This window comes from Pseudomyrmex gracilis, unplaced genomic scaffold, assembly GCF_002006095.1.
Source record: "Pseudomyrmex gracilis isolate BER0280 unplaced genomic scaffold, ASM200609v1 scaffold_214, whole genome shotgun sequence".
NCBI classification, from domain to species: domain Eukaryota; kingdom Metazoa; phylum Arthropoda; class Insecta; order Hymenoptera; family Formicidae; genus Pseudomyrmex; species Pseudomyrmex gracilis.
In genome coordinates this window covers 1-259,829 of record NW_018020798.1, presented here as the reverse complement: position 1 = coordinate 259,829, position 259,829 = coordinate 1, and the positions used below count along the sequence as shown (strand labels likewise).

General features: G+C 38.7%; 29 protein-coding genes and 5 long non-coding RNA genes across 60 annotated transcripts; 18 read left to right on the top strand and 16 right to left on the bottom strand.

Annotated features, from left to right (window-relative positions):
* The first annotated feature begins 534 nt into the window (after positions 1-534).
* On the top strand, positions 535-3,444 carry LOC109858593 (alpha-tocopherol transfer protein-like). Of its 2 annotated transcripts, XM_020436019.1 has the most exons (7): positions 535-901; positions 1,041-1,206; positions 1,394-1,498; positions 1,642-1,786; positions 1,913-2,023; positions 2,135-2,240; positions 2,372-3,444. In XM_020436019.1, the coding sequence occupies exons 1-7, from the start codon at positions 757-759 to the stop codon at positions 2,524-2,526; spliced, it is 933 nt and encodes a 310-aa protein (XP_020291608.1). In that variant the 5' UTR covers positions 535-756; the 3' UTR covers positions 2,527-3,444. The 2 variants fall into 2 exon arrangements, with proteins under 2 accessions (XP_020291608.1, XP_020291609.1); XM_020436020.1 differs by lacking the exon at positions 1,394-1,498.
* Positions 3,445-34,560: 31,116 nt separating this feature from the next.
* On the top strand, positions 34,561-36,044 carry LOC109858608. The gene is made up of 3 exons (XR_002250634.1): positions 34,561-34,816; positions 35,053-35,108; positions 35,178-36,044. It is a non-coding gene; the product is annotated as an uncharacterized LOC109858608 (long non-coding RNA).
* Positions 36,045-47,347: 11,303 nt separating this feature from the next.
* On the top strand, positions 47,348-50,161 carry LOC109858619 (actin-related protein 5). The gene is made up of 7 exons (XM_020436053.1): positions 47,348-47,606; positions 47,810-48,124; positions 48,202-48,482; positions 48,570-48,788; positions 48,872-49,170; positions 49,259-49,439; positions 49,521-50,161. Exons 1-7 carry the CDS (start codon positions 47,498-47,500, stop codon positions 50,142-50,144), a joined length of 2,028 nt encoding a protein of 675 aa, XP_020291642.1. The 5' UTR covers positions 47,348-47,497; the 3' UTR covers positions 50,145-50,161.
* Positions 50,162-62,137: 11,976 nt separating this feature from the next.
* On the bottom strand, positions 62,138-64,837 carry LOC109858609 (zinc finger protein 32-like). The gene is made up of 2 exons (XM_020436041.1): positions 64,721-64,837; positions 62,138-64,260 (listed from the first exon to the last, which is right to left on the bottom strand). The coding sequence occupies exon 2, from the start codon at positions 64,135-64,137 to the stop codon at positions 63,079-63,081; it is 1,059 nt and encodes a 352-aa protein (XP_020291630.1). The 5' UTR covers positions 64,138-64,260; positions 64,721-64,837; the 3' UTR covers positions 62,138-63,078.
* Positions 64,838-66,191: 1,354 nt separating this feature from the next.
* On the top strand, positions 66,192-70,245 carry LOC109858617 (zinc finger protein 385A-like). Of its 3 annotated transcripts, none has more exons than XM_020436051.1 (6): positions 66,192-66,431; positions 66,808-67,009; positions 67,096-67,234; positions 67,710-67,739; positions 68,979-69,127; positions 69,317-70,245. In XM_020436051.1, exons 2-6 carry the CDS (start codon positions 66,821-66,823, stop codon positions 69,473-69,475), a joined length of 666 nt encoding a protein of 221 aa, XP_020291640.1. In that variant the 5' UTR covers positions 66,192-66,431; positions 66,808-66,820; the 3' UTR covers positions 69,476-70,245. The 3 variants fall into 3 exon arrangements, 2 of the variants coding, with proteins under 2 accessions (XP_020291640.1, XP_020291639.1); XR_002250636.1 differs by having other exon boundaries at positions 66,196-66,414; positions 68,886-69,127; positions 69,317-70,114; XM_020436050.1 differs by having other exon boundaries at positions 66,196-66,414; positions 69,317-70,115.
* Positions 70,072-73,871, bottom strand: LOC109858616 (dynein regulatory complex protein 1). Of its 2 annotated transcripts, XM_020436048.1 has the most exons (11): positions 73,528-73,871; positions 73,124-73,232; positions 72,617-72,967; positions 72,128-72,525; positions 71,829-72,045; positions 71,639-71,765; positions 71,312-71,526; positions 71,071-71,228; positions 70,773-70,990; positions 70,293-70,678; positions 70,072-70,158 (listed from the first exon to the last, which is right to left on the bottom strand). In XM_020436048.1, exons 1-11 carry the CDS (start codon positions 73,650-73,652, stop codon positions 70,114-70,116), a joined length of 2,349 nt encoding a protein of 782 aa, XP_020291637.1. In that variant the 5' UTR covers positions 73,653-73,871; the 3' UTR covers positions 70,072-70,113. The 2 variants fall into 2 exon arrangements, with proteins under 2 accessions (XP_020291637.1, XP_020291636.1); XM_020436047.1 differs by having other exon boundaries at positions 71,639-72,045.
* A 4,812-nt stretch (positions 73,872-78,683) lies between these two features.
* On the top strand, positions 78,684-143,015 carry LOC109858604 (protein split ends). 3 transcript variants are annotated; one of them, XM_020436034.1, is made up of 13 exons: positions 78,684-80,558; positions 121,369-121,665; positions 124,463-125,004; positions 125,194-125,819; positions 126,003-126,183; positions 126,299-126,590; positions 127,095-127,820; positions 127,900-137,269; positions 137,451-137,564; positions 137,705-137,815; positions 138,250-139,026; positions 139,260-139,418; positions 139,603-143,015. In XM_020436034.1, the coding sequence occupies exons 1-13, from the start codon at positions 80,476-80,478 to the stop codon at positions 139,729-139,731; spliced, it is 13,407 nt and encodes a 4,468-aa protein (XP_020291623.1). In that variant the 5' UTR covers positions 78,684-80,475; the 3' UTR covers positions 139,732-143,015. The 3 variants fall into 3 exon arrangements, with proteins under 3 accessions (XP_020291623.1, XP_020291624.1, XP_020291622.1); XM_020436035.1 differs by having other exon boundaries at positions 127,083-127,820; positions 138,265-139,026; XM_020436033.1 differs by having other exon boundaries at positions 127,083-127,820.
* Positions 113,476-120,027, bottom strand: LOC109858605. The gene is made up of 3 exons (XR_002250633.1): positions 117,765-120,027; positions 114,565-114,684; positions 113,476-114,216 (listed from the first exon to the last, which is right to left on the bottom strand). It is a non-coding gene; the product is annotated as an uncharacterized LOC109858605 (long non-coding RNA).
* Positions 143,016-144,833: 1,818 nt separating the features above from the next.
* On the top strand, positions 144,834-148,899 carry LOC109858591. Of its 2 annotated transcripts, none has more exons than XM_020436015.1 (12): positions 144,834-144,960; positions 145,230-145,366; positions 145,495-145,625; positions 145,706-145,881; positions 146,147-146,238; positions 146,454-146,545; positions 146,699-146,841; positions 147,151-147,423; positions 147,577-147,742; positions 147,827-148,067; positions 148,211-148,494; positions 148,619-148,899. In XM_020436015.1, the coding sequence occupies exons 2-12, from the start codon at positions 145,230-145,232 to the stop codon at positions 148,696-148,698; spliced, it is 1,815 nt and encodes a 604-aa protein (XP_020291604.1). In that variant the 5' UTR covers positions 144,834-144,960; the 3' UTR covers positions 148,699-148,899. The 2 variants fall into 2 exon arrangements, with proteins under 2 accessions (XP_020291604.1, XP_020291603.1); XM_020436014.1 differs by having other exon boundaries at positions 146,147-146,271.
* A 365-nt stretch (positions 148,900-149,264) lies between these two features.
* LOC109858592 (oligosaccharyltransferase complex subunit OSTC) lies at positions 149,265-150,556 on the top strand. 2 transcript variants are annotated; one of them, XM_020436017.1, is made up of 4 exons: positions 149,265-149,573; positions 149,846-149,895; positions 149,967-150,184; positions 150,263-150,556. In XM_020436017.1, the coding sequence occupies exons 1-4, from the start codon at positions 149,435-149,437 to the stop codon at positions 150,279-150,281; spliced, it is 426 nt and encodes a 141-aa protein (XP_020291606.1). In that variant the 5' UTR covers positions 149,265-149,434; the 3' UTR covers positions 150,282-150,556. The 2 variants fall into 2 exon arrangements, with proteins under 2 accessions (XP_020291606.1, XP_020291605.1); XM_020436016.1 differs by having other exon boundaries at positions 149,272-149,573; positions 149,822-149,895; positions 150,263-150,552.
* A 37-nt stretch (positions 150,557-150,593) lies between these two features.
* Positions 150,594-152,775, bottom strand: LOC109858594 (calcium and integrin-binding protein 1-like). Of its 3 annotated transcripts, XM_020436022.1 has the most exons (7): positions 152,433-152,775; positions 152,279-152,332; positions 152,114-152,207; positions 151,955-151,989; positions 151,589-151,836; positions 151,312-151,510; positions 150,594-151,238 (listed from the first exon to the last, which is right to left on the bottom strand). In XM_020436022.1, the coding sequence occupies exons 3-7, from the start codon at positions 152,162-152,164 to the stop codon at positions 151,217-151,219; spliced, it is 555 nt and encodes a 184-aa protein (XP_020291611.1). In that variant the 5' UTR covers positions 152,165-152,207; positions 152,279-152,332; positions 152,433-152,775; the 3' UTR covers positions 150,594-151,216. The 3 variants fall into 3 exon arrangements, with proteins under 3 accessions (XP_020291611.1, XP_020291610.1, XP_020291612.1); XM_020436021.1 differs by having other exon boundaries at positions 152,114-152,332; XM_020436023.1 differs by lacking the exon at positions 152,279-152,332.
* Positions 152,776-153,458: 683 nt separating this feature from the next.
* Positions 153,459-161,395, top strand: LOC109858606 (maestro heat-like repeat-containing protein family member 1). The gene is made up of 22 exons (XM_020436036.1): positions 153,459-153,838; positions 153,967-154,112; positions 154,203-154,411; positions 154,496-154,662; positions 154,743-155,034; positions 155,134-155,340; positions 155,420-155,507; positions 155,568-155,720; positions 155,806-155,934; positions 156,013-156,302; positions 156,386-156,911; positions 157,035-157,192; positions 157,291-157,375; positions 157,606-157,793; positions 157,885-158,140; positions 158,248-158,425; positions 158,510-158,700; positions 158,790-159,158; positions 159,237-159,551; positions 159,625-159,975; positions 160,082-160,257; positions 160,381-161,395. Exons 1-22 carry the CDS (start codon positions 153,796-153,798, stop codon positions 160,568-160,570), a joined length of 4,707 nt encoding a protein of 1,568 aa, XP_020291625.1. The 5' UTR covers positions 153,459-153,795; the 3' UTR covers positions 160,571-161,395.
* Positions 161,396-161,475: 80 nt separating this feature from the next.
* Positions 161,476-163,132, bottom strand: LOC109858607. 2 transcript variants are annotated; one of them, XM_020436040.1, is made up of 5 exons: positions 162,933-163,132; positions 162,565-162,744; positions 162,247-162,460; positions 161,835-161,915; positions 161,476-161,761 (listed from the first exon to the last, which is right to left on the bottom strand). In XM_020436040.1, exons 2-5 carry the CDS (start codon positions 162,718-162,720, stop codon positions 161,562-161,564), a joined length of 651 nt encoding a protein of 216 aa, XP_020291629.1. In that variant the 5' UTR covers positions 162,721-162,744; positions 162,933-163,132; the 3' UTR covers positions 161,476-161,561. The 2 variants fall into 2 exon arrangements, with proteins under 2 accessions (XP_020291629.1, XP_020291628.1); XM_020436039.1 differs by having other exon boundaries at positions 161,835-161,951; positions 162,933-163,130.
* Positions 163,133-163,261: 129 nt separating this feature from the next.
* On the top strand, positions 163,262-164,147 carry LOC109858590 (autophagy protein 12-like). Its single transcript, XM_020436013.1, has 3 exons — positions 163,262-163,620; positions 163,730-163,866; positions 163,937-164,147. The coding sequence occupies exons 1-3, from the start codon at positions 163,461-163,463 to the stop codon at positions 164,057-164,059; spliced, it is 420 nt and encodes a 139-aa protein (XP_020291602.1). The 5' UTR covers positions 163,262-163,460; the 3' UTR covers positions 164,060-164,147.
* Positions 164,148-164,249: 102 nt separating this feature from the next.
* On the bottom strand, positions 164,250-170,115 carry LOC109858588 (cilia- and flagella-associated protein 52). 4 transcript variants are annotated; one of them, XM_020436008.1, is made up of 11 exons: positions 170,052-170,115; positions 168,369-168,438; positions 167,871-168,070; positions 167,598-167,775; positions 167,185-167,434; positions 166,709-166,997; positions 166,425-166,597; positions 166,218-166,366; positions 165,817-165,962; positions 165,341-165,492; positions 164,250-165,245 (listed from the first exon to the last, which is right to left on the bottom strand). In XM_020436008.1, the coding sequence occupies exons 2-11, from the start codon at positions 168,412-168,414 to the stop codon at positions 164,387-164,389; spliced, it is 2,442 nt and encodes an 813-aa protein (XP_020291597.1). In that variant the 5' UTR covers positions 168,415-168,438; positions 170,052-170,115; the 3' UTR covers positions 164,250-164,386. The 4 variants fall into 4 exon arrangements, with proteins under 4 accessions (XP_020291597.1, XP_020291599.1, XP_020291596.1 ...); XM_020436010.1 differs by lacking the exon at positions 170,052-170,115 and having other exon boundaries at positions 164,250-164,634; positions 164,698-165,245; positions 168,369-168,493; XM_020436007.1 differs by lacking the exon at positions 170,052-170,115 and having other exon boundaries at positions 168,369-168,493.
* Positions 170,116-170,151: 36 nt separating this feature from the next.
* LOC109858589 (putative inorganic phosphate cotransporter) lies at positions 170,152-181,940 on the top strand. Its single transcript, XM_020436012.1, has 4 exons — positions 170,152-170,449; positions 177,902-178,116; positions 178,212-179,106; positions 179,208-181,940. The coding sequence occupies exons 1-4, from the start codon at positions 170,425-170,427 to the stop codon at positions 179,582-179,584; spliced, it is 1,512 nt and encodes a 503-aa protein (XP_020291601.1). The 5' UTR covers positions 170,152-170,424; the 3' UTR covers positions 179,585-181,940.
* A 1,240-nt stretch (positions 181,941-183,180) lies between these two features.
* Positions 183,181-184,458, top strand: LOC109858596 (peptidoglycan recognition protein-like). Its single transcript, XM_020436026.1, has 4 exons — positions 183,181-183,304; positions 183,473-183,677; positions 183,858-183,976; positions 184,169-184,458. The coding sequence occupies exons 1-4, from the start codon at positions 183,259-183,261 to the stop codon at positions 184,351-184,353; spliced, it is 555 nt and encodes a 184-aa protein (XP_020291615.1). The 5' UTR covers positions 183,181-183,258; the 3' UTR covers positions 184,354-184,458.
* On the bottom strand, positions 183,223-184,160 carry LOC109858599. The gene is made up of 2 exons (XR_002250632.1): positions 184,111-184,160; positions 183,223-183,339 (listed from the first exon to the last, which is right to left on the bottom strand). It is a non-coding gene; the product is annotated as an uncharacterized LOC109858599 (long non-coding RNA).
* On the bottom strand, positions 184,417-185,225 carry LOC109858598. Its single transcript, XR_002250631.1, has 3 exons — positions 185,149-185,225; positions 184,872-185,053; positions 184,417-184,507 (listed from the first exon to the last, which is right to left on the bottom strand). It is a non-coding gene; the product is annotated as an uncharacterized LOC109858598 (long non-coding RNA).
* On the top strand, positions 185,190-188,554 carry LOC109858595 (ankyrin repeat domain-containing protein 27-like). 2 transcript variants are annotated; one of them, XM_020436025.1, is made up of 3 exons: positions 185,190-185,774; positions 185,849-186,123; positions 186,229-188,554. In XM_020436025.1, the coding sequence occupies exons 1-3, from the start codon at positions 185,431-185,433 to the stop codon at positions 188,085-188,087; spliced, it is 2,478 nt and encodes an 825-aa protein (XP_020291614.1). In that variant the 5' UTR covers positions 185,190-185,430; the 3' UTR covers positions 188,088-188,554. The 2 variants fall into 2 exon arrangements, with proteins under 2 accessions (XP_020291614.1, XP_020291613.1); XM_020436024.1 differs by having other exon boundaries at positions 185,849-188,554.
* Positions 188,555-189,515: 961 nt separating this feature from the next.
* LOC109858613 (presequence protease, mitochondrial) lies at positions 189,516-193,675 on the top strand. 2 transcript variants are annotated; one of them, XM_020436044.1, is made up of 2 exons: positions 189,516-189,746; positions 190,279-193,675. In XM_020436044.1, exon 2 carries the CDS (start codon positions 190,323-190,325, stop codon positions 193,434-193,436), a length of 3,114 nt encoding a protein of 1,037 aa, XP_020291633.1. In that variant the 5' UTR covers positions 189,516-189,746; positions 190,279-190,322; the 3' UTR covers positions 193,437-193,675. The 2 variants fall into 2 exon arrangements, with proteins under 2 accessions (XP_020291633.1, XP_020291634.1); XM_020436045.1 differs by lacking the exon at positions 189,516-189,746 and adding an exon at positions 190,112-190,148.
* Positions 193,676-193,917: 242 nt separating this feature from the next.
* Positions 193,918-195,724, top strand: LOC109858615 (methyltransferase-like protein 25). Its single transcript, XM_020436046.1, has 5 exons — positions 193,918-194,009; positions 194,131-194,311; positions 194,383-194,965; positions 195,045-195,173; positions 195,342-195,724. Exons 2-5 carry the CDS (start codon positions 194,234-194,236, stop codon positions 195,572-195,574), a joined length of 1,023 nt encoding a protein of 340 aa, XP_020291635.1. The 5' UTR covers positions 193,918-194,009; positions 194,131-194,233; the 3' UTR covers positions 195,575-195,724.
* Positions 195,725-195,775: 51 nt separating this feature from the next.
* LOC109858603 (mediator of RNA polymerase II transcription subunit 8) lies at positions 195,776-197,656 on the bottom strand. Of its 2 annotated transcripts, XM_020436031.1 has the most exons (6): positions 197,342-197,656; positions 196,988-197,233; positions 196,739-196,747; positions 196,335-196,505; positions 196,130-196,238; positions 195,776-196,048 (listed from the first exon to the last, which is right to left on the bottom strand). In XM_020436031.1, the coding sequence occupies exons 1-6, from the start codon at positions 197,504-197,506 to the stop codon at positions 195,972-195,974; spliced, it is 777 nt and encodes a 258-aa protein (XP_020291620.1). In that variant the 5' UTR covers positions 197,507-197,656; the 3' UTR covers positions 195,776-195,971. The 2 variants fall into 2 exon arrangements, with proteins under 2 accessions (XP_020291620.1, XP_020291621.1); XM_020436032.1 differs by lacking the exon at positions 196,739-196,747 and having other exon boundaries at positions 195,962-196,048.
* Positions 197,657-197,758: 102 nt separating this feature from the next.
* LOC109858612 (NAD-dependent protein deacylase sirtuin-5, mitochondrial-like) lies at positions 197,759-199,795 on the top strand. Its single transcript, XM_020436043.1, has 5 exons — positions 197,759-198,163; positions 198,374-198,588; positions 198,702-198,844; positions 199,111-199,261; positions 199,679-199,795. The coding sequence occupies exons 1-5, from the start codon at positions 197,912-197,914 to the stop codon at positions 199,731-199,733; spliced, it is 816 nt and encodes a 271-aa protein (XP_020291632.1). The 5' UTR covers positions 197,759-197,911; the 3' UTR covers positions 199,734-199,795.
* On the bottom strand, positions 199,362-204,659 carry LOC109858611 (fanconi-associated nuclease 1-like). Its single transcript, XM_020436042.1, has 9 exons — positions 203,541-204,659; positions 202,848-203,192; positions 201,577-202,751; positions 201,357-201,488; positions 200,793-201,239; positions 200,293-200,710; positions 200,062-200,184; positions 199,814-199,924; positions 199,362-199,580 (listed from the first exon to the last, which is right to left on the bottom strand). The coding sequence occupies exons 2-9, from the start codon at positions 202,965-202,967 to the stop codon at positions 199,527-199,529; spliced, it is 2,580 nt and encodes an 859-aa protein (XP_020291631.1). The 5' UTR covers positions 202,968-203,192; positions 203,541-204,659; the 3' UTR covers positions 199,362-199,526.
* Positions 204,660-209,792: 5,133 nt separating this feature from the next.
* LOC109858620 (enhancer of polycomb homolog 1-like) lies at positions 209,793-215,908 on the bottom strand. 2 transcript variants are annotated; one of them, XM_020436054.1, is made up of 10 exons: positions 215,456-215,908; positions 214,364-214,502; positions 213,976-214,247; positions 213,522-213,778; positions 213,312-213,444; positions 212,910-213,209; positions 212,412-212,563; positions 212,203-212,337; positions 210,992-212,086; positions 209,793-210,832 (listed from the first exon to the last, which is right to left on the bottom strand). In XM_020436054.1, the coding sequence occupies exons 1-10, from the start codon at positions 215,606-215,608 to the stop codon at positions 210,715-210,717; spliced, it is 2,754 nt and encodes a 917-aa protein (XP_020291643.1). In that variant the 5' UTR covers positions 215,609-215,908; the 3' UTR covers positions 209,793-210,714. The 2 variants fall into 2 exon arrangements, with proteins under 2 accessions (XP_020291643.1, XP_020291644.1); XM_020436055.1 differs by having other exon boundaries at positions 214,006-214,247.
* Positions 215,909-216,865: 957 nt separating this feature from the next.
* On the top strand, positions 216,866-218,875 carry LOC109858602 (glyoxylate/hydroxypyruvate reductase A-like). The gene is made up of 4 exons (XM_020436030.1): positions 216,866-217,263; positions 217,747-218,121; positions 218,208-218,572; positions 218,662-218,875. Exons 1-4 carry the CDS (start codon positions 217,002-217,004, stop codon positions 218,791-218,793), a joined length of 1,134 nt encoding a protein of 377 aa, XP_020291619.1. The 5' UTR covers positions 216,866-217,001; the 3' UTR covers positions 218,794-218,875.
* A 333-nt stretch (positions 218,876-219,208) lies between these two features.
* Positions 219,209-221,562, bottom strand: LOC109858601 (translin). The gene is made up of 5 exons (XM_020436028.1): positions 220,761-221,562; positions 220,202-220,307; positions 219,864-220,079; positions 219,692-219,771; positions 219,209-219,632 (listed from the first exon to the last, which is right to left on the bottom strand). The coding sequence occupies exons 1-5, from the start codon at positions 220,830-220,832 to the stop codon at positions 219,396-219,398; spliced, it is 711 nt and encodes a 236-aa protein (XP_020291617.1). The 5' UTR covers positions 220,833-221,562; the 3' UTR covers positions 219,209-219,395.
* A 15,945-nt stretch (positions 221,563-237,507) lies between these two features.
* Positions 237,508-247,333, bottom strand: LOC109858621 (synaptic vesicle glycoprotein 2B-like). 5 transcript variants are annotated; one of them, XM_020436057.1, is made up of 12 exons: positions 247,196-247,333; positions 241,341-241,620; positions 239,898-240,045; positions 239,638-239,818; positions 239,196-239,517; positions 238,949-239,107; positions 238,772-238,860; positions 238,508-238,672; positions 238,307-238,426; positions 238,020-238,240; positions 237,782-237,944; positions 237,508-237,715 (listed from the first exon to the last, which is right to left on the bottom strand). In XM_020436057.1, exons 2-12 carry the CDS (start codon positions 241,602-241,604, stop codon positions 237,535-237,537), a joined length of 2,013 nt encoding a protein of 670 aa, XP_020291646.1. In that variant the 5' UTR covers positions 241,605-241,620; positions 247,196-247,333; the 3' UTR covers positions 237,508-237,534. The 5 variants fall into 5 exon arrangements, with proteins under 5 accessions (XP_020291646.1, XP_020291645.1, XP_020291649.1 ...); XM_020436056.1 differs by lacking the exon at positions 247,196-247,333 and adding an exon at positions 246,154-246,430; XM_020436060.1 differs by lacking the exon at positions 247,196-247,333 and adding an exon at positions 245,406-245,658.
* LOC109858623 (origin recognition complex subunit 4) lies at positions 240,939-249,776 on the top strand. Of its 5 annotated transcripts, XM_020436062.1 has the most exons (7): positions 240,939-241,054; positions 242,652-242,705; positions 247,934-248,285; positions 248,365-248,691; positions 248,773-249,264; positions 249,357-249,509; positions 249,593-249,776. In XM_020436062.1, exons 1-7 carry the CDS (start codon positions 241,020-241,022, stop codon positions 249,752-249,754), a joined length of 1,575 nt encoding a protein of 524 aa, XP_020291651.1. In that variant the 5' UTR covers positions 240,939-241,019; the 3' UTR covers positions 249,755-249,776. The 5 variants fall into 5 exon arrangements, with proteins under 5 accessions (XP_020291651.1, XP_020291652.1, XP_020291655.1 ...); XM_020436063.1 differs by lacking the exon at positions 242,652-242,705 and having other exon boundaries at positions 240,941-241,054; XM_020436066.1 differs by lacking the exons at positions 240,939-241,054; positions 242,652-242,705 and adding an exon at positions 246,514-246,567.
* A 418-nt stretch (positions 249,777-250,194) lies between these two features.
* LOC109858624 (putative ammonium transporter 3) lies at positions 250,195-252,754 on the bottom strand. Its single transcript, XM_020436067.1, has 11 exons — positions 252,498-252,754; positions 252,120-252,405; positions 251,888-252,045; positions 251,686-251,797; positions 251,415-251,620; positions 251,198-251,329; positions 251,012-251,107; positions 250,846-250,934; positions 250,657-250,746; positions 250,455-250,542; positions 250,195-250,381 (listed from the first exon to the last, which is right to left on the bottom strand). Exons 1-11 carry the CDS (start codon positions 252,628-252,630, stop codon positions 250,215-250,217), a joined length of 1,557 nt encoding a protein of 518 aa, XP_020291656.1. The 5' UTR covers positions 252,631-252,754; the 3' UTR covers positions 250,195-250,214.
* A 135-nt stretch (positions 252,755-252,889) lies between these two features.
* Positions 252,890-256,015, bottom strand: LOC109858618 (gamma-aminobutyric acid receptor-associated protein). Its single transcript, XM_020436052.1, has 3 exons — positions 255,680-256,015; positions 253,817-254,014; positions 252,890-253,719 (listed from the first exon to the last, which is right to left on the bottom strand). Exons 1-3 carry the CDS (start codon positions 255,767-255,769, stop codon positions 253,654-253,656), a joined length of 354 nt encoding a protein of 117 aa, XP_020291641.1. The 5' UTR covers positions 255,770-256,015; the 3' UTR covers positions 252,890-253,653.
* A 1,029-nt stretch (positions 256,016-257,044) lies between these two features.
* LOC109858610 lies at positions 257,045-258,171 on the top strand. The gene is made up of 3 exons (XR_002250635.1): positions 257,045-257,152; positions 257,699-257,745; positions 257,995-258,171. It is a non-coding gene; the product is annotated as an uncharacterized LOC109858610 (long non-coding RNA).
* Positions 258,172-258,459: 288 nt separating this feature from the next.
* On the bottom strand, positions 258,460-259,676 carry LOC109858600 (60S ribosomal protein L22-like). Its single transcript, XM_020436027.1, has 4 exons — positions 259,568-259,676; positions 259,177-259,311; positions 258,816-258,937; positions 258,460-258,658 (listed from the first exon to the last, which is right to left on the bottom strand). The coding sequence occupies exons 1-4, from the start codon at positions 259,574-259,576 to the stop codon at positions 258,511-258,513; spliced, it is 414 nt and encodes a 137-aa protein (XP_020291616.1). The 5' UTR covers positions 259,577-259,676; the 3' UTR covers positions 258,460-258,510.
* Positions 259,677-259,829: the final 153 nt, after the last annotated feature.

Sequence of the window (259,829 nt, the reverse complement as noted above, 5' to 3'; positions counted from 1 at the left end):
TGGCTAAAGATCGGCGCTGATTGGCCTGATTTACTCAATAATTACTCCTTTATTATAAATAATAGAAAAAAATGGTTCAGGACTTTTTGACTCAGTTTTATTCCTTCTATCTGCCTACGAGAGATTGTACGGCTATTCTGGGACACCCTGTATATATACGTGTGTAAATAGAATTGTGTGTCTGCGTGCAAGGTTTTTATTTGCATATATATAATGTTTGAATTTATAATAATAATGTGTGCTGTGAATCATTCGAAAAAAAAAACAAAACACGCAAATATATATATATATATATATATTTTAGTCCCTCTCAATTAGCCACTGTTACATCAGCAGAAAATGACAAGGACACCTAGAATATCTTAAAATATAAATGGTATCTAGAAATACAAGTTCTTAAGATTTATTTAAATATATTCCTGGTTACTACATTCCGATTTGACGATTCTGCATTATTAATGGATACAAAACAGAATATCACTGTTTATATTTAACGTCGTCCAGCCAAAATGTTAGTAGTCAGTCGATCTTTGCACTGCGAGCATTGTACACCAAATAACTAATATACAATACTACTCGATTTAAAGCTAATCAGTTCCATAAATTTAGTTTCGTGTACGTGAAAAAAAACAGTAATATNTAATCACACATCNCAGTTTTGTGTCTATTAGATAAAATAAAAAATTATATTTATATTACTTTCAATTGTAATATATATATATAGTTTGTGCATCCAAAATAGTATACAAAAATCGAATGCTACTAAATGGTAAAATGTTGAAGTTAGAATATGTGTCTCGTAAAGAAATATTGAAACAGCTAAAAGGTAACGAGCAACTGTTGGACGAATTATCGGAGAAACTACGATTATGGATAAACCAGCACCCTCATCTTCCTCAAAGTTTGTATTTTAACGTTCAAATTTTTGCAACAAAGTAATATATTAATATGATTACTACTTCGTCATATCCAAATTAACCTTATTGAATAACATTATTGTTAAAAACTTCTGTGTAAGATCACACATTGTTTTGTGTTAGATATTTCCGATCGACGATTGAAGTATTTCGTTTCTGCAACGAAGTTTGACTTTGAAAAAGCTAAGGAACGGTTGGATTTGTATTGCTCCATTCGTAACTGGATTCCTGAAATTTTTGACGATTTTGATCCGTTAAGCGATAGCATAATTCAATTTCGTAAATGCATGTAAGTATTGTGCTCAAAGATCAAATTAGAAGTTACATTGCGTGAACGATGTACATTTAATTGATATTTCTTTTTTAATAACAAAATAATATCTTTAGACATTAATTATATAATAAAATTTATTGACANATAAAACTGCTTAGTAATTGCAAAGTATTTGAATACACTGATAAGGGATTTATTTTAGACAGTTCGTATATTTACCAAAGTTAACATCAGAACAGTATAGACTATGTTTTGCGAGAATAATAAACAAATACGCCGCAACATATGATATGTGGATACTAATAAAGTATGTGCAAGTTTTACTACTTACAAACTAATTTACTTAATATACATATAATTATTTACTAAATATAAATAAAGTTTTTTGGAATTATCAAAAAATATTTTAGTAACAAATGCTTTGAAACATTATTTGTTTCTAACTTACAGATACATTCTCATGATGTATGAAATGCCTATGAAGGAAAATATAGTAGACACCTCCATTATTCTGGTTATCGACTACAAAAATCTACGCATGTGTCATGTAAAAAAAGTTACTCCTATTGTATTAAAACAGTTGGACGTCGTTTTGGTACGTAATTTTGTTGGTACTACATACATATATACATACATTATACATAAACTTTTACAACTTAATTTATAGTATTATGTGTACATTATTTATATACATATTGAGTATATATTTTTTATTATTTAGAGAGCATATTGTATAAGAGTTAAACACATTTATATGGTCAATGCTCCTGCTTATAGTGAAATAATGCTAAAAATGATAAGAACAGTAATGAAAGCACCACTTATTCAAAGAGTAAGTATAAAAACCGTATAAAACAATTTAATTCGTATAGATTATAGAATTTTATTTGTATATATTATTGTTACTTATTTAGAATATTTGCAATTGATGATAATATTTTAGATGTCTGTTTTTACATCTGGAGTGGAATCATTGTATGAAAANATACCAAGATCTTTTTTTCCATCGGATTATGGTGGTGATCAACCGTCAATGGACACTTTAACAAGTACAAAAACNTNTAATAGTTATTTAATATAAATACTTAAATTTAAATGTTGTATATATAACATGTATTTTAACATATATTATATAGAATGTAAATTACAAATGTTTAGGATATTATACATTTTGTTATAGATATGTGGTATACAACTTTAGTTGAACGAAGAAATTGGTTTCTGCGACAAAAAGAACTTAAAACCGATGAATCTCGTCGATCTGAATCTTCCATAATAAATTCCAACGATTTCTTCGGAATTTCAGGAACATTTCGGAAGTTAGATATTGATTGATACGAAAAATACCAAGGTATAAAAAACTGCACTATCTAAAAAACACAATAAATATATGATTTACCAGAGAAGAGATAATTTAAGAGAAGAACTTAAGTCACATTTTTGTAATTTAGTTGAGAGCGATTTTTCAGATCGAAACATGCGTATATTTCTTTGTACGCTTATAACAATTTGTATATCTTAGAATTTATCAAAAATGTCTCTTTCGCTTTGGATAATTAAATAACTTAGTTTGAATTACCAAATAACATCGAAAACAGAAAATTGAAAAAAAATGGACTTATCAAGTTCTTACTATTATATGGTAGATATCAAATAGTCACTTTGTGCAAAGAATTGTTTCGTTTGCAAAAGAGAGCAAAAAGCATCACGAATGACTAAAGAAAATCGGATTATCACACAGTCTGTACCTACTTATTTTCAATTTTCAACAACCGAAGAAAGCGCTAGAAGTTGTCCTTATCTCGCGCCAATCCGCGAAGACTTACACCGGCTCTGCGGGTATCGCAAAATCTCTCTAAATGGAAATTCGCTGTAGCGAAGTTTCCTCGCTTTCCTATATGCCTCAACACGTTGTCCTCGGTAGACTGATGAGCATGCATACGGAAACTATTCCGCTTGCTGCTCGTCGGTGTGCAAAGAAAGGGATCGAGATAATTCCTTGAGAATTTCGCATATTGTTGCTCGAATTAAAACACTCATTTGTTAAAACGATATAATACCGGAAATAACTCATGTGTCGTTTGCTGATGATGCTTTCAAGTACACAACGTTCTTCTCGACGCTCTTTATAAATCCTTGAGATAAATTAACAATGCATCTTATAAATATCAGATTTTTTGTACATTATGATAAACAACTTCTTATTCTTCAACATAGTTGCAATGTGAAACAAGAATCAAGTTATAATTATTAAAACAAGTTTACATATATAATTATAGGAAAAGATAATTATATAAAAACCATATTTTAAAAAATAAAAAAGAAATGTTGAAGAAACTTCATACATTTTACCACACTGTACTTCTTATTTTACAAATCAAGGAAACAAAAGTTTTTAGTCGAGCAAATTAAAACTAGGAAAACACGAAACAGATATGTGAGCAGCTTGATTGTAAAACATAAAAAAATAGATTGTAAAACGACCTGGAGATTTTCTGAAATAACAACAAAACGCATGTGTAATGCGCGTATGTAACGTTGACTTTGCGCGACATATCGTCTCTTACACGTTTAATTAGAAGTGACTCTACCTATATATAGCACATACACACGAGTCTAAGAATATGTGTTAGTTTTAGTTCACATAGATTGACACATCGATTGGTAAAATACAATAAAACAAAAACACGTAATAAATACGATTTGGAGTAAAGTGTAATAAAGTAGTTACTTTAGCTAAAAGTTAATATTAACTGTGTCGTGGAATATATATATTTACACAATATACACATCATACTGTTATTATATCGATTACTAATCGTCATATGCAAATTGCGTTTAAATGTCAATATCATTCTATAACATGTTATGCTTACAAAAAACACACGACGATTATCTTCTCGGAAAGAGAGAGAACGAGATCGTATCTCCAGATAGATCGTAAAGGAGAACTGAATAACAGGAAAAGCAATTGTGCTCGTATGTTGACTGAAGAAGGGAATCCTTCGCGTAGACGTCGCTAGTTGTCGTAAAAGTGCAGTGCGTTGTAGGTGAATATTCTGCACGCTATTTCCCTCCTCGATGCAGTCTCGTCTGCATAGTAAAATTCACTTACCAAAATGTCCGAGGGCTTGCACCGAGAAAAATCCCGCGAACTTGCCGATGAATAATGGATCTCCTATTTCGGGGATCTCAGAACGAAGCTTTCAAAGACAGTACGCATCGCTGATTTCCTTTTTGAAATTTATTCTTCATTCCGATGTGCTACGCCATGAGAAATGTATACAAAATGTTTTTGCAGAAACGCACGAAATAGCTCCTTACTATATTATGAGTTGTGTTGCGACATTTTCCTTTTCTCGCGGGTCTCATGCGAATCTTTTCACTAGAAATACATTTTAAAGTTTTACAACTTACTATTGTCGCAATAAAAACTTTGGTTTTATTACAATATAACGTTAAAAAAAACAAACAGAAACAAAACTGATTTATGTGTACGATATCATGTTATTAAATAAAGAGAAAACATAAGTGAGGTGACAATAAGTTAGAATATATTTTAGATTGCGTTAATATTAAAACTGTGTATCAAAAAGCGAGAAAAAGAGAGATAGAGAGAGAAAAAGAATATACGTGAACTATATTTATTAGATATATCAAGAAGATAAATTATTAAGTAGAGTTATATATGAATGTTATTCTATCATATACATGTACCGGGATACTCCAACTTGTTCTAAGAAAATACTACTTTATCTTGGTTATTGTGACACTAGTGTTAACGCTGTAAAAATTAAACCGAGCTTTTAAAAATTCCAATTTTCGTGAATTGGTGCTAGTTATGCATTAAACTTATCGTCGGATCTTCAGGATGAAACGACTGAACGAAAAAAGGTTTTTTGCTAGTGCTAACAAAGTAAAATGCAATTTTAAGCCTTGATCCGAACAGCTGCTCGTAAAATTTACGACTGCACTCTTGTTTGTGCTGCAAACTTACATCTACTGTTGTATTGTAGCTGTTCTAGGAAGATAAGACAGTAAAACTTTGTGAAAAATTATTATAATTATAACAATTACGATAACGACGATTAAATGTCGCCGATCTACATTATTAACATATTTGAGAAATTATAAAATATAAAACTAGAAAGAAAGAAAAGAGGAAATCAGAAATATATTTAAAAAATTTGTAGATTTCTCACTTAAAATTATTAACATTATTCGTATTTTACACAAATCTGCGAGTTCTAAAATAATCTGATTTTTTTAAAAAAGTATATTAGATTTTTGTATACTAGATGTAATGAATTTAATAAACATATGCATGTATATATATATATATATATATTATATACATATATATATATCGCGTGTTATCGTAACTCATACTCGAAAAGAAAGAGCTTTTATCCGAAATTTATCGTAAAATCTCTTGAATTCGTATTCACGTCGCGATACCGCGCTGCGCGAAATACGATCGTCCACTGACAAAGCTTAACGGGTAAAGGTGAAATCGATAAATTCCGATCGGCATCGAATAGATGATCCCGCGCAATCGCGCGCACAGAGATTTAAAAATCACCTCTGGAGAAAATTTGCCCGCGTGGATAAAGTTGCTCTTCGCCGGTCGATCACGATCGTATTTCGAAGCGTGAGAGAGAGAGAGAAAGAGAGAGAGAGAGAGAGAAAGTGTGTGTCCTTTATCCCTCTGGTTCTCTCGCGATCACAAATGCGCTATGCCACACGAGCCACGTACAATCGCGTGCACACGTGGCGAATGACCGGCGGTGAATCGCCCTGGAAAACCGCGTGTCGGACGGCGCGCGGATGGCGTGACAGGGGTACGACCGAAGTACGTGGGACATAATTCAGTTTTACGAGCCGTGCTCTACGCCTTCGTCTCTGTTATTTATATAAAAGTACCGCGACGGAGGGGGTGCGGAAAACCCTCTCGCCAAATCGCGAGCTGAATCCATCGTTCTATTTATTATCGTCGACCTCGTTGTTGTTGCTCCGTGCCCGGAGGTTCTCTCGCCCTTTCCGCTTCGGTCCAACTACCGCGGCAACCGACCAGTCTACGGTCTCTTTACTCACATAGAAACGATTCGTCCTTTTTCCTCTCCTTTCCTCCCCCCCTCTCCCCCCGTGCGTTTTGCTCACCGCCGCGGCAAGTCGGTTGCGGCTTAACAAGGAATTATTTATTGGACAAGTTTCTTCGGAAGAAACTTCCGCCACCGCGCCGGTTGAGACATGTGAAAATACATACGTATATTGGCGCGATAAAGTGGTCAGCGAACGATAACGTATAGCGCGCGAACGATTTTCGACGATTTGTTCGCGAATGTTATTTATGCCACGGTGTTACCCGCGCGCGGTTTACGCGTGTTGTGTGTTTGTTTTAGACCTCGTGTTAAAACATGGATGCGTTAAAATGCGACTTTATTAAATATTTAAATCTAGAAAAAGTATTGACCTGACTCTTTCTGGCGCGCAAGAATTAAACAAACACTGTAGCATGATCGTGTTTGAATGTAAGTGTGTATCAGATGATTTAGTCAATACAGAACACGTAATTTTGACCTAGAGTTGCAAATAGTTATTTATGCTAGTGCGAATAGTACAAGTGATACGGTATGCATTTATCAATGACGTTTCTCACTGTTGTATTCTACAGTCGCTGAATATAACATCAAAATGTTCATATTCAGGCGAGAGTATCGTTTCGAATTTTGATATAACCGCATCGGTGCGTAGCTAGGAAATTCTATTATCTCCTCCCACATAATAATAATCCAATTATACAAAGCGTATCGCCAATTGAAAGTTATTGACATGATAGAACAATAATTTGGATATAATGCACTTGTTGTTATCCGCAAAAGACAAAATAATATAATCAAACACGAGAATTGCGTTTTGATTATACATGAATCTTTAAAACCTCAATCTTCCATTAAATTAAATACTCTGTGGACACCAGATTTGTTAATAATAAATGAACAATTTTGCTACAGTTCAAAATGAACAAATACGTATTATGAAGCGTAAAGAGCTATAGTTTTACGGATCGGTGAGTTAAAATAACTTCTGTACTTAATTAATACCGCTTCTCCGCCAAGGCTATGTTTCATTTTTAATTTCTTTGCCGGATGTAATAGCACTTCTTATTGCGCTATAAAAACTTAATATTTTGCTTAATATCGCAGATGTCGACGATACGTAAGAAACCTAATAGCAAATAACGAACGCAATTTAGAAATACAATTGTGGCTGTCCAATTTAATTTTAATCCCACTTTAACGTTCGCGTTATTCGAAATTATACGTATTATTAAAATCTAGATTGGTGAAAAAAACTTTTTTCGCGTTGCTACGTATGTGTTTCCGCTCTTTCGTCAATAAAAATGTATCTTACCGCATTTAAGACAATTCGCGCTTAATGTATTAACATGACCAAGAAGAATGTAAAAAAATTTTAAAAAATTGATTAGAGAGAAACTCTGTCTCTCTAAATACTTCTATTTAAATATTACGTAATAAACTTTGCATATACACTTTTTTTTGCTAATATTTCTTTCTTGTCATTTAGAAGGTGTGTTATAAAACCGAATATAAAATACAGCTCACTTTCGCTCGCTAGCTGAATAGCGGCAGCATAGTACGTAACGTGGATCAGGCTACTTGAGCTCAACAACTATGCTAAAACTTCACCGTGAATCAATGAAGTGACGGCAGGTAATGACGCTCGACGGAGTTCGGCTCTCCATTGCCGCAGCAGCATCTATTCTCATCTCTCTCTCTCTCGAGCTCCGTCCATCCTCCGTCGACCTCACCATGAAATCCACTTTGACGCCATTGCCGAAGCCGAGTGCCATCCTCCCTTCGAACTGAGGCGCCTTAGATATTGATGAACCAATTTCTACAATTTCAGGCTCATCGCCCACGCACGCGTAAACAAAAACGGAAATGACGCGGTCAATAATCGACAAATCGATTGTAAAACCTAACCACGCGATTATTTGCATTTGCGTGAATATGTATAAGAATTTGCGGTGTATCGTATAAAAACGTGTATTTCTTGTTATTACGTGTGCGTTCGTCTGGTTAAATATTTTTTTTTTGTTTGCTTTAGCAAAAGCGAAATAATATTTTCAATCATCTCTCTGTACTATCGCCTTAGCTGCAGGCGTTGATGCTTCGCCTCCATTGTTCGGCAAAAGGGATGATAAAGACAAACCATTATTGTCTTCCTTTGTCATCTATCGACCGGCACGACTCAGTCAGCGAAATCGACTTCCACCTCGTTTGTCCGGATAAAAATGTACAGATAACAAAACTTGGCCTACAGGAAATAATCCAGCTGCAATTTTTCATTCTTCATGACTTTATGTGTGTATGATATCTTTAATTACTCCAAATATAAATGCAACAAATTGGTCAGCAAAATTTTTCAAAGAAATTGCCGATATTGTCATAATTCAAAACTTACTTTTCAACAGATAACATTCACTGTTATTAAGCAACCGTACAACGTACATGCACATTCTGCAAACTATCGACTGCGCGCAGCTTTTTTTACTGACCATCATGCATGCAGACACCGAGAAAGGGTTGGACGATAACAAGCACGCAGAACATGAATATTTTTTTTTTCTATTTTTGAAACTTTTTCCGTCCTGTACAACACACACGTAACAAAGAATGCACCATACATCGAGCTTGTGTGCAACGTGAGCATAGTCGTTTGAAGCAAGTTATTATAATTTTTTTTTTTTTTGTAATATTCCGCGTGCGTTCTAAGCTCGCATTTAATAATTTTACTGATGGATAGATCTGAACAATTGTTTTTATTTAATGAACGTTTTTAATGAATTTTGAATGTATATAAGAATGCAAATCAGAAAATCAAAGCAGATTCTCTAAACCAAATACCGTATTTTCTATCCCATTGGTAATAACAATATTGCAGCGCTCATAAATAATAATACGAGTTTTATATATTTTTAAAATGCATGTTTGTTGTTCTCGTTATTTATGCGAAAAATACAATTCAAATATAAATTAAGTTTTAATGCCATGATCTAACATTCTGACACAACAACGCAATTCTTAATTTAACGAAGTATTTAAACGGCTAAATACATCGCTCTGTAGGTTTCAACATTTTCGGTCACAAGTTTCTTAATCACGCGCGTCGCCACTCGCTTGTTATCATGCAAATTAATTTCGGCGATCAAACCATTGCGCTGTACTATTTACGACAGAGTTAAAAAGATAGATCTCTCTTGATCTTACAAATTGCCATTTAGCTACTTTCAAGGTAAAAATTAATAAATTATTCAATTTTATTTTAAATATATATTTTATTTTAATGCATGTGCATTTTTTTATTCTGTCAAAATAATCGTAAACATCAAGTTGTTAGCATAGTTATAAGTAACATTTATGCTATTCTGTTATTTATTTGTTTTATTGTTAAAAAAAAACTGTCAAGATATTTGTTATAAAGTGAAAAAACAGATTATTTTTATACAAAATATATTCAAATCAGAAGAAATTATACGACGATACTGAACAGCTTGCAGGAACCGACTGTTTGGAAATTAAATTATCGAATAAATTAAAGTCAGAAGTTTTGACTTTATTTTAAGTCGTCATCAGTAGTAGATACTTAATTGGACTATCAATTTTAACTACATGTTTTGATGAATTTAAATTAGTTGTTGTCACAAAGTTGATGTTTTTACTTTAAAAAATATCTCTTTTTCTGACTCATATGTGACAACTTACGTCTTGGAATTTTTTTATTCGATAAGTTACCTGAAAAACATCTTGCAACTTGTTTAGTATCGCCGTATATTTTTTTCTGATTTGGAATCTTCACACTGAACTTGAGGCCACTCCTCTACATTTTTCCATAATATGATATATTATAAATATAAAATATATATTTTCTATAATATATTATTTTTAATAAACGCAGGAATTCATTAAAAAATCTGCTGGCTATTCGTTACACGAGTAACGACGGTGATTATGTTTGCGAAATCCGGACATACGCGTCACGTTAATCGACAAGAAAATCCTACTCCAATTTGATCCTGCAGCCCGACGAAAGGGATGCTCTGGTAAAAGTTGCAATTAATCACGAGTTACGCGCTGATCTTTCCACCGAGGACATAAATTAGCGCCGACATGAAGGTTTAAGCGGCTTAATTGCTACCTACCCAATAAAAAATGCAAGCTGTCTGCCAACTCACTCCACGATAGACTAACTAGAATCACGCGCGTGCGAAAAATTCATCGTATTTTTAATAATTTTCCAATTAATAATATGTGATGTTTAACAGATGATGTTATTATTGTTTTCTTAACTTTCGTTTTAGTCAAATCACATTTGCAAAAAACGAGTTTCAAAAAGTCTTACGTACTATGATTACTTTTTGAACTAAACATCGCGAGAAATGTTTCGCGAGATCACGTACAACTGGTAGTGGTTCGGGAAACTTTGATTTTTCCGATTAAAGGGACAATAGAGAGACGATATCTCGAGTATAGCGTTCCCGTGGGCAACGAACGAAAGAAAGAAAACGTGCAAGCGCCTCTCGCCTGCTTCGGAGTCGCGGCGCGGTCCTTTCTGATCGACCGCTTCCGGTTTCAGAACATAATGCAAGTCGCGTACCGTCCGGAAAATGAGCCCGCGCGTTTCTCCGTTCTCTGATTGGAAAACTACGAATTGCTTCCTGCAAACGATGGATGCTCGCGACAAAACTGGGACAGATGAGAATATTTTTACACACAAAAAATTGCAGATGTGGAAAGTGTCTAATAAAAACAAACACACACACAATTATCATCAATATATGTTCGCTTAACATATTTAAATAATTAATTCCTTTAGTGTTTTTAAAAAACTTCTATTAGTTTGTATTACTTATCTTTACAATGTATCGCACTGATGTAGTCGAGTAACTGCGAATGTTGAGCCGTTATGTCTATACGATCAGAAATCTCTGGGCTAACGATACCGTGTTACTTTAAATCACAAGATTACTCGTCCGCATCGAACTCTTTAGGAGTTTCCTTAACGGTATCGAGTGCGGAGTATATCGAATGGTGGCACGGCCCGAGTTATGACCTGCCTCGGCGCGAGGCCACTTTTCCGAGAGAGATTTTTTTCATTGAGAACTTTTATACCAGACCCCTTATCGCCTCTTCTAACCTTTCCCGGAAATAAAAAGTGGGAGAGAAATACGTCTCGGAGGAGGCGAAGGCTCTGAAGTAATAACCGGCATTTCCGACGAGAAAGAAAATATCACAGACCGAATATTCGGGTAAAAGGGTCTGACTAGCTGTGTTGATCGCACGGTGTTTCACTGACAACATGCGAAAGAGAGAGCGTTAACTTATAATAGAACATGCACATAATTTTCTTGCGCTTGCTAGCATGAACGTGCTGAACCTTGGTACAAAGCACATGCAGTAATCTGCATCTCATCAATTTGACTAATAACCTAAGTTTAATATATATATATATATATGTATATACGTTAAAGTAGAGACACCTACATCTTGTTTCTACTACGCGTTAACGATTCTTTGCAAGTATATACATATATATACACACACACACAATCAACGTAGCACGAAGAATAATTCATCGTTTAGCTGCGAGGGTTTTTAGCTCAAAAAGAGACTCATTATATTTCTCTACATATTATCTTTTAAAATCTTTCCTAGTCGTGGAAGAACCCGTCACTTCTTGTCAGAAGCTTGGCACTTCGCTCTTTTTAAACGCAACAATGAAGCTAGCAATGAGCACAAGCGCGCAAGAAACGGGAATAGTGAAATGAAACGAAAATGAGAAGAACACACGGGTAAAGAGAATTACCGGGACTTAAAATATTGCTCGACGAAGATCCCACCTTCGACCAATTGCCGTGAATAACACTTCCTCTCTTTTCTTGAACATTTCCTTATTTTTATGCTGTGTTTCTTATTCCTGTCTCGAATAAGAACGGAACGTTCGTATCTTACAACTCGGGACGGTAAAATTACGCCGCGCAAATTACGAAAAAACTTACGAAATTACGGAAACGGAACCGTGTCTTTTTATTTTTTGACAATCCAACTTGAACAAAAATATTTTCTTTCTTTAACGAGTTATCCGTTTGATTGTTGTTATCATATTTTTCTTGTTATTTGCTTTGCGCTCTATCGCGGCGTAAAAATCTGCAATCTTCTCGTCGTAATGCCATAAATTACTAGAAAATAATGCGATTATATTTCTATAAGCATAATGGAGAGAAAATGAGCGTGTACGAGTGAAATCGGAGAGAGGGAAAGAGGAATTCTTCATTTATTAGAATATATAATCTCATCTGTGATTGCGGCTCACATTTGCGACAATTGACAAAATAATTAATGAGATCCTTTGTACAGAACAATTCCCCGTAATGCGAGTAAATGGGCAGATCTACGTGGTATAATGCAACATTGCAAGCATAGCGGTCTGATTATTTTATCGCTGATGCGAATAGGCGTGAACACAAAGGCATACACGGTGCATCTGCTTGAAGCTGTTGCAACGGGATAAACTAGTCGGCAAGCAACAGCCTCTGAACGAGAGAGACATTATTCAAAATGTAGTGACACGCGCGCGGCATTCGACAATACTCGAAATTGTACACAGCAATACACGAATGAAAAGCAACACACAACACACGCTAAAACGCGCAGCGTGTGTTCTATATACGTATACACACAATACCCTCTCTCTTCTAAGTACGTACGTTACCGCAGAAAGAAGAAGGATCTTTAGCGCAATGTCGCGGAAGTAATACGCCCGACTCCTTTTTCTTTCGCACAAAATTCGTTTTCTCTTTACCTGTCTTATCTTACCTTCGTCTTTTATATCGAGTGCTCTTTACAATCCATCGACGACCCTTTTTAACTTCCCCTTTTTGTATCGCCGCTTCTTCATACTTGTCCCGTGTAATAGCGCGTCTTACCTCGAAGGCCCTTTGATACTTCTCACTCGCCTAACAAAATGAAAGCGCACCCTTGTACCCACGGTTGATGAAATCGACTTTCGCGATGAAATCACGATCACGACGGAGTTGACGCGAAGGAGGGACGGTCCTTTTTGAACGGAGATTCCGTAGGCAAATAAGATTACAACAGAACTTCAAACAACTCGCGCAGCTACGGACAAAGACGAAATGTGGGGCGCGACACGGCCTGTCAATATAATTGCATAATTATATACTGCTCTATTTTCAATCCAATTGCGTCTTTAATTTTTTTTTTTTTTTTTTGTTTTTAATATAGTTGCAATTTCGAGATAATTATGTTACATCTTCTGTCATTAAAAAATCCATGTGTACCGCAAAGTGCAATGCGCGTTTTTGAGTCGAATGTATCGCATCTATTGTTGCTTCCTTTCCGCGTTGCCGATTGGTTGGTTGATCGAGTCGAGTCGAGTCAAATCAAATCGGTAAGATCGAGAGAGTAAATAATGACAGAAAAGCGATTTTGACAGTTTGTCGTATACATGGAGAAAATTAAAAACGTCACTAAAGTAAAGTCACGTAACAAGAAAGAGTAGAAACACAATACGTGACTAAAGTAACGTAACTGTAATTTATATTATATATACCATTACATAATATATATTATACATATAATTTATTATATTGTATATTTATAATATTATACTTTATATTGTATTATATGTATTATATATATACTAAAGTAAGGTCACTGACCACGGCCGCGCGGCCTTGGCGGGGTCATTGACCTCGGCCGCGCGGCCTTGGCGGGGTCACTGACCTCGGCCGCGCGGCCTTGGCGGGGCACTGACCTCGNGAGTCACTGACCTCGGTCGCGCGACTTTGGCGGGGTTACTGACCTCGGTCGCGCGACTTTGGCGGGGTCACTGACTTTGGTCACGTGATTACGGTATATGTATGTGTGTGAGTGTGTGTGTATTATATATAGATATAGAATATTATATATGATATTCTCGTTTTTACTCTTTTCTTTGTCACGTGACTTTAGTCATATGGTGTTTCTCTACTTCTCCTTGTTACGTGTTATTTTTCCACTCTTCCCTTTTTTTAGTTTTTGAGTTTGATTTTCATGTGTTATTTCTGATATCTCTCATTTGTACTTCATGGGTATTATATGGTTTGTAAGACGTATATATTAGCTGTCATCATATTTTATCGCGGTGACATGTTGTGTCTACTGACGGAATATGTTAAAATTAAAATAATAGCGTGCGCGTAGCGCGCGTCTGTGATGTGCTAGTTTGAGAAATTGTTTATGTAACTCTCGAAAACAGTAGGACATTTTTTAATTTCTTATTATATCTCACAGAGATATAATAAGAAATTAATCGCAACGTGTAATTACGTAACAAACTTCAAATTAAAATTTGCTTTGCATTTCAAAACGCTAGTTATTCCGATAGTTGCGATAACAGATAAAATATTTTCTTATTCTGATAAACAATTTGAATAATTTCCAGTATTAAATCGCGTGCGCGATTATCCTTCCATTTCACAACGGACGGAGCAACTCCCGTTTCTGATTCGACATTCGGTGTATCCCCATTGATCCTAGTCAATCCTTCATTCAGATACGCAATCTCGATACGCCGAGATATCCAGGATGCCTTATGGACAGACAGACTGATCCTGACACACGATGCACGTTACACAAGGGAATCGTACAAGTTGATCTGCACTCTCTACGTGGTCTCTTCGTTCACATTATGCCCTTTCAGCGCGGGATGACATTTTGAAAGAGTCGTCCGGAGAATCTGTACGTGTATGTATGCATGCGTGCGAATCTATACGTTTTACCGAACTTTCATATCGAAAAAATGTTAGTACATATTTCAATTGTAGTTTTGTTTTTTTTTTTTGTGATAACAATAATTTTGTTTGTACTTCAATACACGCACACACGCAAAGAAAGATATAACATCCGATAAAAATATCAAAAACTGACTCGCACATATCCGACATTGAAATAAACAAAACTTCTCGTTTTTTATTTGTTTTTTTTTTTTATCTTTGTGTAGATGGAAAAATACAAACAGAAAATTCTTTCTGTATACCCCACGTACCATTTCAACTCTCAATGCAGCTGCAAGTAGAAGAAACTTGTGCCGAAGCACGTGTGGAAAATCGATAAACGGATACGAGAGTTTCATCGGTGTTGTACACCTTACCAAAACGAAGTGCTCTGTCACGAGTATTGCCGCGTAACACGCCGGCGCGCGTTTCGCGAATTTAGGAAACTCTTTCACGTTCGAAGTTCGAGGTTACCGTTTTTGTCGGCGCAACCGCAGCCGCCGGCCTACGAGGAGCTTTAGCTTCTGAAACCGCTCATTCTACGAACCTGTTTCTTGCCGTTCCGTACAAACACAACCGCAGCGCGCGGCTGTGTTCCCCGGATATAAAAGCGAAAGAATTGGTTTTTACGAGCGGAACACTTCTGGAATACTTGAGCAGAGTAACCCAGAAGCTGCCATCATGATACTTATGCATCTGTCGCACGTTCATTACCTCGGACCAGCATTTATTCGCGAGTTCGGATTCTTAATAAAATTGCATACGACGCTAAAGAACTTCCATGAAGTGGAGGACATGCAAAGTTAATATTTTGTAAATATCTGATAAAGGACGCGGTAATTAAAATTTTGTTAAAAATTAAAACTATATCGCGTCATGTGTTCTAATATATAATGTAATACAGGAAGAGGTTTTACGTTAATTCGGCAAAAACGTTGCAAAAAACAACAAATGTATTGCTGAAGTTGACTTTACCAGAAAAACAAAGTTCTACGAAGTATCGGTTTTGTCTCCGTCTCACGATTCGCTTCTTGTCACACGGTTGCCGGGACTAAACGACCCCACTACAATGGAATGAAATCGTGCTCATTTGTATCGATCTTGCGAGTGACTATTCGCTGCAAGGACAAAGCGTATCTCGCTTTAATCGAACAAAGTACCGCCGCGAATTTGCCCCTACCAGATCTTCGATAGAACTTCGACGTGCCGATTGCCATTGCGGTGTCGCTCGGACGACAGACTTTGAATAGAATGAATAGTCGGGTAAGTGTATAAATGCATGTAAACAATACAAGTTCAAAGAAAATTCTACTATTACTTCCGAAATATACATATATACTAGAAGGTATGTAGAAGTAGTGATGATAATGATAATGATGATAAAGACGGGGCACACGATACAGAGATTTTTATGAGTTATTTCTGACATCTCTCATATGGACATCATGTGTATTATATTGTTTGTAAGACGTATATGTTAGCTGTAATTGCGGTGACAGGTTAAGTTCATTGACACTATACGTTAAAATTGAAGCAATAATAGCGTGCGCGTAGCGAGTACCTATGTTGTGCTAGTATTAGTAAAATTTCTGACTAAACTCACGTGACAATACTTTAGTCACGTGTTTTTGAAAACGTGACTAAAGTAAAGTCAAGTGACAGGGAGAAGAGAAAAAATAACACGTGACTTCGTTGCGCGTGAACTTGGCGCACTATCGTTCCTCTTGATTGGCTTTTCTTATACAAAACTGTCGCACTTAATTCATTCTTTTTGATAATATTTTTGTATTTTTTTCCATTTTCTTTTACCGAAACAATACATAACGGAACATTTCATTAAATTGAGCTCTTTTGTTCTCTCGCTGCTCAGATTATCCAGTGCAATTTCATTCCGCAGCCAGACCGATCGAAGAGTATTGCGCGGTCTCGATTGCCGTCTAAACGTAAAATTTCTAAAAGTGACAAATGCGGCTTTCAAGCATGTCATATCTAAAGTGCCGACGACATTGCTCTGAGCGCGATAACGTGGGTGACGCAAACTGAGAAGAAGATAAGCCGTTTAATCCATTACCGGTTAATTGAAGTGAATGTAGAGGTTTTCTATCCAACCGTTTCACGCGCCACTACTATTTGCGGCAAGTGCAAGAAGTCCGGAGTTAATTTTCAAAACAAAAAGTATTATCGCGCTGAAATAAACAGAAATGAGAAGCCGTGACGGAGAATCGTGTTCGAGGAGTGGTGGCTGTAAATGCCGTAAAGTGAAGAGAAAGGGTAGATCTCATTGCTGTCTTCTAATTAAAAGTTATAAACTCCGACAGTCTGTAATACTCCTATTTCGCTCCTTTCTTTTCCAAGGCCTGCGCGCATACCTATCCTTTACACACCAACTCTGCAAAATATTTGTCGCGGCCCGAACCCAACACTCCGGCCTACCGAGATTCGTTGTAGTCGTTTAACTTTAATTGCACGGCTGATAGGACAGCGCTACCCTGCCATTTCAGCTATTTCTGGTTACGGGAAAACAATATGCAATTAAAACGTTAAAAGCAGTGTATATACATATATATGTATATGTATATATTGAGAGAAAGCTAAAGCTTGGATTTTTTTTTTTTTTTGAACACCAGGCACGGAAATTCACACAAAAAAACGCACGGGCTAAAGTATTCTAATCTTTACTTAAATAGCAATTTACGATTATATCGGCAACGAACTGCAATTTGATATTGTTTCGGTAAATACGCTAAGCGCGATTCACCACGGCTACGGTGGTGAAGCGGCTACGCAAGCACGAAAATTACAAACTTGTAGTCACGTCTAGCAACCTCATGAAATCAATTTCAAATGCAAACCCTCGAGCTTTCAAACTTTTTGCGCGCGTGTAAAATATATTAAATATACGAAAATTATAAAATAAACTGTACAACATTTGCGTACACATAACGTCGCGCGATATAAAGAAAAACAAAGTATATAAAAAATAAAAAAATACAAATCTATAAAAACAAATAAAATTCTATATATAATATATTTGTAATGTCGTTTCGTAACGATTGCTTTTTTTTCTCTAACGCGCTCGAGCACTCTCACAATTGTCGTAAACTATTCTTTATTGTTCTCTTATTGCTGTTTAGATCGAAAAAATGATACTCAATAGTCACGGCACGTCATGAAAAAGTATCACCTCTCTCAGCTTAACCTCCATCAGCCGCTTGCCCAATCTTATTCCGTTCTTATGAAACAATATGTGTAACATATACAAGCTTTCGCACGTGAACCTCACTTAAGTGTATTTATGTGACCTTACACATTTATCATTGTTCTGTCGTAAAAAAAACAGAAGGACGACGTAAAGTAAAACATTTATATTCAATCTATCTTCTACCTTGCTCTTTTCTAAAATTTATCATTTTGCTTATCGAATAAAAATATGATGTGATGTGATAAAATTTTAACACGAGAGCACACAAAATATCTCAAACGATGTACGTACACCGGCCGTTAATTCTGCAAGATGACAAAAAGTTTGATTTACCGTCGTGTAATTAGCAAAAGGACAAGTAAAGCTGCTCTATTAATTCGAAACGTCTCAAAGACAATCTTCTATCTATGCAGCCGCGTTGGAGTAATTGTTAGTAGTAACGATATATCTCGGCTTCAGGTATGTGAGAATAACAGCGTCTACGTGCACCTAGCCAGAGGGATGCTTAATTAAACGTTCGTGTTAATTGCTGGGACTTTGCGTCAACCCTCGACCCGCGCAATTCCGACGCTATGCAGGAAGAACTTCCGGTTTCCATCGGTACTAAATGGAGCGGCACACGTACAGTCACACCTTGCACGTGTATATCACTGGCGCGCTTTGCATTATTTTCAGAAAATGCATACTCATGATTTAATGCTTAATTAAAGCGGCGTTTTATCGTCGCATCGAGTCACACGCTCTACGTATGATTCCAGTCGCTCGTTGTTTTTGTTTTTATTTTTTTTCTGAATCTCTGAGATCTTGTGTATTTTTTATTAACACATTTTTTATTTCTTCACGTCTCTCTCTTACTTTCGAATAAATATATAAACGATAATCATATGGGCGCGTATATTATGACGGAACATTAAAGCTACGCTCATATACAAAATGAGAATACATAGAACGCGGAGTAATATAAATGCAGAAGTCAAATATTTGATTACCGCGGCTATAATCACGTAATTCAATTTCACGCGGTGTACTATAAATCGAGCTAAAGCGCAGCTTGAAATTATTATGCGAAAAGGTAAACCACATTTTTTTATCAGAGCTATCTCTCGCTTGTATAAGGATCGTAAAATCGTTTGGATTTGAAATACTCGATGATGGCGTCGGATGTGATATATCGTCTTTATTTTTTTTTTGACTTTTTTGTATTTATAAAATATGTGCAACGCGTTCTCTCTCGATCATCGAGGAGTTGGATCGCATGTATACGTTTCTTTCGATCTCGCGCTTCATCCCTTGTTATTATGTTTCGATGCTTAACTCGCTCGAAAATTAGGGATTATATTTCGCTGTTTCGTGATTATGCAATCGGCCATGTTCTCACGCGCATATCGCATACACGCGTCGCATATAAGCACGCGTATAACTAGATGAGAGCAAAGTCCGTGGCCAAACAGCGCGAGCGTTAGGCGGAACGACAATAAATTAAGCTCAGCCAGAACTCGAAATTGAATCAAACGTGGTAATCTCTAACGCAATTGATTCCGGCATGCAAACACTCTCTCTCTCTCGGACATGGAAGGGCCAGAACGATTCTCGTGGAACGGTAGTCGGGAATAAGAGAGCGGATGGATAGAAACATGCGTCGCGAACAATCGATAGACTATAATAATTATAATAGATCCTCTCAAAATTTCCGAAGATAACGTTTCATCTATAGCTCCCTTTATAACTAGACCCGTTATAGATAGTTATTGCGTGTACTGATAGTGAGGAATATCATTAACATAATATAACTGATGACAAATTTTAGTTATTGCGATATACGTGTGCGTGCGCACACGTTTGCGAGGTGTAATCTTAAAACATTTTAACTTAATAAATCGTTTGATTACTTTTTGATGCGAGTTTCCCTTGCACATCCTTTTCTTCTAATTCACTATCTTCCGTGTGTTTCTTCTCTATATTCGTCCGAAAACGTAAAACGCAACTCTCAGGGAGAGTAACGATAATTAATGATCAGACCGTGCAGTTTCCGAGTACACATTGGTGAAATTTTTGTGAACACGTACGCGCGCGTGGGAACTGCGGGCACTTTCTAGGGATACGCCGACGACGTTGTAACACAATGTGGTTAACAGGGTTAACAGGTATGTGATTAACGAGCTAGCTCGTTAAATGACTCGCTGTTTATACTATGTATACCACTGTCGCGGCACTAAATCGGTCGTACCGTTTAAATATCGGCCGGTGGCACAGTGAATTCGGGAAACGAGCGCGATTTGCGAGGATCTGCTAGATTTACTAAGCAATGGCCTGGATAATCCGTCGCGTTTACTGCTGCATCTACCCGGTCCAGTTCCCGACGTGCGGGTACATGGTATATCTATGTCACGTGAATACTATACGCGACGATCTACATGTACACGCCATTTATAGTACAATATACGCGGTATCGCCTCGTGAATACGTAATACTGTGTTATACACGTGTACGTACAAAAATAATATGTAAAGTATTTTAAATTGCGAAAGTTAAACGCGCGAGCTATTTCAATTTAGCGACAAATTAAATTTACATCGATAAAATCATACGCATTCGCAAGCAACTTCAAAATACTTTATATTGCAATATACATATATATGTATAAAATTGATCGCAGTTGCAAATTTCCGAAATTTCCGCCTCGGCACTGACGATTTTGCCGCGAAACTCTTTTTCCTCTGTGCGCGTGTCACTGTTGTGTATCTTTTGCGAGACGTTCCAATATCATGTAGATCAATTGATTTCTCGTTCGTTCGCGATCAAACGAAATTGTCGTGTATCGAGACGCGGTCTCGTGTAATCGGCAGAACCGAACGGAAGACAATTAACCTTTCGCGCAATGCGAGCGTCGACTTTCCACCGTCATCATTTACACAACCCTTCCGGAACTCATCTCGGGCAAAGCGCAGCTGCGACCACTCGACTAGAGAGTATTCATTCGTGGACACGCGGTGGCGCGTCATGGCGCAGCGCGCGAGATATGCCTCTCTCTTTACTTTTTGCACGGAACTTCTCGTCAGAGTCGAGGCGCGCGCACGGAACGATGGCGCACCGGCAATTAGAGTTTAATTACAAGCATCTATGAGAATGCAAAGGCATATTACGAAAAACCCGGAGCACGGACGTAGTGGCGTTAGAAAGAAAATTGAACAGCACTACATACGTATGTGTAACGAAACGTACGCATGGAAAGAAACGTGTTTCCTTATGGAAACAAGAATCTCGAAGTAAAAAACCTTAAAATACACGCTACACGCCGCTCTACGTGCTAAAACCGGAGTAAGAATAAATGGTTATGATAATAAATGATGTATGTGTACCAGGATATTAAACGAGAAGAATCTCCTTCCTTATCCTCTTTATCTCTCTCTCTCTCTCTCTCTTTCTTTTCTTCTCTTTTCCTCTCTTTCTCTCGCAGTTCTCTAATATTTTACATTACGGTGTTGTGTAAAATTTATATCGCGTATAGAATTTTGCCATTTTTTTCTGTTATTCAGGATATTATGCACCATGTGCAAATTCGGGTATAATGTAATAACCAACATAATGTAGCGCGCACGTGCAGAAGAAATATCTTTCATTAGAAAATAATCACTTTATGAAGAAGATTAATAATTTCTGCGCACCGTAATCTCATTGCACACGGCGTGATACGCTCGCGTCTGCCGTCGACGATGCTGAAAGGCGCGGAGATAAACTAGAAATAGGAAGAGAGAAGAAATTCCGAGCTTGAACACGTAGCGAAACACGTTTTGAGTATGTCCAACGTCGTTGCCGAGGTAGGTAGGAAAGCAACGACCGTTGCCGTCTGTTCAGTCAGGAGATACTGGCAGCTCGGAGGTTATAAATGCATTTGGTTTTAATACCGACGGCCGAGGATTATTCCGCTGTTTTACGCGCGCTCTCCTTCTCTTATTTCCTAGCGCTTTCTCCATTCTCGAGTGCCAGAACGTGGTAAAAATGTGCAAAATTTCTTTTTCACACACAATGTGACGAGTGATCCAAGTTTTGTAAATTGCTCGCTAGCTGTGATAGTATCACTTTTTAAATTATTTCCCCCATAGAATACGGAATAATAAAAAAAAAAAAAAATATTAAATAGTGTGGTCGACTTATCGTAATATAAAGATACAGCAAACAGAAAACAACTGTCAGATTTGCACTAGAAGAAATAATCAATATAGTATCGTAAACAAAAAAAAACAAAACAGAGATCAAGTATAAGAGTGCAGGAACGATAATAAAATGTTTTTTTTTTTTTTTTCAATATTTGTTTGCTAACATAGTTATACAAGCACGAAGAAACAGCAGTGTAATCCTCGGCTTTAAAGCCATGCAAAACTATTACACACGAAAAGCGCGCAATCTCGCGTGTGCGAATTGCATCAAATGCTGCACTAACGCCTTACGACGAGCCGATATACATGGAGTTTCCCAGAGAATTCCTGGAGCGTCGTGCCCTAAGCTCAGCCGCGTGTTTTGTTACTTACCGAAGATTACCGGCTTACAAGAAACCCAACGGCGGTAGAAGCGATCCGCCACCCTACAACCCTCGAGTATTCTCCGTCCTCCTTCACTGTTCCCCACGACGCTATTCCACCCTCTCTACGGCCTTATCACACCCGGTTTCGCCGCCCTCGCGAAGACGGGGGTTACAGAGGAGCGAACTCGGTGCTGGTAGGATGAGAAGGAGAGAGAAAGAGAGAGAGAGAGAAAGAGAGAGAGAGAATAACGCCCCTAAGTGTACTTACTGCAAAGACCCGAAATTGGAGAACGATGTAAATCACTTACGAGATACACTGGCGCGCGCGCTCTCGAAGAAAAGCAAGACGCACCGCCATTTATCGTCGCTACGATAATTCGCGCGGCTTCCTTGCCTGGAGTTTCCTGTCTTGCGGAACTCCTGTGTATCGGCAGCAGCAGTCTGGAAATGAGGACGGAAAAAAAAAGGAATTCGCGAGTGGAGCGAGAAGCACGAGTTAACGTTTCAAGCAAGGAAAACCATCCACGTGGATAGCGAATGTGACACTGTTGCGTTATGAAATTAAAAATGTAACAGCGACGTGTACATTTTTTTAAGGTTGTAGAAAACTTCTTGCTTCGTTAATAGTATTTAATTTTTTAGCGCGCAAAGTGACTTTAATAAAGTGTTCTGCATTGTCAATAATTATCGTAGCGTTATTAGCAAAACAAAGCGACGGAACTAAAAACTTTTAATGTCGAAGTGTTAATTTCACACTACTTTTGCGTATGGATCCGACTCGTATCCATTAGGCTTGTTCTACAGTGAGTCTGTAACCTTTATGTCGTTGTCAGATATCGTTAGTCTCACCTATGTCGAAGCCGGCCCGATCATCCAATAGTTTCGGCCAGTTTCGATCCGAACTTTGATGCGAGACCAGCGATGTCCGACAATGACATACGACATTGTTGTAGAACAGGTCTCACAAATTCGGCATTCTGTTTAGATATTTCGAATAACTCGAATTTCAAGCGTCACAATTATCCGTGAAATTTGGATACTTGGATGAGAGTGTCAGATTCAAACAAATCTCAGACTATGTCCTCGTATATGGCAGTTAATCGCCTTTACATCACGCCTTCGTATTCTTCTGATCTGAAGAGATGAAACAATAGAACGATCGAATCGAGCGCGAGATAGTTCGCGAGAGAAAGAGAGAGAGAGAGAGAGAGAAAGAGAGAGAGAAAGAGAAAGAGAAAGAGAGAGCTATCGATTTCCGAGAGGCTCCCTCGAGTCGATTTGAGGCAATGAACGGTCGTACGCGGGTAAAAAGCGACGGGCATTAAATCATCGTTGTTACTCTCCTTTTTCAATTATACCGGCTCTTCGATAAATCTAAGTGCTATGTCGATGGCGTCGTGCCCCGTCCCGTCCGATGCGGAGGATGCAGAAGATCCTGACCGTCACGCAGTTTGATTTACTTAATCGAAAATGTTGCCAAAGCAAATTACATGTAATCCAATTTTAAAATATTTCTTGTTCCATTGTCCGCGTTATTTAGAATTAATTAAACACACCTTATCAATTATTTTTTTTTGTCGTTTTATCTTCATTTTTTTCTCATCAAAATAATTGACCGGACGCTTTTGCGGATTTTGCCACAAAAATTTTCAATCAAATAACGTCGATCGCAGAAACTCGCGGAATTTAAATAATTGTCCAAGGAAAACGGTTTACTGCGAAAACGAATGGAAAGCTACTCCACAAACGTATACGCACGAGATCGAGCTGGTAATTCGTAGTTGGGCTCCAAACTATGTTTCCAACTTACTTCGCTATCCTACTAGTTGCACGCGTAGCTCCGTAAACAGGTCACCGCGGAATGACAATGTAACTATAATCGCATCATATCCTTTAACTTAACCACCGAACAATTTCGAAGTGGAGACGAAACTTCTCAATGTGACATTATTAAAGCCTTTGTTTCTACATTTGAACGAATATAGAAAAAAAAACATAGAAAGAATGTATTCTATTTATAGAATTCGCTGCTCTATCTACATTTTGCTTTAAAAGTAACGTAAAATACTGAACACACGAGAGGTTTCGAAATGCATTTCACTCCCAATCTCGAAAGTGGCACATACAGATCGCTCGGATTTTTGTATTTAACAGCGCATATAGAGAAAAATCAAATCGTTTCCGAACAATTGTGAAACATAATCTTTTTAAGATAAAACTCGTAGAATTTTCTATTCTTTTATCCACACACATGCACACGCACACACACGCATCTTTCTCGATACGCTAGAGCTCAGAAAGTCCGCGATACTTAGGAAGAAAGAACTTAATCTAAATTGAAGAATAATATCGCCAGTTAATCCTAATAAGGAAAAAAAAAGAGTCTCTGAGAATACGGCGGTAAGGATAAAGAGAAAAGTCGCATTTAAATATTTCGAATGGAGACTCATTCGACGTGGAAGAAAGAATGGAAGTGGTCAAAATGGCGATAAGGATTTTCTCATGTTTTTCTTTTGTCCGCCGGCTTTCAACCTTCGTCGTTCGTTCATTTGTTCGAACGATATGCGAGTGGTCTCGGTTAAACCCACGTTTAGATAATCTTACTTTGTTCGAGCTTTTCAACCTTCCTTTACGGAAATACGTACGTTATCATCGTTATCCAAACCGTATTACATGACGTTTGTCATTAAACAAAAATCTGATAAGTAATTTACGCGCATATTCGCGTGTGTCTTTTGTGTTTGTGTACAGAAAAATATGAAATTCTGCGTGCGCGGCTGCGAAATTACGGGTTCTGTTCTTTTTTTTTTTTTTTTTTTCTATCTCTCAGGGTTATACAGAGGGAATAAAATTTCAAAGAATTTTGCGGGAAAAGATACTGCCTTTGACAGACTAGAAGAACCCTCTTTTCCTGTGATCATTTTTCAGAGTTGAGCGCTCGTAATATCGCTCCTCCGCAGATCGCCCTTCAAAATTTAATATCGCAGTTACTGTCACCCGATATGTCATATACCGAGACCGCGGTAGATAGGTACGTATAAACACGAGATGCGTGATTATATATTGAATGATTTACTTGAAATTCGAAATCGATGTAAGCACGTACATCTACAGCTTGTAATTTTGAACATTAATCCGAATAATGTTCGTCATATATATATGTATATATATATATATATATGTACATATATATATATATGTACATATATATATATGTATATACATATATCCGGTACAAGTTGGTTCGCGAATATGGAAGTACAAATCAATTTACGGTCGAAAGCACAAGTCCAACTAATTTCATGCAACGTCGGTATTGCCTTGTCAACGAGGCACAATACATGTAGCGCAATTACGTTCATGAGATTAACCAAAACCTTGATTACTCTCTTAAACTCGGTTCCGCCGCGGGCGTCACTTCGATTATAATTTAACTGATTCTTTATCTCCTCTTCACTGTCGCAATATCAGAAGGGAACAAAGAATCAGCGAAAGTTAAAGTTAATTAAAGTAGTTAAATCGTTCTTCTAAAGCAATTGCTCCTAAAACCTGTACCTGCTTCGAGAACTGTACAGCTCTTTCGAGAAATTGAAATATTCGCTTCGGTATGTTTCTTCGTTTCGTCGCGTTTTCTTCTCTTCTCTGTCATTTGAATTTGCGTAAAAAGTTTTCGATTAAATTTATCAATGAATTAATGTTTATCACAAAATTGAAGATTATTTCAAACAGAACGTACGCGAATAGAGACGCGAGAGTGTCTCGCGCGATAATGCGTCGGGGGAGCGTGTGTGATATAACTTACAATTAGTCGCACATTGTAGCGATCGTGTATTAACACCCGAAGCGGCATGGTAATCCATATATTAGCTGTCCTGATTTACGTGGTAACGTTGCCAAAAGTTTTTCTCCCGATTAACGATCTATTCGCCGTGCCAAGTCTTTTGTAGAAATCTCGGTGCGTTTCTCTAACGTCGAAATAACGATATATACGCGAAAGAGCAGAAAACAACGGAATATCTTAACGCGACCAAACAATCGCCAAAAATGAAACTTTGAGTAAAATAATATATTTAAAAAAACACACACAATAAATTACGCGTTACATTCATGGGTATCGATTATGACATTGTCGTACACATATATTATTTAAGTGAATTTTCAAACCGAGAGATCGATGAAATGTACATGCAGAAGGCTGCACGCTTGGTTAAGTACTTATTGAAAATGGAAGGCTGACCAACGAAAATTCAATCTTCATTTACATGAGGTGTCGATGCGATAAGCGACCCTTTGTCGCGCAAGTTAATCAAGTATGTATAAAGGGATCTTTTTACGTTAATCGTGCGGGTGGTAATGACGTACAATTTCCTTTTCAGAGGCGATTGTTTATTCATCAAAATGAAAATATTCCGGGAATATTACGTAAAGCCAATTGTATGCGTATTAAAATGCCAGAAAAATAACGCGAGAGAAAAGAAGGGAAGGAGTAAATTTAATAAACAGTAGTTTTACTGAAAATATTGCGCATTGTAAAATGACGTAAAGTTCTCTCTCGCGCAAAAGAATAAAAACAAATAAAACTGTGTTTTTCCGCAATAATTGCTCTGGAGAGTCGGTCCGCGACTCATATGAAATGCCGTAAATTTCGTTCTGACGATTAGGCTCTATTCTCGTTGTTGGTGTAGAAACACGCTTGAAGGCCTTCATTCGGGTTCGATTTAACTTTGTCGCCGGCGTACCGTCGGAAGTTAAATTACCAGTAGAATCGACGAACGGAGTTGTATCACGCTTTAACGAGAAATACTCATTCGAGAAACAGAGGTACGAAGATTGTATATTACAAACACACACATACATACACACTCATATATACATACACGTACACACGCGCAGTCTCTTCTTTTCATACAATCATAAATTAATATTATAAATTAATATATTACGCAAATTTTCGAAGAAATCTTTAAACGAGAACCAATATGCGTAGTTACATGAAAATAAATGCAATAAGATTTCTTTCTTCTCTCTTCTCTTGATATAAAAATATAAAAGATAAACTTATTAAAAACGAGCAAAAACATGATGATTTTCTTGCAAAATAATTTATCAAAGCATCTTAAAAGAGCGTAATAAATAAACTTCAGTAAAATGTGTATACTGCAAATTTTTATACTCTTCTTATATTGTAAAAATAATCTTTTTTCTTAACGATTTCTTTTCGAGAGTAAGAGAGAGAGAAAAAGAAAGAAAGCAAGATAATTGCAAGTTAATAAGAAACATAAGAGCTTCATATTGGAAGAACCTCTTCTCGATTTCCATCTTTCTTTTTTTTGCATCAATTTGTGCTTATCGAATCAGTTCATCGACATCATTAGCCGATGTCATTCGGATACCGGTATCGATTTCGAATCATACCAGCAAGCGGATGGAGAAATTTAATTGGGGGCCACGTAATTCCCAACTCAATTCGAGCGCTTGCCTTTCACGAAAAAAATACCTGCCGGCGCGTAGAGTTCGCGAGAAGTCAGAACTGCCAGTAAAATCGCGAGGGAAAAATTTCCCCGTTAAAAAGCGGCAGCCACGAAGATCACTCGCCGTCGATCGTCGCGTTGACGGCACGAACACACTTTTTAATTATTCTCGTCAACCGTTTACGTCTCACAAAGCTCCGATCTAATTCGTTGTTTTCTTTGACTCTAGCGGCTTATAGTACACAAAGTAAGCCAATTTGCACATTTGACTGTTTCTACGTATCTATCTATTGTTCTGTCTATAACACACAGATGAGATACGCATCTATTGTAAATTATACATGTTCTAAGATTTTCCTTTTTCTCTCTCTCATGTAGCGCTCGGTTGTGGCAGACAAGATCTTTAAGGAAATCGGATTTTTCTACGCTGCCGTAACGCCGCACCATCGAACGATTCAATTAACGACACTCTGTGCTTTAAATAAATTAGTATTCAAGATTCCTATTACGCGCTTTCCAAAGGTCGAACGCGAAGAGAGAGTGCGGAAAGAGAAGATCATTAAATATTACGGACAAAGTAGCCCGCCCGTTTACTTTTGCCGGCGCGGAGATTCGCGTAGTGCCTTGAAGGGGTAGGAAAAGGATGAGGAACGGGGGGGGGGGTTGAAAGGAGAAAAAGAGGAATGGATGGCGCGAGCGAAATTGTAGGAATTGCAGGGCTCGAAATCGTCAAACGGAGAACGCTAAAGAAGCTCTTATCGGATTTTTCCGCGGCAAATCCCTTCGAACTATTTAAATCGCACTGCCAAGTATAGTACATACCCGCGTAATTCGTCGGAACTATGCGGAAAGTATTCCGAGCGGAAACGAGAGAGCGAACTATTTTGCGTTCTATACGCATCCGGGGAGATTCGCCGACCGAGGAAAAGCCACAGTAACTCTCCGCGGCAACCTCGAACGAATTGAGACGAAATTGCTACGGCGAGCGCGACGGCTTTATTCAAAATAGGATATTCTGGCAGTTTTCCGCCAGGAAAATATATATATACATATTATATGTGTGCGTGTGTGTGTGTGTGTGTGTGTGTGTGGAAGAGCATTTGATCACACACGCAATTAATTATAGAGCCGGATAAGCAACCGTCTACCTTTCCCGTCTCTATTATTACGCCATAATTTTCTATTTTATTTGACTGCGCGATATATCAATTATATAAACACACAAACACGATATAAAATCGCTTTTGAGTACAATTCAGTTCACTTAAACTTCAATATCTCCGATAAAAGCCGTTACTCGAAGCTTCGACGATTTCTTTACGACTCTTTCATTACCTTAGAAATTGCGCGTCTTTAAGACTCTGGAACTTCTCACGGTAATTAAATCGTTTCTCGAATCTCGGGTTCGTTCCAAATTATCAGAGCGGAGTAATAATTTCCAAGAACGTAGATAATCGATGAGTCGCCGAGTGTACACATGGCTTATCCATGGCTCTCACTCTCTCTCTCTCTCTTATGAGACACTCGAAAATTTATCAATTCCAAAACGAGACCAAAGTAAAACTTCCGACCGGTGTTTTCATCACTTTTTTAATCGGGTAAACTTTATTTTTGTTTTCTTTGCTTTTTGTTTGTTTTTTTTTTTTTTTTTTTGCACAACTATTCTGTTCTATTTGAACGGCGACGCGCAACAATATCGCGCGATGTCGCTTGCAGCTGGCATGTTTTAAAAAGTATCAATCTGTGTGTTATGTAACTGGTATATATATACGCGATACCCCCAAAAAAAAGCCAAAGCAAACATTCGCGTAGCATGCACGACGGAGACGAAAATAATGAATAACACCGAAATAAACGAGCGATCAGAAAACGAGGATGAAAGTAATAGACATATCCGTATGGAATCATTGACGAGAGCTCGTTATCGTTTTCCATCGGACTTTTATTGGCTCTCTGTACCAGTTATACGTACGGTTGCTCTCCTGCCCGGCGCATATACACCTGCCACCTGACTGCCAATAACTACGATCGCAGGTATATGATCTGCATTCGAGCGAATATGTCACGTCAGTCTCTTTAAAAGTCAATCGAGAAATCTAAAAATAACGAAGACTATGCAATCGATACAGTGTATTGTGTTTATTTCCATCAAAGTGAGAGAATCTATTGTTTGTGTTTCTCATTCAAAATAAATAAGTATTTATCCGTCGTTTACTCTAGAGCGCCATGTAATGTCAAACTATACACGAGAGTGCAAATTTATACCGCGATTACATGAGATATTCATAATGTTTTGCGCGAGATATTTTACATTTTTGTTTTATATTAATTTTTATAAAAAAAAAAAAAAAACTACAATTGTTTATTCCGTATCCGCGTAACACAAAGGAAGGAAAGAGTTTTTGCTTCACGTGCTAAAAAAAATTTGAATAAATGCTGCGGTTGTTTTCCCGAATATGTGAAAACAAGATGGATAATCTCGTATCGAAACGTACGTGCGTTTATTTCGCCGATGTTATCCGTGACTTTATCGCACTTTCTGTCTTCGCGCGTTCGCAGTCGAGATCAAGTATTTATCATTTGGCACGCGAATGTTGGCCGCTCTCTCTCTCTCTCTCTCTCTTCCTCCCCCTCGTCGAGAGTATCGACCGTTGCGAAAACAAATGTCCCGGACATATATCCGTCGGCGGGCACGGCAGCCGGATCGATGCCCCCGCGTCGTGCCATTTTGATCGTAACGCATTAAAAAGACGAAAAAAAGAGTTATCGAAATCACCGCGGGGGATGCGAAGGGGAGAAGAAGGATAGACTGACACGAAATCGAGAAGCGAAAAGAAATTCCGAGTTTTTCGAAGAAGGCGATCCTTCGTATCGCATCCGAGTCACGCGCCGTCGACGAAATCTCTGTCGTTTTTCGTGAAAGCCCGCGTCGCAATAAGCCTTAAACTTTGTACACAATATGAGCACCCCGGCGTTATAGTTGAATTTCAAGCCGTCGCACAGAAAGAGTGTCGTTTCGTCGTCGAATACGAGCGCGCGCACATTTACTCGTACGGTTTATCATCGGATCTGTTGACGATTTAGTTTGTCACGTGTGTACCTCATAGCGATATAACAAAAACACACTATTAAAGAAATATACAAGCGAAAGTAGCATGTATAACAGCCGCGTATATTACATTGTTCAATCCGATAATCTCAAAAACGCGCGTGCGCGATATGGAATTTATATAAGTGCGTGTATGTGCCTCATGTACGTGCGAATATCGTCGATATTCGAATTCTCGTGTGTCGCTTTCAGCAATCGATAGAGATACAACTCGATTAGTTCCGAGACGTGACGATCTGCACAGTTCGTTTAATAGTGTCTCTTGATGTCGCGACACGCCTTGCATTTCGGACAGTTTCGAAAATAGATATCGATCAAATTAATGAAAGAAAGCTTATACAAATCATTCTGCCGGTTCTTATCAAGATTTTGGCTTTAAATCGTTAATTTGATTAATTGAAGCTAGAGTTTGATTTGCGTTTTGTTTGCGCGAAAATCTTTTTTGTTTTTAGAAAAACGTATGATTTCGAAGTTTATTCCGATAAATAAATCGGTGCGATATGTACACAATAAAGAACCGATTTATTTATCAAAACAAATAAACGAGTAAATTTCATGGATACAATAGAAATTGCATAAAGCCGGAAATGAGCCTGTGACATGTAAACAGACGGTACACAGAAAACAAAAGATCATATTGCGGAAACTATATTTCAACTTTTGAAATCCTCTTTGCAGTAATCATGTGAATTGCGCGATGCTCGACATGAGAGGAATTTTCAAAGTTAATGAACGTATTATATGTATTTTACAGGAGTGAGGTACGTTAAGCAAACGTTAGAAACAAAGAGCACTTCTGGTTTTGCTCGAACAGACTAGATAAAGTAGAAATAGTCATTTTGTGATCAGACGGTGGACCGGCGAGGCGGTCGGGCTGTTATGTTTACATGCAAACCAAGACTTGTTTAGCAAAATATTTGATGTCAGATGATACATTGTATTATGCAAAAACTGCATTATTCCGGCATAAATTTATAATAATACGATACACAAATTTATGAATGAAAAAATTAATTCAGAAAACGGAAGAAACAAATTTTGCATAAAAATCAGACTCCGGCAATACCTCCGACCGTGGTGGGCGCGGAGCTGTCTTATCGCGACGTGGTCGTTTCGCGCCGGCAACACCTCCGAAAACGTTTTTTTATTAAACTCTTTTGAAACTTGGCACTAAATAACTAGAAACTATATACTTTAAATGTATGTTAGAAATTTAATTCAGAAAACGGATTTTTTTTGCATCAACAACACCTCTGATATAACTTTTTTCAATAAACTGGTTTAAAATTTTGCCCAAAATAAGTACAAACTATATACTTTAACTTTATGTATATATAATATGTCACCGTAGTCATGTGACCGAGGTCATTGACCGCACCGCGGTTACGTGACCTTTGAAAAACTTTTTACAAAATATAAAATATATTTAATGCAAAAAAACTTGGCGCGACTGCATCAGACTGTTGCACAAAGAAATAATTTCATTATAGTTGAGAAACAGCCGCGCTGCTCCTCAAAAATGCCCATCATTTTTTTTGATTAAATATTTTTTATATTTTGAAAAAAGTTTTTCTTTTGTTACATCTCCATGTTCTAGTAATAAATATGATCTTACCAAAGTACATAGTTATGTACTTAGAATTAGTTATTAATAATCACGCGAAAAAAAAGTTAAAGCGTAGTCTTACTATAGACACAAAGGTTTTTAGAGAAAGAATGTTTTGTAGCATATAATATTTTGTAAATCAGGTTTTATAGAAAAAGAACTTTTTGTAGAGTTTGTAAAAACATCTGAAAGAAAAAAGTTTTTTTAGTAAAAAAGAATGTTTTGTAGTATATAATGTTGCAGAACAGATTTTATAGAAAAAGAATTGTTTGTAGTATTAAATCAATTTTTTAATTTAAGTACAAACACGTGTTGTGCGTATACTTGGCGCCTGTGTTCTTACTTTTTTATACGATACGGCAAATATATATACAAATAACCGATAGCGAGCAGGATAACGTGATGACACACGCGGCTCATCAATATTTCACGGCGATTCTGATATTTTATAGCAAACAGAAGTGATGTATTAAATATCAAAGAGAGATTGAGAGAGAAAAACTTTTCACAGATTTTTTTTTATTCCACTGAGTCATGAGGTTTGCAAAACAAGACCAGAGAAGTATATAGAAGGAGGTGTTTTTGCTTGTTAGACCTCTGGGAGCTTGTGAAAAATTCAAGATTCGATTCACCTTGAATTCTCTTGCGAGCTATCGAAAGCTCCGTCACGAAGTGACATTTTGAAGAAAGAGAGAGAGAAAGAGAGTGAGAATACACGCCAGACCATTGTTTTCTATAATAAGAGAAGAAACGTAACGCAAAAATATAATTCCCAAGCTATCCTCGTAATTATCTGTCTCTCTGCGAAGCAGACGTTAAAGTGCTGGTTTAATTTTCATTCAGTGTGAGTCGGCTTTGTCGTGCGTTTCGAAATGTTTCGTAGCGCTCCGGCGACTATGAATCGCTTGTTGACCGCTTGTTTCTCTAATTAAGAAAACAGACTCTTCTCTAATTGACCCCGCCGACCGCATCGTATAGAAATGCTCGACAAAATTAATATAAACATTATCTAATAGTCTCTCTCATATGTTACAAGTTAATATGTATTATATTAAACGCACGAATATAGTCAAACTGTGTGTGTATATGTGTTTATACGAGATAGTCTTTTCTTTTCTATCTAGTTTAACGTCAGAAACATCTTTGTGTATGTTTTATAACTTTATACGTTAAAATGTCATTATCATTGCGTCCCATTGTTAATTAAAACCCAAAAAAGTTTTCTCCAGTAACGACAGAATTTGCCTGTCACTTTCGCAAGGTGATAATATTTCGATTAAACGTGGGTGTCTTACGGAGTGGTCTTTACCGCGAACACATAAGCCCGTCTAAAATAGGAAAACGCGGTATATCGACGGTGGCCAACGCTATCTAATCGGCATAAAGTTGTATTTAACAGCTGCGCGCCTTTACGTCGTCATTTCAGCCGATAGTGTTCTCACGGTAAACGTGAGAAGTTCGTATATGTATACGTTTATATACACACACAAGGGTGTCTATTCGTGTCCGCGAAACAGCTCATATGATTTCAAGTACATCGTTAAATGAAAAGTTCGATATACGCTCGCCGCGGCGTTTCAAAGTTCACATTGCAATTCGCCAGTTCGGTATCGGCTTGTTTAAAGCTTTAGTCACGGTTTATAGTTATAACAGAGAATTGCTTCTCTGAAATTTTATTAAAAAAAAAAAAATTATTTTTGCAATTTCGATAAAAATTGCAATTAGTGTAATTTTCACGCGATTCTTCTTGCTCGAAGGCTATCGATCGTGTCGTGCTGTTACGCGTGTTTTTGCATATACATTGTGAAATTTGTGAGCTTTGCCACAATTCCACGTTATCCGTATTAGAATCAGGTAAGCAGATAAATCAAGCATTTATCAACAAATCTGAAGTAAAAACGGATATGCGATGTGAAATAACACAATGATAAAAAAATTGTAGTTTTTCAAAAATACAATTAATGCAGTAATATAACATTGTTTTTCACGTTTATATTATTGCATTAAAAAAATGTCTCTTTCACCTCAACATTTTCAATTTTGTTTCAAAAGCAGATTAATGTTAACCAGAAAATTATTATTGCTTGTAGAAAAATACATATATCATCTCACATCATGGAGAATGCTGAAGAAACCACCGGACAAAGTAAACGTTAATTACTCAATGTTTTAATATTTCTTCGAGCTATTAATTTTCCATATCTATTGTGAACAGGAGGACAAAAGCTGCAAAACGATGTAAAAGATGAATTACTTGACGAGGTAGAAGAGACCAAGAAAGAGGAGAAAGAAGAATCGCCGAAAAAGAATTTCAGATATTATTTCAACAGATTTCGATACTATCATTATTATTACACTGTGAAAATTGAGACCTTTGTCACAGTGATAATCATATGGATCATTAAAATTCAGTTATACTTTCTGGGTTACAGAGTTGATGGATTCCCTTCGTTTGAGGATAATTAAATTTCCGGAATCGAGGAATAGTAATATCGCTACGTTTATTAAATAATCGCGAGTGTGCTTCAATGAAAATTCGTTAAACACGAACGAGAATCGTGGAAGCAGAATTTCGGAGGAGTAAGATGATTGTCGCGTTATCCTAATCGAAGCATGGAGTGTGAATAAAACTCTTAAAATGATGAAAAAAAAAGGATAACAATTTTCCTCATTTCATTTGAATGTCTCTGACCTGATATCCTTGCAGAACTTCCGCGCTTTAGATATGTTCGACCGTGTGTATTGCCGTTTCGCAGAGAACCTCAAATATTCACGAACCGATTGTAAAAGATGCAGTCCAATCTCCGCGAGGTGCTGCACATAATGGAAGCTTCTTTGAAAAATTTCTCTGCCACATATACTGTTATCCGATAAAAGTTGCCTGGCTCGGTCACTCATTCGAAACATTTTAAATGTTACCTACGAACCTCACGTAGCGCCTTCATTGCTGTGTTTTCTTTTTCTTTTTTTTTTTTTCACTTCTAGTCGGTCCCAGAAGAATGCGGATATTCGAACAAGCAAACTTTTCTTCAGTTCAAACCAGACACGAGTGAATTTTTTAACTCATCTTTTTTTCCGCCCTTTTTATCTCGCCATAGTAAGATTACGGAAACTTTCTCGTGTACTCTTCCAAACTGAGTTTTCACGGTGAAATCGTTTATGCAACGTTAATGTGTTTCTGAAGTCATATTAAGGGCGAGTATTAAAAAAAAAAATATCACGACCGAATATCGTGACGGAGTAACGTTGTAATCTGAGATAAATGATCATTCACAACGACGTAATGCTCTACGTGGAAAAGATGTATACGTCAAGACCGCGTGGTAGGAGATTTCAGTATGCAACGAAACGAATTTTCCTCTTTCTTAGGAAGCTGAGTCTACAAAATCGTATCTACTGTAGACATCTGTATTTTATGGCCTCGCGGTCGGAACTCAAGTGATATTTTGTATATAAAACCATCTTTTTTTTTTATAAAGCAAATGCAACAACAGTAAACGACCTGTTTGCGCGTTTCGAAGAACGTTTGAAAGAAAACAAAATATGAAATCGTACGTTCTCCTGAGAAATATTTCGCGCGTTTAAAATATTAAATTATTGAACTCGAGAAAACTACCACGTTTCTCTCTTAGTTTTTTTTGTTACTTTTATAACACACACACACACACACACATACACACACTTTAAAGCAGATTGTAACAATATATTTGGCAGATTATTTCTCTGTTAATGAATTGAATAAAATTATATACAACACATAATAATGTTGACTAATGCTGAATTGTATATTATGCATTCGACACATATGCACTCATGTGGCGTGTATGAAAATAATTAAATTACGAACACACACACACACACACACATACATAACCATCAATTTCGTATTTACATACTAAGTAGCGATGGTGTGTAAATTGGATTATTGCGTACGTTTACATATATTAACCCTGATACGCGCAAGAAGAGATGAATTATGAGTGACAAAATAATGGAACGCTTAATTAATTATCTCAAACTTCGTGTACACGCGCTTTTATTGTATGCACAGACTGAGTTATTTTGATGCGAGTTAATTGGAAATTATAAGTTATTTTTTGCTTGTGCACACATTCAACTTTCGTAAACACGAAAATAACGATTGATTCATTCTCCTAAAACTGGTCGAAATACATTAAAAAGGATCGATTGCGAATCACTTTATCACGTCAGCTAACCATGACGCTTATACATTTCTGTTCGCGCAGAAGTCCGCAATAAAAGTTATCGCCTTAAACTTTTTGCATTATAAACTCCGGAACAACACATTTTTCTATGCAAATATAAAAATGAAACGCGCATATAAAATTTTCGCGACGTAAACAACATGAAAATAATATACGCCGTGCCAAATATATCTGTGTCGCGTGTTAATAAAAAAGTTGAGAATATTGAGATTATATTATCTGTATGTACATGTCGCGCAATATTTTAAAATTTTTGCCAATATAACCAACACACAGGTGCGCGTGTGCATACACACATTAGTTTGATATAAATATACTCTACGCTTTTAATGGAGAAAAACTTCAAAAACAGCTAGTTCATTGGACGTATCCATAACGTTTTCTGTATCGTCAATATTTGATTATAATATTGAAATATAGCACGCACATATAGTAAAAGATTCGAATATTTCAATATGTTTGCGTTCTATTGCTTTGACACGCGTGTGTGCACAAAAATTTTGCGTCTATGTCTCGTGCAGCCGACAGTATTGCAACCCCCGGCGCGATAATTTATCAAGATCATTCCGGGTGGTCCGCGAGCGTGAACAGGACACGCGGCGAATTTATGATAACGATAACATTGAATAATTCGTGGCAACGATTGATCGCACGGCCGCAACGAGATGCACGACTGACGTGACGCATCAGTGGAATTGCGCGAGCGTAGGATTTAACGCACGATCAGGCATATATCAATAAATGGGAAATCTCATTAAACGATGACTTAAACGAAGAGTTCAGCAACTTCAGGCTAAACAGTTAAATTAATCACACAAAGTAGTTATATACGTAACAATCTCACGTAGAATTAAATCAAACAAATAAGAGAATTACGGACGATTGAACTCGATTGACATTTAAGTGTTTTCGGCAAAGAGACACGTCGCGTCAAAATGTTGTTTAATTATAACGTTTATATTTTTTCTCTTTATAGACGACACAGATAATTGAGAAAAAAAGAATTCTCAATGTTTCAAAGGAATGATCGTTATTACGATTCGCAGACATTAAGGTTACAAACGACACGTCGACCTAAGCGGCTCGATTTCCACGTATAGAACTGCGGCATATATCACACGAAAGCTCGCCTCTCTACGTGAGCGAAGACTCGAGAGTAAGTTCCGAAAGGCCGATAATCTTTGTCTTAATTGAATGGCGAGAAGAGAGAAAACAATGATTCTAACGTTCGTGACACACTCTCTCTCTCTCTCTCACTTTATATGATTTTTACAAACTATAACCGCGGTACAATGTAATTGAAGAAAGAAAGTATCGAATAACTCATATAAACAAAACAAAACTGGGATAAGAAAAAAGAAGACAAAAAAAAAAAACAAATACGAAAGAACAGTATAAATTCACGCGGCACTGCATCACGACAATTCCCAGCCACTAATTACGTGTCACTAGCGATGTTTTGCGTTTTATCTGACCACCTGCGCTGTTAGTACTATCTCTCGCGGCTATTAACCGATGTGTTTAAATTTCGCAAACGAGAATCGTACGTCTCTCGTCGAAATCGAGAGATCCCCGAAGCAATCAGCCGCGATTTGCAGCTGTCCCGGTCGCGTTTAGAGTGCAAATGGTCTATGCACCGCGCCAACAATGTGCAAGTGATGTACTTAATATCGCGAAAGAGTTTTCGATTCATAGCTTAATTAATAGAAATAGCAAAACAGTGTTTTGAATAGAGAGAAATATTTTCGATATATGCAACTGTTATTTGTCCAAGCAAATGTCAAACAATTCACACGTAGATTATTACAAGAGCACGCGTGTTTTGCTTCGTCGTAAAAAAAAACCTGATATAACACGAAAACACGACTATTAAATAACAAAACGTGTATACGTAAAACTTTTTACGATTGTTCAATAAATAACATCCACACGGAACGAACGAACGACTCTACGCTTTCCTTCAACTCATCGAAGTTTCGAGAACACCATCGGGTCGTTCTTATCCTAAGATACGGCACGGCACAATCGACGGCAGAAGAAAAGGGGTTGGCGAGAGTTTACGGATGAGGCGGCAAAGGCGGCTGAAAGAAGAACGACGGAACCGTGGAGAGGGCCACTTAAGAGCGAAAATTTTCGTCCGAAAGTCGACGAATAAATAATTCTTGAAAACGAGGCATTTCCATGGGGCAAGGATCCACCTTTCTCTGGTACGAGCCCAGCCATCCGGTCTCTCCATTCTCCTTTCGAGTACTAGTGTGTAGAATACAGGGGAGCAACTCTTCTCCCTTCCTGTGGGACAGCCGCCCTTATCACCCATTGATTTACATCTCCAGTTGTTCCTGCGGGAATCCGCCTACCTGTCGCACTTTTCCCTCCTGCTGCCCCGTTTTTCCTCTCGGCGGCGATGCGCGTCGTGCCCGCCGTGCCGTCTGATTCCTAGTTTTATTTTCTCTCTCGCCAGTCCCAGAGGTACCTTCGCCCGATTTTCACGAAAGATCGTCCAGGATTCCCCGGATACAGAATTCGCGATGCACTTTATTATCACGTTAGACGGGAATAAATTAAAGCAAGGGATGATGCGCGTGCGCGCGCGGCGCGACGCGCTGGCATCCGCCTTATCGAAGATACGTACGTCTCGTATATTTTCTTACAATCCCTTGTAGAAATCAAAGAAACATCCTAAATCACGGACGTCGAAATAAATGCGGTAAAAAAGTGGTATTCTTCTAACACGCATGATGATTTGACAACTTTCTTCGAGTGTTACACATACGAGAGCGCTAGAAATTAGGAATGAGAGAGTATCTCAAGAAGATGAGTTTCATTAAAGAAATGCTGCATTAAGAAATTGCTCTAACCACAGAATACCTAACTTGGGCGTGGGAAGAGGCGTAGGGGGGTGAGAATTTCTCATTTAGGATAATTAATACTTCTTACGCGATGAGGCGGAACGACCTTCCATTATCAGGTAATGATAAAGCATCGCAATTTTTCATCTGAGACAGTATATGTTCTTTGTTTCGCAGTTCTATGATTCACACATCTCACACACACAAACTGTAGAATACTATTATATTATTATATAATTCTATTAGATATAATCGTACATAGAGCAAGTACATATAACGTTTTATATTTTATTACACTTTTATTACATGTTTATCAGTTTTACTTTTTTCTTTTTTAGATAAACAATGTGCGTTCTAGGAAGAACATCAATATCGGTCTACGGAAAATAACTTTACAGGCCGTGTCTTTTGCTATATCGGGTGTTCTAGACGTATGACAAATTGAGGATGGCAAAGCGATGAGTATGTGTAATGGAGATGAGACAAGGAGAGACATTCTGATATTGCGATGACAGCGTGACGCTCCAACACTTTGAGTTGTATGAGCGATGAGTGATGTTCACAAGCTTTGCATTAAAGCGCCTTCGATCGCGCGCCATGTATGGTTTGATAAATGGATACACCGCGTCTTAATCAATGTTCCAAGATAACTGATTCTTCTTGAAAAATATCCTTATTAGAGAGGACAAAATATATAGAATGTCAATATATCAAGATAATCATTAGTTTATTACGTTCTTTTGTTTTTCTTAGAGATTCATGTCCCGTCCTCTAGGACAATATTTTCTGAACTGAAGTTTTGTAATTACAATTTATATACACTAGCACAACACAGGCGCGCGCTACGCGCACGCTGATATTGTTTTTATTTTAACGTGTTGTGCCAGTAAACATCCGTCATCGCGATCACAGCTAGTATATACGTCTTACAAACCATATAATACACATGATGTACATATGAGAGATGTCAAAAATAACGCATAAAAATCGAACGCGAAAAATAGAAAGAAAGAAGAGTAGAACAACAACACGTGACTAATTATAATATTATATATATTATATATATAATATTCTATAACTATATATAATACACATACACACATATATATATATATATATATATATATATATATATACTGTAATCACGTGACTAACATCAGTGACCCCGCTGCGGTCGCGCGGCCAAGGTCAATGACTCGGTCAAGGCCGCGCGGCCGAGGTCAATGACTCGGCCAAGGCCGCGCGGCCGAGATCAGTGACCTTACTCTAGTATATATATAATACATATAATACAATATAATATATAATATTATATTATATATTATATTATATAATATATAATATAATATAAGTATAATATAAATAAATAATAAATTATATGTATAATATATATATATATATATTATTTAATGTGTTATATATAATATAAATTACAGTTACGTTACTTTAGTCACGTATTGTTTTTTCACTCTTTCTTGTCGCGTGACTTTACTTTAGTCACGTTTTTAATTTTCTCCACGTATACGACGAACTGTCAAAATCGCTTTTCTGTCTTTATTTACTCTCTCGATTTTACCGATTTGATTCGATCTCGATTCGACTCGATCAACCAACCAATCAGCAACACGGAAAAGAGAAACAATAGATGCAATTTATTCGATATCAAAATGCGCATTTCGCGGTACACATGGATTTTTTTATATAGAATACTTATATTTATTATTTTCTGAGAAAAAATATATATATAAATTATAATTATTACAAAACGGCCGTCAAAAATGTACATTCGTCTACTTGTTTCGTAAAGCTAGTAGGATTTTTGGTTTTTTTCTTTTATTTGTCGTAATCAAAATATATTGCGTCAGTCTACGACCTCAGGATGCAACGAACTCTATTACACTTTATACTTCGTTCCATCCATGATGAGGCTACTTCGTTACTTGAGTATATGACCGCGTTTTACCAGGTATATTCCTCAGCTAAATTCGATTTTCTCGTTGCTTTCGACATTTTAGCTGCCTGTATTATTCGTTCCCATTTTTCGCGCTTTACCACCACAACCTAGCGCCATTGCGCAATTACTAACGCCCGGCGTTAATGACAAAAGTTGCATTTAAAATGATCGACAAAGTACATTTCAATTAAATTTTTCTTCCAATTGTTTGATGTCGGGCGTTGCATTATATATGCAACGAGAACAGTTTTTTTTAAATAAAAATATGTAGCTTTTACGTACTATATGTATGTGTATATGTACCGTACGCGCGTGTATACGTGCGCGAAGCACACAAGAGAGAAAGTTACTCATTGCAGTACGAATACCATTTTCGTTTCAAAGGATTTAAGTGGAACAACGAAAACGGTGAATTCTTAATGTTGCTTACAACAGAAATTAGTACTGCCGCGTAATTCCGCTTGCACTTAATGAATCATGTTGTAAAGCCACGACCTCGTAGCTTTGTGGAAATCGTGGCATGGAAACGTAGTACAAAAGACGAAGAACTCAGGAGAGGATAGCCGCGGTAAAATATTTATTACCTGCGTATAGGCGACTCCCGCGCTGCACAAGTTCTTCAAAGTTCCTCGAGAGAGCTGGCATGCAAGATAATACCAAAAGAAAACAGAAGAAACGAGAAGAGAAGGAGTCGTAGTATCCTGTGGATGACGCGCATCCTACCTATCGTGAACCGCTTTCGTTGTTTCAGTTTTCTAACTTTTGCATTACTTATACATACAATCTGCAATCTTCGCGAAAGATCTGTCACTGCGGTGGAAACAAGGGTTTGCAGTAAAAAAAAAAAAAAAAAAAGAAAGAAAAAATTATGCGCGAGATCAAATAAAACTTTGCGTACACGTGTGCGCAAAAATTTAAAATTTTTAAATAAAATTTACAAAATACTTATTCTTTTGTTTACTTTTGATATTGTTGATCTGAAAAATAAATTCAAAAAAAAATAATTTTTTCATATAATGAGCGATATATACGTGTCGCACAAATTATTGCAAAAAAATGAGTCGATAAGTAGATATGCCGTTTAATCGCTGCTATAAATAAGCAGATTCGTTCTTTAAGCATTTATTCACCACGATTGGACAAAAATTAAAAAGAAAAATTGCGGTGTCACGTTTCAAACTCGCGCGCGCGTTTTCAGGCAGTTGGCCAAATAAGACAACACTGTTTACGTTGTTTAACGTGACGAAAATACGCCGGCGAACAATTAAACATCAAATTGCGCAATCACCCGCACGCCAAACGTCAGTGACGAATTCGCGCAAATAAATACGGTAATTATGCAGGTAAGCGTAATAAATAAACTCACCCACCGGACCGTGTCGGTGATGACGATACGTTGGTCGCTCCGGTCCGTGGTTAATCCGCGGTCCGCGCGGCAACTCGTCGTCGGCACCAATTTCATCCGGAATGTTCATTCACGCGCGAACACGCGAATATCGGAAAAATTGTGATTAATCACACGACCCTCGTTCGACACTCGATCCGAACGCGCTCGCGTTCGCTCGCGATTTACTTTGAAACGGGACGCGCACATAATGGCGTCCTTCCGGGGCGAATCAAATCGAACCGAACCGTGGCGCGAATCGACGCACAAACGCGCACCGGTGTTTCACACCGGCCGACACATACATATATACACGCGCCCGATGTAAAAGCGTCCGAATTACTTACACACACTTTATCGGAACGATTGACACTAACCAATCGACACTCCCGTGATACGCCATTGAACTGAGACCGCGATGTATTTCGAACGAGCGAGCGATGCGAAATGCGCGGCGTCGCAAGAATTTTCTCGATTCACGAGACAAAACGCGCTTCGGGCACGAAATATAACGGCACAGGTCAAAAGTCAATCGAGATAACGTTCGCGTTTGCTCGCACATCGTTCGACAACGTCTGCGAAACACGGACACTCGGGGTAAACGTGACGATCACTTTTTTTCGATAGATGTAAAACGCGAGAAATACAAACTGCAGTTTCTATCATCATCTTAACGCGACCGCCACAAAGCGACTCGAAGTTGCGCGCGGGTCGCGCATGCGCCTGTCGTACGATACAATCGATATATTTCGCGCGCTTCTTCTCTCTCGTTCTCTCTCTTAAAATCGATCAATCGAATGATCGATTCTACAGTCGGCGATCGATCTACCGCGACAAAATAAAACCTGTCGATGAAAGATATTTGTTTTGTTTTCGCGTTCAACAACAACAGCTCGAACTTCGATCTCACTCGTGCCATCTGTGCCAAATAATTTAATCACAGGTAACTCTGTAAACACATATCGTCATCCGAGAGCTAGGAGTGTTCCACATGATGTTCCGTGGACTCCGTTCCTCACGATGTTACTAGTGAGGGATTTCGCTGCTTTCCATCTGTGAGCCTTTTCTTCCTTTCTCACCCTTTGCCTAAACCGTCTCCGCGGACGGGCCCCTTTATTTTGTCGTTCTCTTTCCCCGCCATCACGCAGTCGCGAAGTTAGACGAAACTCGTTATCGGATAGAACGGGCGATTACCGCCTCGTCTCGAGTTGGTGCTCGACTTTTAACGCGATTATACGTCGCTGAAACGCTAAATTGCACGGCGCAACGAGAGTTAACGCCCCGCGAAAACTGCAAGTTCGAGAGATGCGCCCCGAGGAAGAGCGGCTAAAAATAACCGAAGCGACACGAATCGGCGTCAGAAGAGGCGTTTGCGTTTTTCTTGCTGCTCGCAACGTAATCATTGCGACGCTTTATACGAAACTTTTTTAAACACTTTTTTCACATATTTGTACAAAAAATATATGATTTGTCGAAATCTGCGAAAAAAATTGATTTATAATTTGTTACGCTCTTTCTCTCACGGATTATCAGTATTTGAATATGTTACGCGGAACATAATCAATAAGCCGCCGTAAAATATTCTTTAATCATATAAAACGTAATGGGAGGTGGCGGCAAATAAGAAAACGCGCGCGATATAACGCGAACACATAAAGCAAAACAACAATTCCGAAAAATCTCTTGTGTTTCATAAAAGCGCTACAGTTCTGCGTATTTTATGCGGCTGCGAGCCGCAAATAGACCGAGGAAAGGCTACAGGCAGAAACGAGAAAGGTAAACGAAAGCTCCGATAGGTCGGGCCAATCGCTCACCTGCTCAAGCAATCGCACACCTGTACTCGCCGTCCGCGAAGCTAAACCAATCGGGACCCGTACGTATCGTTGTTTGGCCAGTTTACGAGCTCTCCCGCGCTCTTCGAAGATATCGATTACCGATCGCCTTGGCGGCTATCGCTTCCTCCTAATACTGAAAAATGGAGCAAAGCCTTCGCTTCCGCGAGATCCCCTGCGAGAAAGAAAAGGAGCGCTAGGCTATCGCCGTGAAATTCTCTCCGACGCGTCTGACGCCCGATGGAGGACTTCGCGAAGAATGCTCAAAGTTTCCGCCAGCTTCCGGTCCGCCGGCTTTCGCTGATGGCTGCAATTAGACCTCTGGCTAGCTATTCTTTTATAGAGCGCGCGCGCGTGCACACGTTCTACCGCGCTCTCGAAAAAGTCGACCAGAGAAAACTAGAGACTCCATGAGTAAGAATATCCTTCTTAATTGAAAGCAAACTTTATTATATTTCAAAAAAACTGGAGAATTAAAAGTAAACAATTGTAATTTACGTATTTATTTTTTGATTAATGTCTGTTTTTGAAAATACGGAGAGAGATGTATGGATTTTTTTATGTTAACATGTACAATATATATACGTGTGAAGAAAGGAAGAAACGTAAGTTACAATATCTTGATTACATCGCTTACGGGATACATTTACCTTGACAAAGCCGTTTGTGGTCTTCCTGTCGACAAATTTCCACTTTACGTTTCCTCTCCGAATCGTTATAATGAATAATCCCATTCCTATACGGCGGAACATCACGGAGGAACATATTGTATCTTATCGAGCGCAGAGCAGTTACAAAGTCCTGTGCCGCGCAATGTAGTAGCTATTTCGCTGGAAGCAATTCCGCTTAAGATTCCGTGTAACAAAGGTCTGTTTATATTCGAAATATCAGCGACAAAATTTTCGTAGAGCGATTCTCCGGTTGTTACGGCTTTGTATCAAACGAAGAGCAAAGGACGCAAAAGTTCTCGTTCACGGTAAATGGTCTGTGTGCTCGCATGCGAAAGTTAATCGCACGAGTCTAGGAGAAAGCGCTCTTATCTGGTTTATTACCTGTGCAACGGATTTGCATTGCGGTACTGGCCAATTTCTTCGTGGCTTCTGTTACTGGTGTAACTTTGACCTGCACAAAATGGATTGCATTATTACAATAATGCTATTCATGAACCTCTGTGGTCCAGCCGAATGTTATTCAGATAGACAGATAATACATCTTCATACATACGTACGTGTCACATATGTCCGCTTCCGATATAATGACACTGATGTCACATATGTTACAGGAATTGCTCTGCCTTCGACAACCGAGCGAGCAAGAGAGAAAGAGAGAGATTCGCGAATCGTTGAATATTCATACGTCCAATTCGGCGAATGGTTTACGTCCTTATATTCGTATCATTCATCGTGCAAATAAGTCAATACGGTCGAGCGATATGAGATTATTGTTGCGAGATGGGCTGCAAATTCTATCAAGCCAGACTTCTCTTGTCTGTGAGATTTTAATCAAGTTTGTCAATTTTTGTAAATTTGCAAGTTGAATTCTCCAATAGAGCGAGAAATCACGACTATAATCTTGTTCGCGAATTATTTTCCGAATGGCAGACATCGTCTCGAGTGTTGTATTTTCGAATTTTCGTGCGCGTATTTCAACGTGGTTCGTCGCGAACATTTTTGATATATTCGCAAAAGGAATCGTGCTTCGTGTGAGATGCGATAATTCTTGCAGAATTGCGAGATAACTTTGTAAAAATATTGCGGCGCCGAGTAAGAGCTTTGCGTAAGAATATTACACAAATATGCATCTGAAAATAAATTGAAAATCCCGTTCCGTTATAAAAATGTTTCAAATTTCAAGGTCCGTGTATCTCTTATTGAGTTTTGTGTGTATGTGTTATTATTATTATACTTACTGTTGTAATAAGTTTTGTAAGTTGTTTCTGTTGCGTATTTAATAATATAAAGTAAGTAATATACAATTGCTATTTTCATAATTACATTAAACTGCTCTTACTTTTGTCCGTCAGTTTTGATGCGCAAAGCGGCAGCCGGAAAAAAACAGACCGAAAGATAAAATAATGTTTCAAAGCATTTGTAGCGTGACTTGGAACCTGCCTCTAGGTGGCGCTTGTGTAGCCTTTATTGTTGTTATTCACATAAAGAGGTTGTGTTTTCCAGCGTTTTCTGATGTTTACGTGCTAAAAAGTTGAAAATATCGCTTGACTGACAGAAGACACGTTAAATTCAGAAAATAAGTCTGATGTTTACAGAGAATATCTCAAGTTGATAACAAAATGGAAATCGGATTAATCGAATTAAAGGACGTAAAAGCTGTACCAGATATAATACATCCTTACACTCAACGAGTCAAGGCTGAATGTACACCGCTCGTTATTGACAATGGTATTTTATATTTGCACCATAATTCTTTATATTTTAAATCTATTTATTTTACTTGGATTTAACTGTAGTTCTTTTCCTTATCCGAGTATGATTATGTGTTATTGTTTTGTTTTACATGAACAATAAGCTTGACAATATAATAAATTAGACTTTTGTATATAAATTTGTTTTGACACGATAACTGTGTGTTTAATTTGCATTAGGATCTTATAACTGTAGAGTTGGTTGGGCTACTGAAAAAGAACCACAATTGATATTCAAGAATCTCATAGCCAAGCCACGAAAAGAACGTGGCAAGAAAGATGGGGAGCCTCAAGTTGGAAATGACATAGCAAATATTGAAGCTGTACGATTTCAACTGAAGACTCAATTTGACCGAAATGTAGTAACGCATTTTGAGGCTCAAGAGCAGATATTTGATTACACTTTTACACATATGGGTATAGATACGGAAGGCTGTGTAAATCATCCGATTATTTTGACAGAAGCATTTCTCAATCCTAATTATTCTCGTAATTGTAAGACAATATCACTGATAATATGATTTTTATACACATTAATGTGTGTTTATAAATATTAAACATATTTCTTACAGTAATGGCAGAATTGTTGTTTGAATGTTACAATGTTCCATCAATAGCATATGGAATTGATTGCTTATTTTCATACCAGCATAATAATTGCCCATCAGATGGTTTGATAGTTAGCATAGGATATCATACAACTTATATAATACCGATATTAGATGGGAAAGCAGTTTCTACCAATGCAAGAAGGATTAATGTTGGTGGATATCATATCACATCATACATGCATAGACTTCTTCAATTAAAGTATCCAGTGCATGTTAACGCGATAACACCTAGCCGCGCAGAGGTATGTATTATATTTATATAAAAAATAATAATTTATATAATTAAATCGCTAGATATACTATGTATACATATATTTAACAATCTTCAGGAGTTAATACACGAACATTCGATAATTGCTTTAAATTATCAAGAAGAATTATCAAAATGGGCAGACGCAGAGTATTATGACACACACGTTTTGAGAGTACAGTTACCATATATTGCTCCAGTTACTGCTCCAGGTTTAACACTTGAGCAGCAAAAAGAGAGAAAACGAGAATTAGCGCGAAGACTGATGGAAATTAATGCAAGAAAGAGAGAAGAAAGAGTTAGTATACTTTATAAAGTTTTAAATTTTTATTGTTATATTAAAGTAATATTTATTGTTTTACATTTAACTTTTTATGCCAGTTAGCAGAAGACGAGGAACAGCTTAATCAACTATTGGCGGTCCAAGATCTTTTGGAAGAAGGTGAAATAGATGAGTTTGATCAAGCATTAAAGACTTACTCTCTTGCAAATGAAGCTGATTTAATAAAAATGATTAACAACCTACAAGCAAAAGTAGAAAGAACCAGACAAAAAATTGTCGCTGCTAATTCGCAAGAGGAAAATATTGTAATGGAAGAAAAACCTAAAATTAAGTCAAGTCTCCAACCTAAAGATCAACAGGATTTTGATGAGTGGATTGCTGGAGTCAGAAAGAAAAGGTATTTCTGTTATGCAAATTGTTTAATATGTAATAATAATAATAATATTGTATGTATTAATAAGTAAATAAATCATTATTTTTCATAGACAAGAGATATTAGATAAACGTATGGCAAAACGACAACGAAGGCAGGACATGGCAAAGCGAAGAACTGCTGCTGCGCAAGAAAGGATGCGCATTATTAGCCAGTTGGCGAAAAAAGAAAAGCGTGATGATGATTTTGGTATGCGGGACGAAGATTGGGACGTGTACAAAGTTATAAATAGAGTATGTATTTGTTTTTTATATCGCGAATGACAAACACTGACATCTCTTTTGTTACGAAATGTTATTTATTATGAAATGCAGGAAGGCGGCGATTCCGACTCGGAATTAGAGCAGGAAAAACTGTTGGAATTAGAAGATGTTTTACGTCATCATGATCCAGAATTTGACAGTGCCGGTTCTAGTGTTCCCATGGTTCCCGGAGAAACTCATCAACTTCACGTAGGTGTAGAACGTTTACGGGCACCGGAATTATTGTTTCAGCCGTCTATGATTGGTTCCTTGGAAGCCGGAATTGCCGAAACAATTGAATTTGTTTTAAAAGAACATTCTTCCGAAGAACAGACACGTCTGGTAAGTAACGTGTTTCTTACTGGCGGATCTGCAGCTTTTCCAGGGTTATTAGAAAGATTAAAACGTGAGTTACGCGAAATTCGACCTTTTGGGTCACAATTTCAAGTTAACATTGCAAAAAATACCAGTTTGGACGCTTGGTATGGTGCGAGAGATTTCGGCTTAAGTGGCAATCTTCCGGAGTATTTAGTCACTCGCAAAGAATACGAGGAGAAAGGTGGGGAATATTTTAAAGAACATTCGACTAGTAATACTTACACTCGATCTCCTGATCCTTTGCCGATGAACCAAGTACCTGTAACTTCCGAACAGGTAATTGTGGAGGATGCTGTAGTTGATATGGAAATTGAATAAAACTTTTATTATTATTATATTATTTAAATATTTTACTAATGTGACATGTAGGTAAACAAAGAAATAGATTATGTATAAACAAAAGAAAGATTTGTCCAATAAGAAACATATGTATATATATATATATACATATGTATGAATGAAATATCTTCTTATTGACTAGAATGTTTAGTAAAATATATGTATAACAAACAACATTTTTCATGGATATCTACTTTATTACACAAGTATTTCTGTTTGTTCATTTTATTACGAACAAACTACATTGTAGTCTGTTTGCTGATCACAATATACAGTTCCAAACATCGCATTTCGCCATTCAACACAATTACACAGGATACGTTTTATACGTCTTACTTTTCTTAGTTTTCGAGGTCAATCGACATCAGCTTCCGGGTGTTCTTCGAGTAGCCTAAAAACTTATGAAAGTGATCCCTCACCTTAGCAAAAAAATTGATTTTACAGCAACCTCAGTTATACGTAGATTTCCAACCTCGGTCTCTCAACAGCTTAAGCTAACATCACAATAATGTACCAAAATTATTATCGAGGCCACATAGGTAGTTACATATAACTAACACTACTAATTCTTGCGTAACGCATCGTTAAAGGAACGCATACCGCGATGTAACGTTTCCTCAATTTCCTCGATTAACTTGAGCCTAATCTGAAGTGTAAAACAATAGAAGAAAGAAAAGTTCATATCGCTGACAATCACAAACTCTTAGATCACAAGTGCACAGCATTTGTTCGTACGTAGTTGATAAAGCCTCAAAAATTATTATTACAGAATAAATTGTCACCTTCGATTTGTATTGCATTCAACTACACGCACTGTTACAGTGTTATTATTAGACATGTTTGTTCTGTTTTTACTGAATCTTACATATAAAATACATGATATAGGTTTTTATAGAAGCAGCATATTAAAATAAATTAATTTCCAGCACAGAAAGAAAATCAGGGCTAGAAAATATAATACAAATATAAATCTAAATTAAAAAGTTATATTACAAAATTAATATAAAGTCCTAAAAAACTTTCCTTGTGTATATTCAAGCTATTGAATATTCAGAGTTTCTCCTTTCACTATCTCACAGATTCGGTCTATGAATCAATCTTTTTTTGCAGCGACAGGATTCCACGGTCTTCACGTAACATATTATATATACAATGTGTATGTATAACTGTAAAATAATGAAATTTGATATTTAACGATATGGTAAATCAACGTAACGATTGATATTTTTTATTCTGTTTTATACTGTGATCAGCGTAGTCAACGAGTCATGTAATGCGCTTTGAGAACATCCAATTTTCTAGGCGTGTTTTATATTCACAAGACTCGATGAACGCATCTTAAATATACACAGCGTAACGCAAACTTAATGTAAATACCCTTTACAACTATCACAGTTTGAGGTTGCTGTAAATCAATGTTTCGCGTGTAATGATGAACTATATTTTTTATGAAATTTTTATCCGTTCAGAGAGAGAATGGAAGGATAGGTGTGGAGGACACTTGGGTTTTGTTTACAATAAGTGTGTATATGTATGTCTGTGAGGTAGAATCCAATCTGCAAATGAATACAAATTCAACTTTCGATCCGCATATTCTATAAGTGAGGGGCTACTTCCGTCAATAATATATATATATACATATATATATATATATATATGTAATGTAACATTAATTAAAAGTAATTCAGCATTAAAATAATGAGATATACCGCGACGAGAATGACAGTAATAATGATGGCAATGATACTAATAATTATAATTAATATAATAATAATAATGATGGTTATGTGCATAAGAATGACAATAATAATAATAATTCATAATAACTAGTACAACAACGATTAATGTTTTGTCTGCAATATAATGGCTGTATGCATTTATATATATATATATATATATATATATATATATATATATTTTTATATTTATATATTTATATACATATATATTTATGTATATGTATGTAGTTTGTATGATGAGACAAAGTTTGTCAGCTATGTACAGTACATGCTCGCCTTACAAGTTGTACTATCTTTACGTTATACGCCCTTATATTTTTTCGCATTAATTATATGACAATAATAATTAATATTTCAATAATAATAATCAGAATAATTACAATAATAATATAATCGTAATTATATTAGTATCGTTTACTCATAAAATATCCTATATTTATATATGTAACATGTACCTGTAATAATAAGTAGGTATATGCAGTATGTACGTAAAGAGGATGTGTTCAGATAGGATATGTCGATAAAAACTATGGGATATCAAGCGTCAACTTTTTATTTTCTCTCTGCTATCGTTTATTTCACCTTTTCTTCTTTTTTTTGTCGTTTTTCGCAAAATGATTGTGTGTTTATTAAAAAAGTGCACATTACTCGCGTCTCTTATATTTTATACGTACATACATAAATCGGCGTAGACTTATCTACTTCTTCATTGTCGTTAATAATTAGTTATTCGGTAGTTAGTTTTTTTTTTTTTTTTTCAATTATGTACTTTATCTTTCGTCCTTAACGGAGCGCTACGACAATCCCTCTTATTTATACATCATACATACATACATACGTACGTACATACATACATACATACATACACATTTGCGGGTGTACATAACACGTGACATGATATACTTTCTCTACGCATCGACGGTACATAGATATAACTTATCGTCGCGTCATATCGTTAATTTTGTTCCTCTTGTTATTTCAAAATAAGATGTTGCTGATGCGGGTATAGGTGTGTATATGTCAGATACCGAGTATAACCAGCAACTTTCTTATTTCTCTCTTACACATCTCATTTATTAGCCAGAGAATCGACGACACGCAATTCTGGACTTGCTTTCGTTCGTCTTTTAATTAAGACTCTTAGGCACCGTTTAAACCTCGAGTTGAGAGAAATGTTAGCAAAGAGCTTAAGACTTGTACTTACGGCCTGGTGACTTTTAGCACCTCCGATAATAGACCAGATTTGTTTTGTTTAATATATATTTACTCTCCTCACGTAGTTCGTACATAGAAATTGATATAATAAATTGTATAGAAGATGATTAAACGCATCACGATATGTAACACGTTTAAGAAGCAGAATTATTAAGAGAACTAAAATTACGATAAATTACAATCAATATCGTGCACAAAGAAGAATTCGACAACTCTTTTGCCAATTATTACATTATACTTCACAAACTAATTGTATTTTATTTCCAGACTTTAAGATACATATCCAGAAACAAGTCCAGATCACTTGTTGATAAAAATTACGTTGCGAAAATAAGCGTCAATATCTCGCGAGTTAACAAGATTCCATAAATATAGCTTGAACTTCTATACGTGACACTATCACCTTTGTGTATTGCTATTGCGGAAAGTGACGGTAAGCTGTAAAGAACGCTTCGGGCGCGTGTTGCACATTCGTCGTCGTTGCAAAAAAAAGACTATCGTTGAATATGAGGAAGACCGTTACATGTATATACAGATGCCGTGTTTTACGTGGAAAATTTATGTGAAGTCTTTCTCATCTCGACTGCGCTATAAAAATATCAATATTATTTCAAATAAAACGGTAAACGCCAAACGCGTTCTTCTCTATTATGTTTAATTTATACTTTTGAATTCTTATATATTTGTTTATTTATATTTTTAAATTCTTCTAAAAATGTTACACATGACGAAATCTGTCTCTCAACGTAGTTGTTTAATCTCAAAGTGCCTCCGTGTTTATTATTGTATTCTTTTCGGCGATTCACTTGATACACAGAATAATTTTACATATGCACGTTATCTTTTACATTCTTATTAAAATTTATCTCTCCGACGCATGTGGATCAAGCGAATCGCCAGCAAGTCGAAACGATAACCGCGTCGGATATCCAGAAAAAAGCGGTGCGCATCGCTTCGGCAATAACATTAGTTATTTTTCAAGAATAAAAACGGAGCGTTTTATTGTCGAAGCGTTCGCGCCACCGCCGAAGCGGAGAGATATCTTATTGCTGTTATTTTTAAAATGTAATATACACATTTAACTAATATATACTTTTTTTCCTCGTACAAAGAAATCCCTGACAGAACCTTCTCCGTCTTCTCTTCCCATTTGTTCATCCGCGAAAAAAAATTACTTCGAGACTCATTGTGACTCTGTTAATGAAGATTTTTATTTCGGTTATCGACATGTGTGTGTTTGTTCCAAACTAAAGCCAGTACTAGAAGTGCGTGTGTCTCAGTGTTTTCTTTCTTACTATACATGTAATATGTATATTCCACCATGGATCTCTACAAAAATTTCTACACTACATTTATTACGCAGGCCTCTATAAGACTTACGGTAGCCAACGGTAAACCTCTATAAAAATAAGAGCTATCCTACGTAAACGTATTACAAAAATAAATGGCATTGTACTCTGCTAAAGAAGCAAAATGGTACAGGCGCAATGTCGAGCGACGCGAGCATTGTCAATTTAATTTCCCTTCTCCGTTTCATCGAGTTCTCCGTCTTTGTTTTTTTTTTTTTTTTTTTTTTTTTTTTGTTTTTTTTTTTGTTTTTTTTGTCGGTATATACCTTTCGTTCGCTACTCGGTCGTTCGGATCGTACCGAGACCGATCGCTCCAAATTCGAAAGCTCCAATTCGTTTTTATCTTTACCGCCCGTTCTCTACGGGAAGACCCTCTTCCACGATCGACTTCCCACCGAAAGTCAGGCTTAATTGCATCACGTACTGCTCGTGCCAGGCGACACGAGGGTATAAAACGTACGCGAGCCGGGGGCTGTGCTTAACCAGGGCTATCAAAAGTACGGAGTCGATCACACGGCACGATAGAGCACTTGGTAAAAGTAGTCGGGCCAGGAACTGGCTTTAAAGTGTTAGGGATGAAACTTGGTGTGTGCCCTTCGATAAAACCACTCTATCCACGATATTGTTCATTGAACCGAGTATAATTCAATCTTCTTTGTTGAATTATTAATAACTCAAATATGTATTACTTTTTTGATTGATTTGATGAAAACTTGCACTCAAAATTGCAATAAGAGAAAGAAAAAACACAATTTTCTATTTTCAATGAATAATACGTTGCAGAAAGTGGTAATATGTTCTAGGACGAGATAATGTATTATATTCATAGGGAGGGGAGATTTTTTTAATAAGAGTGCCACCACCAATAGTTCCACACGACTGAATAGATTCAAGTTTGCAGAGTGAATTCAAAAGGAAGATGCGTGCAGCTAAGCTGTGTGTGTAAAGAACATTATGTTGTATTTCATATTTGAAGTTATATTTTTTATATTAATTTTATATCTGAAATATGATAGCTGATTTAACTTAATACATGGATATGCGGATTTTTGAAAAATATAGGATGCTTCGGGAAGTTACTCTGTGTCTAATAATCGACCAAACAAATGATAGTCCACACGCTGAAAAAATCAATATAAGTTTCTAAGAAGTTTGTCTTAATTTTATGAATATTATGGTGGATATACGAAAAGAGAAAGAAGAAATCCATTGAAAAGTTTGATGCTGTGTTAGAAAACAAATCATAGCAAACATATAAAATGTATAACATAAAAAACATAACACATCAAAAATATACACACAACAAATGAAAAATTTCTATACTTAAAAACATTTCATTTCTTATTTAGAATTGTCTAAATACAAAAACATATGTATCATATAACATAATATTTAACATGCTCTAAAATAAAAATGGCATATATGTATATAATGTGATTAAATGGTTATTGACAGTAAAATTAGAGTGCGGAGGAACTTCTTGAATACAACAAATTTGTATGTAAAATTACAGAATTCATTTTAAATATATAAGCTTCATAGATTAACAGATAATTTAAACACACACCCAAATACGAATTATATTTTATTATTATATATTACAGAGAATTTATAATAACAGTAAATATAATAGTTTTGAAAGCTGTTTTCTCTCTGTTCAAATAATAAAACTGAAAATAAACCTCTAATATTGTAATCACGTGCAACAAACAAAAGCATTTTACATTTTGAAACGAAAACATAAATTGCACACTTTTGCATTATATAAATGTATAATTCAAAATACAAAATCTTCTTCCGCACCCTGTGTCAGATTTATATAAAAAACAATACACATATGCATGTACCAACTATCATATTGCACAAAATATCTCTAAGTTGGAAGCAGTAGTAAAACAGTTTACCATATAATCACAAAATGTAAGTTAATTTTATATGCTAGATCAATATAATAAAATCAAATGTATACATTTGTTCGTACTCTTTTTTTTTCCGAGATCAACTCTGTTCTTCCGCATTTTTCTTAACACAGTCTACTTCTAGTTTCCATTTGTCAAAATAATATTACTAAACTTAAACAACCAATTTTAGCAGTGAGTTACATAAAAATATTTAATATTTTTAGAGAAACTTTGACGTCATTGCGATAATATTCTCATTGACAAAATATATTATCACAAAATATTTACAAATATAAACGTATTTTTTAATATAAAATATTAAAAAGATATATACGACAAATTAAATCTTCGTGAATAGTTAAAAAAAAACACACAAATTTCATATATCTTATACATAACATAATAAATTTATATAATATTTCCTCGTGTTTCACACATATTTTTCTCTTGAAAAGATAAATATTGTTTATCGTAAGATTAAATTATTTGATATATTATACACGACTTATATATATTAACATTTTGCCAATCGTAAACTAACTCGGGACATGGTCGTTGCTTTTCATGCAATTAAACTCTATAATAAATCTTTCGATTTAAACTAATTTTGAGTATTACAAAGCTAATAGTGCAGTTTCTTTAGTTGACTGTGTGTTCATTATCTCTAGCACCGATTATTACAAATCAACTGCTTCCATTCAAATAAACCTGCTCATCTTGATGTTTTAAACAACCGCAATAAAAAGTATAATGTTTATAAAAACTAGAATGGAATACGTAAGCGGTAACTTGTTCAACTGTATGGAGAGGATTTTATGCTGGTTGGCGCAAGCGTCTTTTGATTTGTTTACTAATTACACTATGTACACACAAAGTGCTTTCGTAAATTTCAAAATTACACGCCCATGTGATACGACAATCGCGCGTTCTTTCTTTTTCTTTTCGGTCAATTGCATTAGCGTAATCAATTTCTCGCGTCTTCAACGTATCAAAATCTGGGTAATCAAATCTTTCGTCGAACTTTTCGTACAAACATTATCATGTAAACTCGACTTACATCACGTCACATCGACAACTGACGTAAGACCAATTGTGTTTCGACTGTATATTAATGCTGTATTACTAAGTGAATCGGTATAAAACAATGTGGTGTGCGACTTCGTCATATGTACGAGTTATTATATATACGTGAGACGATTGATAAGTATCCGAAACGACGCATAAATAATGACAGAAGTATTCACATTGCACTGTTGTCATTGACAAGTTTCATCCTTCAGAAGAACGAATGTCAAACGTGCTGTCTCATTGTTGCACATAGTGCTTGTATGACAGCTTGCCAAAGTACAATCATTTACGACATCGACGACTTGGATTGTTGTTCGAAAATTTTTTTTCCCCGAGTTACTTTTTCTGATTCGGAAATAAACGGAAATCGCACAGGAGGAGGGTCATGTCTGGCAAGTAAGGCGAATGAGGCAGCAATTCGAAGGTCGTAAATTTTGGTTCGTTGCAGCAACAGTTGAAGTGCGAACTGAGTGCACATTGTCTTGAATTACGAGAGCGTCTACTTTGGCGAGCTGTCACACTGTGTGTGCGATAATGAGCCAGCGCGTTTGTTCTTCTGAAGAATGAAACTTGACAACAGCAATTGCAATACCATTATCTTACCCGTTGTTTCGGATACTTATCAATCATATAGTCGACTTCCAACTACCGGAAATAATCAATATGTAACGTTCTAAAGAATATATCAGCTGTAAAACAAAAATAAGCCGACGCGGATCTAATTTTAGTTGCAAGCGGGAGAAAAGTAGAACAAAGTTGATGTCGCACTCTTTGAACTTTCGAGATATCGATCATCTATACAAATCCGAAGCATGTATTAAAATACATAGTACAAATACGCATTTCTCCTTTTTTGTGACTTACTAAGCTTTATCATGTTTTATATGTATATATATATTATATATAGAAAGAAATTTCGTTCTAAATACTTGTGTAATAAGAATTTTTTGTGCTTATCTAAACATTAAAAAAAATAAAAAGTACTCTGTCCGGTAGTTAGACAATGAAAAAAAAAAAAAAAAGAATCGTACAAAGAACGTTACTAAGAAAGAAAAAAATAAAAAAAAAGAGAGGGTAATGGTAAGGAGAGAAAAAAAAGAAAATCCGAGATAAATGAACAAAGAGACGTGCATCTCGCGTGTAATATCTATGTACAAGAAATATTGGCTCGTCGCACATAACGAGTATAGCACTTGAAGACGTGCGATGCGCTTTAGAAACGCCACAAAACGTCTTTTTATCGGTTTTTTTCTTTTTTTGTTTACCATCTCTTATATGTACACATGTATTGGTCCGACGAGTGCTCTCTTGAAGAAAGGAAACTTAATCTTCCTCTCTTCTTACGAAAATACACTTTTTTTTGATATACATGCCACAAATACCAGAACTCTCTCTCGAAGAATTACATCCGCGGAAAAGCGGGTCGGTGTGTTTTGTCGGTATGAGATCGTTATTACCGATTCGGAAGTTTCGACAGATCAGTGCTGGGCAATTCTAAAAATATACGTACAGCCTATATATATATATATATATATATATTTATATATATATATATATGTACACATATATATACACACACACACGCGATATACTGTCTGAAATAGTTCGTATACTAAGTATTGAATAACACAGCTAAAATCTCACTACTACATTTTCAGGACACTAATGTACTGGCTACAATCGTTTTTTTTTTTTTTTTTTTTTTGCTGAAATTTACCGATTTACGTCTATATACAAAATAAAATTGCAATGTTGCGGATGCAAACGTTGATTTAATTTCAAACAAACAAAATTGAAAATTCGTCTTGCGAGCAAAAACATATACATAATAAATTTAGATCACGAAATCAATTTTTATGTAATTTTTAATAACTCCGATGTAAAAAGTAATCATTACTTTGTGCAATTCCAGTCTTAACGTTTAAAAACGCGAGCAAATTAAAGCATTCTCCGATTAAACAATCGTACACGATTACGTTTGAAGTGACGTTAAAATCAAATTTGCGATCGAGTGAAATCGCGAACGCAGCCGTGTGCAACGTAAACATCGATTTATACTCGATAATCTCTGCAATTTGCAGATTACTGAAACTTGAACAGATAATCAGCTTAAAATGTATCGATAAGATAAAGCATGTTGCTCCGGAAGCAAGCATCTATTTCAAACAGTACACTCTAATTATATAAAAATGTACAAAACCGTAAACTCGCGCCCCGCGCGCGTTATAAAACTTTCTTTAAATACGTAACTATATTCTTGCCCGATAATAACCTACAATACTTAAATATGTGCCGTTGCCCAACACTGCAAAAGTGTATATTTACAATTAGAAAAAAAAAAAACAAACAAACAAAAGACAAAAAAAAGAAAAGGAAAGAGATCGAAGTAAATAATTAACCGATTGACCGGAACTATAAGTTTTGTAGCTATTCCTAAAACCTACTTATTTTGACTCTTATACATGTATAATAAGCTACAAAATATATATATATATCACTATAATCAGAAGCTGCGCGGTCATATGCACGGAGGCTTTAATCACAGCTTTGTAGTACATACAAGTAATATCTCGTAGAGCTGCCCAATGACTAGCCGACAAGAAGATCAAATTTCTCTCATTTCGCGTCTCGTTACGAACGTAAAACTAAAAATCCCCGTTCGTTATTCTTCTTACGTAACTTAATTATTTGTTTAGTTTGGCTTTTAAACGGAGTCGGTCGTTTAATTAACTAACGGCGTTAATTAATGAAACGACGGACCGGGTTAATCAACCGCACGGTTATTTTAATTGATTTCATCGTTCAGCATGCACTTACGAGGCTCTATTACACTATCTTCTCTTCGGCGCATCTATTGTATGCGCCTCCGTAATGAAAGCAGAAATTAGAAAAAAAAGAATATAAAGTGAGAGAGAGAGAGAGAGAGAGAGAGAGAGAGAGAGAGAGAGAGAGAGAGAGAAAGAGAGAGAGAAAGAGAGAAAAGAAATTAGAGAATAAACATTTCACGTCTCACAATTCATTGTGATAAAAATCAGTCTTGCCCAGATGACTTCGTCCTTTTTTAAATCGAAAGCCTCAGGCATACGCGCGCAGGATCATTTTGATCGTTTCACGATGTGAAAATTAGATCGCTGAAAGAGAGAAAGAGGAAAAGAGAAAGACACAGACAGAGACAGAGAAAGAGGGAGAGGAGGGGAAAAAAGAGAAAGAGATAACTACGATAAGGGGATTCGAGGCACGCTAGCACACATACATGGAATTTTTTTGTTCAATTGTGTGTACCTTCGTAGTTCCATATAGTTTGCATTTATTCGTGTTCTCGCAACTATCTTTTAGATCGAATATTCGACAGTGATGAGACCGCGTATAAGATGTGCACTTCGAAACTTACTCCCAGCTTTATGCGCGTTGTCATGGTTCCCCCGCGCTTGCACCGAAGCTCGTGTGGCATTGGCGTGTACGTGTATATGTGTGTGTGTGTGTGTGTATGTATGTGCGTGAGGACAAGAGGGATAATAATAAACTAATACCTAATACAGAGCGTTCGCGCGTGCACGCACGCGCGAAAAATGAATGACGCGTTACAAACTTTTTTTTTTACGTAGCAGAATCTTTCCCTTGTGTCGCATATGCTTTATAAACTTTGGCTTTGTAATATAGGGGTATCTTTGTGTGTCATACATGTATATGTGTATACAATATGTATTTTATATGTGTGCGTGTGTGTACACTTTTTGATATGTGGAAAGTAAGTACAACTGATTCAAAGTGCTGTGTTTTTATTTTCTAAGACCGGCTTTTGCACTGAGGCAACACGTAGCTAGCTACGTGCAGCTTCGATTTGTGTAAATGAGAAGCGTGTCGTTGCTCCTCGCTTCGACTAATCGAAGCTGCACGTTACACGTAGCACGTTAACTCAGTTAGTTTACCGCTAAGGTTTTTTTTTCTTTTTTTTTTTTTTTCATAACAAACGCTCACTTCGGTTACGTATCCCGCGGATGTCACTAGAAGATAAACGTTTAGAGCTAAAAAAAAAAAAAAACATAAGAGAATAGCGTTTTTCAAGCTAAAGAGAAACCATGACGACTAATTATATATTACGAACCGTAGTTTGTATGCGTTACCGTACACGTGATTGCCGAAAGAAACGCGCGCGCTCTCGTTTGTGTGTTTTTCTAACAACGATCGTGATAGTAGTATGTTGTGGCAATAGAATAATACTAGGTGATTAGTAGCATTAATTGTAATAATAATAATAATAATATTAATAATAATAATAATAATAATAATAATGATAATAATAGTGATAGTAATATATAGGTGGGAAATGTCGGTGGTGGTGATAGGTGTGGTAGCATTAGTAGAATAGTAGTAGTGATAGCAATACATCATAATGTTATTGTTGTGGCTGTTACATTTGTAAATTAATAAAGTAGGGTGTCTACCAAACACATTCGGTAGAGACCAATGTTGGTGAAATTTTTGATAACGACTACATCGCTCCGTGACATTGCTTTTCCCTTTGTTTTTTTTCTTTCGTTTTGATATTCATCAAAGTATTAAAACCAATAGTTTAAACATTGTAGACAATAATTACTATCTATATCACAGATTCAAGTGACTAAACTCCTTTAAAAATATAATATAAATATGTGTACACGTGTGTGTTGTATAATGGTTCGCATAATATATATATATATATATATATATATATATATACATACATACATATATATACATATATATATATATATGTATACTCGCAGATGTGATAAAAATCAGGCGAAACAAGAAGTGTTGAAACGCGTTGCAGAAACTCGTAGAAACGTTACGCGCCTCGGTTTCAGCTAGCATCGCGTATGGATAGTAATCGATTTTTATTACAACGTCTTTTTTACGTCGCGGCACGATTTCATTAAAAGTCATTGATTATGAGTCTCTCAAGTGGGTGCTATTCAATCTCGTGTTATAAGATCTCGTTGAATATATAAAAAAAGTCCATTAGATGGACGTAGAGTATTAGCAAATATTTATCTCGAACAACAATCAATTCAGTTGATCAACTGAATCGAGTTTTGTGTGTTCGAAACACACTTCCTTGGTGAGAAAAAAACTCAAAACGCGATTCTTAAACCGTGACGAGTGAGCATCCGTTGTTACGATCCGAAAGTGGATGCTCCGGTAGGCACTTTGATCAACTAACGCGATTAAATAGCACCAGAGTCACTGGTATGTATCTCGCTCGCGTTAATGATCGATGCTAGGTGAAAGCTCGCGTTTAGTTATTAAGCTGAATGTATTCCGCCGAATAGGATACCGCGGGACTCGTGTTCGAATACTGAGCATATATGTAGATCGCGGGATGGAGCCCCGGCGGAGGTATGCTGCAATGCAGCTGAGGTTGCGACTCCGACGTCGGCTCTAAAGGGGACGACAAGTGCGGATAGAGTTGGGAGTTAGGGCTGTCCAAGGAATTGGAGGAGCCCGTCGTTTGGTAGACACTCTGCGGTATGCTCGTGTGCTCGGTGTGAGATATAGGTGAGTTAAGTATGAACGGCGTAGGCGCCGCGGTGAGACATACTACTTGCTGTGGTGATTGGTGTTGCGGCAGGGATTGGATGGCGCTGTTACCGTCCAAACACTAGTTGGTGGTCTGCGGATGCAGCAGCGGTAGTGGAAGCTGTAGATTGTTCTGCTTGGCTAAACTGGCAATTTCCGCGGCTATGCCCGCGCCTTTAGCTCCTGCGAGGCCGTCCAACGACGACGGTCCCTCATTGTAGCGCAGATCACAGACCGGGCTCTCGAAACCGGTGCCTGGCGTACCGGCGCCGCTGCTCTGTGGCGTCGGCGGATTGTGGTTCGCGTTGCTCTGATTCATGTCACGATGCACCCGATTCTGATGCCTGATCAGATAACTGTCGCGTACAAACGTACGTCCGCAAATATTGCACTCGTAAGTGGTACTGGCGGTGTGCGTACGGATATGAATCGCAAATTGACTTTTGGACGTGAACGTTAGAGTACACCGTTCGCAGACCAGCGGCTTTTCGGCCACGTGACTCCAACGATGCGCCGTCACGTAGCTCTTCACGGCGAAGCGTTTGTGACAAATGTCGCATGCATACGGCCGTTCTCCCGTGTGCACCCGTTTGTGAGTATTGAGACTGCTCTTTTGAGTAAACCTTTTCAAACACAGCTCACATTGGAAAGGTCGCTCACCTGTGTGCGTCCTCATGTGCACTTCCAGATAAGGTTTGCGGCAAAAACTTGCCTCGCATACTGTACAATGGTAGGGCTTGTTCCCCGAATGAAGTTTCATATGCACATAATAGGACGAAGCGGAGGACAGTACTTTGCCGCAAACCTTGCAAGGCTGCGGTTTGGACCTTGAACCTTCTTTAACCGTCTGCTGGCCAGTAGATTGACGGCTAGGTGTTTCTTGTTCTTGTATTTCCTGACTTTGCGGTTGTTGATTCTGCTGTGTCTGTTGTTGACTCGGCTGTTGAGGCTGTGGCTGAGTTTGCTGCTGATTCAACTGCATGGTCTGCTGTTGAGGTTGCAAATGACCTTCCTGCTGAGAGAGATCCTCTCGATCATCCGATAGATTCACCATTGAGTTAGATCCGTCCGAACGACTGGAAGCAACAGAGTAAAATCCCATAGGCTCACTCTTTATTTGTTGGTCGAACATAGATGTCATTATGTCAGCCTGCTGCGGTTGAGCCAGCTGAACTTGCGCGTCTTGTTGCTGCACTGCTTGTTGGTGGGGGAGCAGAGTCAGATTGCGCTTGACAAACTGCTCATATCCCGCGTACCAATCCACCTGCGTAACAACAAAGATCTAGAGTGGTGGTTCTTTAAATTAAAAAAATAAAAAACCACAACTTCGTGAAAAAGTAATACTACGTTGTATGTCATCGCGGTTGGCCGTGGCGCGTTACACGACGCGCGCGTACGGCCGCGTCAGGTTAGACAGAGACGCTTTGACATTTTATCTTTGACAAGTGACAGAAGACGGGACGATCAGCTGATTGCATAACTTTTACGCGGAACTACCGTGTACGGCGCGATGCCGTCGCGGAAGGACCGTTCGCCCGGTGACGAGCAAGGCGAGCCGCTCTATTTTTAAAAGCACGCCGATGGAGAAACACCAGAACGTCTTGACAGCAAAGGCGGACTCCTCGCGGAGAGCGAAAGCCGCGCGAGGGGGAGTCTCGGTGTCTTTTTCCGCAAGTCTCCCGAACGTGAAAGGATTAAACACAAACGTTGTCCTTGATACGAACCTTTGCTAATATAGTGGTCCGGGTCTAGGGTCGAAAAACGTCGCGCCTCATCGAGCGCACCGCCTCCCGTCGTCGAGCGGCTTCACGGACAATCGCGAAACATTTGTACGGCCAAATTGTTTTTCTCCGACACAAAATATAAGATGGCTGCTACTATATTTCGCGACGGGCACCTATATACGCGCGCACTTATACGCGCGCACATCGCCGTCGTGACGATACGCGTAGCTTGCCCTCTAATTGGCTGATCTCCTTAAGCCGCCGCATCAAAGCGCAATTCGCTAGTCATTCGCGATGATTGGACGCAATTCGATGCGATGCGAACCCTAGGAGCTGTAATCTCTTCAATCGCACAATAGCGGCCGGATAATGTAAAAACCGTGAACTTTGTGTACCGATATAAATATGTAATACACATAATCATGAATATATAAAGAATATTGCAAATTGATAGCAAACTATCGTTAATATAACATTGCGTGCTCTTTCTCTCCATCGGCGAAATAAGAAGGTATTCTTCTTCTTTTTTATAAGAATTTCAAAGATCGAATACATTTCGCGTAAATTTAATCATTTGCAGAATGCATAAAAGTTATTAACTCGTTCGCAATGAGAATATTGCCGTGATTAATAAGAATTGATTTATACGCGCGTGTTCTACGTGACGCAATATTTTTGTTTGAAAATTTGTAAACCTCGCCTCGCGAGAATCACGAGACTGTTCATTTTAACTGCGCTTTCGATTTACTTCGTGAATTTAACGTAAATTATTTTCACACTTGCACTTTCTGCGCGCGAAATGAGACAATTAGATGACGGAGAGAAAAGAAAAAATAGAAAGATTGAACTTTGAGAAACGTGCGCAACACAAAATCTCTTTACTTCGCAATCGAATCGTACATTTACGATTTATCGATATACTTTACGTTGTTTTAAACGTAGAAACAGCGTACATTGACCTGCAGCGAATTGTTCGCGAAGGAAACAGAAAATGTTCCCCTTCTCTACGACCGGTACTCATATTTAATTTAAATTATCACGCGGACTATTTTATCACTGACTGTTTAATGATGAACTCAAGACTATTTTAAATAAGAGATCCGACTACGAATACCGATCTTATTCAGTCGTTCTATTTTTAAATGGCAATCGACAGCGAGTTGAAACGAATCAATGCCGTTCGCTGTACATCTGTCTCACATTCATTCACACAGCCAATAGCGTGCTACAGAATCAGTTTGACCAACTTAATTAGTTGATCGACTCAACGGAATTGACCAATTGCGTTAGTCCAACGACCGAATTCACCAATCGCGAATAACGATTACTCAACCGATTATATTAATTAAAGTTGGCCAAACTCGTTTTATTGCGGAACGACAGCTCTTTATTGGTCGCGTCGTGGCATCTGTGCGGCCATATTTTCCGTTATTCGCTGTCAGTACTGAAAATCTACAGTTCGCGTAACATACACTGTACAAGTGTCAGTACTGCCAGTAAACAACGGAAAACGGCCTATGTTTATGGATTGAAATCATTCCGTCTGTTTTCCGAGACCGGTGAACGTGGTTTGAAAGAGCAGTCATAGCCGCACACGTCGTTTACACAAAACACCAAAAAAAATTGTGTACATATTCATAACAACGGACTTACACGTTACGGCTTACGCTTTACACTTAGGCGGAATCAAAACGGTAAACGTTCTATCTGCGTGTGTATCATTTGTATTTTAAAATATTCTGCTAGTTTTGTGTGAAATAATTTATAGTTTTCGATATTTTGTACAACTCGTCGTAAAACATAGACGTAGCTATTATAATACGTGGAAATCAATGATTTTTATATATCTGTGAAGTAATTTTGTGTTAGAATAAGTACGATAGAAATATCGTATATATTGAATTAAATGTATTTTATAACACACGCCTCGTATATTTAGTTAATTGATAAATTTGACAATTATACAATCTTCGGAATTTACTCGATATTATCCGGCTTATTATTGCCTATTTGTAACTGAAGTGACACGTCATAATCGGTTTGAATCTCAAGGTTTGTTAAATTAGATTTTTGAATATATTTTTCAGAAGCTACGAAAAAATGGCTGTACCACCAAAGAGCGTTATAAACCCAAGCCTCGATGACCCTGTAACAAAGGCAGTGGTTGATAATATAATGGGTAATTTACCAACCAAAAAACCTCTTGTTCGTTGCGAAGACTGTGACCTTTCCTTCACCAGCCAAACAGTATTAGATACACATTTACAAGGTGCACGTCATGCCAAACAGGTTTGTAATAAGAGCAATTGTAAATATATATTATATTTTATTCATATAGCATGTATAAATATATGTTGTTTACTACCATTTCACAGGTGAGATCAAAGAACATCATGGCGACGCTTGAAGAAACAAAGATTTCGTTTACGAAAGATGAAGAGACAAATGGACTCAAATGTAATGTATGTAATGTGTGTCTAAACTCTATCCAGCAGTTACAAACACATCTCAATGGTAATAAATATACAATATTGCTATATTTGCATATTAACATTAACCAACAAGCCACCTAAAGATAGATTTTCTAGTAGTGCTTATTGACCAAGAGCCTAATAATTAGATTTTTGTTACCAGTTTATCAACTTGAACACTTATTAATCAATCTTTAACTATAAAGGCTGTAATAGATGAAAGATGAAAGATCCAAGAATTTAAGTATTTCTGAATCTTCTCGAATTATCTCCTTTTTTTCTATAAAGACAAGAAGAAAATAGTTCGAGAATAATCATTAAATAGGAATAATAGATAGTTAAAATATTTCAATATTACAGCCATATCTAGAATAAGTCAGTTATTTGCACATGGTGGCTCCATTTTTTTAGCTAACCAATTAAATCTTAAATATATATGTTAAATTTTACATATATACACAGTTTATATTATTTGTAAATGAAATATATGGTAAAAATAAGAAAAACTTTTTTTTTAGGTAGCCGTCATAAAAAGAGATTATTGAGAGGTAATAATAAATCCTATATGGTAAGAAAACCATTGCCATATAGTCTTAAAAATAATCGCTTTATGTATCTGGAGAAAATAGAAAAAAACACAGTTGCAGTGATTTATAGCTTAGTATTGTTCACTTTTGCATGCTTGACACTACTGCTCACTTTTGCTTTTCACTTCTTTCTATGAACTAACTCTGTAAAATTAACTTGCTTGCTATTTGCTTAACTTTTATCAAAACTTAATTTCGGTGCTAGTAAGCGCTTAGTGATCATTGCAAAGTTGTTGTTATTGTGCATTATTATTTATTATTATTTAATGTTTAATAATTATTGTAATAAGTAACATTTATATATATATTTATTATCTATTGCTTATTAATGTTATCGTGAAAAGCAATTTGGTCACGAATTGTTCGCACAGATGTTACATTTAATAAATAAGTTTGGTTGACGAGACCATTCAACTTACAATTTGTACCTTTTCACATGTGAAACTTTATATATATATATATATACATATATCCAATTATTTATATATTTATATATATAAAGTATAATTACAAAATTACTGTATTATATATATATATAGAAAAAATATTCTCTGATCATTTTTAAATATTTGTCTTGTCTTTTTTTCTTGACTACCTTATACTATATATTACAACTATTTTGAAAAAATAAAAACTCATGTATAAGATAGAATTAACAAAATTGAATTATTTATTTTTTTTTATGTAATTTGTATTGTGTATTTTCCCAATGTACGCTTCAGTGGTTCAAACAATAATCAAGATAATAAAAAAATAGTTTTATTACGCAGTAGAAAAAATGTATATATATATATAGAAATGTATATATATATAGAAAAAATGTATATATATATAGAGCGTTTGTTAGGTAATTCACAAAATATTATACTTGATTATAATATAAAATATTAATAAATGTTACATATGAAGGTTGATATAAACATTGTTAATATTCAATTACGATCTCCTACACTGCTATAAAAAGTTTGTAAATTAATGGATTATTTTTCCTATGAGATGTTCGGTTTTACACTTTACAGATATACATATATATGTATATATCTTAGTAATAATTTATACATATTCTACTTAAGTATGTGCGTTCATTAATGGTCGATCTTTTTATAGCATGGATGTAGTGTTCAAGCTAATTTATTATCACAAATTACCGCTTCTGCGGTTGTGATACATAGATAGTGTTGATCGCACATTGATGCTTAGGTGATTGGGATGGCAAAAAGGTTGTCACCCAAGGTACTTCGATGCCATCGTCAAGTGGTAACACACAGCAATCCGGTTCTACAAAATCGTCGATCCTTAAGTGCGATACATGTAACAAATTCTTCAACTCGCCACTCCAATGTAGCGTGGTACAATAACTTATATATAAAATATAAAATATTTTTAAGCACATACGTAATTATATATTAGTATAACACACACAATTATTCTCGTTAATTTTTTTTTTTTTTCGTATTAACGATGTGTCACAAAGCATGTGCGTATGTAATGTGTATCATATGTTTAAAGTGTAATATTGTCCTTTTGTATAATTGCAGCATATGAATTCTGCAAAACACGCTGACAAAATGAGAAGATCTAAGAATCCAAGTGTGAGATATTTTCCATATCGAAAAAAAGGGGAAACAACCACTAAGAGTCAAATACCGTCTTTATCGAGTAATTTTGTATCAGGAGGTATTACGTATCAACCGTAAGACACATAAGTAACATACTTTATTTTGATACTGAACAAATGTTTTCACAAAATTCATTTCATTGACATTGTTTAAGAGAAATTCAGATAACGACTATATTTTCTCTTATATACACTTTTGTGAAATTACAAGTCTCTATCGATTGCTTTTTATCAAAGAATAGTGCAATTTTAAATGACTTGAAAGATGTTATTAGTTTTTTCTTTTTGTCTGCTTTTAGCTTTTTGTTTAATTGGTTTTATTTTGTTTCTTTTTGTTTATATGCCAATAACAATGCGCAGAATTATTTAGAAGATAAAGAAAAGATTTTATTTGCAAAATTGAAGTTGCTTTTGTACATACGTATATAATAATCACATGAGCACATTTGTAATCTGAATTTCTGCATACTGTTCTGACATGAAATATTCTTCTGAAAACAATAACAAATTTATGAATGTCAGTGAAAGTAGTTAATGTTGATATATATTAATGTACATTCATATTAGATCATTTAATATTTAGTCAAATTGCCCATCATGTTTACTTCAGTGGAATTTGAACCACAGTTGAATGTAAATCGAATATAAAATATCAGGAAATATATATGTGTATATGTACTGTACTGATCATGTAAAAATGTAGACTACTCGTTTGATTTACAAACAAACTCCATTAAGTTGTGATAATCCGTCACATTCAGGCTAAAAAGAGTAGTTAATATTTTTCAATATTTTCAATATTTTCATTGTTTTGTGATATTTACAATTAAAATATTTGGTATATTAATACACAATAATATTGCAATGCATCGTATGTACAATTTTTTTGACATTACCTGAATTATATATGTTTTCAATAAACGTCGTAATTCCGCATTTTGCCTTTGTAACGATTGTATTTCAATGTTCAAATGATGTCGCTCTTTTAATATTTCATGATATTTTTTAAGCCCAATTAGTAATCCGTCCCAGAGCCGTTCCTTTTCCGACGGAAAGATTTCAGTGTATCGTTTCCAAAAATTTGTGACATCCTCAATTGTCATGTTTCGGGATACTACCGCTTTTTTTTCTGTCACTTTCTCTTGAAAGGTTTGAGGTGTCTCTTCTTTAACAAAATGATATCTTTCCACAAATTCTCGTAAAACTCGAGTAACAAATGTGGCTTCAATTTCAAGCAAATGTCCTTGATCGCATAATAAGCGTCGTTGCATTTGATCGTCATCTGCATGATGCAAAAAATTCATATTAATTCAACAATTATATTCGCTCTCTTAACTATTAATTTTTATTTGCAAACTTTTGATGCAGAAACATACCTTTAACAATATCACTGATAGATGCAAAAGAATTGGAACTGCATTCTGCAATAGGAAGTAACGTTTCGTTTGAAGAACTTGGAGATGAATTCATGTTTACATCGTCGCTAGGAGTAGATGATCTTTCTTCACAGATTGCGTCTTTCACAGCGTTAATTAATTTAGCTTCTTCTTCCGTGAATTCTTCCACAGAAACTTCACAGACATCTGACTCTTCACTGTTAATATTGCAAATAATTTAATTGACAAAATATATCATATACATCATTTTATTGTACATGTAATAAATTCATATTACTCCGTTTTTGGAGAAGTTTTAGTCTCTTCTTTGCAGGTAGACCTGCTTGTACTCTTGCTCGTGTCATCGCTGTCTTTGCTACATGTTGGACAATACGCGTATGGCAGAAAGAAATTCAGAAGAAAGCCGAGTTCCTCTTCGGATTTAATGTGCAATGCCTAATACGGAAATATTATAAAGGAACGTAAAAATGTATCGTGTATGAAATATATATATATATATATTTCTCGTATGTGTGTACCTGAAACACATTATCTAGACGTATAACTAATTGATCATTTGCCGTATAAGGCAGAATTAAGCTGAGCAATCTGTCTTCAATTAAATAATCACAACAATCGGCAATGTGTTTTATAATGTGATTTAATAGACGTCTTTCTAAATTGATTTCTTCGATAGTATTTGCCGGCGTATAAGATTTGCACAGTGTTCTTTTCTCCGTAGCCAATCTGTTTTCTTAGAAGACGCAGAATAAATATGCATAAAATATACATAAATATACGTGTGTGACAAAAACAAAGAAAATTTCATGAGCAGTTGATTACAGAAAAAGATTAGTTATTGTTACCTTCTTCTATAGCGTGCATTACGCTACGATAAGACGGCAGGTCTTCCTTCTTCAGTAAGATTTCTTCAGGCGGAGTCCACTCGATACCTAACGCTTGTTCGTATATGATCTTGTCGGCGCTTAAAATCTGAAGAAGATAAAACGTTATTTTCTTTATATCGATGTCGTTCAAAAAGTATCTTTCGCATACCTTATCGAGCAGCTCGTTCGCGGCTTTTGCGTTTATATCCCATATCTGCATGTATTTATTATCATTAATATTTGTAAAACGATTTGACTTTTCTACTAGATCCAAAATACTTTTGTGCGCTTTTAGAACTTGGTCGGTGAGCTTTTGTATCTCAAGTCGCGTATTTTCTTCGAGCTCGGCATAATTTTTCCTCAGAGCGTTGACAACGTCTTGAAGTCTGAGAACAAACGCCATTTTGATTAAATTAAACTGTTTCAATTCTAAGAAAAACCGCAGAAGATGCTAAAGTAATTTCTTACTTGTTAATCCTTCTCTTTTGTTGATTTTTTACTATAGTATTTTCGTCTTCTCGTCGTTTGAGCACGGTGTAGCTGTAATCAAGTTTCTCGATGTTCATGAAGCATAACGCTTTCGTATTTTGCACTTCTTGCTGAAGCTTCTGAATTTCAAGCTCCAAACTGATTTTTTGAGTTCGAAATTCTTCTTGATGCTCGATTACGACCTTCTTCATTTCTTCTTCGTATTCGCGCATTATCTCTTTCCGTTTATCTAAACCCGTAAGACTGTTTTCGTGAAACTTTTTATACAACGCTTCCCATTTTTCCACGATAGTTTCCACCAGTGTTTTTCGTTCGGATTCGATTACATTATTAATAAGCGACAATTCGTGACGATATGCTTTGACCATAGCATTCATCTGAATAAAACACATAAATATTTTATTAGTTTCAGCTAATTATTGTCATTAAAAGAATTACATGTATATTCCAAAATATTATATGTCTAACTTGTTTGTCTATTCTATCGATCAATATATCTATGTCTTCATTTTGAGTGGCCTGATCGTTAACAAATTTTAAATCAGCATTTTCTATTTCTTTTTGCAATTCCGCAATGACAGCGTCTTTCTTTGCCATAATCTCTAAACACTTGACATTTTGAGCTTCCATTGCCGCGTGTATATCTAGCGGATCTTTCGATACGAGAATGCCCGACCACTTTTCGTTGATCTCTTTGTATCTCTTCATGCATTCTTCATCATTTTCCTCGAGCATTCTCAACAATGATTGTCTGATCTCTTGCTGTTCCTTCCGTCGCTGTAATTCTCTAAAATCGTTTGCGACTCTCACGGAAGTTACCTATGCATTGATGAAGTCGCATTTAATTGAAAAAAAAAAAATTAGGTATATCCTTTGATAATATTAACTTTTTTCTTACTAATGTATTATTCGTGTGTGTGTGTGTCGCAAGTGTGTAATAAAATCATAAAATCAATCAATACATTTGTTACCAACCACTTCGTCAGCCTCTATTGATAAATTCTCCAATAGTTTGCAACTAGCAAGTATTTGCTTTTCAGTAAGCGTTTTCTCGTTAACTTTTTCATCTTCAGGGCCTGCCTTTCTGTAAAAACAAAACTTATTCCATTACACGATAAAAATAATCATTATTTTAATATTTGTTCCAAAAGCAATATATATTATTATCGTTAAATTAACAAACTAATTTTTAACTTATTACAACTGCGAAAAAATGAAGAAGATATTAAAATCTCAAAAATTGTATAAAATTGCATAATAGAATATAAAAGTGTAGAAAAAAAGAAATACATTTGTGTATTCAAATTAAAGTTTGTAACTCTTTTTGTGGATCGTGTCAATGTAATGTAATTAACCAAATGTAAAGAAAACGTTCTTACTTAGTCAACGTGTCTAGACGTCGTTGAATACGAAGTCGTCGCGCTAATTTCCGCTCGTTTGGATCCGACGATGTAATTGATGGTTCCGCATCTTCCGTAAACTCCGAATATTTGTCATTCATCATTCATTCTCTCTCTGCGAATGCTCTTTGTGTTGCGAACTTTGCAAATATACGCGAAACGCCAAATAACTCGGGTAAAATTCAGAAGAGTTTTTTATGTTTATACACAGCAATATGAAACATATATTGAAAACGAAGTGAACTGAATATGTGTAAAGAGTTTCAATTGCTGCACCGAGGTTTTTTACGTATAATATATATGAGATACACAAACACGTGCATTTGTTTGCTCAATATATTCAGTCGCTAAGTTGAAATAAATATTCGTTTCCATGTATGTGCGGTATGTTTTACATGATGTAATAATATATATATACACACAAGATTTATCTAATATATATCGATAAATAGAACTTTCAAGTTCAAACGAACAATTTTTGGCATTACTGTAATGATATTACATAATAGAAATTTGGTTTCAATAACATGTGCTAAAGAGAAGGTTGATATAATAAATGAGATCTTGAATTTCATTTTTTTAATATAATTTTTTTATAAATATAATTTTTTATTATACACAATTTTTATTTCAACATTATCTTGAGTATTTTTTTAGTAATGTATATTATAAATATTTTATTATATTACAAAATAAATTATATTAATTCTTATTTCGACAGAACATATATCACGACAGTATATTAGAATGTTTTCTGTTACAAATCATAATACATTTTTTTTATAAAAATGTAAAGCTTGTTGACGGGCGTGCAACGCGCGAAATTGATATTACCATCCGCTGAATTCACAGTCCATATTATGTAGTTCGGCAACGATTCAATAAATGGCGTGTGTTGTACGCAATCGCGGCCATTTGCCGCGAGTGCCATATCACACTTCCGTATATCTCCATCATAAGATGGCGTGTGTTGTATCATTCGCCGCCTTCTACAATGTCATCTGTGAAGCGAGTTTGTTTTATTTTTTTTAGAAAGCTCTGGATTTTTTATTCACAGTTGAGATTACAATTTTTTTCTTCTTGTGTATCTAGTTGTGTAAAATCTCTTGTGTAAAATTTACACCCCAAGTTGTTATATATTTGACTCTTGAATCGACTCGTAAATTATTTATATACAAAGTGAAAAACAGTAAGACACTCCATATGTTTGGTCAATAAACTGATGTAACCTTAACCTAATGTAGGTGTATCAAGAGTGTTCGTAAAAAAAAAATCAGTTCCCATTAGATTGCTCATTGTATGACGAACAAATAGCAACCGTGAACTTTATTCGTTTACAATTATACACGTAATTTGTGTATTTTGACGGTACAACAAAGTTTGTACCTTGTAAGCGATGTTCCGTATACTGTTTGTTCGTGTTGTTTGTTCAGTTTATAAAGCAACCTTAAAGCGACGCTAGACACAGTTTGTATTTGATGTAAATTAAGTTAGAGCTCCGTTTACTTGTTGAAACAACAATTTGCGAAACAATTACTGGACTTCAAATCGGACACATGTTAACGCTAAGAGTAGAAGGTGAACATTGACTAATACAATTTGTAAAAATTTTGTCTCAAAAATGTTTTATTCTACATTTGTATAATATATAGGTACAAACGTTTGCGATTGATCTGCTCGAGAGAAAAGGATTTGATTGGATAGTTGATTATTAAATAAACGTGATTTTAAATTACCGTTATTGTGCGCTTATAAAAGTTGTGCGAAAACACATCTTTGAATATTTCTGACACAGCCGAAAAAAAATTAGCGCTAACGAACGCGTGTGATCAGATTCGCGCGTTATTTCTGTGTCGCAAGTGACAAAAAAACTTATATAACGAGACTAATTGCTATTGGAGACCTCGGTCATGGATATCGAAACTCATCTTGTCCCCGATTGTATCAGATTTATATTTATCTAACTAGAGCATATGTATTCGTATATACGTGTGAAAAGAAAAACAAACAATCAGTCCGTGCTACGTGGTTTTGTTATCGCGTAGAGTGCGAAAAAGAAATCGATCTATACGCATTGCGCTTGATTTATCTTGTCTCGTGCGCGTTGTGTTCGCGTCGTAACCTTCGGACGCGAGGAACGCGCGGAGTAAGCGCTCCAATGACGAGCGACGAATAGCTTTATCCAATGTGATAAGTGCTATCATCAATCGCTTCGCAGAAGGTCTAAGATAATTGTAGTGAAACGTTGCGCTACGAAGTCCGCGGCGTTTGGCCAATCGCCGCCGGGTGTCTTCTTCGTGACTCGATATAACGGATGTACGCACGGTGAATTAAGACGCACACCTACGCATCTACGGATTAAGATTCACGAGCGTATAGAGTATTAAACACGCGTATGTCGCGTATTAGCGACGTTTGTTAAATGTTGCGCGCGACGTTCCGAAAGTTGCTTCAGAGTTGTTTGTTGTTTCTCGCGTTCACTTTAAACTCGTGGGATTACCAGCATGGTCTACATATATCTCTATTTTCCAGTTATGACAAAATTAATAGCAAGAATCATGAGAACATAACAAACTTTATATATACTGATAATATGTGCCAACAAACACTGAAATATGTGATAGAAGCGTTGGACGAAAAGTTTTGGAAAAAAAAATTTATATAAATATTTTTCAATTCTGTCATTTTTTAAAAAGACAATCAAAGATAATGTGATAAAAAAAACTTGACTTTCTCGAAAACAAAATCTTGTATAAAAACAATAAGAACAATACATTTTCGCCACGTGTATTCGCATGTAAAATTCCAATTTGATTGATCATCCGACTGATAATATCAGTACGGAAACACCTTATATATTTCCTTAATATTGCAGTGTCATTTATGCACATATATATACCAACAGATAAAAGTTAAAAGATAACGTGTACGTGATAACGTTTATCTTTATTAAGAGATATTGCATTGAAAAGATAAAATTATTGATAGTTACACGAAGAGCGTGTAACAAAATGATAAATACTCCTAATGAGATACTGAAAACATCACGGAGAGAGTTCAAAAAACGGTGTATAAAATGTCACATGTGTGTCGTGAATCGTAAATAAAGTAACAACATACTGCAATTATAATGCAAACTTATGTCGTATTGATCACGTGTTTTTTTTTGTCACGAAAAATGTGATTTCTCGTCCGCGTCTGCTAAAATCTTAATAAAATTCTATTGGTTTGAGCAAACAATAAAAATGTCGGTTCGAAAATTGCGCGAAATATGTTTAACACAAAACACAATCGTGAATCGGAGGAGGCGATGGGACTTGCTCCATAACGAAACGTTCGACGGCCGTGCCCGTTTTCGGTTGTAACGGAAATCGCTTTCTCTAGTCGAGCAACGTTTCTGCGGTGGCATGAACGGATGTTACTGCCGTTGCAGGGACCCGGACATAATCGCGTAACGTACATACGACATATACGTTTGCACGACGACAGAGAAGTGACAACGATCTCACGAAGCATGGACATAACAACGGCCCGTCCGTCCGCCCGTACGTCCGTCCGTACGTGGACGTGGTCTTTCAGTAAGAACAAGATGGCGATCGTTCAGACACGCAGCTAGCGCATTGTTCGCCCGTAACAAGTCGCGGACTGTTCTTTTGTTTTAACGAAATCTAAAGAAACAATTGAATTGGCTGTGATAAGGGCGTTATTTTCTAAGAAAAAAAAGGTAAATCTCTATAACTGAACACAGCTGTGCTTAGCTGTACACAATGCGCTCAGAATAATCGCTTGTCTTTCTTTGTGCGTGAAAAATAAATTTATCTTTCAACAATAATATATAAAAAAAATATATATTTCATAGTACACACGTTTTGTATATAAATGAAGCTTAAGAGATTAAAACATTATGTGTAATGTATATATATATATACATATTAAAAAGTATTGATAACATTGCTGTAATAGTTCACAGCAAAATCTTTAGGTAAATAATGATGAACATTTTCTTTTTCCGTTATTATATTTTACAGATGCGTTATACAAAAAATTTCGAATTTGTATATTTAGATAACTGATGATGAAATGGATTTTCGAAAGCAGTTGTAAAAGACTTTTAAATACCGGAAATTTCCAAACTAATCGTTTTTCAGTTTGTTTCAAAAAGATATTTTATAAAATCGTCACGGTTTGTTTATGTGTTAATGTACGTTTTTTAAGATCTTCTCGGAATAAAGAAAAATTTCGGGACAAAGAACTTTGAGCCCTTGTCCCTTGAGTGGCGTGCCGAATTTCTCTTAAGCGCGAGGAAACGTTCATCTGTGCAAAAGCTTCATTAATTTGTACATATACAATATACAAGTCAGCGCGTTCGTTTGATCGTTAGCTCTTTGATTAGAGAAAATGTCACAAAGTTAAGTACTTTTATTTTCGTAGTAATCCGATTGTTCGTCTTTATTCTTTATTCGGTAGAAAGCACCAATGCCCCGGGTAATTGGCTGTCTCTAAACCGGCCCTGAAGCAAGAAAGAGAGAGCGAGAGCGCGCACGCGTGAGCGGAACAAAACGGAATGGAAGGGAACGAGAAGGAGAAAGAGCGACGCAAGGAGAAAGAGTGGGACGGGAAGCGCGTAACGAAGATGGCGGATGGGACTCGATGGAAACACGAGGTGGTGGTGGCACAAGAGGAAGAGGACGGATGACTTACGCGGGGCAGAAGCAGGAGATGAAAAAAAAAAACGCCCAAGAGAGTGAGGAAGAGAGAGAGGAAACACGATGATCTCGGCGAGGGGACGTGAAGGGGATACGGGACGAAGGAGACAAGCGTGGTTCGGGGATTCGGGTTAGCTCGTTCGACCCGTTATCCCTACTCCGTCGGTACCCCCGAGTTCTCCCTACCTGTCCTTGCTTCGATTCGAACGAGTTCTCCCTTCCTTTAAGCGCGCGCGCCATGTTCCCCTACCATCCCCTGCTCGGCCTCACCGCCTGGCGGGCGACGATCGCAAGCCGCCTCTCTCGGTAGACTCGTTTCACTCCCCTATCACGGTCTCCCACCACGCGAGGGGATAGTGGTGCTAGTCAGCGAGCCTCGCTACGCTCCCGCCACGGTGACGTCACTCTGTGTAGTGTAGTGCAGTGAGAAGGAGCTCCAGTCTGCTCCGTCTGCGTTACATGACCCGAGTGTAATAGTAACCGAGTGCGATTTTAAGGCGTACCCGTTACGAGTCGCAATTTTCAAATGTGTATCGATGTGTCCGGTCGGAGATTGCAGTGTCGGTACTGTCGCATATGTACATACGTTGCCGCAACGGGAATTGCACGAAATCCCGAGATAACTTTGAGATCTTGTCTTCTTTCTGCAAAAGCTATGCTCGGATATTTTCGAAAACAAGTCGAGACGTTCGAGAGGTAAAGTAAGAAAGAGAGGAAGAGGAAGAGAGAGAGAGAGAAAGAGAAAAAAAAAAGAAATAGAAAAAGAGTGGTGACATATACACAGGTAAATCTATAAATATAAACGTGTGTGTACGCGCGATACACACACCGTACGTGATTACTCGCGGGCGGTATGTGTAGTACATATATATATGGTGATATGTGAAAAAGGAAAACAAGAAAGGAAAAGATCCCATCTTAAAGTGAATACATTTCGGAGCGTACGAGATTATGTCTGTGTGCTCTCCATGCGTGTCGCACGCGTCTATACGTGCGTATGTGGCTTGAGGTTGAGGTATATCCGAAAACGGATGCACGTATAGAGGCGTGTGTGCGCAATAAGTGTACAGTAAAAGAGTGTCGTCGTTTTTTCGTGCCCAAAGAGTTACACACGAGTAAGAAAAAGTCGAAAGAGAGCGGAAGAAGCGGTGCGTTCGGATTGACTCGCGTTATCAACAGTGGGTCACAGTCGCAACACGCAGGCCGAAGCACGGAGACGAAAGATCGGGCGAGAGAATATCTTTCGCATGTTTTGAGATAGCTTCCTACTGCTGCACTGCGCTGCAGCGCGTGCGGTGCCTGTGTGCTGTGTGCGATATCGTGTCGTGTCGTGTCGTGCCGTACCGCTCTACGAGGCAGAGCGGTGTAACGTCGACACGAACGCGTGTGCATCGCGAGAAGGAATTATGCTCAACACCGGGGAAATGGATCGGCCGTGCGCAGTGCCGGGAAGTGCTTGTGGTGTGACGTGTGATTGAGGGAAGCCAGGGCCGCAAAATAAATCCCCATACGCGGATTTAGTGGTATACGATGTGGTGTTCTCCGGCGACGATACTGATTCTCGCAATCATAATCGTCAGTGGTGTCAGCTATCAAGGCTCCTATTCCTTCTTCTCCGCCTCTCCCACGTTGACGACGGAGCGCGTCGCGGCGAGTAAGTTTGATCGCGGGAGCCACGTCGTCGCCGCCGTCGTCGTCGCCGTCGTCGTTGCCGTCGTCGTTGCCGTCGTTGTTTCGGCAATCGCAGCCACTGTTGCTGTTTTTGTCGTGTCTATCGTTGTTGCGTTCGCGCACGCACGTGCAATCGATTCAACGTGTCGCGTCATCGACGACAGCATTCGTCGCGTGTGCTCGGATCCTCGTCTCGTCTTGCCGGTTAGTGACTAGTGATCGACCGTTCGTTTCGCCGCAGTGATCAAATTGGGAGTAACAAAGGCGAGAGAAGGAGGGACGTGTGTAACGATTGATTCGCTGTCAGTGTAAAATAAAGTGAAGACAAGAGCGGAAGTACGTGAGTTCCTAAAAGTAAAAGGAGAAAAAAGGTAAAAAGAGGGAGATAAAAAGTCAGTCAGAGTTTTAAATCGACCGAAAGAAATAGCGCGCTCTGCGTGTCAAGTGAAGTGTGCGGTGAATTATTGTTCCGGTCGAGGTTGTGTGTCGTTATACAGTACCTCCAAACGATACCACAACATCCGATCCCAAATGAAGAGTTCGGAGCAAAATGGTTAGAGAGACACGTCACCTGTGGGTTGGAAATCTGCCGGAAAACATCCGAGAGGATCGTATTAGGGATCATTTCAAACGGTAAGTTTCGTGAATCTTCTGTCATTTTCGCATACGCATTTTTTTATTTGTGTTCTTAACTTTTTGAATATGCAAAATCACTTTGAAATGTTCGAATATGACAAATGTTCTAATAGTGTACGTCCGTAGTATAAAAATTAATGTTTTTACACTTTACATTGATTTATTAATTATTTTATATTAATTACATATTTTGCATCAGTTATTAGTAAATGTTTTTTTTTCTTATTTTTATATGTATATAAACAAAAAGAAAATTTTCACGATTATTTTCGATTATTTAATTGCACTTTTGAGAGACAGGCGAATCTCCATTTGTGTTGTTGTCACATTTCAAACTGATTATCGAATGATCAAACTACAAATATTGAATATCAATAAAGTACTTTATCAATACCTGGTGACGTTGTCGAGCAAAAATATTAACCTTTATTTAAATTTTTTTCTCAACTCATATTTTTATATTTTGTAGATCTTAAAGAGAGAGAGATACACATCTTTTTCGTATATTTTAAAAAAGAAATTTATAATTTTAAATATATCTCTTCATATCTTTCGTATTCACATATCTGTTCTAATCTTGAGAAAAATTACTTAGAAAAACAAATAGTTGTAATTAGTAGTAAACAACGAGTTGTTGTTACAAATAAAATGTAATAATAAATGTAATAATAATAATATTGTTGAACAATAAAAGAACGAAATATAAATTATAAAAAAAGAGAAAATACAAAGTCAAGAGACAATTGAAAGTCCCTTCGGAATTATCTATCTACAGCTTGATATTTTCCTATATAAAAGTTGTAAAGTTATATATCCCATATAAAATCTCGTATTCAAAAATATATAATCATGTTCTCTCTCGTAACTTGTCTCTTTTCGGACGTTTATACGTTCTATATATATATTTACAGATTCATAATATATATGTATATAAATATACACACACATATATATATATTATATATACATATGTTATATATGTGTACATACACATACACATACACAGTATACATATATAGGGAGAAAGAGGAAAAGTTGCAAGATCGTTGCTTTATTTACAGAAATGTTTTTGTTTCTGCGCGAACCGGCATTATCGCTTCGATAAACTGATGTGAGGTTTCAGGAAACAGGTAAGGTGTCCCGATGTTTTTGGTACGGTCTGTAGTGCGCGTTGGATACATCGAAGATGAAAGAAAAAGGAAGAGAGGGAGAAAAAGAGAGAGAGAGAGAAAGAGAAAGAGACACGGCCGCGTATACACGCACACACATATGTATGTGTATATATATATATATGTATATATATATACATACATACATATATATGTATATATACAAATATACATATGTGTACTCATACAGTCGCATGCATACGAAGATACGTTATACCGAGGGCCTTGGCTCTGTCTCTCCTCCTCTCCTCCTCGCGTAGCGTGAGCGCGTCGTCATTTGTTTTTTCCCCGAAGTAATAATAGCTGAGGACAGCCATTTTGAGAGCTCACAGCAGCACGAAGTTATTGTTCGACAGTGGCGCTCAATGCGCGGCTCCGTTGAACGCGAGCTACGTTCAAATTACATATATGTGTATATTTCTCTTATTTCAATTATTTGAGCAACATAAAAATATGCGCACAACTGATTATTATTTGGAACTCATTTATATTTAACACAATGAGATTACGATGAGCACAGCGAGCGCATATCGATTTCGTAACAATAAAGTTTTACAAATTTTTGATGAAACTACAAGAATTAGAAGACAAAAGTGAAATGAAAGGAACGTATGTTTTGTTTATAAACTAAAAATGTTTATTCAATTTATACACAAGATCGGTATAGTATGTACATACATTTATTGCTTGGCTTGTGTGCTTGGAATTGTCGTCTCTCAAGTGATGTTTAAATTGAAAATACGTAAAAAAACATAAAAAAAGTGTCTGTATAATTGAGAACATTAATAATCAGTTTCCATATATGTGCCTTATCGATGTTCTTACAAGTCGTAGATCCGTCAGCTGCATTGCGGAATGTATTTGCAAACATTTTCAGGTGTTCTTAATCGTTAAACTTATCTTTTTTTTAATACAATATGATCTTGCAACATCTTCTCTTTGACAGAGACACTGATAAGATTATTAAAGCTGCGAATTAGTGTTTTATTTACGTATTATATATGTGTTCAATTCTGATATTTTTATAAATGTACAATATATTAATGTAATCTAATGCTTAAAATATTTAAACAAAAGTTCCGATACTTTAATCTCATGTATGTGGTGTGTATTTACACACAGAAAAAGGATCATAAAACAGTTAAGTGATTTATGCGTGTTTTATTAGATAAAAATAATCAGTGCGTCGGCAATGAATAACGGTGATGTCTCCCAGAGGTTCTCAAACAGCGGATACAATGTACTCTAAAATATAACATCCGTAAATTTGACATCCGACTTGTAGAAGTTTTTAAAGTGCATTCAATTACACGTCTGATTTGTATCGCAATTTATTTTGCGCGCAAAAAGATTAAAACAAAGTATTGCAAAAGTTATTAAACTTTTTACTTTTGACGCATAAACATTTTCTGTTTACCGTTCAATTAGAAATTGTGTATTCGTGCATTCCTTTTATTTTCGTTTTGTTCGTACACCAACGGGGATAAGAGCATTGAATTTTTTAACTGGGGTGCTGTTTCAGAATCGTTTGCCGCGAGATAGTTACATGTTACAACTGTTGTGTGTGCACACGTACACAGTCGCGTGTTACATGCTGCGACCGGCTTAGATTATATTTACAATTTGCATACGCAAAGGCACATACACATACATATATACTGACACATTGAAGAATAACATGTATGTGACACGCGCGCGCGCACGCGTACACGTATGTACGTGCGCGCGGGTTGCCGGCGTATTTTGGTATATTGATCGCGCGTGGTCGGCCATCTCCTCTTTCCCTTCTCGCCATCTCCCGCGCCGCGCTCTCTTTGCCCCATCTCGCCCCACCTCATACCTTACCGCGCCTCTGCACCCCGACTCCACCCTCGGGCACCCGTCACCAGAGAGAGAGTCCTCGTGTTCCCCTCGAGGAGACGTCACCCATGCCGAAACCCTTCGACTCTACCGACAACATCCAGTTACACATATTTTACACGTGCCAACCATCGCGATAATATACACACGTCACGAACATGTATTTTTCTTTTCTATAAATTATAGTTAAACGTCGAGTCGATAGTTGCTCTTCTTTGCTGTAGTTTGATTTTTTTTTCGGTAATTTTTCGATTTCCTTTCGAATTCGCGATTCGCTACGCGGAAGTATTCATCCGAAGCTAAAGTTGTATATTCTACATTTCTAAGAACGTGTATTCGCACATATTGCGTTAAATTATATGTAAATTATCCATAAAGGAGACATTTCCATGATCACGTTCGAATATTTGATTGAATATATTTGAAATTTACGCGTATGTATATGCCATAAATTCTAACCGTTTTATATTATTGTCGCATTTAATTTAGCGTGTTGTTCCTCCTAACAATTGCTAAAAAAAAAATTCACTAATTGGATTAGATAAAACTTTCCGACGAAAGTGTAGATTCGGATAATGCAAAACTTTTCTAAGTGTATGAAACTTTCTCAACCGAAGTGTCGCGAGATTCTTTAACCTTGCAGACGATGTCGACGTAACATAAATGCTTCTCAGGGTCGAAGAACGGTCGGGGTAATCAGAACTTTGCTCCCCCGATGCATTGCGTCAGTGGGGTGAGGGTAAATGCATAGCAGCATGCGTTGCGTTATGCAGGGGTTGAATGTAGAAATGACGGATAAAGAGAAAAATTCATGTCACGAGAAAAATCAAACTTTAATACTGATTTATGTACGCGCACATATATACGAGTGTATATATGTTTATGTACATATCTGATTAATAACTAGTTTGTACAGTAAGACCATATTACACAACGATTTGATGTGAAAAAAGATTTCCTACTTATTAACGTTGTAGTGGGTTCGATTCTAGCCTCACGTTTTTCAGCTGATGTTCTTTTCTCTATTCTTTATTTATTACGTACAATAAAACTTCGTTAAACAACGATTTGACGTAAAAACTTCTTAGAGAGAAACTGAACATCATTAGATCGTTGTTGAGCCTGAGGTCCTATTGTATATTGTTTGTTATTAAAACGGCACTGGGACTCAATAACATCGCAATTATTTTAATAAAATGATTTTAAACTGTATTTGTGTAGGTACACAAATAGTTACTATAATTAAATCACACGTGTTAATTGTTCTGTAACGTTGACTGTGATTAAAGAGATAGCTCATTCGGTTGGCGATATTATTGAGTTGCATTACACGTGCACTAATGAATCTAAACACAAACTAAGAAAATAATACATTCTAAAAAATACTTCATCACAGTTTCTAGGTTTCACTTTTGCTTCCATTCGTAAATTTTACGATAATTCTCGTTTAATTGTCGTCCCTGAATTTGACATTTAAAATATGCAAAAGTATTAAAGTTTTTATAAGATTTCCGTTAAAATTTCATATATAGAAATTTGTGTCAAATATTTACACCTGTAAAGATTAAATAATTTTTATGTTCTTGAGACACATCGAAGACAAATGTACATTGGTAAATATTTGTAAAATCATATTATTATTGTATACAATGCACTTTAGTGTACATTGTATACAAAATCTATGTAAAAAGACATGTGTACAAAATATGCAAAAGATTTATATTTCATATAAACTCATTTTATAAAAGAGTTACGGAATATAAAAGTTGTTTCTATGTCAGTTTTTACGTTTGTAGAAAAAATCGTTACAGAACAAAAGATTTCGAACGACTCTCTCGTATCGCCCGCATTTCCTGAAAATAGTTTTGTCCTATTTTTTTTGTCTATCTGTAACAGGAAAGCTCGAAGAGAGTTGGTGACTTTGTTCGAGCACCTGCGCACACAGGCAATATAGTCAAATTTCTTAATCTCTGTTACGGTATTGGACGAACGATCGACATTGCGTTTCTAGTCGCAACGACGACGCTCGCTGCTTGTTTCGCCGCTGAGTGACGCGGACGCGGCGTAGCGTTTCTCTCGCCGAACGACGTTGCCACGTTAGTTGTTTTCGTACATATGTGACAGCAAACTGCACCGTTGTATTTTATTTTGTAATAAATATCTCACATATAGCAAACGACTTGAGTTGGAAAAACCAAAATGAGAAAATAAAAAACATCAATTGACTTCAATTTATAACGTGATAGCAAACTCATAAAATCATATTCAAATTCAACGTATCAAAATCTATAAAAATCAGCTTTCTTTCATAAGAAACAAAGAAAATATAGTGTTAAAGAATTTAAATTAAATGTAAATACAGAAAAAAGAAGATATAGCATTGTGTTCTGAAAAAGAAATAAATAAATATTTATACTGCAAAAACAGAGAGAAGAAACTGCAGATTGTGTAAACACGTGCTTGAAGCACATGTCAATTATCTTCCACGAGTATCTTACACGCAGTTAAGTTTTGAAAAGATGACATTCACATAGCGGAAATGATGTAATTGAGTCTTGAATTTTGACTTCACGTACCGTGTTGTATAAAGCCTTTGTGACTGATGCAGTTTCTTATAAAGCTTCACTATACGTACAAATAAATATGCAAATAAATTTTCTGATTGAACTGTACAAGAAACAAAACCATATAAACGTGACGACTCTTTTAGCAACCACTCTTCCGCGCCAATGAGCGTTTCTGTTATAATTGCAGCTAAAAACAATTTATACAATCATTTCAAGTGTGACATAACTGGCATGCGCAGGTGAGATCCGCTGCGGGGTATCAAACGAAATAGTTTACAACACGCCGATTACACGCTACGTACGTACGTGCGTGTGATGCGTGTTATACACGCGTGTGTGCACTTTTCGTCGGCGTGTGTTGCGCTAACGCGGTCGCGCGTGCGTGCAACGTTGAAAAATCGCTGCGCAGGGTGTTCGCATATCCTGCATCGCGAATACCTTTGTGGCCCTTGCCGTGAGTTATGCAACGAAAGTGCAAGTAGAAACCGTGTAAAGTTAATCGATCGTGCAGCTGTCGATTTTGGGACGTAGCATACAATACGACGGAGCTGACGAGGCTCAGTCTCTCCTGTACTCTCCGCTCACACTGTAGTATATATTACAGTATCTCTCCTCGCTAAATATTATTTCGTCGTCGTATATGAAAGAAGGAATTAACATTATTTGTTAATTCGCTCGCTATTTCTTTTCTTGAAACTTCCACGTGCAGTGTGTGGTTTGACAAAAATAATACAGTTTAAACAATTGTTGAATCCTTTGCGTATTATGAGATTCTGTGGTATGCATGGAATTCAAAGGAACGCCTTATCAAAGTGATTTATTTTCATGCACAAACTCCGACACAGTGCGTTGCACGCTTATTTCGTCTTACATATTTTTATTTCCCATAGCATTCTTTGTCGAATCTCAGTCGTGCGGTGCAATATTTCACGCGCTCAAATAACTAAAATTAAAAACTGACATGTACAACTGATAGGACAAAGAGCAAAACATTCAAATCCTACTGTGATTTCTTCCTAATTCACAAATAACACGTAATGTCAAATCTTTCATGTTTTAGAGAAATGATAAAGATACGAACAAAAATGCCGTTTTTTTTCTCGTATCTTATTTCTCTCGTATCTATTTCTCATATCTTATCTTGTTTCCAAAGTTCTCCTAGTTAGCCCAGAGATCCTTGAAAACGACGTTCCGCATAAGGAGATAGGATACGTCTGGTAAGGTCAGGTCCAATGAACTCCATAATGTCCAATTAAATTTTAAGGGTGTTTTTGAAGTGAACGTCGCACGAACGCGGCCTTCTAACTCACGTAAGAGAAATTCGATATTTATGTTTGAATATCTAAGTATTATCGTTTCGCACCACAAATATTTGTATTCTTTTCTGGCTTTCCATTTTTGTTTCTGCTACGGATATTTGTCTCTCACAATTGAGTCTCCCACAAAGCTGCTCCGAAAAGTAAACGTGCATGACTCAGCTTGTAAGATTTTCTGTGACGTTCGTGATAAATTAGACATCGCGGCACGTGTTTTTGTTCCATGCCGCTGATACGGTAATCAACATAGACTGGAGACCAGACGTTTTAATGTAATCTCTAGAAATTTTATGAGAGTCAATACCTCCTTAACTACATGACGTAAAAAATTTGATTAGTGATAACGATCTCTTTAATTTCTTACTCCTAGTTTATATTGCAGAAAAATAATTTTGGACATATAATACTTAATTTTTCTTCAGTGATTTTTAAATTACTATTTCAATTTTTATTCAATTTTTTATTTGTGACAAACAGAAGACGAAATTTTTGCATTAAAATTGATATTTGTGGTTATTTGTTCATTTTTCACGCAAAAAGATTTTAAAAAACAAAGCTTGAAAAACCTTATATGCTTTAAAGCTTACTCTAATAGAATATTTTATTGTATTTTTATTATTTACGATTTTATAAAAATACAAATTTATCGTATTTACTATTTACAATTTTATATAAAAAATACGATTTAAATATACACAATTTAAATGATTGTAAGACTCATCAAGTAACGTAAAACAATTTGCAAAGACATAAAAAACAAATAAAATAATTTTTCTCTTCTCGTGTTCGGACGGTAGTTTTTTAAGCGTAGAATAAGTAGAGCGCAGCTTTGTTCGAGAAGACTGGTAACCCGAGATGAGGAACCAGTTCAAGACATCCGGACCTGCGTAGGGTTCCCGAGATTTCAAGGACAAAGAGAATAGCCATAATAGATCCCTATAAATAGGAAGATCTGTTTTGTGTGATAAAACTTGCGATAATTAAATTTCTATTTTACATAATTCTTTCAATTATATATAAAGGAAAACAAGTATATTGTTATTAAATACTGAATTTCTATTTTCTCCGTACTTGCGTAATAAACATGTTTATTTAATTTTGCTACTTACCGTGTAATAAATGTTTCTTTTTATTGGTATAAATTAAGTAATCAATCTTAATAAGATTTATGAATAGCACATAAACTCAAAGCGGATGATAGCTACGGTAAGTTAAATATCCTACTTAAACACACTTTCGCGCGTGTTAATATAAATATTGCAATAATAAAGCTATGAAGAAACTATTTATTATAAATTATCTGCGCTCTGTACAATGTACTGTTGCCAAAAGATTACGAGGCAACTTTTACATATTAATTTTACATGAACAATTTTCAAACTTCTTTCCAATTGTTTCTAATATCGAAAAGTAAAAAATTGTTTGAACTCCGATAAGAGGATCCAAATAGATCTTACTAGGATTAGTTCTTAGAGGGTTCATCAAGAACAGATATATAAGTTTGTTGAAATAAGTTTTATTGCGGAGAGGATTTCCTTAGAGAGCGAGGCTCGCTGAAGCAGACAAACGAGCGAACGAGCAAGCAAGCAAGCAAGCAGGCCGACACGGTACACCGGCCTGACCTGGCAACACCGCGCTGCGCAGCGCGTGCAGACCCGGCAACGCCGCTCGCCTATTATGTAACACCCGGCAACGTCGCCGGGATACACCGGGAGGGCGTCGGGCGGGAATATCGGCGGGGCGGCTACGGGCGAGCCAGAAGAAGGATCACCAGAGGGGCGGGAAGGGACACGTACACTGGAAGAGAGGGCATTATGTACGATAGGGACACGCGCGCACATGTACATACATATATTCTCCATGGCTATGTACGTGCGCGCGTACCACTGCGTGCATACGTGTGTGCGTGTGTACATGCCACGGAATCCCCACCTTTCGTGCCCGCTCTGCGTCACGTTGCAACCCCCTTGTTCGTAACGTTTGGTTATACAGGGAGCCCCGCGTGCGAAAAAAAATTCAGCGACCGAATTTATTTCGAACGAAACATCGCACGGTGAATTACTAAAAAGTCTTTTTCCGAAAGGGTGATGGGATACAATATTGACGTTATATAATCGCGTCATACATATGAAAAATGTATCCTCGCACGGATCTATATACGTATTCTTTGTGTATAGATCTGTTCGTATTTCTTTGCACGGTTTCGTGCAAGGTCAAAACACTACGCTGTACTAAGTATTGAATAAGCATGTGTTCGATGTGAGCATACACTTTACGTATTTTTCATAATGTTCATTTGTTAGAGACTCGAACACAACTTTTCTGATATCTATTCGGCTGTCCGATCGGGCATCGTGTTTGTCGCACTGTATTTACACTAGCACGATATTGTTTTGACACAGTGACGCAAGACACAGAAAATAACGGTTCGATTCTTCTTACATTCTTACAAAGTGAACGCTCGACGTAAGAGGTCATGAATATTGCATCTGACCGAGTGCCGTGTCTCTTTCGCGGCACGCCGCGGTCGCTCGCTTTCCCGCCCGCGTTTCTGTCCGCGAGCATAGTTTCGATGAGAGAATCGAAAATTCATTCACAGAAGTTTTGCAATTACAAGTCCGTTCGCATGTTTAGAGAAAGCGGAATAACATCGCCTACTCCCATTGCGTGTATGGAACGCCGGGTGGGTGGTGAGAAAGAAAGAGAAAGAGAGAAAAAGAGAGAAGTCTCTTTGTCAACTACAACTAGCATATTAAAAATAATACGATTGCAACAAGAATGATTTACCGGCGATTTATGTGAAACAATAGTCACGGGGTCGAAGTTGCCATCTCAATGCAAAAAAAACACACGGAAAAAACTTTCTGCTGGAATTGCAAAAAGATAAAAAATTTCAATAAATTTACAAAATTTCCAATTTTTGTTGATAAAACAACAAATTCGTAGACCTAGTAGAGTTTTCTTGCTATCCGCGTATAGTGACTAATCTTATTTCTATTTCAGCAAAATTTTTTTTTCCATATTGTTTTACTAACGATTACTTTTGTTGATAAGACAAAAAATTCAATTGGCCCAGCAAATTCTTCCCGCATTCATACAACAACGAAACATATTTTCCCTGTGAATTTGTACTAATCTCGAATCGATTTTGGATTCGGCTGATTCTCTCGCGATCGATTGAGCGCGCAAATAAACGTCAGCAATAAAAACGAATGTGCAATCCCGCGTTTCTTTCACCCGGATATTACGGAATTCTGTCGATCTTCCGCGTTACTATGGGAGACAAATATCGATAATTGCTTGTTTTATAGAAAGCGAGACATGCAGCGACGTTTAAAACATATTTTCTTCTTTAGATTTCTAACGCTTTGTTTTGTTTTTTTTTTTTTTATTCTAGAAAGCGCTCTAAAGCGTGCAGAGGTATTATTGTAATTTGCGACACGATAGTCTACTGTTTACTGATTTTTCAAGTAAATAATACACATGCGAGAGTCGGGACTTGTGCTGTCAGTCATTTTCGCGTTAATTGTTGGAAATGTATTTTTACCTCACGCGAGTATTCTCGACATTGTTTTCCCGTGCGTTTTCACATGTAAAAGTGGAAAAATTTATTATTTTTGACCTTTTTTTTTTATTCTTTAAATACGACGGAAAAAACGCATTTCCACTAAAGTGAATGAAATTTTATTTTTTTAAAAGCAAAAGAAAAGGAGAGGAGAAAAGAAGGAAATGTTAGTGTTAACAGTAAATGATAATATTTTCTTTGTAAGAGAGAAGAAATGTAATAACAAACGTTTTATTTGTTATCACGTTATAACGTTTCAAGCCAATGTTGTTTCAAATTGCGAGTGTTTTTTTTTAACACGTGTAGTTGAACCTTCAAATGTTTTTCCATAAAAATCCACTCGCCTTGGTTAATGCTCGAGAAACGGGTCGTGCAAACTTCAAGAACAGATCGAACCATGAGATAGTGAGAAAGAAAGAGAGAGAGGGAGGAAGGAAGAGAAGGAGACAGAGAGGAAAATAAAAATCGCATCTTCTTTTAGCGTTTTTAGGCCGGTCTTCTACGTCTGTTGTGCTTGCGGTTCAACGACTCTATTCGCTCGCGTCTCCACCAACCTTTGCGCGGCTACCTTATTTACTTCCTCCACTTCCTCCACATCTCCTCCTTCTTCTACACCTCCACCTTCCCAGAAACCTCGTTGCACGCAAGAAAACCGAACGAGGCGTATGCACGTATACCCTACCTACCGCCGTAAGCCGTGTGCTTCCTACAAAATACTGGTCAGATACGGAAGGAGCAGTACCGGCACGATGCACCACGAATAAATATTCATAAGAGCCCATGAGCGTAGAGAACCGCGGATCTTTCGAAAAATAATCTTGCGCGATCACACACGAATAATCAAGCGAAGAAACATGCAAAGAGAAGAAAAAATCTCTGGCATCGAAAAAGATGAAAACGGTATAAAATTTGACGCGCGCATATTTCAAAAGACACATCCGAAACATTTTATTTTATCACGCACGTAATCGAGACGCACGTCTCGAATTTCGAGATGATGAAATCGACATAATATCACAGAGTTTAATTAATTTTTTTTCGGCAATTTTTTTCGGATACAAGTGTGTATAAAACAGTTTTGTAAGAAATTGGTAAAAAATTGTTTCTTGCGTCATAACGGTATTGAAAATTTAATTCACTCCGAACGGGTTCTTGTTATATGAGTTTTAATTATTTACGCACTTTTTTTTTTTTTTTTTTTTTTTTTATCAAGACGGAAGCAAATTCGTTGACATCTGACACGAAGTTCTTTGCGCCTTCTAATCGACGTGACTCCCAAGAAAGGGGGAATAATCGTCGCTCTTGTGCGTGGTACTTATACTCTCATAATGGAGAAAATTAGAGGCACCTCACGCCACTGAAAAGGGCCGTTTCTCCTTCCATGCCAAGTTCTCGCACAAGTCTTCCGCGTCTTTCTTCCTCTTTTCTCTATCGCGTCTCATTCGACTCGTAAAGGTTAAATGCGTCTGGCACAGTGCACAAGAGAGGGAGCAAGAGAGAGAAAGAGAGAGAGAGAGAGAACGCTTATAATAACCTCTTGCACCTGCTATGCGTTTGTGATATATCGCGCGCGCGTATATACACGCATACACGCGTCGCTCGCGTACAAGGTACTCGATTATACCGAAACCGTTACGAGAATATCTCGGGATGAGGAGAAAATTAAAGAACAACAAATAGTAATGTAACTTGAAAGACGTGTACACAAATCTCTCAAGGACAATACATGTATCAGAATGAATATATATGTGTTTTTGACAGAAACATGAACGATTCGAAGTCTTCTCTCTCTCTCTCTCTCTCTCTCTCTTTTGACAATAATATGAATTAAATTTCAGTGAAAAATTACATGTCGAAGTTAAAAAAAAAAAAAAAATGTTTCTTTGCTTATTTTTTTGCAATCGAGAGAAATAAATCAATATGTTATTGCCACACGAAGACAGAAAATCGTCGCGGTCGAAGAATCCCTCCAGGTGAACGGCCGTGGTTGTGGGACACCGCGTATATAAACACAGCTTATATCGCCTTTCTACGTCGCGTATATACATATATATACACATATATCGCTCCCGCCTGTACACTCACCTTTCGGACGTGTATATCGGCGCAGAAGCTTTCCTGGCTCGACTAAACGAGCGTCGTTTCTACTACCGGCTGGCCGTGACATACTTATTCCGTCGGCAAGAGAGAGAGAAGAGGGAAGAAGAGAGCAGAGCGAGAGTACCAACCATTACGAAAATCTCACGCGAGTTTTCAATCGCGCCCGCGGTCTTCCCCGTCGAAAATGATAAAATCCGGTCTCTCTCCGGAAGTTTGCGAGCGTCTTCTCGCGAGCATCTCGGATATGAAAATTATCACGATTTTAATGAGAGAATTAATTTTTCGACGTGCATGTAACATTAAAAAGAAAAAAAGCTCAGTATAATCAGTACGTGCATAATCGCGTAAGATGTTCAAAAATAGAAGGATGTTAACGTAATTGCGCGAAGTCGTGAATTTTTAATTTACATACAAAACATGTTGCTTAATTATTGTATGACGCAATTTTTCTGATTATTGCGATGTTACGGCCGACACGATCCGATCGACGCTATTTCGTCGAAGCACAAATTTAGATATTATCTCACAAAAAAGAATTATAAACAACAAATCTCTCTTACGTGCACACACAGCCCCCACACACATCCCACATAAACGCATATATTGTTAAAAGTAGAATTTATTTAGAGAGATAAAGGACGGTAAACAGTAATCCAGTGCTAAAAATGAGCTCTTGTTATTTGTCTGAAACGTCGATAAGTAATTCATCGTCCGTCGTCATATATCTCGAAGTCACGACCTGCGCAAAGACAAGACAATTCACTTGAAGAAAATTCGCAACATGTGCAAATAACGTGCCGTCGTCGGTGTACAACGACGAAAAGCACATAAAAAGCATATGGCGAAAATTGCGACGAGAAACGGCGGTCGGGTCTTCATCGACGGAATTGACGACACGTGCAAATGACCGTAATACCCGTCTATTATAAACGAATCAGCGTGGTTGATGCATGGGTATTTACGACGGTGCATGCTTAGACACTCGCGCCGTATGACGCGCATTGCGAAGTGGAAAATGCTAGTGCTTAAAGTCGAAGGTCCTGACCGTTGGGCTTTAATGAAAAGGCAGCATGCAGTTGCCGAGGCGTCATGTAACAGTCGTTCCACATAATATCAGTCGTTTTGCGTCACAAGAACAATGTTGAACTCTTGTTCGGTTATGTTAAATAAGCCACTTGCATTTGTATTGCGATTTTACACTCACAAAGAACGGAAGAAGAAGATGTGATATCACAGATACGTGTGTCGCGCGAGTGCGATTGAATCTCTCATAACGTCTTGTCGAAAACGTACGATATTTAATCAAATCTATTGCGTAACACAAATCAACGTCTCTCTCCTCGAAGCCTCGCAATAGCTTTTACAACTTCCGCGCGTGATTACTTTATATCAAATATTATATTACGTATTTGTTCGTAAATTTGTTTAAAAATATTTCGGAGTTCGCTCGATCGGGTGTATTATTTAGGCACGCGGAGGCGATATTAAACGCGCGATAATTCAGCTATGATTATGCATGAGCATTCGATAAGCATTCTATAGGGAAATTAGTAACGCACGATAAATAGATGCCTTTGACGTCAAAAATGTATCCGCGCGAAACAAAACAACACCGCGCGTTCATCTCCAAATATTTCTATTAAACAAATTGCATCTTCAATGTGAAATAAATATCGATGATGTTTCGCATCGCGAAACAACACCGTTATCAGTTTTTCAAGTTAACAAACGTTAATGACCTTTTTAATTTATCCGAATCAATTATCTCTATTACCGTTCGTTACATCAGAACTTTTCCATCGTTCGCGCACACATTCCGTACTACTATTACAACATCCGTTCGCTCGTTTCGCAGCTACACCGCGCGATTATTCGCAGGATTTAATGGAGAACTCTCGATTACGTAGATAACGACGATAAAGCCGCATTAACGCAACATAGTTGTTCTCGTAACGCGTCGAGCGTTTACGCAGACTATCGCCACGCGTTCGTCGCCACGTCGTCAGGAAACACGCGCTGCACTCTCCCGATAGTCCTTCTGAATTGTTATACGCAGATTCGATACGGCGCTTTTAACACGCAAGGTCAACAGCATCTACGTCGCTACGCATTATCGCCACGCATGTCTCACCCACACACGCGTGCGATCATCGACCGGTTGTGGGAGACGAGGTTATATATTCTCGTTATAGCGCGCGTCCTCTCTCTCTTTCTCTCTCTCTCTCTTTCTCTCTTTACACGCATTGCCGTACAAACAGAGAGACGGGCGGATGAGCGCACTTCGAAAAGTACACTGTCATGATGATATCGGCGTAGATTATGCGCGCGTTTTGTTCTCACGGCACAAAGTTCAGCCACGTCGTCACGTGTAGTGTGATATTCGAACGCATATAAAATAAACTCGCGTGTAAAATAAACTTCGTCGCCGTGCGCGTCAGGATTTTCACATCAAGTAAACGAACACAAAACACAAACATATGGGAACACGAACACGAACAAAAGAAGCAAAGTGTGTTCTCGCTCGTTGCGCACAGGCTCGGTTGTGTTGCTCGTAAGTCTCGACACAAATTCCGACAGATCGAGCACGAGCTGTATTTTCTTCAAAATACCGATAAGAGATGGGAGAACGTATTTACTTGTGTTTTTTTTTTTTTTTTAGAATTAATTACGATGCGATAGTGCGTATTGCGTATATTAACCCTTCGCAAACATGAGTCAAAACTTTTCAAATCTCGATTTGTTTTTTTTATCGACGCAGAATCGTTCAAACTTTCAATTAAAAAAAGAAAACCAAAATTTAAAAAATATTGATGTTTTGCAGATATTTTTGATTTAAAAATTGCATGTGTCTCGCAGACCCAGTCTGTATTAGTAGTCGTCATTTTTGGAGTCCGTATGCGAAAGGTTAATGCGCAAGTGTACCGTAAGAATTCACACTTTCAATAGGTCAAAGAGAGAGAGTCAAATGACAGCTTAAAAAAAAAAAAAATCTGTCTTCGACGTGGCTCTTTCACATCACCGAGTATGTGTAACAAGGTTGCGTGCGACATAAAGAGTCCTCGGTTTTAATCGTCTAACGTAAGTATGCGGCAAGGCCGTCCGAGTTATCGCGCATATGCAATTCGTGTAATCAAAGCGAGATCCAGCGACAAGTAAGTTCGCTCGATTCCGCGATACGTGTAAGGTGATCTCTCTGGATCAGCTGTAGACTAAATACGTTAGAGCGTTACTTGGGAAAGTCTTCCGTTACCGTTCACAGAAGCGTTATGTAATTTCACGCGGCCCTATTGCGGCGCGCAACGTGTCTGCAGATAATGAAACACCTTTCTTCTATTCTCGATATTTCGGAGCGAATTTCTGGAAAAAGCGCTCGTTTCTCGATAATAATAATGCTCGTTTCAATATTTTTACACTGCTAAAATTCATCTAATTTTCGACGCGAATTGCAAAAGGATTAAATTGGTCGTTAAAATTGTACATTGTAAAGTTTTTTCGCACATATTTACGCAACTCGGTGCTATCGTTACAATGAACTGTGCGCGTCGATAAGATATAAACGTTCTCTCAGACAGAGGTCATTTGATATAAACGCTCATCCAGATAAAACTCTCTCATCTTGCACAATGCCGTCCTTAATCTTGAGCTCGCTGGCCAAAGATTCTATGCGGGCTCTCGATTTGCATGAACGCGATTTGTGGCTGCTGCGAGACAGGTTGAGGTAGACGACGGATTGCGCAACCCGTCGACCGCCGTGTCGAGTGAATGAAACTATCTCGAATCCCACCGAGCTCTTACAAGTATGAGTTCGAGGTTGACTTCCCCTCCCCCTTCCCCTTCACCCCTGATTCGAAAGCCGCGACTCGAAAGGCTTCGCCGGAATATCGGTTTGTCGAAGATGTAACGATTTCGACGGGAAAAGTCGTTCGTTTTTTTTTTTTTGTGACGAACCTGTGTTCCACCTGTGTGCGCAGCACACTATTACATCATCCGTAAAACTACTCGCGTAACACAAAAAACGTGGCGACGAAAGAGGCCTCGCACAAGTCTTCAATTTTAAACTTCGAAAGATCGAACTTCGTTCTGTCTCGAAACATTAAAACAAAAAAACATACTTTCACGTAGTTCAGTTTTAATTAAAATTCACATGTAATAATGTTTGAAAATACAATTATGTCTGGTCGCGCAAAGCAACAATTGTTTAAACATGTTCGCGTTGCACGTGTGTATGTAACTGCGTTTTGTTGGGAAATTACGTGAGAATTTACGTGGTTTTTAACGCTTTTTTTTTAATTAATATTATATTTATATAGCTGTCCTTTATTGAGCATCGATAAGATCTATTTGAAATTAATTGAAGAAAGCAGCTCTTTCCCGAGATAATCGCGCGCAATAATACAAAGTGATGAGCGACTTTGAGCGACCATGTTCACCTGAGGTCTGTATTACGTTGATATCAGCATTCCGTTGATGCGCCGCTGCACAGTAAATGCAACAGTGCATTGCACTTCTAACCTCGAAAGAGCGTTCGGCGTCTCGGCAAAAGAGAGAGAGAGAGAGAAAGAGAGTCGAGGAGAGAAGAGACCAATTACAACGGCACTCGCATGCTAAGCGCGGTCCCTTTTCTACGCAGCGCGTGTTAGCGAACGAAGAGACTGCGTAGCGATTTATGCGATTTGCTTCTTGCGTAACGTGTTTATCAGGCACGACGATACTGAAGAAATCGTACGAATCTATCGTTTGATGTTATCGCGTCGTTTCTCCTCATCAGCAGCTTATTAAGGGCTTAATTTCCCACACTTTATTTTATCGTAAACTGTCACAGCGCGGCGTATGATTAAAACGATACGAAATAAACTAGATTCTGGAGTGTAGCGTAATCTAAATCGGTGCGATTGTATCTCTCATGCGCGTCTCTTGCATGTTACCTCGCGCGATTCGGCTGTTTTTAAAGATCGCCGCTGTGATAAGGTCGAACGCAACGATTTCTCGAAAGAAGTTTCGCAATTGATTTTATATCTGCGCGCGCTTCTAATCTCTTGTTTATATAGATTAAATCTTGTGAAATTTTTTATTTTTGCTCCAATATACATCGCTTTTTACTTATGTACTATTTACATTTCGTCTTTTACGTATTGCCGTATCGCATATTGAAAGCCTCCACTCATATGAATAGTCATTCAAGAACGTTTGTTAATTTATCAAAACATTCCGGTTTTTTGTCAGATAAAGAGAGGGCGGAGGCACATGTATAAGCCAGCATCCCGCAAGTTATTACGATTCGAAAATTGTTTCCGCGAAACTAGCCGCAAATCGATTTCGTAAAATGGTCAGAAAGGCAGAAGAAACACGGATCGTCCGGTCCGGGTTTCTTCAAACCCGATCGTCTTCGTGGTTATCTTCGTCGATGATCGGCACTGCTGCGCCAATCGTCGCAGTACTGACGGATCGACGAGGACGATGATTACAGAAACTGGACGGTTATCGCCGGTTATTACAGGTTCGACTACCGATTGGCCGCTTAGCGTTTAAACGTCACGGATAGGCGAACGCCTTGCGTCGTCTCCTCCCTTCCCCGTTTTCCGTTCCTCTTATCTTTTTTCGTGCCGCAGAAATCATCAGATTCCTTCCACTGTGACTCTCTTGTACTTGTCTATCCTTTATTCCGCCTGTTTTTTTTTTCTTCCTCCCGCCGTGCTCTCGCACGGAGAGTCTTTAGCCACGCGTAACGAGAGATCGTGTTTTCTTTCCGCTCGACGTGGCGTGATGGCACCTCGTCGCTCGTAACTCATTCGACGCGGGAATGCAAAACAGGGGTCTCCGCTCCTTTCTTCGAGTCGCAGAAGAACGATCGCAACCGCGCGCCATCCGTCCCACATCGCGTTTCGTCGGCTTGTTTGGCGAAGCCAATCGAGCAGTCCCGGAGAGATGACGCATGTCTTCAATTCGAAGGACAACCGTCATCTCGTTTTCATCCTGCAACATTCAACGGACGCGACACAGGTCGCTCGATCCACTTGGCACTTGCAACGAATTGAACCAATTGTCGCACACACAAGCACTTACGAGATAAAGTTATATAAACGAAACCGTGCGCGCGCGCGCGCGCGATTGTGCACGGTTTGATCACCGGTCGCCTTGCACATTTATCTGGCGCGTGTACTGCGCTGTAAGGGCCGAGATCTAACGAGAACGACGACGCGCACGGTTGTACGTCGCAAATGAGAGCAATATTTCGTTATATTACGAAAAATTACAATCCTGGAATGACAAACGATTTTACTTATAAGCGTGTAACTCGTGATTCTTACGCCACGAGAGCGTACACTCCTTTCAACAAACATGTCGCAGATATAAAAGCATGGCTGCTAATATACAGATTGTACGTGTCTCTATTTGCGCGAGTATACGTGAGGAAAAGACTGCGCGACAGACTAACATCGCATGAGTTTACGCAAGAAATAGGCTCGTATCTAAGAAAGATATCTTGACAACATCGGGAGATAATGTTTCCCCAACCTGAGATGAACGATAAAATTTGTCGTTCAGCATGATGAAGTTTTATCGCACCTACGCACATGTAACATATACTTCTGTGAGCCGTATAGTCGCATTTGTATAGTCAAATTTGGAACAATCGAGATACAGTTTTGCGCACGGGGAGGGGAGAAGCGTAATTGGGAGGCGCACCGTCTGACATTTCGTTGCTTTTAAATGAGCGGTCATTCGCCGCAGTTCTCGATCTCGTGTTCCTCCGCGATCAAAATGAGAGAGCCGCATTACCGGCAATTTTGTTCCCTCGTACGACGGCGGCGGCGGCGGGTATACGCGAATGGCGCACCGAGAAAATTGCCCGTGCGCGATGCCTCCGCGATAAAAGTGGCGAACGTGCCTCGGGGTACCAGGTACCCGGTCGATCGGTCGCGAGCGAACGAGCGAGCGAGCGAGCGAGTGACTCACTTCGGCTTTGGTCATACACGGCCAGGGCTGCGTGGGACATTAAATTACCCGGCGTCACCTTCGTGAAGACGCGCGGTACAAGAGAGCATTGGCTACGAGCCAACACTTCCTCACATTCTTCTCGCGATTTTTGAATACGCGAGGTCTTTTTTTTTTTTTTTTATTGAGGCGTTTGCGCGTCGTTCGCGCGGATTCTGACTCATCTAAGTGATTTGTCTTTTTTTTTCCTTCTTCTTACTATATAAACCGGTAAATTTTGCGGGTTTTACCAGAAATTGTGAAACTTCTCTTATCTTAATCCACATGTTTACGAAATACAAGGAAAAATGTTGAGGAATCAGTGTTTGGAGTGTTTGTAATTGCGTTAAAAAAAAAGTAAACATCTCGAATGCGTAATTCTCAAGTTGTAACCGTTTGGGAACTGACATTAATTTATTTATTCAGCCTATCTGACGTCACCTCCACCTACGCCCGTCGCGTCAAGAAAGTAGACGTGCATCTTCCTCCCGCTGCTCTGAGGCGGGCGCGTGCGCGCGCGCGCGAACACACACAGTCGGGAGATTCTCACAGTTTTATCCGAATGAGACTTCTGCCAAATTCAATCCATTACTCAACCATCGGATACATCGGTGGCGGAGAGGCGAGAAGCGGGTAGCAAGAAATAAGGATGAAAAGGGGGAGAGAACTCGATCAAGAAACGAAAAGGGCAGAGATGGGAGTGAAAAAGTGGCGAGGCAAGAATGTATATATATACCGGTCTCTCGCGCGATGCGGCCGAGAGCTACGAAGAAGAAACGGAGATATCGGAAATCCGCGTAGAGAGAGTGAGGACGAGAGGGGAATGCCCAGCAGAGTCTACCGGTCGTCGTCGGAGACTCGCTCCCCGTGCTGGGTCGGGAAGTTCCGTAGGGATGGAGGGAGAGAACGCTATTGGGTGGTGTTGGTGATGCTGGGGTGGTGGCAAACAGGCGGCGACGGCGGTAGGAACGAAGGGGTGTTGAGGAGAGATTCTCGAGTGGAAAGAGGAATCGAGAAAAGAGAGATGAGGGCGACAGCGCGAGAGAGGAGAAACGCGGGATGGATTTAAATGGGGGAAGGAGAGGTTAGAGTTGGAAGAAAGGGGAGGCGGAAGAGAGAGAGAGATAGACACAAAGGGGAATCCCGCGTGCGCCAAGCATCCAAGCAGGGGTGACTCGTCACTCCACGAGTTCGGTTGGATTCGTCCTCCTACCCTTTGCCTCCCTTATTCCCTTCTCCCGGTCAGGCGGGGTGGAGAGGGAGGAATTGGTCGGCTCGTATAGGGTGGTGATAGTGGGTGCTGGGGTCGCGAATCGTTTCTCGGCCATTTCACCTCGGCTTCCACCGAAATAGAACGCGCGGATATCGCGCTCGATCTGTACTTTAAGAATTAACGCTGAAACTACGCCAGCGTTTAATGGAAATGTAAATTCAGAACGCGAATTCCGACGCCGTGCGCGATTCCGATATTGCGAATGAGAAAGAGAGAGAGAGAGAGAGAGTGAGAATGAATTTCGATTCTCTATTGGTGTTTTTAAACTGAATTTTCTTAAGAAAAAAATATAAAAAATAATAATTTAAAAAGTACTAAGAATACACAAAACATTTAAAATCTCTAATAACAAGACTTGTCGTGTTGGATGTGAAACATTTATTTGCGTAAACTCTCTCTCTCTCTGAAATATAATTTATGTTATTTATCTTTTTTGTACGTGTGTGTAAATTAAAACGTATTTTATAACACATTACTTTATAAGATTACAAATTGTACGAGGCAATAAGAACAATCAAAATCGTTATTTAAAAAAAAAAATTAAGCATCGTACAAACGTGCGAGCGAAGTTTATTTATTCGCAGACGTCTTTTTTTGTACAAATACGTTCGAAACAGATAATAATCCCAATAAGGTTTCGCGCAAACAACCTTCTCGAAACGAAACAGTTAAATTTCTTGGACACACGAGCTTGGTGGCCCAGTCCTCTTCTCCAACGGCGACAGCTGGGTCGATATATGGCGACGTTGCCGAGCGTGAACTCCGTGGAGTGGCCTCGCATGCATTCTGTCGACGCTTGCCGCGCCGCCGTCATTGTCATCATCATCGTCGTAGTTGACGTGGCTGTCGACGTTGTGCCCGCGCGCCTTTAGCGTCGCAAAACTTTCGGCCGATGCGCGAAACGCGTCGCGCGGTCAATAGCTTCCCCGCGCCACAGGCAATTTCCCAGCCCTTTATATCACAGAAATGCTCTCGCCGGTCGACCTTGTATTTATTTACGTATCGAAATGTATTGGCGAATAAGCCAGTTAGCTCCGGCGTGCGCGCTCCGCTCCGCTCGCTTCGTCCAATCCGAGATTCCGGTTTTGCACGCGCGTAGTAGTTGTTCGTTCGGAAAGAGAGATGAGCTCTCCCAGCTCTCCGCTTGAGTTCGAATACCGGTACTTTGGGAAGATGATAGGATGGGAGGGAGAAGAGAAGCAGGCGGGAGAAGATCACGGGAATTTCCCGCCGTCGTCGTGGGGTTGATGAAACGAAAACAGACATCGACGCGCTTGATCTCTGCTCCCCGTGTATATACATGTGTGTGTACATACATACATATATATATATATATAAAATATATATACATATATACACGCTGCATAGTGCGGGGAATTAAAAATCGGCCGTCGTCGATTCTGTTTTCTCTGCATAATGTTTCGATAACATTACCGCGGCTCGTATTCCGAGGTACGGGCGTGTCGATCGATTCAAGAGACCGTTCGATTCCGGAAAAGTGTCGCGGTGATGCAACGACATGGAACATACCGACGATATTTACGTTTTAACCGCGTGACTTATATTTAAATAACATACCACACAAGCAACCACGAGTTATCAGCAAGGTTAAAAGAATCTGGCGTAACGTTTTTTTATTTTTTTTTTTATTTTTTTTATTTTTTACTCATGTCGCAATTAACTCGGTCGGCCGATCGATACTCGAAACGCGGATAAACTGTCAGTTGTAATTTATCGTTAAAATCACAGAGGTGTGTGCGCTGGGGAAAAGCGGGCGGGGCGCGCGCGCGTTGAACGTCGTTGCGCGACAGTCGGTCAGCGTCGGTCCGTCGAAAAGGCAACCGATCCGTAACGCGCGACATAAATATATTGCCGCGCTGAAAAATGCCATCGTGTCGATAACGCGCGCGTTACACGCTCATATACATATATACTTAGTCGCGAAACGATTATTCGTAGAAACGAATAGAATACGTAAGTATACATATATGCGGCAATAGATACACCTGTCTCGAGGACGGCGTGGTGCGCGCGAAAGCCAAGTGTCCCACCGTTCTCCTCCTATGCTTGCTTTTGCTATCCGGCCAGAAGCGTGAGCGCCGTCGCATTTTTATGCATCGCCGTCGCGCAAAGCAGGTACACCTCCCGTGTTTGCCCGTGAAGTTCGCAAGGGCAGATATGGTCGGCGATAAATAAATACCTGGGAGTATACCGTGAACGCGCGCAGCCGGTTGCCGGATATACACAGAGAAAGCCGTGGTCGCGTGTATACGTGTGACCCAGTCTCTTTCATCCTATAACGGCGGAACTATGTGGAAAACATTTTCCGATAGACCGGCCGACGTTTTGCCGTCGGGGCTGTGCCGAGTGGGCGTATTACCGTCGTGCATTTTGCGGACGTACACAGCCGCTGCAGGAACAGCGGAGTCTCACTCGTCACACTCGATCTTATATTGTGTTGTCTACCTTGCCACAGTGGAACCTCGTTTATCCGAAACGACTTGAAGCTTAAACTTCTATTTAACTTCTATTTCTACTTTCTATAGACAAACTTCTCACCAGTAAACTTCCGTTTATCGAATGTCAAAATCTCTATTATCCGAACTAATAACAAAAGATGACGAAAATGCTGGTGACAATCTCTATTAACCGGACAACTCAATTATCCAAACTTTCTTGTCTTCCGATCGGTCCGGATAAATGAGATTCCTCACTGTATGTCGGCTATTATTCTCGTACGTGCAATGACAATCAAAATTTTGACGACATCTTTTGATGTTTATAATAAGAATTTCTCTCACACGTTATCTCTGCGATAAGATACGATTGTCCGATAATCTGCGACAATCGCGAAAAACGCGATAGATATTGCGTCGCTTATTAAAAGAAATTGAGGAAAAGTGACCGAGAATATTGCAGGAAAGTAAGAGGAGAAAGAGAAGGTAAAGCTGGCAGTTTGAAAGAATACAAGAAGAAATATTGTAGAAACTTTTTGCACTCTCTGTTAATTAATTTATCCATATATGTACATATAGGTGTGTGAGAAATCTCGGAGATAACTCACCTCATTGATAATATGCTCGCAATTTGATTTAATTGATTCAATTGATATGTAAGAGCATTGAGGAAAATATAGCAGCTAGGAGATATAAAGGAGAACAATTATAGCAGATTTTCAATAATTAACCAAGTTTGATTAAATTTATTTTGGATATCTGGGTTTTGAGGTCCACAGATCGATGACATAGTGCGGATATAAATTGCCGATTTAAAGTGCCGAAGAAATCTCGAGACGCCTCAACATATCGAACAATTTCTCTCGGCCTTTATCGGGTTCTTCGATTTTTCCCTTTTTCTTTCTTATCATTTTTCGTTGTGCTTTTTTTTTCGTTTTACACAAAAAAATCTCATCGATAGCGAGCGTGCTGTTCATCTCCCGCGAGCTGACGCCCGGGTTGAACTTCGATTGCTCTTTTTTGTACCGGAAGAATCGTTGCGACGACGGTTCAGTGGCTCTCAAATCGCAATATCATCTACACGTCAAAGACCGATGGATTTAAAGAGAAATAATTTCATAACATGCGAAAGAAAAGAAAAATACGAAACGTTGAATTGAACACCAATATTTTTTGTGTTTCTGAATTTTACTTTATATTTCGCAAACACCGAGACGTAAACAAACAATTATTAGTTTTCGCGAGCGCGTACAATCCAGCGGGATTAAACATCATCTCCCGGTTGACAGGCGCAGAAAGTTTTGTTCGGCATGAAAAATGGGGCCGCACTGTACGACGTTGAATTGTGTGCAGCTTCCATGATTTGTATGGCATTCCGTGGAATCAGATACCATTGTGTCTCGCCGACAAATTGCCTTTTGTTAAAATAAAAAAATTAAAAAAAATAAAAAAAAAAGTAAAATTGAAATGGAAAGGATTCACGCATCGCGACATATCTATTGGAATGCTTGACGTTGAAAAAAGAAATGTAATCAAAATGGTCGATTGCTACATGTGCTATTCGACGCAATTTGCACAGCTTGTGTTTCGTCACTGCGACACGTCGCGGTAATTTGATTAACCTGTGAACTCGTTACATATTTCCATAAGAGTCTGAAACGTATAAAATAATGCGATCGTAAAGCATTTTTACTCTGCCAATTTGTTAATATATTTTACTAATAACTGTAAAATAAGAAAAAAAAACATTTTTCACACACGCGCGATTTCCACCTACGTAATCTTATTTTCCAGAAAAATCTATCTTCGTTTTTATTAATTATTTGCTCATTTATTTAAAGAGAAAAATTTACTCGTAATATTGCAAGAGAAATTTTGTCGATCGCTCCAATTGCACAACGAACATCCAGCTGACAACAATTTATAATTCATGCGACTTTGAGGGTGAGGTGAGGTTACGCTGTCGCATGTTTAATTTTATGTTCGCGCACGGCCTTCCGCGTCTCGGATCAAATTTATGATGACCAGTCGAATGAGAAAGAGAGAATGATATATTATTGCGAATGACAAAGAAAGAATTGAGCAGGATCGCAAAGTGGAACTTGCAAACGTGATCGAGCGAATGAGCGAACGAGCTAAGGTAGGAGAATAACCTTTTCGTTCGAAGATCTAGTACCCAAGATGCCAACGGTTATTCGAGTCGATGAAGAAGCGAGAGCCGGCTTCTTCCTCATGTTGGCCGGTGTCTCCTCGTCGCTTACGTAATTGCGTGTTCTCTCTCTTTCTCTCTCTCTCTCTCTCTGTCGCCTTCTTTCCTCATTCACCTATGATCCTGCGCGTTCAACATAGGCGGAGGCAACGTACGCGAACGGCACGAGAAGATCCGGAGAATATCGCGAGGAGACGCAAACAAAATAAGTACATACGGATTTGTACATTTTTTTGCCACTTTCTCTCGTGTTTTCTTTTGTTCGCAAAATAATTCTCTTAGTAATCACGAGGACTTGGAATTTTTACGTACACAAGTATACGCATCTACTTACGTTTAACGACGCTTGCGTGCCGTTCGGAATAACTTTCCCTTCGAAATCCGTCGATGATGAAATCGAAGCGCGCACACTGCGCGCAACACCAATAAATTTAGCAATACGTGTTAATGATTCCAAAGCCTGAATGTTAATGTCCTTTACCCAACGCTCTTCGATACGCGATTGTATCGAGGATACTCGACATCATCGGTTAGGTAATCGGTTAACTCCGCGCGAAGTGTGTGTGAGATGCAATTCTTAATTAACAACACACACCTTCCTCTGTTACCACGCGTGCGTGAGTCATGTCACATAACATTTAGCGAAAAAAATCTCATAAAAACTCTCACGGTTCTTATGCAAATTCTTATCGCAGCTAATCCCTCATACTGGTCGTTCGTAGAAGCTATCAATATATATATTCAAACTGGTTTTCATTCCTCTTGTTGTAATAACCATCTGTGCGACATTCGTGAGAACGTAGGCGTGCTCTCCTCGCGTCTCTTTTATACCTATATTGTGTATAAAGCGATATGTTATAAAATATAATATACAATAATGTCTATAAAGGCCGGTCAGCGGCGTGTCGAAAGCATCGGCGCGAATCGCGCCGATGTGTCCGAATCGCGCGCGATCCGAAACGAATCTTCCGAAACGGAGAAAGCCTCCCGTGCACCACTCGTTAGCCCAGCGAAGCGGAAACATTGTTCTCTCGTCTCTTGCAAAAAAAAAAATAAAAAATAAAAAATAGTGCATAATTAGCGTAGTCGCGCGCGGTAATTAATACACATGCGGCACGTTCGCGAACTAAATTTTTTTACGGACTTTTATCGCGGGAACGTTTTTTTTTAATCGTGGAAAACTCGAGGTTATTCTTGATCGCGAGTGACGTTTAGAGAAACGTAGATTGTCGGTCTCTTCGTTGGCGCGTAGTCACCTCACACTGTGTAAATGTTTTATTAGGTGTGGCAAAAATTCCGTATTTTTTTCTCTCTCTCTTTCTGCCAAAACCGTTCTAATTCCATCTGCATAAGTCTTCGGTTCGTTTCTGTATATTTCTCTTTGTTGTAACTCGGGGTTTCTCGGTGCGGCTCGCGTTTGAATTTTTAGACACGTTTAAAGACGGACGCGCGTGTATGCACAAACACGTGCGACAAGACCCACATGGCCGGTTTCGTTTGATCGAGGTCGATGAACTGTCAACGTGTCGAACTCCAACGGTGAACTTTCACGTCAGCGCCGCGGCTAATTCTGCGAATTGAAAATCGCCGAGGCCAGGCCGTCGTCGTCGTCGTTGTCGTCGTCGTCGTCGTCGTCGTCGTCGTCGTCGTCGTCGTCGTCGTCGTCGTCGTCGTCGTCGTCGTCGCTGTCGCCGCCATCGCCGCCGCGCCGTTGCAAGAAATTCATCGTGCACGGCGAAATTCAATTACCAGAATGTGCGTGGCCGATCGAGCGGTACGAGGAAGTGGGCTTTCTATCCGAGAAATCTCTTTTCTCGTCGAATCGCTGTGTGGCAATAGAAGTCTAAAATTATATTACACAAGTTTAAGCAACAATAGGATTGTTGTGTATATACATATATAATAACATTATGAAATAATAAAATTGTTATTTATCAACAACATGTGACACATAAAATAATAACTTCGGTTCGCGCTTGACGCAACAAATGTCACAAAATCTTGGAAAAGACATTTTACACATGACGTGTCTCGGTTGTGTTTCACATACCATATGATCTTGGTCAATCGATGCACTCTGTGACACATGTGCAAGCGCGGGGCTGAAAACGGAACAATGCATACGTCGGAGAAACTGCAGTTTCCTGACGTTTCTGACGCGCCGACAGTGCCGTTCGCGCAAGGTCGCGCGCGTCGAATCCACAATCGCGCTCGGTATCAACCGCGTCTATGTACGAAATACGCGACGGCGAGAGCGGCGAAATTAAGGCCGAAGTACATACATGACATCTCGCGAAAAGCGTGATGTGAATTCCGTGTTCGCATTCCGCGTACATACACGCTTGCGTGCATGCTTTAAAGAATTCCGTAAAATCCGTGAAATTTGTGCAAAAATCGTGAAAATTGTGTTGTTTTTAGAAAATGCGTAGACTCCATAAAACGGAAAGATTTCATTGAAACATATGTTTTCGCAGCTCGTGCAGTGTAATAGAAAACAAAAGCAACAACAAGAGTTGACACATGTCCGTTTTAAAAGCCGAGCAAGTTACGCATCTAATTTGCCTCTAATGCGGATTACACAACGATCTATTAAAAAATAAAAGTTACTCTAGTCGACGCTTAAATACATACTTATGTTGTAATAATGCTCTCACTAAAAAAAAAAAAAAAAAAAAAAAAAAAAAAAAGTTGTTTTATTCATTGGGTAAATGTATTGTTGATAATGCATTTTTCCTCGCCTCGCTCAATTTCTGCGGCGGACTTTCCAATGAGCTGCGCGTGTACGAAGGGGAACGGACTTTGTATGCATGCACATACGCGCATGCAGAGAAATAAAATTCCATTACTTCCTGTTGACTGACAAAACAACAGGCGCGAGTTCGAGTACCATCGACGAAAATAGAGCGTCATTAAAACAGACGCCTTCCCCCTCGTGGATTTACGTCCGGCACGCCACCCACCTCGAAGGAGAGTCAGACTCCGTAAATCGTTTCGGAGCGCGGGGCTTGTGTCATTTTCCTCTCCTTCTGAATTTTCCAAGTATCGAGGGAAAATTGCGCTCACAGGTATGACAAAAAATTGGAGCAGGATGTGTAAAATATGAATTTTCAAGAAATAACGCGTGATGCGAAATATATTTTTTCAGGAATTTTTCTTGTATCTCTATCTAATCGCATTTTTTTTTTTTAAATGACACGTCAGTTTGTTTGTGACGACGTAAAGTTTGAAAACTAAATAAATAAATAAGTTAGCATTTTCAACTCGCGAAAGCTTTCTACGATATTTGCATTTCGCGACAAATCCGCGGCGAAGTTGAAGGCTTATGGGAAAGGCTTTATAGGTGTTATTAATTGTTTCTATTTAGCATGCGTTACACCTTGTCCGCGTGATGCACCTTAAATCTACTCCGCACAGTTCGTGTACCGATATGGTGCGGAATATTAAAGAAGATAGCACACAACATGTAACAATGTTGCCGCTACGTAACGCTCGGTAAATGTTTACGGAGCTGATCCGTAAATGAACTTTTAACGCTACGAACAAATAATTTCTTCGTGTACATCGTCGTATATCCGAGCAAAAATAAATAATATGATATATATACATTACATAATACATAAAAAAAAATTACTATACAAGAGCGTTAAGGTTGTCGATAAAAGAAATTTTTGTGGAAATACATATGTGTACATGTTATATTGCATATATAAATATTAAAAAGTTCAACCGCCACTTAAATATACATTTTGTGAAAATATTTCAATACTGGGACAGGCATAAATTATCAGGTTTCCATTTATCAGTTTATGAATTATGCATCGCATCGCGTTATAATAAATGAAAGAATTCCGCTCGCGTGCGTGTCCGCGTGTTTTTATTTAGATTTGAAGATTTTCCCGACAAAATTAGATAAGTTGTGTTCCGCGATGCAATCTGACGAGAGAGAAAAAGAGAGAGAGAGAGAGAGAGAAAGAACTCGTTTCTCTACTCACCACTACATACTGATATCATTTAGATATCTCTCCCCTCGAAACAAGTCCATGCTGTAATTCTCCGCCGTGCGTATGTGTGTGTGTTTTCCTCTTTTTGTCTGGTCGAGAGTCGACGAGATAATTGCAAAATGATTTCGCACGCGTTAGAGATACACGGCCATAGAAATACCCCGAAGATGATACATGTTGTTTTTCCGAGGTTCTTGCCGCGAGAGAGAGAGAAAAAGAGAGAAAGAGTGTGTGTGTGTGTGTATCGCGACTTTTTTTCACGTGTCACGCGATCGTTTTATCGCGCTCATTTACGTCCCCTAATTAATGTAATAACCGCTCTGTTTTCCTCCGTGTTTTTCGCGATTCATTTGTTGAAAATAAAAATGACGTGTAATTACATGTACTTTTGCGTGGATAAATTATAAACATATTCGAGACATTTATTATTCTCAGCTCTGGTGAGTATTTGCAACGATCTCGAGAAGAATCAAAGCGTCTCTCACACGGATTCCGTTAGATCGCGAAATATGAAATAATTCTTCTCTCACGGACTCTGTATTATGTTACTTCCTGTTTACGTCGGACCAGGTTTGACACACGACGGAGGAACTCGGTTCGCGTTGCGTTTTTCGTGTCTCCGTCTGGGAACAACGCGTAAATCTCCAAGAAAGAAAGAGAGAGAGAAAGAGGAAGAAAGAAAGAGACTGATGTCGCGGACACGTCACGGGCGAGAAGAGAAACGGAAAAAATACGGGGCGACGTTTCGCGCGCGTAAACATCGTGAAATCGTTGTCCGAGCTCGCGTCCATTCCCCGTTCACGCGTGGTGCGCGTATTACGGCAGAGAAGCGCGTAACACACACACTCAAGCGTGTGTGTGTGTGTGCAAGTACATATATATCGTGTATATCTCTCGCGAAAGAGAACTATGCCCAGCTGAGCGTGGTGAAATCGTGCGAGAGAGAGAGGGAGAAGGGAGCCCTAGAAAAAAAGCAGTCTCGGTGTGAACATCGCCACAGGAGGCTGCAGTTGCGCTGCATCGTGTGCACGCATCCAATGGCGTAACTCCTGCAACTCCAGCCGCACCTTGCAAAACCTTTATTCTCTCTCCGCGTATTCTCCCGCGCTTTTAACATTTCTGCGGTCACACCGTCGCCTCGTTGCCTCGCCCGTTCCACTTAACGTGCGGTAACGCGCATTGACAGCCACGTCAGTTAATTACGATTTTTAACCGCGCGCTCGTAAATGGCGAAGTTTATTGCTCCGCGCGAGTCCGTGCGATTTTCCCAAGTTTCACGGCTATTCTTCCCGGAAAGATTGAGGATATTCGAAGAATCTTTTCTCCCTTCCGTTTCGTTTTCTCGGGAAAATCCGCGAGAATTTAAGAGACGCGATACAAAAGGCAACGGGATTTTTTTTTTTCACGCCGACGATAATTCGTCGCCCGTAAAACCGTTCCGCGAAAGCGTTACGCCATTGGTTCGCGCGACCGAATCTTCTCTCTTTCTCTCGCTCGCTCGAATCGCGAGTCTTTTTCTTTCTCTCTTTCGCCTCTCTTTCTCTCTGTCTCTCTGTCTGTCTGTCTGTATCTCTTTCTCTAGTCTGTTGAAGAAAGAGGAGTTCTCTTCCTTCACAGCTCGCGAACGCCGCGCGTCACCACCGCCGCCGCCGCCGCCGCCGCCGCCTTCGGCCGATGTCGTATAGAACCGTGTACAGAAATACAATCGCTGTAAAAGTTAGGAGAGCTGGCGAACGTTGAATTCCGCGCGAGACACGAAAAGTTACTCCGACGGGATCTGCCCTGCAGAGAACAACTTTACAACCACGCTAGAGCGTTATACGACTAGTTGTTTTGAAGAACAAGAGCCCATCGTACATACTACGTCGGTTTTCATCTGGCGCAACTCGCGCGATCCCAATCGAGAATGTAGCTGAGACATGAAGTTACATGACCGATCCTTCTGTCGCGCATATCCGTCTACGTTTTGTTCTACTTGTTGTCTTATAAAAGTATCGTTCGAATACATCGTCTCTTTCTCTCTCTCTCTCTCTTTCTCACCTTATCTCGTCATCTCTTTCTCTCGTGACGTTGGAGCGAACACGCAACGAACAGTATACAAAAGACACTGACGCCGGCTTTCTCTTCACGGGACAGAAGCACGAACGAAAAACGCCGCAGCAGAATGTAGGCGCGGCGAATGGTCGTAATATCGACTACCGTTATTTCTCGTTCTTCCGACTTCTTCTCTTCTTTCTCTTAGAACGATCGACTGTCTTTGCGTCGCTCGTCGCTCGGTGCTTCAAAGTTGAGGAGGCTCTTGCCTCAACACTCTCCTTTTTTTTCTCCGTTTGTGAACCGTATTCAAATTGAATGAAAGAACATTTGCCCTGTAGAAATATTCTTTCATCTAAATTCTGGATTTCGATTGATGCTTTTGACACACCGAGGTTGGCACACCGATAATAATATCCGAACAATGAAAGCGGAACTTTATGCGCGTAGAATTATTAATCGAGTGTATCGCGATAAAAAATACGTCAAAAATCTGTTTAAAAAATGTCGATTAATTGAATTCCTGTGAGTTTAGATTATTGCGTTCACACTTTTTTAGTGGAAAATTTCTGTTGAGGATTGGACGTGAAAGTTAAAATTTTTTTTATGCCTATGTTTTAAAAAACTAGGATTTCGTTTTGAATTGTATTTGGGAACCACTGCTGCAAAAGAATTAGACTTGTAACAGGTGCTCGGTATTTAGAAACCTGCCAAGCAGGCTGCGTATTGTCCAGACGCTGTCTAACACGTAGAATATATTCATGACGACTTATCGGTTAAGACTGCATCACACACGTTTCCAACGTTTTGCTGTTCGAAGAAAATTCCCATATCGTTGTTTTTCTCTAATTGCGTTATTAGATTAGTTATAACGTTATTGTATTACTTATCTCGAGAGTACAATGATATCGCCAATTTCGTAACGTAATTACCACGATAAAGATATGAATAACTTGATGTAATTAAGTTACTTGATGTTGTTAAGTTACTCTAATTTTTTATATATTCAAACTTAATATAAAATTAATATTGTTATGATATTTGTCTCACGTGATGTGTTCTGACTATTGCTGTAAAATAAACACACAAATAACATGTTTCTAAAATGAAATTTCAAATAAAATATTGCTTGTTATTTTTTTTTCTCAACTTTGTGTTATTGGCACACCGATTTCTCTTATTTAATCGCGTAGAAATCTCGAAATTTGGTCGAAGTTTATTTCACGGTAAATAATAATTTCGCGATTTAAAAGTTATTTTTGATTTTGAAAAAAAGAGAGAGAGAGAAATAATAGAGTATAATTCTTTATGCTCTTGATTTGTAAAAGTTGAAATTTTATTAAATATCTCTTCATTGACGCTTAATACAAGGTTGTTGCAAACGTGCAATGAATAACGCACACGTGGGGGCACTTTTTTTCCTAATGACGCTGAACGTTCTCGTATTTGCTCGGCTTTACGAAGTACGTTTCATACGTCATTATGAGAAAAGCGTTTAAGATTCATGATCCATCTTTTCGAGATAATAATGAGCGGCTATTCATGTATATATTATCGTGGGATTTATTGAGGGAAAAAATCCAGTTGCTCTTGTGTTGTGAAAATCTGCTGGATGCAAGAGACTACTCGATGTTGCCTTGGTGCGCAAGGATATATGCACTGCGACACGAGTGTCTCCTACGGCCTTTCATTCTTAGTCCGGTCTTAGCTTATCTACATTAAAATAACGGCATCTCAGCACGACGACACAACAAACACATGGTCGACACAGAGTCGCCTAACGTGACTTTGCCTTCGACCTCGAAGCCTGTACGACCTCCTCTCGTTAGGGTTTGAATATGAACCAGAATTTGATGAATAGATTTTTCAACTGCATTGTAAGACATATATTTCCGTATATTCCACGACTTCTCATGCAAACGTGTATTTACAAAAAAATTCTGGTGCGCGTTTATTTTTCTTCTTCGTACTGTCGTGCTGATGTGCTCGAATATGTAAGATTATTACAGCAGGTATGTCATAATCTTGCGCAACGCCGAATCCATCGTTATCTCGAAGAGATATGTATTATCGTTTTTCCCGCCGAAAAGCGTTCCAAATTCATTTCAGATGCACTGTTGCTCAATGTACCTGGAAAAAAGGTCAATTTCTAATATAGAAATGAGAGAAAATATCAATCGGATATATATGATTTAACGATTTCTCGTTCGTGCGGAGAAAGAAATAAAACATCAGCAAAACGGATATTTCTATTCTCTTGATTGTGCTTGGAAACTGTGCCGAATATTATCGGATCGAAAAACGAGGGAATGCGCTCTGCTTAGCAACTGGCCGAGTTGAAAAACGAATGTATCGATTTTTACGATATTACTGTCGAAAAATAGCCAGCAGGCCAACAAAAATACTTCGGATTCACGCGCGTCCCAACTATGTTTTTGTGCTAGTCACGTCGCACGACGCATCCACTCGCTCACGTACGTAAGTCTGCGGGCCTCCCCTTCGTCTCTCTCATCCTTCCCTTATTCTTGCACCTGGATCACGTTGTATTGTTCGCTCCTGCGCTACGCGGGATGGACGGAAACGTTATGGCAGCAGGCCCTGAAAAAGAAGATCCCATATAAAAGGTGCAAAAAAAAAAAAACCGACGGGTAGGTGAGGGACAAGGACGGAGAGAAAAGAACTCTCAGGACAAGGAGAAGAAACCGGGGCGCGGGGGAGAAAGAAGCGGGAGTCCGCGGAGGTGGACCGGGAGAAAAAAGAGTAGTGTCGGTGCTAAAAACGAAGATAGGGGAAGAGAGAAAGAAAAGACAGACAGAGAGCGAGAGAGAGAGAGAGAGGTGTTTTTCTTCCAAACGGGAGTTTTTGCGCTGGGTTTGCACGCTCGTCTCTCCTCGGCGAAGCGGCACAACGCGACGCGCCGCGCTGCGCCGTCGTAGAAATCGCTCCCGTGCGTTCCCCGCCAAGAGGGGGTTGGAGCACAAACGAGTATCCCGCGAGAGTCGGCGGCACAGTTGGCGGTATGGTGGGGCTGTGCGGTAGGGGCTAGTAGCGCGTCAGGGAGGGAGAGGCCGAGTCTGGGACACGAGAAAGGATATGTTGGTGGGATGGGAGTGGAGGGGCAATTTTCCTCAACTGCGCGGAGGGGAAGGGCGTCAGCTGCGTAGTGCCGGCTGGATGACGGGGGTTAGGGAAGCGGGACAGGGGAAGTGCAGTTGGAATGAGGAGAGCTGAGTCATAGCGATGTTGCCACGTTTCGCCGGCCTCGTTGGGACGTCCCGACACGGTGGAGGCCTCCGCGATAGTCACTGCTTGTGTCAGTGTCGTCTGCCGGAGAATGTACCGTCTGCCTTTAAGACCGGTATCATTAATATATATGCGTTGACGACACTGCGTGAGAGAATTACGACTCGGAATTTGGAGAATACAATCAAAATGGGATAATCTTCATTTTTCTTTTGTTTTTTTCTTTTTTTTTTTTTTTTATCTAATGGGTAATTTCCATTTTCCACCAGTTTTATCTCGATTGAATTCCAATTTCTCCGATTCGCAATTCTCAGATTCCAATACAGGATCCGATGAACGAACTTTGGAGATAGTGGATGTTTCGGATAGATAAGTCGTTTTTTTTTGCACAGCAAATTATTTGTTTCCAATCGAGAGTTAATTTCCACGAACGATTGTTTTTGTGTATCTTCATTTAAATGATCTTTACAGGATTAGGGGCGCGAGGATTTATCTCTCGTTGGAGACATTTTAAACGGACGTTCTTCTGCGTCCTAATAGACGAGGGTTTAGACATTCGTCTCGGAACCTTGAATACTGAATGTTTCAAAAATAAAGATATACGATCGCACTAAGATTGACAATTACAATTGTCAATCTTAATCCATATGTATTTGTATGTAGCAATTGTTGAATACATGTATACAACAGTTAAAGTTTCTATAGTAGCCACTGAATTTTATGACAAATATACGATTTTCAAATTTCTGCATCTAATAATTTGACTTAAATGAGTTAATTAATTATTTAGTCATTTAAAAGGATTATTAAAAGTGATTTATACGACGGATATTTGTCTTTTTCTCCCAGATTACGTCATCCTGTTCAGCACCGACAAATTAATTTATGCGTATCCTTCGTAAAGTATAAGAAGTTGAGACAAGCAAAAACTCGTTGAGAAAAAATAAAAAATAATATATACATTCCGATATACTTCGATTAACCGTGAATGTCTTTCTCAAAAACGACGATATCACCATTTTCTTAGCCAGCCAGTCGGACCTTTTATGCGGTAAGAGCCAGAGCGGAACTATGAGAAAGCAAAGACGTACAGCGGAGGAACAAAAGTCCTCTCTTTCCTCGACGTCATCATCATCATCATCATCATCATCATCGTCGTCGTCGTCGTCGTCGGCGTCGTCGTCGTCGTCGTCGTAGTCGTCGTCGTTGTCGTTGTGCTATAGTGGGGTGTCTACTTTGCATTGTGTTCTTTTTTCTTCATCCGCGTTGCGCTTCGTGGAATCGCGAAACCTCTCACATTGTTGATGGTAGATTGTCACACTCGTGAAAACCCGGAGCCTCTTGTGCAACTCACGGTGCTATGTAACTGCATTATTCCGTGCAAACTCTTTCACAGAATATGCGAACTCTTCCACACAATTGTTTTTTTTTTTTTTTTTTGTTTTTTTTTATAAACAAAGTTCACGTCACAAATTTCTTTGGTTTATTTATTTTGTTTCCAACGTTACGCACAATTTAAATACATGGATACAATAATATAAATATTCTTTGACATTTTTAATTTTTGCATTAATGTTATATATTATTATTATTACATATGCACGATAAAATTGCACGATAAATGCGACGATACCTATATATCTATGGATAATATAAACAGAGACGAGACGACACACACCACAAACGCGTCGTGAGCGGCGTCGGTTCGCGGATAGAATAGATCGATAATTCGTTATTTATAACGCTGACGAGTTTACGGAAAACGCGAGTTTCTGCGTTTGTCTTGTCCCCTCAGACTCTTCGCTTCGTGGGCCGATGTATTGATTTCCTGTAACGTCTCCCGTTTGAAACGTAAAAAGACGTGCACGATCGTTGGAACGTCACCGTCGCGATGGATGGCGGCGATTAAAGCGAGGCTCAGGCTCGTCGATGTAATCACGATAATGTCCACCTGCGTGTACACTGATAACGCGCGCAAATACATTTAACACTTCGACCGTATGACTCATCGACGAGACTGTGTGGCGTACTGTCGCTGGTTTTAGACGCGCATACAGAAGCAACGCGACAGATATCTCCCCTTCGCCCGACAATATATTTCCGTTCATAACAAAACGCGAATTTCTTCGCGTCTCCGCTTAAAATTGAACAAATTGCATACACACACACACACACATTTATTGTGTGTTCCGTTTGCGGAACAAAACGAAATCATGTGACACGTATTCGTGCGCAATCGGTTTTTGTTTGAAACGTCGCTGAGTTGAAAGTCACACGAGTGTGATATCTCTTTCCTCTACTTCGAATCGCGCAACCGCGCGAAGGTGAAAATGTAAAATTATTGTTGTGTGTCGCGCTGAAATATCGCGCGCGTTAAGAAAAAAAAAACGCGCGCGATATAAACCTACGTCGTCGTTCTTCATCGAAATCGTTACCTCGGACGTCTCGAACGGTTACAGTCGTTGGTATTATCAAGCCCCGGACAGCAGATGAGCGAGGCTGCGCTAGGGCGTTCTTGCAATGTAAGAGAACACGGTGCTGACCTAGAGACTCCCTCGGTTTATGGAGACCCATGTTAATGCCGCCACATAAAGCAGAACCCGTCGTACGTCGACCAGAACACCGGTGGGAGGGGAAGGGGGAGGGGAAGATCCAAAGCCTGGGAGCGAGTCTGCCCGAGTAAAATTCCTCGATGAGCAATGGAAGCGGGGAAAGAGAAGGCAGGAGGACCGGTGGGAGCAATTTCGAAGAGGGAAGGGATACGATTCACGGCTCGCTCGCTAGGCAGCCAGCCAAGCCAGCCAGCCACCGTGGCACTCGATGGCTTTCCTCTCCGCCATTACCCTCTTCTCTCTCTCTCTCTCTCTCTCTTTCTATTCTTCCTTTCCCCCACTATGCGCTCTCCGCTCCGCTAATCTCCCCCTTCACCCGCTTTCACTCATACGACGTGGAGGAAAAGGGCGCTCTCGTCGTGTGTGAAACTACCACCAGAGCACGCCGACAAACACGTCTGTATGCGTACCTGTTTTTTTTTCTCTTTTTTTTCTTTTTCTATTAAAAGCCGTGGGGATGGGTGAAACGAGGAAAGGAGAGGGAAGGGATGAGGGGAATGGAGATACGGAGCGTAGGAAGGGAGAAGAGCCAGCAACGGCTCTCGCGAGCGAGAGGCAGAACGCGGTCGTGGTTTCAGTACGTTCCCGAGTCCTGGGAATTTTCTTTGGACTCTCATGAAAATACGCACGACTGTGCGTTTTCTTTAAAAATAAAAAAAAAACAAATAAATAAACAATACGTTCTTATGACTAAATACAATGACAAATCTTCGATTGTGTGCAGTTTTATTAGCAACCGACGAAATGAAGAAGAAGACTCCAATTTGATACTTGTTACTGTGGGTCGACGAATGTTGCGATTAGATAACGATTTTTGTTTTTAATTTCATTTTCTTTTTATTGAGAAACGGCACTGAAAGACAGTAGAGTACAAAGTACATTTTTTTTTTTCGTTCCTCGTACTATGCGGAAATGCACGAAAAAATTTCCTAGAAATGTCTGTGCATCGTCTAAGATTTTCATACAGCACACCGATGATTCTTTTTGTCATCACGAAATTTTATATCGCAACTACGCGACACTGGTTCACTTTGAAAAATCGTTTGCAATCGTTGTCGCGCGAAATTCTTTCGGACATGTATCGCTACGAGGTCCGAAGAAGCACAAACACACAAGATCATCACACAGTAAAACATCTCTCGCGCGCAAAATAGATATCTTTGCATTGTGTAGATTTTTCCTACTAATAATAATGATTGTGCGGAGGACGCGGAAAAAACGGAGAGCGATTGCAGGAGAGAGCGGCGCGCTCTCCCGAGAGTGGTCGCCACATCGCGGCGTCGTCCGCCATTTCGTGCGATCATTCTTCCAGATGCATACGTGGCAAGAATTACGCATTTACTTTTTCCTCTTCTCCCGCTCTCTTTCTGTTCGAGAAACGGTCAAAATTCCAACAACATTTTTTCGATCGTCGAGGAGCTCGAGTGTGTGTCCTCGAAAGCGAAAAATTTTCCATTTTTTTTCTGTTTTTTTTTTTTTTTTTTTTTCACTCGATCGGATGATCCACGCTGTCGGAATCTACATACCGGAGCGTTATTGTAAATAATCTTAAAAATTCGAAACGCAAGAACCCATCCTTTTACGGTCAATAGACCAAGAGAAGAGAAGAGCCCAGCCACGCCCTGCCCGAACACCGCTAGAGAAAAAACGTATACGACCTTCCAGACCTCTTGGTGACACGCCCGCTATCTCTGTTTTTCGATACTTTCTCGTCTCTGTGCGAAAAAACTAGCTTCCGACGATCTTCGATTTGTAGAGAACCCTATTAATCTCCGCAGATAATCCGTGCGCAGACCGTCCAAAAAAAGTCTCTCATTTCCCCTCTCTCGTCATCTACGCACGTAACAACAAAATCATTTAGCCCGTGTCCCGTTCGATGCGTCAAGTGATATTTTCTGCAGTTTAAATGTTTTTCTCAAACGATAATGCAAGTTGTGTGCGACTAAGTAGCAGAGGAGAGAGAAAGAGAGAGAGAGAGTCCTTCTCTCCTACGGGAGATCAAACGGAGCAGAGTATGAGATACGTGCGACTCACGCGAGATTAGACGACCGACTCCCCGGGAGAGACCCCGATCGTCCCGATGTATGCGCTTGCGTGCAGCATTTCCTTCCAACGCGACCAATCGGCACATACCTCGCCCCATCCGGGTCTCTCCCCTACTTGGTGATATCGCCTCCGTCGTGCGCGCACTCTGCACAGGGTGTGCCAGAAACAACTCCCGGGACTCTCTTTGTTTTCTTTAATTTCATGCGAAATTCAATATCGCAAGTTCTCCGCTACAGAGTGAAAACGAGATCTCAACTCCGGTGTTGTCACTCCTATATGTTTCCCTCTTCCCTTTTGCCCTTCGTCGCGCTAGAACTTCGACGATCGAGGCCGCGCTGTGTGCGAGAAAGATATATCGAATCTCCGCTTCTAATGGGCATAAATCGATATTGGGCGCTACTTGGGAGGGAGGAAAACGCAGCTCTCTCTCTCTCTTCGTTTGTCCCCCTCTGTCCTGGAAAAAAACTTTTCTCCGTTCGTCATTCGATTGTTACCGTTACAGACATGGTACAGATTAAACAACATGGTCGTCGTGCCGCATCGGTTTCGTTGCGCGATCGATGAAGCACAAAACGTTAAAGCTGACGTTTTCTTCGGGAACACCTTGTACATGTATATACACGTCGCCGCGCTTCTTTCATGTCTTTCTCCTTCTTCTCATCGTGTATTCTCGCCGTGTCTTGAGTCAGTCGGCGAGAGCTGGTCTTTCCTGGCAAAAACATCAGCGACAACTTTTATCTGCGCTGATCTTAAGAACACAGTGACAAAAGGAGGACCTCGTCGGTCTTCTCGTCGTCTTTCTCTTTTCTTGTCTCTTCATTTCCTGTCTCTTGAACTTGTTACTCTTTTTTTTTCCCCCCCCCCTCGTTTATATTTACACTGGATATCGAGAGTTCTTTTTTGGGGGGGGGAGGAGGGAATGGGAAAATTACGGAGTTCCTGCAATTTTGTTTCTTCTTCCTCCTTTTTTTTGGAAATCTTGAACAATCCCGTGACGAGATCCTTCCGGCACAAATGCTGTGCACACACAGAGAGACAACGTTGCCGCGTTTGCGAGAGATAACCGATGGTTCGCTTGAAGGTGATCATTCGAAAAGAACTTTCTAAAAATGGTAAAAAAAGAAAAAAAGTCTTTGTGCGAAATGCACGAGTTTTTCGAGAGTACAGATTCGACCTTTAAATTGTCATCAGCTGTTTCACGTAAATAATTTAACTGAGCGTCGCTCAGTTTTTCACACACAGAATATTCACAAAAGAAGTTTTTATACATAAACACTACACACTGACACGTCCTCTTAACACACACACATAGGGATACAAAAACGTGTAGTTATAATTGTTGAGCATTTATTTAAACCAGAATTTAAATTGCGTTTTTCAGGTATGGACGCGTGCAGAGCGTCAAGCTGCTGCCACGGGGTGAGGAATGCCCCGTGGACGGAGGTTCCAGCAGTTCCCTTGGCGAGGGCAATGAGGGCGGTTCCGGTTCCAATTCAGGCGGCGGCGGAGGCGGGGGTGGCAGTTCCTCGACCAGCGGGGGTGCGTCAGCGACGGTGGCGTTCATGGATATCAAATCCGCAGCGAAGGCTCACGCGATTGAGCATACGTTGGACGAACGAACTCTTACGACACAGTACTACGAGCCACAACATCTTCAGCCTAGATTCGCCTCGCACGGGTGAGTCTCGCTCGCATTCACACAGAAAGTGTTGTGCGACTTATTTACCGTCGTGATGCACGCGGAGTGTTTCCCTCGAAAAAATTATAAGTCCAAGTTAACCCCCTAAGAAACAGATGTTCCTTCTTAAAATGGAAATATATTGTGTAGTTCGTTACACATGATGTGATTTAAATGATGTTTTGATTTCAGAAAAGAATCTACAAATTCTATTATGCATAAAAAAAAAAAATCCATGCCAGTTTGATACTTACGTATCTCGTCCAGTGTGTACAACGTGATGACCCATTTCGACTCATCTGTAGGTTGTACGTTAAATTAAGTCAAAAATGCGTCTTACTTCCTTTTTTTAATACAAATGTAGTAGATTGGTTTACCGATCTACATTTTTCGGTAAACCGATCTACATTAAGAAACACATATTCAATGACATTCATCACGTGAAAGCGGACGGTTTCAATGACCGAGAGAATGTGCAAACAAGTAAAACTACTTGACGAACTCTGCACACAATTGCTATATCCTTGTTTCTTTTTTTTTCTTTTTTTTTTTCTTTGTATCTCTCGATGTAAAGAAATGTGCGCGGGCTGTACTTTCTTTTTCAAATTAATCGCAGGGATGAATTTTCATTTCCAGAATGGCGTGAGCACAACCGACGTTGTGTGCCGGTTTACGACGAGTCACGTCCTAGAAATCAGTTAAACGTCGCGGGAAGCACGCGCAAAACAAGCGACATTGAAATATTGTTATGGATGAACGATTAATTTCATTATCTTTGTTTTCGAACGGTATACTGCCAGAGTGAATTATACAAAAAAAAAAAAAATGCAAGTTTATCTCTCTTCTGTCTTCACAATTGCTTTTGTTTAAAAAAACCGTTGACTTTTGTTGTTGTACACATCAGATACATACCCGATTGTGTTCGATTATCGTCAATCTCTCCGAAAATCAGATTGCATTTTTTATCAGTTATTTTTGTCACATGTTCAAATAACAGGGAGCTTTGGCCCCGCGATGACTCAAGTTTTGAGAGTCACTGGCATACTTATCGCGGCTTCGATAGCAGAGCGCGTAAATACACATACATACATAGATATCTCTTCTCCTCTTTTTCTCTCGCAAATATTCGCTATCGTATTTTCTGACGTTATCGTTGTCACCGTGACCACCCCTTTGTCTAATGCGCATTTGACAAATTGTGTGTGTTATACAGCGGAACAAGAAATTCTGCACACACACACACACACACACACTTTCTCCGCGGCATCATTCACGGAGCGCACGCAGCGCATACTCGAAGAGCCGAGGCGTATGAAGAATTATGACCGTCTCCGATCGATCGATCTCACCGTGAGGAAGGAAAGAGAATATAGAAAGGCGACGAAAGAGAACCGCGCAAGGGAGAGAAAAAAAAAAAAAGAAAGAGAGCGCGCTGTGACGGAATATGCAACGGGAAAGGAGGAGGAAAAAAGGTCGTGTGTGCAGAGAGCTGAAACACGCGTTCTCGCGCGCGCACGTCTATATTCACGCGCGCGTACACGAACCGAAGAGAGTATAGCGGCGTCGCGTTTCCACGAAAAGTCAGGTGACCGTGACGACGACGTGGTCGTTGGCGATGTTGCCACGTCCCCGTCGGCCGTGCGGGCTTGCCCGGAGTAGTAACTGTCGAAGCGTGACGGCACAAGCGGGAAGGAAAACGGAGTATAAAGAAGCGAGGGGAAAGAGAGAGCGCGTTAACTGTCAGTAGTGTAGCCAGGAATTTATGAGCCTGGTCCGATTCGTCTCGGCCTCACCTTACGCGGCCGCTATATATAAACGTACATATGAAATGCCTGGTGAATTGAGATATTTAAGCTGCCTGCCTTGATATGTTTTGTGCAAAGCGGCGGACTTACTCAGGTGTGAAGGCATTTCCGCGCCGCACTGATTGTATTTATAGTCACTATGAAATGGCGCAAAACGCTGCTAGTAAACAAGCGAAATAACATACCGATATTCTCGAAAGAGTTCATTGTACCGGTTACTTTTTTTTTTTTTTTTTAGTAAGAGGTTCGAGGATGAAAGAATTGTATAAGAAAAACGAAACGAGAGAAGTTAAACTCTCAAGCCCAGGATTAATATTAATCTCTGGAATATATAATGATTTTTTTTCTTACACATGCTGTGCCACAAGACTTGGGACCAGAACATCTGATTAAAAGCTGTCAAATAAATTGATGTGAAAGAATATGTTTGTTTGTTTTTTTTTTTTTACGAGAATAGAGCGCGACAACCAGAGAAATCAGAAAAAAAATTCATCGATCAGCTGATATATTTCCAGAACAAAAACACGGAAGTCCCGACACAGTACAGTAGCGGGACACTCCTATTTTTGCGCTATTGAAATGCAGAGTTGTTCTCCGCGACTCATAATTGACCAATTGGACGTGACCGTGAGTCCGCGCGAATTTATCTATGTATGTGAGCGCGAGCGTTTTCTACTCGATTCTCTCTCTGTACTCTCTCTGTACGCTCAACGTCGCTTTGAACTATCTCTGTCAGGTTCTTTGCTCGTGTTTTTGCTCTTGACCCTCTTGACAAAAGCAAAATAAAAGTGTATATTTCTCATTAATCAAAATATCTCATTCGTTCTAGCTGACAAAAGAATTTTTTTTTTGTCATGACATTGTCAGTTGTGAATGTAAACCTCTACAGAGAAATTAAGGACTATTGAAAAACTTGTATAATGATTAATTGATGCGAACGTCAACAGTCGTTCAATGGACGATGAATAAACCCAAGCTTTCTTATCTTTCAGAAGTTCGGAGGATCATGGATCCGGCGGCGGTAGCGGTGGAAGCGGCGGCGGAACAGGCGGCGTTTCCGGCGGCAGCGGCGGTGGTAGCGGGAGCACCGGCGCCGGGGTCGGCGGTAGCGGCACTGGCGAACGAGGAGAGAGGGGAAGCGAGAGTTTCGACTCACGTGGGTCTCACGGTAGCTTCTACGGTAGCGAGAGGAACAGCCGTGTGGTTGGCGGGAGCAGCGGCGTCGTCGTCGGCGGCGGAGTCGGCGTCGGCGGTCATCCGGCAGATCCCGCGACGGGGGATCCTGGCGGTTACATATCCCGCGGCCGTCCACCTGCGAGCTCTTACCACGTGACATCGAGCAGGGCGAGGGATCGGTACGCAAGATCCGGCCCGTATATCACTGGGCCGCCACCGCCCCCGCCCCATTTAGATCGTCATCGTGGAAGTCTGCCGCCGTCGTCCTGGTCGGCGTATGAGCCGACAGGTTCGAGATACGGTGGCGCACCACCGCCACCTTCGCCCGCTACTAACGACGCGTACCAAGATGAGCAAGGTAATTGCTCTGGTTGACCGATGTTTTTCTTCTTCTATTTGTATAACGCGTATCTATCATTGGCGCGTGTTATAGACACCGCTTCAAATATATATTTATGTATATAAAAATACAGAGAAAAATATTTGTTTGACATCTCTCTAGTGTTTACTGTATATTAATGTTTTTGTTGTTATTTTTCTGTTACAGGAGTTGGCGGCGGAGGTGGTGGTACCGGTAGTAGTAGTACTCTGCGACAACACAAGAAGCAACGCAGAAAATCACGTAGTGGGAGCAGTTCGCCGAGCGGCAGTAGTCGTTCCGGAAGTAGTAGTAGCAGTCGGAGCGGTAGCTCCGGCGGTAGCAGTTCCGGAAGCACGTCGCCTGGTAGCCCGGTATCGCCGCATCGCACGAGCAATGTAGCCGTCGCGGAGGATCGCAGGCCGTTGGCTATCTGTGTGAGAAATCTGCCAATCCGCAGTAGCGACACCTCTCTCAAGGATGGCCTTTTCCACGAATATAAAAAACACGGCAAAGTGACGTGGGTGAAAGTTGTCGGCTCAGGTGATGACAGATACGCCCTCGTCTGTTTCAAGAAGCCCGAGGATGTCGAGAAAGCCCTCGAGGTTTCACAAGATAAACTCTTTTTTGGATGTAAGATTGAAGTAGCTCCTTATCAGGGTTACGATGTGGAGGACAATGAGTTCAGGCCGTACGAGGCGGAACTCGATGAATATCATCCAAAGGCAACGAGAACGCTGTTTATCGGAAATCTCGAAAAGGATGTCACTGCGTCCGAACTCAGAAAACATTTTGAGCCGTTCGGAGAGATAATAGTAAGTTAAAATTATATGTAAAAAGTGAAAAGAAAGCGGTAAAAAATGATTGTGAATAAAAACTATAAATAAAACTTTAAATAAAATCTAGAAATATAAGAACGTATATTGTATTGAAATATTTGAGATTGCTCAAACGCTGAGATACGTTACTTATTGCTTTCCGTCGTGTTTGCTTGACAGGAAATTGACATTAAGAAACAAGGTGCCGTGTCTAGTTATGCTTTCTGTCAATATTCGGATATCGGTAGTGTCGTTAAAGCTATGAGGTCGATGGACGGTGAACATCTGGGCGCGAATCGGATCAAACTCGGATTCGGAAAGTCGATGCCCACAGCCTGCGTTTGGGTTGATGGCATTGGAGGTGTGTGCATTTTTTAAATGTTGATAATATCGAGAATTTTAATTTTTGAGAAAAATTAAATTTTTTCAAAAGTCAAATAACCAATGTTAATAACATTCTCGTTTTTCTCGTTTAGATGGTATGTCCGAGAAATATTTAAACATGCAGTTTCATCAGTTTGGATCGATAAATCAAGTAGCAGTGGACAGGGAACGTGGACACGCTTTGGTCTTTTTCGACCAAATCAGCTGCGCGCAAACTGCCGTCAAAGAAATGAGAGGAGCTGCTCTTCGTGGCCGTCGTTTACAGGTAGATTTCGCCTCGAGGGAGTGTCAAGAGACGTTTTACGAACATCTCGAACGTCAAGGAAACTCCACTGAAAAAACATGGGAATCTAGGCCTTCACCAGCGTCGTCGTTTGACGTAACGTATGTATATTTTCTTTAAATAATATAGTATGTTTTGTTTTTCTAACTTGTTTTACTAACCCTAATCCTGTAGTGTTTTTGTTTTTAGATTTACATATTCTGTAAGTCCTGGATCCTGTAAATCCATTTATGTCTGACACAATCATTGTACAGTTACAACATTATTTTGCAAAAGTATTGCAACCATTTCGTGAAAGTGGCTTTACTCGACTATCTTAAACATTTTATAACAAACATTCTATATTAAAGAAATAACATTAATTTTGATATTTTTTTTTTTAGATATTCTTTCGGCAAATAATTAATCAGATTTTCTCATTTTCAAGAACCACTCGGATTAACTTTAATCCTGTAAATCCCGAACATTAATGTCCGGGAATTTACAGAATTAGATCAATGTAGATTTAGAATTATAAGATGCATGCTTACACACATAAATTTACACAAGTCATAACCAAGAACTTAAAATGACTACACATTTGTGATTCAAAGGATTCCTTCTAGGCGGGAACGTGGCAGTTTTGACTCGGCGGTAACAGTATCTAGCTCAAGCAGCAGGTTCACGCGTTACGATACTCCACCGCGATCGAGAACGGCAAGCTATTCGCGAACCTCCGGTGGTAGTACACCGGGTGCGAGTCCAGCTCATCCAACAGCGATGTCGCGAAGTAGCAGACGGTCCTATCAGGATTCCTACTATGATGGTGATTATGGTGAACCGACGCCGCGAAGATTCCGCAGCTACGACGAGTTCAGTCAAGGCAGCGGCACGAGTCACGATGACTACCAAAGCAGCGTTCTCAGTGACGGCAAACTTAATGACGACGAATGCCCGCCACCATCACGGCGTCATACTGTGCAAAGTGTCGTTACGAGTGTCGATCCACCTGCACCACCGCCACCGTTGCTACCTCCGCCCGATATTCGGCACCTGCAGAAGGAACGCGTCCATTTGTTGGAACAACTTGAGGAATGTCAAAGTAGCGGCGACGAGGTCGGTTTCGTTCCGAAGAAACGTGCGAAGCTTGATAGCTCATCGACGACAATACTCTGTGAAGACGACGAGCCGGAAATTGCGTCTTTACTCGTTACCTCGCACTCTAATAGGAAAGGCATGGAATTTAGACGTGTTAGTGATAGCAAAGTAGTGGTGCACCATGGTACAAGAAGAAGTAGTTGCGAGGGAAGAGGTCCTGCACCTTGTAAGCGTCGTCGGGATGCCACTAGCAGGTAAGTTGTGTATTGTGACTCGCGAAAAAAAAAAACAAGTTTTATAGAAATTTAAAACTAAATTACAACATTTTTATAGACATCACGAACATCATGATGGATCTCGACCAGGTACTCCTCTTGTCGACGAAAGACCGGAGAATCTGGTACCCAGTGAGCCAAGACGTTTCAGAGAAAGGAGCCACGAGGGTCCGTTGTCGCTACCATTACCTAGGTTCGCGGCACAAATGTTGAACAACAATAACAACAATAGCAGTAGCAATAACAATAATGGCAGCAGCACTCGACTGAGCAGTGCGAGCCTCTCCAAAGTTGCTAGTCCGCCGTGTGCCAGCCTGTCTACTGCGCCTAGTCCTCGTGTGGCTCCGCAACCACCGGCTTCGCCACCTCCGAGACATACCAGCTCGAGTCCGACCAGTTCCGACAGCGAGACAGCGTCACAGTCTCCTACTCTGGAAGAGAGAATACGTTCTCTGGATGAAATGTACGAGAAGTGGTCCGGTTCGAGAGCATTAAGTGCCGCCAGTGGTGACGCTCTGGCGAAACTCGATGCCATTGTTTCGGAAAGATTCCGATTTCCCCATAAACTGCTTGAAAATGACTATAAAGGTGTTGAACCTTCGGAAATTATGAAATCAGTTCTTGCGAAAAGAAGCGTGTTCGAGGAGGACTCGAAGCGACTGGAGAATTTTAGTGAAAAATACGAACCGCGAGAATTCACTGGTGTTAGCTCTATGATCGGTAGCACTGCTGGCCTTACCACTAGTGGCAGCTGTACCGGCAAAGTTTGCTTGCAATATCCGTTTCCTAGTCATCCGCCGGTACAGTCGACCAGCAGTACTTCGGTTAGCAGTCAGGTTGGCATTAATATGTCATTATCCGCGAATCTGATTCCAACAACGACTATGGCTCCGTCGACGTTGAAGACAGATCCGCGGATGGTACATATTTGCATGCATCCAACGCCAGCAACACCGATTACACCTGGCACATCTGTCAAAACAGTCAGTCCCGAATTACCACCGGTTTCTCTACCAATCGGTCTTGGTAGCGGAACGGTAGCCAGTAGCGGCAATGGTAGTGGTTTAGCGTCAGCCAGTAGTCTTCTAAGCAGTAACGGTAGCGTAAGTAATATTCACACCCTCGGAGCCTCGACACATCGAGGACTGAACGTATTAGCCACGATGACAGCAGCGTCAACAAACACTTTCTCAACTGCAATAACAACAACGGCGATATCTGTTACGACGTTGAGCGCAACAACATCGTCATCATCAACGACGACGACGACGACGACGACGATGTGCGCAACGAGCACGTTATCTTCCATGACTACTACAGTTTGTTCTGTAGCTACAGCGTCTTCCATACCATCCTCATCCAATTCTTCCTCATTATCGTCATCATCCCAATCTTCCACAGAATTGCCTCGTTCTCGTTTAAAGAAAGAAAGCAGTGGTGGTAGTCGAGACAGTAGAGATTCTCGCGACGGAAAGGATAGCGGCAGGGAGTCGAAGCATAATAAGGGAAAAGATTGTCAACGAAGATCGTCGCGAAAGGAAGAGATCGACGTTGAAAGAAATCGCAAAGACAGAGACGAAAGAGAGAGCGCGAACGTCGCCAACGACATCGGCAGCACAGATATTCATAATCGAGATTTTAAGGATAATAAAGAATTGAGATACGAGCGAAAAGAACGAGATAAAGAAGATCGAGACAAACAAGAACGAAAGGACAAGGAAGATCGCGACCGTCAGGAAAAGAAAGAGAGAGACGAGCGCGAGAAGCGTGAGAAAGACGAGGAAAAGCGCGAAAGAGAGAGATTGGACAAGGAACGACAGGAGAAGGACAGAAGAGAACGGGAAGAAAGAGAAAAAGAAAGAGAACGCGAGAGAAAGGAGAAGGAGGAAATTGAGCTCAAAGAGAAAGAGAGACGAGAAAAGGAACGTATCGATCGGGAAAAAAGGGAAAGGGAGGAGAAGGAGCGACAGGAACGGAGGGAACGCGAGGAACGCGAAAGAAAAGAGCGCGAGGAACGTGAGAGAAAGGAGCGGGAAATTCGTTCGGAGCGCGAAAAGCAGGAAAAAGAGCGTCTTAGAAGAGAAAGAGAGGAACAAGAGAGGAGAGATAAGGAAGAACGGGAGAGATTGGAACGTGAAAGGAGGAGAGAGGAAAAGGAGCGACTCGAACGAGAAAGGAAACGAGAGAGGGAGGAAAAGGAGAGGCTGGAACGTGAACGGCGAAAAGAAAAGGAAGAACGGGAGAAGGCGGAAAAGGAAAAGTGCGAGAAAGAAGAACGGGAGAGGCTCGAGAAGGAGAAGCACGAGAAACGACGAGAACGCGAGGATCAGGAAAGGCGGGAGAAAGAGAAGACGGAACGCGAGAAGAGGAGAGAACGCGAGGAGAAGGATAAAGAAAAGCGAGAACGCGACGACAGCAGACGACAGTCGACCGAGAATCATCTGCATTCGTCTGTTACGCAGTCTCAGACACAAGTTGTTCCCGCACCTGTGCCGGTTAAGCGCAGGTGCTCGTCTCAGGACGGTCCCACGGATGAAGAAGCTAAACGTATGAAGATTTCGGACCATCGACGGGATAGCAAAGATCGATCTAGGCAGAACAGAAGATCGGAAGATCGTAAGCATCGTAACGACTCGCATCGTTCTAGTCGAGATAGCAGGGAGAATCGCGACAATAAAGATAGCGGTAATGTCATACAGGATAGCAGAGACAACACGCACAGCGAATCGAATCGGGAGAACAACTCGAGAGATAATAACGGTAGCAAGGAGAAACAGAGGAGTAAGAGAAATCGATCGGAAAAGTCGAGGGAACGTAGCCCGAGAGTCTCGCACGAATCCGACAAAGAATATTTATCAAAATTAGAACTATCCAAGCGAAATGACTCGAGTTTGTCAACCGAGTCGGCGTCAAATCACACGAGAGACGTGCAACATCATCAGCAGCAGCACTCTCAGTTGAACTCGCACAGTGACATAGACGACGGTCCGCTTTCCACTCACGAGATGCAAGTTACGAGAAACCCGTCGGCTACGGATACGGACAGTGACGAGCCAAAAAAGCACTCGATCTTCGATATTGTCGTCGACGAGCCTGCTTACATCAGTATGTACGACAAGGTGAAGGCTCGCTCGACGAAGAACATGCAAAAATTGGAGGAAGAGAAACGTCAAGTGCGTCTCAAGGATAAATTTTCGCAATTGAAGCAAAGTCGCGCCAGACGTGAAGAGAAGAAACAGAGTACGTCGTGGGACGGAGATTCAGTGAGCAGCAAAGCTCTGACCGAGGACGAGGCCACGTCGGAATCGGACTCGACGAGAACCAAATCTCTATCTAGAAAAGGTTCGCGATCACGAATACACTCGGATACGAGCGAGGAGGAAGAACCGTTCAACAACAAGGTTCGCAAGCCTGTAAAAGCAGACAGATTCATCGAGAGCGATGTAGATTTTAATTTTGCCGATACCGATGAGAAGCAAAATTCGTTGGAAACTTCGAACAGCGTCGTTGTGAATAGCGTGCACGCGAACATTAAAGAAGAACCTCGTACGTCTGACGAGGACGAGCGAGTGTCTGTTGGATTCCGAACTAATCATTCGTCAATAGTGAACAATCACGAGAGAGATTCGCGAAAGAAGTCCCATAAAAAGAAACAGAAACGTCAGAAGAGCAGTATGTCGAACGAAAATAATTTAAAGATAGAATCGACCGAGACTTTAGAACATAAGACTAAAACAAATGCCATTACGTCGAACGCGGATTGTCGACCGAATCACGGGACGGAATTGAACACCATCACCAATACTGCGAGCATTGTCTTGGAGAACGCCGAAGAGAGAATGCGCGCCGATAAGAAACAACGTAGCAAAAAGGACAAGAGACGCGATCGAAATGGAGAAGATAAAGCCAAAGCGAGACGAAAGAGGCTCAACAGACAAGAGGCGAGAGATTCTCAACGAATGGAAGACATCTTCGGCCCTCTCTCGGACGACGTTGACGACGCTCCGTCTGATACATTTTTCAACAGATTTAGCAACATTACAGCGGAGAACAATGTTTACGCTTCGGACAGCGATGGTGGTCGCAGCTCGCTCGACATGGATAGAGTAAGACGGAAAACGGAAAAGAAACGGCGTCATCAATTGGAAGACGAGAACAGTGTCGATTTGGCTGAAGCTGGTCGAGAGATTGAGGCGAAGCTTTTGGGCATACCTAGTTCTCCAAAGAGCGCTCCCGCTTGCACCGAACCTAGCGATCACGATGTTTTTCGATTTACTGATGATAACGACAGTATCGAACCGTCCACACCTTCGACGGTGCCGGAAAAGGTGAAGGAGAAAAAGAAGAAACGAAAGAAATCCAAGGAGGAACGTAGTCGAAAAGATTATCATCACCATCATCACCACCATCATCATCATCATGAAAAGAGCGGCGAATTACCTTACTTGGGTGCCGAACCTAGTCCGCCGAGATCGAGTAGTCCGTTAGTATTGTCTAAAACAATAATATCGCCTAGCTTGCCGACGCCTAGAGAAACACTGTTAAGCCCGATACCTAAAGTAACTTCCAGTATATCAGCTGTGACGTCCATTACTCCTCCAGTTGTGAGTAGTGCTATTCAAGCCTCTAAACCGGAGAAGAAGAAAGACAAGTTTATACCTGGTTTTGGAATAGAAATGGATGAGACAATTCACGAAAATGCCGTGAAGAGTATATCGGAGCCTGATGAGAGAGATAGCAGTTGCCAATCGCGTAGCGGCAGGGAAGAACCGGAATTGCCTGTGCAAACAATACCTCCGACTCAGATAAGTCCAGATGGCGAAGACAAACCGCGTGTTGCGATATCGCAGGAGGAAACGGAAGATGCTGTTGCTGCGTTACTTGAAGAAACGTTCGGCGCCTCGACGGAAGACTTCTCTTACGAAGGCGAAGAGGAAGAAGCGGAAGCTGATGGGGTTGCCGAGACTCCAGCTGAGGCACCGCAAGAAGACGTCGAAGAAATGCAACAAGCCGTCGAGAGTCTGAACGCTTCGACGGGAGAAGGCGATACGGACATGAAGCCAGATACACCACAGAGTGAGCACGATCTTCAGATCGACACGGACACGGAAGAAGATCCGAATTACGAGACAGTCGATTTGACACAACCACCAAAGACACCGGATATACCATCTTTCTATAAATCTCCAACGAAGACGTTGAATATGACGCCCGTCTTAACCACACCGGAGAAACCGGTCGAAGTGCGATTGTCCCCGCCTCCGGTTACGAAGTCGCAGACTCCGCCGACTTCTGTAATCGCTCATTCTTGGACTTTAAGTGAGAACAATAAGTCTCGCGAATCCGTAAAACCTACAGTACAGTTAGAAACTTCCGACACGGACGCTGATTGTGTCACTAGTCCGGAAAGAACAGCTCAGGTAGATAGAGCGTCCGCGTCGCCGCCTCCGTCTCAATACAAGCCTATGCTACTACCTTGTAACGTTCCGATCACAAGCGAAGCACCAAAATCACTTCCGAGTTCACCGCGACCACCACCGATCACGGTACAGCCTTTGTATCAGAGGCTATCTGTGTCTCCGCAATCTCAAATGGTACCGATGCGCCAGGCTTCTCCGAAATTGCAAAATCCTACGACGGTTTCTTGCTCATCCTCTACCAACACAACGCCAATGCCACCATTAGTCTCGTCGAGAATACCGTCTTTGGTAATGTCATCACAGTCATCGCCACGTGTCACGCAGCCGCTTTCACCTAACGGTCAGTGGTCACGGAATGGTCCTACGTTGGTGAATCCTCATATGCCTAACATAGGGAAGAGGAAATCTTCGCCGCCACCTACCAAGATCGCGGTGTGCATGCCCATTCCTGCTCACTCTGCTAGACCAGAAACTCCAGTTCAACAAGTTTATTCGACCGCGGCAACACAACAGCCAGTAATTCAACATGCTTCGGGAATGTTGGCGCCCGTGCCGGGTTATCCTCGCGGCGGTTTACCACCGTTGACTCTGAATATTCCACCGCGACCTTACATGCCAGTACCACCATTGGCGTCCGGTGTACAAGTGAAAAATTCGCGCGACTCTTCTCTCGGCGGCAAGTCTGTAATTGAGACATTGCTTCCTGTAAATCCGAACGAACTGCCACAAAGATTGGAAGAACCGAAGTTGTCACCAGCTGTTATACCTGAAACAACTCACAAAGCATCCACGTCTCCTAAAGTTCCTTCGCCAAATCAACCACCGACATACCCTCCTGAAACGGCAAAGATCACCGCCAATATGTCTAGCCCAATATTTAACAAACCGTACCTCACGGACTACACAATGTCTTCTACAATGTCGTCTAGACAAAAGCACGCTTTAACTATCGCAGCGGACGATCGTTTATCGCCACCTCAGAAGCTAGAGAATGTTGGTCAACTTTTGACTACGCATGTCTCTCGAGCTTCCACTAGTCCCGTTATCATGACCGTAGCTCACGGTCAATCTCATTTGCTTCACAAATCTGTCCACAATCTCGGTCCACCGCCTGTCTCATCGCCGAATCAACCACTGGTAAAAACTGTGGTGCCTGTAGTTCCTCAGCAAGTAACACCAACTGTTCCGTCATCAATGCCCAGCGACAAATGTGTTATCACGCAAACGTCTCTCGCTTGTCAGAGACAGTCGCCGGTTTCGCAGAGTCAGTTGGTTAAATCACACGTACCACTAATATCAACGGTGTCTCAGTCACAGATTATAACCAGGGTAGTACCGTCGACTGTGTCATCTGTGTCGACGTCATCGATGAACGAACAAGCTTCATCGGAGTGTTTAGAGTCACATGTAATTCAAGAACAGCCGTTAGAGTTAGATGCTGAAGCGCAGATCAGTCAAACTGTTCAACCGATGCTGCTTACACCGCCTATACAAACAACACAGCCAATTGACGAGATAAAACAAGAACCAGTTGAGGTCAAAAAGGAGGACACGATGGAAGAGACTGAATACAATATTGCCGATTCTAAAAAGCCTCTCAATCAGACATGCGTAGATGATGTAAAACCAAAACAAGAATTGCAAGAAACAATTAAGATGGAAAGTCTACCGTCTGTTCCTAAAGTCGAAGCTGATGATATAGTCGTGCCAAAACTTGAGGCAGAAACTTCTATAAAATTGGAACTTGAGAACGAAATAAAAGAAGAAAACGCTATAAAGGAAAATGAGGATGTAGAATTAGATGATCAGCCGGTAGAAGATCCGCTTAAAGAGCCAAGTACGGATCCTCTTGCTATCGATTCCAAAGACGATCCAACTGACAGCAAAGAAGATAGCGATTATTGGTCCGCGAAGGAAGTAAACATCGAAAGCGTCATAAAGAAGGTCGATGCTCTATGCGACGGTGAAGGTAACGACGGCGACGAGGAAGTGCAGCAAACTGAGAGCGCGAATAGCGACTCGCATGACACCAGTAAGAACGAATCAGATTGGTTTGACGCCGAGTCGGCGGAAAGTGAGATCAAAAAGAACTTTGTGTCCACTGACGATCACGACGAGAGCGCGGAAACGTGCGAAAATGAGGTTACAAGGAGCCGTCGCGGCAGAGCAAAAAGCAGGCGTGGTGGTCGTGGCGGCGTTACAACGAGACGAGGTAGGAATGCGAGCAACGTTTCTCACAAACGAGGAGGTAGAAGTCCCAGAGGTAGCAAGCACCATGTCGAAAAGAGTAAATTGCCGGCCGATGTTTACGAATTCCACGATGACAGCGAAGAGGACAACGCTGGTCGTCCGCGACTTATTCTCACTATCAAATCTCCCGGACCGAATGTTACAGGATCTAATGCGCAGCCGACAACACCAGTGGCCGCGGTTAAGGAAGTACCACCGGAGGAGTTTGTTTCTCCAGCTGCCAACACGAGAAAATCTAGAAGATTGGCGGAAAGAGATGGCAGTCGTAATACGGTTGACGATGTGATCGAGGATGTTGTCCGTGGATCACCCGCAAACAAAGGATTAGTCAGTAATGCCGGAAATGTTCATGCTACCAGACGAAGCACCAGACACAACAACACTCCGCGTAATGCTACACAGCCACCTGTCGTACAATTAACGGAACTCCGTAAATCAACTAGGGGCAGCCGTAAAGCAGCGAGGCGAATATCCGAAAACAATGACGACAGCGGAGAGGAGAAGCCAAAAGAAGTGCCCGCAACGCAACAAGAGACCAAACCAAGTCCTCCACACAAAGAAGAGCCAAAACTAACTCAAGTGGAAAGTCCGAAAGCGGAAGAGCAACCTGCTCAAGTTGTTGCGTCAGCGCCGCAGAAAGCGGTATCGCTCGAACCGATGACATTAATAGATCCAGTCACGGGAATGCTGATACCAATGAGAGAATCTGAGGAGGGTCAATACATTCCGGTGTCTACAACATCCGGTCAAGCGCAGAATACTAATAAAACATTGAGCGAACCTCGAAACGATCGTGTTAGCACAAATTCGACAAGCGAAGCACCGCGAGTGAAAACTGAAAGTTCTCCTTCGTCAACACCAGCGGAGACTAAGAAAGAAGTTGTTGCGGAACAACCACCTTGCCCACCAACTCAGCAAATCCAACCGCAAACTAGTGTAATTACTAAGTCGCAATCTCCAGCAATACAGGTTACCAGTACTATTACTGTTGCGCAGTCTTCGGCGACAAGTACACCGACATCTGTCGTTACTACCGTGATACCAACTACGGCAGTACAAGCAGTGCCCGTCTCTTCTTCTCAAACGAAACCTACGAGCCTCAAGGCGCACGTGTTGAACGCTAGCAAGCTGGCGACTTCGACTCAGCAACAGCAAGTTGCTGTCACAAAACCAATGCCTCCAAGTTTACCCAATCAAACGATAGTACAGAACATTGTTAAACCTCCCGTGCAGCATGTGCAATCTGTGCAAGCTCTTAACTTACAGATACCGCCTGGTAGAGTCACGTCACCCAGTTTGAGTCCCTTGAGTGCGAAACAAACGGTGCAATTGTCTTCGTCGAATGGTAAGCAGGGTCAACCTATGTCTCCCGTGCTCAATAACACCGGAGTACCGCCTAATCCTAAACAGCATCTCCTGCAAGCCGCTAAACAACAACAGCAACAACAACAACAACAACAACAAACAACAACGATAGTGAATATGTCTCAAAAGATACCTTTAAATCTGCATTCTAATGTAAACGCTATTTCTCCGTCATCGAGAATTCATCAACCAGTTTCACAACCTACCGCTCTCAAGGGTATCAATGGACAACCTCAGCCACTAAATCCGAAAGCACACTTACTGCAAGCTGTGGTCCCGCCACTTATTGCTGGAACGGTGACAAGTTCACCCTCGCAACCACATCTCGTTAATCCACAGCCGATTTCAACTGGCGTAAGCAATGTCCGACCACCAGGACCGAAACCACCTGTTGTACGTATGCTTTTTATAGTTGATGAAATATTACTTGACGATGAATTTATTATTACAAGAATCGGAGAAAAGTCTTTTAAACAAATAGTATCAAAATATTTAATACATTGAAATTAATTTACTTTTTTAAATAATATTGTATTAAATAATAATTTCAATGTATTAAATAAAATAATTTCAGGTCACAAATACAATGGAGCCCCAAAAAGTAGAATTACCGATTTCTGGTTGTATCATGCCAACTACAAGTCCGCAAGCTCGTAGTGTTCCGATGCCGACATTCGAGGCTCCACTGGTAAGCATCGTACCTTATTTTTCTTATTACTTTTTTTTGTACATTATAAGGATTACTTTTAATAAAATAAAATGATAATCGAACTAACACAAAAGTAATGTCAATACTGTGTTAAATGCGCTCATTTTCTGTTTGATTAGCACGGCACGGGTGCTACTCCACCAAGCGGTCAATATGGTCTTGTTCCCCCACATCGATCCCAAAGCCCTCCCTTGCCACCACCTGCTCATCATCATGTTAATACCTCACAGGTATTTATACTTTTTCTCTCTTATAATATAATACTCTTACAAAATAAGTTTGAAGTATATAATATTTACATGATACATCAAAGATATCAATCAAGTGTAGCTTCTAGAGCAGGGGGTGTTCAACCTTTTGATTTTTCTGGCCCGCATTGAGTGAAAAGAAATTGTCTTGGGCCGCACACACAATACGCAGTCCGTGCTCGAGCACCGCGTAATCGAGTCATAAAAAATATTGTTAAAATCACATAATAATGTTAAAAGTTTATGATTTTGTGGAGCCGCACTATTAGCTTTCGTGGGTTGGACACCCATGTGTTCTAGATGTTAATAATAGATTTTCTTTGTGGAATTTTACATAAAATTTTAAAAATTGTTAATTGTTAAGTTAGGTTAATGCAGAAAAAATGCTTGATAACTAATAATAAATAATTTTAAAGATAATCTCTTTGCAGAGCGAAGTTGTCAATCATTACGGAGGATTAAATCGTGGGGAGTTGCCGCCACATTATCTGCATTCTCAAATGTTGCAGTACTCTCAATATCTACGTGCGCAGCAGGAAGCATTAACGGCTCCTCGCATAGCTTATCACATTCCAGGAACAAGATCTCCACATCTACCTTTGGATCCAAAACTTGAAACTGGTATAGAAGACACTCACAGTCCACCTTTGGAATTGAGACGGGGAACGAGAACACCTCAGGATCGCACTACCGACAGTCCACAAGTTGCTCAAGTTTACATGTTAGGAGGAGTAAGATTACCACCACCGCCGCAGTACAACGCGGGAAGCAATCCATCGTTACCCGGTGCACCAGTTGGCGCTCGAGCGGGCTACTACGAACCGCCACCTGCGCATTTACGATCTCAATATCCCATGCCTGCCAGTGAGGCACCACCCGAAATGGGTAGAGCTACAACACCAGAAAGATGCAGAAAACATCAGGTCGTCACACCACCGCCCTATGCGTCTCAGGTGCCACCGCAAGCGGACACGTTTCAAATGCTGCTCCAACGTTATCCGGTTATGTGGCAAGGTTTACTAGCGCTCAAAAACGATCAAGCAGCGGTACAGATGCATTTTGTCTTTGGCAATCCCAACGTAGCTAGAGACAGTCTGCCATGCAACAGCGACGGGTCCACACCACCGTTAAGAATAGCTCAACGAATGAGATTAGAACAAACTCAAGTTGAGGGCGTAGCGAGAAAGATGCAGGTACATGCGATAATTTCTTTGCAGTTAATGTTTACCTCGTATTTTTAATTACGCAGTTAGATCTGTCGTAATTTATAAATTAATAATCTGATTGATATAAAAAGAGTTACATTTAAAAATATGTTTATAAATGAATCAAAAAATAGCACAAGAAATTTATATATGCTGTGCACACATGAATAAAATTTATAAAAATATTTCCATTTTTTAACATATTACCTAATGCTTTTCAGACTGATAATGAACATTGCATGCTGTTGGCATTACCTTGTGGTCGTGACGAAGTAGACGTATTACAACAGAATAAAAACCTTCAAACAGGATTTATCATGTATCTTCAACAAAAACAGGCTGCTGGAATCGTAAACATTGCTGTACCCGGATCGCAACAGGTAAACTTGATCATATTTTGAATTTTTTTGTTATGCCAATTTTATTTATTACGTCAAAAAATAATTTTGTTCTGAATTTTAGATCTTTTCGTTTTGTATATTCACATCTTGCTCAAAATGTGACGGCTAAGTAATCAAATGGTAATTTGAACAAATGTTTATACAAATGGTGTTTTTATTTCAGCCGGCATATGTAGTTCACATTTTCCCGTCCTGTGATTTTGCGCATGAAAATTTGGCAAGAATCGCACCGGATCTACTTCATCGTGTCGCAAAAATCGCTCATTTGCTAATCGTAATAGCTACAGTTTGAGACCAATCAGTGACCTACTGGATTATGATCTATGTTTTCGCCTTCGCGCATCAGGATGCTTCGTACATGGCATGAAGCCTGGAGTGTCCGCCTGACTTTACACGTAGTGCAAAAGAGGGATGCGTTTAATGCGAAGAGCTCCTTATCTGGAGTTGTATCAGTGACAATCAAATGGAACCCGGCGGTAAGCCAATCTTTAGATCGTAGGCCTAAAGCGAGGCACAAGGTTGTGCGATGAAGCGAGGTTAGCACGTTTGAATGCGTTGATACTATATTGTGCATGCCTCTCTTCGACAAAATTCGCGCGGGCAAAGTTCGTTTCCTTTTTATTTTTTTTTTATTTTTTTTTTTTTTTATTTTTTTTTCTTGATTGGGAAGGGGAGACGGCTTGCAACTCGCGTCAATTACTGACAACGTTTGTGGGATAGACCGACATTACACTCTTGGTCTTTCTGACAAGCGAGTTAGGGCACAACCCCAGCGCCTTCATATAAGACCTTCGATTCGTCACACCATGCATTACTTACTTACGCTCGTCCTTTCTATAGAGGAAACTATAATAATCCGTTGCTCTAGTTGAAGAAATCAACCGAAGTAAAAATTAAATGAGTAAAATAAAAAGAATAGGGAATCCCTATTCTGTACCCTATCACTATGACACATGAGCTATTTTAATTAAGGCTTAGGCATTAATGATAAATTGTATAAATTATAAGAAAGCCACTGAGGGCATAACTACTGTGATTTTAAGTATTTAATGATAAATATATAATCGCGCGTAAAAAAAAAAAAAAGAGGAAGAAGACAAAAAGTAAAAACATATATAAGAGGGTGCCCGATTAAATGGACCGTATGTGATGTGTGTGTTTTTGTATAATACCGCTCCATATAAATAACTATGTATTATATTATATTGTAATAATATAGAGTTGCCGCAGCCCGTTACTGCTCCCGCCGCAGATCGATCTAGAATGTAAATTATTATGTTAGACTTCTTCTAGCACGGAGAAAAGCGAAAAAAAGTTGAACTATTCGAGTAGAATGAGCGAATCTATTTATAAATTTATCCATTTTGCGAAAGATCCTAATGCATTATAATTTCCACACAGTCGAGATGTGACATTATTGCAACGTATTCATATTAATTCGTATTCTGTCCTTAGCGTTGTATGAAATCTTGTAAGAAAAAAATTTTCTCAACGTTGTATACACTCTCCTAATTCTTATTCTTTATTATTATAATTACTGTATAATGGTTATTAATATATTATTACCAGTGTTACCAATGTCGATTTTTAATCGTAATACAAATGCAAAATTCGAAAGTTACAAATTCAAATTTTTACGAAATTAATCTTTTACGTGATCATATGTGTACATACATATATATATATATATGTGTATACATATATGTTTCGTGTGTATGTTATTTTTCACGAAACAAATTTCGGTAACATTGATAATCATTTGTTATATATTTTTCATTATGTTCATTTAATATTTTTATTATTATTATTATTACGGACTACTATTGCCGCACGCTCTATTACTATTATTACTACTATAAACACTATTACCACTCTACTACCACTTACTACTACTATTACTACTACTATTACTACTATTACTGTGCTGCTATTAATTATTATTAAAAAAAAAAAAAAAAAAAAAAAACGTTTATCACAATATACAGACTAGCTAGGGCATACCAATTTGCACGTTTAAGGACAAGTGGGGCTTACTTGTCATACTTGAGAAACAGTATGACCGATCTCATTGACCATTAACGCTGCCCCATTCTACATACTTCCATCCTATTAAGATAGATATGCCTGAGTGAGTAAACGAAAGTGAATCGAAGGAGTAAACACGAATAAAACATTTAACGTTTTTTAATTGACGTTAGTTCGCACTATTCGTGTTTACTTCTTGCTCGTTATTTGGTCTCATGCATATCTACCTTTTTACCCCTCGATTCCGTCGTACGACGACTTATAGAGACTCCTTAGCATTCATGTCGGAGATAATAAAATGCGCTTATGTGTATAAAGAGAGACAGAGAGAGAGAGAAAGAAAGAAAGAGAGAGAGAGAGAGAAAGTGAAAGAGAGACTAAAGAGGTATATTATATCACACACCACGCCGTAAAAAAAAAAAAAAACAAACATTTTAAATAAACTAAAGGACATATATATATATGTGTGTATATGTATATACACACGTACATATATATTATATATATATATATATCTATTCATGATATTATGCTGCTGTGCGCGTAGAGCGCATGCCTTTAAAGCGCAACTTTCGTTACGGAAGTAATCAAGGATGAGTAAAACAGCATTTGTTTTGTGTTCTAGAATATTCTACAAGTACTTTTATATACATTCTATTTTTTTAAGCGAAAATACATACCTTTATATTTTCCTCGATATTTGCGGAATGTCAGAGCAAAAACGTATGCTGGGTAAAATTATTTCCATCTTTTCTTCCTAAAGAGCTATGCGTACCCCATTACGCTTCACGTAAATTGAATTTTTTTACTTCGTGTTCTGCGTTAAATTTTTTTTTTTTAATAGAAAAGATTGACGATTTAACAAATTGTGTAGTTCTGCTAACGATGAAGGATTAATTAACGAACTTATTCATCCTTGAGACGTGAACTTGCTTTAGGGCAGCGCGAATACTGTGCGGAGCGTGTGCATGTACAGTGTAAAAGATGGGGAATATGTATTGTGGATATGTACAGTGTAGAGGTATAATTGAGCGAGCAAAGTGATAAAAAAAAAAAAAAACCGTGCGTATATATATTATAGCTACGAATAAGTATATATATATAAGGCGCGAACGGATGCACCTGTCGCGTGACGAGCTGTTTACTTTCATCATCGAAACACACACGCGTTTTTTCCTCTTTCCTTTTCTATTCTCCCCGCGCTCAATTCTTCTGCAGCCAGTCATATATTCGCACGAGCGGCGGGATTTTTTGTACGTTCTGTTGTTGCGCGACGCGTGCACCCGATCGGCGAGCCTCGTCTATCTTGTAAAATATCTGTGAATATTATGATTTAGTTTCTTCCTATATTTGTAGGTCACACACACGCAAGTATAAAAAGAACAGAATGTTTAGTTTATTTAAGGAAGATATTGTACAGATATTACACAGACACGCTATATTCTTTTTTTTTTTGTTTTTTTTTGTTTTGTGTTTTACTGTAGTTATTGATAATTATATGGATATTAACGATAATAATAACTATGATTAAAAAAAAAAAAAACCACTTAAGTACGGCTCGATTGCGTCATTCTTGGAAAAAAAAAAAACCCGCTAATGTGCGCTATATATTTATTCTGTGTAATAGAACTCTCGGTGATAATGTGTATCATTTGTATATTAGTAATTACGTGATCTCCTAATAATCGAAAAAAAAAGAATACTTGAATAGAATTGATATACGTTACGATGTCACACACCGTTCCATCTCCTTAATTTGTCACAATTTACCCACAATTTATTTCCACGTCGTCTCTACATGCGTTCTCTTTTCGAGATGTTAATGCGTTAAAGAAAAGAAAAAAAAAAAGAAAGAAAAAAACAAACGTATGTTAAGAACTTTCTTTTTATATTAGATCAGGAGCTGGACTTCTCGCTAGAAAGGTAATAATAATATAATAAAACACAAACTATTACCTCGAATATCTTGACGTATATTTCTTACGGAATTATTCATCATGTGTAGTTTGTTTTCTTTTTTTTCGTTTCTTATTTTATTACCAGTGGAGATTACGATAATACTATATGGCACAATGATATTTTATGAAAAACACCTTGCTCTCAGTGAGTAACTCTACCGCGAATGAAAACGTAAAAGTAAAATGAGCAATAGTAATTAAACATTGCGGTGTAACAAAGAAACTTAAAGCTCCTTTATTGAGGTAGATTCAACTTTTTTTTTCTCACAGAAGAAACTGCTTTCTGTTAATTTTTAATTTGTTATTTGCGATTTTTAAATAAGTAAGATTTTGCGAGCTCACATTCGGATCAATTTTGAACTCTACAAAGTTCTTTTCCAAGGCTGTCTACAAAATTTATTTGCATTGATTACGCGTACATTGCTTTGAGGTACACCTTGAATCTTATTACTGTATTCTATCACAGTACATTTGAGTACGTTTTAACATATATATATATAAAATTTGAGTTTTAATATTTTCTCTGGCTAGCGCTTTTGTCTAGAGAGAATATAGTTTAAATCATTGTTTTAACAATTTTATTTAAGAGCTATACATGTTACTTGTGTACAGAGTGCACGTGTATATGTGTAAAATAAACATTTGTGTAATAAGACCTTATAAGATTTTAAAGGTGAGTATTAAAAAATTATACAAGATACCTTCTACGAGAGACTGTGGAAGTTGTCGCAAAAGCAGATCCGGCACCTACACCCAGCCAAGTCACGAAATGCAGCGATTGCACGAGAATCGCGGAATACAACAGCATTGATAGAAAAAAAAGAAGAGAAAGAGCAGTCAGAGAAGAGAGAGGCATCTCTTCGAGTTTTTTATACAAACAATATACAAAGTTTCTATAAATATGTTTATTGTAAAAAAAAAGTATTTTTTTAAATCAAAATAGATAAGTCTAATGTCAAGGTCAGTCAAAAAAATGAGTTTATTTTTATTTAATTACTTATTTACGGGAAGAGAATACTGTACAAAAATAAAAAAATTTCTAAATTACATATATCATGGGCTCGTGCACGTTAGCACGGAATAGAACTTATGTTCACGTTTGAACATAACATACGTACCGACAAGTCGTTCGTGGACATGGCTACGTAGTTGCCAATATGCACCACCCGTGAACATTGCGCTTAAAGGGCGGAAAAGCGATTACACATTCTATTCTCTCATGGACCTGGCCAGTCTCAGTCTTCTCTCTATAAATTGGTCAATCGTGCTTGGCCATCCTTGCGACCATGATTGATTGATCACGTGACTGAATTGACCTATCGAGTCAGATCAGAACTGATCAAAAACTCGTCCTAACGTACATTATTAGTATTTAAATCGTAACAAATAAAAGCGCTCTTTTGGACTTGCAGATATCATATAATTTTCAAATCGATTGCTGTTATTCGTTATTCGATTATTAATTTGTTATCAACTATTATTAGTAAAAAGACAAAACGATTGCGATAAGGAATTGCATTTGCATCAACGTGTAGAAGGTAATATGTATGTGTGGTAAAATGTTCGCGCGGCGTTATTTGTTTCTATTTCGAAAATTTTTATATTTATTATGTTTTTTTGTTTTCGGTTTTATCGCGTCCGGTATATAAAAAACACGATTACACATATACAAATCGAGATAAAGCGATGCGATAAAATATATATTTATATTTTGTTCGTTTTTTTTCCGAGGTTTATGATTTTTCTCGTAAACTTAATTGTGTGTTTTTCTATTAATACACTATATACAACATGTTCTTTTTGTCAGATGTCTTCGTATCCCGATCTACTTTTTCATCAACCCGAATTAATTGTCTGTTGGCACGCTGCGACGTCCAGCGAAAAAGTATTTAAAAAGCAATACAACAGTTTTAAAATAAAGAAGATGAACGTCCCCATAATATGGTACATTGGTTTTTTTTTTATATTTTCAAATGTTTCTGACATTTTTTATTTTTGCACGCACTGAATATTATTGTTTTCTTTTTTTTTAACAATCGAATATTTTTGTATACGATTACGTAAAATTCTAGCGACAAAATTCTGGAAATAGTAACGCAGCCACGGAGAAAGAGAACAACGCACAGATGCAGCTTGTATTTGTTTTCGCAACTAATGTGCGGCGTAACAAAACTTCATAAATATCAAATTGAATATTATCAGAGTAAGTTTAAATCAAGCATCTGCAAAACTGTAGGCGTAACAAAGTTTATAAGATGTGTCGTTCTGTTCTTGTTTTTGTAGAAGAAGTTTCTGAATTAGAAGAGAAGATTCACCCTCCTTTGCGGCCAGAACCAACAATAAGAGAAGACGAAGAACCACCCGAAATACAATTGCCCACGTCTCAAGATTCCCTTAATATTATCTCGGACTTGCACACCTTTCAGGACGATGATCACGATAACATGATACAACGAATGGTAGGACGATCTCACATAAAACAAACTATTTGTTACACGATTGTAAAGAAAAGTAGTTTTTGTGAAAGATATCACGCGTATCTTTCAAAACATTTTCACATTTTTCGAACATTTTAATCTTTCGATTTTCATATCTCTGACCTTTCGATAGTAGACTCAAAAGTCCGCTTCAAAAGTCTCGGTTGAGACACGTAAAAAATTATTTCTACATAAAAAAAAGATTCTGCTCGCTCTTAGATACAACATATTTTTCGTTCACACGCAGATAGAAATGAATTTGGCAGCACGGCAGGACTTCGGCGTTCTGACTGATGAGCAGTTGGTCTATATGTTTGATCATATAAAAGACGTATCCCTGTTAGTTCCTGAACTGTGTCGCTTCCTCGTACCGTAACACAACTCTCTTTTCCTAATCCTAATATAACAAAAATCCATCACGTAAAAGTGATATTCATTTCACTTTATCCACACTTGTTATCTCATATTAAAAAACTTTCTTTTTCATGTAAAACATAATGTGTAATATATTTATAAAAAACATAATAATATACGCGTGTGTTTTGTACATATAGCGATAGCACAATGGAGACAGAACAAGTCGCGGATCTTTTGAAAGAAAAGAACGTCACCGACATGACGGCTGCTGATGTGGTAATTTCAGAAGGTCAGTTATATGTGTTAAGGCTAGTCATATGTGTTAATATATAAATAAATACATACATAACAATATTCTTTTTGTTTTATAAATTAATAATATATACACGTGTATATTTTTCTTAATTTTAATTATGAATTGAGTAATTTGGCGAACACACAGAGATTCGTCAAGAGAGGCAACAATCACAGGAATTTTGCAGTCCGGAACTTCTGAGTAAATCAAGGAGAAAATCCAGAATCGAGTTGACTCCGCAAAAGCGACTGTCTCAAATACAAGTGGAAACACCTACAAAGAGAACACGTGTATGCGTTTTTATACACGTCTATAATAAAATTCTCTTTGCTCTTTTCTCCGTTATTTATATTATTATTTTTGTACTTTCGATAAATACGAATTGAATCGCTCTCGAAGCGATTAATTTGACAAATTGATAAATCCTGCTTGATTTATCAAAATGACGTTTAATTAATCGTTGTGAAAGCTATTCAACTCGAAAAAACGCTATATCATTTCTCTCTCTCTTTTACTTATAATCTAATTAATTTTTTATAATTTTATCTTTCTCTTTTTATCTTGTTTTTCTCTTTTTTCTGTCATACTTTATTTTACAGTTAATTTTTGACCGCGACGAAACAGCAGCTGGTCCTTCAGAAACAGTTCCAACCGAATTACCTATGGAAGTGGAACCACCATCAGCTCTCATACTATCCGAAAAAGAAATGCAACAGCCAGATTTAAGTATGGAATTGAAACCATTAGATACCGTTTTCATGCAAACTAAAAAAAGTAAGAAAAAGCAAAAAGTTTTCGATAAAACAAACAGTTTAAAGGATGAAAAATGGCTATATACGCAATGGCGTGAAAATCCAAATATTCATTGCGAGGCAAGTAAATGAGATTAATTTAAAACAGTTTTTACGTACGTATATTCAGCCGGAAATTTCTTCTAAAGCATGATCTTTAAATATTTTGCTTTAAGAGTTTTAATTTGAAGAAATAATTCGCATGCTCTGACTTGACTCTTTAATTGCGTTCAGGATTTAAAAATACCTTCGTCACGTCACCTGACGTCGCCGATAAAATTGTTGAGACAACCGGCAACAGAGTTGTTCACGCGATGGGGACGCGATTTGCAACAGCTCTTCAGTAAACGCGCCAAACCGTGTGCGTTCCCGAGCAAAGACAGGGAGGACATCGTATCACGTACATTGAAATTTGTTTTAAATCATTTACGTTTTATGTAAACGCATGATATACCTACAAGTGAACGCGCACATTTCCTTTCAGTTCAACAAGTAATACGTGCGGAAGAGACGACAAGCATTCTTGCCACGGAAGAATTAAGTGCTTTAGGAAAAACACAAACTGCAATTATTGCCGACAGTTCGAGCAGATTATACAACGTATCGAACGTTCCTTCAATTAATATAAATCTGACAGATCTGAATATAATTCCCGAAACTCGAGAGACAATAGCACCAACACCAGAAATACCACTAGATATGATCAATTTGGTAGAAAACATTAAGTAAGAATTCTCTCCTCTCTTCTTGTCTTACCGAAAACGAAAATTGACAAAGATAAGCAAAATAAACAAAATCTTTTGTTAATTTATTGTAAACTTTATATTTTATATCTTTAATAAGTTTTACTTTTCTCAAATTCTTTCAGCATTACCGAAGACGAACAAAATCAGCAGATAATTAACGCAAATATTATTGAAACCGAAACCAGTCTAGAAGATATAGACATGTTGTTGAAGAAGCAGTCTCCTTTGAAGATGACCACTTCACTTTCGTCATCTCCAAATTCGCAACCATCTTTAACGATTCACGACATTTTAGCAATGTTGCAAGTTTTGTGGCAGGAACGACCATACGTCACACTTAACGATCTCATTTCGAGAGATACATATTCAACGGAGGATGTTGCTACAGCCTTTGAAATACTTCTTGGTAGGTATCTTTTCTCATGATTTTTCTGTCAATTTAAAAAATATCAATTTTGTTTTGTTCTTTTATGTGACTGTATCAATCTGACATTATCTATGCATATTATAATTGATTATTCTCATTGTAGAGCTTCATAAGCAAAAGAAAGCCGTTCTGTTGCAGAGATGCTGCTATGACACTCTATATATTAAGGATCCACAAGCTTAATTATTAAAAGTAATACATCTACTGATATACTATTTTATTTTTAAAGTTAATCTACTGATGTACTATTTATAATTACTATATTGTTTTACGATGCTATTTCTTACTATTACTTAGCAATGTTTTATGAGAAAACTTATTGTTCCATTTGCGTCTCTCTTTCATGTTTGTTCTAATATTATTATTTATTTGTTTCTATAATATCTTTGAATGATACTAGTGTTCAATATAATTTAACAAAATGTTTTATTATTAAATAATACTTTTCTTTTATATAAAAAATTTTTTGGAAAAGTAATTATTTAGTTGTTATTTGGTTTTGCAAACCTTGTAGTATTTTAATAAAATGTTTTATGCGAAATAATACTGTATTCTATGTTCATTTTCTTCATGTACTTAAATAAACTGATTTATTATTTTTCTACAAATCTACAACAAAATAAAAAAAGAAAAACAAAACTAACCCACAACATTGCTCATAAAGCTTTTCGAAATGTCAATTGTCACGTGTTTTTAAATCTCGCGCGAAGGTACACAGCACATGAAAAGGGCAGCCAATCCTCCTAGACAAAAGTTCTTGATGCGAATCAGTCTACAATTTAACACCACACAAACAGGCACAAAATATCACTCGACGCACGTGTGTGACGAGTTGGCAAGAGACGTCACGTTGCCGGTGAATCTGCTTTTGGAGCAAAAGTCTTCTATTTTTCCATCCTGATAGTGTAGATTTTACGAAATGGAGTGCATTTATCGATTACCGTTCTTGGTCCTGGAAGTGCCTAATTTAAAATTAAAGAGACCGTCCTGGTTCGTGAAGCCTAGTGCTATGGTGGTCTTTTCGTTTATCCTTCTATCGTACTTTTTGGTGACAGGAGGTTAGCTGTATTTAAATATTTTATAAAACTCAAGATGTTACTTTTGTTTATAGAAAAAGAATCTATGTAAGTTTATGTACGCATTTTGTTATATCTTTAAAAAATGTATAAAAACTATAACAACAGTATGCACTATGATTTATTTTTAATTAATAATATATATGCATATATATATATATATCCATATGGAAAATGTGCTAACATTTTAGTAAAATAGTTATTGATTTTTGCAAACATGTTTGTCACAGGAATTATATATGATGTAATTGTAGAGCCACCCAGTGTAGGATCTACAACAGATGAACATGGTCACTCGAGACCTGTAAGTTGAAAAAAGCTTTATCTGCGATCAATGTATTTTTCTAACTGTACAAAGTAGTGCAATCTTTGCAGGTAGCATTCATGCCATATCGTGTGAATGGGCAATATATCATGGAAGGACTAGCCTCTAGTTTCCTTTTTACAGTAGGAGGATTGGGCTTTATCATCTTGGATCACACTCATAGTCCATCAACACCAAGACTCAACCGAATTCTTTTGATTTTTGTTGGATTTCTCAGCATACTTGTGTCGTTTGTTGCGTGCTGGATATTCATGAAAATGAAACTTCCGTAAGATATCACACTTGAGACATTTCTGCATTTTTCCATTATATAAGTAATCCATTTATTGTTTTTTTTTATTTTTAGGGGTTATCTGCAATCCTAAATGCAAGTATAGAACTATAAAATTTTTCATATATATCTCAAAGAAGTTTTATATTCTATTTTTGTGTATATGGAATATTGTTACAATAGATAGGATATTGTAACGGTGAATATTGGTTAAATACTTTTGTAATAAATTATAAGTTAAACAAGTTGTTTATTTTTAGCATTAGTTTATATTACGCAATGTAAGATGGATTTTGATCACTATAAATGAGTATACATGATTATAGTATTAATATAATGATATATAACATTATATAAAATATCTAATATATATCAATATATATCATTATATTATAATATATATAATTGTTAAATATATAATACGGCGAGTAACATTTATAAATATCAGTCATCATAAATACGGGTATATTTTGCAAATACATAAATAGTCTATATACAAACAAGCCAAGCTGCAAAAAATGAATTTTAATTGTGATGAGTTTAATGACATAATTAAGAGCACCAATTAACATCGAAATGAAGTTCTGTAACATATCAATTTCATTATGCATTATAAAAAAAAAAAGAAACAGTTTTGTAAAAATAATAATCCTCTTTTAAAATACATAAGCTGATCAAAAATGGATTTGAATTTTTTTTTCCACACATTTGTATGTATGTTTACGTAACGCAAATGTATAAAGTTTGACGGAGAGTTTCTTATATGTATATTAACAATTTGTAAGAAAAATCTTTTTATAAAGAAAATTTCTATATAAACTTCAATAAATCAGCTTAATAAAAAGAGAATTGGTTTTGGTGTTCTTTGGCTTAGGCTTAATTGCAGAGCCCCTTGGCACAAGTATGCATATTATTTATTTCTTTTCTTAGAATGTAATGACATGTATGCTTGTGTGTCTACGGTTGTTATTAAAGATGTATCAATGTTCAGTCTTTTGTTGACTATTTCTTGTTACTGATAGCAGACGTTTATAAACGAATGCGGAAACTCCTGTAAAAAGATTTAAATATTAGTAAAACTGTTCGAAATAATTTATACTCTTGTAACTAAGAGTTAACTTTACTTGGAAAAGTCGCTGCTCTTTTCTATAATATGTTCGAATTCTGCAAAACTCAGAGCACCATCGTCATCCAAATCGGCTTCATCGAGAACATACTGGAGTAGCTGCTGCATATCATTGTCACTTAATCTCTGAGGTGCGGTCAATCTGTCCACCACTTGTCTCAGATCTCCAACACCGAGCATATCATCACCATCAAAATCTTTTGATGAAAAAAGAAAATATTTGTTGATAATGCTACACATATGTACAAATAATCAACATCAAATCACAAACGTACCAAATATTCTAAATGCATGTTCGGCTTTTACTGCTTTCGGAGCAGCATCACTGAACACAGACATCATATCCAAGAAATCTTCAAAGGTGCAGTCACCGTCTTGACTAGAACTGAAGACTTTGCAGATTCGATCTCCAAAAGGATTGACTCGCAATTCGGGATATTGCAAAATTTTAGACATTGGAAGCTTCGCGTTTCTATTGTGTCCGACTTTTTCTGGCGCAAGTGCTTTGAATTTCTGATGCGCACTGCGGTCAACAAAAAAAGATAGATTATAATTAACTTTAAATAAAAAATATACATGTATAAATAATAAGAAACCGATAAAATATAAAGATGTGCTGAATTCATCAATATAATACTTACTGTAAAACTTCCTTCTTTGTGAAATATGTTAAATCCTGTTAATAAAGTTTTATTAATTATAGTTAGACAAAAAATAAAATGGTATGACAAGATACAATACGTATTTAAAAAATAAAAAAATTGTTTTAAAATATAAAAAATTTTTTAAAAAAATATTACTTGATAATCCTGTAGTTCTTCTTCAGTAAATTGACTTTTTCCCGCACCCATCTTCGTGAACACTGAAGTTTTCAAGACAATGGCACTGTGTCAACTGCAAATATCTCAGTTATCTTTACTATTCAATCCGCTTATCCATGAATCAATATTAACACAATGTTATACATTTTTGCTTTATAATTGATGATGACTAATTAGAGAAGTATCTTACACACATTCCTGCAACATGTATACTTTTTTATAGAAATTATAAAGAATGTCTTTAATAAAACAGCAGCTTAAAAAAATTTGGTTCTTTTTGAACGATGTAGCAACTTACATTGATTAATTAATTAATTTCGCTTTTATCGAGCGCGAAAAAATCATGTTTCTTCAATTACAGAGAATTTTCTGTTTTTAAAGTGAATTTTTATTTCTCCGGAGAAAGAGACAGAGAGATTCATTGATCAGAGAGCGGGTTTACACACAGCGACTTTAGATCTGCACTTCGGCACTTGGAGTGAAATAGTACGTATATATACAGTATACAGTATTACACGGCACGCTTCAGGCACGAGATACTTCCACAGTTCAGAGTAATTAAAAGTCTAAAAACAAAAGACGAATAAAATGGAAAATATTGGAAAAACACTCAAAGATATCTACAATGATAATTTTAAATGGCAAGTTGAACAAACTCAATTTATCAAAAAAATTTTTAATAATTTCAACAATGGTTGAACGAACATAACCTTCTGCAAGATTCGTATAATTTTACGTTTTTTTTTTTTAAACATTAATTATTTTTTAAATATTTTCTTTTTCATTAATTATCTGTGACATATATTATTGCATATATTATTTATACTTTTTAATTAAGTCGAATTAATAGAATTGCTAATGCGTCCGTTTAAAAATATCACGTGTTTTTCACTAAAAACTATTTGTTTTTACTAACAGGTCCGTGGTAAAGAGCATTGTGTTCTTCGCAATCGGCATCGAGATCGCTTTGGAATGTCGTGGAATGGTTTTTATGACACCAAATACGATGTAGAAAAGTGGAAATTATATCAAATTTTGCTCCAATTGTATCATACACTCCAACAATTTCTTAACAGAACAACATTTACATTTTTATTTCTACTTTATGACAGTTCCGTTTTTTTTGTTTTTATCTGATGAAATGTGATTGTGTTTGAAGAATATGTAATTGTTAAATAATTTTTAATAAATGATGATTTTACACTGTGTGTCTGACTGAAACAACCGCTATTTTTTCACGTGTATTTATTATTTATTATTCCTACATTCACTCGACAGATGACACCACAGTTGAGAGAAGATGTGGCAGAATCAGAAGAGACTTTTGAAACAACCTGTACAAAAACACTTCTCTAATCTAAAAAGTAAATATTATACATGCCAATACGTACTTGCGCTCGTCGTACGTGGGCAATACTGCGCAAACAACTATTGTGGTCATTTAATTATGTAAATCGGATTTTGCAACTCGTTCGATTGATGATCACACTCTGCTCTTTGTATTTGGTCGCATGTGCAAAATATGACGGAATATCGGAAACAATCTCGTGATTATGTGCAAGTTGCATGACAAGATATTTTTCAAATGTCAATAAACATATAAAGGTTGTACCAAATATATACGACTTTCCTTCTCCGCTCGCAACACACAATTTATCAACATGGAAGAACTTAAGGAAAATGACAATAGCTCCGAATTATCAGGTAACGTTCAACAAATATGAGAGCTAAAAAAATATAAATTTTGCCTGTAACATTAAGGAGTTGATGATAAACGATTGCTCAGAGTGACCAAAATATATATATATATATATATATTTTTTTTTTTTCAGCTGTTATCGGAGCATTATTGGACTCCTTGGATGACAAAAACTATGAAGTCAGACGATCTGTAATTGAGTCACTTGAAAAAATAAGCAGCAGCGATCCAAAATCTGTCATTCATGCTGGTATATATTTTTGGGAAATGCACAAGAAGGTTAGTGTTTAATAAAGTTCTCATTTTTGTGTAAGAACTGATACATATTGGATGCGTGTATTTTATTATCATATGATTTTCTTCAAAAAGATATCCACAGAACATATGGCATCTCTATTGAATATAATGTCCAGTACGTGTAAACAATCTGCTGCGAGTTTAAGTGCAGATTCAGCATCAACTCTTGCTGAATTGGCAGTAAATGAATTGACAAGAAAAACTGAGAATGAGGCACGCAATTTGTTAGTTGAAATTTGTAAAATACATTGTGCGCAAGCTATGGGTGGACTTTTAACTAAGTATGCAACAATATTACTTCTTGTAGTTGTGATAAATTTCTAGCCTAAAATTGTTATTGTAATTCTAACAGATGAATTTTGTAGATTGGAACCTGGAATAATTCCTCAGTCCGCAATAGTTTGTACAATAGGAAGGCTAGCTGCAACCAATCCGCATGAGATATTGACCTTTATTAAAATCACCCTGACTATTGTGCTACCAATGTTTAGTCAAATGCGAGATGAAACTCTTAAACAGTCCATTTGTTTCAGTGTGTATAAATGTGTTTTACAATATTGATAAAAATTAGTAGTTTTTTTCACATATAATTTAAGTTTTTTATATCTTTAGTGATTGAGAAGTTTTGTGAAGCTATAAATGATTATATAATGAATACAAAAGATACATCTCCGGAAATAAGCAAGGAATCATTTAAGGAAGAAATATGCTCTGCCTTTGACCTTCTGGTGCACGTTTGGTTGAAAACGTCACGTAATTTTAAATCAACCGATGCTATTTTAACAACGTTAGTTCCTATGATACCTTTGTTACCTGAGGGAGAACATAGCGACAGAATTATGAAATTAGTACCTGTATGTTTAAATCTTTGTAAGAGACAAAATGTACGCTTAGCCGCTGTGAGGTGAATGTTTTATATTTTTCTACAAATTATTATTAGACTATTTAATTGTAGAGATACTCTTCTCTCTTGGATGAATAACTATAATATTGACGTTAACAGAGTTCTAGCTGTACTTTTAAATTGCGCTCAGACCAAAAATGATAAAGAGACGATTTATCCGTTTATGGATCTTATACATCAAACTTTATCCGAAGTCGTCAGCATTCAACCCTTCGAAGCAACTCGAGATATCTTGCTTACGCATTATGAAGTGTTGCGGTGTACTCGATCGTTAGTCATCTTGTATCCCGAAGAAGGTCTCGATAGGCAAGTTTTTTCTTGCGCGATAGATATTGTCGTTCTCACGAGAATTACATCACGTTAATTTCTGTACATTTCTGCACAGAATCTTGCAACAGTTAAAATCACCAGTTGCCAGTCATCATGCTCGCGCCTTGGTTGTCCTCAAACATCTTATAAACACTCTTCCTGAGGTACCAAACTTTGTTTTAAAAAACTGAAGAGATAGCTTTTCTGATTTGTTGCTTTATTAGGACGACGGGACGTTGCAAAGAATCGCGCTCAATCTGCAGGAATCTCTCGGAGAGAACTGTCCGCTGCAAATGGTCAGTGCCATCGTGGCACTCATGGCACGACCGACGTTTCCCCTTTTACCGTCGCAGAGAGCCAAATTTGTTCAATATATGGTACGACGTTTTGACGCAAACTGTGTGATACAGTAAAACTAAACAGAAATAATTAAGAAATACAGATTTTATATTTTCAAAACAGGTGTCACATTGTGACATGAAGGCGTGTTCCGAGGCTTTGTATTTACTTTCAACAACAGTCGATCGTGTCGAATCTTGGTTGTGGCCGTGTTTGGTACAAGCGTTGCTAGATCCGACTTGTACTGAATCCGTATGTAACGATCTTATTTGAAATTTATTGAACGTTAAAATGTAAATGTCTAAGTTAACAATTACTTCTCATTTACAGATTATATCTGTATTGCGCTCGCTATCTCCGTTAGCGACAAAGATATTACAGGATGAAGAATCTTCATCAAATGAGAGAAATTTTCCTGGCACAAAGGTCCTAGCTAGATGTCTGGAATTAATGGACGACCCAGACAAACGGATCGCGATATTGACTTTTTTGATATCAGCAGCACCATTGATTGGACATCAAGTGAAATATTACTGGGACGAGGTGTTGTCGAAACTTTCGCAACAGCTTTTACAGGACGCGCAAAAAAGTCCGAAAAACGAGATCAATTCCGCACGAAGGTGACAAATGTTTTGCATCTAGGGATCAAATTTGAAAACTATTATCGGGGACTATATTTTTGACTTTTTTTTTTGTTTCTTAGAAATCTAATCTGGGAGGAGCAGATAGTGAAATGGTTGGAAGAAAGTGTAAAACTGGAGGGACAATCGTGGGGTGCCAAGCTCGCCGACGAACTTGCTTCGAAAACTACTATACCGAGTACAGCACTGTATTTGGCGTCTGTGTGCACAAACAACGCTCACATCAGTTTGCTCGTTGAGCTCGCACGTTCTAATGGCACAACCAAGGAATACGCTCGCGCGGTCGGTATATGCGCGAAACGGCATCCGAACATCATCTTGAAATTAATGGAAGAGTTTTGCGCAACCGAGGACGCCAGGAAAGTGCCCGTGAGACTGTTAGGTCTTGTTAGAGACGCAAAAGCCGCCGCTACCGCTGAAACAGCTAAAGCCGGCTTGTTGCAATCTTACGGTGAAATCGCTCAAAGGGGAAATCCGGAGAAACTGTTTCCGGTGTTCGAAAAGCACATATTACCGTGGACTATCAAGCAGCTAACGGAATGTAAGGAATTGTCCACAAAGGAAACAGGATTATTCGTTTTGGAGCAAGTAATTAATTTTTATATCGAACAATTTAATGACATTTTATTTCTCATATTAAACGGTGAAGTATAAAAATATTGTTTATTTGTTGTACCAAAAAAACAATATGTGATTGTACATGATTTATAGATAGCCAGTGCTGTCCATCCCATTCGATATCCAAAATCCAACGGCTTGTCAATAAAACCATCTGCTCTGGCTACTCTGATAGGAATTTTGCAAACGCCATCGGGATACAGACCGTTGCAACTTTATCCGGCGATTTTAAAAGCAGCAAACTCTCTGATGTATGCTTTACGTATCAATGTATCTTTATTTTTGAATGGCGATTTGATAAAGATATTAGATGTATAAAATATTTTCAAAACATTTTTCTCTTTCATAGATGTATACCACCAGCGCTAACTAGTGAGGAAAGAGAGATCTTTCTTAGTGCGGTATTGGACAAAACAATTGGCGCTAGTTCGGAGGTATATTGAACTTAAGACTACATCGTATGTACATACGCGTGAACAATAGTTCTACAGGTCTTCCTGATAAGAAGAATTTTATATTGATTTGCGGGTTTTAAAACTGTTTTTTTTTTTTTTTACTTTGAACCCGACACAGCATCTTTAAAACAATCACAGTTCTGGCACCAGTTCTGTGTATGTATTTATGATTTGTGCTTGTAGATGATCAGTGAACATTTCTGTCTTAGATTGTTCTGCAATCACATCCGGAATTAATGCACAAAATCTGGGAACATCTCGGAATGGTGTCCAGCGAAATTATATCCAAGTCATCGGACGCACTGACTGCGCTAGTTGATATATTAGTGCCCTGGATGCAGTCCAAGTCAAATATAGAGAGACAAACTACTCTGTTGGTGCTGCACGCGGTGCTTCAGTAAATGTTTTATTTCAGACAATTTGTATCTTTGTTTTTATATATATACAGTAAAATTGTAAACTAATGCGCGATGCGCATCTCTCTACAGGTCGTACTGCAATAATTTGGAGCACACGTATTCTCCACGTGGCAAGTTTTGTCCCGGAAAATTATTAGGAAAAATCCTGTGCTGGTGTGCGGACAAAGAAGTCAAGCTAAGAAAGTTGGTAGTAGATTGCTTGCCTCTGTGTATGGAAATCATATATCGCTATCTAGACATATCATTCAATGCTGGTTTGAAAGATAATATACAGCAGATAAAAGAAAAAGTTATGACTGACGACTCGCCGGATTGTCACGTCGAGGTAAAAATTAATAATTTGTATAACCGGCTTGTGCGACTAATTTTGACTGATTTTATTGAAGTAATTTTAAAGAAAATTTTAGTAAAACACACAATATTTGATCGTAGAAACTGGCTGAAGTTGTAGCGCAAAAAATTCCTAGCGCTGAAATCTTTACTTTCGCTAAAGGATTAATAGAAGGCCTATTGTTTTGCGGAGAAGCGAGCATGGTAGCAAGCATAGCTCTCAAGCAACATTTCGAAATTAATGGACCAAAGATATCCAGGCCCCACGTTTGTTTAGTCGGTGTGTGACATGTAAATTGTTTGTTGCAGTAATCCAAATGTTTATTTAATCGTATCTCACTGGCTATGTTTTCTGTGTATTTAGATAACATCATTACACAAATGAGGCAAATGGAAAATATAAGCTGTAAACAGGTTTTGGCAGAAGCTGTAGCGTCATTGACGGCACATCAAATGTCTGCGGTGACCGAGATCCTTCTGTCTCAGCCATTACCATTGGATCCTGGTACTGTGCTGTGCTGGAAGGCAATTGGCAGACATAAATACGCATCTGAGGTCGATCTCTTCATCCGCATTATTTGTTACCCGTCAAGTACGCAATATACACATATTAAAAATGTGTTATCATACTTACTTTATTTTAGGTTTTGGAAAATTTACTGACAAATCTGGGAACTAATAATCTATTCGCTGAGATCACTACGTCCTCCGAAAGAAATAACACTGCTTATCTTCCGTCTTTGGCAGCCGTAGTGGCCTTAAAACATCTTCTAGAGGGAGACGTTAAGAAAATCAGTTTGCTTTACTTGGAGACTTTCCTAAGTGTTCTTCTCAAGTATTTCACCGGTTGGCTGCATGTTGACCCGCCCACGTCGTTAATAAACACGAAGTACGGATACGTACCAAATCGGGCGGCGCACAAAATCAATCCCCATGCAGAAGTATATTCCGTACTGGTTCATGTTCTAAATCTCGTTCATTCAGATTATGCGTCCGACTTGCCGGCAGAGACTGTACGTATTTAAAGGGTGTTTTACATGGTTCTAATTATTTTGACCAGGTGTTGATAAACGAAATTGTTTATACTTCAGGCATTTTCTTCGGAAACATATTCTGAGGAGAACGTGATTTTAACCGTACAAATATTGATAAAGTGCATATCGAACAAAGACCACGTTCTCTCACATATGGCGCAATCTTTACATGCATTGGTAAGCAGCACATTAGCCATACAACGGGCAGTCGCCGTTGCATTCTACGCCGAACTGATTGGAAAAGTGAACTGCGGAGATATATGGATTGACGCTATAATAAACACTTTGTTCGATGCTAAGACAGATTCGTCGTCTCTGGTTCGAAAATACGCTGTTATCGGATTCGCTAGAGTAGCCTACGTAGAGAAACAGGTGAATGCTCAATTAATACTTTTATTTTATATACTTTGTCTTGCTCTAAGTGTTGTCTTTTTTTTTCTCAAAGCTCGACGATTATTTTACGAGATGTATGGATGCCTTACTTGACGGATTGGAAGAGCCTGCCAATGGAGAAGGTGGCTCTGAAGTAGCGATAGAGTCTTTACGCGGTCTCTCAATATTATTGTCGGCTCAGTATAAGAGACCTGTTAGTCCGCGAGTAGTGTTGGCTTTGAGACCATTCATCGAGAAAGAAAACTGGGAAATGAAGCTTGCTGCCATAAAAGCTTTAGGCGCGATAGCTACTAATTGGCAAAAATCGGTGCCAGTGCCGACCGACGATTTGATCGATCATCTTCTAGGTTGTTTACCGTCTCTGATAATAAGATTGGAAGACTCGAATACATCGGTGGTTATGGTATATGCATAAAAATATATATTGTAGTAAAAGATGAATTATTACAATAAAACGTATTAATTAAAATAATCAAATATTTATATATACTGTGTTTGTACATCAATAGGCTGCACAGGATACTTTATGCAAAGCTACGCTCTTTTACGCTCGGCGAAGTGAAAAATTATCGCAAGTGATAATTACGCATTTGAGACTAGAAGCAAAATTCAATTTTATGAATTTTTCGAAAGACTTGATAAACAGCTTGAAAGACGAACTTCCGGAGAAAGCAGAAGAACTTAGGTATGCACGCGCATGTAACACACATTTTTATAAAATAAATTGCAACAAACACACATATATATATATATATATATATAAATACATATATATGTATAAAATGTTTTTCTTGTCTTATCTTGCCAGGAATGCTGTTGTTCGGGGCTATTCGAGATCAGAAAATTATAACACCAGAGCTACATCCGCGTTGCTCTTAGGATTATTTGGTTCCCCGAGGCCTAACGACGTACAAAGACTGTTACAACTTTTACGTGATACCGAAAGTATTGTAAGAGTACGAGCCTCACAAGCTCTCGCATTTTGCTTTACTCTTTAGCGTGAATTCTTCTCTACAATTTATTTCATTCGAAAACTATAGGGCATAATTTTTAGATTCTTGTACACAATTCTATTTTTGTCTTTTTGTAATATTGATTGTTATATAAAGTGTAAACATACCTCTCTATTTCTGTTTTCTCATGCCGATCTTGTTACATACTTAATTAATCATGTAAATTGAATATTTTGTAAAAATAATAGTGTAAAAATATTGGCTAACTAATATTTACATTTTTTTTTCTCTTCTCTTTTAATAACATTCCATATGTATAATGTGTACAGTGATATATCATGTATATAATAAAGACAATTTAGATAAATAAAAGTTCAGCTCATTTTCATTAATAAATCTCATTATTATCCTCTTTCTCTGACATTCCTTTATCTACATAGAATTTTGTCTACGTAGAATTATAAAAATGTGTAAATAATTAAATCATCTCTGTTAGATCTCTTCTCAATGAAATATGTGATATAGGAGAAAGTTCTTTGTTTTAACAAGTAAATTTTTTTCATATAATATATAACTGTTTTTTAAAAACGTTTCTTATCGCAATAAGTATCATACACTGCCACAATACATTGTCATCGAATGCAAATTGTCTCGCATAACTTAATCGTGGCGAAGTATCACGAGCTGCAATCGTGTATTGCGGTTGCGGTAAATTTGCTGATTTTATCTTCGTGATAAAACTCGTACTATGCAAATTTCCTCAACAATATGCCGGTATATTTATAAATCTACTAAGAAACAAATGTATAAAAGACACTTTGGAACGTATTTGATTTGCGTATAATCGAAAAAAAACACGATTTAAAATAAACTTTACATATACATGTATTATTTTGCAGTGTATTTTTATAAAAACAATTATATTTAATAATAACTTTGTTGTATGTCCCAAATACCATTATGAGAATATATCACAATATATATATATATATATATATATATATATGTATATATATCATTGTCTATAAAACTGTAATTATTTACTATGCAACTTTTCTATACAAACACTTAACTGCTGAAGTCGATGGAGCAAATGTCGCATATTTGCGCTCGATTGTCGGAGACCTGACTGCTCACCGCCAACTTCTTGTCGCTGCCCCAGCTCAAAATGCAATCTGGCTAAACGTTCTTGTTGCTCTCGTATTTCTGTCATCTGTTCCATACTGCAGTCTTTTCCTATGAACACAATTAAACGTTCTTATTACAGAGATTACTCTGTTTTTATACATGCACCTACATATACACCAACCAAATGCTCGTAAATTGCCGCTGTGAAAGTCTTCCAACAGTTGCAGCAAAGCTTGCTCCATGTGGCGAACATCGGGAACCTCTGACAGAAAGCAATGGTGTTTGCATGGCACCACACCTTTATAATAAAACGCCGAAACAAGACGAAAAAAATATAAAACTCAATATAAAACTTAAGAAACTCAAATAATTTTGTTATAAATAAATATAAAATCAATACACACAACAAAATATTACAACTAATGTGTACAGTACATAAGAACTATATATAAAACAATATATTGTATAAATATAAATATGTTAATTAAAAAAAAACGAAGTAAAATAAATAAAACATAAATTAAAAAAAAAAACTCAATGTGTTTTAGCATAAAAACACATTTCGTACTTTGAAACTTGAACCATCAAATCACCTTTGTGCTGCCTTGTGATTCTAGGTGGATCCGGTCGATTAGGTCTCTGCTTCTCTTTTTCATTGAGATACGTCAATCGAGACTGATTACCAATGTAACTTGAGGTATTGGCTAGTCGACCGGAAACCATAGAACCTTGACTCGTTCCCTGACCGGAACTTCCTTTGCTAATAATCGGCGATATCTGTGTATTGCTTTCCCACAGTACTTGTTGCTGCAAAATTATTACTTCAAAAAATAAACTATATTATTACCGTTGTTGTTAGTACATAATATCCTGGAACACATTTAGACGCTTGTTAACATGAGATATTCTACCGATACATTGGAGTTGTGCGTGTCGGTTTTGCTTGGACGTTGAGATCTTGCAGGTGTTGATGGAGGAGTGGCTTCTCCTCCGTGGCTAAGCGGTTCTTCGCACTCCTCTTCTTGCACCAACTGTTGCAGCTCACCACACCCAGCTGCTTCCACCATAGCGACAATGTATAATATTCTTAACTAAAAAAACAAATTGTTCAAAATAATAAATGTAAAGCGTGAATGTCTGCTTACGAACGTTTGTGTATTCAACTTTATTAACGTAATTATATATATATAAAAAAGAGAAAATAAACAAAAATAATAAAAATATATTGAGATATTGTAACTTATAATATTTTATACTTATTATATTTATTGTATATTACCGTTCTTGCAAAGTGTTTTATCTTACAAACATCTCATTCTCTTATACGTCAAACAGCTGTAGCTTGTCAGATATGTGTGTGTGTGTGTGTGTGTGTGCTGTCAAATCAGTTTACCAACTCCGATCGACTTCGATCTTTTCAACGGAATTGATCGCTCGCATTGGTCAATTAATCGAACTGTCCAAATGCGATTGGTCAACTCTAGGAGTTCTGCAACCTGCAACTGGCGACAGGGTAACCATTGTAGATCCAGCTGTACATTCTTCTTATTTTAGGTGTAAAAAGTGTAAATAACCCGACACAGCCGCAGTTAAGACATGTATTGATGTAATCAGCTGATTGCGCGGTAGTGAAGCGCGCGCGTGTAGAAAGTAATGCGCGTTGTGTTTTTCTCTTTGCTTTCTTTTGCGTATACGAAATGTTGCTTTAATTATCACAGTATGCATGTGATTTTTAACGTGAGATAATTTTCTGTGATATCGATAAGACAAATACATTTGAGTACATCAAGTTTTATCGTACATAGCCATGGCTTCTAAAGAAGAGGCAAGCAACGTGGCAACCGAAGCGAAAGCCGAAGAAACGCCGGATTCGACGACTGAAGATGCACCGACTAGTTTAGAGACCATTCCCGAGGGAAATACCGCGCGAAATGAACCTCATACTGCGCCTAAGGACAAAACAAAGAGTATATAATCTTTAATTTGAAATTCAATTCCGCGAACGCGCGGAAAAAGATGATGATGATACACATATCGAAGAAAGTACGATTACGTGTATTACGTGTTATTTTACAGTTGATATATTACTGAAGGCTACTGGCAATGCTCCCATTATGAAGCAAAAAAAGTGGTCTGTCTGTCAGGATAATCCAATCGGACGAATTTCCGAATTTATAAAGAAGTATCTCAAATTGGATCCCAATGAGAGGCTGGTGAGTATAAACTTATGTTTTTCTCTCTCTGGCCGAAATAATAACGTTAATGTATATTTATCTTTTCCAGTTTCTTTATGTTAATCAGACATTTGCACCCGCTCCCGATCAGACGGTTAAAAATTTGTACGATTGTTACGGAGCGGATGGAAAACTAGTCATCCACTATTGCAAAAGTCAAGCTTGGGGCTGAAAACCTTAAACTTCAATTGCGCACGATTAATTATCAACTATGTTTGTTTTTTTGTATATAAGTTATTTAATATAATTTATACACTTTGTGACGTAAGTTCAATTTTGTATTAACACGATACAATCATGATCAACAACTTAGTTTTTCATCTTGTCAAACTTGTTTCAAAGGAAAGAGCGGAGAATTATTGTTAGGATGTTATTACAATATTACATTTGTTTTTTTTTCTTAGAAATGTCACTTTTATTTTCTATATTGTTACAGATTGCAATATCAAGATACTTGACAGATCAATCTGTTAAAATAATCGCATTTCACGTTATTGTCTCATGTATTGGATCTTCTGCTTCGCTGATCCGAAGGTTCCTTCGCGCGATCTATTATTGTCCGTGTTTTGGTCGATGATGCGTTGCTTCTTGCGACGCTGCATCGATTCGTCGTATCGCTCGCTTTGGAATTTGTGTTTGATCTTTGTGTGACCTGTTTACAGACGGACATTTTTTCATCCCGGTCTTCTGTTTTAGAATCTTTGCTACGCTCGGAAGTAACCGATAACCGCTCTCGTTGATTGTCGCCTGTAACACATAACATTATTAAGTTAAGTAGAAAACAACCGTTTGTATGTATGATGTACTTACTCGCGCATGACGAAGCAGATTTTTTGAGAGATCGTTCAGTCTGATCTGCTGCGTCTCCAGCGCTCTCCGCTTTACGCAAAGACAATTTATCCTGCTCGCGCAGACGACGTGTGGTGCTGCTTGTTCTTCCTGACCGAGCCACAGACTTGGAATCTTCTGCGGTCTCAACGGGACATTTCCAAATGGCAATCTCTCCGTCGGCGCTGGTCGTCACTATATATCTACCATCCGCGCTGAATTTACACACAGTGATTATCGCGGCGTGAGAAACACCTACGTGAGTGAGATCCGCGCTCTCATATTGCCAAAATCTGACGGTGCAGTCGTTAGATCCGGTGACGAAACACCGACCATCAGAACTGATATCTAGACAGTTCATTGCGCCGACGCTGGAACCTTCGATCTCTCGCACCATCGAACAATCCAGCGTCTCCCAATAAGTGATCTTCCGATCCGTGCCGCAAGTCAAAATCTGAATCCCATCGGGTGTAAATTGCGCCATCATGAACATTGTATTTTCCATGAGAATATGTTTTCTTACGCGGCGTCTGTAAATTTGCAAAAACCAATTGTTTTTTTTTGTTTTTGTTTTTATTTTTATTCTTTGTGTCAAAATGTTTCTAGTTTACGTGCGGATACGCACGTTATATCCCAGACGACGCACGTGCCGTCTGTACTCGAACTAATCAGATCTTCATTGTTGCACGAGATATGCAGAGACGTTATTGGACCTCGATGCTCCTTTAATATACCGATCAATCGTTGCACATCGGGTTTTATTTCCCATATACGCACCTGGAAATCCAGACGAACCACGTGTGAAATGTGCATGCACAAGCGCGTAATGTTCTCAACGTAAAAAAGGCAACCAATTACTGTACTTTTAAATGAGAGACGCAGATGTGCGCGGTTGTCAATATAAATAAATCAATTTTTCCTGAAGATTTTATATGTCTTTTTATCTATCGCAGAGAGATAATGGGAGCCAACCCCTGATTGTATGGAAGTGAACGTTGATAGATTTGAGCAATAAATTGCTCGAAGATTGTGACATTGGTTGCAATCGACATCAAGACAATAGTTATAATTTTGTTATAGAAAGCGTAATACAAATTGTACCTGACCGTCGCAGCCGCCGCTAATGAGCGTTGATCCGTCGCTCGTGACCGCGATTGTCGACACAGCTTTCGTGTGAGCATTGTAAATAGAGAAATGAAGTTGTCCGGTGCGCGGCTCGAATACTCTTATAATGCCGTCGTTCCAGGCTAGAATATACACAAGATAAGAACCGCGTTTTTTATCCGCAATACAAACACGACATGACAATTCGCGCGTCGGATCGTGTAACAAATCGCAATTGTGAACTTCAACAGAAAAAGTATACACATGTTACGCTTCATCAATGAATTGTAAGGATTGTATATGTTAGAATGATCTCTTTCAATTTGGTTTTTTTTTTTTTTTTATTTTGAATTAAATTCCGAAATCTCGACGCGCGCGTCTTTATAACTCATGCGTACCGGAGAACAGCATCTGATCGTTGTGTGCGAATTGCAGACTGGAACAGACGAAGTTCGGCACGCTGATGCGAAGTGTCTCCTTCTGCGTTTCCAGCTGCCACAGTCTGACGTCGTTCTTGCCGCCTGTTGCGAACGTCTCCGAGTGATTGCTGTAATAAACACATCGCACTTCGATAACCGATTCCAACCGAGAATCGAAAAACTTACCGCGGAAACGCGAGGCTGTATATGCAGCTGGTGTGAGAAGTGACGAGAAGATGCGCGTGAAAATTCGACAGTCGAACCTGATAGATCTCGCACCAGGACGTGCCGACCAGTACGTGTTCATTTTGATAAAGGACTATAGATGTTATCGCGCTGCACAAGTTCTCCCTTTGATGCTGGTGCAAGATAATACAATCGCAACTTCGACAATCACGAGAGTTCGCAATTTACGCACGAAATTGCTACGATTTTTTGTCACGTAAGTATATGAGATCAAAACAACTCACAGTCAGTATTTGCGGCGTATTGGGAAACTTGGTAGGTTTTTTTTGCGTCGGTCGGCCGTTCTTTTTGCTTATTATCTCGATCAGCTCGATAGTACCGTCGCCAGTACCAACCACCAGTTCTTCAGAACCAGTTCTCCCGTTCTTCAGAAGCAGCAAGCTGTTCACTCCGCCCGCGTACGGATCGCCCTCGCCCGTCTTCATTTTTCTCGGATCGCGCGTTATTTTCGAGTAGCAGCCTATCATCACCGGCGTTTGCGCCAATTGCGTGTCGCCGCGCATCAGGTTCAACCTGCGACCACGAAGAAAAATGTTAATTGAAATCATGATTCACGAACGAGGCGAGAGTAGTGTAAGATAAAAGCTGGAAAGATAAAGCGATGATAACGAAGTAATTAAGAGATAGAGGTATTAAAAGGAAAATGGAAACAAGCTATAGTGTGTGTGTTTAAATGCTTTTTTTTAATTTTTTTAATGACCTTGCTTTAATGATATCACCGGAAGTAGTGCCGCAGTAGATCATTTCGTCGCTCTCGTCCACGACGAGACAATTGACGAGACGCTTAAGTTTTCCCACTTCCACGTCCATCCCCTGTAGCTTTCGTTTTTCCGCGTCAACGCGCCAAATCCTCAGCGTTCTGTCGCCCGCGGTGACAAAATACTCGTTGTTAAGATGCATCCCCGTGACGTTGTACGCGTTGCCGGACGTCTCGTTGCTCGCGTACGATCCTGAGAAAAGATTACGTCGATTGCGATCTCACACGTCAAACGGAAAAGAAAAAATATGTTTCTTTTTTGTATAAAATAAATCTATTGTCGAATCTATTGTGTCATCTGTCAATTTCTGAATTAGATTTTCGTAACTCGTTAAACACCACCACGAGAGAAGTACCGCATATGAGTGAATTTTTCTGAACGTCCCAGACGATTACGTTGCCGTCGTCCCTGCCGCCGAGACTCACGAGGAAGTCGCCGTTGCATGTGAAGCACAGATCTTCGATGCAGACTTTATGCGTCTCGTAGCTACCTCTCATCGTGCCGTTTTCGTAATTCCACACAATCACCATTGCCTGCAAATGTGAATAAAATAAAAAAAATGTACGACACAGAGAAAAATTAATCGGGATTGTCCGTTAAGGGATTGACGTTAAAAAAAATATGACACCTTGAAACCGTGATGATTATTTTGACCGGAAGCGACGTATTTGCCGCACCGAGAAACACACAGCGTCGAGACGGTGTTCGAGTGTCCGCTGAGAAATCGTTGCTGTCCGGTCTCGATGTTTCTTACGACCACCTTGCAGCCCATCGGATAAAGAATATGCTTCTCGTCCGGATGTAATCGCAGACCGTTCTTCGTGATGCCTTAAAACAAATAAAGACGCTCCCATGCTAATTACACATGCAAAAAACTTTACAAAAAATATTCAATATTAAAATTCTATAAAATAGTTTTTTTTTGTTTTTTTAAGAATAGCTTTTCGATCTCAAATTTTACAAATGCGTGAAATCTCATTCGCTTGAGAGCAATTTCGAATTCACAATCTCCGTGTAATAATAAAGTTGCTTAAAGATGCAAAAAAGTTTGAAGATTTATTATCATCTCAATTAAAGTGTAATATAAAAATGCTTGCTAATGAGGTTTTTTTTTCCTCATACAAACCGTCGAACGCAATTATTCCGAGTAGTTCGAGATCCCGGGGCTCCATTGTTGGATCGGTTCTGTTCAGCAACTGTAGGTGTGTACGTATGTGTGTGTGTGTGTGGTAAAATAAAATATATTCTTCTGACACGTTTTGTGCATACGCCGTAGTTATAGAAACGGCGTAAACGGCGTTACCGCGGCTGCGAATTGATCGCGTGCTATCCACAGTATCCGCACACACACACACACCATCCCGTGCAATTACCCAATATTTCTCGAAGCCTTCATTAACATTTTCCAGTTAATTAACTTCGACAAGATAAGAACGTCGAAGACTGAATATCATTTTTTTAAATCTTGATTTTATCATAACAAAATAACAAGAAAATTAATTAATATTAATTTTTATTATTCGTGTGTCACGGAAATCTACAAGAGATTTTCCTAAAATGATTGTATTTACTTAGACATAAATGGATGATAAAAAGTAAAAAAATTCATTGTGTATATTTAGCTTGTTTGATACACGTGATCGACATGCTGTTTGACGAGCATTGAGTTAGATCAGATTTTACATGCCAAGAGATCTAAATGTCAAGATATCGGCGTGTACGGCGAGAGATACGACGTTCGCCATGAAAGTGTGCGGGTACGTGAAGAGAATTCGTTTCAAACAAAAGTCTGTAATTACGGAGAACGAACGGACGAATATATACAGGTAATTTCCATCGCGAAGGTGAGGTATTTTTATTTTTTAAGATAAAAACCCGCGTCTCGTTGTAAGTATTGTACATAGCAAGTATGGAAGCTGATGACACACGTTATTCTGCGGTGAATATATTTGCGCTCGCACGAACCGAGTCCGAGAACACATTTCTGCAAATGAGAGAAAAATCTTCGGCAAAATTTCACGAAGGTGAGAGAACATCGATACGAAAATAATTTTATCAATTTTAGAAATATCGTTGGGTCAATATTTTTTTATAAATAATAATTTTAAAAAATATCAACTCATCTCACACAGGTTTGAGAGAAAAAAAGCTCATTGTCATATACTCAAAGAGAGAAAGTGTTTGTCTTCTTTTTTTCAAGAATATCTATTACAAAACTTCGTATGTGGGACATGGAACACAGGATCCAGCGGAAAATTAGTCTTAGTTGTGAGATAAGTAGAGAGACGCGCACGGAATACGCCGTGCGTGCGCTCGACTTCGTTGCGCACGAACATCTTCGAAGCCTCGGAAAAACTCCATTCGGTATGTGTGGATCGTCGGTCTCTCTGGTGTTTTTTTATTAAAATCCTACAGTTCTCTTTTGAAAACTTTATATACTTGCAACAAGTAATATTTACTCGCATGCATTTTTCTGTGCGCGTGGGGAAATTTTCAGGTCGCGCGAAGATCAAAAGGATAAAACGTACACGTTGCGTCGTGAGGTTTCGAAACGAGTGTTTTTTCATTTTTCTTGTTTTTTGTTTTTTGCGAAATGTTTCCTCGTGCGGAGTCCGACGTAAGCGAATTCGACGAGACTCGGTCTATCTCATTCGTCATGTTCGCAGTTTCGATGAAAGGCTTAGACGACCGTACCGGGAAAACCAGGGTGATGATGTCTAACTGTCTCTCTGATGCGTTTTCTCTCAGTTGCACGAGCGTAACAATTCGATTCGTGCTGCTTATCGCTTCCTTACTACTCTTACCTTACCTCTACGTTACTCTCTCATTCCCCACCCTGAATGCGCGACGAGTAGCACATGCAGATATAAGGCCGATTTATCGAGGGTGTCAGATTCAGTTGCTTGCGACACGTGCGTGCGACTCGTCCAGGAAGTCGGACTCGTCCTCGGATCTCTTCGTGAAGTGTTTCTTTTATCGTATGCGAGAAAATTAAGGGGAAAAACGTAAAAATTAACGGAGAAAACACACCGAGAAGAGGACATCCCGAGACGAAGTGCGCGAACGTGCACGAAGAAGCGCGTTCGCGTTCTCTTCTCTGTGTGTTTTAACGAGATAATTGAAGAAAAGATTAAAAAAAAAAAGAGTCATCATCGTGCTTCTTCTGGGACAAATCTTCAAGGATGATCTCCATATTTAAAGAGTGCTGTAAGTAAGACGAGATATATCTCGATCTCTCGCGTTCGAATCGATTGCAACGGATTCTTCGTCGCTTTACAATTCGTTGAATATGTATATGTAATTCTAATTGATTTTTTGTCTTTGATTCTTCGCTGGATTCCGCAAGCAAAGGATCGAACGCGCGTTTAATCGACTTTGTCAATCGCAGCTTCTCGTTGCGCGCGCGTCAGAGATTTTCTATTTTATTTATCTACCAGGAACTAAGCAACTGTCAAATACCGTCCGAACCGGATTGCAGCGGAAGAAAAATGTCTTACGGGTTTTTTTTTTGTGACGCAAACTCACACAACGTATTGATGTATATAGAGCGCAAAAAAAAAAAACTTAGCCGTTGGTCGGCGTTGTACGTTCGTATCGCGCATTCTTGCAGTCTTTTTCGCGCGTGAGTGACACGCTCGTGAACAATCGCAAACGAACTGCACTGAATCCCACAGTCTGGAAAAAAAAAAGATGAAATCTCCGCGTGTAAAAAACAGTAAATCCGAAGTATTTAGAACAAAGTGTGTGTAACGCACTTTGCAAAAACGAAGAGGAAGAGACCGTTTTTGTATTATTTTTCTATAGGAAGCACGCGTACGCAATGAGATTTTCGCAGTGATTTTTCTCAGTAATTCTTTTTTTAAGAGCACAAAGATAAAAAAACTGAGTACAGGGCAATAACAAAACAAAGCCAGTTTTGCGGGCCACGTTTTAATTGTCGAAATGTGGCCTTTTGGGTTCGGCAAAAAAATATTCTAAAAAAAAAAAAAACGATTGCAAAACATAATCGATTGTTAGAAATCTTAAGTGATCAAGATTGCAGCTTCGAACCGTTAACTTTCACGTTCGACTGATTGCCGCATACCTTGACATTAATTGCAACTTGTTCGTTCGCGTAGTACTTCCTTGATATTCACGTAATCTTGAGATATAGTCTTTATTTATATCAATAGGACACCGATTAAAATCGCATTTTTAACGGAAAAATTACTTAATTCATGTATATACATATATATCTCCTGTTAAATTGTTTTGTATCGTAAACCTTGAATAGGTCACTTAACTTCCGGAAATTGGCGCCTGTATCGCGTCTGTCAGTCAAGGTCGCATTTTTCTCTTTCATGATTTTATATAATAACAAGCTCATAAAGTCCGAGAGACGTTCGCTTTTGCTTGTGCGCGCACCCGTGGCGCAAACCGCGAATTTATCGCGAGTCGCTACATATAGATAACAAACAAAATAAATAAATAAATAAAACAACCTGACTTAGTCGTGATGCAGAAGTTGCATTTTGCAAAAAAAAAATTTATACAGCATATAATATTCTTGTCACTTCAAGAATTGAATTAATAAAAGTCTGCGTTAACACACCGTCGAGATAAAAACGTGCGATTGTATCGTAAGAAGTAATCAGAAAAACGTTAAAAAGAAAAAGATAGAAGATAGATTTTTTCAATTGTATTCTTATCCCCACATTATAATTTAATTATTTTTGCAATCTAAAACTCTCCATCTTATCAAAATGTTCTAATATATCGTTCAATATTTTATCACCGTAAGAGATAACGTAATATAATCTCATTTTTAAATAAAATCTCTCCGGAAAAAAATCGGTGATGTCATATATTTATTTGATACTAACTCGCTTTGCGAGTTGCGCGACATGTCGATGATTTCTTTTCTCATCGCAATCGTTTTGTTTCCCTCTGCTCTTTCCTCATGACAGTTTGCAATGCCATAAATTTAATTTTGCGCCGCCGTCGTTTCTCTGTTTGTTCACGTTTATATTTACGCGCATAATTACCGTTGTACACTCGAAATAGCTCGGAAAGGATTTGACGAAAGTTTACTACCGAAATTAAATCGCGATGAATGTGCACTCTCACGATCTCCTTATCGTTTTTCTTGACAAATCGGTTACGAGACGATTGAGCGAAAGAGAAAGAGTTACACAGGCATCGTTACCGCGTATCGATGAGTTTTTTTTTTTTTTTTTTTTTTGTACTTTCCGTATGTTTTTTTTTTCTCTCTCTCTCCCTTTCTTTTGCTCTCTCTTCCCCTACCTCTCCGTCCTCCTTTTGGCTCTCACTAGATAAGATAGCACCTGACAATAAATAAAGATAAATATTACCTAGTATTGTTGTGTAAGACATAAAATAAAATATTGTTGCGCAGCGATAATACGATTTGTTTAGCTATGTATTTTGCGCGTTCTGGAAGTTTTAATATATTTCTTCGATGATAATTAAACAATCAGCAAGGTTGAGCGCGATATCTGGAAATGTGTCTCTGCACTAATGCCTCGAAGTCGTTCATGCTGCAAATCGAAGGATTTAGACAAAAAAAAAAAAAACAAAAAACAAAAAAGAAACAATCAGCCATCGGAAAAAGGATCGACAGATATCTGCAGAGTATTATTGCGTATTATGACAACACACATTATTGTAGAAGCGCGCGATAATCTGACGTCGATTAGTCATTGCCACTGTACAGTTAACACTTCAGAGAGTTCGATAAAAACTCAATTTTTTATATAAAAACGATGTGTGAACCAAATAAATAGCGCGCGCTATCAAATGACAATATGACAACAGAAGTTATATATCTGATCGATAAAACCGCTCGCTTATCGCGCAAATATGCATTTTTCTTCGGAGTTAATCATCGGGTTTCCGTATTTGTCGAAGTTCTCGAAGCTAAACACTCGTAATTCGAAATTTTTCGCGACACGGATTTCATTATTAACTTGTTTTGCAAATTTCTTCGTAACGCGATTTTTTTCGAAGCAAAAATTGTTGTTGTTTTTTTTTTTTTTTTTAACTTTGTAAACGTTCGCCGCTAGTTTGTACGCGAGTCACTTTGGATTACAGCTGATGCAGCTGCATACGTTCTGCTTATTTAGATACGTGTCGTTTTTTTTTTTACATGCGCAAGTGCATTCACGTGTGTGTTTACATATGTTTGCATCACGCGACCGTACAGGTGCGCAAACGCGCGGGTATTTTATGTGGAGCGCGGCGTGTGTGTCGCGAAATTCGTACGCAATTCCGGTATTGTTTTTGTAAATTAAGAGAAAGTGCGCGTGTCCCCCCCCAGACAGACGAACTATTCTGTATTATTCCTTAGAAGTGTTCGTCCGCGAGCGCGCGCATGTTTGTATTGTTCGCGAAACTTTGCGAAAATATAATTTGCTTTCTTTTCCCATCCTCGGATGTGAAGAAACTCACGCATGTGCTACTTCGGAAAAGATATCGAGCGAGAGCGCGTTCGAAATCCAACATGGCAAAAAAAAAAAAAAACTTAATCACCGCGCATTAGACGTTAACTTTTATCTGCCCGTTTGATTTATTATGCGCGGAAATATTTATCGCGTAACGATAGTGTTTCGTATCAGCGTAAATTTATTTTTGGCAAATTGCGCGCAAAAGTCACTGTCCCCGAATGTATCACGAACAAAACGCAAAATCAAATTTCGAACGCACGCACACGCGCGATTTTTATCCGCGCCAAATGTATATTATACATCGTACAACATCGCGCGAGGAGTCGAGAAGTTAAGAGTAATCGAACGATTAAGTCGCGGGAGTCGATATGCGCTCCCCTTCGTGAATAAGTCACTTATATCTTTTTGGAACGCGTATTCTTCCTATCGTCAAGAACGTATCGACCTGTGTCTTCTCTTAATGAGTAAAAGAAGATAAGCGCTTAAGCGAACGATCTAATTTCCAATTATAGAGATATCGGCATGTTGTGAGAAATTGATTGATATGTTGACTCACGCTCGAAAATATTGACGCTGAAAACATTGAGATTCCACTGGAAGAGAATTGCATGTAACGAATGGAATGTGTAACGCGCGATTAATCTAATAATCATAAATTTTTTTTTTACACACACAGGGGAAAAAAAATGATGTTGAATCAACAGCATCGGTTTAATTGAAATATATTCTTGTTGATGTTTGATTGTTCTTGCACACAGACAGACAGTTGGTTTAAGAATCTAGAAGTTAAATTAATCGCGCGATTGAATGAACTATTTGTTTTTTTTTTTTTTGTGGCAGCCCGTGACTTTAAATTGTGAAGCAGCTCCTCCATTCCCGCATGTGTCAACGATAATGTGTGAGATAATTTCGTTTCGAGAGAAATCGCGCGAGAAAGAAGAACAAAATTACTAATCGTTTCTTTTATTTTAAGTGAAAAAGTCACAGCGCAAAGATCAAGTCTATAAACCCGAATGATTTACAACGAGTGCGTGTCGTTTGAGGGTTTAGCGAACCGTCAAATATAATTTCGCAAGTCTGACGGTTTAATATCTTTATACCTTATTTTATGATTTCTCGTTATTTAAGCCGCTAATGCGACGTGTATGTGTGTCGCGAATTTGCTGCGCGTTTTGCGCAGCATCTTTCTCTCTCTCTCTCTTTCATACACGCCACGTTGTCTAGAGCCCTTACGATTATACAGTATATATCGTCGTAAATCACATCGTTGCGCGCTGCGAATTTGTCTCTCCGTAAGCGATTCCGCGGCAGCAACCGATAACCGGCGAATGTTATCGCGAAAATACGCCAGATGGAATGATAACAATTCAATTCCAGCCACTTTTACATGTACGTCGTTCGCGCGAGCTACATTGACGCTCAACGAAAATTCGAGCTAATCCCCAGGAAGTCGAAAATTGTGCAAAAAAATAATTGTTTTTTCTTTTTTTTTTTTTTATCTGCCGACCAGCTCAATTGCGAGCGGTATTGGTCGCGATTGTACAATATATCTCGAATACTCAAAGTGCATCGTGACAAAACTTGCGATATCGCTCGTGGCAAAGTCCGATGTTATCACCGAAGTTGTCATCTTCTTACTGTTCGAGTTCTTCGCGCGCGTGTTTTTTGTTTTTCTCGCACTCCAAATTGTTTATTCTTGATTTTCTCTCAGTTCCTTTCTTTTTTTTTCTTTTTTTTTTAAATCGCGTTCTAACTGTTTAATCGACGCACCGCTCTACCGGGGCGCCTTTCGTTTCCCCCGTTGAAGTTCGCGCGAAGAGCGAGAACGCAGTCGGAATATCGAAAAAAGGAACAACGGGATATCCCGACGAAGAAGCGAAGAGAAAAGAGCGTGTGTGTGTGTGTGTGTGCACACGCGCGATGAAAATGCAGCGGTTATCCCGATGGATCGCGTCACGATCGCGCGGAGCGATGCGCGCGTCTTGTGCGAAGCACAATTGCGTAATGTTTAGCATCGTAATATCAACAAATGTGTAACGCTTTAGTTAATGAAAAAAAAAAAAAAAAAAAAAAAGATAATTGCATCAACGCTAGATGATAACGATCACGAATAGAGATACGTTCGCGAGTTAATTCTTGTCTCGATCGCGCGGAACGCGTTATTTTTTTATTTACGAAAACTTCATTCTGAAAGAAGAAATTTTTCTCCCTAAAAACTCGCTATCAACGAAAACATGCTGCTTGTGCGTGCGCGATAATCATCAAGTTACTTATCGATTCAAAATCGGTTCGACGTCAAAAGTCGCGGCATTTCCAACGATGACGGCGCGCAGCACAACAACAAGATGAAGATTATCGCCTTTTGCCTTGTGTCGAGAGATGCGGGCGATATATTCCCGCGCTTTCCGCGAGAAACACAGGTTTTTCCTACTTCGCGGCTTTCAACGAGGAAAATTTGGCGCGCGAGCAATTGGAACGGAACGCAATTAAAAGCCGCTAAATACTCGAAACACTCGGAATTCTCGGCAATAGTTCGATAAGCGAACAAAATATAGTTCAAGGAAACGTCTTTGATAAATTTTCCGTAAGAAGAGATGCGTCGAAGACGATTTCGTGTGCGCGCGCGTTCTTTCCGCTTGTTTGAAGAAATAACCGCATTTTTCTGTTTAACCGCGACATCATCGATCATGCGCTATCATCGGCATAAAAAATCAGCGAAGCAGATATATAATCCGAACGGATGTATGTACCGCGAGATGTATGCAGATTAGATCGATTAAAAAAGTGCAAATAAGCACGCAGATAAATTGCACGTTTTTTTGTTTTTTTTTTGTTTTTTCAACAAGGATAAAAAAACAAAAAGGATTCGCCGGATGTATAAATTATCCATTTGCCTTCGCCGGAGGTTTCCTTGTACCTCGACTGATTGAGTATAAAGTACCTCGCTTCGCGAAAAGTACCGCGCGAAGTAAACCACACGCGCGCGTACTTTTCCAACGTGTGTGTGGAAAAAAAAAAAAAAAAAAATACGATAATGGCGAAATACCTCGATCTCACTTTTACTTCGCCTATAACGTGTTTCTGCTTATGCGAGAACGCGTGCACGTTCTCCATGAAAAATAGCGGTTACAACGGGACACGCAATAGGTGGAATTTTCACGCGTGGCGACGAGCCATCTCTCCTCCTCCGGGCTTTGTCGTCGGAAGTGTCGACGACGAGGAAAGTTCGAGACCCCGCGCACGAAGACGGAATAACGAATCGAGTCGTGAATCGTTGCCGTCGTTATGTAGGTAAAGGCCAGGCTTCGAGAAGACGTCCGTCACGATCGAGAGACCTGTCGTGACTCGCGATTCTACACAAGGAAAAAGACACGCGCGCCCAACCCTGAGATCCTCGACGGGGGTGACGCTGGAAGGTTGAACGCTCTTGTATTTTGCGATCGAATCGAACACGCCAGGTGCGTTCACCGGGGATTCACATTCCCGGGCGAGAAATATCACACGTACCTACGCAATATATTTCAAAGCACGTACCCGCGTATGTGTGTACGTGATATCGCACGCCGGGCGCATCACGCTCGTCGTGGAACGTCGTCGTGGAATAGAAAACGAAGCGAGAACGAGAAGGTTTGTTCCTCCCAAAAATGGTGAAGGAAATAGCTGTTTGAAATTGCGCAAGACTTCTCGCGCGTTGCGGAGAGAGAGAGACCTTCATCTTTATATAATCAGAATTGAAACTTAGCACAGTCGTCATTTTTTTTTCTGTATGTATGCGAGACGAGATTTTTCGAACCTCGTAAAAAAAAAAAAAAAAAGAAAAAAAAACAGAGCGTTAAAATCGTTACGCGACTCGCGACTCGCGAAGTGACTAGCGGCACGACACACAAGTGAAAGTGAAGTCGCGCAAAAACTTCCCTCTCGCGGCACCAAGAAATCATAAAATATGCATCTCGCCAATAACGGCGGAACAAATGGCAAATGAGTGACAAAGTAGTTACGACCGAGATATCTATGCAAATATAGAGAGACCCAAGTCCAACAAAGAATAAATTTTTGTGCGCTACGCGGTGCGCAAACGTAGACTTTTTTTTGTTGTGCGCTTTTTTCTTATCGTTGATTTCTAATCGTAGATTCAAGTCGGTTGAGAGGGAGAGTTAATTGTTAAGTTTTTTTTCCGAAATAAATTAATGTGGCGAAAAATTATTGTTGTTTGCAGGCGGCCGATTGCCGCAACGATGGATATTCGCCATTATGGGCTTTCTGGCACTCATGAACGCTTACACCATGAGAATATGTCTCTCGATCACTATTACGGAGATGACGATTCCGATACACCACAATTACACGGACAACACCTGTCCGAGGATCAAAGGAGAAGAAGAGAAGAACATAAGCACTACCGATCGCTACGACTGGGACGAACCTACGCAGGTTAAATAAAATTGCTCTAATCTAGTTTTCAATCAATTGAAAGGCTGTTCACAAACTTTACCTCTTTTTTTTTTCACATCTTCTCTCTCTTTCAGGGTCTCATTCTCTCGTCCTTCTACTGGGGCTACGTTCTCACGCATCTGCCGGGCGGATTGCTGGCTGAGAAGTTCGGCGGCAAGTACTCTCTCGGCATCGGTATTCTGTCCACCGCGATTTTCACACTGCTTACACCGTTGTCGGTCTACTGGGGCGATTGGATCGGTTTGCTGCTGCTCCGTATCCTCATGGGTCTCGGCGAAGGTACGACTTTCCCAGCGTTGAACGCCATGCTCGCGCAGTGGACACCGCCCGAGGAGAGGTCGATCATCGGCTCGTTGGTGTTCGCCGGTGCTCAAATCGGCACGGTGTTCGCCAACGTGATCTCCGGCGAGATTCTGCATCAGTGGCACTCATGGCCCGCTGTCTTCTACGTGTTTGGCGGAATTGGCGTGCTGTGGTTCGTCGTGTGGGTGCTGATCTGTTACAACAATCCGTACGAACATCCGTTTATTTCCGAGCGTGAGGTCAAGTTTCTGAATGAACGCATGAACGAGCACACCCACACGAAAGTGCCGCCCGTGCCGTGGCGACACATGCTCACCTCGGTACCGGTCTGGGCGCTGATTGCCGCACAGATCGGCCACGACTGGGGCTTCTTTACTCTGGTCACCGATCTGCCCAAATACATGAGCTCCGTTCTCCATTACTCCATCAAGGACAACGGCTACGTTTCGTCGTTGCCTTATCTCGTCATGTGGTTCTCCAGCCTCGCGTCGTCCTGGGTGGCCGACAAGATAATCACCAAGGGCGTTATGACGCGCACCAACGTGCGGAAACTCGGCACGACGATCGCCTCCATCGGTCCGGGCGTTTTCATCATCATCGCCTCGTACGCCAAATGCGACCGAACGCTGGTTGTGGCCATGTTTACTGTTGGCATGGCTCTGATGGGTACGTACGCGACATCATACGACAATGTTTAAAAGATAAAGCAAAAACGATCCTTCACATTGAAGAACTGTTTTTCTTTGCAACTTCTTGTCTCTCTACAGGTACTTTCTATCCTGGAATGAAGGTCAACGGACTAGATCTCAGTCCCAATTACTCTGGTACTCTTATGGCGATAGTGAACGGCATCGGCGCGCTTAGCGGTATTGTCACACCGTACATCGTCGGCACGATAGCGAGCGAACAAACACTGACCCAATGGCGGACTGTTTTCTGGATCGTTCTGGGTGTCTTCATTGTGACAAACATGATCTTTGTGATATTCGCCAGTGGCGAAGTACAATACTGGAACGATCCCGAGTTCGTGTTGCGCGACATCGAACAGAAGAAGTCGCCCGATGCGGAGAAGCAAACGTCGTCCGAGGAAGCGCCAAAAAAGTCTACCTTGCGCTTATTCTCACGGTCCGCCTCGAAAAGTTAAACGCTTCGCGCGTATAACATATTAATTAGACTCTTCTTCTGAGAAATCTCGCGCGTGTCCGCGCCCGTGATTTCTCGTTCTTCTCTATGAGACACGTTCTCAAGATTCCGTCGGTTCCGTTTTCGTCGTCGATTCTCGAGAAGAATCTCATCGACAGATCGCGCGTTCACAACCTTCGCGCGCGAAATCCTTGAACAATAATTGAAGCGTGACATTGAATCGACGTCGCGAATGTCACATCATCTCAAATGCACGTCAACGCGCAGACAAATTTGTTTTATTCCTCCGAAAGGACGAACTGCGGTAATCGCGGATTAGACTAACGAAAATTGTACATATTTAGAATTATGTATATAAGAGATATAATATAAAATTAAATAAATTATATAATATATATAAGTAATATACATAAATTTAATAACTTTAATTTATATCACACACACACTTATATAAATCGTCAATATTTCGTCGCAGTCATGAAAAAAAAAAAAAAATAAAGTCGAAACAGTCGATCTCTCCCGTGATCTCTTACTATCTCGAGATGAATCTTTTTTTTTTATGACGATTAAAGAGCGAGATATTGGCAAGAGTTAATTATCAGATAGACGAACGGATGTTGAACATTTTAGGCACCTTTATCTTTCGCAACACGTGTAAAACACTAATTGCGAAAATCGCAATCATATAAATATATCACATGTGTATAAAAACGAGATGATGTATTAAAAAACGGTGGTTTCGGCGGGAGTCGTTTGCACGCCCGCTGAAAGCCGCAAGACTTTACGTAATACACAGTCATTTTCTTTCTTCGTAATCGCCTCGTTACATGTCACGCCTAATTACACGTGTGTTTAAATTCCATTTGTCGTATCACCGCAATCCAAAGCAACCATGTGGAAGCTAATTTATGCGCGCGCGATTATTCGCATTCTTTCTAACACCGATTCGTCCGATCGTGCCTTATCGAAAATTGTACGAGGCACATTTAACAAATTGCATTGTGAAATATTACAATTGCTTCATCGCGCTTCCGATAAAAAAAATTAAAAAAAAAAAAAAAAAAAAAAATCTTCCTCGTTTAACAATTCGTCGTATCATGAAACACGCATCATCGAACTCTTCGTATCTCTCAAGGGCGTCTATCTCGCGAAGATATGTATCAACATACAATGGGATAGTTCGCGACATATAAATCAATAAATTGCGCTTTTATCGCATTTACACTTGACTTGAATTAATTCGTCGATAATTTCGCGTGCGCGCGTTCCACGCTTGTTCTGCGAATTCCAAAATCGATCCGGCTTATCTCCCGTTGTCATCTCCTTTCTACTATTTGATATTAACACAAATGACACAAATGACACTAACACAAACCCACCCACCCAGATCAGATTTTGGTTGTTGTTTAGCTGATATTTGCCGAAAGGTGCTTACGATAGAAATTTTGCAAAAAAATATGATACGCTCACGTTCGAAATTGTCGAGATGTTACGCAAATTGATAATTGCGCGGTCGATTACATACCGTGTATAATCAAAACCGAGATACAGAACAACAAAATCCTTCTGTGCAACGATATTTTTGAAGCAAAAAAAAGATCGGATAAGATATGACGTATGTAATAAATTCATGTCAATATATAATCAATTAATTGCGGCACAGCCAAACGTTTATTATCGTATATTTGATAAAGACGAGATGCGTCGTTTGATTATAGCCGCGTGTAAAGCGATCAGTAACAAATAATTACGTTAAATATTTAATACATGCTTACACCTCATACTTCTCATTATTTCATATCAAAAACAATCAGATTTCAGAAGTACATATATCGGACCCAAGTGTTATATTACACTCATGACAAGAGTTAATTTGGACGTAAGTAATCCTATTTACGATATCCACTTCTTACAAAAGATTGAAACTTAATATTCCATAGCGTAATTGAGAAAACACGCAATATCAATCTCGCGAGAAGATCAAATGTCAATTCAACGGAAGATTACGCATCACTCAAACACTGTTTTTAATTTTCTCGAACCATCGTAAAATATAAATTTACAGAACGTAGGTATGTATTGCATACATCGTTACCGTCGCGATGTGACGGCTGCACAACTATCCGTAATTACACAACATGCGTTGCACACGATTTTTTTTTTTTTTTGACGAGTTTTATGCTAAGTGGCGTATACTTTGCGAAATAAACGTGAATCTATCTGCGGAACGTGTGTTTTTCTGCAGGAAGTGTCTGCGTGTTCAGTATATTCGAGAGATATGTGTTTCTAAAACAGTGTACTTAAAAGAGAGTGTTTTAGTATTAAACGTTGTGTTTTAATAAATTATTCAAAACGGACAGGAAGAAAGTAATTTCTCTCCAAACATTTTTAATTCCCACATCTCTCCCGAAACTTCGTAACGGTGCGAATTAATTTCAGATATGCTGCCGATAACGTGTGTATATACTACATATGTATATATATATATATATGTTATCAGCAGACATATATATATACACACGTACACACACACGCATAAAGTATGTTATTGCGTATGAAAGATCGCATGAATAATCACATTCATAACGCTTGTGCGCAAACGCGTGAATTTTATGAGGATAGACGCAATTGTAACACAGATTGCATGCGAATGCAAAAAAAAAAAAAAAAAAATGGCAGTTTCACACAGTCGGGAAAAATGCGTTGCATAATATTATGACCTGCTTGCCAAGAGTCTCGAGATTTTCTTACTGTGTAGTTTATTTTCTTCTATTTTTTCCTTATTTCACAAAATGTTTGAATACATTGTCGTATCTTGTTTGTAATTAAACACATACCGTTCTATTTATACAACGGTACAAATTGCGCACACTTGTCATATAATTAAACATACGTTTTCTATTTTTGTAACCATTACAAATTCCGCGCATTATCTGTCACTTTTGACATATGCTGTTCATTGGCACGAGACGCACAAATAGCGTGTTTTTGCTTCGACATCAATCAAACAATCGTATGATTGGTCGACTTGTCAGATTGACAACGCCCCGGGAACGATTCAATCCGTATCGATCAAAAAGATAAATCTTCTCTAATATTTGATCAGTTCTAATCTAATTCGATAGTTGAGTCAATCGACCACTCATATCGCAAGAGTGGCCAATTCGGTGACCAATTAGATGAACGCTATTGAGCAAGGTGCGCGCTCGCACCGAATAGTTTCGAATATTTTCAATATTTTAAAAAAAAAGAGAAACAAAAAAAGAATAAACAAACGACACAATCAAATTTCCTGTAAGGAAATTAGTGAGCGTCTTTACCGGCTCAAAATTTGTGAGAAGTAATGACAAATGATTCTCAACACAAAAGATGACAAATGACATTTCCTAGGAATTACGTAGAAATGCTGAACTGTTACACGGAACATTGAAATTGTTTAGGAATTCTTTCAAGGAAATCCCCGAAGAGACTGTTGAAATGATATACTGAAGTTATTTAAAAACCCATTCGAGGGAATCCCCGAAGAGACTGCTCTCTCTCTCTCTCTATCTTTCTTTCTTCGTCTCTTTCATTATCACGGGTCATCAGCCGCGAGACATTGACTTGTTCCGATCTTTCCTCGATCATCGTGCAGTCGCATTTCAACGTCGTGCATCGTTTCAACGTTTCGCAAGAATGATCTGGCTGGGAGTATTTTTACTGGCAACTGCCAGTATCGCCGGTAAGTAACATCCGCTCTATTGGTTTTTTCCACATCTTGAATAAAATCGTTAACAAATATTATTAGTTGTGTGCACAAATTAGACTTTACGTGTATAAATTATTATATAAAATTGAATGAAAAAATTCTGCAAATTTATATTATTTTAATTGATTATTTCTGTAAAAGCCAAGTGTCCCAACATCATCGGGAGAAGTCAGTGGAGCACCGTGCCCTCCGGCGACGTGAATTACCTGATAGTACCGATACCATATGTCGTCATACATCATACAGTTACTCCTGAGTGCAATTCGCGCCAAACGTGTACAACTCGCGTCGACAACATCCGGGGTTATCACATGGATAACTTTGGCTGGGACGATATTGGTTACTCGTAAATCACTCGTATTTGTTTTCAGTCTCTGCATTTATATAAGCACATTTTTTTTTCGGTCGCTTTAAAAACGTTTTAAATATATGTACAAAGTTTACGCGCACATTTCTAAGACGCGTTTCTGTTTCTTTCGAGAAACACCGAATGTGGTTACAAATTATTGTTCTCCACCATTCGCAGATTTTTAATCGGTGGCGATGGAAACGTGTACGAGGGATGCGGTTGGACGCGCGAGGGAGCGCACACGTACGGATACAATAAAAAATCTATCGGCATAAGTTTCATTGGAAATTTCGAAAGTAAGTTAAAAACCGTCGTTTTTTTCCTCACGGTTGCAATTAATTGAACAGACATCTTTTAATTAAAAATCCTGTTATTTATGATTAATCATTCTAATTTATAGTCGGTATATATTCTCTTTCGACGGACTCACAGGCGTGAGTTGTATCGGCAAATGTTTGTATTGTTTCTTCTTTTTGTTTTTCCTTTAGACAAAAACGCTAGTCAGAAAATGCTGAACGCCGCGCACAAACTAATACAATGCGGTAAATCTCAAGGTGTGCTCCGAAGCGATGTACGCGTGATCGGTGGGCGACAGGTGATCGCAACAGCGAGTCCTGGAAGACAGCTCTACGAGCAGATTCAAAATTGGTCCGAATGGGTTAGCAATCCTTAGATACTCTCCATTGTGTACTAAGAAGATTACGTCACAACAAACAAGATATTCACCTTTGTTTCTTAATTACATCTAACTAGAAATAAAAGCTGTTGTATGTTCGTAGAATGCAGTTTTTCTCCTTTTGTGATAAATCCTTAAATCCTTCTTAAATCTGTTTTGACAAAAGAACATTTAAAATGTAATTCATATGTAAGAAACGTAAATAATATACGTAAAGATTTGAAATAATATATATAATTTGTGTTTTATTACATTATACACTACCGTCACTTGCGAGAAATCTTCCGATCTAATATAAAAAAAATAAAAAAAGTTCTTGACATTAACATATCAGAGAGAACGCATGTTAAATGACGTAAAAAAAAAATTTCTAAATATATCTCTCGTCACGTATATTATTAATTGTGACAAATTAAAGAGATGGATCGGTGTATATGTCAATTTTTCATTCAAGTCTCTCTTTTTGTTGATTGTTACATCTCTTATAATGTATTAAATATACAAATGATACATACACATAACCGAGACATCATCGAGAGTTCTCCGTTTATTCGTAGATAAATATAGCGCGCAATAGCAACAAATTAATAATTCAAATTAAATTTCTCTTCATTCGTCGTCGATAAGATCCTCGCCGATTATTTTTGCTTAGTTATTTGCAAAGACACTCTTCTCTATGATGAATTAATAAATTTCTCTATAATAAACAATCATTAATTAATTATTTAATTTAAAAAAATTGCAAAAAAAAAACACTCCTGGTAACTATATAGTGCGTAAAAATATATCTACGTGTTACTTGTAGGATGGTCATCCTGAGGTCAATCTATCCCTACCTTGACCCACGCCCAAAGTGCGACCTAACCTTATTACCATTTGTCATCAAGTTGTGAGATAAGAGTGTCTCGTGCACGATGTCGACTACCTCACCGAGAACACGGCTAATTCCGAGCCGTTACATTAGCTTCGTTCCATCGTGCTTTTTTACGTGACACTCGTCTCCGCGTCGCACAAACAATTTTCAATTACTTATCCGCGCGTTCGGAGAAAAAACTCGCGGACGATTCAGCCATCATGAACGCGGAATACGACGAGGATCTGACGGAGAATCACTTTCTGCAGGAGCTCAAGAATAAACACGAATCGACGCTCGAGCGGGTCATTCAGGAAGGTTGGATCGTCTGTGTTCCGCGCAACGGGAGTTTCGTCGCTCGCGAGTTACAGAACGACGAGGTAAACGCTCACATTCTGATTCCCCGGCGGGATCTCGTCGCTCGATTTGACAGTCTGAGCGGCAACGAGATTCTGCTCGCCGACAAGGTTCTGACTGAAGTTCGCGACGACGCCGAGCAAATTTCCTCTCGCTTGCTCTTCGAAGAAATCTTCTACAGCAGGGACATGCGTAAATACTGCGTGTGGTAAGCAAGGTAGTTTTAAAACGTCACAGAGTTCTACAAAACTTTAGCCGACTAATGACTATTGTGATTTGTAGGTGCGTAGAGCGGCCTTTAAAGGCCACTATGTATATATCAAACAACAGTTTAAGCTTAATCACGAATCTCCAGGAAGCTGTGAATTTTCTTCAAGTAGAAGTGGCCAATACGCAACTCCGCAACGACTTGGACAACAAGATCAAAGAGTTTTTGTACGTTAACAAGAGTTTAGATTGCAAATTCGCGCAAATGCAAGCAGATCTGGTGCGCGAATTGTACACAGATTGTCTCAAGATGCTGCTGGAAGACGCGGCACTGAGAGAAAAGATCTCAGGTGACAAGCTTTATCATAGAAATGTCAGAGTATCGTTAGAGACTTATATTCTGTACGCCTTAAAAGATGTACTGTTAAAATCGCTGTCCGCTTTCACTGCTGTAGAAGATGCGTGCTTAAACAAGATTATCAGAAATCTAGACGAGATCGAATTGAACGATCTCCGTGTACGGTCCGATCTGCAGTCTCGTGTCTATGGAGGAAAGATTGAACTGTCGCGACTAGATTGCTTCGTGACTGTATTAGGTAAGATCGAATGTCTCAGAAGAACTGTAAATTACATATCGCGCGGAACGTCGTCAGTGTCGTCGGACGATCTTCTGCCGGTGCTCGTGTTCCTTGTCGTCAAGGCTGGTCTATCCAACTGGACAGCACAGTTGCTCTTCATGAAACAATTTCGTCTCTCTACCGATTCCGCTCACGAAGCGGACGAAGCTGGCTTTCTGATAACGTCGCTGGAAGCTGCGATGGAACACATCAAGTCTGGAACAATCTGCAGAGATGACAATCAGCAAACGGAGCAATCGGAACGCTCGTCCGTCAGTTATCTGTTCTCATGTATTAAAAACGGGAATTTGTCCGAAGTCGAGAGACTGTTGACTCACAAAGAATCGAGCTACGTCGATCATATTTCGTTTTGCCATCCGTTGTGTAGCTGCGCGTCTTGCGAACGAAACTGGACGAAGCAAAGGGATCTTAATGCGCATCCCAAAGACGAAAGAGGTTTGACTCCGTTGCACGTCGCGGTGTTGTACGATCAGATAGTAATCGTGGACTTCCTTCTCGATCGTGAGACGGATATTAACGCCGCTGACTCAGATGGACTTACGGCTCTTCATTACGCGTGTGTCAAAGGTCATCAGAACATTCTGCTGCTGATGCTGCACGCAAACGCGGATCCCACACTGACCGACTCACGAGGGAACACACCTCTACATCTGGCTGTTGACCGCGGTCACGAGAATTGTGTGAAGGCATTGTTGTACTTGTCGGAACACATGAGGATGCCAGTCGACGCGAATACCGCGAACGAGAACGGCGACACGCCGTTGCATCTCGCGGCCAGGTGGGGATACGGCGCGATTGTTCGCATCCTATTGGAATATTGCGCCAATCGCAAGATAATCAACAAGAAAGGTCAAACACCGTTGGCGGTAACATATAACGAGAGCATTGCCGATCTGCTTAGAAGTGACAGTACCGGTCTGTCAACACGTGCCAACTTCGCGCACTCTCAACCGCTGGTCTTCCAACAATGTCATTGGCCCACGTCGGAGAACAAGACTTTGTCGCATCCCAAGAATTACGCCAAGACGATGCAGCATCGTATGATGGACAAGCTGCTCGCCGCTATAGTCGACGGCGATATATGTTTGGCGTGTTACTACCTTGGGTTGGAAGTTTATCGCGAACGGCCATCGAATACTCGGGCAAGTCTCTGCCATCACCCGCTGTGTGACTGCGAGCGTTGCTCAGCTATCGGCGAGTGCAAACTGGAGCGAACACGGCGGCAACGCACGCTCGCGATCAACGCCTGCAACAGCATCGGCGAAACGGCGTTGCACGTGGCGAGCGCGACCGGTCGCACCAGAATGGTACAGCTACTGCTGGACGCTGGCGCGAACGTGAACGTGGTGACCGAGTCGGAGGGTCGTACACCGTTGCACCTAGCGTGCCTGCATGATCACATCGATGTGGCGAAGCTGCTGTTGAACTGCGCAACATGCGACGTGGACGCGAAAGATGGCAACTGCGACACGCCACTGCACTTGGCTACCATGGCAGGCAACGTGAAAATTGTAGGTCTGTTAGTTAGATGCGGCGCGAACACTGTCGCTCGCAATCTGCAGAACAAGACACCGCTGCGACAGGTGGAAGAAAAGCTGTCGATTGTTTTCTCCTCGAATCACGCCAATATACTCAAGATTCTGAAGCAAAATTCCACTCAGCCAGCTGGCGATTAATTTAGAGATAAGACTCATTTTGGAATTAACTTTTGCAACTTGCATAAAAATTCTCATTTTTTATGTGATATTATCTATTTGAAGATCCTGAAGCAGAACTGCACAAATGAAATTTTATTCTATAAACGATGATGATCCATCGTTTCTCAGCGTTAATATTTCGAGATATTTTATTTTATCTTAAGATAAAAATTGAAAATCAGTTTTTGATATACTTTTGTATATATTACACTACATCTAATTTCACTCATTGCAATTTGTTTCTAGTCTAAATATTTATTAATATATTTTGTACAGAATATTTTTGTGTTATTTTCTCTCTAATAAAAAGTTGTGAGATTTGTTTTTGTTAGAATCACTATACACACGCAATACACACTCGGCACAAATTGTGACAACGTACAATGAGCGCAAAATGAACAATGTATAATAACGAATTGTATTATAAATAGTTCTATTTTGTATATAAATGCAACAGTTATATTTAAATATACATATATATATATATATAAATATATTTAAACCAATATTAGAATGCAGGTTTTATTTACCTCTGTTTATAGATTTTTTTTTTTTTATTGAATCTTTTGTTAATCATTTCAGTAAATCAGTCATAATTAAAAACATAACTAAAGTCACGTGACAGGAAAGAGTAGAAAAACAACACGTGAAAATGACGTGACTGTAATTTATATTATATATAACATTAAAGAATACATATTATATACATATAATTTATTATATATTTATAATATTATACTTTATATTGTGTATTATATGTATTATATACATACTACAGTAATGTCACTGACCTCGGCCGCGCGGCCTTGACGGGGTCACTGACCTCGGCCGCGCGGCCTTGGTGGGGGGGAGTCACTGACCGCAGTCACGCGACCGCGGCGGGGTCAATGACCCCAGTCGCGCGACTGCGGTGAAGTCACTGACCTCGACCGCGCGACCGCGGCGGTGTTACTGACTTCGGTCACGTGATTACGGTATATATATATATATATGCGTATGTGTGTGTATTATATATAGATATAGACTATATTACATATAATATATATAATATTCTCTTTTTTACCCTTTTCCCTGTCACAAGACTTTAGTCACGTGTTGTTTTTCCACTTCTCTCTCTCACTATTTTTTTTTGAGTTTGATTTTCATGCGTTATGTCTGACATTTCTCATATGTGTATCGTATATGGTTTATAAGACGTATATACTATCTGTGAGCCATATAAGCAAAGAAGAAGAAGTATATACTATCTGTCATCGCGGTGACAGGTTGTGTTCACTGACAACACGTTAAATAAAAATAACAATAGCGTGCGCGTAGCGCGCGCCTGTGTTGTGCTAGTACTATACAAAAATTAAAAAATTCTAAATTACATATGTATCATGAACTCGTGCACATAGCACGGAATAGAACCATGTCCACGTTTGAACGTAACATACGTACCGACAAGTCGTTCGTGGACATGGCTACCTTAAAAAACATGTTCTGTTGTTGAGCAAGAATCTGGAGTTCAATCAAGGTCAATGTTTTCTCGCGTAAAATTAGTAAATGTGTCGAAAACACTTGACGAGCGACTTTACGATAAATGAACGAAAAAGTATTCTGAATCAATCGTTGTAGCAAACTGACAAGACAAACGTGGTAAGATTATCAAGCTCTTTGAAATTTCTTGGTTAAGTTTTTTGCACCGGTATGTGCTTGTTAACGCGAATATTGCGTCAGTAAGAATTTTTACTTCACTGGCATTATTAATAAATCCTTGTTGATTCTTTGCTGAATTTTTTTGATTAGATTTTATGCTATATATCAATAATCAACAAGTTTTGATTATTTAATAATGATTTGATTAAATATTTTTTATATACTTATATTTAATGTAAATTATTGATATTATCGATTTACTTCTATTTTTCTTCAGATTAGTACATAGAAGTATGTGTGTACACGTTTTGAAGTGGAATATTTTTTTCAGTGATTGTGTCTGTTGTAATCAAGTTTTATATATAATTTAAATTCCAACTTAATTAATTTAAAGAGATATTAGTAAGTATTAAATTTATAAATTATTGCATTTAAATAAATGATATTTAAAAACACAATATACTTTTATAAAATTATTTTTAAAATGAAATTTTTGATCTTTAGTTGTTATATTGCTTTATGTTATTTTCAGGTGCAATTTATCTTCTTGCCCCGTTTTAACATTCTAAAATCAAAATGCTGAGGCTATTAAAATTCTTAAAAACTTCGTCTCTGAGAAATAAGACGCCTCTGCAGCAAGATTTCAAATATCGCACGTTTCATTCCTCGAAGAGAGCTAAATCAAGCGTTCTACATTCGCCCAAGGAACTGCCACAAGAGGAACTGGGCAAATTCAAGAGGGGCGCAATTCTTAATGGATTCATAGTAGATGAAGTTACAAAAATAGACGAGCTATTTCTCACAGCAGTAAGATTGACGCACATGAGCACAGGTGCGCAGTATCTGCACTTAGCAAGAGACGATAACAACAATGTGTTTTCTATCGGATTTCGTACGACTCCCAAAGATTCAACCGGATTGCCTCACATACTGGAACACACCACGCTGTGCGGCAGTGAGCGATATCCGTGTAGAGATCCGTTCTTCAAGATGCTGAGAAGATCTCTGGCAACGTTTATGAACGCCATGACTGGACCGGACTATACTATATATCCATTTTCCACACAAAACTTGAAGGACTATCGTAATCTGCAGTCGGTTTATTTAGACTCGGTTTTCAAGCCGAATCTACGAGAGTTGGACTTTCGACAGGAAGGATGGAGACTGGAGCACACGGACGTCAACGACAAGAATTCTCCCATCACATTCAAAGGTGTGGTCTTCAACGAGATGAAAGGTGTCTTTAACGACAATCAATCTATTCTGGCGGAACGTTTGTTGAACTCACTTCTACCAAGCAACACGTATTCAGTCATTTCCGGCGGCGATCCTCTTGTCATACCGAATCTGCAGTACGCAGATCTTCTTAATTTCCACGCGAAATATTATCATCCATCCAATTCGCGCTTCTATTCGTACGGAAACTTTCCGCTGGAAGATCACTTGAAATTCATCAACGATCGATATCTGTTTCTATCCGACAGGATAGATCCTTCCATGTCGGAAGTGCCGTCAGAAAATCGGTGGAACAAAGCTAAAAAGGAACACATCGCGTGCAGACCAGATCCACTGCTTGCCGATCCCAGTAGAAATAGCACTATCGCCATCGCGTGCTTGTGCAACGACATAACCGACATACAGACGACTTTTGAGATGTATGTGCTGTCGGAGCTGTTGCTGAGAGGACCGAATTCAGCGTTCTATAAATCTCTGATCGAGTCGAATATAAGCACCGGGTTCGGACCGGTCGTGGGTTTTGATTCGCAGTGCAGAGACACGATGTTCAGCGTAAGCCTGCAGGGTGTGAAACCTGAAGACTTCGAGAAAATTGAAACAATATTCGACGACACCGTGGAGAAAGTTATTGAGCAGGGATTCGAGAAGGATCACATCGAAGCCGTTTTGCACGGCTTCGAGCTTCAAGTAAAGCACCAAACGTCGAACTTTGGTCTGAACTTGCTCTTTAATCTGACACCGTTGTGGAACCACAACGGCGACTTGGTACAGTCGTTGAGAATCAACGACGCAGTCAAGAAATTCACATCGCGAATAAACGAGAATCCCAGGTATCTGCAGGATCTGATTGAAACTTATCTTAGAAATAACAATCATAGATTGACACTGACAATGTCGCCTGACGAGAAGTACGAGGAAAAAATAGCGCTTGCCGAGCAGAAGTTGTTGCAAGCCAAGTTGAATGAACTTACCGAGGAAGAAAAGGAATATGTATACAAAAATGGCCAAATCCTGCTTGCCGAGCAACAGAAAAAAGAGGACGTCGGAGTCTTGCCGACGCTGAAGATAGAAGACTTGAAGGCTGACGTTGACAGATACAAGACGTTCAATTTAAAGATATCCGGAGTGCCTCTTCAGTTGTCCATACAGCCGACGAATGGTATCTCCTATTACCGAGGGATACTCAATACGAAGGCGCTTCCGACCGAATTGAAGCAACTGATGCCACTGTTCAATTATGTAGTCGCGAAGATGGGCACGCAAAATTACGATTACAGAAGCTTCGATCAGTTGATGCGGTTGAAGACTGGCGGCTTGCACTTCGCAAATCATATTGCCGAACACAAAGAAGAAAATCTGAAATACGAGGAAGGGATATTCGTGTCGTCGTATTGTCTGGATCGCAATTCGGACGACATGTGGAAACTATGGACGGAACTGTTCAACAATGTTAAACTGACCGATCTTCAGAGGTTCGAAACGCTCGTAAAAATAATCGCAGCCGACTTGGTCAACGGTATCTCGCATTCCGGTCACCTCTATGCGATGAGCAGCGCTGCCAGTCTGGTTTCCCCCATAGCCCGAGTCAAGGAAAACCTGTCGGGTTTGCAGTACGTTGGAAGGATGAAGAAAATAGCTCAGATACGCGACTTGACTAGTGTGATGGAGAGTATGCAGGAAATAGCCAAATACGTTCTGAACAAGCAGCATCTGCGATCGGCTATTAACTTGGCCGAAGACCATAAGAACGATGTTGTCAACGGTATTCAAACGTTCTACGATTCGTTGAAAGGTGATCCGAAGGATTCTTATATAATCACCAGCGATCGGAGCATCGATGCGAAAGAAAGTGGCAATCATCACGTGCTACCGTACACTGTGAACTATTGTTCCAAGGCTGTGCTGACGGTTCCTTACACAAATCCGGAATACGCCGCGCTACGCGTGCTCTCCAAATTGATCTCCTCGGTATATCTGCATCCGGAAATCCGAGAGAAAGGTGGGGCTTACGGCGGAGGCGCGAAATTGACATCCGAAGGAATTTTTTCCTTCTACTCGTACAGAGATCCAAACACCACTCGCACCTTCGACATCTTCGACAAGACATACGATTTTCTAGTTAACTACCCGTTGCCGCAGAGTGACATAGACGAGGCAAAACTAGGCATCTTTCAACAAATCGATGCTCCCACTTCACCCAGTAATCGAGGCATGCTTAAATTCACACAAGGCATCACGGACGACGATCTTCAGAAACAAAGGGAACGATTGAAGGCTGTGACTAAGGATCAGCTCTTGCACGTGGCTGAAAAGTATCTGAAACCTGGTCAAGACGGTGTCAAAGTCGGTCGTGCGCTCATCGGACCTCCCAATGCTGACATTTCAAATAGGCAAACGGAAAATTGGATGGTGCTAAGTCAGGAGGAAACGGATCAAGCGCGAGCTACTGAATAAATAATTGTTGTTACTTTCAAAGCAGCAAAGCGCCTTCCATTTCATATTAAAGTGCAAATGTCTCTCGACGTGCCGTTCTCAAATGTTTTTTTTTTCTAACATGCATTCACATGTTAGAGACAATTGAGTATTAAAAGTATTGAAGAAACTTAATGCACGTTAATAGTTAACGTAATAATGTTGTAATTTATGCTATTTTGTATAAAATATATATACATAAAAAAAATTTAAAAAATGAATATCGTGTTCAATTAAATTCCAACTTTCGTTTCTTCTGTGAAAAAAGAATGTAATTAATTTACAGCAGAGTTCCCTACACCTTTTGACTTGTTCCCACCGCCTGAGAATAAATTTTTTTAATCAGATCAGGTGCGGATGGATACTGAAGCTGAAAAGAAATATTTTCTTGAGGCGTTATGTTTATTTCGTGAAACGCAGTGGCTTCACAACGTACCGGTAACTGAAATATTAACAACCGCGTCTTTAGACTCAGCGCCCAAAGAATGGATGAAACATTTAGAAATCTTGGAGAACGATGAACTCAATGATTTTGTGGTAGAAAAGACAATAAAGGTTAGAGAGAGAGAGAGAGTCAAGAGAAATTAAGAATTTTATATAACAATGCACAACAAATTATTTAATGTTTGTTCTTTTAGTCTGAATGGCCTGATTCATTGAAAGCTTACGTTGACAGATGCAAAAGAATCAACCGATTGCCACCTGTGTCTCTGTTACTTCCCGCGGAATTGCCAGAAAATTTTAAAACAGGTCTAAGCCAGAAGAAACAACACGAAATAATGCATTTGGCTAATCTAGTGCACGCGCAATGCAAATCACATGGTACAGAAACGATAGTTGATCTGGGTGCAGGTCTGGTGAGGAAAAAAAAAAAATTTATAAATTTTGTCATCTGTCGCTCGCGTGTGCTGTAATGTTTGTTTTCTAGGGATACATGTGCCAAATATTGCATTGTTTGTACGGCTATCAAGTTCTCGGATTGGAAAGGGACAAGGAAAATGTCAACAGAGCTCGCGCGAGACAGTGCAAATTTTATTCCGATTCCTTGGCTAAAGTTAAATACGTTCATTGCGAAGTAACATGCGACTCTGCCGACACGATAGAATCTACTTTGCGACGCGAATTTCCCGACGTTTCGACGAACGTCTGTCTGATCGGTCTGCACGCCTGTGGAGATCTCAGTATAAACGCGTCGAGACTCTTTTGCAAAATGAAATCTGTCAAACTCTGCATCCTGATTTCTTGCTGTTATCACAAACTTTCGATCTGCGACAACGCGCGGAGTTCGACGCAAAGGAAGCAGTATTTTCACAATTTTCCTACTTCCGCCTCTTTGCGAGAAGTGATCGCGACGTGCGATTTTGACGTAGGGCAATTTTTAAGAGTGCCCTTCTTACGACTGGCGTGTCAGGAATCGGCGGACAAGTGGCGCGACATGTCCAGAGAGAAACACGACGAGCATTCGTTTTACGTTCTCGCCAGAGCCGTGCTGGAATTGTATTCTCAACGAAGTAGGCAACGCAACATTACGCATCACGCATCACGTACATTTCGTAAACTAATTGATTAAACGGAGGTTTGTATTTTTAGATAATCTCGTTCTCAAGAAAAAGGTTCGAAAAAGCACGAGAAAGTCGCAGTGTTCGAATTTTCAAAGCTACATTAAAGACTCGTTATTAAGATACGATCTGGTATCGGACATGAACGCAAAGTTAACAGGTAAACTGATATAATATTTACAAAAAAATATGTTTCGTGCATACGAAACTTATTGAGTTATCAATCTATATACATATAAAATTTAATAATAAAAAATCTATAAAAAACTTATAATAAAAATAATAGATACATATAAATATACAAAAAAACAAATGTAATGTGAATTAGAGCGCGACGAGTTGGAGAAAGACATAACGCAAATGTGGGAAAAAGAAAAGAGAAGATTGAAAGATGTGGAAATTTACACCGGATTACAATTGATGCTACAACTTCCGGCAGAATCGTTTATTCTGCAGGATCGATTATGCTGGTTACACGAACAGGGCTTGGAAGCTACTATCGTACCTGTGATGGACAAATGTATATCTCCTCGTTCGTATGCGATTGTATCTCATAAATGATACATTGTTTATTACATTTTCGATGAATAAAATACATACATAAAATACAAGTGTACGAATGTTTCGATTGACATTTGAACACGAGTACTTGTTAGTTGAAAATATATAACATTGAATATAATAAACACATGTTAGTTGAAAATATATTATTTAAAAATAGATTCAGAATATATTTATTTTATAAGAGACACATTATTTTTTTGGCAAGTTTTTCACATCTTATATGTATATTAAAAAAAGTTTCTTAGATCCTATTTACATATTCAATTAGATCATGTGGTGAAACTTATTTTTTAATTAATCTTAGGAACATACCAGTGTATTATTATTATTATTAGTCTTTAAATCTTATTATTACTATTACTAGTCTCTAAATCTTATAAATATTGTATACTCCTTATCTGTAGGGATGAATTTGCGATGCCGCTTTGATATTTGTTTTTATTGCACTTGGAGCTTTGTTCATTTGTCCCACTGTGGAAAGATATTACGGCAGATATTACTATAAACATCCATAATTGTGCAAAAAGTGAAAATTCTCAGATAATTATTTACTTGGTGGATTGCCCAAGCCTGGTGTCTGCTGCTGATTGCCCGGTCTGCCTACCATCATGCTATTAGGTACTGGGCTCACACCGGATTGAACCATTTGTATAGAATCAGTCTATGAACGCAAAAAAAAAAAAATATATATATTCCTGTAAAAAACTTTATTCCTTTTTTAAATACTATAAATTTCGTTTCTTTTACAATAACTTACCTTTAGTCCTTTACCGGCGTAAACTGCACCTAACAGGGTGTGAGTGTCTGCGGTGCTGTAAGTCTGCGCTTGCGTTGCCCTGGCTCCAGCCTCGCTCTCCCATTCCTCACGTGCCTTACTCGTTATTTCCAACACATGATTAATTACCTTTGTGTACTGTGTCAGTTGTTTCTGAAATCCAACATAAGTTAGCAGAAAATTTAACGCACGGCAAAATCTGTGTGTTCCACTCGCTAAATGGACCATTTGGGAAATCTCTGACTGGCGTAGCAAACATATATCTCAGATATTATATATCTATAGCTATTTATATATAGCTACAAGTAGGCTTGCGACATATATCATATCTCAGCCCAAAGCGAATGGAACTGGCAAAGCTGAAGCTATCTGATTTAGTAGCTTACATTGTAGTCCTAGGAGTTGTTTAGTTAGCACAGAAAAATAGAACATTTTCAGTTAGCTTCAATGTATCTATCTTAAATACATGTACTTATATTTAATTGTTTGATATATTTTTACAATTATTTTTTGCACAATTGCAACATGGCTTGTATATGTAATTTGAACAATTCCGAATTACATATCTTGAAAAAGAATTTAATAATAAAATAGTGAGCACAAAACAAAACATGTAAAAAGTTTATGCCTCTTACATGTGAGGTGTCAATGTTAACATTCGCAGCTTTGGCTTCCAACTGCATCATCTTCTGTTCCGCTTGGGGTTCTAACTTTGTTCTCAAGTAATCTGGAACCAAGTCATGTGCGAACGTAGGAATTCTACCTTCAGTCAGTCGAAGCAGTTCTTCATCCTTTTCTGGACTTAAGCGTAACGGCAAAACTGTCAGATTCCTGAGATTCGGCGCTTTGTCGTGGCTGAGAATCTTCGAGAGACTACTGAACTGCACACATACATACGGAATACAAATAACAATTGTATGTATAAAGAGAATGAACGAATTTAAAAATACTATTATTGAACTGATTAATGAAACAGAAAAGATACTTACATGGCCCGAAATGAGAGCAAAATTGTCGAGAAAATTCGGCCAGTTCAAAGTTTCGTACTCGTGTTCCAGCTTGAAGATCATCGCGGCGATCGCAGTCTTGAGATCGTTCACTCGCATTATGATAGCCTCCAAAGCTGAATCCAATTGTTTCTCCTCTCTTTGCATTATGTGATATTTTGATAAAATGTAACTATATGATGCGAAGTTACACTGTGTTATATTTTATTTTATATTTTCTGCCTCCACGTTTTTTTTTCAATATCTTCGTCGCGTAATAGCTTTACCAACTGCTCGCGCGTGGCTCGCATGCATTGCTCGACGATTATTCGCTAACCCTAACCTAACCTAACCTAATCTAGACCAACCCTAAACCTAAACTTTGGTACATAGTTTATCATCAGTCGATCTAAAATGGTTCTTGTCAAAGTACCAAATTTTATACACTTCTCTGGCGCATCAGTTCAGCTGTTTGTCAATCAGCTGATCAGCATAAACACAACGTCATTTTGATTGCTCGCAGGAATTGTTTTAACTGATCATTTGTAATTTATATTTATTTTCTATCAATTGATGACACTCATAAACAACGTTATGAAGTCTTTTCGGGAGGTTCTTTCGAACGCCAGCAATATTTTGATTTTAAGCGGTAGCGGAATCTCCGCAGAATCCGGTGTGCCGACTTTCAGAGGTGCCGGTGGATTTTGGCGCAAATACCAGGCGCCGAATCTCGCGACGCCAGAAGCATTTGCGGCAAATCCTTCGTTGGTCTGGGAATTTTACGAATATCGCAGGCAATTGGTCAGCAAAGTCAAACCGAACAAGGTACTTTAATAATTAAAAAACCTTTTTGTTTTTTTTCAATTGAAATTATCTACAAATCGCGTAAAAAACTGCAGATAATCAAGCTTGTCATACAGTTTTTTAATTTCAAGTAATTAAATTCAATTTTACTTTAAAAAAATTAAAATTAAATCTTCGTTTGTATAACAATGTATGTAACAAAATATAATTGGGCTATTTCTCTTCTTTTAGGCACACGAAGCCGTGGCGGAGTTTCAAAAACGCAAAATAGCAGAAGGTAAAAGAGTATCAATTGTGACACAGAACATTGACGGATTGCATCAAAAAGCCGGAGCGCAGGATATCATAGAACTCCACGGCTCGTTGTATAAAACACGCTGTACCAAATGTCGCAATGTTGCCGTTAATGAGAAATTGCCGATCTGTCCGGCATTGGCGGGAAAAGGGTACGTTATCGTGCAATCTACAACGTGATCAGAGATATCGAGATGCATGGCTTATTTGTCAATATTACGCTCTTCCTTTCATCGATCTGATTTGGCAACATGTATTTAAATAGATCTCCTGATCCGAGCATCACGTCTTCTGATATTCCGAGAGAAGATTTGCCGCATTGTGAAGTCGAAGGTTGCGGAGCGTTGTTGCGACCTGATGTTGTGTGGTTTGGCGAACAGTTGGACGAAAATGTGCTAGAAAAAGCTCGTACGTAATTTTATTTTATTTAATAAATATACATATATATATGTACATGTGTCTTCTTGTATAAAATATATGACAAAATAGTTTAAACAAAAATCACACAAAATCAACTTAAACTTTTATTACAAAAATAAAAAGCATGTCACGTTATAAAATATGTAAGAAAAAATTAAAATGAATGAAAAAAACAATCTCAATATTGTTACATACACATATATAATAAGAAACAAATAGATTTCGATATTATTCTCTTTCAAAATTTATTACAGGTGATATTGTTGATACTTGCGACGCTTGCTTGGTCATTGGAACTTCAGCGATTGTGTATCCAGCGGCAATGTTTGCGCCGCAAGTAGCGCAACGTAACGTACCTGTCGCGGAATTCAATATAGAAGAAACCCCGGGAACAGGAAAATTTCAGTAAGTATATAAAATAAATTTTCATTTGTTAAACTCACTTCTCTTAGTATCTTGCAAAAAATACTCTTGCTAATATTTATGCATATTAACAGACTCTGAATTAAGTAAAAATACATATTTAATCTTTATCTCTTGCGCACAAATGTGACGTTTAAGTTAAAATCTTTACAATCGGAAAGCTATGTCCGACGCAAGGTAGTTTTTGGACGTTTCGCTTATTGTACGATAATTCTGATCAATTCGGCCGCAAAACACGGTTGATATTTTATATCTCAGTTGTTGAATGTTTTCGTTTAACTCCTCGTGACTGCGCATCGGACTGTAAAAGAAAAACAGTTTATATATTTATACATTTACGGTTTGAGATTATTTTATAAGATATACGAAAGTTTTTAATAAATTATTTTTTTCACACAGGTATCATTTCAAAGGACCTTGTACTGTTACTGTGACAGAAGCATTGGCGCCTTGAAAGGATTGAAATGTTACGACATATGTAATAAATATACTTATATATAAGCTCTTTTATATTTAAAACAATTTAATATCTACCTCACAATAACATACTTCTACATTCAGTCCGAGTTGACTCAAATAGTCCAACCACAATTTTTGTTTAGTTGACAGTGTATCACCTGGACCCTTTACTTCCACAATCTTGTGCTAAAAACGAAGTACAGTCATAAAATTTGCAATTTGATGCAACTTACGTTTGTTAAAGACACAAGTAAATATATACAAAATACTTGATTTTTAATGTTTGTTTATATCTCAGCTCTTCAAATAATATACATGCTCACTTGTTTTTTATGTATGTTCCACACAATTAAATCTGGAAATCCAGCTCTCCAAAGTATAAAATTGTGAATGAGTCGCTCACAAATCCCAACAATTCCTTCTACTCCCAAACAAACAGTCAGTTCCTGAAAATAAAAATGTATATATATATATATTTGCCATTAGTAAATGTATACATGTGTATATATACACACATATATTTCAGTAATTATTATTAGATATTAATTGTTTACTTGAAGACTATTTTTGTCGCTGAAAATATTGCCTTGGGAATTAGCGACGGACTTGTATTCGCAACGTAAATTGAAATTATCTTGCAAATGTTTACTTAAAGTCTCTACATCGAATTTTCGTACGATCTCAAGTTTCATATCGATCTGCTCCTTTCTATTCTCATAAAATTGCGAGGAATATAAATCCAACGGTGCGTCTTGGTACGGTGACACGTGAGCGCCGGGAATGTTTATATTGTAAATTTCTTCCCAAAATAATATGCCAAACAGGAGAACCGGAAACGCACCCTCGCAGTGCACACCGCTTAAATATCCCTCCTGTTTGTAATGATATAACGCTAGATTTTCAACCGAGCCATACAACTGTTGATATTCGTCATTGATAATACACCAGTTACTTTTCTTCTGTGTAACATTGCTGTGAAAAAAAAAAATGTATATTTTCATAAATAATATAAGAGATGATTTTTACTTAAGAAGACTCGTCTTATGGAACTTACCTACATAACGTCCCTTGTATTGTATTGTTATTTATATGATGCGTTGGCCGCGCTCTGTTGAGCACATTATCTAATATATTTTTCGCAGCTTCTTTCGCTTGCTGGCTAATGCCGGTTTTTCTCTTAACAAGTTTCTCCGCTCTATCTAACAGATCTAATCTATCGACTTCCGTTAGGTTTTTGGCTTTTACTGCCTTCGAAAGTAGCGCGACACTATCGTCAAGATTCTTCTTGTGAAAATTTTCTATCTTGATCAATTCGCAGTACCATTGTCCTTTTTTATTTTTCATATGACACTGCTGATTTATTAACGTCTGCAAAAATTCGATTGCCTTTGAAAATTCTTTGGTCTTTTTAAATGCATCGATGCTTTTGGACAGAACTTTGAGCCACATGTAACCCGGCATAAAGTGTCTGACATGCTGAGGTAGTGCGGAATCTTTAAGACTGTAAAATACAGACGCACGATACAAAAATAAATTTTGCGAATTGGTTTTTACATAGTCTTTTCAAACAGTTGAACAACTACCACTCACATCCATTTAAGAAATTTTATTTTCTTACCTTTGCCCTTCCATTTCCAGTAGAAGAGGCAAACGTTCAAAAGCTAAATCCCCAAGTTCTCGTACAATATTCCATTCCTTGTCTTCAATCGCACTCAATATATTCGTTAGCGCGCTTTTAGCTTCTATATAACTGTAAAAAAATTTAAATAAAGATTCATAAAAAAAAAAAAGATTAAAAATATACCAAAACGTAAGATGAGACAAAACTTGTTACATACTCTAGCAAGTGCTTTTTACTGGAAAAGAGAGGAAAATCACTTATTATTACTTCTGGAAGCTTCACTTCTTTTTTTTCAACTTTCAATATCGTGAAAAATGTATCGTATAAAGTTTCCGTAGGATCCCGATTGGGCATCAGTAACGTAATTATTCGATCAACCAATTCTTTTACTGTAGTGTTCAATAAAACACAATCCCCCAATCGCTTGATGACCGACGAGCGTACTTTAACAGCGGGACTCGGCATGCCGGGAAATAACGATTTTGTTTTTTTGCACAACTGCATGATCGCTTCTATGTGATTCTTCTTTTTTCCGCCAGCGTTGATCTTCAATTCTTGACACAGCTTTCGAATTTCATCCGCTGACAGCAAATTTATCAAAACAGTTGTATCCTCGTCTTTCAGACTAGTTTTAAAAATCGTGTGCGATACAAGCTCGTCAAAAACCGGCTTTAAATCGCTAGACACGTCCTTGTAATCGATGCTGCTTATCCTGTGCCACGTGTGCTTCCTTTTCAGCATGCGTACAAATAAAGCTTGCGCATTCCTCGACAGCGTAATCAGCTTGTATATCAAATCCAACTCATTCTCACCGAAATATCCGCAATTAATCGGCTTAGAAAAAACAGTAACAACCATTAAAAAGAAATGATACGATGTCATTTCTGTAGGCACGACTACGTCGTTGATTTCGTATCTCATCGAAGTTGTGGTGTCAATACAATTGTATTTGTACCTTGGATCTCCACTAGCATAGACTTTCTCCAAGTCGATATCATTGTTAGCAATAGCACCTTCTTTCGCCAAATTCAGATTTTCTATCACTTCGGAGATCATTTCATCTAGTTTATCTTTGAATAATTTTTTGCGTATCAAATTTGCGTTTCTCCGTGTTCTTTCGAATGCGTTTTTTATTGGAGACGCTGTTTTTGGAGTAAACTTTGAGCTACCGGAAGATGCGGGAGAATATGAATTTCTAGGAGAATTAGTGATTGGCGACGTCACAGTTTTAGTCTGCGTAACTTTAGTTGGACTGTTCTTTGAAGTGTTCAGCAAAGACTGACTATCTGACGAGCTATTATTACTTTGCGCCATTTTTTGTCTTCTGTTTCCTTTGCGTGGACTTCGCTTGTTGTATATGATAGATATTACTTTTTGTGATGATTGTTCCTCCTATTGAATAACAGAAACAATTAATATTCATCGTGTTAAAGAGAAAAAAATTATTTAACTTATATATGTACTTTAAATAATAACCAATTAACTTACTGTTTTATCCACAATTGTGTTCCTGAGTTTAGAAGACTTCTTTATGCTATAATTTTCATTGGCAACTTTCGTCTTTCTATTTGTGACTTTATAGAACTGGTCTATTCTGGTTTGTGCCATGATATATTTTGTTTTCTTTTTCGGCACAGAATGTATCCAGGAGAGATAATGTCACATGTATGCGTGTGTCGCAATAATATTTATATATATATATACAAAAAAACAAAAATAAAGTAGTTTTTTACATATCATGTATGTGACATGCACTTATTGAAAGAAGAATCGTTTGCAACGATACGACATCGATTTCGACCGCAAATGCACTCGAAACGCATTCTCCCGCACCTAGAGGAGCAAGCAGATCATTCTAAATCGTGTTGCTTCTCAATCTTTATTGTTTTCTTCATACATTATCCTATCTCTTATTAAGACGATGAAACTTAATTTAAACTAATGTCAAATATCTACACACAGTTCGTACACAAGTTATCGTCGAGATTATTTTGTTTAAAACGCAATGGAATTAAAATTATAAATCGTATACCGCTGTTAGAATAAGTATCAACGACGTAAATAGTGTTAAATATATGTCTTTCTCGTTATACTTCAAAGCTATACAAGCGAATGCCGAAGAATCAATTGAAAACCGAATATAAAAACTTTTGCTATATTATTTGCTTATTCGCGTCTTACCTTACAAATAAAAATCCAGAAGTCGCATGCAAAAGCGGAGGAAGAGTCGACAATAATAAATCCACAAACACACGAGGGGAAAAACACCGTATACAAAACCCGTCTTTTGTCCCAGCGCTCAAACTCGCGATCTATCTGCTTCGTGCGATAAGAAGTCACAGGTAAGGTTAATATTCAGTGCACAAGCGCGGAGTCGCGATAATGGCGGGAAATACATGTGGCGTACCAAACGTAAAGAATCTAATCTAATCCAACCTAACTCTCCTGTTGAATTTTTTTCTTGCCAATCGAGAATAAACATTATTTTTGCGTTTGCGATATTAAATAAATATTCGTAGATATATCTCGTAGATAACATAAATATTGTTTGTTTCATTGCGACGGTTACATCGTCAAAGACTCGCGCACTTATTGTACTCAAGAATAAAATGTTAACTTCAAGAACTGTAAGAACACAATTGTTTTTTTGTTTTTTTTTTTACTACAAAGAGGAAATTCTATATTTCCTAACCATCTTCTATATTTCTAAAAAAAAAACCTTTTTACTTTAAAACTTTTTTTAAAAAAAACTTAGTTTCCTGAGAGAAAGACGTTTCAAATTTTTAATCGATCAACTTTTCGTTTGAACAATTGAGTGACAAAAAAAATATCTGATATTTTCTTGTTGCAAACTTATTAAATTACTGACGCAACATACAGACGGGCTGTCCCTCTCCCAAAAAAACAAAAAAAAAAAAAAAAAACCAGTTTGATCAGCCAATGTAATCAGAATTTATTTTCTTGCAGACTTGCGGTTTTATCAAATTTTTATCGATCGGTATTTATGTGTCTACAAGCGTAATTTTATCACGTCGCACTATCGACGTAGTTGAATCGTAACAGCGATCTCTCGTTTTTGTCCGAGAAACAAGAAAGCTTTGCTGCGTGAAAAACAGAATTCGTGTCCGATATGTTTAAAAATAATATCTCGTTGCTATATTGTAGCGCACGAAACATATACGTGTAATGCAATAATAATACTAATAATAATAGTAATAATAATAATAATAAGAAGAAGAAATACAAAACAATTTTTTAGAATTGCTTTCGACTTGCCGACATGCTTTACTCGGAGATACTTGCATACAGCGGTGGTTTTTTTTTTTTAACGCACTGCATTCTCTCTCTTTCCCTCGTTTTATATATTCATATTTATATATATATATATATATATATGTATGTGTGTATTTTTATATGTACGTCATGTTTGCATTTTATATATTGTACAAGCTCGCGCGAGCTATAAATGTTATGTGTATGTACGTACATATGTATACGAATATGTACAATAGTCGTTTCGTTAAGTTCGCCAATTTTGTTTTTTTTTTCTCTTGGTTTTTCTTTCCCCCTTTCCCCTACCAGATAAGAGAGTTACAGATAGTAGTTAGAATATATTTAATAGCCAAAATGCAACCCGTAAATTGACTTACTTATATACACTCATTTAGTTACATCGTTTTTTTTTTTTTTTTTCTATCGTGCTGTTTAATTGCAATTGTTACGAGTATTAATACTTAGGTCACTATACATAAGTTGTCGGAAATGTGTGTGTTAACTCATCTACCTGGTAACACCTCTCTCTCTCTCTCTCTCACACTCTCTCTCTTTCTCTCTCCCTCTCTCTCACTCTCACACTTTCTATTCTACCTTAAGTAATATACACGATATAAATAAAAGAAATATTATCTCTCCTTTGCTTATTGTTAGATAAACCGTCTCTCTGAAGAGATTTAAATTCTTAAGCAATAATAACTCCGTTGTTACACATACTACTTTGTTATTATCACGCAAACCAAGAGTGCGCACAGGTGCGTACGCGCCGCGCGTGTTTGTTGTTGAGGAAAAAAAAAAAAATTATATATTCGCCAGAAGTGTACACTAAGTTATTTTCTAAATAAGACCTGTATATTTTTCAATATATTTTGACAATTACAATCTGATGGTGATTCGCCGAATCGTTTGACAATTGGAAACAAGCGCGTTACCCTCTCTCAGCAAAAAGGTGTTATCAGGTGACAGAAGATTAAATGACGTATTATATTCGAAGAACAAGTCGAAAGGCTGTTCTCTAGAGCAAATATTCTATATATGTAATTATATAGAACTCTCTACATCTCTCCTCTCTCTCTCTCTCTCTCTCCCTCTCTCACGATCCCTTCTCTCTCTATGTAAGAGCTTACTCTCTCTCCTCTTCTTCCTCCCAAGTTCTCCGAGACGCACACTATACAATTATTCTCTCGAGAAACATTCTTTCATTATACTCGCGCCCGAAGTTTCGTTTTTTTTTTTTTTTTTTTTTTTTTTTTCAAATTGGAGCTTTGGTTAAAGCGTCATTTCTTTTTGTTTTTTTTCCCAGATTTAATCTTCCTGTCGCACAGCGACACAGAAGCCCTACTATGTATATTTATATATATATATTCACAGAATAAAATACACGTACAAGTAGATACATCGTGTTTCGACGCGTCAATCGATATTAATCGTAAATCTGTTTAACACGCAGAAAATGTTGTAGAGCTTTCTCTCGTTTGGATCATCTATTGAAACCGTAAGCTCATTCCAATCCCTTGATATATATATATATATAATCTTTTTTCGTTATTCGAGTCGGTAGCCTTATTTTTTCTCTGTTCTTTCCTTCATCTCGTCACATCACTCTCTCTCTCTCTCTCTCTCTCTCTCTCTGAATATATTTGCATTGATTTGTCTTACTTCTATTCTTACATGATGTACTATTGTTTTTTTTTTCGCGAATGCAACGAATTAGGTAAACACGAAGTCACACCGTTTGATACGACCGAGAGAGATCTCTTAGTTTTTCCCAATTTGATTATCCCCGCCATCGAGATTAGATTGTGATTTTTACAGCGCGCGTTGTTGTGTATAACGATACAACTTTTACACAAGTTTTTAATCTCACGCACAATCTCCGAGAGTCCGATAAAAATGAAAGAAAAACAAAAAAAAAAAAAAAAAGTTTTTCTATCGCGACTTTATCGCAAAGACACGGACGACGTTCGGTCTTAGTCACACAGTGGAATTTCGTGTTTGCCAAATCAGAAATGTAAAGCGAACTCAGTCTTTGGTTGGAGCGATCAAATCTTAATGATTCTCGACGTTTTATTTAAATTTTAATGGCTATTGTGTGTGGGTCTCGTTATTTTTAACATTAATAAATTTTATATAAAAATCCATATACTACTATATGTATATATATATTTTGTTTTTAAAGCGTTCCAACTAAAATAAACAGATTACTTCTTCTTCTTTTTTTTGTTTTCTTTACAAATACGTTCTCGAACAAGTTTGGTTTTTTTTTTGTTATTCACATAAAATCGCTCGTTCTTCTCAAAATCAATTGGCGGAAGAGTTGTCGCTTCTTTTCTTATTTTTTGTTTTTTTTTTTTGTATTTCTCTTCAAGGCGATACTAAAGATCTCGATATACAGTGGCGTATACGTACGCAGTACATATTTTTCAACTGTATTCCGTGTGTGTGATGTGTGTGTGTGTGTGGTTTTTTTTTTTATGGGCGAGCAAATAACGTTTATAAAAGCTAAGTGCTACGAGTACACCAGCGAACAAGGTGGAGAAGAATGGAGGATACGGCTTCGCGCGCAACAGTGAGTCTGAGAAAAACGAGAGAAACAATGAGAGTATCTAAAGAGATTTTATGTACAAATATGTGTCAGAAAACGGATTTCACAAAAATGTTAGATAATGTACAGGCGAGAAAGTGTGAAGACCTTAACAAAATAATAAGTCCTATCCAGGATAAAATTTTTCTTTATTACTCCTCCTTTTCTAAAATCGTCTTGAATTCATAAATTCTCGTACACATTTTCGCTGTGCGCCTACCACAACAACATCTTTTTTTTTCATATATATAATTACAGTTATTTAGTTAATTACCTAAAAGTAAGAGATACAGTAAGCGTAATTATTTTTATATATACAATATATCCTTTTTTTTTTTTTTTGTTTCATATTTCGTATTATTTCAAAAGTCTCCCTACAATTTGTAATATTCGCACCATTAATCTTATATACCTCCGTTCTCTAGCGTTACGGCTGGCGATAAATAATCGTCTCATTGCTTTTTATTGCAAAGAGTTGGTTTCTTCGAAAAACCAGACGTTCACGGATAATAGATTAGAAATTTCCTCTTATATAATCACTCAATGATCAGTGTACTTGCGCGAATTTTCAATATTGCAGCGAATAACAATTGTGAGTTTATATGTAAATCTCGGATTCATTACTTCACCTTTCTTTGCTGTTCTAAAGTTTACAGGAACAGGGAAAAGTGTAGTGTACAACTACTGATATATGTCAAAGTAAAATATGGATTTTTAAATATATCCATATATGTATATATATGTATATATAGAAGATAGTAATGGATAGTAAGATACAGAAGGGTGTCATAGATTTTCACGTCAGATCATCTCGACAAAAAATTAATTTGTTCCGAATTTCATCATCATGTGTTTCTGAAACAATTTACTTTTTCGCGCGCGCGTGTGTGTTTAAAATAAAAATACACAAAAAACAAATCGACGTACTTTCAGTTCGATTGTGAAGGTATATTCTCTCGTTTTTTTCTTTCATGTGCTTTCTACAGTTTCACACCGCTTGCATTTTGTCAAAGTGGCAAAATGGGAGATGGGTGCGTATAGAAAGACCAAAGAGGAAGAGAGTGCGACAGACACATGACACATGTGAAAACCTAAGAGATGCTATGTGTGTTGTTGATCTTTTTTTTTTTTTTTTTTCGAGGTAATAAAAAGTCGAGGTTCAGAGAAAAACGTACAACATTTCTCGTTTACATAGAGGAAGAGCATGTCGATTAGATGTGAACATGTTTTTTGCTCGAGTCGATTGTGTACACTTTAGGTTACCGCCCAAGATTAATTTGTTCAGTTGTATCAACACAGTGAGACTCTATCGCTTGGACTTTGCGGCAAATTACGTGTGTTGCGCGCACAAAGAATGAATTTAATTTGGTGTTTTGCTTTTTCGGAGAGCAAACGCGAATGTTAATAACGACACGCCCGAATTTCACTTGGAATTCTCCGACAAGCGATAAATTTCCATTTATTCACATTGCGATCAAATAACGCATAAGAATTCTATTTTTTTTTTTTAAGTTTTTTAAATAAGAACACGTATCATCACTTTCGTCGTTTATATTTGTCGATAAAATATTCTCGAATCTATATAAAAGGACAGACAGATATGGAGGGTGCGGTTTCGTAATGCTCGCTTTTATAATCCTATTTCATTAAATTCATTCGCATGGGAAAGATAAAAAAAAAAAAAAAAAAAAAGATTACGAAATAAATTGAGTTTCGTACGTAGAAGAACACACGTATATAAAGTTGTCTTAGTTAATCTTGCCTTCAAAGTCAATTGAATTTAATATCGATCGTTATATCTACTTTGCCAAATACCTTTGCTCGAAGTACTTCGTTAATTACATCTCTATACATCGATAACGATAGTTTCAGTCGCTATAATGTGAAAGACATAAGTATCCTTATACATTGCCCCATTTAGTAAACTTTGTAGATTCTAACACAGTATATGATACTTTCGCGAGTTTCTGCGATACAAGCTTTCCAAACACGACAACATTACTAAAATTATATTCGCTCGAGTCAGAGTCGCACATTTGTCTGTGACAATGCAGGTATCAAAACAAGTGTTTTTTTTTTTTTTTTTTTTTGATAATTACTGAAAAAAGAGTTCTCTCACGATTCCAATAACTTAATGCTATCAAGGATTGATAATAGCAGCGTCGACATTTCACAGCCTGGAAGCCTTTTTAACGTAATATTATACATACAAGAAAATAGCATTACAATATGTATAAAAAACCCACGTAATACTCTCGAATCGGAACCTTGTACGCTAAAAATCATATACTTCATGGAAAAATCATACACTTTTGCGAGAAATTAATTTGTTTTTTTGTTTGTCTGTAGTTGTTGCTTATCGAAAGAGCGAAAGTACAATTTTCTATCATAAACAAATTCATGTATCCAATAGAGTTCATTTTAATTTTGGCATAAAATTCGTAAGACAATGATAAGGATTCTGGAAAAATTTTACCGTTCAAATAATAATAATAATAATAATAACAACAACAACAACAATAATAATAATGTTATTATATTGATTAAAATAATATAATAAGTATTGTAATTGCTGATAATATTGAGCTATATATATAAATTATATTTATTCATTACATATTCTTCCAATAAAAATCAAAGCCTCTATGTTTTATGAATGAGATATAGTACAGCCATTCTTTCTAAGCCAGAATTTCGATAATTTAGTGATTAATGTTGTGTTTGAGAAAGCTTGCTGTATGTACACGCTTAGTTATTTTGTATCGATAACTAGAAATTTTTTTTAATTATATATATACATATGTATATATAATTTACTGTGAGAATAAACAATGTAATTGTTAATTAACATTGTAATTTGCATTTTAGATTTCCAATTTACGTTTTTCCTTGCTTCAAACAAATAAAACTATTGTTGATTTTCAAACTGATAAAACAATTATTGCATGCGTTAATTGAAAAGCATTTAATTACATGTATATATAGTTTTTCTATAATTAACTTATAATCTTTCACAAGTCAAATTTACTGATTAGATATTAATTGCCATTTTTTGTTTTGATTTGAAGGAAACTCACAATACGGAAAACTCTAAATAAATAGAATCACTGATCATTGTCTGCATTATCAGATTCAAGATTGGACGATTATGGATATTGATTTAACGAGCAAGGAAAATAAATTTGGAGAATGCATATCCCTTTTATCAAACCATAATCCTCACAATAAACAGAAAACGGTAAACTTGTTACTTGTATTAGAATCCACGTTATCGCTTATTTGTCTCGCCGCAAGAAAGCAACTGATCGAAGGAGCAGTTTTGCAATTGTACCTAGCCGTATCGCTCTTTTTTTTCTCGCGTCGGTTCATAGCGCGGTAGTATCCTCAGTACGCATCTCCGATTTCCCCGTCCGATGCAGACACATCATAGGCAAGGTAAAAGAATTAGCGAAGCCCCCAGTGACGTATTGGCGGCAACAGGGGTGCCGATAGCAGGCATCATGTCACTTCCATCGCTAGTGAATTTGTTTTGTTCGCCCGTACAAGCTGTTGCTGCTGCGGCTTGCTGTCGCACGGCGAACTGTCCACCCCATCCACCTCCATATCCAAAGATTCACTATGAACAATTCAATAATCACTAAATTCTAATGTTGGTTGTGATCAAGAATCGCACCAACATGCGACAAGTATAAGTACTTGCAGAAGAAAAAAAATTCGTTACTCTTTCTAAATTTCTTTGGTTCAAAAATATTATTATGAATGAAAATGAAATTACCTATTACTACTAAGCGTAATTTCCCCGGATGTTGGGACTTGTTGCGCCTGATTCTGCGTCTGTTGCTGCTGCTGCTGCTGCTGCTGTTGCTGTTGCCTCGCGAGGCTCGCCAATTTACTTTGCGCTATCAGGCTGGGTAGCAAATTGGACGGTGGATGCTTCTGCGGTAGAACTAACGTGGACTGTTGATTATTCACAATGTGGGTACTGTTAGTCAGATTGTTAGAGTTGTTTATGTGTGACAGCGGGCCGTTCTGGTGACTGTTGCCGAAGTTTGTGATGCCACTAACGTTACCACTACCACCACCACCACCACCACCACCACCACTGCTCGCGGTGGTCGCACTGAACACTCTAACGTTCGCACTACTACCAACACTACCGCCACTGCCGCAGCTACCGCCATTCCTATTATTTGTCGGACTAGTCAAGGATTTCGATAGAATGGAGGCAGCGGTACTATTGTTCGGTAATTGTCTGTGTTGTTGCTTGGACTGGTGATTCGACTGCGCATCGACTGCGGCACCGACAGTGCATTGCGCGAACACTGTGCTCGATGCCGCGGCTTGGGTAATGGTACACGGGACAACGGAGGACGACGACGGGGGAGGAATTAATGAAGAACTTGTACAAGTATGTACAACACTAGAATCACCACTAAAACCACCACTGCACTGAGAAGGCCGAATCTGCTGCGTCGTCGCGAGAGGCGCGAACAGATTATTCGTAAGCGGCATAACCGTGACATGGGAACTTCCGAGTTCGTCTGTCCGCGATTCGTTCACGTTACTGTCCGTCAATCCACTGACGCACGAACTACCCGTATTACTACTGAGACCCGCTATCGCGAGCTCGAAGTCCGATACACCGTCTCCTGCGAAATAATCCGCAATGTTGAACTCCGTTGCAAACGGTGATTCATCGCTCGCACGTTCCGGTTCCACCTCGATGCATATGGACGTCGCTTCGGGCGGGAACGGGTATGGAAGCTTGGATCGGGACACTAACGGCTCTACATCCGAGTCTGTGTCGTAACTACTTTCCTCGCTTGGACTGTGCACCGACACTGGCGGAGTCTTTGGTCGAAAATGCAACCTGCAACACGAAAAAACGCAAATGTAGCATGTGCGATACAAAAATATATATGTATTAACTTTACTGATAGATACTATGATACTATGTGCTACTAAATATAAACACAAGCGCGTTACCATTCTTGCTTGACAGTAGTCGTCGCTGTGGCAGTCTCGTTCGAATCTGCATTATCACGCTGAGAATCATGTATTGTGAAATCTAAAGAAGACCACATTTCGTCCATATCGGCTGTGCAGCGGTCTAATATCACTCTGTAAATTGTCACCAGTGTTAAACAAGCATTGCATTTTCCAGCGAACAAATTTTTTTATTTCGCGCATCGTACCTGCCACCTCGACCAATTCTCCGTCGTGCGAGACCGATACATCTTGGCACCGGTTTGCTGATGCTAGTTAAAGCAAACCTATACTTCTTGTCAGCCAAACCACCCTCGCTTTTATCGCACCAAGGCCAATTTCCAAAACCACCTGATACAGGCTGTAAGGAGAAAAACTCTATATCTACAATTCTGAAAAAAGAGAAGTTTTAAGACTATTTCCCGTACTTGTTTTAAATATCTACTCAAATACAAGGGATATTCACGGAAGAAATCTAAAAACATACATATATTTCATCGATACATCAGTCGATCAATTCCAACTCAGGAATGATTCATGAGATATAACAATAACAGATAGTGATCAAAATATAACAAATAAAAATTCAACACAACATAAATTCTATGATATCAATCTGTGTAACTTCAAATAATTAATAAATTATTCAAACAAACCAGATTTTGAAATTGATATCTCTAGGATAAAAAGAAACAGATGAGACTCACCGGTAAATAAGTGCTATTTCTATTTCGACGAAAGACAAATTGACCCTCGTCTGCGGTGTCTTCATCATCGCGGTCGGAGGGTATCGAGGTCTGGGTGTGCGAATGAGATGGAAGCGAACTTTCTTCATCAGAACTGATGAGCGGGTCCAGCCCGCTTCCAAGAACTCCTGGACGACTCCCTCGGCTGCCACTACCGGCTCCGCTACGAACGCCAGTATCATCTAAATTTCCGCCTCTTCTATCCGTTTTATGTTTCCGTTTCTTGTACTGCCTCTTTTCTTTCCTGGGCACTACTTCGTCCTAGATTACAAGTAAAGCAGTATTATTAAGTAATTTATAGAGAAAAATGATATTATTTTTTACTGAGATATTGAGACGTTTTTTATGTGTGGGTTTACATACTTTACAGACTTTGTTTGTCCAATTTTGATGAACGCCAAACTGATTGGTAAATAGCGGAGCAAACGCTGGTCTCGGTGTCTTTAACGCCGACACTTCTGCCAATATTTGTCCACTGAAGTCTTGCGCTTGATATCTGTAAAGACAGGTATCGTTTCTTAATTTAGAGTAAATACGAAATTTATGTAAAAATGTTATCGAGTGACAACATACCGTTTCTCATAAATCTCAATTGTGAGATGCAAATGTTCCCGTTTCGTTTTCTCTCTGCGTTTTACCATTTCTAGAAGCGTGACTGCTCTACTAAGATCCCTACGAAGCTTTAACATTTTTTCGTAGCTAGTCTCATCGTTTTTACGATTTTTCCGAGTTTGCATTTTCTCGGTACGTCGCCTAAACGCAAGATATGGATTGTTGGTAGCCGAGCCAAATCGATTTTCCGTTTTAACCGTTAATAACAATGGGTGTTGCTGTAAAAAATAAATCACATTGTCAATATGAAAAGTTGTTGAAAAAATTATTCAGAAATGTGAACAAAACTGGCAACGATTTCTGTAAACACGAAAATAAGCACGTCCAAATGACATTTATGTACATTCCAATATGCACAATATTGGTATATAGATAATTTACTTCTGCATACATATGTAAGCCAATGCAACATAACCTTAAAATTAGACTGCAAAAATATGCTCACAGTTTTGAGACGCTTATTAAGCCAATAGTCAAAAACTGCGGTAATTAAATCATCATCCTCTTTTAACAGTGACTTGGCTTCATTGATGGTAACTACAGTTTGTCCTGAACTCTTCTCCAAACGATCCATCATTTCTTCAAATTGGAGAGGAGTTAAGTCCATTTTGCGACTTTGTACTGCAACCCATTTTTCATCTTCTGAATCCATATCATAGTCAGGTATATCTTGTTCCATAGCAAAGGCTGTAAAAAGAAAATAATACCATTAATGCTTTAATGTTTTTTTTACACACAAAATTATATAAACTTATTATAAAATAATAAAATTGAAATTTTATTATTTTATAACATTCACTTACGTTGCATGTGTATTAATTGGCGTGGCAGCTTATAATCAGCAGGATATATTTTGTCATAAGCTTCCACATCTGCCAGATCGGTTACTTCAGGAGTTGGAATAATAAGACCAGTGCATATTGCTCGTTGAAGATGATGCTCCTGTTTAACAAGTAGAATGACTTAATTAAAATTACATTTTGCCTTTACAAGTCAATTGTTAATATCTCTTTCATGTATTACACAAAACACATTCACAATAAATCTTTTTACAAAAATATTGTTTCAAAAACTCATATATATGTCACATATATATAAACTTTTTGAAATATAAAATATTATCCAACATGTTTTAGTTTAAAACTCTTTTTTAAATGATTACTAGTCTGTTTTGCTAGAATATCATAAATTTGTTGACTTTTGTTATTTTTTTACATGTTTACTCATTTATCGATAAAGAACAATAATCACATTTCCGCAACACAAGTGTCCATAATAATAGTTGACAAATTTGTTATAAAAATAGATATCAAAATCTATTTAACAATTAGACCACAAAGTATTACAGTATATTTAAGGAATGTAAATATCTGCATCATTACAACATTGTGTATATAAGTGCAAATATGTTTGTAAGTAGTTCAACGCGAGTTCCACAACAAAGTCAACAAAACAACAGTAGCAATACAGCTAATGTAGAGTTTTATTGCAGAACCAAGTTCTCGAGGTTATTGTATATTTCAATTTAAAACATTTGTATTTCTGAAAATCATGATAAAAATATTGTCAATACGTCAAACAGAGAAATATTTGACATTTTGACACAAGAAGCCAATGCAAGAGAATGCGGTGTGAAAAGCTCGCAGTTGCCAACGAACCAAACGTTGTCAGCCATTATAGGAAGTCAAATCAGAAACAAAAAAATATCGGGAAAATGAGACGGTGTGTTAGACAAGTTGATAATAACGTTAAAAAGGAAAAATTAACAAATTTTCTAAGTTGTAAATGAACAGGTGAATCGCCATCTGCCGGTTGTTTACGAAATCGCACGCCCGTGGGTAAGATGGCGGACGGGGAAAACATGCTGGAACGAGAGGCTGGATGCTCCGACTTACGCATTCCTCCTCCTTTTCCATGCCGCTGGGCATTTGGGGCACCGCGCGGTTAATGGCTGAATAATCTGGCAGATCCGGTAGTTCCTCGGCCATGTAGATCGGCATGGGCTTGGAGGCGTCCAGGGCGCGCGCCCTGAACGACAGCTTGCTCATCCTGAGGGCGGCTGACTCGCGCGTGTTGACAACCAAGGATGGCTGGCCGCACCGTGAGGCCAGTCGGATCGGCTGAGGGGGGCCTCGGGTTTGTGGTATGCCGTAGACCTGCCTTTAGAGGCCTGGCTGGGGGCCCTGGGGCCGAATTACCCGGCACAGAGAGCGCTCAGGGCCTCATCGTTCCTCGGCCATCGCGCTGGAACACGGTCACTCAGTCACCAAACGAGATATATCACTTTGAAAACATGTTTGCGTGACACGGTCCCTTCTCAAAGCCATCATGGCCGACGCACAGCCATTTAACACGTTCGGCCGCCGCCGTGCAGTTCCGCGGACCGACGTGTGTCGCGCGGGAATCGACGCGTTGCCGCCGCTGCCACCGGCGTGGCCCTTGTTCCTATTGGCGAACCGCTCCCGCTTTAACGCGAGTTCACATAAGCGTTTTGAAAGAGACGCGGTAAACTTCACTTAAGCCACTCCCACACGAATTTTGCACAGAAGCGCGAGCATTTGCCTGGGCGTATTAGGCGCAGCGTCACGGACTCGCATAATCACGTACGACTGATGTGAAGCGCATGTCCCTGATGCAAAAAAACTTCACATTCATCAGCTTTACGTTTCAACTTGTAGACAAATTCTAAGGAAGATTTTATTAGAGGTTTTAGATTTTTTTCAACATATATAAACAATTGTAGAAAAATTCTAAACAATAAACTAAAACATTCTGAAAAATTGTTTCATCAGGGATTTCGTATCACTTTAATTTACTTAAACATATATATATATATATATATAAAAGTTCGTTTTCAAAGTTTGACAAAAATAAATCTTATCAAAAAAACATTTACATAAAAAGTTATTTAAAATAAACAGTATCTTTCATCCGTTAAAATATAATTCTTTTTTTGCGTTTGCATCGTATCTTCTTTAATACTTTGTTTTTAAATTACGATACGTAATTATATTGCATCAAGCAAAAGGGGAAAAACATTTTTATTAGTAAACGATAATTTTTTTATATTCATATAAAAAGAAAGGCCTTGGCTCCCGCTTTTGTAACATTCGCGCTCGCGTCTCGCAGTTTCTGCACAGATGTCGCTATATCTCAAGTTCGCTACTATTGGCTATAGAATAACGTCAGTCATCGAGTCGCGCTAAATGCGAAATCACACATATCATCTCACGTGTGCTCGAATCTTTTTTTTTTCACTCACTCCTGACGCAACATCTCTCGCATTTATTTTTAAGTAAAAAATACGAAAAGTGCGTAATATTGAGTTGCGCGAGAAAAGAAAACAAAAAAACAAAAGACAAAGTGCAGGGAGTGCAGCTAAAAACGAACAAACCTATCGTTATCAATTGAAGCTGCCCACGTGCAGCGTCCGTCGTTGAAATGCGCCTCGGTGATCTGGTCAACGCGAATCACACAATCGCTTCGTCATTATCATTTCAGTGCAAAACGTTCGCGCAAAAACGCTCACGCTTGACTCACGTGATTACTCGCGCGGAAGTCGCGAGGCGAAATAAAAACGAGCGACACAACGACGGACGGTGCGACATGACGCATATAATCGCGGTTTTGTCCGCGCTTCCTAGGTTATCTTACCACTTGCGATCGCGTTTGCCGAACCTGTGTGTTTCAGACGTATTGCCAGGTATCGACGTCTCACGTGCGCTCGTCGCAACGCACACGTGCCGCATAACACGCTTTTTTAATTACTCGATCACCCGCGTGTCACCGACACCCCTTTTATCGAAAAGCACGTGTCGACTTCCCACTTCTCACTGCGATCTCCCACCTTGTTTACGTGAGAACGCGCGCAGACGACGCACCCGAGCGGGAAATCTCGGATGAGTTCGAATCTTTTGGCGCGTAGAATCGAACGCGCGGCGAAACAACAAGAAACACAGTCATCGGCGATATTACCGCGAAAAAAAAAAAACTGGTTTTCTCCTATCTTATATAATTTGTACATAATTAAGAAATGCAATTAACACTGCGTTTACGCTAAATTACACATGCGATACTTGCTGCAAAATAATCATATGTAAAAAATAAAAAGTTATACGTAATCTTTTTATGTTGTCTTTTTTAAAGTACATGTATATATATATATATTTTTTTTTTTAACAAACAGGACAGGCGGACACCTTGACGAAACTCAACGCAGCGGAAATATTGGTGGCCGATTGCGATTTATTGATACCTTATGCGAACAAGTTGACGTCTGTCAAGTGGATACAGGCGACATGGGCGGGTTTGGACAATTTTATTCCCCACGTACAAGCAGCGCAAAGAAATTACATACTTACTCGTTTCTCGGACGAATCATTCGGTTTGGCCATGTCCGAATACGTTATAGCGCAGATTGTCAACTTCGAGCGTGATCAACGACGGCAGTACGAGAATCAAAAGCTTTCTGTATGGACGAACGATGGCAAAGTTACAAATCACAGACGCATACATGATCTGACTATAGGCATCTTGGGTCTGGGAACGATAGGAAAGTTCAGTATGTTGTAAATACAGTATGTTGTAAATATAACATCAGGAAAATAATTTCTCTTCTAAAAAAAATCATTTTTTTTCTCCTCATAGTCGCGCGAAACTTAAAAATATTCGGCACTACCGTCTGGGGCATGACACGCAGTGTTCCGAATGAGGAGTTACCTTATCTCGATGAGCACAGGACCGTGGAAAAATTGTCGGACATCTTGGAAAATTGTGATTATATAATTAACGTACTGCCGTCGACTCCGAACACAGTGGGGCTTTTGAATGGGAACGTCCTGCAGCGTTGCAAGGACAAGGATACCGTTTTCATCAACATAGGACGTGGTTCTGTTATTAGAGAATCAGATCTGATAAACGCGCTTGAGCAGAAATGGATCTCGGGTGCAATTTTAGACGTGTTCGAGGAAGAGCCGTTGCCAAAAGAAAGCAAATTATGGAGTTTTCCGCAAGTAAACGTCATTTGCCAAAATTATATGCCAAGTATACCGAACGATAAAATTGTGTCATTGAAACAAAACCATTAACATATGTTTCGCAGGTAACTATATCGCCACATGTTTCCGGTATATCGCGCACGGAAGACATTGCAAAGCTGTTTGCCACAAATTACGCTAAATACGTAAAAGGAGAAAATTTGCTGAACGTTTTCGATTTTGATAAAGGCTATTAATTGTTATACAAGATTGTGTTACAAATGTTATATAACATGTTAAAATACTACAATATATATGTATATATATACATGTGTGTGTGTGTCGAAAATTCAAGATTTATATATATTTTATATTGTAAATAAATATTTATAGTAAATAAAGATATACGTAGGTATATTTTATGTGATTTGGAAATAAATAATAAAACTTTTATATCCCAATTTGTTGTATACACTGTGCTTCTGATACTAAGAATTTATAAATTACTTTTTTATATAATACACTTATGTAATTAATGGATGGATTATAAAATAATTATTTATATACATTTATATATATTTCTTTACAATGTAAATGTAAATCATATTTTTAAATAAAAACATTACTTTTACTATAATAATTATACATATATATAACATATATACTCAAAAATTTAAATCAGTGAAGTCAAGGCAGTAAAAATTCTTATAAACAAAAACCAGCTGTTGCCGTTTATATATTATATATATATATATATATATGTATATGAACACTATATTTTTCAAATTTTTTATATTTAGTATTATGCACATGTAAAGATATATCAATATAAAATATACCAAAAAATATAGAAATCTATTTAGTGGGCCGTGTCTTCAGTAGGCCGTGGAGATGGTTTCAAACCACGGATACATAAATCATACACTACTTCCTCGATCTTTTTTACATCGTATTTGAGCGCGTCAAAACGTTTTCTTAACATATCGTTCTTTAAGTTTAGCAGTCGGAACCCAGCGTTCAGTTCGTTAACGAATCTTGCGATTTCTATGGGCCGATCGTAATCACCATTTGTGACACTATTTACAGCAAAACGGCTCTAAAAGAAACAGGTCATTATAAAACTATCTACGTGATAGAGCTATAGAAAATACATACCAATTCAGCCGACAGTTGGAGCAGACCCAATAAAAAATCTTCCAGATCTAAGTGGAAACCGTCCTCTCTATTATTTTTTACTGCAAAATATACAATAAATATGTTCTTACTTTTATTGTAAAAAGCACGATGTGATGCATAAAAATAAGTATTTTGTTATATCAGTACACACTTCCTAATATTTCTGCAACAGCCTCTTTGGTGACCAAAATCTTAACTTCTAAATATGTTACTAGAGCAGCTAGAAAGCACAACCTCTGAGTAACAAAACGCCACTGATCATTGTAGCGATAATATTGATTAGATGGCACCACTTGTGCTAAAGTTGCATATTGCGTTCTAACTTCACCAAATATTTCTCTTGCTTTTGTGCAATATTCCGCTACAGCTGTAAGTTGTAATAAAAAACACATACATATGTGGTCGTCACTTTAATTAACTACAGAATAATTCCTACATATGATATAAGCTTACAGATTGAGATCATATACAGATGTGTGAGATACGTACCTACATTCTCTTCTGCTGTGTCATACACTGTATTGTGAATATTTTGCAATATCATCACGATATCTCTGGCACTCTTCTCAATATTTTTTACAATGACACGAATTTGCTGCAAGAGAACGAATTTTATAAATTTTTTAATTTGACAAAAGTAATATAAAACAGTTTGAAGTAATATAAAATGCATTTTTGATCACTGAATTTTAGATATTTTAATAAATTTATATATATTCTGAGACGATAATAGAAAATAACATTCTGGCCTTGTGCATGCACACACAGATATACACCGTTGGAAGGGTCAGTGACACCTCATATGGTATGTATGTAAACACAAAATACTTTCTACAAAAGACACAGTTTAAAGATCAAATTGTTACTTCGCAAAAACCACCTGGATGCAAAATTCTGCGAATTTTATCGCAAATTGTTGATCTCACGGCAAATATTGACAAATCGAGATTTAAAAAATACGGACATCACTAGTCGATGATCGAAGAGCTGTGATTTAATCTAACCTAAAAAAAGAGCACGATTGTTTTCAAACAACACCGATACACACCTCGCGTATTTCTTGTTCATTGTTCAGATAATCTTGAAACGAATTGAAAATCTCTGTTATTCTAACAGCCATAATATCTTCCGTTCTTGTTTCCGGTTGCTGCAAAAAAAATATCTGCTACCTGCTGCTACTACAATTGTTTCGGCAATTTGTGTTGCGCTGTGTGTAAACTGCGCACGTTCAAATTTTACAGAAATCCACGTGATCGTTTGATCTCCGAAGCTGCGAAACAGTTGGCTCAATTTTTCACAGATGGCAGCGCCGTAACACTCAAGAGGTGAAAAACTTGCTCAAAACACTACAAACATTACTCGAAGCGAGCCACTCGATTTGTTCAGGTGAGTCGTTGGCAATCCATTATTTATAATTATTTTGGAAATAGACAAGATACAATAAGATACATATAAGTATAAGTTTTGTGTGTTAAAAACATTTTTGTTTATTTCTCTGTAAAAAAAACTCGCCGTGAACCTCCAAACAAGTCATATACTTGCAGTCGCGCTTGTTGCGCGCCAGCCATTTTAATAAATGTATAGAAGAATATTTGAATTAATTATTTAAAACAATGATACTCTTCAAAAACACATGGCTATTTCCTGACGATACACGTGATAACTTTAGACCGCTTTTTTACAAGCGTTAGCTATCTCTGTTGCTTCTTTCTGATCAAATAATATCCTAGCTCAAATTGATTTTATCTTCTTTTTTCTCTTCTGTTTTTTTATATTCGCCAAAGTAAAATTTTATATCAGTCTTCTTTATGTTTATCATTAACGCACGTACAACTAATTTAATTTCTTGATTTTTCAGTTGCGTATTAAATCCTCGCGCGCGCGCGCGCGCGTCTAGTGCGGCTTACGTAGGAAATTTCGAGTTCGAACGAAGAGGCTCCTCCTCGGCCGTTGCAAGAGCAAGCGTGTCCGTTGCAAGGTCTCGCGGCCGTTCAAGGTGTGTATAAATAGAAACCAGTAGGTCCTGCTGCTCTCCGTGCGCGAAGGAAGTCGAGGAAGGCGGCGACTCGGAATTCTGCATACACCACTGCCAGAGCGGCTTCAAGCACGCAGGTCGCAAAGAGGATGCGCACCCCGCCCAAAGAGGGAGAGAATCCGCGGGCACATGTCATTGATCCCGATACCGCCGCGCGGTCGAACCAGCAACCGCGCCAACATCTCGCGGCGCGCAGAGACTCGTTTTGCGAAAAAATCCTCGCGCGCCCACGTTCGCTCGAGCTCATCGCGCTCGAGTTGTTAGCATGACGTGAATCGCGAAGGGATCGCTGGCCTGTCGGGTATACCGATAATCGGAAGTATATCTGAAACATGACATTCTCGTCATTCGCAGGTAGAAAGAGAGAGAGAGAGAGAAAGAGAGAGAAAGATTCTCGTTTCTATCCGCAAACCGGTATAAATTTGATGAGCACCGAGATTTCCACGGATATTTTCTACATCTTCTCCGCGTATATTTGAAGATTATATGTGAATCAAAAATCAGAATCGAGAAGATTTATATATTTTTCTCTTTATGTTAAGAGTTTTTAATTTTCTGTCTCTCTCTTTCTCTCTCTCTCTCTCTCTCTCTCGGCTTGCATTCAGTTCGAACTAATAACCTCGACTAATAACAGCGTTTGTCTCGCTGCTCGCTTGATGGGTTTGCGGGATCTCGTTAAATTACCGTGTAATAACGCTCCCATTTCGCGGGTCGCGCTTTGTAACGATCAGACGATGAAGAAACGATGAAGAGGCGCTCGGCCTTGCGACGGCCTTCGCCGCTGCGAAGATCTCTCTCTCTCTTTCTCTCTCTCTCTCTCTCTCTTCCTTTGTACTATAGTTTATTTCTGATAATTTCAATGCTCGGATTTTCGTTGAATAAAAATATTCCTTTTCTTTTTTTTTTTAACTCAGATATAAACGTCGCTTCTCGCTCGACGAGTTTCGTATATGCAGTGCGAAGTAATGGCACCGATAACATTCGTGAAAGCTCTTGCGGTATCTTCTCGTTATGTAAAGCGGTCAACAGCCGCATACATATATATAAATGTACGCAAACGAAGCTTGTCGTGAAGGAGGAAGAGGAGAAGGAGGATGGAGGATGGAGATGATAGGACTGTTCAAGAATAAAGCCCCGTTAAGCTTCGCATTTCTCCTGAGACGCGAGAACGCGTCAAATCTCTATCCGATAAAATCCTTGACTTGCGCAGGTTGTCTCGTGATTGATATTTTTTTGGTTCACCATCGCGAGCAACGATATTCGCGCTCGTCCTCGCGCGTTGTACTCTCGCGCTATTTTTAGCAACGCCGATCTTATCTCAGCGAGAAAATAACGCGGGCGTTACATACGCGGACCCGGTCGACTCGCAAGGGGACTCTCTCTCTCTCTCCGTGTGTACAAGAGAGGGACCTCTCCTTCTCTCGTTTCTCTCCGTGATCCCAAGGCGTTCCCAGTTAACGACGGGGGACTCGCGGGCGATTCGCATGGCCGACACCTCGCGTGCTGCATGTATACGCACGCCAACAAAAAACGCGATATTCCCTGGAAAAGAGAAAATCCCGCACGAACGAGAAGTGACGTTTCCAGGGAACGAAATTCGCGTCGAGAAAAAGATTCTCTTCGGGAAGTTTTGCAACAGAATTTCGCTTTATATGTTTGTGCGCGAAGATTAATATTGATACGTGTGGATATAAAAACAAAAACGAGTTTGTCACTCGTCATTCTGACAATTATCGCGTTACGTAACTTTAAAGCGAGGAATAAAGAAAAATATATTGCCGAGAATTATTTCTTAAAATCATCGATTTTCATGTATTGATATCCGCGAAAGATTATAACATTCACGCGCGCGCGTAGCGAAGAACAAGAACTATAAATAAAAATTGTGATATCTTGTAATCACTTTCGCCTTCGTGTTACTTTCGAATCACGGAGAACCCGCGCAAAATATGCGAGTCGAGACGGAGAAACAATTTTGATGATTCAATGTTTGCGCTTCGAACAGGTTTCCGCAAATTAGCATGTGTGTAACATACCTACATAAGTTCTCCGAATGCAACATCCCCCGATGCCGTACATTCTATATGTATGTACTTTTTATTTTTTGTCCACATTAAGGAGATAAACATCGCGGGACAACATTAGAGATGCATTGCGTGCGTGTGTACAGGCGTAAAATTTGTTTATTCGATGAGTTAAATCGGCGAAATCCAGACCACGTTTACGTGCCCCGACTGCGGAGGCGAGATCCCTCCCTTCCTCCTTTTCCCGCGGCGCGCGCGTTCGTGAGCGGCAATGTGAACGACGCTTAACGAGCGAGCACGTTGCTCAACACACGCAAAATGTAGCGGTGTAAATGTCAGGGTCATCGGTATATATATATATATATATATACCAGACGAGTGTTGAATAAATATCATTTAAATGCCGCGACGGATTTACACTTAATTCGAATTAAAAATGGATAATTCTCTCGCGCGCCGATCGGATTGAAAGATTGCGAAAATATGTACGCGAAAGTGTACATCGGCGTGTGTGTTGCTTTTGCATCGCGCAATGTATCTGCGTCGCGATTCCCTCGAGAAACACGCGTACGCTACACACCCTTTTCAAGTTACAGGGTAAAACATTTGTACGGCACGTAAGCCATCTTTTATTGCACGTTCGTTCTTACTCTGATGTGAAACTCGAAACGCGAGTAAGAAATTGAAATAGTGAAGAAGAGATGAGAAGAGAAGAAAGGGAGAGAGAGAGAGAGAGAGGTACCACCGGAGTACACATGTACGCGGTCAAACGTGTAGGCTCATATTGGTGGCGCCGCGCGCCGAAAGAAACGCCCTCCGGGTATACTGTACCTTTTTACGTCACGGCTCGGGAATTTCCTAGCCGTGCCGATTGCTACGGCCTGTGCGAATCATAGGCGGTATACCGGTCGCCGACGTGATATCGGACCGTTAAGGGCGCGATCCACGTAGGAATCCGAGCCAATCGACTCGGGAACACGCGCGCTCGTTATATCGCGGTTGAAAAACCGCGTAATTTCGTATATATTACAAATTGCTAATTAAATTAAATAACTAATTAACCAACGAAGCTATTAGAACATTAATAATATATAATTGTAATTTTACAGTTATAACACGACGATTCCATTAAACAACCCTTCTCAAAGACAAGAGAAGAAGGATGCAAGAATTTTCTTCAGACATGTCCTATTGGCCGGACACGCCGGTATGTAATAGTTGCACAGTGCGCAACATCATGCGTCTCGGTCTTATACCGTCGAGGTCTATCCGCGCGCGTATAGTTACATAAAAGCTTAAGTATAGCGTGTAAACGTTCGGAGTGTGCAATTATGAATTTTATGCATCCCATTACGCGGGATTATACTTGAAACGTCGCGCTTGTCAGCGACGTGCATTAGTTTAACGGGCACCCCGTGTCCGCAACCATCGCGTCTTCCCCGCGAATTCCCCGCGCGCGTTACATCAGTTGAAGCTTAAGCAATTCGTTGCGAATGCAAAACGCGCCAACAACGATGAAGAGAGAGAGAGAGAGAGAGAGAAAGAGAGATACATCTCTCGAGAGCGAATAATAAAAATCGCCTGATGCATTATGGATGCTGCGCGCCTGATTGCCTTGCGCGAAAACCAACCTGACGTCGAGATCGTCAGCCACTTCTGCGTGATACGTGCATTAAGTGGTGCGATAAGTAAATCCTGTATAAAGAATCACTCTAGCGAGAGCGGTAACAACTGATATAAAAAAAAAACAAAACAAAAAAAAACACATAAAAAATATACATAAAACAGATAAAAATTATATTTGTTCAAATACTTGTGTATAATCTAGCTCTGATAATTTCAAAAATTAATTATGATCGATATCAATCGAATCGCGATTTTCATCGGGGAGAGAAAATGTGCACAAAGAAAATTAATTAATATTACAAAAATACTGTAACGCAAATTGTTGTTTGAAAAACGTTTCAATATTTTATAATTCGATCATCTTCAACCAACGAATTAATCAGATATTCAATTCGCGACGTACAACGGATTGATTTTATCTTTCGAAATAAAGAATTTTTTAACATTGAACGGATATATAATTTACAGAAACAATTTCTTGTTTAAATGTAATTGTCCGACGAGGTAAAACATCTTTATGACGTGTATACGCATATAATAAACGTTTTTCAAGCTGTCCGCCGCTTCGAGTCGACAACAGGCGGGGAGAAACATTGAACTTTGCTCTTTACTACCATTACAAGCGCGCTGTCGCTGGCGAGACGTTATTACGATCATTACTACTGTCGTTCTTTTTTTTTTTTTTTGCAATTCGAATTCCGTGAGAGAACTCCCTCGCGCGCGCACACGTTGCGTCGCGCTGCATGTTACATACGTGGTACAAACGCGGTTATATATATATATATATGTACATATATAATACGCGGTTATTCAACCTCGATTAGGATAAATTAAATCGCACGCAGGAATGCGCTCTCGCGGACATAGACGAACGGTTTTCCGCTCGAGCGAGGAGAAGAACTTTTGCATTTCGCGTTGCAAGACGCGCGAAACGAGCCGACCAAGGTCCGAGTCTTCCTCCAACAGGTCCGGTGATCCTCTCGACTCGCCGGACTAGTTAATAAATTATCGTAGTCCGCCATCTTCTATCCGCGTGGACTCCCGTTGTTCACAGCAATTGCAAAATGAACGCGCGATCTGGCGCGATCGAGAAACGAAGAAAAATATATGTATAATTAAAAAAAAAAAAAAAAAAAAAAAAAAAAAAAAAAAAAAAAAAGAACTAAACGCGCGCGGTCGTGCGTGCACCGAGTTCGTCCGACCGCACCGGTTGCCGGGCAAAAAAGGTGGAATCTCTCGAGACGCGCCGAAAACGCGTGCCACACCCGCGTACTTCCTCCTCTTGCGAGAAGGTCGCACTTATTTGCGCGGATTTCCAGCACGTGTGTGGGACTGCCTTAACCATAAATGGAGTACGGCCTTTGAACGGTGGATTTCTTTTTTACGACTTCGAGTCGCCGCCGCCACCGCCGCCGCCGCCGCCGCCGCCGTTGGGCATCTCAGGTGATATAAATAACATATTTAAACAGTGTTTCTCAAGGAGTTCCTGAATATTCAATACTTGCGCAAGCTCGCGAATGGCACAATATTGTCAATTGAACATATCGTTCGCGGAGCGAATCTGAGACGCTCTCTGTGATGAGATTTATTTTTTAAGGGCGCGTTCCAAACCAATTCCCATTTATGTGTAAATTACAAAACTCGTCGCTTTGTGCTCGCGTTGTATTTTAGAATTACGATCTCTCGTAAATTGCGCGCGTGTATGCGAAAGGTACGCGCACCATCTTTTTTAAGCGCGCCCCTAACAAGATCTGCATCCTGTAGATGAGCAAAACGCATCGCGAATTATAGTCCGACCGTAAGTGGGTCTTTCGCGGGGGGACTTTCGGGGAGTTTCGTCTCGATCGCGTGCCCGCGACGACGTGAATGACGTGAGGTACACGTGCATCGTCAACCATATATCCTTATGGCGGTATCCCGAACTGGTGAGAGAAGCGTTCGTTCGTGTGCGACCTTCAAACCGGAGACCGTGTCGATGAAAGATACACCGTAAATGAGAACGCGATCCGGCTCTCTATAGGGTGACAAATACAAAACTAAAAAAATCGATACATCCATACGAGAGACGTTATAATTACGCGACGAGAAAAAAAAAAGTTGAAGAGGCACGGCTCCGCGTGTAAATAACTCAAGCGATTAATAACAAGTGCCGCCACTTGTTTTGTGACGCCATTGAGAAAACCGGAATGAGAGACGCGCAAACAGCGCAATCTTTGCTTCCTTATTTTTGCATTATTTGCGAAAAGTCGAGAACGAAGATCTCTTTTGAAAAGCGAGAAAGAAAGAATGAGAGCGAGGAGGATAGAAGGAACGAAGTTTTGTAGACAATGCGTGTGTTGATTGTGTATTATTTGCATAAATTACGCACGCGAGAAGATAGCGTGTGTGCATGTGTGTGTGTGTGTGTGTATGTGTGTGTGTACAGTAGAATAAATTACAGATTGAACGTCACACACAAAGTATAGACGTTTATCTTGCACAACCAGAGCATTAAGTTTTTTTTTTTTTCTAAACGATAATACGGTATATCAAGCGCGAAAATCAGCTGGAGAGTATCCCGCAGATCTCTTCGTACTCGGGACATAATGGAGTGTTAAAGTTTTACCGAGAGAGGATCGGTATATATACATGTATTCCGCCGTGCGATAATCTACCTGTTGAAAAGAAACGACCGCCGCCTGGTGCATTAAAGTCACTCTCGTCACTCCGCGTTTCTTGTGTTCATATCCGTCCTCTCTCACGACGTCGCGATAGCGCGAACAATTTGTAAGGAAAAAGAGCTGCGGTTACGCATGGAGTTATTCCGCTTCGCACGGCTCCCTTCCCGCTCACGCGCGCGCGTGTGTGTGTGCGTGCGTGTGTGTGTGCGTGCGTGTGTGTGCGTGCGTGCGTGCGATTCGATTAATTCCCCGCGAAGAGAAGTCGGCCAAAAGCGGCCGAAAGCCACGAAGAGAGCCTGATCTCTCTTCGAGTCCTCACACAGCGTGACGGGAAGGGAAGGAGGGAGAAGGAAAGCAAGGTGTGTGCAAGCAGAAGAGAAAGAGAAGGAGACCGGCTCTTACGGGTCGAGGTGTATACGACCACCTCTTCCTCCTTCTACTCCTTCTACTTCTTATACTTCTTCTTGTTCCCTCCACGGACACACGGCTCGCCGTCGAAAGAGATGCTGCTCTCTCACGTGGCTAACGCACATACATACATACATACATATATACATACATACATACATTATTATCGCGGGCGAACGAGCGAGCGAGCGAGCGAGCGAGCGAACGCAACTTTAGCCTCCCGCGGTTGTTAGTCGGTCCGCCGGTTAGTGGGTGCTCGTTCGCGCGACTCGCCGCGCCGGTGGGCGCGCATACCTTGCGTGTCCCGGAGTCGTCCTCGTCATCGTCGGAGCATTCCGCTTATTCCGCTCCAATCCGCCGCCACGTATCACAGGCAGGACACCCTCGCGCGTCACGCGCCGTGTTTTCTCACGTTCCGCCCTCGCGCGTCCTATGCGCCTTCGCCTGAGCCACGTGACAGTTCGAGAAGCGTATGTGGTGCGCGCAATTTTCTCAATCATTGTGTGATCTTTCTCTCTCTCTCTCTCTCTCTCACGAGAGCAACGAGTGAAGGGTAACGCCGCGGTGAAATTTTATTTAAATTGTCGAAAAGAGAAAGAGAGCAATTTAAATAAATTCCGTGTAAGATCGAAAAAAAGCAATTAAGGACACGAGAGACAGCGAGATCGCGTCTCTCTCCCTCTCGTCCGCTCGTCCGTCGAAGATCCGTCACGACGGTTCCGCAAGGACGTCTCGCGGGACCATCGCGCCGCGGTGGGGATTGATCGCGACGTACCTCGCGGGCTCGATCGGCACGTAATCACACACACCGACGATATCGCGTTGTCGAGTGCAACGTTTTTTTCCCGCGTCCGTTTCTCCGTCATCGTCGTCGAGTGCTGCGTTTTATCTTCCGTCGTGAAAAAAAAATAGTGGCGAAAATACACAGTGAAGTTTTTTTTCGTAATAAATATAAGAAAATTAACATATACACGTATAGAGTTTCTTTTCCTCTTCTCTCGCGCCTGTTACTTGCGCCACAGGAGAAAGTAAAAGACGTATTAAACGCGCGCCCCGTGCTTCCGGTTTGCGTAATTGTGCCACGATCGCCGATACCGAAGACGAGAGCATATATCGAGAGAGAGATGCTACACGTGCGGGCATTGATGTCTCCTCGGCGAGCCTCCGGCGAGTTGTACATCAATAAAACGCGCTGGCGCCCCGCTCGGTTTTCTTGATTCCGACTCTAGTTTTTTTTTCACCACGGTGCGTTTTTTTTTTTACAAATAAACGCACTGTGTGTGTGTGTGTGCGTGCGTGCGTGCGCACAGGAGATTGCAAAACATGTGGACGTCGGTGATTTTTGCAATCGCACCGCGAACGCAACACAATAAAAGTAAAAACCGCAGAATCCCGATAACGAGTGAAATCGCAAGCGCGCGGTCTATTTCGTCATTTATTGTGTGTGTTGTTCGCTTGAAAAATAATAATTATACACGATCGCCAAGATTCTGGGAATATAATAATTTGTGTCGCTCGCGCGCGCGCGCGCGCGCCATGTGTGTTCCATATCTCGTTTCGAGAGGAACGGGACAAGATACTCCGGTTTCATTTTACGACTCTGGCCGGTCATACTTTTTCTTTTTTGTTTTTTGTTTTTTTTTTTTTTTTTTGAGTGAAATTTATTGCAGGTAGGTTTCGAAGCGCGTACACATGTACGAAACACCTTTTTCTCTCTCGCTTCCAAGAATTGCAAAATCACAAATCCGGACTTTCCGTCCGGCGAGACAATCGCGCGAGAGAAGTTCTCGTCTCGAAGAGAAGAGACCTTGGACGCGCTTGTAACCGAGGATACGTTTATATAACGGCGACAGCTTTCGAAAGTGCGAGGAAGAATTTTTCAAAAAAAAAAACAAGTAATGTACAATAATATTTTCGAAGAGGAAAAAGAAATGCGGAAATAACAAAATGCAACATCGCACAAATGTACTTTGTGATAATTAACGCGCGAGCGTTTGCTTACCATTTCATTCGCTATACTATTTAATGTGTTCTACAAATTTGTTGCGCGTACTCTTTTTGTTTCGGTGCACTTTGCAATCCCAGAAAGATGCCGAAAGATGAAGATAGAAGGACGGAGAAAAGAGGAGAGGCCGCGGCGCGCGCGCGCTTGGCGATTTGAATACCAAATCGCCGTTTCTTGTGCAATTCTCTCCCGCCAGTGTTTCTCTCTCTCTCTCTCTCTCTCTCTTTTTTTCTTCTCTTTTCGTATTCCGTCCCGGGGATCCCTACGGCGTTTCCAAGTCTACCTGCGTGCCTCGCGTATTTTTAGGCGTGACACGCTTTCTTTGTGCCCCGGTCAGGCCAGACTACCACCACAAAAATAACTCCGCACAAAAAACACACAGGGCACTTTTAAAGCGACGTCTTTTTATCTCCTTACTCTCTTTTTTCTCTTTACACATTTTTATTAAACTCCTTGTACGTAAGGTCTTCGATGTATTTTGTCACACTTTCTCATGCGTAATCACTTCTTCGAGCAGCGACACGTAAGACATAGTTACTTTGCGAAACATTTATACAAAACCAGTTTTCAAAAATAATCTCATATAATAATCTCTTATGTAAGGGAAAAAAAGTTTTTCGACCTTGATTTTATATCAAGTTATCTGATTATATCACTTTTGTTATCTTGTTATCAAGGTTATTCTTGACGTATGTGCATAAGTTTATAATTTGAATGTTCGAGACAAGACGAGAGAATGTATAATGAATGTTCACACACAAGACGCGCGCGGGAGTTTTCTCTCTTGTAAATAAAATATATTTTCTCTAAACGTCTTTAAATAAACGATAACAATAACGCGTTTTAATAATAATCAAGATAAAAAAAATCTAGAGAACCTGGTTGTTAAATTTAATTAAGATCATCGCTATAATTGGTCAAACGTCATTTCGATGAGTCAAAAACAACGTCATAGCCACATCGTCAAGATTATCGCAGACGATGACTAAAAATTGTGAGAAAGGAGCTGCAAGATAAAAAAAAGACGGACCGGATGAAGAATAAGAAAACAAAAAAAAACCAAAAGAAAAACAAAAAAAGACACACAAAAAATTAGTAGAAAGAGAACCGAGTAACTTGGTTTAGCCTCTCCTAGGCTTTGTCTGTATAGGAGGACAGAGACATAGCCTAGAATAGGTTAGGTCAGGACTCGTTCGACATGGATCATCGTGGATCATATTATCTGCGGCACACACCGGTCGCGCGGAGGAAATGGAGAAACGGGGCACGTACAAAGGTCAAGCTCAAGGTCAGTAGTAGTAAATGAAGACAATCTAAACAACGTTCCGTTCCCGATCCCAACTTTATCAGAAATTGTGTAATACATGTTAGTATAAATTAATTAGCGTTATCTGTCGTTCTTTGTATACCTAGATAAAAGTAAGATAAAGGTACGTTGTTATCGTCCTTCAGAGACAAAACCAACTAATCTCTTATTGACTTGACCGACAATCGGTCGATAAAGTAGTTTCCTATACATTGCCGAAACATTACAAAAGTTTAGAACCTTTTTACGTTAGACGACGTTTTTATTGCGGCAATATGCAAGTTTTTTTTTTTTTGTGCGCGCGCCAAATCAGCTGATGTAATCCGTCTTGCATCGCACAAATTAAGAACGTAGATTTGTGCGATAAAAGTTGCACGTTGCCGCAATGAACGTGCGTCGCAGAGCGTATATAAAAAGGCCCTTACAAATTGAATTAAAAACATTCAAGTTTTGTGCAAAACACATTTTTATGTAAAATATCAGTACCTAAGTAATTAACTTTTGGATTTACCCTTTCCTACGCAAATTATTTTATTAACACACAATCTGATGTTTCGTATATATAAAAAAAAAAAAAAAAAAAAAACGTAGTGTCTCAAGTGAGAACGGGATTTAGAAAGACCATGTCGAAAGAAATTTCGACACGTGGGATCACTTTGGACATCGGATTTACATCAAGGGGAGAACACAGAATAGACGTCTAGTTTAGATTCAATAAAATTCTCATTTATACGCTATACGTACACTTCGCAGCTTAGCCGTAATAAATTTCCGTCACACGCATCGTGACTTTCACTGTATATATAAGAAAATTATACGTCGAGATCATCAAAATGTGTAAACGGACTCCCGAAGCCTGTTCTCAATCGCCGTCTGCTTTGAACTCGAGAAAACGAAAGAATTTGAAATGTGTTCGCGTGTATCTGTCTCTATTCGCCGATTTCGCAATATCCGCGTGTATTATTAAACAATGTTCAAAGAGCAAAATATAGTAAAAAAAAAAAAAAAAAAAAAAAAATAATTGCTATAATGTATTTCATAGACTCGAATCATAAGGGCATAAAAACGTATTTATAGCTTCAAAAGTACAAGGTGCAAAGATATCCAATGTCATTCAGCCTCGCCATATTGCTCGCCTGTACAACTGCACTCTCGTCCGTCGATCTGATTAGAAGTTTCTTTTTTTTTATATATATACATATTTCGCTCAAAGAACATATAGAATATTTGTTTTTTTTTTTCACGAGCGCTGTGTTTCTTTGACCAACGAAATAATCGCTTGAAGGGGGGAATACCGTTTAGTAATAAATCTTAATTTCGTTTTTCGTCTCTTCTATATACGCACGCTGAGCAAATTGATGATTTGTATATCGATGGCGACATTTGCGTGGCTAAATATTACTTGATGGTAATCGCGAAATTACGCTAGATAAAAACTATGTACAAATGAGTTTATAAACTAAAGAGATATATAACCGTAAATATAGAACAATATATATATATATGTACCGCATTAAAAGAATCAACTCGATCTAATCGCTGTAGGTGATATAAATAAATAAATCGTTGCATCTTTTTACATGATAAGCGCTGTATAGGATGCGATGACAGGATGAGTTTTTTTTGCGCAAGAAATCATTTCTTTTTCGGTTATATCGCACACCTGTCCCACCGCATCCTGTATAGGCACAAAATTACGATCGAGATGTATGTTCGAAGATATATTCTCTCAAATTAATTATTTAAAATAAAAATTCAATTTGAGTCATTGCATACGTACAATAAAAATAAACACAATAAGCTGCTTTTTAATAGCATGTTTTAACAGCATGAACATTTGGTGCGAAGAATGCAATGTCACTTGCATCGAGAAAACTTACACTTAAAATCCAAGTTTTAAGTGCAATAAAAATTTTAACGAACTGCGCACGTAAGAAATGTGATCTCGTTCCAAATAAAAATAAAAATTAAAAAAATGAAAATAATTCCAAGAAGTAAAATGTGAAACCGCGAGAGAGAAATTTTTTTCCTATCCTACGATTTTTACGAATTTATATTTATATAATAACAAAGTAAGAATAACATTTAAGACGTATTCTTTGTATATTATTTAACATAAATCTTTCTTGAGATATGATTGTGTTTCTGACTGATAGTGTCGTAACATATACATTTGTATATTGCTGTGTAAAACTTCCGTCACATTCGTCAAAATTAATTATACAAATTTTGCAATTAATTTCTCAAATGGTTGTAAAAATTTCGTATTAACAACTTAGAGACCGATAATTCACTTAACGTACGTGTATGTGTGTCGAGTTCTCGGACAAATATATTATACATACCACATATATATATATATTTTTGTAACATGAATCTACATACACACACACATATTTAAGTTTATGCGTATCAACAAGGTCAGCGTTAATATTAATGTGCAGTTAAATGAAATATCGGTCTTGAAAAATATGTCATTTTTTCACTTGTACATTTCTTACAATCTCACGTAAAAATCTTGTTTCAAAATATCGTTTCCGTTATCACAAGGATCAAAAGCCTAGTCAAAAAATGTACGACCAGATTTGTGTAAATATTCTATAAAGAAGAAATAAAATATATATATTTTACATCCCCCGTCCCTGCGTCATTATGTGTGTGTATACACGTGTGTCTGTGTTTGTGATCGTCGATTACATAAAAGACCTTAACTTAATTAACAAATAGTTTTAGTTTTAACAAGGAGCAGTCTCACTGTGGCACGGCGATTATCAATTGATCATTAAGTAAATACAGATACAGTGTTGTGTTGTAATTCGCGTGAATCCTTTCGGATTTACAAAATAAAGAGGCGTAATTGACCATACGAATGTGCGGAAAACTACGTGAAACGTATTTCCCAGACAGAGTCACACATCGAGTACTCGCTGATATGCGCGTACGGTAATCGGATTGTGTGTGTTTCGTCTCATAGTTGTAATTTAATCAGTTGATAATCTCGTGGTTTAAAAATAAAAATTACATACGCGCTATATATCGGTATTGAACGCAATTCGCCTAAAAGAAACGTAAGTTCAGGACACAGTAACCTTGACAGAAATCCTATACTCGATCAGTCTACTTTGTTCATCTTGCACAATCGACTTTACGTATCTTCCTACGTGTCTTTTTTTTTTATTTTATTTTATTTTGTTTCTTAGTCAATAAATCCGACTAAGACCTACGAATCTAGAGTGCTTGTTCATAAATATGATATGTCGAGTAAAATATAATATATTGTATATTATGTATATATCTACGCGGGTGATGGAGATATAAACTTGAATGTTGTAGTAGAATAATAATTATTAATTATACGTGAAGAGCGCTGGCGTGAGGTGTCGGCGTCGATGTTGCACCTCAAAANAAAAAAAAAAAANNAAAAANNAAAAAANNAAAAAAAAAAAAAANAAANTATAAACAGCATTATTACACTTTGTTTAAAATTCCAGTATTCAAAAAGAGGATCTGGCGTCACATGGTCCCAACGATGAGGTTTCATGAACGTGCTTTTAACTTCGAATCCCAATCTTTGTCCGAATGTATCTCTGTGTGCAATAGCGATACCGACAAAACTCGCTCCAAAGTTTAATGACGAACTGTGTGTTTTATCTTTCCCAAGCAGAAACGAAGGATTTTCGTTAGAGTTCTCATCGAAACTAAATGAAATCGATTTTTCAAGCGATTATTGGGAATGTGTGCATTCACGTGTCGGCCAATTCTAAAGTTTTCTTTCGTTTCTACTTCTTTCTCCTTCCTTTTCAACGAGACGTAAAGTCTCGATAATTAATTTGTTATATATATATATATCGATCGTTAACAGTCTGATATAAAAAAAGTTCACTCCTACCGTTATAGGACGAAACGTTTTATCTCGTTAAGTCTGCCGACAATAGATCTTCGCTGTCCTGTCTTAAACTTCTTGAAGAGACTCGACAAAGTGTGTTTACCGAGTCCTGCGATTATCGCTCATCGAATTTTCTCGTTTTCTTATTGCCTAGAAATACGTTGCTTCTCCCTTTCTTTCAAGGAACTCGTTTTTTGTTTTTTTTTTTTTTAAATGTTCTTTCAGTTTGCCCGTTGTCACCCGTTGTCTCTCTCATTCATCGACAATAAAACTTTAGCAAAGTTTTCCCCAAGTGTTGTGGATTGACAGATATTACATTTTGCGTGTTTATATATATATATATATTTTATAGTCAAGACAAGTATAATATTGTTTCTTGTAGAAAATAATTCTACGTTTTAATGTGTGTATATGCATATATATAATATACGTGTGGCTGGAAAATCAGACGCACGTTCATAATTGATCGTATTGTAAGCTTAGAGACAATTAAAACGTTGACTAGAGGCGATAATCTCTTATATTTTTTTTTTTATTTTTTTTTATTTTACGCTATAAAGCTGAATCTTTTCTCTATTTTTTTTTTCTGTTCAAAAGTCTTCATCTAGGAATTAAGATTTCATGCGGCAGCGTTTACACGTATAACGCCTCTCTCTCTCTCTCTCTTTCTCTTTCTTTCTCCCTCATTTATCGAATTAGCAAAAACGTCTAGTTAGTAGATCTAATGCGCGCTAATAAGTCGGTAAAAAGCGGAAGTACTGATAATACAAATTGCTCGGTCATTTCCCGTTTACAGGAATGTTTTTCGCGTGTAAAGCGACTTGATCGTACTTTTCTTCTCGCGAGGTGCGTTCCCTCGCGAGGGCGTAGATGATATGTTGTACATACAGATTGTCGTAATCTGTGTGCAGTGGATATTCATCATATAACGTAACGTGATCACGCTAGAAACCAATATCCGTACCTTCCGCAAATTATATTCAGAATATATCGAAAGTCTTCGTCTCATGCACTGATATTTTATTTAATCTACCGATCAAAAGTAAATAACAGCTATATGCGTATTCTATGAGCGTTTTGTTTCTCGAATAATACTCTTGTTGTGTTATATATCAAACTGCACTGCCGATATATTTTTCTCTAATTAAAATTTTCTTAATGTGTATATATATATATATAAGATATATTATTACAGATGACATCGTCTATTAAAATTGACACGTTTTCTGGCGTACGCCTTATTAAAATAGTCGCATATATACGCGTACTCTTTGATCAATATTCGCGTAAACAACGCTTCCATATAATATTGAAGATAAAACAGTGAAATAATTATGTAATTCTTCAGAGTAAATATCTCTTGTACACATGGAAACACCAGCTAATCTCGGATTCTCTCGAACGTTCTCGCTATAAACATATTAGCGCTATCCACGCGTTATTGCGTTATTTCGCTCACGTTTTCCCAACGCAGAAGTACTTTTCATTCTTCGGGACCTCAGTGTTAGCAAGCTACGGTTGTCACGAACGTCCTGTGCACTTCGAATATTATTTGCAAGTTATTTTTGTTTATCACTTAAGAGATATGTCACTTTGTACAAAGTCTTGTCTTTAAAGAAAAAAATTCTTCCCTTTCGATATGAATAGATCATTGACATGTCTTGATTAATTTCTCCGAGTAAACGTTTAAGGACAAAGAACAAAAGGTCAGCACTTTCTTTCTTTGCCTCTGATGCGTCTCTGAAAATCTGTCAGAATCTTCAAATTGCGAAGCCTCTTTACGAGTTTGCTCCATATGTCCACAACAATTTTTTTAATTATAGATACACGCTGACTTATTTTTTCTTTTTTTTTTTTTAACTAATGAAAAGCTTATAAGAAGACAGTATGAGTGTGAGGCAATCTAAAAGTTACAATGCTGGCGATCACTAACACCAGTGCGGTCAATAATGCGGGCGCAATTAATGGTTCGCCCACTAATGTCTGATATGTCGTTGTTCCTATCAGACCCGATATTCTTATAGCTGCTGCTATAAGCCCAAAACCGGTGCACCTATAGAAAAGACACGAGGAAATGTCAGTTTTCTAGCTGCGCTAAATTAACTTTACTCTGTCTTACCGCAAGTGCGTGGGGAAGCTCTCGACTGTGACCAAAGTTAGCGACGTCCATCCAATGGCGAAAAGAGCCGTAAAACCCCCTTCGAAACCAAGAACTGCGGAACTGTTTTTCCGGATTAGTATCAGACACAATGCGGTAACGGAAGAGAAGAAGAGTGAGAAACCTGGATGTGAGAAAATTGGATCGTTAAGTTGTAACTAAAAATTTGTTAAAGTTTCTTTAACGACTGTCAACTGACCAATTAATTTTGGCCGCTGGAGAACGGTGAGTGCCAAACCCGCTAGCGCGGCAGCAGGCACGTAAGCCAATTGAGCAACGAGATGAGCATGCAACGCTTCTTCTATGTAAATGTTGTAATCCAAATCAAGAGTTGGACAGGGTCCACTTAAACTCAGTTCTGTGTTATTTTCCAATTTACATCTAGTAAAAGCTTGCGCGGATAAATCTGTGTCAACGAATCTGTAACAATATACCGTGATCACAGTTACATATAAACAAATAAAAATTTCACGTTAATGTACTTACTTCGAATATACAATCACACTGTCTCTAAAATGGGTTTTGCTAGACTTAATGCTAGTAAACTCTACTGACTGGAAGGTACAATTGTCAAAGTCAACGTGACTGAATACCATTTTAGTAAATCTGCAAATATTTAGAAAGTATTATTGAAGTTGCACACATCATCATTATTTTATATTTATGTAATATGCTAGAATAACTTACTTGCAGTTTAAAAATGTAGAGTCTTTGTACTGACGATTTTCCCAAGAGCCAGTAAACGTTGTACCATTATATTCTTTGCCTAGATAGATTTCAGTATGAGCATCGTATTCTATCGCTCGCAGACGTTTCAGATACTCGGGACACCATACCATGAGACCGTAGAGACTGTACAACATAAATATAAACGAGTCTTAAGAAAACTCTCTACTACTAACAAATATCAAACCAATAAATAAACAAATTTTCTTAACTACAAACATTTACCTGAATGAAACGGCGGACCAGATAATCAACAAAACCAACGTCACACGTAAATGAGGTGTCGCAAATAACTCCAAAAATGAATTCCAGAACTATGAGCAGAAATGCAATTACCTCATTTTATAGAGATATAGCTCTTTACGTGACAATATCTTCGAGAAAATTTTCTGTCATATTTACCATTTCAATCGAATATATTATGTCCGCTAAAACGCTAGTGTGACTACTGGGAGATGGTGGTGCCAAGCCTCGGGGTCTCTTAGTTGGAAGTTCCAATTCAGAGAGTTGATACTGAGCACCTGTACCACCTCTCCGTGCGTTGTTCTTTTTGTATATCCTCTAAAACATTAAATTGTCATGATGAATACAAAATACAATGAAAACACAACGCTCGATTTTTTTGCGTAACTGTTTATGTTACACGTACTTGATAAACCATCATGGCTTCCACATCTCTACCGGCCTCTACAAGATACCTCGGACTTTCTGGTAAAAAGATAAGACCGACCGTGGAACACACCGCCGGCAGACAACACAATAACAGAAAACGATGCCAGGCGCTGAAGTGTTCCTTATTTTCCAGAACGACCATTTCTCCTGTCGTGGGTACCACCACCCAAGCCAGAAGAGCGGCATAAACACCTCCAAGTGCACATGCCGCCACGAGTATTCCCGTCCAACGACCTCTGCTTAATCGCGGACAGCATTCTGCAAGATATACATACGCCAACGGTAGAGCTCCTCCTACTCTGTAACAGAATACATCGAACAATACTGTATAATATAATCAGTAAAATTGTTGTGTTTATTTAAATGGCATGTCAACGTGTAAAAAATATATATATATAAAAAAAAGAAAGTTTGCGTACCCAAGAGCTGAGCAAAATCTAGCCGTCATGAAAGTGCCGTAAGTGGGCATAAATGTCGCGACACCGCTGAATAGAACATGTACGGACATAGCTGAGAGAAGAGCTCTATGTCTTCCCAGTCTATCTCCCAAACCACCCCAGAACAATCCACCAAGTGCAAGACCGACAAGAGTAATATTGCCTGAAAGATCAAATTATTTAGTCGTTGTCAGAGATCGATTTTATGTAAAAAAAAACAAAAACAAAAACTGAAAAATTACCAAGCCATCCTTTCTCATTGTCTTCGATGCACAATTCAACTTCTGCACTTGGCAGTATATAAGGAACAACAAAAAATTCAACAGTATCAGCTGCAAGACTTAATCCTGTACAGAAAGCAGCAAACAGTTGGAAGTAACCCACTCCAGCCTGTAACATTAAAATAACTGTTATGTAACTTGTTCTTACACACACACACACACACACACACATAGAATACTTTTGTATAAAACTAAACTTTTTTGTATTGCTGTAATAATAAAAGATACTAAGCTGCCAAGTCTCTTTCAATATTTCGTGAATATATATATCAGCAAATAAAAAGCAAAAGATTTGTGTAAATAATTTTTCAAACAATAAAAATAAAAACATCTATCGAAAGTGTCATGAGCAAATATAAAAGTGTTTTTCGGTGAAAAATTAATATGTACATGTAATACAGCTAACGTAAACAATTTTAACAAACATCTTGATTGAACATTTATCTAAATTGTATTGTTGTTATTTTATTTGTGTTGTTTACATTTGAGATCACGAAAGCGCGCAACCAGACCCAGAGAGGGACTATCGACATAACCTAGAACGAAGAAGAATCAAGTAAACAAAACAAAAAAAAACTATTTACTGGAAAATCCTTTAAACAGTTCGGCAATTCTCGCGATGTGTATTTCGTCTTGACGATCGATTCGTTCAGGACTTCGTCCATGACTTTGTCCGTTCTGCCAGCGCGAGGAAGAGCGCGTATTCGCGGAGAGCGACAGAAGAACTGTCACTCACAAATGTTGACAAACAAAACGTCAAAAAACGACGCCGTTCCATCCAGGTTATGTTGTGATCGCGTATCCACGTCGCGCATACAAAATTTTTATACCGCATTCGATACTCCGCTCGTAAAAAAAAAAAAACGAACGAAACGAGCAGCTGTCGGATCCGCGTTTCCGCCACATTGGCGCGATCGCGGCAATCGATCGACTCCGGAACCCGCGCAAACGACTTCGATATATCTTTCGATAATTCGTCGGAAATCCAAATTGACAAAAATCGTGCTGTTCTCGAAGTAACGAGCGAAAGTCGAAAGTGTGACTCATGGTTATCATCTATCTCCGCAGATGTATATGTAGTACATGTGCGTGTATACACGACGAGAGAGACGATTACGGTAATTTACACAAGTAAAATAAAAGATACGCATAGTTATAATAAGATGTAGTTTGATCAATAATTGTTTATAACCTCCGAATTCGAAAACCGATTGCACTGCTGATTCTTGGTTTCAAATTGCTTTAGGATTTCTCTCACGCGTCGCGTATTGCGTTTATACATTACAACGATTTATATCAAAAAGAATGAAAAAATTGCGAGATTGCGCTTCTCGATTAAACAAAGAGCTTCCTGTGGAGAACGAACACACAAATTGAAATATCTCTCATATGATGATTCATCACCTGCTTGATGGCGTCCTCGTGAAATTGCGCCAGAAGGGTCGCGTCCGCGGTAGAGTCGATGAGATCGTGCTCCGCGGAATCGGCCGAGGCCGAGTTCACGCCGGCCGTGGTGACGTTCGACGGCTGTTGGGTCATCTCCTCGGTGTAGAGACCGGTTCTATTGCCGCGTTCGCCCGCGCCCGTTTTCGTCGCGCTGCCACCGGAGGGTGCGAGGCCGCCCCCACTGCCAACAAGCCACTGGCTTTCCTCCTCCGATGAGGGCATCACTGCCAGAAACCATCTGGAAGCAAATAAACGAGATAATGATCGCGAACGGGAACAAAACAAATATGAATCAATTGAATTCCATCCTTTGATAACGTTGGTCACTTGGTGTTCTCGATCTCGATCGGATATTAAAACGATATGAAACGCGCTAATTACGATCAACAAACGTGTGTGTATTTTTTTTTTTCAACCTGAATATAATTTTCGGCAAACCGAACTTGAGACCGCGCGCAGTGTCATCGTTTCGCGGCGACGCGAAAAGATAGAACAGGACGTTTTTTTTTTCGCGTACCGCATTATTGCAGATAAGATACGAGTTTGAGATAAAAGAACCGGAGAGAGAGAGAGAGAGAGAGAGAGAAAGAGAGAGAGAATGAGTCAATATTTACGCTTGAGAAACAGAAAAGCCGGAAGTAGAACGCAAGACGGAGTAAGAACGAGAGAGCAATCTCTGCGTTTATCAGAAAATAAACGCTGATATTGCAAATGAGAGATACCCTACGTGTGAAAAAGACGCGCGCGTGTAAATAAAAATCTAAGTATTGGGGACATGTGTTGTTGTATTGTAGTAACAACAATGCCGGTCTGACATTGGCGCTTCACGGTTGTGTGAAATTCGTCGCACGTGCGCGGCGGACGGTGGAGAGAGAGAGAGAGAGATACGCGCGGCATATATGCGTCTACACACACACGTCTTGCATGTAATTGTAACGTCTCTTTGTCTATAAGTGCGGTTCACTGACCACACACACATACACACTGTGCGATATCGCGATATTCGTGACCGGTAAAAGATTTGACATTTACGACCTTATGTCGTGTGTTTTAATGCGGACTGTTAACACAGACGTTAAAGTTCCACCAGAAGAAAATGTGTGACATAATTGGCGCGTCTTCGCAACCAACTTGATACAGATACTCTTTTGTTCTCTGTACCATTTTTTTTTATGTCAAATTTTACTTGTGTATTTTTCTTGTCAAAGTTATTCTCTTGCAACATACTTTTTTGTACATGCGATATAGATTTTTTTCTTTTTTTTACAGACGATTTACACGCGCCATCGTTCGCCGCCAGTCCTTGGTTTCGCGCATCTTTATGTATGTATGTACGTACGTACGTAAGCCTTTGCCTTAAAGTTGACCTTAAACCAATCGTCAAAGTAACCTAAGCAACCTAAGCAACGTTTGCGTGCGCTTATACGTTCTGCGGCGGGGGTAATTCAACGTTTATGAGCTCGCGCTGAAACACGCGGAGGTCGCGGCGTTTTACCAAGGCTGATTAATTCCCGGAATTAATGCGAGAGAACTACCGGCCAATGCGTTTATTACAGGCTCCCTTTTGCGTGTCCGTGCTGAATCATCGATCTGTTATATTGACCGTGTATATGCATACACACGCGCGACAGCACTCCGTGCTGAAAATGTATACACACGATGCAAATATCCAATCCAAAGAAAAAAAAAAAAAAAAAAACATTCGCCAACGAAACTAAGATGCGAATTTTATGCAAATTTTATGAGAAAAAAGAAAACATTAAAACAACCTTGACAACAAGACAAAGTTAGAGAGAAATCGCGGGGAGAGATAACGCGTGTCGTACGCGAAGTTTTATTCGTATTATCTCTCGCGTTAAAAAAAAAAAAAAAATTTATACAAATTTCACTTAACGTTTCGCTGGCGGTAACAACAAAGCAGAAACCGACAAAGAGATGCTTGCAATCGGCCTCTGTCAATTTTTATCTCAGGTGCAAAGGTGCGGCATTACGTCAACGGTTTGCAACTGGTAAAAACACTATAGACGGGCGGTGCTGCGTCATCGAGCGGTGTGTGTCGCAAAAAATAAAAAAAGGTATTAAAATTACATCCTGGCGAGGTGAGATGACATTACGTCGATCCGGATGTAGGCGCCCGCGTTTGTCATCGAAGCATCTATCGCGGTCCGTTTTTCGCGAGTATTTTTTTTATAAACACGGGCGGTGTGTATATCTTACGATCCGGTCGGGGGCAGTTTTTGAAACGCGTCGGCGCTTTTGTTACGGGCGCGACCGCATACGATTTATCGATCCGAAACCGATTATACGGTTCCGTAGCGCGCGTATTCATGTATATACACATTTTCCGTGCATCGCGGTGCATGTATTGTATATGTACGTGCACGTACAACGGCGACGTCGACCGAATGTGGGGAACACAAGCGCACGTGTCACCTCGCGCGAGCGCCAATGTCGCCGCGACAGTCACGGTCGCGGCGCGACCGCGTTTTTGCAAGTCCTCTATTTTCTCGTCGTCAGTTATTTTTGAAACGAGCGACGGTGTCTTGCACATTAGCGTTTTTGACCTTTAAGTACCTTTGTATTTACTCGCGACGAATCCGAGAAGATATATATGTCCTCTCGTGTTTTAAACTCGGCTCGAGAAATGCCAAACTTCCGAAGCGCGATTTTTTTCCCGCTCTCTCAGCGTGTTCGTAGTTGCAACGAGGCTGTTCTCTGGCACGCGCGACAACTCCCCGATTGATTAAACTCTTAAAACGATTTTACCTCGTCGTTTACCAAGAGAGAGAGAGAGAGAGAGAAAAAGATTGCGTTAGATTGTGAGGTTTACATTTACATACTTGCCAAGAGACTTAACGATGCAAATTGAAACTATTCGTGATGAATGACGGATGACGTCCGGTATTATTTTCATTACGGAGAAAATCGACTCCAACTCAGATCAAAAATTTGTCAAATGTACACTTCGTTCTATATCGTGCGCGAGAAGATACATAAAGTTTTCAGTCACACACAACACACACACACACACACAGAGAGATGTTCACCTTGACGGCAATTTAATTTCAAAGACGTTCCATTGATAAAAAAAAAAAAAAAAAACTAACCTTTACGCATGGCAATATATCAAGTTGTATAACACGAACAATTAACGATTCAAACTCGGCGTTAATTGAAGATAGAAACCAAACCAACGGTTAATTACATGGTTCATATCTGCCGATACAATTATCTAGATCTGCACTATTGCGTGTTTCATTATCGCCGTTACGCTGTCGACGCAAATATATCGCACGTGGAAGCGACGCGACATGCATAGATAAGTGCGGTTGATGAACACGAGCCAAACGAGCAGCGCGCGTATAACTCAGAGGGAACCGCGGGACACGCAATTTATCAAGTTTATTCTTGGACGCGGCATGTAAATTTATGTCGATTATCGTGCGAAATTGGTCGCTCTGTTGCGGAAAATATTGTCCGCTACAAATAAATTCTGAGATTTCTCAGTCCTCTCTTGTATTATATTTTAACCGACGCTCGCGAAACGAGAAAATCAAAAACAAAAGAGAAAATCTGTTCCGCATGTTAACGCATGTTTCTAACTCTTGCGATTCGAAAACGTGCAACAGATTGCTTAAACTTATTGGTACAAACAATGACATCTCTTGATAATAACAGATTAAATATACAATTTATACAAATCCTAAAATATATAAATTATTTGTTTAATTTTTTATTCGCGTATTGTAATTAAACTTCTCTCTCCCGTGATCTCTGTGATCGAATTCTTATCGCGATTGATGCGTCTTCCCGCGCGCTTTGTTATTTATTTAAGATCGCAGAGATACGAGAACAAAAAAAAAAAAAAAAAAAAAGAAACCGTAAAGAAATCATAATCGAATAAAACGCCACAGATCGCGCGAGCGTTTGTTCGACGCGGCTTCGTCACGCACGAATTAATATCATTAGTGCCGCCGCCTTATCACACAGCGTTCTTATCGCGATCGCGCGTAAATCACCCACCTGGTTTTGATAGGAAGTCGCTGTGTGAAATATACACCGCACCTTCCCAATGATAAAAAAATGTGTTCCGTTTTTCTTTTCGCTTCGCAGAATTTCACCGAGTTGTGGAGATAACTGGGACGCGCGTTGTGATCAAACTCACACACGTCGATCAAAGCTCTCGTCGACTCGTCGTGCCAACAGAGACCATCGTCGCGAAACTGTTTTGCAACACGCGAAACTTCCGGCACTCGAAAAGTTCGATCCGCGAATGGGACAATAAGTAGTCGGTTACTGTTTTATTCAGCACCGTGCGACGCGGCGCACTTCTTCGCCAACAGCCGACGTCGATCGTTCGTCATCAAAGTCTCACTCCGCGAGTTCAACCGTCGCCTTACACGCGGCTTTGCTGGCTGCATCGCACCGATAGAGCGGCACACAAGTGCGAAACACAGGAAGAATCGAACACGAGAATAATTTTACATAACTATATCTCATTATACACAAGAGGTGACGAAGGGAGAGACGCGGGCGCGCGGATCTTCGAACGCAAGCGAGAAACCAGTATTGCGCGTTTACCATCGCTACGTCGATATATTCATTTTCTTGATATTTGTTGCAATTTGCACGAAAACGAGTACAATACAGATATATTAAGTAACGGGAAGAGTAACGAGAGAGAGAGCGTGCATACATAAATAATATATCGGCGACTTCTTGAGAAGAACCGAAGAGTTCCTTTTTTGTGTCTCTCGTAGCCGGGACCTACCTCAACCAGCGACCATCTCGCGATCTTCGATCTCGCGTGAATTGTTGTCACCGCTCGTGTGTGATTCACGCAACCTCCCTCGATGTGGACTAATGGGATTTCGTGCGAGTTGACACCTTTTTTTCTTCGACGAATGTCGGTGAAGGGATGCCGACGAGCTTCACTCGCGCGTTTCTGGTCGTGTTCTTTTGTCGAGAGGGATCGATTCCCAGCCGAAGTCTGCGAAACGCGGTGATCAGTCGCGACGCGCCTTCCCAAATGTGCGAGATCGCGTCTCGTCGTCCCGCTTATCTCGCCGCGGATTTCTTATATCGCGATTGCGCGCCGCGCCGGCCACGTCAGGGACACCGGTGGTCGCTCCCGGTAGCAGCAACAGCCCGTGAGTGACGATCGGACCGGTGACATTTTCACGAGGTACGAGAAGAAACAACACTGGGCTTTCCTCCGACACGCACACACACCGCGCCGTCGACACGCCGCCTGCGCCGCGTATCTATCGATTCGCGTCGCGACGCCCGTCACGACACGAGCCGTAGCGCCTTCGTCCCCTACCAGGACTTTCCTCCGCGAATTATCGGAGTCCGATAATTATGTCAGCTCCTTTAGACGTAACTTTTTGAATAATCCCGGGCGAAGTACATCTGTGTGCGAACGTGTGTCCCAAGTAATACACTGATAAGCAAATAAATATTTTCTATCATTTCTACATAAAAGTTCGTTGTAAAAACGGATGCAACGAAGCATACGTATTATGGCCGATTGGCCTGCACAATTCATATGATAAGCTATTGATGAAAGATTTTTTTTTATAGATATAAGAGAAAGTGCAGAATTATTTTACACTCGCTAATTGTTTTATAAAGTTTTTGTGTGAAAAATCATCTTCTATTGATAACGTTTGAGATTTTAAACTTATCAGAATTATCATATATTTTATACAATTTTCTTGAAATTATAAAAATTGCATTAATTAATGTAATATTTATATGGCAAACTTGTAAATATCACTCTTACACTTGTTGTAAATAAATAATACTCGTACCTTTTGTGTTTCACGGACTTGAGATCTTGTTTCTTTTGCCTTTTAACCACTGTAGAATCGTCATTTCTTTGATGTTATCTAACGTAGAAATTAAAATTCAAACCGTCCACGATTTGTTTATTTACACATAACCTACAAATTTTGCCCAATTAGATTTATCTGATAAATTCATTGGCATTTGTACGTACAGCGTGCACTTTAACATTTTATTAATCACTCACCACTGTTGTCCATTGCTGTTATCGTTACTTCGTAGCTGTGCTACACAAATTGCAAACGCGTAACACAAAAAGACGTGTAACACTTCTTTAAATTACCTTCTCAGCGCGCCGCATCATCCATGTTTGTTGCTAAACATCACTTCCCGTTACTTCCCGAATATCACACCCGTTTAAGCTAGAACCAAGTTGTCTCTTGCTACTTAAGTAGCATCGTGTAACTCGCATTAAAAAACGTACGTCACCGAACGATCGACCGAAAATTTAATCTCGTCAACTTGCGCAAGTTCATACAAAAGAGACGTTTTTGCAGCCATTGAACTTTCGGTCAGGTTATATTTTTGTGTGAAACGCGTCAAACGCTGTCTGACGAGTGAAGCGAAAATAAACCGTGATTACTTTCGTGTAATTCGTAACCAAAGCATTTACAAAATACAATGTACGAAAACAATTTGTATGTTTTGTGTGTAACGTTGAATTGTTGACAATGAAAAAAAAAAAAAAACTAATTTTGTTGCAGATTATATCAAAGAGTTCGTATCTCATCGATTTTTGATGCGGTCTGCGAAAATGTTGGAGGTTTCAAATACTCAATAAACTTGTCATTCACAAATCTAGTCAGTTTTCTCAAGTACGTGAAAGTCAGAAGAGACACAATGAGTAAAAAGAAGACCATGGCAATCGACTTCCAAGACAACATGATTCTGCTCACGCGGAAGTACTTGAAGCGCAGAATAATGTGTCCCGAAACGAAATTCAGGCATCACGTTAAAGAACGGCTGCACGTGTTGGAACTGGTGAAACAAACTGTGGAATTAGGCGAGAGCAATTCCGCCTTGTTAATCGGACCTAGAGGCAGCGGAAAAACTACGGTATAATTGTTTTTGAAAATAATAGTAAATAACGTAGCGTAATTGCAATAATAATAAACTCACTTGTGTATATTTTCAGCTCGTTAACAGTATCTTAAAGGAACTGTCAGCTTTAAAAAGCTTCAAAGACAACGCGATGATAGTGAATCTCAATGGATTGGTTCACACTGACGACCGTTTGGCACTGAAAGATCTAACTCGTCAGATGCAGTTGGAAAATGTGGTCGGTGACAAAGTTTTTGGCACGTTTGCAGAAAATCTGAGCTTTCTCTTGGATTGTTTGAAATCTGGCGACAAGAAGCGTTCCAAACCAGTCATCTTCGTACTTGACGAGTTCGATCTGTTCTGTGGACATCACAATCAGACATTGTTGTACAATCTGTTTGATGTCGCACAATCTGCACAGGTAAATACCTTAGTGCAGATGAGAAGACTATCGTGCACTGTGTGAAAAATTCAGCACTGATGAAAAACTTCAATTTTGCAGGTGCCAATATGTGTACTAGGAGTAACTTGTAGATTGGACGTCGTAGAATTGTTGGAGAAAAGAGTCAAGTCAAGATACTCTCATCGCCAGATATTCTTGTTTCCCGGCGATACGTCATCCTCGGAACAATCCGCGTTCGATGACCGACTCGAACTTTTTTGTGATCTTCTTAGTTTACCTAACGACGAGAATGTAAATAAAGTAGAACAGGAATACGAGGACTGCACGATAGATCCGCAATTTGGATCCAAGTGGAATGAGTACGTTAAAGGTTTAGTTGACAATCCTACGATAGTGAACTTACTCAAGAAAATGTATTACGTCGACGTGAGCGAGCGAAGCTTCAGAAATTTCCTCGCGGTGGTCGTCTCGACGTTGTCCGAGAAGCATCAGAAATTGGAGGCGAACGATTTCGTAGAAGCGAGTAAACTCTTCTCCCAAGATGACAGATTACTGATGCTCGAGGGATTATCTATTTTAGAAATATGTCTAGTACGTCGATAATATGATTATGTTTCTAATTCTCTTCTTTTATTTTTGTGATAAAAAAAAGTAAACGCTTTAATCTCTCGCTTTTATCGCAGATAATAGCAATGAAACACGAAACAGAGATTTTCGATGGCGAGCCGCTGAATTTTGAGGCGGTTTACAACCGTTACGTTAAATTTGTGAATCAGCACTCCTCCATACAGTCTGTTCAGCGACCAGTTATCATGAAAGCCTTCGAACACATTAAGGTAAGAGTGTTGTCTTCCGTGTGTTGATAATTTTTTTTCGCTATAAAATACTTGGAGATAGATAAAGTGCGTATGTTTTTTAGAATTTAGAGATCTTGATACCAGTCGGAAGTACACACGCGAAATTCGAAAAGGAATATCAGTATTACAAATTCACATTAACATCACAGCAAGTTATGGAAGCTCTGAAAAACTATCCAAGTCTTCCCACGGAAGTTTCTCAATGGGCGTCAAGCAGTATATAAAATATACACGTACATAGCCACGAATTCATGTATATATTCATGCCATTTCATGTATATATTCATATTATTGTGTGTTCTATAAAATTGCGCACTTAGAACAAGTTGGACACGATACCAGTGACCATAGACTATCATATTGAAGGTTGCTCTATCATATCTGTTTGTGTCATATTCGCTAATTTTGTGTGTGTGTGTGTGTGTGTGTCATGCGTGCGTCATCGATATTTATATACATCAAACCGTGAAAATACATGTCTAAATATTTATATTATAAAAACATTTTTTGCAACATCGTGTGCGCCGGAGCCATCACGTGTGTTTTTAACGCAGTGTTCGGACAAAATTAAAATGCAACGAACTTGGAATCTACACGTGCGTTTATACGTTTTTAATAAATTTTTTTAACAAAAAAAAAGTATGAGTATACATAAATATCTCATCGATTCTTTGTTTTATTTCCTTAATTTATCCAAGCAAACTGCGGTTTTTCCGCGGATATTGTCAAGTCCGCGATTGTTTTGATTTGAGAAACGTTTTTCATCAGCTTCCTCGACAACTGTTGTTTTCCAGATTTTGCAAAATTGTTCAACTTTCTTTTTTTATGCTGAACAAGATACGAGTCATGACCTGTGTCGCAAAAATGTATGCGTTATCATGCGTCTCGACGGACGTCTCGAATCGTCGAATTAACGCGACTTACCGGGATTTATGCCAACTGGATGTACGTTCTTCAATGTCTTCTCCATAGTGAACGGTCGGAGCGCCGACATGGCGCGACTCACACCTATCTTCGAGTAAATCGCACAAGTTAGACGAATTGTAAAAGTAAAACTTCGTTTGAAAAGTCAAATAAAAATTAATTAAAAAAATCAAACAATTAAAAATATAAAGAAATATTGTACTTTTGAATGACGTATTCTATGCTCGACAAGATCCGCTCCGAGAACCTCTTCGTAAACCGACATTCGGATCGGTATTATCTTGTTTACGATCTGCAGAGAGAAAAATAAGTTTTTATATTTTTTCGATATTTGTACACACATATACACACAAATGTTTTTTCTTTAGATAGATATGAAATCGTATGATACCCATAATAGTACAACGGAGCTAATGAAGCTCCAAACTGTTAAACAAAGCGCGGATAAACTTTGTACCGCTAGCAGATACCAGCCACCACCTACAAGAGCATGTTAATGTGAGATAAGTAATTAAAAAATTAGAGATAAAAACTGCGCGAAACAATTGTGCACGAACCTTTGAATAAACCTTTCCTTCCTTTGGTAGTATCAAGAGGATACGGATTATCAGCAAATAAACCGATCGCGATAACTCCCCAGATACCACTTGCGCCTAACGAACATTTATTGTTGCGACTCGTAACTTTGTCGGAAAATTATCTGTACTAAAATTTTGACAGCGAGCGAACGCAAACAAACGTACCATGAGTGGCAGCTGCGCCAACAGGATCGTCTATATGTATTTTATCCATCAGTGGCATCACGGTACAAGTGATAAAAGCGCCCACCATGCCGATTACCATCGCTTCCCAAGCTCTGTATAGAAAACACCCACCTAACGCAATATTGCGATTAACACTTAACTCTATTTGATATATTTTCTCTTTCCGATTGTTTACATATTGACAACAAACACGCACCGGTAATTGAAACGAGCGATCCAAGAATACCGTTTATTTGGCTAAGTATGTCAATTCCATTTGGGTTGTTCAAACTGAACGCCAACCCGACCAGACCGCCCCCCATACTGCCCATCATTGTCGAAACAGCCGCTCGAGCGGCGTATTGCCATCGTTCGCCGGTCACTCCGTAAGTGCTACCGCTGTTAAACGCTAACCAGCCCCACCTGCGATTCACATTCATTTCTTCATTTGATCATCGCGACAAATAGCGATATTATGTGCTCTATACCATAACACGAATAAACCCATGATTGCATTCACGGGACATCCGAGCGGTAGGGGATCGATTCCGTTGTCGTATCTTCCTATCCTAGGACCCAGCATGATAGCGCAAGCAAGCGCTATAAATGGCGAAACAAATGGATTAATGTAATGTTCTCAAATTGAATCGATGATCACGGGAGATATCGCTCTGATATACTTTTGATCACCTGAAACACCGCCGACGAGATGCACCGGTCCCGAGCCGGCGATATCAACGACTCCCATGCGCTTAAGAAACCCGTGATCGCCCCATACCCACCCGGCCGGCAGACAATACACGATAGTGTTCAAAAACGAAAAGAGACAGTACGCTTTGAAGTTACACCTAGAAATGTAATATGCGCAGAAATACAACCGATTACCCGATACGATGTCGCGTTTATACGAAATAAAATATACCGTTCGGCCATAGCACCACTGACGATGGTCGTCGAGGTGGTGGCGAAGCTCAATTGAAACAGAAACGCGGCGCACATAGGACCCATGTATTCGTCATCAACGGGAGGATCTATGAGCAGACCTCCGATGCCGATTAACGGATTATTCGGTTCGTACATGCCGAAACTAAATCCGAACCCGAAGATCCAATAAGTCAGACCGCCCAGGACGATATCGACTACGTTTTTCATCATGATATTGACCTCGTTTTTTAGAGACACACAGCCGGATTCTAACATTCCGAAACCTACGGAATTTTATGCACAAATGAGTTTTTAATTTGTTACGTTTCAATCGAGATAAGATAATAAAACACTTTTGCAACAAATGTGACTTTACCTGTTTGCATTGTGAGAATCATAAACGAGCTTGTTACTATCCAATTGCTGTCCTCTTGTCCGAGATTGTATATTGAGCTGATATATCTGTCAACGGTCACATTAGTGCCGTTCTTTTCATAACTCACATTCATGACGAAGATTAAACTGTTTCCCCAACGATAGAAAATCGACTGCCGACGTCTTCGTTTCTTGAGTATTGATAGAGCACGAAGCGTACTTGTGACAAACAAGTTAAAAATTCAGGATAAGACGGGCAAAATAAGACATTGGAAAAACGTTACTTGACGTCGTCGCTTCTGTCAGCACAACCGATCAAGGAAATCTATTAAGAGAAAAAAAAGATGAAGAACATGAAATCAAGAAAAAAACGGGGAAAAAAATACATAGTCGTTTTTTTATCGCGTTTTGATATTTTTTTTATTGGCCTTACATCTTCTCCAGCCGTTTACAGAAAATTTTCCAAGTTGCTCGCACACACCCAATTTCTCTTCATTTTTTCAAAACTCGATTAACGGTAAAATCATGTACATATTATATTAACACTAATCTAAATTGATGTAAATGATATCACGTAGGATTTGTGTTGTTTATATACCACATGTCCAATTTATAATATGACAATTTATAGTATGACATTACTACTATTACTTCAGAAAACATTGATGATGAAGTGCAGTTTCCTTTGACGTAAAATTAATAATATATATGTAGCGAAACAAAAGTATTAACGACGTCTGACAATACATTTTTTTAAATTTAATTAACTCTGTTTTTGTTTGTTTAATGGATGGCCAAATATTATTACACATGATCGTAATGTCACGTAAATTTCTTTACGCAGAATATAGTCCTTCTTATGGTTCTATAATAAACCAAGTCCTCTTTCATTAGTACATGTAGAAAGAATGAAATTTACAAGAAGCGTGTTCACATCAGTAAAGAACAAATGTAATTTAGGTGAAGGGGAAGCAAACAGTGTGCAACGTCAAGACATAAAATTTTACACAATAGAGTGTCGATAGATATAATTTTGTATACACGGTTTTTTTTGTTTTTTGAAAGCGTCTATGAGGACTACGTTGTTGAATTGTTGAGTGGTAGATTGTTGTTGCTGTATCCTCAGTTGTTTTGGCAATTTGCTCAAGTCAAGAAATTTAATGACCATATACATTTTCATCGCTGTATGCTATATATAGGAAGAAATCCTCTTCATGATGTTCCTGATTAAAGTTGGAAAGAAAATTAGCATATACAAAACTCAAAAAGCGTTACACTCAACTAATATTATTTGTTGCAAGTGTATAAAATTTATATTACCGCATAAAGAGAGCCCATGGTGGCACTTGTTGGTGGAATGATGTTGTTGACAAAGAAAAACAGAGCATCTTCAGGACGCAAGTGAATCCTTTTACGAATTAAAAAGTAAAATTGACCGACAGTCAAATCAGAAGGTACCAAGTATTTCTGCTTGTCCAAATCACTGATCTTAGCTTTAGGCGCCTTCTCAACTATCACCTACAACAACATTTGTCACATTTGTCTAAAACATCTTGAAAAATATAAAAACACAAAAACAAATTCGTTCTTAAACATTTTCGAAAATATAATATTCTGTTCACAGTATGCATTAAGAAGGATACACGTTGATTAGTTCTGCTATTGCAAACACAAAATTAACCAATATCTCCAGCCTTTGAAGTTATTTATTTAACGAGAAAATTTGACTTGCTAAGAAAATTTTTAAGTAAACCGAATCTTTGGCCAGTTGCCCGAATCAAACTTCAAAGTATGCATTTTATTAAACGTGGACAGATTTGAATAACGTCCAACTATTGAATAACAGGATTAAGTCTAAGTTCGAGTCCTGTCATTAGTCCGGATAAATATTTATGAACGCGCGTGTATCGCAAATGACTTTGCAAAATTTTCATCATATGATCGAAGATGATTCATGCATGTATACGCGTAAACAATCTCTGTTTCTTCCTTTTCAAACTATCAATCGACGGACGCGTCCAAATTGAAGCAGATTCGAAAGAGGTTAGATTTCTAATGTCACAAAAAAAATTCTTTGTTACAGATAACCAGTAAATAAAAAAAAAGTAGTTTTAGTAATTAAATTTTAATATAATTAAATTATATTAAATTATATTTAATTAATTTTCTTGCTAAAATTTAAATTTAAAATGTGGTACAAGATTATTATTTATATTGAAAATCGTCGTTCTCTCAATTTAAAATTCAATTAAAGTCCAGAGAGTGAAGAAGAGACTGAAGGAGAATAACAATTTGACCGAATTGCGCGACATTGCAATAAAAAAAACTAAAGTGAAAAAAGGTACTTTATAAAAACACTGTATAGCAAAGACTCAGGTAAGTTTCAAAACAGAAACTTTGGACTTTTGATTTATCATTGAGAAAACTCACTCTCACGGTAAAAAGACAAAGAGATTTTATCTATATCATGTCTAAAGTTCATCATGTCACAATACACAACAGATGAAAAAAAAAAAAAAAAAAAATTAAAAAGAAATTCGATGTAAACAGAAAAAAATATCAAACGACACATGTACCGTTTTTCGTTGAACGTTTTTGGTCTAGGTTTTTTTAAAATTTTTATTTTTTATTTTTATTGACTGTGAGGTAAACCCTTGCGGCGTTACTCTGCAAAGATTTCTATATTTTTTTCGAAAAGCAAGTAACGAGAGAGATACAAAGAGAGAGAAAGAGCCAAATACGGAAATGTCAGGACGAAAAACATTGTCGGTTACATACGTAACAGATCAATACGGGCAGAGGGGAGTGTGTAGGAGAAGAAAGGAGCGTGATTCGCGTAATTTCGTGATGTGGACAAACAGGAGAGTCCCCGCACGCGTTCGCAATGACGCGTCGTTCGCGACGGAGTCGTGTGAAAAACGATTATGACGCAGCAAAGAGAGAAACGCGCGCGAGACCTTGGAGTTCTTCCTCCGAACTTTTGAGGGAAACGCGTCGCAAGAAAGCGATCGAATCGTTTGATCTTGCTACGTTCGTTTTGTTCCGCGGTAATAAAATTGGCAAGATGTTGATTTTTTTCTGATCGTGATATTCGTTCTATCGCCGCGACTGAGAGAGTCTCGGGGGCACAGGTGTGGGAACGAAACAGAAAGAACGTCACACGCTCTTTCGCGCAATACTCACAGGCACTCGATCCGGATATTTCCGACGTATCTTCTCGCCCTCGGCCTTTCTTTTCTCGAAAGGATGTTCCTCTTTGTACTGAAACTTCATTGTCCCCGTTTGCGAGGACGTTCTATTCTCGATTCGCTCGCGTTACTCACGTTTGCTGCTACACGCTTTTTCTCGACGATTATATCCGACAAGATCGCTTTGACACACAGTTGGCGACGTCTATGACTATGACGACGACGACGACGACAACCGACGACACGGAAAGACTCGAGAGTACACTGTGGTACACTGTTACAACACAACAAATCACCTAACGCATTACCCGCGATGCGCATTACGACCTGCGCATTCACGCTGCGCACATACGGTCTCCGCCGTCAACAAATAGGCCCATCTCGGTTTTCGATTTCTAATCGTTTTCTCGAAAATTGCCGATTTTTCCGTTAATCGACAAACGGCCGATTTCTTCATACCTCTCGATAGCTATCCTCTGGATAAATTCCTCTGAGAACCAATAAGGAGAACCAATTTTGGGAGATATCTTCTAGATAAAGTTATCGAAAACTTATCTAGAAGTGAAAAAATTGGCTGAAATACGGTGATATAATTTTTTTTCAACAAATGTCAGAAGTGTCGCACGAAGCAAATACGGAAGAAACGAAAGAAACGTAATATCACTATGAAAGAATCGTTATTTCGAGAAACAGATCATTAAGGCCGGTATTCATAGTCGGATCTTGTATTTAAGATCGTCTTAAGCTTATGTCACACTACGGATTTAGATTGAAATTGGATTGCAATTTGGTCAATCAGAGCGAAGATCAGTAAACTTAGGATTGGTTTTCTTTCTTCTGATTGGTCAAATTTCAATCCAATCTCAATCTCAATCCGTAGTGTGACATAGGCTTTAAGTTTATCTTCAGATCATGCGCGAGTAATTTTATTGGCTGCAAAGCATCTGAAGATAAACTTAAGACGATCCTAAATATAAGATTCGACTATGAATACCGGCCTAAGGTAAGATCTTACTACCTTTTCTCGAATCATAATAGGTGCGTTCAGACAACTCGATAGTTGCACACAGTTGAGAGATAATCACTTCTGATTGGATCATACTTTTGGAACCTTTAAGGGTCGTCTACAATGGAGAGTTTTAGACTGTAACAGTAAGAAACTGACAAATCACAATCGATTATTCTTCTGTGCTTTGTCTGTGATTGGTCAATTTCTTACTATTACGGCCTACAACTCTCCATTGTAGACGGCTCTTTAAGCCTATGTCACACTACGGATTGGGATTGAGATTGGATTGAAATTTGACCAATCAGAAGAAAGAAAACCAATCCTAAGTTTACTGATCTTCGCTCTGATTGACCAAATTGCAATCCAATTTCAATCCAAATCCGTAGTGTGACATAGGCTTTACGTTGCATGATGCACAATCTGCACAATCAACCTCCAGGAAATAGTCAGGATGAACAGGTGAGAACACATAAGTAAAACATTTCTTGGCTTTTTCTATGATTTCTTCTTTTCAATATTGTTACCTTATGTATTTTTATATTTGTTTTAAAATTTTCGCATATCAACTAGTAAGAAAACTACGCGGATATATGTAATATTTTATAGCAAGAAAAATCAAAACCGCGCTAGGTTAGATGTATTCGACCACGTGAGCAAAATGAATTTTTTTAAATGTTTATTTTTGTTATTTATTACATTTTATTTCGAATTCTTTTTATTGTATGTTACGGAATACACATAGAGCATATATATATTTAAAGTCAATAATTTAATACCCTCTCATTTTGGCATGCCTCTACCTTGCATTTCGGTTGAGCATGAATGCTTGTGGGAGGTAAAGTAATAAGGAAATTTGCCTTCGGAATCCACACGATGCTGTCTGGAGCCGTTTCTCTAAGTTTCCAACAGAACTTTTTAATTCTTAAATATTACCTTATATTTTTTTAATTTAAACGAGTTTAAAATTAAAAATGTCTTTATTATTAAAATCTTTTTTTATTTTAGATTACTCGAAGTGCTGCTATATATGGGCAACAGAGATGTTTTAAAAAGTATATATTCCGTTCTCTCTTTCTCTCTCTTATTCATATTGATTTATTTCATTCTATCGCAAGATTGCTCAATTAAAACTGATATTGAGAATTATTGTTAAATATTTTATAATATGATGATTTTTTTGATATACAATGACATACAATGATGTTTTCTCTAAGAAGAACTGATAATTATAAAATTTTCACTATATTATACATTCCTGTAGAAGTAAAATCTTAATACTGTTTTTTGTACATAAATTTTAGGTGAAGGAGAAAGGTAAATACCAGAAAAGTCTGTTTTTTGTTTCAAAGACTGCCACAATTGGGAATGTTTCAGAGATTGTGTATCTTCCAGATATAAATTATTATTACTTATTTTTTTTAGTAATATTTAACTTGTTACAAAAATTAAAGCTTGCACATATGTACTCATTTTATAGACTTTGATATATACTATATTTCATATATGTATTGTTTATACTTTTTAATAAATAAAACTTGTAAAAATTATTCTTTTTATGTCAAATCCAGCCTCTCAAATACTTGAATATTTGCACCATCTGATAAAGAGAGAAGATAGCGGAGGATGTGATCTTTCAATTGTGCGAATTTATATTTAGATGATTTATAAAATATTCTTGTTAAAAGATAATTCTTGGTTTTAAGATTTTGGAAATAACATAAACGTCAAATCAACGATACTCACGGAAAAAGGTAATAAAAGGGGAGTAGATTTTTAAATTTTTTTTATTAAAGGAAATATGTACAGATGAAACTGTATTACTCGGCATCCTCTTCGTCATCATCTTCTTGGCTGTTAATCTGGAAATATCTTAATTCGTATGTTTCTTTGTCTTTCGATACCACTCTCAACCAATCGCGCAATTTGTTCTTCTTCAAATACTTCTTTGTCAAGTACTTGAGGTACCTATGAAAACATAGTTTGCAAATTAGTGCAAATATCGGTCTTTCTGTAGCTTTTTATAGTAAGACGGTTGCTCGATATCTCTAATATTCACAAAAGCTATTCTTCAACTTGTGTTTATCATAAGTAATTACCTAATCAAACATACGACACTACTCACCGCTTAGAGAAGTCAGTATCGCTATTGATGGTAAGCTTCATCTTATTTCTCTCCAGAACAACGTTATTACCAAAGTTGTTGGTTTTACCATTGACTTTGATTTTTTCTTGCAAATATTTCTCCTACAAATCATCGTTGTGACAATTAATCTCAACAATTCTGCATCAAAATATGGAATGGAACATCTAGTTCAAATTAATATATATATATATATATATATATACGTGCATGTGTGTGTGTGTGAGGTTATATTAGATTAGTTTTGTAAAAAAAAGACAGAAGTGTCATCTGTATGATAAAATTCTTTATAAGCAGAAAGAAAGGAAACAGCGCGTTGATGAGATAATCCAGCGTAACTTACAAAATTAGTCACGTCGAGGATGTTGTCCTCAACGGGATGAGTGCAATCAATTGTAAACTTCAGGGACACTTTTTTCTTCTGTCCCTTGCCCCGAAGAACTTGCTTCTTAGCCGGACCTTTGGCTTTCTTCGGCGCCTGAAAATTTGCAAACGTAACAATCTTTTCGCCAACGACAACATTGTTTCGCGAGAGACACGTGCAAAATCGTCTAGAAGAACGGGGCGATGACAGCACGGAAATCCAGCTCGATTAAATTAATCTCGAGATAAAACAAAAAGTCGTCACAGCGCAAGTGACAAAGCAAACGCGTTTTTTCCGGCTGTAATATTATTTCGGATTGATTCTGCCATGATTGCGAATAATAATCGTGTTCGAGTGGAACAAAACTTACCGGAGCCATGTTTGCGTATTGTAAAAGAACGAAAGAGTTCAACCAGGGAACCAGAGTAGAGAAGTTAGGGAGGAACTAACAAAACTAAACGGAACTACCGGTAGGTGGCGCTGTAATCATTTTACAACTGCCAGGAACGTACATATATTAGTTTGGACAGAGAGAAGCCTGAGAACGGCCAGGGCTGGGCTGTGTTCAGTTAAGCAAGATGGAACGAACTAATGGAGGAAATGCAGGAAATACAGGAATTGGAACTAATGAA

Excerpts from the sequence above, each read along its gene's own strand:
- LOC109858600 (XM_020436027.1), bottom strand. Across the intron at positions 258,938-259,176 it reads TCCTCGACGTGACTAATTTT|GAGAAATATTTGCAAGAAAA; the intron begins GTAAGTTACGCT and ends GATGATTTGTAG. Across the intron at positions 258,659-258,815 it reads GATACTGACTTCTCTAAGCG|GTACCTCAAGTACTTGACAA; the intron begins GTGAGTAGTGTC and ends ATGTTTTCATAG.
- LOC109858591 (XM_020436014.1), top strand. The coding sequence starts at position 145,230 with ATGTCTTCGTATCCCGATCTACTTTTTCATCAACCCGAATTAATTGTC. Across the intron at positions 145,626-145,705 it reads TCAAATTGAATATTATCAGA|AAGAAGTTTCTGAATTAGAA; the intron begins GTAAGTTTAAAT and ends TTGTTTTTGTAG. Across the intron at positions 146,842-147,150 it reads CACCTACAAAGAGAACACGT|TTAATTTTTGACCGCGACGA; the intron begins GTATGCGTTTTT and ends TTTATTTTACAG.
- LOC109858621 (XM_020436057.1), bottom strand. The coding sequence starts at position 241,604 with ATGCCCTCATCGGAGGAGGAAAGCCAGTGGCTTGTTGGCAGTGGGGGC. Across the intron at positions 239,518-239,637 it reads AGATTTTGCTCAGCTCTTGG|AGTAGGAGGAGCTCTACCGT; the intron begins GTACGCAAACTT and ends ATTCTGTTACAG. Across the intron at positions 238,861-238,948 it reads TAATATATTCGATTGAAATG|TTCTGGAATTCATTTTTGGA; the intron begins GTAAATATGACA and ends TTCTGCTCATAG.
- LOC109858595 (XM_020436024.1), top strand. The coding sequence starts at position 185,431 with ATGAACGCGGAATACGACGAGGATCTGACGGAGAATCACTTTCTGCAG. Across the intron at positions 185,775-185,848 it reads ATGCGTAAATACTGCGTGTG|GTGCGTAGAGCGGCCTTTAA; the intron begins GTAAGCAAGGTA and ends TGTGATTTGTAG.
- LOC109858616 (XM_020436047.1), bottom strand. The coding sequence starts at position 73,652 with ATGATGAATGACAAATATTCGGAGTTTACGGAAGATGCGGAACCATCA. Across the intron at positions 72,968-73,123 it reads CAATAGAGGCTGACGAAGTG|GTAACTTCCGTGAGAGTCGC; the intron begins GTTGGTAACAAA and ends ATCAATGCATAG. Across the intron at positions 72,526-72,616 it reads TCGATAGAATAGACAAACAA|ATGAATGCTATGGTCAAAGC; the intron begins GTTAGACATATA and ends TGTTTTATTCAG.
- LOC109858606 (XM_020436036.1), top strand. The coding sequence starts at position 153,796 with ATGGAAGAACTTAAGGAAAATGACAATAGCTCCGAATTATCAG. Across the intron at positions 154,412-154,495 it reads ATGGGTGGACTTTTAACTAA|ATTGGAACCTGGAATAATTC; the intron begins GTATGCAACAAT and ends TGAATTTTGTAG. Across the intron at positions 156,912-157,034 it reads GATTATTCGTTTTGGAGCAA|ATAGCCAGTGCTGTCCATCC; the intron begins GTAATTAATTTT and ends CATGATTTATAG.
- LOC109858592 (XM_020436016.1), top strand. The coding sequence starts at position 149,435 with ATGGAGTGCATTTATCGATTACCGTTCTTGGTCCTGGAAGTGCCTAAT. Across the intron at positions 149,574-149,821 it reads GTACTTTTTGGTGACAGGAG|GAATTATATATGATGTAATT; the intron begins GTTAGCTGTATT and ends TGTTTGTCACAG. Across the intron at positions 149,896-149,966 it reads AACATGGTCACTCGAGACCT|GTAGCATTCATGCCATATCG; the intron begins GTAAGTTGAAAA and ends CAATCTTTGCAG.
- LOC109858588 (XM_020436008.1), bottom strand. The coding sequence starts at position 168,414 with ATGGAGCCCCGGGATCTCGAACTACTCGGAATAATTGCGTTCGACG. Across the intron at positions 167,435-167,597 it reads GAAAAATTCACTCATATGCG|GATCGTACGCGAGCAACGAG; the intron begins GTACTTCTCTCG and ends ATCTTTTCTCAG. Across the intron at positions 165,963-166,217 it reads CGATCAGATGCTGTTCTCCG|CCTGGAACGACGGCATTATA; the intron begins GTACGCATGAGT and ends TGTATATTCTAG.
- LOC109858615 (XM_020436046.1), top strand. The coding sequence starts at position 194,234 with ATGCATTTGGCTAATCTAGTGCACGCGCAATGCAAATCACATGGTACA. Across the intron at positions 194,312-194,382 it reads TTGATCTGGGTGCAGGTCTG|GGATACATGTGCCAAATATT; the intron begins GTGAGGAAAAAA and ends TTTGTTTTCTAG. Across the intron at positions 194,966-195,044 it reads GGAATTGTATTCTCAACGAA|ATAATCTCGTTCTCAAGAAA; the intron begins GTAGGCAACGCA and ends TTGTATTTTTAG.
- LOC109858604 (XM_020436033.1), top strand. The coding sequence starts at position 80,476 with ATGGTTAGAGAGACACGTCACCTGTGGGTTGGAAATCTGCCGGAAAAC. Across the intron at positions 126,591-127,082 it reads GCGTCGTCGTTTGACGTAAC|GATTCCTTCTAGGCGGGAAC; the intron begins GTATGTATATTT and ends TGTGATTCAAAG. Across the intron at positions 139,419-139,602 it reads CTGTACCCGGATCGCAACAG|CCGGCATATGTAGTTCACAT; the intron begins GTAAACTTGATC and ends TTTTTATTTCAG.
- LOC109858618 (XM_020436052.1), bottom strand. The coding sequence starts at position 255,769 with ATGAAGTTTCAGTACAAAGAGGAACATCCTTTCGAGAAAAGAAAGGCC. Across the intron at positions 254,015-255,679 it reads AATATCCGGATCGAGTGCCT|GTGATAGTTGAGAAGGCGCC; the intron begins GTGAGTATTGCG and ends ATGTTGTTGTAG. Across the intron at positions 253,720-253,816 it reads CCATGGGCTCTCTTTATGCG|GAACATCATGAAGAGGATTT; the intron begins GTAATATAAATT and ends AACTTTAATCAG.
- LOC109858624 (XM_020436067.1), bottom strand. The coding sequence starts at position 252,630 with ATGAATGTGAGTTATGAAAAGAACGGCACTAATGTGACCGTTGACAGA. Across the intron at positions 250,543-250,656 it reads ATAGAATACGTCATTCAAAA|ATAGGTGTGAGTCGCGCCAT; the intron begins GTACAATATTTC and ends ATTTACTCGAAG. Across the intron at positions 250,382-250,454 it reads TCCAGTTGGCATAAATCCCG|GTCATGACTCGTATCTTGTT; the intron begins GTAAGTCGCGTT and ends TTTGCGACACAG.
- LOC109858596 (XM_020436026.1), top strand. The coding sequence starts at position 183,259 with ATGATCTGGCTGGGAGTATTTTTACTGGCAACTGCCAGTATCGCCG. Across the intron at positions 183,678-183,857 it reads TGGGACGATATTGGTTACTC|ATTTTTAATCGGTGGCGATG; the intron begins GTAAATCACTCG and ends CACCATTCGCAG. Across the intron at positions 183,977-184,168 it reads TTTCATTGGAAATTTCGAAA|ACAAAAACGCTAGTCAGAAA; the intron begins GTAAGTTAAAAA and ends TTTTTCCTTTAG.
- LOC109858623 (XM_020436062.1), top strand. The coding sequence starts at position 241,020 with ATGTGCGTGTATACACGACGAGAGAGACGATTACG. Across the intron at positions 242,706-247,933 it reads TTGGTTTCGCGCATCTTTAT|ATTATATCAAAGAGTTCGTA; the intron begins GTATGTATGTAC and ends ATTTTGTTGCAG. Across the intron at positions 249,510-249,592 it reads AAGCCTTCGAACACATTAAG|AATTTAGAGATCTTGATACC; the intron begins GTAAGAGTGTTG and ends TATGTTTTTTAG.
- LOC109858620 (XM_020436054.1), bottom strand. The coding sequence starts at position 215,608 with ATGAGCAAGCTGTCGTTCAGGGCGCGCGCCCTGGACGCCTCCAAGCCC. Across the intron at positions 214,503-215,455 it reads TGGAAAAGGAGGAGGAATGC|GAGCATCATCTTCAACGAGC; the intron begins GTAAGTCGGAGC and ends CTTGTTAAACAG. Across the intron at positions 213,210-213,311 it reads GGACAAACAAAGTCTGTAAA|GACGAAGTAGTGCCCAGGAA; the intron begins GTATGTAAACCC and ends CTTGTAATCTAG.
- LOC109858607 (XM_020436039.1), bottom strand. The coding sequence starts at position 162,720 with ATGGTGGAAGCAGCTGGGTGTGGTGAGCTGCAACAGTTGGTGCAAGAA. Across the intron at positions 162,461-162,564 it reads CGCACAACTCCAATGTATCG|CAACAAGTACTGTGGGAAAG; the intron begins GTAGAATATCTC and ends ATAATTTTGCAG. Across the intron at positions 161,762-161,834 it reads CGGCAATTTACGAGCATTTG|GAAAAGACTGCAGTATGGAA; the intron begins GTTGGTGTATAT and ends TTGTGTTCATAG.
- LOC109858590 (XM_020436013.1), top strand. The coding sequence starts at position 163,461 with ATGGCTTCTAAAGAAGAGGCAAGCAACGTGGCAACCGAAGCGAAAGCC. Across the intron at positions 163,621-163,729 it reads GCCTAAGGACAAAACAAAGA|TTGATATATTACTGAAGGCT; the intron begins GTATATAATCTT and ends GTTATTTTACAG. Across the intron at positions 163,867-163,936 it reads TGGATCCCAATGAGAGGCTG|TTTCTTTATGTTAATCAGAC; the intron begins GTGAGTATAAAC and ends TATCTTTTCCAG.
- LOC109858619 (XM_020436053.1), top strand. The coding sequence starts at position 47,498 with ATGGAAATCGGATTAATCGAATTAAAGGACGTAAAAGCTGTACCAGAT. Across the intron at positions 47,607-47,809 it reads ACCGCTCGTTATTGACAATG|GATCTTATAACTGTAGAGTT; the intron begins GTATTTTATATT and ends AATTTGCATTAG. Across the intron at positions 48,789-48,871 it reads CAAGAAAGAGAGAAGAAAGA|TTAGCAGAAGACGAGGAACA; the intron begins GTTAGTATACTT and ends TTTTTATGCCAG.
- LOC109858617 (XM_020436051.1), top strand. The coding sequence starts at position 66,821 with ATGGCTGTACCACCAAAGAGCGTTATAAACCCAAGCCTCGATGACCCT. Across the intron at positions 67,010-67,095 it reads GTGCACGTCATGCCAAACAG|GTGAGATCAAAGAACATCAT; the intron begins GTTTGTAATAAG and ends ACCATTTCACAG. Across the intron at positions 69,128-69,316 it reads CGCCACTCCAATGTAGCGTG|CATATGAATTCTGCAAAACA; the intron begins GTACAATAACTT and ends GTATAATTGCAG.
- LOC109858612 (XM_020436043.1), top strand. The coding sequence starts at position 197,912 with ATGACACTCATAAACAACGTTATGAAGTCTTTTCGGGAGGTTCTTTCG. Across the intron at positions 198,164-198,373 it reads GCAAAGTCAAACCGAACAAG|GCACACGAAGCCGTGGCGGA; the intron begins GTACTTTAATAA and ends CTCTTCTTTTAG. Across the intron at positions 198,845-199,110 it reads AAATGTGCTAGAAAAAGCTC|GTGATATTGTTGATACTTGC; the intron begins GTACGTAATTTT and ends AATTTATTACAG.
- LOC109858594 (XM_020436021.1), bottom strand. The coding sequence starts at position 152,164 with ATGGGTGCGGGAAAAAGTCAATTTACTGAAGAAGAACTACAGGATTAT. Across the intron at positions 151,990-152,113 it reads AAGAACTACAGGATTATCAA|GATTTAACATATTTCACAAA; the intron begins GTAATATTTTTT and ends CTTTATTAACAG. Across the intron at positions 151,239-151,311 it reads AAGAGCAGCGACTTTTCCAA|GAGTTTCCGCATTCGTTTAT; the intron begins GTAAAGTTAACT and ends ATCTTTTTACAG.
- LOC109858603 (XM_020436031.1), bottom strand. The coding sequence starts at position 197,506 with ATGCAAAGAGAGGAGAAACAATTGGATTCAGCTTTGGAGGCTATCATA. Across the intron at positions 196,239-196,334 it reads ACGCCGGTAAAGGACTAAAG|ACTGATTCTATACAAATGGT; the intron begins GTAAGTTATTGT and ends TTGCGTTCATAG. Across the intron at positions 196,049-196,129 it reads AGGCTTGGGCAATCCACCAA|TGGGACAAATGAACAAAGCT; the intron begins GTAAATAATTAT and ends ATCTTTCCACAG.
- LOC109858611 (XM_020436042.1), bottom strand. The coding sequence starts at position 202,967 with ATGGCACAAACCAGAATAGACCAGTTCTATAAAGTCACAAATAGAAAG. Across the intron at positions 200,711-200,792 it reads ATACAAGGGACGTTATGTAG|CAATGTTACACAGAAGAAAA; the intron begins GTAAGTTCCATA and ends TTTTTTTCACAG. Across the intron at positions 200,185-200,292 it reads GCGACAAAAATAGTCTTCAA|GAACTGACTGTTTGTTTGGG; the intron begins GTAAACAATTAA and ends TTTTATTTTCAG.
- LOC109858613 (XM_020436044.1), top strand. The coding sequence starts at position 190,323 with ATGCTGAGGCTATTAAAATTCTTAAAAACTTCGTCTCTGAGAAATAAG.
- LOC109858589 (XM_020436012.1), top strand. The coding sequence starts at position 170,425 with ATGATCTCCATATTTAAAGAGTGCT. Across the intron at positions 178,117-178,211 it reads ACTGGGACGAACCTACGCAG|GGTCTCATTCTCTCGTCCTT; the intron begins GTTAAATAAAAT and ends TCTCTCTTTCAG. Across the intron at positions 179,107-179,207 it reads TGTTGGCATGGCTCTGATGG|GTACTTTCTATCCTGGAATG; the intron begins GTACGTACGCGA and ends GTCTCTCTACAG.
- LOC109858601 (XM_020436028.1), bottom strand. The coding sequence starts at position 220,832 with ATGGCTGTTAGAATAACAGAGATTTTCAATTCGTTTCAAGATTATCTG. Across the intron at positions 220,308-220,760 it reads ATGAACAAGAAATACGCGAG|CAAATTCGTGTCATTGTAAA; the intron begins GTGTGTATCGGT and ends GTTCTCTTGCAG. Across the intron at positions 219,633-219,691 it reads TCCAACTGTCGGCTGAATTG|AGCCGTTTTGCTGTAAATAG; the intron begins GTATGTATTTTC and ends TGTTTCTTTTAG.
- LOC109858602 (XM_020436030.1), top strand. The coding sequence starts at position 217,002 with ATGCGCCTCGGTGATCTGGTCAACGCGAATCACACAATCGCTTCGTCA. Across the intron at positions 218,122-218,207 it reads GGGAACGATAGGAAAGTTCA|TCGCGCGAAACTTAAAAATA; the intron begins GTATGTTGTAAA and ends TTCTCCTCATAG. Across the intron at positions 218,573-218,661 it reads AATTATGGAGTTTTCCGCAA|GTAACTATATCGCCACATGT; the intron begins GTAAACGTCATT and ends TATGTTTCGCAG.
- LOC109858609 (XM_020436041.1), bottom strand. The coding sequence starts at position 64,137 with ATGACATCTATGTTCGACCAACAAATAAAGAGTGAGCCTATGGGATTT.